Source organism: Phoenix dactylifera, unplaced genomic scaffold (genome assembly GCF_009389715.1).
Source record: "Phoenix dactylifera cultivar Barhee BC4 unplaced genomic scaffold, palm_55x_up_171113_PBpolish2nd_filt_p 000051F, whole genome shotgun sequence".
NCBI classification, from domain to species: Eukaryota; Viridiplantae; Streptophyta; class Magnoliopsida; order Arecales; family Arecaceae; genus Phoenix; species Phoenix dactylifera.
The window spans coordinates 2,140,579-2,414,236 of record NW_024067670.1 but is presented as its reverse complement, the minus strand read 5'-3'; the positions used below and the strand labels follow the sequence as shown (position 1 = coordinate 2,414,236).

At 39.7% G+C, this 273,658-nt stretch overlaps 3 protein-coding genes, 1 non-coding gene and 1 pseudogene across 8 annotated transcripts; 3 read left to right on the top strand and 2 right to left on the bottom strand.

Moving 5' to 3' along the window:
- Positions 1-45,061: 45,061 nt before the first annotated feature.
- LOC120104634 lies at positions 45,062-45,660 on the bottom strand (annotated as a pseudogene).
- An 8,345-nt stretch (positions 45,661-54,005) lies between these two features.
- LOC103696273 (glucose-1-phosphate adenylyltransferase large subunit 3, chloroplastic/amyloplastic) lies at positions 54,006-175,353 on the bottom strand. 3 transcript variants are annotated; one of them, XR_005507013.1, is made up of 15 exons: positions 175,032-175,353; positions 173,386-173,499; positions 146,526-146,699; positions 145,027-145,119; positions 117,939-118,022; positions 117,808-117,863; positions 97,996-98,089; positions 97,658-97,770; positions 79,271-79,343; positions 75,089-75,169; positions 72,496-72,582; positions 56,346-56,450; positions 56,127-56,247; positions 55,991-56,051; positions 54,006-54,337 (listed from the first exon to the last, which is right to left on the bottom strand). XR_005507013.1 is itself a non-coding variant. In XM_039116106.1 (15 exons), exons 1-15 carry the CDS (start codon positions 175,239-175,241, stop codon positions 54,236-54,238), a joined length of 1,554 nt encoding a protein of 517 aa, XP_038972034.1. In that variant the 5' UTR covers positions 175,242-175,353; the 3' UTR covers positions 54,006-54,235. The 3 variants fall into 3 exon arrangements, 2 of the variants coding, with proteins under 2 accessions (XP_038972034.1, XP_038972035.1); XM_039116106.1 differs by having other exon boundaries at positions 56,127-56,233; XM_039116107.1 differs by lacking the exon at positions 173,386-173,499 and having other exon boundaries at positions 56,127-56,233; positions 175,032-175,340.
- A 20,049-nt stretch (positions 175,354-195,402) lies between these two features.
- Positions 195,403-195,508, top strand: LOC120104637. Its single transcript, XR_005507016.1, has one exon. It is a non-coding gene; the product is annotated as a small nucleolar RNA R71 (small nucleolar RNA).
- Positions 195,509-207,952: 12,444 nt separating this feature from the next.
- On the top strand, positions 207,953-208,982 carry LOC103698309 (30S ribosomal protein 3, chloroplastic). Of its 2 annotated transcripts, none has more exons than XM_008780304.4 (2): positions 207,953-208,380; positions 208,476-208,982. In XM_008780304.4, exons 1-2 carry the CDS (start codon positions 208,081-208,083, stop codon positions 208,752-208,754), a joined length of 579 nt encoding a protein of 192 aa, XP_008778526.1. In that variant the 5' UTR covers positions 207,953-208,080; the 3' UTR covers positions 208,755-208,982. The 2 variants fall into 2 exon arrangements, with proteins under 2 accessions (XP_008778526.1, XP_008778525.1); XM_008780303.4 differs by having other exon boundaries at positions 207,957-208,380; positions 208,473-208,982.
- A 3,932-nt stretch (positions 208,983-212,914) lies between these two features.
- On the top strand, positions 212,915-235,854 carry LOC103724139 (ATP-dependent Clp protease adapter protein CLPS1, chloroplastic-like). Of its 2 annotated transcripts, none has more exons than XM_039116104.1 (3): positions 212,915-213,148; positions 219,414-219,564; positions 235,357-235,854. In XM_039116104.1, exons 1-3 carry the CDS (start codon positions 213,085-213,087, stop codon positions 235,616-235,618), a joined length of 477 nt encoding a protein of 158 aa, XP_038972032.1. In that variant the 5' UTR covers positions 212,915-213,084; the 3' UTR covers positions 235,619-235,854. The 2 variants fall into 2 exon arrangements, with proteins under 2 accessions (XP_038972032.1, XP_038972033.1); XM_039116105.1 differs by lacking the exon at positions 212,915-213,148 and adding an exon at positions 214,556-214,828.
- The last annotated feature ends 37,804 nt before the right edge of the window (positions 235,855-273,658 follow it).

The window sequence follows — 273,658 nt, the reverse complement described above, 5'->3', positions numbered from 1 at the left end:
CGAGATCTGAAGGACGAGCTGCTTCGGGAGATCCGAGGCTCGGTGCCTGCTCCCTCTTCTGCCCCACTTCCTCTGCCCTGGTCCCATCCTTGACAGCCGTGACAGACATGACGGCTGTGGTGCGGCAGGAGATCTACAACATCAGGACCTTGGTGCAGGCCCAGTTCCACAGCATGAGTGAGGTCACGAGCTCCACTCGACAGATGCGAGAGGAGATAGGTCGTGACATGCACACCACCACCGAGGGGGCTGAGCGCTTGTCGAATGTACTCATCGACAAGTTGGACGCACTACAGACATCCGTGACTGGGCTTCAGGCGTCGGTGACAGAGCTCTCCACTACACATAGCAGAGCCACCACGTCTATTATCACGCAGCTCGGACATGTGACAGATGCAGTCACCCTCCTCATGGAGCAGAGCCGATTGAGAGGAGGAGCACCATCCTCGAGAGGAGGTGCCACATCCTCGAGAGGAGGAGCTACATCCTCCAGAGGAGGAGATGCATCCTCGAGAGGGGGGAGCCTCATCCTCGAGGAGGCCATAGATGTTTTGTGTTTTGTCTTGTTTTACTTTACTTATTGTATGCTCAAATGTACTCACATTCATATCAATACAATGAGTAGACATCTTATCTTCAATTATGTGCCATTGATTGGTTGTGCCATTGATTGTGTGTGATTACCTCCTTTTTGATATGATGACAAAAAGGGGGAGAAATATGTAATAAAATATGTAAAGGGGAGAAATATTGAAAAATATGTAAAAGAAATCAATGAAAATAAATAAAACGATAAACTCTTAAAAACACACAAAATTTGTTCTAAGTGGATTTGTACTCGAGGCTCATTATCTCTCTTTTGGGGCTCTAATGGAGTAATCTCCCAGAATCTATTCAAGGGATAATCGGAGATTAGCTGAATCCTACTCAAGAACAAATTGACAGATTTTCCCTCTAAAAAGATAAAATTCAGCTCAAAAACTTCAAAGCATTAAAAGGAAATTCAGAAAATCAAAACATAAGTTGAATGCATATGTTGAGGGGGAGAATCTGAATTTTAATCAAGATAAATCATTAATGACATATAAGCCCAAACAATTGATTGCATAATATGAAGGCTTATATAATTCCAAATGAAAGGGGAGCTTTAACTCCAAAATTTAATGTTTCACTCCTTTCAAACTTGGATAAATTAAATTTTCAGACATTTGAATTCATTTATGGATTTCATTTCATTATTTATTGAGCAATTCATTTTACATATACTCAAAGTTTTGTCATCATCAAAAAGGGGGAGATTGTGGAGTGATTGATTAAAACCCCGTTTGATTTTGATGAGCTCAAAGCATTTGAGTATATCTTGTGATTACTAATGAATTCAATTGAGTGTTTCAGTGAAAATCCTGTCCAAGTGTCTCTAGACTTGGTTCATAGTATTTTGGATAAGTTAAGAAGTCTGCATGAACCAATGTCTGAGACTCGAGTCGACTCCCGAGTATCACGAGTCGACTCCAAGCGTATCAAGTTCACTGGCACGAGCTCGAGTCGACTCCAGATTAGTACGAGTCGACTCCGACTGAGAACAGAAAGAAGAACAGAAAGCTTCATCTCAGAACCTGTCAACGAGTCAACTCCTGAAGTGCGCGAGTCGACTCCAATGTTCACCGAGTCGACTCCAGGAAGTAAGAGTCGACTCCAAGCAGTCACAGGCAGAAAAGTCAGAGAGCAGTTTTCGAGTCTGAGATTCGAGTCGACTCCAGTGGAACGCGAGTCGACTCCGATGATTGGCAGGTCGACTCCAAAGAAGGTGAGAGTCGACTCTCAGCGGTACACAAAGAAAAAGTCAGAGAGCGTTTTATGGACTCTGAGATTCGAGTCGACTCCCGCAGTACGCGAGTCGACTCCGAGACTGAGCGACCATCAACAGACAGAAGACTATGTTACTGGCCTCTGAGATTCGAGTCGACTCACAGACAGCTCGAGTCGACTCCAAGACAAGCTTCACATCAAAAGGCAGAAGACCAACTTTCGGAAACTGAGAGCCGAGTCGACTCCAAGGAAGTTCGAGTCGACTCCAAGACTGGATGAGCCGAAAGACAGAGAATCGAGAGTTCGGGCTCTGAGATTCGAGTCGACTCCCAGGACAGTCGAGTCGACTCGAGTGGACAAAATTCAAATTTGGATCCACGGACTTCAGTGGATGAGCCATCTCCAAAATTGCCAGGTCAGCTCCAGAAGTTGGCGAGTCGACTCCAGGTCAAGACGAGTCGACTCCTAGTCGTGACGGCAACTTTAATTCAAAATTGGAACAGTTGCCGAGTCGACTCGGGAAAAGCATGAGTCGACTCCCGCTACAGCCGAGTCGACTCCTGATCGCGCGAGTCGACTCCAACCCACCAACGGTCATATTGTCAGGCTGCGCAGAGTGTGCAGAACGGCCAGAAAAAGCAGAGTAACGGCTAGTTTCCGTGGGGATTGGGTTAAATAGCCACAGAGGACTGTAGCAAGGCAGAGAACAGATATTCCACTCCAAGCATTCAAGTTTTCAAGCTCTCCAAGTGCTCTAAAACGAAAAAGGGGAGATCTGCATTTACTGCTCCAACAACTTCTTCCCAACAATCAAAGCTTCCTCCTCCTGCATTCAAGTCGACCACTCTTTCAAGAGGAGAATGGAGTTCCAGAAGCCATACCTCTTCACCAGCTTAAAAGCATTTGAGGGCTTCTAACTCCTTTACGATTATATTGTTTTAAATCTGCTTTTTGAGAAGCTATTTTCTGTTTTCTTCTATCTCTTGTATTTACTTGATTCAATCGGGGGATTGAATCAAGGGGTTTAAGGTTGGTTGGTGAGCCAAGTTAAAACCAACGTGTGTAAGGGTTTGATTGTGAGCCCGGGAAAACAATCGGGGTTGGTTCTAGTCGGTGAGCCTGGGAAAACCGACCGAGTTCGTTGTGAGCTCGTAAAACAACAAGTTTGGTTGTGAGCTTGCAAAACAACCGGCTGTAATCCAAGGGGGTTATAGTGAAATTCCCAAGTGAGACTTGGGGAGTGGACGTAGGAGCAAGGGTTAGCTCCGAACCACTATAAAACTTTGTGTTTGTAGTGCATTGTCTCTCATCTTCTTCCCTGCATACTACTCACAGCACTTAGTTTTAATTAAATAACTTGTTATAGTTTTTAATAAACCATCCACAAAGTTTTAATTAGCCAAGTTATTTTAAAACCCCAATTCACCCCCCCCTCTTGGGTTGTCTATCTGGGCAACAAGTGGAAACATTTTCCTTTGTCATTAGCCCTTTTCTTTTGAACTTCCTTCTTTGGCTTCTTGTCTTTCTTCTGCTTCTTAGCAGGCTTCTTTTTCTTCCAAGTAGACTTTCTCTTGGAACCAGAAGTCAACTCAGCAGCAAGGACATTGCCCCTTGAACTTTTCAAGGCTCCCTCAGCAGTTACCAACATGTTTATCAGTTCAGTCTTAGTGCATTCAATTTATTCATGTGGTAGTTTACTATAAACTGACCAAATGAATCAGGAAGTGACTGTAGGATCAAATCCACTCGTAATTCCTTGTGCATGTTCATTCCGAGCTTCTCAAGCTCCTCTAGGTCCTTGATCATAGTCAGACCGTGATCATGGACAGACTGCCCTTCGCGCATCTTTGTCTTGAAGAGCCTCTTGGACACTTCAAAATGAGCTGTGCGACTCTGCTCACCATACAACTCTTGCAGGTGTGCCAGTATGTCCCTAGCAGTCTTCATATTTTCATGCTGGCATTGGAGTTCATTTGACATGGATGCCATCATATAGCATTTTACTCTAATGTCATCATCCAACCACTTTTTATGCATCTCACGCTGAACATCAGTAGGACGTGTTGGTAGTGTGGGGATATCTGAATCGAGTATGTAGCCTATTTTCTCACAGTCCAAAATAATTTTGAGGTTTCTAAGCTAGTCCTTGTAATTGGTTCCGGTCAGTCGGTTGGTCTCAAGAATACGGGTCAAAGGGTTTGAAGCTGACATTGTATCTGCAGAGAGTAAAGATTCTAGTTAGACTTTTGTACTTGATCCTAATCTGTTCTAAGGTTTTTTTAGAACAAATGTAACTCCCACTATTTTCTCGAATCCCTCACACTCCCCTGGTAGGAAAACGGAAATCCCACACGACTAGGGTTTCTAGTAGGTACTGTGGTCTCACCAATTTACATGCCACCTCACCTAACAGTTATTGGTGACACATAGATTGATGAATGTACAACTCTTGTACAATGCTTCTCAAGCATGTTGCAGTGCAACTTGGTCTCTAAGCCATGAAAACCTCACCTAACAGTTATTGGTTCCATTTCTTAGTTAAGTCAGACCCACCGTATAACCGTAGGAATAAAGTCGTCATTGGGTCCTCACCTAACAGTTATTGGTGCCCAACCCCACCTTTACCCTACAACATCTCATGTCTATAGAGAGGTCCAGCCCTCCGATGCAACTTGACCACTGTGTCCAGCCGAGACAAATCAACATCAGAAAGACCTTAGCAGCTCTACTACAGTGGAAGACCTATTGACTTAATATTGGTTAATCAGGTCTTAGTGTTTGCAACTTGAGCCCTTCATAAGAGGTAATCGAACAATTGGCCAGGTAAGCAGGTGGGAGGCTCCCCTTACTCAGAGAGTAAGGTCCTAATTAAGTAACCACCTTTCATGCTTTCCTAGACACCAATTAGATCAATTAATCTAATATGACTTGCTAAAGTCGGTTCACTCTCGACTTGATTGAGGAGGTTTTGATTTAGGTCTCAATTGGGTTTGCTACATCGCATGTAAACCTATCTACCCGACTCTCATTCACATCACATGCAAACGGCACATTGCAGGCAGTTATAATCGCAGCAATAATTAAAGCTAAACTTTAAATAGGTGATGATTATGGATTCTAGTTAGGTCGTATTACAAGCACATGCACGTCAATCGATCAACTGGTCTTCAACTCTTGAATTGGTTCCAAGCCTCCTTGATTCGATCCTTGACCAACTCTTGATCCAATCGCCATCAACCGCTTAGAGCCCTGCTCATCTCATGCATCATCTTCGACTTGATCATTGACATACATCACATCACAGAAATACAACCAGATATAAAATAAAAATAAAAATAAATTACATCTCCCTTTTAGGAGGCACGCAGGCCTCTCAAAATATCAAATAAGATGCATGCAAGTATCTGAAAAATTACATGACATCGCAGATCACATCGCAGGTCATTACATTTGATACCAAAAGGGTTTGAATCCTATGATCATCACCATATGCAACAATAATTTTCAGATCTGAAAACTAACTGATTATATCATGACATAGGTTGCTGATTATGCTAATCATGATTCTAAACTTTGTAATCTCATTAACAATGCAATTAGAATCATCATCTTATCACATAAAAATCAGCATGCAAAAATCAGCACCCCTGAAAAATCTGCATGCAGAAATTTTCAGCATGCATGATCATTCAATTTTCAGATCTAATAAGCCTTTAGATAATTAATTCTTACCTTAATCTACGAAACCTGGCTCTGATACCACTGTTGGGAACCCGCCCATGCCGCTGATATTTCAAAAAAATTCAGATGGCAGCGGAATCGGCATGTGCGGGATCGACGTTCATCGCATGAACGTTGTTTCATGAACCGTTCGTAGTTAGGCAAGAATTAAAAACTTTTAAAACCTTTAGGAAGATCAGATCTTCACCTTGTGCTGGTAGATGATCACCGCAAACTGATGATCGTGGTTTTGGATGAAGGTTCGCTTGAAGCCGTTCAAACGTCCGGCCTCTACGGGTATCCACACGAAGCAGAGGACCGATCAAAGCTTTCTTGTCTTTCCGGGGTGCTAGCTCCCTTGCAAAGACTTCTTTTGATGGCTGATCTCCTCTCTTTCAATCAACCCTTGATTGTGCTTGAGAGGAGGAAGAGGAAGAAGCAACCAAGGAAGAAGAACACAGCCCCTGCAGCCTTCTTTCTTTTCCCTGCGTTGGAAGGAGGAAGAGAGGAAGAGGATGCCGCCAACACCTTGGAGAGTTCTTCCTTGCTTGCGGCTGAACCAAGAGGGGAGAAGGGGAGGGAGGCCACGGCTTGGAAGGAGAGGAAGAGTTCACCTAGGGCGCCGGCCCTAGTCCCCTTTTTATAAGCATGAAGGGCTCCTACAAGTTAGGAGCCCTTGACTACTTTCCAAGAGGGGGCGCCGGCCCCCTCTCTTCATGCCGCACCAACCAAGTGAAGAGGGGCTGATGCCCCTCTTACTTGGTTAACCTAATCCTCTTCCAAAGAGGATTAGGTGCCCTTTTCATGGTTTAGTCCTAATCTAATTAGGATTAACCAAATCATGAATCAATCGGGTTCTATGCTATGCTAGTCCTAATCTAATTAGAACTTGAATGAACCATGACTCAATTGAACTCTTCAATCCTAATCCAATTAGGAGTCATGTTGATTCATTAGATTAATAATTAATTAGGACTTCAGGAATCCTAATCCAAATTAGGACATATTTAATTTTAGTCCTAATCCAATTAGGACTCTATTTGAATCCGAAGTCCTAATCCAATTAGGATTTCTAGGAATCCTATTCTAAGTAGGAATCCAAAGATGAATTCAAAATCCTAATCTAATTAGGATTGTAGGAATCCTACTCCAAGTAGGAACCCCAGTCTTACTCCAAATAGGATTCCCAGTCCTAATCCAAATTAGAACTCTAGGAATCCTACTTCAAGTAGGATTTGTGATTTAAGTCCAATTAATCAATTCCCATTCCTTCTTCAACTTCTTATCAATCGAATTGATTACTCGTGATTCATAATCACTTTTCAACCATCGGATCGGTCAATACTTCTAGTGTGTGTGACCCCATAGGTTCTACTCTGACTGGTAGTGAGATATATTGCGATCTCTATCACAATATCATTGAAAACTCCTTTCAATGGGTTGGAACGATTCCAACTCAACTCATTAGGGTTTATCGATCATCGAGATAATCCCTGTGAGTCCCACTATCCACCAGTGACACCTAGCAGCATGTAGTGGCTAAGTAGAATAGAATGATGAACCTCTAGGTGCAGTTATCATGTGATACAGTCCTACTATCGTGGATCCCTACAGGACGGAGGTCATGGACAACTCGTCAAACCCCATCGTCTGTCATATGTGAAGATTTATTCGACTTAAGTTCGAGAGTGGAAAACTCTTTCTCCACTGTGCATACTGCCCCGGCCGAGGTCTTACGAACTCAGTCTTATAAATCACATAGGATCTCTCCTTATCTATCAAGGTCGATAGATTCCTTATAGGTGCATACCCTACTCCTACAGTGAACTTACTGCAGCCAATCTACACTGCATGGACCCATATGGCTAGAGACCATGTATGTGTGCAGTCAAACTACAATAACCTCACTGTGAGTAGCCGAAGCACTGCAGGTCAAAGGACCAGTCACACTACTGCAACATCAAGCAAGTCACTGACGAGTGGATAGACATCCAAGTGACTTCTTGTCTTGGTCACGCTCAGTACCCTTGTTCTCTAACAAGCACCTGCACTATCACTTCAGTGTCCCTACACTGTGGACTCAAGTCTCGTCCATCCAGAAGGAAAGTGATCTGTGCACTGATCGGATCGATCACCGTCCTCGTGATGATCCATTGATCAGGAGCATTTAGAAATTAATCACCAATGATACATGGCTCAAATTCTCAACTCTTGAGAATATGCATCATCATCTTATTAATTTCTTGGACGATTCATAGACACATAAATAATATGAATGAAAAGATGCCTTTTATTTATTCAATAATAAATAGTCAAGTACAAAATTATGTCCCTAGAATTAACAATGTGTCAGCCAGATTGGCTTCTAGGGCATACATCTAACAATCTCCCACTTGTACTAAAGCCAATCAGTCATATATCTAAGCCCCATCTTCTCAAGGTGGGCTTCAGTCTTTTGCTGACTTAGCTGCTTAGTGAACGGGTCTGCCACGTTATCCGCGGAGTCTACTCTTTGCACCTCTACATATTTCTTCTCAACATAGTCGCGTATGAGATGGAAGCGCCGCTCTATATGCTTGGACTTCTGATGAGACCTTGGCTCCTTAGCAAGGGCTATGGCGCCATTATTATCGCAGTAGAGTGTTATGGCATCTGATGTCATCACGTCCAACTCTGCAATGAATTTCTTGAACCAGAAGCCTTCCTTAGCAGCTTCAGAGGCGGCGATGTATTCAGCTTCCATAGTAGAATCAGCAATGATCGGTTGTTTAGAACTCTTCCAATTCACCGTACCACCATTGCACAAGAACACATATCCAGATGTTGACTTCCTATCATCGACATCAGTCATGAAGTCTGAATCTGTGTATCCTTCTACCTTTAACTCTGATGATCCTCCAAAAACCAAGAATAAATCTTTAGTTCTTCTCAAGTACTTAAGAATATTCTTCACAGCTGTCCAGTGTTCTTCACCTGGATTCGACTGATATCTGCTTGTGACACTCACAGCAAGAGCTATATCAGGTCGTGTACATAGCATGGCATACATGAGGCTCCCTATTGCCGATGCATAGGGTATCTTGCTCATGCGTTGAATCTCTTCAGATGTGTTGGGGCACATGTTTTTGGAGAGATGAATTCCATGCCTAAGGGGTAAAAGACCCCTTTTGGAGTTTTCCATGCTGAACCTTTTCAGCACCTCCTCTATGTACATCTTCTGTGAAAGGCCAAGTATCCTTTTAGATCTATCTCTATAGACCTTTATTTCCAAAATATAGGATGCTTCCCCAAGGTCTTTCATGGAGAATTCTTTTGACAACCAGACCTTGACCGAGGTTAGCATGGGAATATCATTCCCTATCAGTAGGATGTCGTCCACGTACAGTACGAGAAATACGACAGCGCTCCCACTAACCTTTTTGTAAACACACGGTTCCTCTTCGTTTTTGATGAAATCAAACGTTTTGATTGTGTTATCGAAACGAGTGTTCCAACTCCGAGATGCTTGCTTTAGTCCATAGATGGACCTTTGTAGCTTGCAGACCTTGTGATCTCCATCACTGGAAGTGAAACCCAAAGGCTGTTCCATATAGATATCTTCATCAAGATATCCATTCAGGAAAGCAGTTTTCACATCCATCTGCCAGATTTCATAATCATGAAATGCTGCAATGGCAAGCAATGTTCGGATGGATTTTAGCATGGCTACAGGTGAAAAAGGTCTCCTGATAGTCAATGCCTTCGCGCTGACTATACCCTTTCGCCACAAGCCTTGCCTTATAGGTCTCTACCTCTCCATCCGAACCTATCTTCCTTTTGTAGATCCATTTGCATCCAATAGGTACAATACCTTCTGGTGGATCTACTAAGGTCCAAACTTGGTTGGAATGCATGGAGTCTAACTCTGACTTCATGGCTTCCAGCCATTTCTCGGAATCGATATCAGATATCGCCTCGTTGTAGGTTTTGGGATCCTGTATGTGATCCCTATCTCCCACTAGGAACATTTCCTCGGTAGCCTCTTCTAGTATACCTAAGTATCTATCGGGAGGATGGGAGACCCTACTAGATCTACGAGGTGGTCGAGGGACATCGTGTACTGGCTCTGTATGAATGGGTTCAATAGGATCCATGACTCGTTGCTTTTCAGAGACTTTCTCTTCAAGCTCAATTTTCCTCCCACTGCCTCTATCAAGGATAAACTGATTTTCCAAGAAGATGGCATGACGGCTCACAAACACATTGTGATCCTCTGAGACGTAAAAATTATATCCTAATGACTCTTTAGGATATCCTATAAAACGAGCACTTATGGTCCTAGCCTCTAACTTGTCTGCCTGTAGTCTCTTGACGTGGGCCGGACATCCCCAAATCTTGAGATGACCAAGACTTGGTTTCTTACCATGCCATATCTCATACGGTGTGGTAGGAACTGATTTAGAGGGAACTCTATTCAATAAATAAATCGCTGTGAGTAAGGCATCTCCCCAAAGGAACATAGGTAAATTAGTGAAGCTCATCATGGACCTGACCATATCCAATAGGGTTCGATTCCTCCTCTCTGACACTCCGTTGAGTTGAGGTGTACTCGGAGGTGTCCACTGTGAGACTATGCCGTTTTCTTTGAGATAGTCCCGAAATTCCCCACTAAGGTATTCTCCTCCTCGATCTGATCGAAGAGCCTTAAGAGGTTTTCCAGTTTGTTTTTCTACTTCATTCTTGAACTCTTTGAACTTTTCAAAAGATTCAGACTTGTGTCTCATAAGATACACATACCCATACCGTGAATAATCATCGGTAAAGGTAATGAAGTACGAATAACGTCCCCTGGCTAGCACATCGAATGGGCCACATACATCTGTATGTACTAGGGTAAGTATTTCAGTGGTCCTCTCCCCTTGTCCTACAAAGGGCAATCTAGCCATTTTTTCTTGAAGACAGGACTCGCAAACTGGATATGACTCGAAAGTCAATGAGCCTAAAAGCCCATCTTTATCCATTTTGTTCATCCTATCCTCTCCAATATGGCCAAGTCTGAGGTGCCACAAATATTTTTGGTTTATCTCATCTCTGGATCTTTTGGATCCTTTGGCACTCACTTCTTGCTCGGTAACATTCACAGATACATCCATATGTAAATGATAGAGACTGTCAATCATAAAACCACGTGCAACTATTTTATTTCTGAAATAAATAGAACAGCAGTCTTTGTCAAAAGTAAAAACATGACCTTCCTGTGCTAGACATGAAACAGAAATCAAATTTCTACTAGCAGCAGATACATAATAGCAGTCTCTAAGTAATAAACTAAAACCAGACGGTAGTCGCAGATGGTAGGTGCCCACAGCCACAGCAGCAACTTTTGTCCGGTTGCCAACCCGAAGGGTTACCGCACCTTCCGCCAGCCTTCTACTTTTCTTTAGACCCTGCATGGTAGTGCATAGATGAGCACTAGAACCAGAATCTATAACCCAACTAGAAGTAGAAGAAACCGTTAGATTAGTTTCAATTATGATCAAGTCTATACCTTCTGAAGGTGTGTCACCTTTCTTGTTCTTCAGGCTCTCGAGGTATGAAGGACAGTTTCTCTTCCAGTGGCCGTCGACATTGCAGTGGAAACATTTTCCTTTGTCATTAGCCCTTTTCTTTTGAACTTCCTTCTTTGGCTTCTTGTCTTTCTTCTGCTTCTTAGCAGGCTTCTTTTTCTTCCAAGTAGACTTTCTCTTGGAACCAGAAGTCAACTCAGCAGCAAGGACATTGCCCCTTGAACTTTTCAAGGCTCCCTCAGCAGTTACCAACATGTTTATCAGTTCAGTCTTAGTGCATTCAGTTTTATTCATGTGGTAGTTTACTATAAACTGACCAAATGAATCAGGAAGTGACTGTAGGATCAAATCCACTTGTAATTCCTTATGCATGTTCATTCCGAGCTTCTCAAGCTCCTCTAGGTCCTTGATCATAGTCAGACCGTGATCATGGACAGACTGCCCTTCGCGCATCTTTGTCTTGAAGAGCCTCTTGGATACTTCAAAACGAGCTGTGCGACTCTGCTCACCATACAACTCTTGCAGGTGTGCCAGTATGTCCCTAGCAGTCTTCATATTTTCATGCTGGCATTGGAGTTCATTTGACATGGATGCCATCATATAACATTTTACTCTAATGTCATCATCCAACCACTTTTTATGCATCTCACGCTGAACATCAGTAGGACGTGTTGGTAGTGTGGGGATATCTGAATCGAGTATGTAGCCTATTTTCTCACAGTCCAAAATAATTTTGAGGTTTCTAAGCTAGTCCTTGTAATTGGTTCCGGTCAGTCGGTTGGTCTCAAGAATACGGGTCAAAGGGTTTGAAGCTGACATTGTATCTGCAGAGAGTAAAGATTCTAGTTAGACTTTTGTACTTGATCCTAATCTGTTCTAAGGTTTTTTTAGAACAAATGTAACTCCCACTATTTTCTCGAATCCCTCACACTCCCCTGGTAGGAAAACGGAAATCCCACACGACTAGGGTTTCTAGTAGGTACTGCGGTCTCACCAATTTACATGCCACCTCACCTAATAGTTATTGGTGACACATAGATTGATGAATGTACAACTCTTGTACAATGCTTCTCAAGCATGTTGCAGTGCAACTTGGTCTCTAAGCCATGAAAACCTCACCTAACAGTTATTGGTTTCATTTCTTAGTTAAATCAGACCCACCGTATAACCGTAGGAATAAAGTCGTCATTGGGTCCTCACCTAACAGTTATTGGTGCCCAACCCCACCTTTACCCTACAACATCTCATGTCTATAGAGAGGTCCAGCCCTCCGATGCAACTTGACCACTGTGTCCAGCCGAGACAAATCAACATCAGAAAGACCTTAGCAGCTCTACTACAGTGGAAGACCTATTGACTTAATATTGGTTAATCAGGTCTTAGTGTTTGCAACTTGAGCCCTTCATAAGAGGTAATCGAACAATTGGCCAGGTAAGCAGGTGGGAGGCTCCCCTTACTCAGAGAGTAAGGTCCTAATTAAGTAACCACCTTTCATGCTTTCCTAGACACCAATTAGATCAATTAATCTAATATGACTTGCTAAAGTCGGTTCACTCTCGACTTGATTGAGGAGGTTTTGATTTAGGTCTCAATTGGGTTTGCTACATCGCATGTAAACCTATCTACCCGACTCTCATTCACATCACATGCAAACGGCACATTGCAGGCAGTTATAATCGCAGCAATAATTAAAGCTAAACTTTAAATAGGTGATGATTATGGATTCTAGTTAGGTCGTATTACAAGCACATGCACGTCAATCGATCAACTGGTCTTCAACTCTTGAATTGGTTCCAAGCCTCCTTGATTCGATCCTTGACCAACTCTTGATCCAATCGCCATCAACCGCTTAGAGCCCTGCTCATCTCATGCATCATCTTCGACTTGATCATTGACGTACATCACATCACAGAAATACAACCAGATATAAAATAAAAATAAAAATAAATTACATCTCTCTTTTAGGAGGCACGCAGGCCTCTCAAAACATCAAATAAGATGCATGCAAGCATCTGAAAAATTACATGACATCGCAGATCACATCGCAGGTCATTACATTTGATACCAAAAGGGTTTGAATCCTATGATCATCACCATATGCAACAATAATTTTCAGATCTGAAAACTAATTGATTATATCATGACATAGGTTGCTGATTATGCTAATCATGATTCTAAACTTTGTAATCTCATTAACAACGCAATTAGAATCATCATCTTATCACATAAAAATCAGCATGCAAAAATCAGCACCCCTGAAAAATCTGCATGCAGAAATTTTCAGCATGCATGATCATTCAATTTTCAGATCTAATAAGCCTTTAGATAATTAATTCTTACCTTAATCTATGAAACCTGGCTCTGATACCACTATTGGGAACCTGCCCATGCCGCTGATATTTCAAAAAAATTCAGATGGCAGCGGAATCGGCATGTGCGGGATCGACGTTCATCGCATGAACGTTGTTTCATGAACCATTCGTAGTTAGGCAAGAATTAAAAAATTTTAAAACCTTTAGGAAGATCAGATCTTCACCTTGTGCGGGTAGATGATCACCGCAAACTGATGATCGTGGTTTTGGATGAAGGTTCGCTTGAAGCCGTTCAAACGTCCGGCCTCTACGGGTATCCACACGAAGCAGAGGACTGATCAAAGCTTTCTTGTCTTCCCGGGGTGCTAGCTCCCTTGCAAAGACTTCTTTTGATGGCTGATCTCCTCTCTTTCAATCAACCCTTGATTGTGCTTGAGAGGAGGAAGAGGAAGAAGCAACCAAGAAAGAAGAACACAGCCCCTGCAGCCTTCTTTCTTTTCCCTGCGTTGGAAGGAAGAAGAGAGGAAGAGGATGCCGCCAACACCTTGGAGAGTTCTTCCTTGCTTGCGGCTGAACCAAGAGGGGAGAAGGGGAGGGAGGCCACGGCTTGGAAGGAGAGGAAGAGTTCACCTAGGGCGCCGGCCCTAGTCCCCTTTTTATAAGCATGAAGGGCTCCTACAAGTTAGGAGCCCTTGACTACTTTCCCAGAGGGGGCGCCGGCCCCCTCTCTTCATGCCGCACCAACCAAGTGAAGAGGGGCTGATGCCCCTCTTACTTGGTTAACCTAATCCTCTTCCAAAGAGGATTAGGTGCCCTTTTCATGGTTTAGTCCTAATCTAATTAGGATTAACCAAATCATGAATCAATCGGGTTCTATGCTATGCTAGTCCTAATCTAATTAGAACTTGAATGAACCATGACTCAATTGAACTCTTCAATCCTAATCCAATTAGGAGTCATGTTGATTCATTAGATTAATAATTAATTAGGACTTAAGGAATCCTAATCCAAATTAGGACATATTTAATTTTAGTCCTAATCCAATTAGGACTCTATTTGAATCCGAAGTCCTAATCCAATTAGGATTTCTAGGAATCCTATTCTAAGTAGGAATCCAAAGATGAATTCAAAATCCTAATCTAATTAGGATTGTAGGAATCCTACTCCAAGTAGGAACCCCAGTCCTACTCCAAATAGGATTCCCAGTCCTAATCCAAATTAGAACTCTAGGAATCCTACTTCAAGTAGGATTTGTGATTTAAGTCCAATTAATCAATTCCCATTCCTTCTTCAACTTCTTATCAATCAAATTGATTACTCGTGATTCATAATCACTTTTCAACCATCGGATCGGTCAATACTTCTAGTGTGTGTGACCCCATAGGTTCTACTCTGACTGATAGTGAGATATATTGCGATCTCTATCACAATATCATTGAAAACTCCTTTCAATGGGTTGGAACGATTCCAACTCAACTCATTAGGGTTTATCGATCATCGAGATAATCCCTGTGAGTCCCACTATCCACCAGTGACACCTAGCAGCATGTAGTGGCTACGCAGTAGAATAGAATGATGAACCTCTAGGTGCAGTTATCATGTGATACAGTCCTACTATCGTGGATCCCTACAGGACGGAGGTCATGGACAACTCGTCAAACCCCATCGTCTGTCATATGTGAAGATTTATTCGACTTAAGTTCGAGAGTGGAAAACTCTTTCTCCACTGTGCATACTGCCCCGGCCGAGGTCTTACGAACTCAGTCTTATAAATCACATAGGATCTCTCCTTATCTATCAAGGTCGATAGATTCCTTATAGGTGCATACCCTACTCCTACAGTGAACTTACTGCAGCCAATCTACACTGCATGGACCCATATGGCTAGAGACCATGTATGTGTGCAGTCAAACTACAATAACCTCACTGTGAGTAGCCGAAGCACCGCAGGTCAAAGGACCAGTTACACTACTGCAACATCAAGCAAGTCACTGACGAGTGGATAGACATCCAAGTGACTTCTTGTCTTGGTCACGCTCAGTACCCTTGTTCTCTAACAAGCACCTGCACTATCACTTCAGTGTCCCTACACTGTGGACTCAAGTCTCGTCCATCCAGAAGGAAAGTGATCTGTGCACTGATCGGATCGATCACCGTCCTCGTGATGATCCATTGATCAGGAGCATTTAGAAATTAATCACCAATGATACATGGCTCAAATTCTCAACTCTTGAGAATATGCATCATCATCTTATTAATTTCTTGGACGATTCATAGACACATAAATAATATGAATAAAAAGATGCCTTTTATTTATTCAATAATAAATAGTCAAGTACAAAATTATGTCCCTAGAATTAACAATGTGTCAGCCAGATTGGCTTCTAGGGCATACATCTAACATGAACTTAATCTTAAACTAAAAGCAATTAGGAGTGATCATGGTACCGAGTTTGAAAATCAGCATTTTGAAAAATTTTGTGAAGAAAACGGTATCAATCACAATTTTTGCCAAAATTGATTTTTGAAAAGGACAAAATCTGTGGACCATGCTCATTAGGAAAACAAACTAAATCATCCTTCAAATCAAAGAATATAGTATCAACAACTAGGCCTTTTGAACTCATACACATGGATCTATTTGGACCCACTAGAACTGCGAGTCTAGGAGGAAAGAAGTATGGACTAGTCATTATAAATGATTTTTCAAGATATACATGGGTTTCATTTTTGGCACATAAGAATGAAGCATTTTCAGAATTCTTGAAACTTTATAATAATATCATAAATGAAAAGAAGCTCACCTTAGTAGCAATTCGAAGTGATCATGGTACTGAATTTGAAAATCAACACTTTGAAGAATTTTGTAATAAAAATGGTATCTCATATCAATTTTCAGCACCTAGAACGCCTCAACAAAATGGGGTTGTTGAAAGAAAAAATAGGACGTTGGCAGAAATGGCACGCACGATGTTGTGCGAGTCAAATCTTCCAAAGTACTTTTGGGCTGAAGCTATAAGCACTGCTTGCCATATTCTAAATCGGGTTTTAATACGACCAATAACCAAGAAAACTCCTTATGAACTTTGGAAGAATAAGAAACCAACTGCTAAATATCTTAGAGTATTTGGATGTAGATGTTTCATTTTAAACAATGGCAAGGAGGATCCAAGTAAATTTGATGCCAAGTCAGATGAAGGTATCTTCTTAGGATACTCCACATCTAGCAGGGCATACAGAGTATTCAATAAAAGAACTCTTGTAGTCGAAGAGTCAGTTAATATCATATTTGATGAGTCTGATAGTGAGTCTGCTAGGAAAGAAAATATTTTTGATGATGATACAGAAATTATTAACTTTGAAAAGTTGAATATTGATGACGTGCCAATTCAAGATAAGGGAGATGATTGCGTGCCACCTCAATCTCAAAACTTGCCAAATGAATGGAGGTATGCATATGGACACCCTAAAGACTTAATCATTGGTGATCCATCTCAAGGGGTAAGAACTCGATCCTCTCTTAGAAATTTAAATGATTATCTTGCTTTTGTTTCACAATTAGAACCTAAGACTTATGAAGAAGCTGAAAAAGATACTAATTGGATAAATGCCATGCAAGAAGAATTAAATCAATTCAAAAGAAGTAATGTATGGACATTAACTGAAAGACCAAAGCATAACTCTGTAATTGGAACAAAATGGATCTTTAGAAATAAATTAGATGAAAATGGGTTAGTTATAAGAAATAAAGCTAGACTTGTAGCTAAGGGATACAATCAAGAAGAAGGGATAGATTTTGATGAAACATTTGCTCCTATAGCTAGATTAGAGGCTATTAGATTACTTCTAGCTTTTGCATGTTTCATGGATTTCAAATTGTATCAAATGGATGTAAAAAGTGCATTCTTAAACGGTTTTATAGAGGAAGAAGTATATGTAGAGCAACCTCCTGGTTTTGAGAATCATGAATTGCCAAATCATGTGTTTAGATTACATAAGGCATTATATGGGTTGAAGCAAGCACCTAGGGCTTGGTATGATCGATTAAGCAAATTTCTACTAAATAATGACTTTAGTAGAGGAAATGTAGATAAAACACTGTTTCTCAAAAGAAAGGACGAAAATCTATTAGTGGTACAAATATATGTAGATGACATAATCTTTGGTGCCACAAATGATACTCTTTGCAAAGAATTTGCTGATTTAATGCATGGAGAATTCGAAATGAGTTTGATGGGAGAACTAAGTTTCTTTCTAGGATTACAAATCAAACAAACTAAAGAAGGTATCTTCATTCATCAAACTAAGTATACAAAGGATATACTAAAGAAGTTTGGGAATGAAAATCATAAGGGAGTAGGCACTCCAATGAATCCTACTAGTAAGCTAGACAAAGACGAGAAAGGAAAGAGTATTGATATTAAGCTTTATAGAGGACTAATTGGATCCTTGCTCTACCTTACTGCTAGTAGACCAGACATCGTGTTTAGTGTAGAAATATGTGCTAGATACCAATCAGATCCTAAGGAGTCACATTTAAGTGCTGTTAAAAGAATCCTTAGATATTTAAGAGGAACTACGAACATAGGATTATGGTACTCAAGAGACTCCTGTCTAGATTTGCTTGCATACTCAGATGCTGATTTTGCTGGATGCAAATTAGATAGGAAGAGCACTAGTGGAACATGTCAATTCTTAGGAAACAACTTAGTATCATGGTTTAGCAAAAAGCAGAATTCAGTGGCACTGTCAACAGCTGAAGCTGAATATATAGCTGCTGGCAGTTGTTGTGCTCAAGTACTATGGCTTAAGCAACAACTAGAGGACTATGGAGTTAAGCTAGATAACATTCCTATTAAGTGTGATAATACTAGTGCCATCAACCTCACTAAAAATCCGCTTCAGCATTCTAAAGCCAAACACATAGAATAAGATATCATTTTATTAAGGATCATGTGCAAAATGGAAACATATGTATTGAGCATATATGCACTGAAAAACAATTAGCTGACGTATTCACAAAACCCTTGAGTGAAGATAGATTCTGCACGCTAAGGAGGGAATTAGGCATATGTGATCCTTTTTATTGAAGAGATATAAAAGGGAGCAAGCAGTCTCATGATACATTCCTCCCATTTCTAAAAACCCATGAAACATGAGTCAAACTTGTCATCTATAGATTCCTTACTCATGTATCATTGTCCCAGAAAGAATTTGTAAGGATTGGAAGCAAGGAAAATTTTTAGAAGCGAAAAGGAAGAGAAAGGAAAAATTTCTGAACTTGGGTCGACCCAACCCAGAATAGGGTCGACCCAACGTTGAGTCGACCCAAGAAAATTCTTGAGTCGACCCAACGTCGGGACCCCACTGTTAAAAGGGGGACCCGTGAGCTATCTAGGGCACTGTTTACCCTTTGTCCTCTTTCGAAAACCCTATTCTCCACTCTCCAATCTCCTCCAATCATCTCCAAACAGTAGATTACTTCAAAATCTTGGAGAAATGGGACCCAAAAGAGCCGTAGCCAAGCGATCCGGGAGAGTCTCACGGATCCAACGTGCGGAAAGAGAAGCTACGGAGCCATCTACAGTGTCTCCACAAGGTGAGACACGTGTAGAGCCACCTCCTCCTCCCTCCCCTTCAGTATAACCTGCAAAGTTTGCGGGGAGACCGGTTACAACGGGGAGAAGGATCCATTCCGAGTTCTTGGATCAAGAAGGGTTTCGTTTGGGGGAATGGATCCGAAGGCAAGGATGGGAGTATCTCTGCTCCCTAGATGTGGTGATATACCCAGGACTAGTCCGGGAGTTCTATGCCTTCCTCAAAACTGGGATGGGAGGGCTCATATCGGAAGTTCGAGGAGTTAGGGTTCGAGTTTCCGAAGAGAGTTTGAGTGAGTTGCTTCATCTCCCCTGCGAAGGAGCAACTCCAGAAAAGCCAGAAAACAAGTTGAGAGCCCTGCAGTTAATTCTTGAGAATGAAGACTTCGACTTCTCAGAGCAGGTTATAGCGAGCTCTCTTTCTGCAGAGATGAGGTTGTTGCACAACATCATTGATAGGATTCTATTTCCGAAGAGCGGAAGATTTGATCTCATTACAGAGCGAGATCTAGTAGTGATGGAGCATATTATTCAGGGTATTCCCCTGAATCTCCCGGCCATGATACTGAGGCAGATGAGAAAGGTGATCTGCAACTCCAGAGTATCTCTGCCTTATGGTATGATACTTACCTTGATCTTCCGACAGCACGACATATCTGTCGAGGGGGAGATCTCCAGGCATCTGCTTCATACTGATACATACACTGCACGATCACTTATTCGCATGGGCTATGAGAAAGTGAACGGGCAGTGGGTTCGTACTGGAGCAGGGATTCAGGGTGATGCACCAGATATTGGAGACCCTATCCCTGAGGATGAGGAGCATATGGATCATCCTACTGCACCTTCAGAGGCTGGACCATCGTCATCTGTTCCTGCGGGAGACACAGATGCGTTCTGGAGAGGATGACTGAGCTTATGTCAGCTCAGGCGAGGACTATCACTGATGGGCTGACGAGCCGACTAGATATCATGTCTGCTGAGATCAGTGATCTGAGAGAGCAGATAGGAGCTCTACGGAGAGAGAGAGAGACTCATGGACCATCTGTGCCACAGGCTGCTGAGTCAGAGATTTCGGCACAGAGTCATCCAGCTCACCGTGCTCCACGCCAGACTCAGTCTCATCAGGCTCGACCTCCCCTCGCCACTTATACTAGGAGGATGAGGACTAGATCACAGCCATTATGTTGCCCAGTAGATACAACCCAAGAGGGGGGGGTGAATTGGGTCTTTTAAAAACTTTTAGGCTACTTCTAACACTTTTCAATTAATTATGCTAAGTTGTATAGATGCACAGTGGAATTTAAACTTGGCAACAGTTTGATTTATTGAATGAGACTTGATTAAGTAAATTGAATATGCTTGCAACTGAAGGATGCGCGGATAAGAGTTAAGCAAGCAATTTATCTAAGTAAGTAAGTGAGCAAGTTAGACAATGACAAAAAGCATCACAAACACAACAAACATATAGTGGTTCAGTGCACCCCAGCACCTACATCCACTCCCCAAGACCTCTTGGGAATTTCACTATAATCCTCCAGATTACAGTCCGGTAGTTTTGCGAGTGCACTACCCAACTCGTTGTTTTACACCGGGCTAACAACGAACCCTACAATCCGGTAGTTTTTCGAGTGAACTACCCAACTCGTTGTTTTACCCCGGGCTAACAACAAACCCTAAAACCCCCAATTTCACTTAGGCTTGGGACGACTTTCCCTTGTTCCAAGTCCCTTGACTGGAACAAGCACCACAATGAAAGAGTTTACAAAAGAAAGAAAAAGCTCTAAAAAGCAAATATTGCAATTATGAACAATAGAACCCGGAAGAATCCTTTTGCCGTTGGAAGCGTGGGAGATGTTGATTCTTCCGATGTGGAGCGCGTAGGGTTGAGTGTGAGCTTTGAATCCCGAGCGCACGAGAGTGGTTGAGCTTGAAATCACTTGGGAAGCTTGAAAACACTTAATTTCTTCACTTGAATGCACTCACTCCCTTGAACTTTTCTTTCTTACTTCTCTCTTGAATGATCTAGCTTTGGGTTGGTGAAGAGTTGTTGAGAAGCACTTAAGAGGTCCCTTTTATAGCCCAAAAAGCAAATATAGCCATTAGAGATAAAGTAGAGAAGATTTGAAATTCAAACCAAACCTGAAAAGCTGTCAGTCGCGTCCCAGGCGCTCCGGGGACGTCTCCGCTTCAACGGGAGACGTCTCGGCTACAAGATTTTACTTTTTCCGTTGTCTGGGGTCGACTCGGCACTTTCCGGGGACGTCTCGGCTTGTTCGCACTTTTTGAATGGGGACGACTCCGCTGATCTGGGGACGACTCCGCTTCTTTATCTCCGAAAAACATGTCCTCTGGAATTCCCTGAGAGAGTCGACTCCGCTCCTTCAGGGGACGTCTCGGCTTGTCTGCACTTTATGCATGGGGACGACTCCGCTGTCTCAGGGTCGACTCCGCTTCCTTATCACCGAAAAAACCATTCTCTGGAAAACCCTGAGAGAGCCGTCTCGGCTGTCTTGGGGACGACTCAGGAAGTCTCCTTTTTACCTGCGGGGACGACTCGGCGTACAGTGGGGACGTCTCGCGCATATCACTTGAAAACTGCCTTTCTGCCGCCACTGAGAGAGTCGACTCCGCTACTGAGAGAGTCGACTCCGCTAACGCGGGGACGACTCGGCAGGTGCCGGGGACGTCTCCAAGTGTGCCGGTTCTTCCTGTTTGTGCCAGAGACGTCTCTGAAACTATCAGGAGACGTCTCGGCTGTCCCTGAACTTTTTCTTTAGCTCAAAATATTCTTCAATAAATTCATAAAAAATTATGGGAACTTGCCTAGACATTTCTTGACAATATTCTAAATAAAACACATGAATTCCTCAATTAAATTGTTAAGATATAATGGAATTACGCTATAGTGTTTTGTATTCATCAAAATCCATTAGAGGGTCAACAATCTCCCCCTTTTTGATGATGACAAAATTTGGAGTATGTGCAATATAAAATATATTGTGTTCTAGGACTAATGCATAGCTAAGTTGCATGAAGTAGAAAACATAAATATTTAAAACATACTTCATGATAATGCTTTAGATTTAATCAGCTTAACACAATCAACATATTTAAATTTTAAGCTGATTTGTATTCAATTCTAAGTAATAAAGCATTATGAGTATATAGCATATACTTAGATATTTCTCCCCCTTTTTGACAACATCAAAAAGATAGTGAAACATTAAGCACAAAGATCAGAGCAGAACACATCGAGTGTGAATTCAAGAAGTTTTCTAATTTGATACCACAGATAGTTTTCTAATCAAGTATAGGTGGAATCTTCCTTAGGTTAATTCAAGAAGTACCACAAATGATATTCAAGGAAAAACATGGGTGGAAATCTAACCTCTCTTCACTAAGTATGAAAGCTTGTTCATTTAAGACCTTTTGCCCAATCTATTAAGTATTTTATCAACATGAGAGCAATTTAATTAATTTTCATCATGTGTAAAAGAGTATGATGGTTAAGTCCAAAGTAAAAGATCAAAACTTACATACTTGAAAAACATATCATCATGTTGGATCATTAATTCTTAATGACTTCAAAGTTCTTTTATGATAATAAGAGCATTGGAGTACAAATACCAAAATATGAAATCATGCAATTTTTGATACATCTTTGAGCTCTTTTAAAGACTTTCTTTTATTCCTTTAGAAAATAAGCACAATTTGATACATAAAATAATGAATTGGCAAAAAATTGAAGGTCTAAAGAGTAAGCCAATTAGGACTCATTAGTGAAATTCAAAATAGATTTTCTATGAGATACTCAAGAAAATTCAACACATTATTCTCCCCCTTTTTCATTAAGTTAGAGGCTCTTAAGATCAACTATTTGAATTGTAATTTGGTTCAAGATTGATGCATAGGATATACTAACCAAATAACACGCCTCAAGGTGTATCATAAAGATTTTCAGATTTAAATTTCAGATGATACATATTGGAGAGTATTAGGATCACTTTTCATTTAGTATTCTTTCCCTCTCCTTTAGTTATAGATTTATGCAATTAAGTTCCATAAGACCTCTCCTTCTGAAATTTTCTTTCTCCCCTTCAATTGATCATTCCATTTAAGAGTTTAGAATCCTAAGATAATGTTCAATAAAATTGTCAATCTCAAAAATATATTTTCTATAAGTTTCAGCTTATTTTCATAAGGCTCAAAATTTGAGATAAGACAACCTTTATAGAACTCATCTCAAGGTAATTAAAGCATGTCTTGAAATATAAGGAGGTTCATCAAAATCAATCCATAGAATTCAAGGTATGCATCAAATTAAAGTATCTTTAGGATAAGTACTGAATATCTAAAGCTCCCCCTCAAAAGATGCATTCTTCTTTAATCATTCTTTCTTTTTATGATATCAAGAATGTAGAGTGATCTAGAATTATTCAAAATTTATAGCAATCACTTTTTTTACTCTTTCAAGAACAAGTTATGCTTCCTCTTAATCTTTGAGAAAATGTACTGAAATATTAATCAGAAAATGATTCATTTGAAGCTCAGTTCCTTTCAAAAGTATTTACATTTTCTTTCTTTTAAGAATCATTTGAGTGAGTTGAAATATTTCTAGCTTTAAGATCATTCACTCTATATATATATACTGATGGAAGACTTTAAGAATGTAGGAGAGAAAAATATATAGATGATTATTGAAGTATATATATTTTTAGAACTCAATTTCTTAATCATAGTTTTTCAGCAATGTATACATGAAGCACAATAAATCTTTTTTAATATCAAAATAAAATCATATATTTAGAAATTTTTGTTTGCAATCAAGATCATCGAAAGACACATTATTTGAACCAATATTAGTATACTTTGAAGATAAGAAATGATATGTTTCGGATGCGTATCGGAGCAATCACCAAAGGCATCAAAATTAATTCTGTTTTTCTTAAAGTAAGACTTTATTTTAAAAATCACATTTAATTTAAGCTTTTATACAAAATCAGATTCTGAATTACATAGGATTTTCAATAAAGGATTTCAAAATCATACTTTGAGATATGTATCTTCCACATTATAGCTCATCTTAAATGATTACGATTGAAAATACATATTTCAAACATATAAGAGCATATTCAGAATCTTTGTATTAAATGTTGAGTTTTGGTACGAATTTGAACATTATATACCAAATTTGGGCAAGTTGAAGGATAGAACAAAATCAATTCATTTTCCCTAAATAGAGATATCCTTCTCTTCTTCTTTATTCAACTTTCAGATTTTAGAGATGATTGCTAACAACAAATCTGAAATCTCTTTTCAATAAAACTAAGCAAAAAAATGTTATGTAGTATTTCAAACATTCAATCAAGTTGTCCAAGTATGGGGTACTACAAAAGATATTGAGAACCCATAATTTAAAATATCATGCCACATGCAAAATATAGTGTGTGTTAAGTCATACATTAAAATATTAAGAAAAGCATGTCAAGGATCAAAATCAATTCTTTTCAAATAAACTTCCCCTATTTAAATATAATTTTACACTGATTTCATCCTTAAAATGTGTTTTCAAGTGATTAAAAAATTTGACTTGATTCTTCTTGTATACTTTCATTTACTTTGTCTTTCATTTTTACTTTCTTATGCTCTATACTCTATTTGCTCCCTATCCGGTGGAGTTGGAAGGGGCACGAGGTACTACCACTAGCCTCCCTCTTGTGCCGTCCCTAATATACCCTACACCGAATAGTTGGGTCAAATAGTGCCGGGTACTACCACTAGCCTCCCCATTGGCACCATCCCTATGATGAGCAATATAGAAAGGTTAAAATATTTACTTCAAATTCTCTCTATTTAAGTGTAATTCATTATGGATTTTATCCTTCCAAAAGAATACTCACACAAGTCTCACAAATGTGCCGAATATATTATGCATGTTTTGTTTTTCCTTAAGATTGGAGTATTTGCCTTTACTTAGATTTTACTTCTCTTGAATAATGTCCAATTTCTTTTCTTTATCTCTCTCTCTTTTTGTTATTCTCAAGTAATTTACATGAAAGAGCAGAATAAAGAAATAATCTTATGTATCATATAGATGTATATCATGCAAACAATATTTTCATTATGCTCAAGGATTCATAGCATCTCACAAGTTATTTTAAATCAAAATTTTAAGCATAAACTTGTGTAATTCATGGTTATGATATAGGCAAAGATATATTTTAGTTTGGGCAAACCATGAACCAATTTCTAAAAGCATAAGTCAATCAATACATATATAGACATGATATCAAGAAATTAATAATTAAAGACTTTAATCATGCCATAGTAAGATTTAAGTTAATGACTTTGCTCAGCTAATTTATGAGAGAGGTATCTAAAATTAGCGAATCATTCTGCATTCTTCAAGTCAAATACCTACTAGATTTCTTATGTATAAACTTTTGGCTGAAGAAAGTCCTCTCTCTTGTTTGCATGCGAATGTTTGTCGTATCTTACATGGAGATATCCTTCAAGTTGAAATCTCTCATTTTCTTGCTCAAGGATCCTGCATTATTAGCAAAATTCTTTTCTTTCTAGAAGGAAAGTCATTAGTTCCTTCAAGATACAAAACATTCTTCCAACATATTTTTTAACGAGATGACTCAATAGTTGAATATTGACAATAGTTGAATATTGAGTCACTTTACTCAAGAGATTGCCTAAATATAAGCAAGCACATATCACTTGAACTAAAGAGATAGTTTCATTAACCAAGATGGTTCAAGGACAAGCATGTGAGGCAATAGGAAGATTTATCAAGGTCAAATCAATTTCTTATTTTCAAAAATGCTTTAGGTTAGATTTTATTTGCTTAAGATAATTATCACTAAGACACGCTAGCTAAGTTTTGATCAACTTATCTTAAAATTCTATCATGCTTCAATACAGCCTTTTAAAAACAATAGATCTACCTTGCTCATCCTTCTCTAAATCTACAAGATGAGGTCATAGAATACCTTCTTCATGCCAATCTTCTATAAGAGTTTTCTTGTGGACTAACTTTGGTCAATGAAGATCCTCTTTCTTGTTTCTCTTAATTTGGAGTTTGAGAGAAAATGTTAATTCATTCATCATACATATTTCAAACTCACCTTGCATGAGCTTAGTAAAATCTTCATATAAATCCTCGTTTGTAGAACCAAAGATGATGTCATCAATGTATACTTTGAGCAAATAAGATATCACAAATTCTTATTTTTGATGCATAGATTTATCACTATTACTTTCTATCAAAAAGGTTACTCAAGCTTTTATATCATGCTTTTGATGCTTGTTCCAAATCATATATTGCTTTATCATATTTGTAATGAGTGTTTTCAAATATGGTGGTTATTTAACATATATCTTCTTTAATAAAATAAACACCTAGGAGTGCATTCTACACATTCATTTGATAGAATATAAAGTTCATAAAGCAAGCAAATGATAATGGTGATCTTTACTTCTAACCATGCAAGAATTTCATCAAGATCTATTTCATCTTTTCTTAATTTAGTCTTTTAGTAATCATCAATTTTACTTCATTAAGTGTATTTCTGAAAAACTCAATTTGGTTCTAATTATTAACAAGTTTTTAGATTGTTATATGTAAAAGATTAACCATATACATATATAATTTAATTTTAGTATCTTGATAATAAATCATTAGTCTCATAAAGAATAAAATGAGTTCATATTTCTACAACTAGAATCTTTTCATGAATGTTCTATATGCATTGCTTGATGAATGATATCCAACGATAGAAATATCTTTATCAGATTTGGTATTGTTTTCAAGAAACCATATCAAGCATAACATATACTACGGAAAAATATGAAAGATATGCAACAAATCATTTTCTATTTTTCAGAAAATCAAATGGAGTTTTCATCAAAAATAGATCTAATAGAAACCATATATATGACAAGCAATGATGATAGTTTTTTTTTTAAAAAAAAAAAAAAATCATTCAAGTAGATGACGATCATACATCATTGCCTTTTTCATTTCTTCAAGGGTTCTATTAATCCTATTTTACTTATGGTGTTCTTGGTGCAGAAACAATTGTATTCAATATTATTTTCTGTGCACAACTTAATAAAAAAAATTGGTTTTCAAGACTATGCCATGATACTTCTTTTACTTTCATAGTTTGCAAACCTTTTTCATTTGATCCCTTTCACAAGATTTAGCAAATACAGAAAATACTTTAATTTTACTTGCCAAGAACAAATCCAATGTAAGCTTGTAAAAACTTAGTGATGGAAACAACATCTTTAGATTTAGAAATTGATTCTTTTTTGTTTCCTTAGTTAACATGCATAGCAAACTTTGACCTTGCAGAAGATAATCTAAGTAAACCAATGACAAGATCTTTTGAGATTAGGTCCATACTAGCATAAGTTAATTTTATATGCCAAAAGAATTCTTTGATCATAGTATTTATAATGCATATATTCAAAGATATACCAAGTACATATTTTCATATCTATGATCAATGAACAATAATGCCATGGATAAAAACTCTCAGTCAAGCATATAGAGAATTCATAGAGTTATTCTTAGGAGAATTGATTTACCAAATTATCCATCTATAAGTAAAGCATAATCTAGAAAGATGGAGTGATTTGGATATATTTTCTTTTCATATCAGAAATATCACTTATATCACAAGAAAAGAATGATTAATACTTGCAAGTTATGTTTTAATCAACTAATAAAACAATTTCAGTATGAGAGAATGCAAGAATTACTAATTTCATTATTTCTTCCATTTTAGTCACTTTTCTTAAGTATATTTTAAGTTTCACTCTTTAATATATGTCTAGAGCACCCAATGTCCAATTTAACATCTTTTGTTGGAGCCTTGAGTGCTAGACATACCTGCAGAAAATATTTAGATTTTCAACTTAGGAACCCAAGCTCTTTTGGGTCCTTGCAGGTTAGCTATTATTGTTCCTTTTGGAACCCATATTTTCTTAATAGCTATTTTGTCCATAGGCTTGCAGATTTTAGGACTACAAGAAGTGTATTTCTGCATCTTCTTATTAAATTTAACAAACATGGATTTAACATGAGTGGTAGATAACCCTTCAGTTTTCTGTTTTTGCCTTTTAGGTTTATCAAATTTGCAATGTACAGATTTAGGAACAGAAGAGATTTTGCATAATCTTTGTTCCTGTTTATCAGCATTATAAGAATCTATTTTAAAGTGATTAGAAACTGTTTTAACAAACATATTATTGAAAGATTTTTGGGTGTACCAAGGTTGACATCCCAATCCAATATTATCAAATTCAGCTCTTTGATTATTTATCATTAGATTCAACTTTTCAGAGCTCAAAGTAAATCTTTCAACAACAGGTTTTAATTTGTCAACTTCTTTAGTTAATCTTTTGTGATCTTCTGAAAGCAATTCATTATTTTTCTTAAGTTTATCATGGCTTTCAGTGAGAAGTTGGTTTTTCTGATTTAGTTCTTTATTTTCCTTAATTAAGATTTCAGTTTCATTTACTAGGATTTTCTTTTCATTCTTCAGGTTCTTGTTTTTACAAATGAGTTTCTTATGTTCTTTCATTAAATCAAGAAATGCATCATGTAACTCATCAAGTGTAAAATCATTTTCAAGTTTATCATATACTTCATATTCAGAAGAGGAGACACTTTGCATTTCAATACATACCTCGTCCTTGTGTGCCACAAGGCATAGGTTTTCAATATCACCTTGTCTCTCTTTTTCTTTAGAGCTAATTTCAGATTCACTAAAAATGTTAGTGCTTTCATATTTAGCCTCTAGCATATTCCACATGTCTTTAGCAGTTATGCAAGAAGATATGCAATTAAACTCATTCCTATCTAATGCACAATATAATAGGTTCATGGCTTTTGAGTTTTGTTGCACCATTTTCTCATTATGACTAGTGTTTGTGTGTGTTCCATTGACTATAATTCTCCATAAATTATAATCAAGTGATTATATGAAAATGCGCATGCGTGCTTTCCAATGTGTATAGTTTATGCCATTAAATAGTGGAGGTCTATCAATTAATTGTTCCTCTTCTAGAAAACTATCTATTTGAGTTGTCATGATCTTTGGCTCTTTGACGGTTAGGTCAAAAACACAAGGCAAGAAATTATAGAGCACCTGCTCTGATACCACTTGTTGCCCAGTAGATACAACCCAAGAGGGGGGGGTGAATTGGGTCTTTTAAAAACTTTTAGGCTACTTCTAACACTTTTCAATTAATTATGCTAAGTTGTATAGATGCACAGTGGAATTTAAACTTGGCAACAGTTTGATTTATTGAATGAGACTTGATTAAGTAAATTGAATATGCTTGCAACTGAAGGATGCGCGGATAAGAGTTAAGCAAGCAATTTATCTAAGTAAGTGAGCAAGTTAGACAATGACAAAAAGCATCACAAACACAACAAATATATAGTGGTTCAGTGCACCCCAGCACCTACATCCACTCCCCAAGACCTCTTGGGAATTTCACTATAATCCTCCAGATTACAGTTCGGTAGTTTTGCGAGTGCACTACCCAACTCGTTGTTTTACACCGGGCTAACAACGAACCCTACAATCCGGTAGTTTTTCGAGTGAACTACCCAACTCGTTGTTTTACCCCGGGCTAACAACAAACCCTAAAACCCCCAATTTCACTAAGGCTTGGGACGCCTTTCCCTTGTTCCAAGTCCCTTGACTGGAACAAGCACCACAATGAAAGAGTTTACAAAAGAAAGGAAAAGCTCTAAAAAGCAAATATTGCAATTATGAACAATAGAACCCGGAAGAATCCTTTTGCCGTTGGAAGCGTGGGAGATGTTGATTCTTCCGATGTGGAGCGCGTAGGGTTGAGTGTGAGCTTTGAATCCCGAGCGCACGAGAGTGGTTGAGCTTGAAATCACTTGGAAAGCTTGAAAACACTTAATTTCTTCACTTGAATGCACTCACTCCCTTGAACTTTTCTTTCTTACTTCTCTCTTGAATGATCTAGCTTTGGGTTGGTGAAGAGTTGTTGAGAAGCACTTAAGAGGTCCCTTTTATAGCCCAAAAAGCAAATATAGCCGTTAGAGATAAAGTAGAGAAGATTTGAAATTCAAACCAAACCTGAAAAGCTGTCAGTCACGTCCCAGGCGCTCCGGGGACGTCTCCGCTTCAACGGGAGACGTCTCGGCTACAAGATTTTACTTTTTCCGTTGTCTGGGGTCGACTCGGCACTTTTCGGGGACGTCTCGGCTTGTTCGCACTTTTTGAATGGGGACGACTCCGCTGATCTGGGGACGACTCCGCTTCTTTATCTCCGAAAAACATGTCCTCTGGAATTCCCTGAGAGAGTCGACTCCGCTCCTTCAGGGGACGTCTCGGCTTGTCTGCACTTTATGCATGGGGACGACTCTGCTGTCTCAGGGTCGACTCCGCTTCCTTATCACCGAAAAAACCATTCTCTGGAAAACCCTGAGAGAGTCGTCTCGGCTGTCTTGGGGACGACTCGGAAAGTCTCCTTTTTACCTGCGGGGACGACTCGGCGTACAGTGGGGACGTCTCGCGCATATCACTTGAAAACTGCCTTTCTGCCGCCACTGAGAGAGTCGACTCCGCTACTGAGAGAGTCGACTCCGCTAACGCGGGGACGACTCGGCAAGTGCCGGGGACGTCTCCAAGTGTGCCGGTTCTTCCTGTTTGTGCCAGAGACGTCTCTGAAACTATCAGGAGACATCTCGGCTGTCCCTGAACTTTTTCTTTAGCTCAAAATATTCTTCAATAAATTCATAAAAAATTATGGGAACTTGCCTAGACATTTCTTGACAATATTCTAAATAAAACACATGAATTCCTCAATTAAATTGTTAAGATATAATGGAATTACGCTATAGTGTTTTGTATTCATCAAAATCCATTAGAGGGTCAACACATTAGATACTCCCTAGGCTGATATTAGTATTTCTGTTTAGAGCCTAGGATAGGTATCTAGTTCTCATATGTATTTTGTGTTGATCATGTATTTTGAACCTTGATTGAGGAACATTGTATTTGCTTTTGTTTTTGGCATTATTATACTAAAATGTTCCTATTTTAATCAATGAAGTTTAAATGTTTGTTATTTATTGTATCTTTTCCCATGCACCTTTTTGATGATAACAAAAAGGGGGAGAAGTAAAGAAAGAGAAATAAGTTGTGTAAGAAAAGAGAAATAAGTTGTAAAACAAATTGAAAATTATAATGGGAAAGCATATACATTTAAGGGGGAGCAATTTGTAACAATGAAAATGATCAAATCTAAAATTTCTATTGAATTTCAGAATTTGGCACATACCTTTCACACCTCGATACATAATCTGAAACTCATGCATTATCTCAAATTTTTGAAGTTTCATCTTTAATGAAATATAAAAGAAAGGGGGAGCAATTCAAAAAGTCAAATTGGAAAATATTTGGATGAAATAGGGGGAGACTTCACTCTCATATTTGAAAAGCTGAAATTCAGCAACTTGAGCCCTTTTAAAACTGATTTTAAGATAAGTATCAATAGGCTCATACTCTATATTTTGTAATCATCAAAAAGGGAGAGATTGAGGATGATAGTGTTATTTTGATGATTAACAAGCAATAATCAAGAGTATGTTACAAGTTAATTCGATACTTCATTTATAAGTCTGTTACTCTCAGTATATTTGTATAAATGCATTTCATTGTTTATTTGGATGAATCTAACCTTGTTGACCCCCTAATGGATTTTGATGAATACAAAACACTAGAGTATAATTCTCTTTATATTAACAATTTATTTGAGCATTTCAGGTGTTTAACTAAGAATATTGTTAAGAATTGTCAAGGCATGTTCCCATATTTTTTGAGGATTTATTGAAGATTTTTTGAGATGAAGAAAACGGATCAGGGGCAGCCGAGACGTCTCCGGTTTGTTCCAGAGACGTCTCTGGCACGTAGAGGAGAAACTGGCACGTCTGGAGACGTCCCCGGCACCTGCCGAGGCGTCTCGCAGGGTCGGAGTCGACTCCCGGCTTTCCGGAGTCGACTCTCTCAGAGACGGCAAAAAGGCCGATTTCAAGGGATGCGCGCGAGTCGTCTCCGAAGGACGCGGAGTCGACTCTCTCAGGGATTCCAGAGGACTTGTTTTTTCGTTGAGAAAACGTCGGAGTCGTCCCCGACGTCGCGGAGTCGTCCCCACGCATAAAGCACAAGCATCCCGAGACGTCCCCAGAAAGCGCCGAGCCGACTCTCTCAGAAAAATAGAAAAACAAGAAATCGAGCTGTTCTTCTTCGGAGTCGTCCCCAGAAAGCGTCCAGTCGACTCCAACATCGTCAAAAGATTTTTTATACAGCCGAGACGTCTCTCGTTCAAGCGGAGACGTCTCCGGAACGCCTGGGACGCGACTGACACACTTTTGCAGGTTTGTTTGAAATTCAAATGGCTATGTTTTTGTGTCTAACGGATCTATTGCTTGTAGGAGTATAAAAAGGAGCTTTTAAGTGCCTTTAAACAACTTCTCACCAACCAAACATAAGATCATTCAAGAGAGGAGAAAGAGAGTTTTTCAAGGGAGTTGGTGCTTTCAAGAGGAGAAATCAAGAGCATTCAAGTCTTCTTCATCTGATTTCGTGCTCAACTACTCACTCCCACTCGGCAATCAAAGCTCGCATTCAAGCCAACGTGATCCACATCGGAAGAACCACCATCATCCACGCTTTCAACGGCAAAGAGGGTTCTTCCGATTTTGTTGTTCTTCATTGTTTTATTTGCTTTCACAGAAGCTTTTAAATCCTTGTAAAACACTTGAATATTGTGCTTGTTCCAGTCAAGGGACTTGGAACAAGGGATAGGCGTCCCAAGCCTAGGTTAAATTGGGGGATTGTAGGGTTCGTTGTTAGCCCGGGGTAAAACAACGAGTTGGGTAGTTCACTCGAAAAACTACCGGACTGTAATCGCTGATTATAGTGGAAAATTCCCAAAGGTGTTTGGGGAGTGGATGTAGGAGCAGTGGAAGCTCCAAACCACTATAAACCTTTGCGTTTGCGATTGACTGTGCTTACAACTTAATTTTACTTTTGCACATACACTTGTGTGTTTTGTTTAATTAGACAAAAAGTTTTAAAACACCCAATTCATCCCCCTCTTGGGTGACCATCTCTGGGCAACAAACCTTGAGTTGCAGCAAAGTGTGGATTGAGTCGACCCCAAGGATGATTGGGTCGACCCCGGCACATCAAGAAAGCATCTGGCACACTTCTGCAAAAATGGCACGGATGAACAGTAGTTGGGTCGACCCAAGGAAAGCATGAGTCGACCCAAACCTCAAGCCTCTCAAAGACTCAAGAAAACAGTTCTCTGGAAACACTGAGAGGGTCGACCCAAGAGGAAGTTGAGTCGACCCAAGCTTGAGTCGACCCAAACACTGAGAGGGTCGACCCAAAGGCAATGACAGAATACATGACAGAAAAGGTTCTCTAGAAACTCTGAGAGGGTCGACCCAAGTGGAAGTTGAGTCGACCCAACTGAACCTTGAGTCGACCCAAAGAAATGTTGAGTCGACCCAAGTGAAGGAAGGCTGAATTGCAAGTTTCTGTGGTTCTGAGAGGGTCGACCCAAGGAAAGGTTGAGTCGACCCAAGTAAAAGTTGGGTCGACCCAAGGACAGGTTGAGCCGACCCAAACACGGGCAGAAGCATAACGGCTAGTTCTGCAGAAGTACTTTTTGTCCTTCCAACAGTGAGTAACGGCTAGTTTTTGAATTCTAACTATTGGGGCTTGTCCAATGGATGAAGGAAACTATTTAAAGTGGCACTATTCATCAGAGAGAACATCCTTTTGCAAAATATCAAAGAGTACACAAGAAAGACAAAGTGCCCTAATCTTCTTCATCCAAGTGCTTCATTCAAGAGTCAAAAGAAAGTGGTTGAGCAGATTCAAAGAGTCATTAAGAGCTCCATCCACCCTTGAAGAGTGAAGCATCCTTGACAAAGAAGAGAGAAGTCACATCAAGCGATAACTATTCTCTAAACTCTTCTTTGTAGATTATATTGTTATATTTGCTCATCTAGGAGCTTAAATCTTCTTACTTTGGTTATTAAACTCCTTGTAAAGGTTAGTTGGTTAGCCCGCAAAACCAACGGTATAGGTTGATTGGTGAACCCGTAAAACCAATTGTAAAGGTTCGTTGGTGAGCCCGGAAAACCAACATAGGTTCGTTGGTGAGCCCGTAAAACCAACATAGATTTTTGGTGAACCCGGAAAACCAAAGTGTAAAGGTTTTTAGATTGTGAGCCCGAAAAAGAATCCAACTGTAATCCGCAGGATTATAGTGAATTTCCAAGGGGTTGCTTGGGGAGTGGACGTAGGTGCTTAGGAGCACCGAACCACTATACTTCTTGTTGTTTGTATTGTGATTTGTTTTAATTCCACTAACTCATCAATTAACATAAGTAAGATAGTTAAAAGTAAGAGAAACCAATTCACCCCCCCCCCCCCTCTTGGCTTGTCACCTTGGGCAACAGCCAAAAACTTGCTAAGTCTTTAATCTCGCTCTTTTTTAAAAAGAGAAATTAAATGCAGAATACCCCAAGTATAGGGTGTAGCAAAGTAATATTCTCGGTGAGTCCGAGATCGAATCCACAGGGATTTGACAGTGAACAAAAACTAAAGGCTAAATAATATTCGGATTGACAAAAATATAACTAAGGCATTAGGATTTAGCCTAGCACTTCATCATGCTTTTCTTAAAATCATGAATGGGATTTTAATATTTTTGATTTGATTTATGGTGCAGTAAATTTATAAAAATTATTTCAAACTTATATATATTTTTTTATTTCTTATTTTCCCCGGGTATAACAGATGCTTAGAAATCCCTGTAGTTTAAAATAGAATTACTGTAATGCTGCCCATAAAACTAAATCTATTTTATTAACGATTAATTGGTATTTTCACCGCTCCACTTTTCGGTTAGGTCTTTACTCAGATCTAACTGAGATAATAGGTGATTTTAAGAAAAGCATGATGAAGTGCTACGCTGAATCCTAATGCCTTAGTTAAAAGAGATTTAGCTATCCATATGAGATGCAAACATTTTTATAAAAGGGATTAGCATAGAATAAATAAAATAAAGCATAAATCCCTTATTTTTTCTTCTCTTAAGAAAACAGAGTGCTCTGTTTTCTTTCTTTTCTTTTTTCTTTTCTCTTCCGATGGTTCCCTGGCTTCCTCTCTTCTTCCGGATCGCCTCTCTTCCTCCTGCCTCCATCGGATGAATGATTGGAAGAGGAGATGTGGATGTTTGGCTTCAGTCCCTCCTCCCCTTTGCTCCGTCCTCCTCCCGATGCCACAAAGATTTGGGATGCTTCGTTCCGAAGCAGGGGAGAATGGGAAGCCAAACGGCTGTTCGGGAATTTGGAAGAGAAGAGCTGCTAACACTTGGATGGATCCTCTTTTGCTCGTTCGGCTGCCATCTTATAGCATGTTGAAGAGGCTGGATGAAACGCGGCTGAGACGCGGGGTGGAGGGAGTTGTGAATACGGGAAGACTCCTCGCGGATGGATCCTACTGGTAACAGCTGGAAGAAGATAAAATGATCGGATGCCACGATCGCTTGGAGATGTGATGTGTCGAAGGGACTTTGGGAGATCGCAGGGGAGATCGCAGAAGCTGGAACGCTGCTGGGATGAACCGAACGGATGGGGAATGTGGAATGCGGAGGTGATTTGAGCTGATGGCTTGAACGCGGACGGTTTGGGACTCTTCGGCTGCTGGGACGATTTGGTTGCATGCTGCCACGGACGGTTGGAAGATGCTGGGAAGAAAAACTTGGAGATGACGAACGCTGGGAGGCTCCTCACGCGTGCTCTGTTCGTTGGGAGCCACGGGTAGATGAGATGAAGGAAACGTGGATGGCTGTTGGGGTGTTGCTTCACGGATGAAAGAAAGAGCCGTTGGAATGTTGCATCTGGAAGGTGGATGCATGGAACGAGCGAACGAGATCGCGTCTGAACTTTCCATGCAGGCGTGAAATACGTGGGGGCGACGTGAATGAGCTGGAATCTCCATGACGAGGGTACTTGTGCTGGCTAAAATAGCTGGACGCAGTAATATGGATTGCATGCGGATGACGGGCAACGTGAAGCTCAGATGAGACGCTAAGGATTTGTTGAGCTCGGGCTGCCAGGCATTGGGCTCAAACCCAGCGTTATTGGATCTCTTGAATTACTTGCACTCAAACACAAATAAAACATTAATTAATCAATTTTATTAATAAAGATTAGCTATAATACTAATTAAGATGGTATGAAGATTTCACTTTTGTGCTCTTATCAATGAATTAAATAATTAATAAAAGATTATTTGGCATTATTCATCGCATATATTCTATACATCTTTTTGAACTCTTATGATGTGATAAAGTCCTTAGGACTCTTTTAAGAGATAAAGGAGGATTTGTCTATGAGTCCTTAAACTAGTTCGCGACCAAACGACATGCTATTGCTAGGACAATAGCTTAATCACTAATAGGTCATTGTGTGCCATATTGTTGGTTGTCCTCTTAACCAAAGAGTGTAGAGACACTGATATGCCACACAGGTGAAGTGTAGGAGTACATTTCACTGAACATGACCAGTTCCGGAATGCTCTGCTATCAAAAAATTATTCCGAGTGGATATGGATATATGTGTCCCTCCGACCCGAGATCACCACGGTGACCAGCAAGCAACTCACTGTACTTTGGTACCGGACTATCTGAGTTTCTAATTCAGTGACGGAAGGTTACTGGGTGCAGTCAAGTACTTGCGAAGTCGGTGTGTGAGTCAAGATGGAATTGACCCCTCCTGGTGACAGAGATAATGCCCTTGTGTTCAATTTAGCAAAATCTTGGTCAGGGTAATCCTTGTGAAGAGTTACAGGATTTGTAAAGTTGAAACACATTATGGATGAACTAATTAAAGAGTTGACAGTGAACTCTGAAGTTGTCCTGAGCATTTGGAGTCATAAGGATGAATTATACGGTAGCCATAGTCCAAGGATTCTTGAATGTTGTTGTGCAATCATTCGGCCTATCCGGATGTCGGGTACCATTGCAAAATGGTCATTTCGATTAGTACAAGAAGTTGTTCTTGTGCTACCGGCTTAGGTTCGAACCTATGCGGTCACACGCATAGAAATTTCTAGGTTGATCAAATGGTTGATTGATGATTAAGAATCATTCAGGGGTAATTTGGTCAATTCGATTGACAAATTATCCTAAGCAAAAGTTGCATTAAAATAATTATTGAATTATTGAAGGATTAATTAGCAATTAGATTGCTAATGAACTCAATTTGATTGAGTAATTGGGCTTAGGCTGAGCAAAATTGAATAGGTTTCAATTTGGGCTACATCAGGGTTTGACCTAATTGGATTGGGTTCAACCGAAGTAGATTGAGCTTGACCCAATTGATGGAACCTGACCCAATTGGATTAGGCTTGATCCAAATCAATTAGAAGACCTTATTTGATGAGGATTATGAGTCCAAATAATCAGAATTGGATAAGGACAAGAATCCCTAAATTTTAGGAACACATCCTTATCTTTTTTGGAGAAGAATGACACCTTGATTTCCCATGCCTATCCTCTTTATTTTTGGCCAAAAATTGGTGTGAGAAGAGAGGAGGCGTGGGGCTATATTTTCTATAAAAATGGCACCTCAAATATTCCTAAAAAGATTTAGATGAATTTCCTAATTTGTAGGGATTGCATGGCGCGTGAAATAGGGTGGTCTGTGGCTGAATATTGGATGCATGAATTTCTATCTTTTAGGGATCCAAAAATATACAAAATTTGGATATATTTATCTCCTCTTAGCTGCCAAATCACCAAAATTTTTTAGAGATTTTATCAGCCAAATTAATTGGCTAAATTAGGTGTGAGGCGTGGGGGAGTCTTTTAGCTATAAAAGACCCCCACGCCTAGGGTTCAAAATATACAATATTTAGATGCTTCAAAAAATTTTGAAAAAATTTTCTAAGGGCCTCCATCCCTTCTTCTCCTTCTTCCTCACGTCCATCCTCCATCTCCTTGAAGAACAATCAAAGGTTGAGTGTTTAGAAGGAGAAAGCTTCGGCCATTGCAGCGTTCTTACGCGAGTTAGCACTCCCACAGAAGACGATCTACCTAGGGCTTCGCGTGGACAATATATAGAGGCCAGACGCGTGTGCAGCTGCAAAGTGTGATCAAGGAGTCATCCAAGATCTCCAAGGAATCAGGTATAAGATTTGATCACATTAAAGCTAAGATTAGGTCTTAAACATGGTTGCTGAAATTTTAGGATTGCTGAAATTTCAGAATTGTATGTTAGACATACAATCATTGTTTCATACTTTACATAAATATTTAAATCATAGTTCTTATTTTTGTTGTAGAGATATGATCTCTAGCATGCATAAAAATTAAATAGTTTAATTTTTAAATGCTTCCGCTGTAATTTTTTGAAAAATAAATGCATGCAGCCCGCAAGGGATCCTTTCAATGGTATCAGAGCCAGGTTCATTGAATGTTTAAACTGTTTATGCTTAAAACAATTGTATTAATCTGAGTAGTTTAGTTAATCTAATTGGATTAATCACCCGGCCGTCCGGTCATAGGAGAAAGAAAGGTTCGTTACCCTTTTTTTCCATTCGATGGGATCTCCTATGGTGTGTAGGGGTGCCACTGTGATAGATCCTTGAAGATGAACAACGAAAGGTAGATTAAAATATATTTTAATCTTTGTAATTAAATTTGAGATTTATAAATGTGTTTAGATTAGATCTAAAGAGTATTTATGAATGATTTAGTTACTGATTTTACATGATTAATCAGATCTGAAAATCAGTTGCATGTGATGCATGAGATCTAGGTAAATTCATGTTGATGTATATATGATATAAAGAACATGAATAAATCTGAAATCATAAACTTGTTTAGATTAGATCTAAATAAAATTTATGATTCATTTATTTTCTGATTTTGTATGACAAATCAAATCTGAAAACAAATGCATATGATGTATGTTGTTTAAGTTAATTCATATTAGTTTGTATATGTGATATATGAACATAAATCATCTAAGATTTAAACATGAATTAAATCTGAATTAAACATGATTAATTGCAAATCTCAGATCTGAAAATAAGTTTAAAGAACTGAAACTTTGTAATTAATATGTAATTAAAAGAATATGCAATGATCTGAAATTTTCATAAGCTTACACTTAATTAAGAATTAAGTAATATGAAAACCTAGATCTAGAATTGTGAACTCAATTCAGTGACATTGCATAATTCTTGGAGCATTTGGGTTAACTCAAATCAAGTTCTTAAGATTGGGTTAGATCTGGGATTAGAATCAAACATGGTCTAATTAGAGTTAATTGATCAAATCTAATTAAGTAGTAACTAGATTAGGTCAAGGAAACTCTAGATCAAATACAATAGTTGTAGTTGATCAAATTCCATATCTTTGATTAGACCAAGATGGAACTTGATTGAGGCTCAGAGGTTGAGCTCGAGTCATTTGAGTAATCCAATTAAAATTGATTAACCAATCGGTGTCTAAGGTAAGTTTGACAGTTTTGACCGGTGATTTTTAATTGGGAGTTACTTATACTGATTCGTCTTTGTCGAGTTATGACATATCCCTTCCACCGATCTCACTTACCTGGCCGACTTGGTCAATCATTTTTGATTAGATTACTTAATGATTCGAGTTGACCCATGCCTTTAAGAAAAATCAGTCTGACTAATTTAGGTGCCTCCTTAACCGGATTGAATCTAGTTCTTATTAATCTGACTTGATGAAGTCAGTGGGAGGATCTAGATTAACTGGTTCTTCTCTTCTCTTCTCAATTGAATCAAATTCTCTAAAATTATTAGGTCCCTAAAATGAAATAGTTATAGAGATAACTAGCTCAAAGCCTTCCATTAAGTTGAATGATAATGGATCCAATGGTACGATAATCATTGGAGGCGCCACATGCTTGGTGCTTATCGACCATTGGAATTATCATCCATAATATGATGATTCAATTGTGCTCTCTGATAGATAATCAGGTAAGCCGAGCCACACTCGGGCCTGGTCATTTGTTAGTGGGTTACATTAAATTCTGTCATGTTAATGGTTGGACCTAAGCAGGACTTTCAGTGGAGGCGCCACATGCCTGCTGAAGAGGTGCCTGGGGCAAAATTAACACTAGAAATTGTTTGGATGAAATAATTGGCTAAGAACCTACCTATTGATGCACATGGGTTAGCCGAGCCACACTCGGTTCCATATGTGATCAAATGGATTCTGCTGAGTTACGCCTCGTTCGATGTGATGTTCGCAGCGGAATTCGAACGAAACGCCGTTCATCATATGAACGCGCCTCAGATCGTAGAATTCAAAATTTTTTCTAGATCCAAATCCAGAAGATCTTTGAACTCATTAGGGAGGAGAGATTAGGATCTGAGGAGGGTTGATTAAGATTTATAAAATTGAAAAAAAAATCAGAAGTTTTAGATTTGAAGATCTCATCTTCAAAAATTCTGCAGGTGTAGAACACCGCAGCCTGATGATCTATTCTAGGTTCCTATTTGAGCCGCACAATTGTCCGGCCTCTATAGGTATCCACACGAGGATCTAATCATCTGAGAATAGGTATTCTTACCGGAGTGCTAGCTCCTTGCAAAGACCTCTCATGACTATCATAAGTTGGAATAAGAATATGCAAATTACCTCCTTGAAGAAGTACCCTTTCTTCTTCAACCTTGCTTGCGATGGAGGAAGAGGAAGGAGGAACCTTGCACGTGGATCTTCCTTGCCTTACTACCGTGGAAGTAGAGGAGGATGAAGATCCCTTGCTGCCGTGGAGAAGGAGGAAGAAGAAGGGCTATGTGGCGTGAGGAAGAACTCCTTCTTCCTTGCTGCCGTGTGGTCTTTCTTTCTTTCTTTTCTTCTCAAACTTCCAACGCCTTGAAAGGGGAAGAAGGGAACTCCTTTGCTGTCGTGGAGGAAGAGGATGAAGGCTCCTCTTGCTGCCGTGGGAAGGAGGAAGAAAGGAAGAGGAGGCATGGAGAGGAAGAGGAGAAAATTGATCCATAACCGTCTCCCTTGCTACCCTTTTATAGATTGGATTTAGAGCTTCTCCTAATCTTATTAGGAGTATGGAACTATAACCCACCCTTGGATTAATGCCAAGTGTCCAGTTCTTGTGCTCATAGATGCATGACATGTGTCCACTTAATCAATTGATTAATTCTTAATCACATTAGGACTTTTAATCTCATTAGGAGAATTAATTGATTTAGAAGCATGCATCCAATGACGCCCTGTGGACTTTAAAGTCCGCATAGTGTGAACACGACTTAAGTCATATTCATCCTACGACGACATGTGGAATTTAAAATCCGCATAAACCCTGGTTTAATCCAATTGATCCAATCATGAACCCAAATCAATTTGGGTCAAACCCAATTTGATTTGGCTTATTAAATCAGTGCAATTGCAATCCAATTGCAATCAATTCCACTTAATTCTTCTTCCATTAACTCACTAACACTTAGTGGGTTAATTCAATCACCAATCATATTGATGATTGATTTCTATTGTGATTCCAAATCACAATTATGATAGTCTGACTAACTAAATCCTCTATGTGTGTGACCCCATAGGTTCTATTCTGACTGGTAGTGAGACATATTGAGATCTCCATCTCAATATCACTGAAACTCCTTCCAGTGGACTGAAACAATTTCAGTTCTACTCTTAGGGTAAACTGATCACCAAGTGAATGCCTTTGAGTCTCACAATCCACTAGTGACACCTAGCAGTATGTGGTGGCAACCCAGCAGAATGGAATGTCTAAACCTCTAGGTGCAGTTAGTGTATGATACAGTCCCTTTATTATGGATCCCGATGTGACGGAGGTTATGGATATCTCGTCAAATCTCATCGTCCGTCATATGTTAAATTTATTCGACTTCCAGTTCGAGATATGAAAATCTCTTTTTCCAAAATACCTGGCTAGGAATTTTTCGAACTAAGTCTCATAAATCATATAGGATCACTCCTAATCTATCAAGATCGATAGATCCCATCTAGATGCAACCCTATTCCAAAATGAATCTACTGTAGCCAATCCGCACTACAAGAACCCGAATGGCTAGGGCCCAAGTTCACATGCTCGTCAAACTACAGCAACCTCACAGTGAATAGCTGATGTATCGCAGGTCAAAGGACTAGTCATACAACTGCAGCATAAGTAGTCACTAACAAGTGGATAGACATCCATGTGATTACTATCTTTGGTCACGCTCAGTACCTTGTTCTCTAACAAGTACTTGCATAATCACTCCAGTGTCTCTACACCGTGGACTCGAGACTCGTCTATCTGACTAAGTGATCTATGCACTAATCTCAGCAGATCGATCACCGTCCCTCATGATGGATCCATCGATCAGGAGCATTTAGAAATTAATCCCTAATGACACATGCCTCAAATTCTTAACTCCTTGAGAATATGTGTCATCATCTATTAATTTCTTGGACGATTCATGGACACATACAAACATGAATGAAAAATAAATTACCCAATCTTATTTATTGATAAGAGTCAAATTACAAATTTGTGCCCCAGATTACAAATACGCGTCAGCCACATTGGCTTCTAGGGCATACTTCTAACAGATTCTAGTGCCTACTAAAAGGTTAAAAGTAATTCTTCGAATTGAATGTAGAGGTTATTGTATAAAATAGTGGGAGAACCTTTAGACTAAGGTCTAAGTCTTTGGGTCTAATTAATTCATATACTAATTAGGTTCATGATTTTCCTTTATGCAGAAATGGCCACAAATTTGTCGCTCCAATCGCTATTGGATAGTGATAAGCTGACAGGATCCAACTTTAATAGCTGGCTTAGAAAGCTGAAAACTTAGTATAGTCAGACCAAAAAGATTAAGGCTGACCAGAGTTAGGTAGAATGCTTCTATTGTAAGAAGCAGGGGCATTGGAAGAGAAATTGTCCTCAGTACCGTGCCTCACTTGACCCGAACAGGCCAAGCAAGAGAAAAGGGCAATCAGTTGCTGATCGAGGTATTTATATGATAATATCTTGTAATTTCTCTATATATGATAATTCGACCTGGGTATTAGATACTGAAAGTCCGTTTAATATATGAAATTCGTTGCAAGAACTTCAGGTAAATGAGAGATTTGGAAATAATGAGAGATTTCTGAATGTTGGAGATGGAAGATCTGTTCCAATTCTAGCTTTAGAAAATCTCAAACTTGTTTTTAATTCTCATGTAGTTGTCTTGAGTGATTATCACTATTGTCCTAAGTTCTTATTGAATGTAATTTTCGTAGGCCTTTTGGCCATGAACGGTTATGAAATTTCAATAAAGAAATATTCTTGTGATATCATTATGAATGGTGTTACTGTAATGAATGGACGATTGAGCAATGACATCTACTTATTATCACAACCTGTTAATGTAATGTACACGTCAAGTAAGCACCCTAGAATAGATAGTGTCTCCGATGTTTATTTTTGGCACTATAGGCTAGGTCACATTAACAAGAAAAGGATAAACAAGTTAGCTCAAGAGGGTATCCTCAAAGTTGATGATTGTGAATCATTGACTACCTGCGCATCCTGTCTTTTTGGAAAGATGACCAAGTCACCTTTTACTGGAAAAGGTGAATGAGCCAATGATATATTGATCCTTGTACATTCTGATGTATGTGGGCCAATGAGCATAAAAGCCAGAGGTGGATATTCCTATTTCATTACGTTTACAGACGACCTATCTAGGTATGGGTACGTCTATCTTATGAAACATAAGTCTGAATCGTTTAAAATATTCAAACTATTTCGTAATGAAGTAGAGAAACAAACTGAAAAGAATGTTAAAACTCTTCGGTCAGATCGAGGAGGTGAATACCTCACCAGTGAGTTCATGATATATCTAGGAGAGAATGGGGTTCTCTCTCAGTGGACTCTTCCTGAAACATCACAGTACACTAGTGTGTCAGAAAGGAGGAATCGAACTTTGTTAGATATGGTTTGATCCATGATGGGCAATGCTAGTCTGCCGATATCCTTTTGGGGATATGCACTCGAAACGGCTTGCTATGTTCTTAATAAGGTTCCGAGTAAATCTGTGACTAAAACACCACATAAGATGTGGACAGGGCGTAAACTGGTGCTCACTCACCTCAGGATTTGGGGGTGTCCAGCCTACGTCAAATGTTTAAAAGCAGACAAACTCGAATCTAGGTCTGACAGATGTTTCTTTGTCGGCTATCCAAAAGAAACTAAGGATTATTATTTCTACCTTGTTAAAGAACAATTAGTACTCTGGTTGTGTACCACAAAGATCTAGTTGACTTCTTTAAGGGCCCCCTCTTTCAGATTCTTAAGGGAGACAAGAGAGGAAAGCATCAGCATATCGATCCCCAATTGAATTAGTTGACAGCCTTGCTTTCTAAGTATTGCAAATAAGCCTTGGAGTAAAAGAGGCTCTTCTTGGATAGAGAGGATGGTGAAAGGGAAAGATTGAATGAGAAGTAGAGTCAGTGTAGGAAGAGAAGATCATCATATAAGAAGAGAGAGTAAGAAAGATGACTAAAGGGGGTGAAAGAAGTTTCATCATTTTTCAGAGTGAGATGTGCTCTATCATGAGTTGAAATCTTGTAGTCTCACTTTGAGCCATGAAGTGAGAGGCAACTGCAACTGCAAGCTGGGTATTGATAAAGCTGAAAATATTTGATCCTATGGTGGATGATAGAGCATCATGGGTGGGCTTATCCATTAAAGCTCACCTCCTATTCTGATCTAAGGCCTTGTCGGGATTCGAGATGAGTGACTATGCTCTAGCCCAAGCTAACAAGACAACGAGATACCTTGCACTAAGGCTTGGTATGCGTTCTAGCCCTTAATGCGACTATCGTGCTATACTGCACTAGCAGGACAAGATGCTACTGCAAAGAAAATTGCACTTTGCTCGCCTCAACAAAGATTCCAACAACAGCTTCCCCTTATTTCGTATCATGGTCTATGTGTCATCCTCCTCATTATCATCCTCCTAGAATCCAATGCATTTCGTCAAATTATATCATGTCTTTTCACCTTTGTAGTCCTATGCATAGTAAATACTATAGCCCTAATCATAGCTACTAATAAAATCCTATACATAGCAAAAACTAGATCGAACTCCAACTTCATACCATTCCAGCATGAACCAAATATATTAGAAAGGTCATATTTCTGTGGGTTGGTAGTAATAAAATGGTTTCATTATCTAAAATCAAGAATATTTTCCACCAAAGGATCAATCCAATAATACCACTCAGTGGTAAATAGCGTAATACTTCTTTATGAATCTCTGCTATTTGAATATTGAACATGGTAGTTATGAATAGGAAAAAAATGGCTATAGCTTCTATATGAACTCTTGGGGAGATCATAATGGAGAAGTCGAGACCTAACAAAATAAGCAAACCAGAAGTGTTGCAAAAGAATGGTATGAGAAATGAAATAGAATGTATCATATTTTTAGCACATACAACCATCAAACAAGACACCAAAGCAAGACTCAATGAAATAGAAAGTATCATGATACGTTTTCCTTCCTTGAAAAGGAACTTGAATGCATCTTCTTGCTCCAGCATTCAAGTCGATCTATTATGACTAGTGTGGTTGTTCGTATTTCATTTTCTTCTTCCAAGCTAAGCTCTTCTTATAAAAAAAAGCACTCACCGAATTACTTACAGAATCTTGCCTTTCTCTTGACATTGAGAATTTTTGATGTATCCGGATCGATCATTGGTTCAGCTTGCTTCTCCCCCACCTAGCAAACTCCAACATCAAAGCCATAGCGTGCTAGCACGCTTAAGGGCGAACAAGCTACATATTAAGAATTGGTGAGTTGACTAAACTTTATATTCTTTTGATGTCAATGGCTAAGGATCTATAGCCATTAGCCATCACAATTTGACTAAACTTTTGATACCATTTCTTAGGACCTTGTTTCAATCAATATAAGGACTTGAGAAGTTTACAAACTTTATTTTCTTATCCGAGAACTACAAATCATTTGTGATATTCGATATATACTTCTTCGTCTAATTCACTATTTAACAATGCAATTTTCACATCCATTTGGTGAATGACCAAGTTATAAATTGATGCAAGTATAATTAGTGCTCTAATAGTCATGATGTTGGCTATTGGCACATATGTATCAAAATAACCAATTCTTTAGTTTTATACAAAGTCTTTGGCCACCAATCTGATTTTGAACTTATCAATGACTCCATTCACTTTTATTTTCTTCTTGAAAACTTATTTACAACTTATGTGAGCGAGCCTATTAAGCTACGATTGAGCCTAAGTCTTTCCAAAAAGAGTAACTTTATTGATAAGTTTCTAAAATAATACCTTTCTCATCGATAACTTACAACAAGCAAAACTGAAACTGATGCCCACACCAAACAAGATAACTTAGTTGGCTTAGGGTTTGTAATTACACATGATGGGAGATATACTAATTTCCATGCATTGTTATCCATAATAGAGTCCATTTAGCTTCTTTCCAAAAGGTAGCATCATGAGATTTGATTTCCTCTTCATAAATTGTAAGGGTCTACTTTTGTAAAAGAATATAGTATATGCTTACCGATAGATTCTCTTGTCCCTTAGAACATAAAGAAATCCGGTATGAAGGTTTTTGCCTTTCTAATTATTTTTCCTTCTATGCTCAAAGTTTCTTCTTTGTCATTCTCTAGTTGCTACTTTTCTAGAATATGAATTTGTTCTAGAACATGTTCTTTAAGTTTAGAAATTAAATTAAATCTATTTTTATCATATATGGTATCTCTTTACTCTATTATAGTATTAACTACAAGATTCTATTAATATGAATATATATGCTTTACCGTTCTGCGCATATCCTAAAAATATGCATTCAATTTCTCTCTCATCAAACTTTTTCTTTTTTAGGTTTAGGAACCTTAAATATCTTTACATTCCCTAGACACTTAAATAATTTAGGTTAGGCTTTCTTTTCTTCTAGAAATTATAAGGTGATAGGTTACTCCTTTTATTAGGAACTCTGTTTAATATATGATAAGTACTTACCAAAGTTTCATCCTAAAGACCTTATCTTAGACTAAAATTGGAAAGCATTACATTAACTATTTATGTGAGCACCTTGCTCTTCCACCCTGTCATACAATTCTATTGTGGTATGTATGGTGTAGATGTTTCATGTACAATTTCAGAGGACTCAATATAATTGCTGTCATAGTATTCACTTTCAGTATTAGATCTTAAATATTCAATAGTTGTCTCACTACAAAATTTTAATTCAAATTTATAAGTTTAAATTTTTCTAGTACTTTATCTTTAAAATACAATAAATAAATATAGCAATACCCAGAATAATCATCTATAAATATACAACTATGTACAAGTTCAAGCAATTTTGTGCATCTTTCAACTTTAGAAAAAAGATTTGTTGTAAACTTTGTAAGCATGCATGTTTTACATTTAACAATATCTTTTTTAAATTATGGAATTAAGTCTAATTTAACCATATTATGCATTCTTTTGAAATTTTTATGTTTAAACGATTATGACATAGATAAGAAAATTCAACAATATAAGTAGGAATAACTTTATTCTTATTAATGATATTAAGCTTGAACATGCGCTTATATGTGTAGCTTTTCTTACAAATATTCCACCATTGGATAGAATAAACTTATTTGCCCCAAACACTACTTGAATCCAAACCTATTATGAAGATGACCAGACACAAAGTTTTTTTAACTTGTGGTACATAATACACATCATTAGGAGTCAGAATTTTTCCAGCAATGAATTTGAGTTCCACAGTTTCTTTCTCTTTGACTTATGTAGTAGACAAGTTCCTTATGTATAGATCTTGAATAGCCTCTTGTTCTTGCACATATGTTTGGTTGTGCTAGAATCAACCCACCAGGTCTCATCATGTTCAAGAATATTAATTTCTAATGTCATTGCCACAAATTTTTCCTTTGCTGCTAGTGCACCATTCTTTTTGAGAAGACAACATTCTGCTTTATGGTGTCCATATTTCCATCATGGAAACATGCACCTTTCTTCTTCCTTTTGTTCTTGTCAGTATTGGTAGATTTCTTGGCTCTCTTTTTTATGGATTTTGTTTTCACCACATCCTAACACCTATGGATCACTATATGTAGGCGGTGCTCATCACATTCGAAGACTCCGCCAGACTTGGAAAGACTATTTGAAGAGATAAGGTCATCAATTAGGATGATGAGGATCCACTGCAACGACTTCTTTGCCATCCTCACTTCTATAGTAGTATCAATTGATGAGTGGTCAATACAAGCATTAGCCGATCAAAACAATAGTCTAGCTTTGTTACTAACCAGAGACTAGAAGGTAGAAAGATAACCAAGGCCCTTAAAAGAGGATTAGGCTAGTACATAGAAGGATTCTATAGTACAAAAAAAAGATAAATAATATCTCGTGGATAGCAATTGAGGAGTTGGGTAATGGTGCTTTTGGAGATTTAGATGGAGTTAGGATAAACGAAGGCTCAGACTTATTGGATTGAGAATTGTTAGCCACATCATTAGTCGCAAGGGCCAATGGGTGCTCGGGTACTTGTAGCTCTTGAAGACGGTCAAAATGTGGAGATTGCGAAGGAGTCAATTCGGCCAACGGAGCCTAATCTTTCGAATTTTGGCTTGTGGCAAGTCCACGACATCGAGTGATTCTTCTTTCGAGTCCTCACTGATGTTTAATACTACAGACTTAAAAGAGGTAGCCTTGCTTATCTTTATGGGGCATCTCACTCTACCATTGCATTGAAGAGAAGCAAGCTAGGCTAGTGAACCACTGACATTATCGTCTTTAAGGCGGGACTTCAACCTTTTAGACTAGCAGAACAGGAGGAATATCAAAGGAGTTGCAAGAAAAAGATTAGTCATAAATGATTGCAAGCATGCAGTCAGAAAAAAAGAATATTGATACCTTTGCCCTTCATAGGGATTGGAGTCTTACTTGCGGATGCTGAAGGCTTACCATTAGTTGGCTATGAACTGAAAAGAGTATCAAGTGTTGAATCAAGAGGAGCGTCGACGTCAATATGATCCAAGATGGAGGTGGCACTCTCATACTAAATGTTTGTTATATGAGCATCCCACCAACTTATAAACTCTTAGGTCATCACACCAAAGGTTAAAAGGAACAAAATGGTAATCGAAGTACCACTGGTCATAGAAAAAGTTTGCTGCAACAATTTGATGCAACTCAAAAATAAGTACCTGAGAAAAAAGAGAAGCATTTAGCGAGTGGAGGGGCAGACAAGGAATGTCTTGGACAAGGCAAAACTAGTGGGCAAAAAACTTTTGGAGAATAGTGCTTGACCAAGCATTTATTGTTGATTAATCTATCTCTAATAGATCCAATATGAAGATCTCTGTGGACTAGGAAATCTCTCTAGAGAAGTCTTAATCTTTTGGAATACTAGCGAAGTAGGCTTAGGAGAGTGAAGAAAAGGGAATTTAAGGTTTACACCTCGATGAGAGGGGCTCTCATAAACAAGCTTGAAGTATTCTAAGGGCCCTCTAAGTGAATATATTATTGATCGATGGGGACAATGTTGGTTACATTGAGCGCAAGAAGGTAGATTTTTGGATAGTAGACATGCAGTCAGATCTAGAGTATCCATAGAGAACCTCCACATCCCCAACACCTATAGGTAATTTTTTCAATGCTCTATTAGAAGTAGGCCCGAACAAAAGGAGATAGGGTTATTGACGGTCTTCAGCAAGGGCCACAACCAACCTAAGTAATGCCTCGACCATTTGGATCAGCTGAGAACAGAGTAGGTACTTATAGAAGAAGGCAATATATTCCTGATGTGAGATCAATGTAGTGAGAGGATAATAAGTTTGCATATAGAAATTGTAATATCCAGATCTACTTAGACGTAGGCCAAAATCATTATTCGGAATGTCGATAGGAGTGTTGGCATTAGAAAGTTCATTACTTGATCTAAGGTTGTAAAGAACAACCAGGTCTAAAAGGATCAAATTAGTCATGACATGGTTAAGGTGAAAAGTATTAGTTGAGGGAGATCAAAAACATAAAGCGCTGGAAAAGAAAGGTCGGTTAGCCACAGGAGGAGAATTGAAAAAGGGATATCCGAAGGTCTATTTTTCTTCTAAACAAACAACTTTTCTTGGGAGATGCTATTGGACCACCAATTCTAAAGGTTCCATCAGAGAGGCTATGGCCAATGGAGATTAAGGTTCTTCCAAATTGATGTTTCGAACCCTGGTCACTCATAATGAAAGGTTTTTTAGGGTGGCAAGAAAATATGGAAGAGAAAGGTCTAGGTAGTTGAGATTTGAAGATGGGACCTAACAAGCAAAAGCCAGAGGGCTTTTGTAATAATACTTGAGGATTTATTGGTGGCATAACCTTAGAGCACTCTAGTTTCTCCTTCTCCTATTTCTCATGGGTGAGGGCATGGATTGAAGTAGGTCTTGGCTCATCTTAAACAGGTAAGCCCATCACCTCATTATGACATGTGGAGGATCCTTGGGAGAAGAGAACATGTATCAGCAGGAGTTATGATCGAGTATCCTTGGATGCGTGGGAACGTTAAAAGAGCAGTGTCGTACTCATTTATGTAGTTGTGCAATACATCCCATCATCCTTCTATTCAACAGCTGATGGGATGTAAGAGGCATTATATACACCATATCCTGATAACTGTGGATCATTGTATGCATGGCAGCTCTAAATTACAACTAGACAAGAACCTCCAACCTTGAGCTAAGATCTAGATCTACTTTGGTTGCCCAAATTGCTGGTAAAAGGGATGCTTGATAGAGTGAAGTAAACAAGTGAGGCATAAGGTGAGCTAACCGAACCAGTCTAAAGAAGCATAGAAGGTCCTACTATAGGATGATTAGAGGGAAACGGTTAAAGTATTTTTCCAGGATAGGCTGAATGAAGGTTAGAAACAAATTAAGGCTAACATGCATAATTATCAGTCTGGCAAGCGATACAAAGTCTGGCAGTTTTGAGGAATATGAGTAGTGGGTGGACTGCCAATAATCAGACGTGAATCATTGCTAGGAGTGGGTAATTATGCCTCGATTGTCTTCTAGTATAAATAAGAAAATTATATTTTAAAAAAGGACGTCGGACATATCAATCAATCCAATTTCATCTTAATTATCTTTACTTTACCATTACTTTATCCTGCACTTAGATTACTAGTAAGACTCTACTATAGGAGTAGTTAAATCTAAAGTTCTTAAAGGTAAATCTAAATTACTTTATCCTGCACTTAGATTCTACTGTAGCCCTACCTACACTATATGTAAATCTAAATTCTGTAAGACAGTGTGATAGTAATGAAAGTTCTTAAAGGTCGAGGCATCTAGACCTATGCTATTCTCATTATCATCCTTTTGTTCATTCTTTTTCTAGTTGCTTGAATGTCAATGGCATGCCTATGCATCTAACTACGAGACTTGCCACCATTCTCCACCGGCAACAAGGTCTTTGGCACACCCAACTCCTGATGGTCTAAAGAGCAAGGAGGGCTGATATAGGTTTGCTTGACTAAACTTTCTCCACCACTTGGACTTTAGAAAGATAAGCATTCTACTCCTTGTTTTCATCATGTTTATGATACTCCTTAAAAGAGAGATGGTTAGCCAAGTTCTTAAGAGATGTATTTTTTTTTATATATTTCAGAATTCTTTCAAAGTTCCATAATAGAGGATGTTTATCAATAATAGAAGACACAACTATAGATTCATCCCTGTATATACTATGCAATTTATAACTATCAAGAATGCACTTTATTTCAGGTAGTTGTTTCAAAATACATCTATCATCAACCATCTTATAATTATTAAATCTACTAACAAGAAACATTTACTAGTTGCATCCTTTGACATGTATCTTCCCTCTAGTTTCTCCCACGGACTCTTTTGCAGCAGCAACATTCTACTATTTACTAATGAGTGCATCAAACATTCCATTGAATATGTGTCCTCTCCATATGTAGTCATCATTATCCTATTTTTGTCTAGTGCAAGTGTTTGTCGTAGTTTTATTCTTATTCTCTTCGAGCTTGGTGTGTTCAAAACATATACAAGCTTGAGAGTTGCAAGGAGAAAGTACTTCCTTTCTTCCATCTTAAAAAGTTTCCTCCATCAAAATGTTCTAGTTTGACAAAGTCCATAGCCATGTAAGTGTTGCAAATACCATTTTTACAGAACAAAAGGCCTTAAGAAAATTGAATCACATGGGAGAAAAATCAGAAATTCCTCTAGGACATTATTTGTCCCCACCAATTTGCTATGCAAGGAAAATTTGCGGTAAGCCTCTAGGATGGAACCGTAGGATAGAATAAAGTCCAGTGTTTGATTATGTCTTGCACTGAAAAATCAAACCATTGAGCATTTACATCTCAGAAATGTCTTTCTGAATACACACATCCCATCCCAGAAATACATTAGACACATCATAACAGTTTTATTAACTAATATTTAGTTTTATTAACAGATATTTCAAATTTTAAAAATTTAAAGTAATTTTAACTAAATAAATCTGATTATTGCATTTATCACAAATTGAATTGGTGTCCTTGGTGAGAAATGCCAACCGTTTAGCCACTGCAATGGTTTTCAATTTTTTATGTTTCTGTTTTATTTTAGGAATATACAACGTACACTTTAACCAAACACTTTTGAAGATGGGACCCATTAAGATGATTCCAGGCCAGGTCGTTTTTACCTTCTTAAGTAGATGTATGGATTCAGGTGGGCTACAGACCTAACAGGTTGAGGCTATTAGCAAGCAAAATAAAAAAAAGACAAGAGTCATGCAGGCCACGACTAAGAATAGACTTAATTACATAAAGTAAATCTCCTCTTTATTTCCATTACTTAATTCCATTTATTCAAGATGTAACATATAAATAAGAAAGTATCCCTTTTTCGATAGTTCAAATTTGTTAACAATAAAAAAGATAATTTTTCAAATTTAGTATAGATTGTAGAATTTTGGATTAAGTTAGCACTAAAAACAAATTATACATAAATCACATATCAGTATATCCATATCCCTATCTATCCTTCTTTGGCTAATATGGTTATAAATACAGATATTAATTGAATACTAAAATTTATATCCACATTCATTTTAAACAAATATTTGTTCAAATAAGATATTGATAATATAAATATAAAAGCACATATAAATCAGGTAGTTAAAATTTATGGGCCACAAATACAAAGATGGCACTCTATTGAAGATAAATTGAATTAAAACCTTGTTAATTGTCGCTTAGTTTCATTTGAAGTTCATGAGAGCTATATGAGATTAAATAGGTTGGCAAACAAATGCAAATATTTGAACGTGAATTGGGTAATTGTGTACCTATACTCAACCTCTTTTCTTTGATGGACACAAATATCGATGCAAAAATCAGTCGGGTGCTAAGGTTTCGATCCATATCTCAATAAATTCCGATATGTCATATGGAAATAGATTCGAACATTATTATCTAATACATTTTCACCCCCTACATTTTTAACTTTTAAAATTCTAAGATTTTTCTCAAATCTTAAGATCTATAAATTTAATTATTGCTAAAAGCCAAAAATACGGAACGAAAAGTTTAATGCATTATTCTCCAAGGCATATAATTCATTGTGGTGCTATTCAACTCTTAGCATATTGATGGAAGGGTTCATATTCCAATCTTTTACACATATGATTAAAGTATATAATGTGTAATATTTCCACGTATTGCGCCAACTTGAACAATGAATAATTCTCATAATAATGAATAGAGCTCCTTGTTGGAACCCCAAATTGAATGCTAGCATAGGCTAAGTTCACTAACCAGCTGCCCTGGACTTGAAATTCTAAAGATTAGTCCAATAAATTTGATATAAAATGTTATTTAGATATAGAATATTGTAAAGTATGAAGCATGGTCATTTGGATAGTGGAAGTCATTAAAATAATGGATATGGAGAATATTCACATGAAGTAGCAGTATATTCATTGATGATCTACATGCTGATATTGGATTGCTATATGCAATTTCTCATGGTGGTTTCCACATTTCCATGCTAATCTTCTTCGTTGACCAAAAAGAGAAAAAATTGAGAATTATATGACAAATCCATCACTGATTGTTGAGTTCTTTAGTATGACGCTGATGCCAGATCGGATATAGAAGCCTTCAAAAGATCTATCTGCTTCCTGCACCCTCTACAACCACCAATTGAAGAATTGAATAGATGAATTACGAATATTGATCCAAAAAATACAATTGATATATGAAAATAGCAATCCTAAACAAGCACATATATACATAAAATCCATCTAGAACCTGAAATCCCACTAGTATTTGAACAAAAACAGTACTATTAGAAAATGCTCGTTAATATGATGAATCATTTGAATTGAAAAACAATTATTTTTGTCATGCTTTAAAAAAAAAAAACAGACGCTTTTGGGTCATGAGCTACCACATTTGAAATTATCAAAACTTAACATCAGATGCTCTACAAGTTCCTTAATTATGCATCTAGTGGATCCAATGCTATGAAAGCATGAAAATACCTTGTAAGCAATAAAAATTGAAATCTACATCTTTTGATCATGATAATCACATTGTAAAACATTTAGATAATTACATTTTTCTATGAAAATTGTCCTTTTATAACCATATTGATGCATCAAGATACCATAGTATCTAGATCACGATTAAAAATGTGGATTCCAGAATGATCCATCAAGCTTTCTTAATATGATCCTAGGCTAACAAATATATAAAGAAACAATAGAGACTCATGGTAAGTCAGAACATGTGGGTGTCAAATGTATGCATTGTTGAACAGTTACAACTTTATCCGTCAATCATCTTGCTGGAAAATCGAGATTTTGTGTCGAGATCTTAGAACAACATTGTAACCAAGGGTCTGTTTGTGGAAGAGGCGCGCGGGGGGGGGGGGGGGGGGGGGGAGAGAGAGGGAGAGAGAGAGAGAGAGAGACTTAAAAATACGATATTCAAAATTAATGGCAGTTATGATATAAATTATGACACAGAAATTTTTTTTTAATTTTCTGAAAAAAGAAAAAAAAACATATTTAATTTTTTCTTGCATAAGAACCTTCACCCTCATTATTAAAAGTCTTATTATGCTACTACATTGATACAAATAAAACACCTCAAGGCATCTAGCATTCTAACAAAAACCCGGGGGTCTGTACAAGTCACTGCTTGGATATCTAAATGGGGTTTCCTAATTGTAAGATTAAGCAAAGTAAATAACTGTGCTTGGAGAAAACCACCTTTTCATGGCCTTATTGTCAAAAATGAACTGCACCATTGACATTTTTAAGCTTTCTTAGTGTGGATGTATTCTAATTGTTCCATACTTTAAATTTGTTCAGGTAAATGTACACTATATACCTATATGTAGGACGCCACTTGATATTCGTATAGGGGGTGGTTGTGCATATTATTTTTTCTAAAGTGGACTGAAGAGGCTTTACCACTAGCTGAAAGAGATACCCAGATTGTAGAAGTTACTTCTAGCAAGAAATAGCTGCTACAACTTGTAGGAATGATGCTTTGTGCAATTATTTGCACTCCTATGATGAAAGTTTATATATATATATATATATAAGATACAATTCTCCAAATTTGGCCTATTGCAACAGAACTAGGTCAGGTCATGCAAATACTAAAGAAATCTTGGAAAGGAGGCACCACAACCTAGTCTTATCTATTTGATGAGTTTCTTTGTACAAGATATAAATTTTGGTAGCTATGTTTATACGAATTAAACAATTTTTGTAATGCATAAATTTACAGATTTTTTTCATAAAAAGGAAAACAGTTAAAGGAAACCTTACATCTGAGTTTGAAATTATCACATTCTTTCCAATTCTTGCATTCTTGTCAATGATACATTCCCTGCAAGATACGTATATTAATATAACATATAACGAACTAGAAAACATTAATAGCCTAAGGAACAAAAGAAAATACCTTATTTTTGTGTTTTCTCCAATTCCAATAGGAACCCTTCCTTCAGCTAGCAATGATGCTATTTCAGCATCTGTTTCATAGTAGTCAGCACCAAGCATAACTGTGTCCTGCATATGTAGTTCTAACACAACAGTAATATCTACGACAAGTTTAAATGTAATGCTTACAAGTAGAGACACTGATTTCCAATGAGCTGTGATTAGGATTAAAAAAACTAACCTTTAAATGCACATTGCAGTTTATTCGAGATCGAATACCAACAACACTGTGCTCTATCAAGCAGCTGTCCAAGAAACTTCCATGGGAAACAATTGAATCGACAATCTAAAAGGCATGTCAAGATAAAGTAAAAGTGACATGTTCAATATAATCAAACCTTAAAAGTTAAAAAATAATGGGAAGTAAAACTCAGTACTATATGATACAACATGTATGGGGCATATAAGAAGAATATGACGTGAAGTATGGTGGGATAGATGGAATCTTTACCATGTAACTACCAATATGTTGGAGATCCCATTAGAGGCAAAAAAGGTGATGTTTCACATGTAAGTTAATTTGTCATCACTGTTTTTGTGACTTATGAGGGTTGCAGAAATAGTCTTCCAATGTTCCAACGTTCCAATGTCATGACTTCTTAGGATTCTACTCCTTATTTATAAGCATAACATATATAGATCATAAGCATAACTTTGTCGAAGCTTTTAGTATCAGGATTAAAGTATTTAACAATATGGAAAACAAAAATCAAAGCCTTTCTCATCAAATTGGATAATAGTGTTGCATGCATGGTCTGCCGTACCAGTCCGTACAGGCCGGTACGTACCGGTCCGGCCTGGGACCAGTACCGGATCAGCGTGGAATCCGGTACCGGTAGTTTATTGTTAAAGAACCGGTACGGGACCGGTTCGGACCGGTCCGCCACCGGTGCGGACCGGTTCGGACCGGTCCGCCACCGGTGCGGACCGGTTCGGACCGGTCCGCCACCGGTGCGGACCGGTTCGGACCGGTACGCCACCGGTACGGACCGGTACGGGACCGGTTTCGTACCGGTCCGGGCCGCCACCGGTACGCCGACCGGTACCGATACGGCGGACCTTGGTTGCATGCATTATGTAAATCAATATATTAATGAACTGGAAAATGATCTCACCTCCAGAGATGAACTTAAGAAGTATAAAGAGATGTTAAGTCTACTGCCCAAAATTGAGATTTAAGTGAGATCATACGTTTGAACATGCTCAAGGCCTCACCAAAAAGGCTAGCTAGAAATTATTTAGGTTTCTTGGTCCTATATAAGTACCCAGGATCTATCCATTGTATAGCTGATGTGGGACTAAACACAAATCCACATGGTCCTCACATAACCTAAATAAAACTCGGATAGATGAGGACGGCTTGATAAATCAAAGTTATGTATATGTAATGAGGAGCTAAATAAAACCTTATTAAACTTACTAGAAAAAACAAACAAAAAAAAAAATCTTGGATAGTACGTGCAAACATCTAAAGTAAACAATTAAATCTACACAGATATAATTATAATAATGTATCAGTTCTTAGGCAAAATTGATAGGAAGAATACTCATATCAAAATTAAAGGGTAAAGCCTCAAGCCCATTTATAGGTCCAAAGCAGAATGATTTCAAAAATAATAAGAAAAAATAGTAGTTTTCAGAAATCCAACCGTTCACTTAAATCATCTATTAAAAATTATCAACAAGACACATAGGCAACCAGAAACACTTGACTGAAACTCAGCCGCATCCTAATGTGCACATTAAATGAATAAATGATGACAAAAAGAAAAACCATGTTTCCAATCAGTGAAATCACCATTGTGGATCCATTATCAGATCTTCAGCAGAGACAGTTGATTCACAAGATTTTCACTTGATGTCAATCAGACAAAGAAAACAACCATTAAGATTGACAATTAGAAAAATCCTTACAGGATGGTTGGTGCATGAACAATGATTAAAGTTTGAAACAGCACCCCATGGAGGGCCAAGATCAGCATAACAGTCTAGGGGTTGGTTAAATATTTTAATTTTATCCTTGCTTGTAATTTTCAAAATGATCCAGTTCTTTGATTAAATACCAATTGAGATTTGAATATTCATGGAAGTGGTTGGTTAACTTAGCTTATTAGCTTATTTAATGATTTTTAAATTTGAAGAGAATCAAGGTCTATTGAACCAGTACCGGAACCTATACCAGTCGAGGGACAGGTAACCGGTACCATACCGACACACGATATGTTTGGGTGTGCCGATTCCATACGGGCACACCCATTTTTTTTGGAGTTTTTCAAATTGATTTAATTATTAATCAATCTTTTAGAACTTTTTTAATGATTTTAAGTCTAATTTGATAATTTTTTTGATATTTTTTAATATTTTTTGATGTTTCTATGATCCCAGTTTAACCTAAAGGATCCATCTTATTATTTTAAAATGATACAAAACATAAAATGATTAGTGAGATGGTGCATGCTACAAGTAACATGAAATATTCTCAAATCAAATAGTGAGGTAAAAAATATAAAATAATATAATAAATTACATATATTTAAAGTACAACAGACATACGGATATCTAAAAGCTCGTCAAGTAGCGATGCTTTTCGAAGATATCCGGATCATTAGCATAGTTAAGACGCACATTTCCACCCTTCTAACCAAGCGGCCTTATAGTTTTATATGTTTATCCCATAAGAAACGTGTTCCGCATTATAAGCACTATCGGATCTCTCGCTGAAGCTCTAGCTCTGAGAGGTGTCCTCTGGCTAATAAACTGGCTGATAAAACAACTGTGAAGGGCCCAATTGAATAAGTCGACAATAAAATCTGACTTGTAAGCTGTTTCGGGCTGTGTAGGATAATAGCCACTAAAAGATGCCTCAGATCCACCATATCCATATCCGTATGGGTCATAGGTTGTCTGTGGCTGCGGATAATAAGATCTAGTATATGACTCAAAATCTGATACGTCTATAGATTCTACTCCATGCACAAGATCATCTGCAGTTGCATCGTATCCTCTTGAATAACCTCGAGGAGCCCGTCTTCCATATACATTCGAATCCTCGCGGGCTCTACCAGATCGTGAACGGTGGTCCCTATCCTGTATAAGCACTATGGATTAGATTTGTGTACTTTAGCTCCACTTTCTTCAGAATGCACTTCAACCTCAACTTCAGATTGTAGTGAACATATACAAGGTCATTGAGATCATAAAGGTAGATCCGAGTATGCCCAGGAGTACATGGACATTATTGAGTGGCGGTGGGACTACCAGATTGAGTACATGCCTCAGTCCCACCGCCACTCAATAATGTCCATGTACTCCTGGGCATACGTCGGATCTACCTTTATGATCTGAATCTTTGTCGTCTCCATCATGTGATACAAAAGCCATCTGAGGGTAACTTTCACTGTCCACGACTCGAAGTACTTCATACAATGGTCTGATAGCCTTCACTATTGTAGTGGCCTGCTACTAGAATGTGTGCCTCGTCACTAAGTCCTCGACAATGCTCCCTTCAGTGTTGGCCCTCACATATCTACTTTCTTACCACTCAAGACTGACAAACATCTAACGTAGGGTTGCTTTCTTCTCAAGAAAGCTATCAAATGCAACATAGTTGATAGTAAACCGTATGACCCTGGTCTCAAGATCTCTTCCCTTGCAGATCTCCTCATCAGTGAAAGGACCCATATAAGGTTATAAATATATCTAGTGATGGTTTGGGTTGTCTCCATCATCTGTTGCATCCTATGAATCTTTGCAATATCCATCAACATGAAATCAATGCAATATGCAACACATGAGGTTCAGAAAATATATGGTCATTGCTGCATCAAAATCTCTTTGGCGGCCCATTATTAGTGATGACCTGTACGACATTCTTCTTTGCTACCTAACCAATCACCTCCTCCATCAATTTGAGGATGTACGTGGCATCGCGTGTTGGAAATTGTATCCTAAAATGTCAATCGTCAGCATGTTGATGATTGAATTTTGTAAATGAATTGACAAATTAATAAAGTGTTATTTGGCATTATTCATCATTTCATTGTACATCTTCAAATGAACTCTTATATGATGAAGTTCTTAGGACTTGTTTTATGATAAAGAAGGATTTATCTTCAAGTCCTTAAAACTGTTCGCGGTCAAATGATATGCTGTTACTAGGACGACAGCATTATCGAGATTAGGTCGTTGTGTGACATATACGTTGGTTGTCCTCTTAACCAAGGAGTGTGGAGACACTGATATATCACACAGGTGAAGTGTAGGAGTACATTTCACTAAATGTGACCAATTTCGGAACGCTCTACTGTCAAAAGATGTTCCGAGTGGATATGGGTATAAGTTTGGCCCTCTGACCTGAGACCGCAACCTGTGACTAACAAGCAACTCACTGTACTTTGGTACTGAACTACCTGAATTTCTAATTCAGTGACGGAAGGTCACTGGGTACAGTCAAGTACTTGCGTAGTCAGTTGTGAGTCAAGATGGAATTGACCCCTCCTGGAAACAGGAGATAATGCCTTGTGTTCAATTTAGCAAAACTTTGGCCAGGGTAATCCTTGTGAGGAGCCACAAGATTTCTGAAGTTGAATCACATCATGGATGCACTTATTACAGAGTTGACAGAACTCTGAAGTCATCCTGGCTTTTAGGAGTCATAGGGATAAATTATACAGTAACCATAGTCCAAGGATTCTTGAATGTTGCTTTGCAATCATTCGGCCTATCCGGACGTCGGGTACCATTGCTAGATGGTCATTTCGATTAGTACAAGAAGTTGTTCTTGTGCTACCGGCTTAGGTTCAAACCTATGGAGTCACATGCATAGAAGTTTCTAGGTTGATCAAATGGCTGATTGATGATTAAGAATCATTCAGGGGTAATTTGGTCAATTCGATTGACAAATTATCCTAAGCAAAAGTTGCATTAAAATAATTATTGAATTATTGGAGGGTTAATTAGTAATTGGATTACTAATAAATTCAATTTGATTGAATTATTGGACTTTAATTAAGCCAAATTGAATTAGATTCAATTTGGGCTAAATTAGGGTTTGACCTAATTCGATCGGGTTCGACCCGAGCCGATTGGGCATAACCTAATTGATCGGACTTGACCCAATTGGATTGGGATTGACTCAAGTCAATTAAGAGTCCTTATTTGATGAGGATTAAGAGTCCAAATAATCAGAATTTATTATGGAGAAGAATTTCTAAAATTTAGGACCCTAGCTTTCTTTATTGGAGAAGAAAGACACCTCATCCTTATCCGTAAAAGCAGTGGTGCCTATCCTCTTTATTTTTGGCCAACTTTTGGCGTGAGGAAAGAGGAGGCGTGGGACTATTTTCCAGAAAAATATGGCGCCTCAAATCTTCCTAAAAAGATAGGAATCAAATTCCTAATTTGTAGGGACTGCATGACGCATCAGGGTGGCATGCAGCTGAAGTTTGGGGCGCAATAACCCCCTGATTTTTAGGGATTCTTGGCACAAGATTAAAAGAGAATTTGTTCATCTCTTAGCTGCCGATTCATCAGAATTTTTTGGAAATTTTATCAGCCAAATTCGTTGGCCAAAAGAGGTGTGAGGCGTGGGGGGTCTTTTGACTATAAAAGGACCCCCACACTTAGGGTTTGCAGAGATGGTCTTGAGAAAGGGTTCTAAATTCTGAAAAAATTCTGAGAGCCAGCCACCTTCTCTCCTCCTTCTCCTTCATCTCCATCCTTCATCCTCTCGAAGAAGAATCAAAAGTTGAGTGCTTCGAGGGAGAAAAGTTCAGCCACTGCAGCACCTCTGCCCGAGCTAGCACTCCTGCAGTTGTGGATCTTCCTAGAGCTTCGCGTGGACTATCCGTAGAGGCCGGACACGTGTGCGGCTATACAAGGTGATCAAGGAATCATCAAAGTTCTCAAAGTAAAAAGGTATAAGATCTGATCTCATTAAAAATTAAAATTAGAAATCAACTAGGTTGCTGAAATTCTGCATGACTACATGTTAGACATAGAATCATGCCTACTTGTTTAGGATAAATGTTTAAAGTTCTGGATCTATTTTTGTTGTAGAGATATGATCTCTAGCATGCATAGGAATTAAATAGTTTAATTCATGCTTCCGCTGTAAAATTTTTAAAAATATATGCATGCGACCACCAAGGTTTCCAACATCGCGCACCTAATCAAAAGCATCAACCGACTTATAAAAAAAATCTTCATATCATAATATATTAAGAAGTTGATAATGCTCCGCCTGGTAGGACCGATTCAACCATCTCACACCACTGTCAATCCATATGTGAGCCACTTGCTCTTGTATGAGGCAATCCATTTTTCTAGCTCTTTGTTATTATTGCCAAGAAGCTCATTGTAGATATCATTCGAACTTGAAAGATCAACATCGGGACTAACAACCTATATGGCGAAAATGGCAGACCTATAGTACGTATTGTTTGCCACATTCGCTGGGATGTGGCTGAAGTAGAACCAGAATCCAATAGCTCACCATATATCTTTCTTCCTATTCTTCTTCAGCATTGTGTCAACCCTCTGCTCCTTCGAATCTCTGCTAGAAAAGGCATATAGATCTAAATCATGGATTGCTGCTCCTAATGGAATCTCTCTAGATAACTTTTTTTTGCTACCAAAAGCCTTCAGCATAGATGCAATACGGCCACCATCTCTGTTGACGGCCTCCATCAGGATCTTTCTAAACTTTGGATCTGCCCTACTGCTCGCAAAATCGGAGCCTGATTCATAATATGAGGGCCCAAAGCAAGCCCTATGCTTGACCACCTCATTCTGTTGCCACTAATCATTCAGGCTCGCCTGCATGGCAGCCTAGATCTATGCCTCCTCGTCATCGGGAGCGGATGCCTCCTCTAACTCCCTAAAGTGATAGGATACTCGCCTTAATTCAAAAATAAATTTTTAATTTTTAAAATTATATATAATCCAAAAATTAAAACTTTTTATGTCATTGTGTAGATCATCCATAGATCTACATATAATAAAATCAAGTCGAAATCAAAAATTTTGGCATGATCTCTCCTTATTATGTAAATTTTAAGCTATTTTTTCAAGCCAAAAAAATAGAGAGAATAAGATAGGGGAGAGGAAGTGGTGCGGAGACCAGTGCTAGATTGCCCATCACTTGAGTCTACAGTCGCCGTAGAAGGATGGTTCAGCCAGTTTCATTGTGGTTGGAGTGATTTTATTTTATTTAGGCTTATTAGGATATTTTGTTATTTGATAGCCTTGGGGCTTAATTTGGTATTTCGTTATTTGAGGATCTTTTGGGAGATTAGTTTCTTTTTAGTGGGTCTTTGCATTTTGTGGGTCTTATAAATATGTGAACTATATATCGTATGGAGTATGCGATTAATAAAATTGTGATTCCTTTCTTTTAGCTCTGGCATGAATCCCTGAGCAGAGCTAGGTGCGAAGCCTAGTTTCTTCTTCCTCCTTCCTCTCTCCTTCTCAATTTCTTCTTCTTCCCTGTTGTCCGGCATCAGCATTGGTATCAGAGCAGGCTACAGGAAAGAAACCCCTGTCTTCCCATGCCCTCCCTGTTCCGTGGGTTCCTTCTTCATAAAAGTTCCACTCCAAGCCCTAAACCAAGCGATGCTCCCTCACGGCCACAGTATTTGCCTTGGATCCTATCGTTTCCAACCTCGCCGAATCATCGTTTCCCGCGCGGATCGAGATCCCTCACGGCCAGATCAACCGAACCCTCGCTCCCGTCTTCGCCCGTGACCAGTCACGACCACCGCACACCAGATCTAGGAGAAAAAGAATCTCCCCGCTATTGAGGAGCTCCACCGGTCCCTCTCCGAGCACGTTGTCACACCGTCGTCGCGCGCCAAATTCGAAGAAGAAGCCCCGCGCATCCTCACTATAGGGTCTCTGCTATCGAGCCACCGCCACCCGCGACTCCTCGCTCGGCCGTTACCACGTTCCTCGGAAGCAGGTAACCACCTGCAACTCCTTCCCCTCAAAAGCCTCCACGAAGGAGTCGGACTAGGAACGAGATACCGGAGTGGTCGTGCCCGTTAACCCGAGTCCATTCTACCTAGAAAAAAAATCCGTATCGGGTACGTAATAGGTTCCGAAGTGGGTCGTGCCCGGTAACCCGAACCCTATCGGATCTATGTTTAAAAAAAAGAAGAAAAAAAAGAAAGAGCTGTTCACCTTCTTCCCCATTTTCCGGATCCCCTTCCTCCGCGACCACCCTGCAGCGCCGCCTCCGCCCTCGCCGTTTCCACCTCCGCCCTCGCTGCCTCCACCACCGTGACCCCCTGCAACACTGGTGCCTCAACCCCCTTCTTCCCCATTTCCTTCTCTCTTTCTTCCCCGGATCTCTTGACCCGTCATGGGTATCCCGATGCTTCATCGCCGCCGTCCAGCTCCGCCGCCAAGCTCCCTCTTCCCTTCCGCTTCTTTTTCCGCCGCTCCCTTCTTCCCCCGCCGCAATCCGAATCGAGAGCTCTTCATGCCTCTCGGCACCTGACCCTTTCCTCTGTGAAATCAAGGGTTCGGCTTCGAACCTACCGCAACCCACTACCTCACCTCCCAACCCCCCATCTCTAACCTTCAGCCCATCAGGCCCACACCGCCACCATACACCCCACTGTCTCACACTACCATCTTCCGCTCCCGCCCCTCCTATTCTGCAGCCCATCAAGCCCATACCGTATACTTACATCTTCCCCTCCTGCCTTTTCTTCTAACCTACGGGCCCATCAGGCCCGCACCACACAAACCGTAGGCCCATCAGGCCTGATCACCCCCCTCCCCTTTTCTATCCCGCAGACCCATCAGGCCTCATCACCACCCCCCCCTAATCCGCAGCTCCTTCAGGCCTGCCACTGCACACCCCCCCAACCTCTCTTCTAATCCAACGGGCTGCTGCCACTAGGCCCACCAAGCTACTTTGATCAGGCCCCACGAGTTGCTGAGATCAAGCCCACCGAGTTGATGTGATCAGACCTGATTTGAGCCATTTGACGAGCCTGCTTGCTGTGACCGCGCTTCTACTTGTCGTCCCAGCCCAGGTCAAATCCCTCTATCTCTAGAAAATCTATTTGTTTATCTAAAATTCAACATCAATGAACTCTTGTATGCTCTGTTGATTATCTTACTATGAATTCAACACATACACCCCAACATCCCGAGAAACCCTTGTAATGGCCCATTTTTGCCATTAATTGTAGGGCTGCCTAATCTTTGGGAGTTCTTCGTGAAAGAATAGATGCCCTACAAGCCAATCGCAGTATGTATTGCGAAGGACTTTTCTTTGATTTTTCAAATCATGTATGTGACATTTAATTATGAATAAAGGGATTGTGTTTCATCATATGCTGTTTCTTATATTTGTGATGAACCCCTTAGATTAGGGCAATGGTTTTATGACTATGATGAGATCATACTAGTGAGACCTAAAATCCTAAAACCCTAATCTTAAGTATTCCCAGTCGTTGGTACATTGAGTCGGAGATCAATGCTACCGAAAGACTGGCACATCTTATGTATGCTCGATGCAGAGGGTGATTGATCTTGTGTGGAGACACTAATACAAAGATATAGGTGCTCATTAGAGGAATGAGTTCACTGAATTGACCTGCAAAGAGAAATCTTATGAAGTCTTACTTACATGTCAAAAGATGATTCTCTTAGTAGGAGTTATGCAACTGATCCTATAATCTGAGATCACCATAGTATCTTGTGCACATAAATCCATGTTTTGGTTTACACTCATTCATGACAATAAATTCTATACGAGGTCTTCTAGATATGGTGGATTGTGTACGAAGATTATGAGTAGGTCAACAAGGAATCAATCACTTCTAGTAAGAGAAGATCGCATCCCATTTATTCTAATCATATGATAATTCAGGGAGTCATTGATCAAAGCAGAATGAAAATTAGAAAGAATTTCTAACGTTTCATGATTCGAATTATCATTAGAAGATTAAGAGAAATATGAATATGAAATTGAGTTTGACATACATTCATACTCATATACATATTCGGGATGCAGTTTGATTGAAGGATTGAATTGCACGGTAACTTGCCACTGAAGGGTATATTTGGTATTTCCTCAAAATTTCATATTTTTTGGGTAGACATGACACGTTGCTAGACGTCAATCTTGTTTTATAGGTTTGATCGAATTAAAGAGTTTAATTCGATCACCAATTAGAAAGGATTCTAATTGTTAAGTTTGAGTTCGCGTAGTTTGGACCTAAATCGATTAGAAGAGTTCTAATCAAGTTGGGTCAACTCGTACTCACACCTATTGCTGGCTAAGTATGGAACCTAATGGGTCACACACAAGAAAACTGATCAAGGGTCTAATTGGATTAGATCATGTTTGCAAGATAAATATCCTAGCAGGTGTTGCAAACCTTAGCTCCTGATTCGAATTGGATTCGAATCTAATTCGAATTAGATTCAAATCTGATTCTTAATTGATCTAATTTGATTAGATCATATCCTAATATGGGTTAGCCAAGAGTTGGCACCTAATTGGCTTGGTTTGAGTTTAATTGGATTAGATTTGATAAAATATTTATTTTTGACTGTTGGATCTTCTTCAAGCCGTTGGATGAAGACTTAATGGATCAAATGGATGGCGCCATGGATTGGAGCCATTGGATTTTCATCATAGGATGATGGAAGATCATGATGGCGTGATGGATACCATTGGGAGGCGTGATGATGAAAAATACGTGAAGGAAAAAGAGAGGGGGGCGTGAAGATTGAATGGATAAGGATGAATCATTTATTTGATCTTATCCATTTTCTCTCTCCTCTCTTCATCACGCCTAAGGTGATTATGGCGCCTTCTTTTATGGCCTTTGGATCATCATCGAGCCTTAATCAATGGATGAGAATGACTCCTACTTTTCATGCGTGAGAAGAAAAGAAAATAGGGAGGAGTACGGCACATGAATGAATTAGCGTTAGAGGTATTCTTTTATTCCTACATTTATATTTATATATTATTTGATTGTTACCATTAAGGTCATCTAGGCTTATAAGGGTTTCATGTTAAGGGACTTTATTAAGAAATTTTTAAAATTCCTAGCTTCCGCTGCCCATTATGACATGTTAGAACCCTTCAGTGGTATCAGAGCAACCCTTAATTGGTTCAATCAAATGATTATGCATGATGTATGATTGTTAATTTACTATGAGATAGTAATGTCATATGTTTAGAAGAATGCTGAATTATATGATATGATATATAATAAAGTGTCATGATATGAATTTTTCATATGAAGATATGTTGAAGCATGTTAATTGATTCAATCAATTGGTAATAATTTGTACATGCTATTAGATAGCTATGATGTATGATAATTGCTTTTCATTTATATATGCTATGAGATAGATATATAGTTTATTGTAGCAATTACATAGATGAGTTAAATATGTTATAATTATATAATGTGCTTGAGCCTAGTAAACCCTCAATAAAAATTATATTAAGTCATAGTGTTGAAAAACTTTGAGCTAACTCATTCTAGAACAATTAATCTAATTGGTGTCTAGGAAAGCACTAAAGGTGGTTACTTAATTAGGACCTTACTCTCTGAATAAAGGAAGCCTCCCACCTGCTTACCTGGCCAATTGTTTGATTGCCTATTATGGATAAGCTTAATGTTGATAAAACACTACTGACATCCTTCCTTCATACTTCGACATTATTATGTCAAGATCCATGCTAGTTTGTTGTGCAACCACAAGGCTTGCAATGGGGACTGATGTTATACTGTCTTGGTGCATAGAGATGATTATGGCATATTTTAATATGTTGCTTTGTTGTGCAACTACAAGAGCAATATTATTCGAATATGACTATATGGAAATGAAGGGTTTGACTTAACTAAAACATTATAGTTTGTTGTGCAACCACAAGGCTATAAGTATTTTTTAGAGGACAAGATAAAGTTGAGAATTGCATGAGATGAAATTGAAAAGAGTTTCCTACCTTTGAACTCATAAGAGTTTGTTGTACAACCACAAGGCTTTTATGATGAATTAGGATCTCAACCCTACTAAGAAAAAATTAGGTTTTCTCGTTTATCATAGGAGAGGGCTATGATATTTGATAAAAATAGTAGGAGCAACAATTAGATAAATTCCTTGCTTATTGCATACATGTCACCATGATTGGTCTGCTTATGTTAGTTTTGTTCTTGCTTATGTAGAATTATTAAATGGCTTCTTCACTTTCACTAAGAGGCATCCTAGATGCCAACAAATTGACCGGTCCAAACTATATGGACTGGTTGAGAAATCTAAAAATAGTTCTCACTCAGGAGAAAATTTTCTATATACTTGAAACCCCTGATCTTGGAGATATAGGAGATAATGCTACTGAAGAGGAGGTTGCCACACATAAGATGTGGAAGAATGACAGTTTGACTGTCAAATGTATCATGCTTGCCTCTATGAGTAATGAATTACAAAGGCAACATGAAAGCATGGACACTCTATCTATACTTCTAAATTTAAAAAAGTTGTATGGAGAGCAAAACAGGAGTGCTAGATATGAGATATCCAAACAGTTGTTCCGTGCTAAAATGAATGAACTCCAGTGCAAAACCATGTTCTTATGGTTATAGACTTGATCACCAGATTAAGTCAATTAGGTTTTGCTATGGACAGTAAGCTTAGTCAGGATTTGATCCTGCAATCACTACCTGAATCATTCTCTCAATTTGTTGTGAATTTTCACATGAACAAGCTGAACATCTCCCTGCCTGAGCTGTTAGAGTCGACCCCAGTCAGTTTGGAGTTGACCCTGATACTTTTGGCACACCTTGGAACAAGTGGCACACCCTTGGAACACTTGGCACAGAGTTGGAGTCGACCCTAGAAATAATGGAGTCGATCGTGGCATGGTTTGGTACATTATGGCACAAAATGGCACAGAGCTTGAGTCGACCCCAGGTTGAGTCGACCCCAAGAGAAGATGAGCCGACCCCAGCCAAAAGAGCCAGAAAAACAACTCTCTGGAATTCCTGAGAAGGTCGATCCCAGATAACCTTGAGTCGACCCCACTGTAGCTTGGATCGACCCTAGGAAAGCATGAGTCGACCCTAGCTTGAAGAGTCAAAAAATCAAGTCTCTGAAATTTCTGAGAGGGTCGACCCCAGAAAAGCTTGAGTCGACCCCACTGTAGCTCGAGTCGACCCCAAGAAAAGTTGAGTCGACCCCAGCCCAGAATGACAGAAAGATAAGTCTCTGGAAATCCTGAAAGGGCTGACCCCAGCCAAGTTTGAGTCGACTCCACTGTAGCTGGACCCGCCCCCAGGAAAACATGAGCCGACCCCAGTCTGTGGAACAATACCTTGGGTCGACCCCAGCACGACTGACAGCATAATGGCTAGTTCTACAAAAGTACATTTTGAGTCTCCAACGGCTAGAAATGGCTAGTTTCTCTATTCCAACAGCTAGGGAGTGACTATTAGAGGTTGAGAAAGTATTTAAGAAGCATTATTCATCAGGGGAAAGAATCTTTTGCAAAAATCAAGAGTGCATTCAAGAAAAAAGAAAGTCCAAGTGTCTTCATCAATTGTGCTTCATTCAAATTCTGAAAGAAGATGGTTGAGCAGTCTTCAAGTGTATTCAAGAGCTCTACCAACCCCTTGAGGAGTGAAGCAACATTGACAAAGAAGAGAAGAGCAATCTACAAAGCGATAAATACTTTCTTAACTCTTCTTTAAGTGCATTATTGTATTACTTGCTCATTTAGAAGCTTTAAACTCTCTCTCTTTCATTTCTTGTAAGGTTTGTTAGTGAGCCCGCAAAACCAACGGTGTAGGTTGTTGGTGAACCCGTAAAACCAACGGTTAGGTTATTGGTGATCCCATAAAACCAATTGTAGGGTTTTTGGATTGTGAGCCCGGTAAAACAATCCAACTATAATCCACGGAATTATAGTGAATTCCCAAGGGGACGCTTGGGGAGTGGACGTAGGTGCTTTGGAGAGCACCGAACCACTATACTTCTTGTATTTGCATTGTGTTCTCTTTTTAATTCCACTGCACATATATAATTAACACAAGCTAAATTATTCATACATCTATCACCTTAAGTAAGATCCTAAAAATTTAGAAAACCCAATTCACCCTCCTTCTTGGGTTGTTATCTTGGGCAACAAGTTTTCTCCTCGAACCGTTAAGAAATTGCAGTCTCGTAGTGCTGATTCAGAGTGTTGCACAGGGTTGGCACTAATGCCTATGTCATTGACCTCCCCTCTGATTATGGTGTTAGCCCAACTTTTAATGTTGAAGATTTAGTTGTTTACAAGGGCCCACCAACAATCCCCGATGACCCTTATGCTGAACACTCTCCTGAGCCAGATGATTTTTCTATTATTGATCCCATACCAGCTTCGATTCCTTTACCCCTCCGCCGAGCACAAAAAAAGCACATTGATGCTATTTTAGATGACCAGACAGTTTTTTTACCAGTGATGGAGGCATCCAACGCTTCTTGGTTCATTGGCGAGGACGACCAGAGTCCGACTCCACTTGGATCACATGCGAGGAGCTTCAGCAGATTGACCCGGACCTCTTGGAGTACTACTAGAGCCACACCAAGCCGCGCTCGTCGAGGTCGACTTCTTTCCACCCGGAGAAAACTGGTGCGAACACCAGTTCCAGATTGCCCGTCACTCGGGTCTATAGTTGCCGCAGAATGATGGTTCAGCCAGTTTCATTGTGGTTGAAGTGATTTTATTTTATTTGGGCTTATTAGGGTATTTTGTTATTTGATAGCCTTTGAGCTTACTTTGGTATTTCGTTATTTTGAGGATCTTTTGTGAGATTAGTTTCTTTTTATGAGGCCTTTGCATTTTTTGGGTCTTATAAATATGCGAACCATATATCGTATGGAGTATGCTATGAATAAAATTGTGATTTCTTTCTTTTAGCTTTGGCATGAAATCTTGAGCAGAGCTAGGTGCGAAGCCTAGTTCCTTCTTCCTCCTTCCTCTCTCCTCTATTTCTTCCTCTTCTTTCCTGATGTCCAACATCAGGAAGCACACCTTATTTAGGCTTGGATTTTTCTTCAATCGTGCTGCATCGGTATGATTTTCACTATAAGGGGAAGAGAGAAAGCTCTTTAGTTTAGAAACACAGTAAGGATGTTAGGAAGGCCTTTCCAACATCCTTTTATCACGAAACAAAGAAAGGGGGAGGGGGCCCAGTTTCGAACCAATTCGACTCGGTGCTAACCGGACGGTTCGCGCTAAGTTCAAATGGAACCGGGGGGAGGGGCCCAGTTTCGAACCGATTCGACTCGGTGCTAACCGGACGGTTCGCGCCGAGTTCAAATGGAACTGGCCGGTTCCAACAGTTCCCGTCGGTTCTAGGCCAATTTCAGCCAGTTTGGTCTGGTTCGAGCCTTTTCTGACCAGTTTCGGTCGGTTTGGAACCGGTTCCGACCGATTCTGAGTTGGAATTGAATCCAATAGGCAAACCAACCTGGCTTTCTACCAGGTCGGTTCGGTCCGGTTCGGCCTGCCTTGAAGAGAATGTTGAGGACTGTAGTATTCTGGAAAGAGGCCTATATATGTCAGGTTTACTTCATGTTATTGCTACAGATGATACACCTATTTCTGCCACCTGGGCTAAGATCATTCTATGAAATGTACAATATTCACTCTTCTCCTTCTATCTTTTTCATCGGTAAGGTGACAGTTACTCTTTTTGATTCTAGAACCATTTCTACTGCACCTATTGATCTGATAGCCAAAATTTATGGCCACCACCTGCCCTTCCAAGGAAGCAGTCGAACAAAATAAATAGAATCTTAGTATTGTTTGAGAATTGTCTCAAAGATAGATTGAGTAGTCGTGCCTCCAACCACCAAGATGGACCTTGGGCTTACACTAGGAAACATGAAAAGAGAGCTGCCTTAATAATGGAGCCTGACTGCTAATATTGAGTTCTAAATATAACATCTCATGGAACATTGACATATATTAGCATTTGAAAGGCATAATTATATCCCACAAAAAAAGGGCATAATTGTATGAAAATGAACAATTGTTGTTTTTAACTATGCATATGAGTGATTCTTTTCCAAAAATATATCCTTTATAATGACAGTGAAAGATAAGAACTAGAAACAAGCCTGTAAAAATAAAAGGGAGAGAAAAGGGCAGTAATTTTCTGGAAATCCTACAATACAGGAAACAGATCTCTTTCTTCCATATTAGGTACTATGATATTTCCTACCTCATAAAATATTCTGGAAAACAAAGAAATCAACAATTACAGAGAGGTAAAATAAAACTTCTATCCAATAGTTAACTGAATACCCACCTTGCTATTGTCAACCGTTGTTGGTGGCAAGTTTCTGCGTGATGTATACATTGGCTTTGTTGCATCATAAAAGCTGAAGTTTGGTGGCTGCATAATTCACTATATGAGAACAGTTTTTCTGTGTATAATTCAAGTAGTGTAATTATGATATAGAAATGCGTAAGCATTTGTGTATATCTGAGTTGAGGCTAGAATAGAAAAGGTTATACATAAGCAAGCATATTGTGCAAAAATACATGAATTTTTTCCATGGTCCATATTCAGGACATAAAGCAGCCTTCTTGGTGGAAAAGTCACAACACGAAAATTTAGGTGATCCTTTCTTCTGTTTTCATCTGTCTATGATGGGCTTGCTTGTTAAAGTTTTTATCACATCGTCCTGATTCTTTCAGATAATCTTACTGAACTGGGATTTAAAAGTCTTCCAAATTTCAGAATTGATAGGCTTGGATGATTATGACCCTAAAATATTATTCTGCTTTTTAATAAGTAAAAATGTGAAGTACATTGAAACATAACTCTACCTTAGTGGATGGAGATTCGAGTCATTATTTCTTAGAGAATATTGACTGATATTAAACTTAGGTAAAATTATATTCTTTTGGAGAGCATAAAAAGCATGATATGTGTAACAGATTCACAGTCCATAGGAACTTGACCATTGAACCAGCAATATTAAATGACAAACATACTCTTTTTCCAAATTATAAATTGGCATGTCTACTACATAGAAATGTAGGAGGGTGAGTCTTGGTGTAACGATAAGGTTGCCCCATTGTATCTTCGAGGTCACAGGTTCGAAACACCAAAATAACCTCCGCACAAGATTAAGGCTGTGTACAGATCCTCCCTAGACCCCATAATAGCAGGAGCCTCGTGCACTGGGCTGCCCATGCATACTATATGGACATGCAATTGAGTTTTATACAAGGACAATATCAATTTTAGATATACACTTAATACAAAGCAATTCACTTGTTCTAATATCAAAAGATTCAAAACCTTCCTATGTATAAATTTTAGGTCCAGAAATATTTGTGATTCAAATAGAGATTTATGATAAAGTAGTAAAGTACAATAGTAATACTTCTGACATTAAAGAAACCAGATAAACCTAGATTTGCTAAAATCAGAAACATTGGACATTGAGATGTAAGTGGTTTAGACTTACAATTGATAGGAACTTTAAAAGTATATGACGGAAAAGAAAAAGAAAAGCAAAAATTTGAGAAGTATATCTCAAGTACATGTTCATTATCAATAGGGTTGTTAGTTGATATGAGCAGCTTGAATTTGGCTCAAGCTTGGCTTGAATATAAGCCCAATGAGACTTGGTCAAAGTTAATTGACCCAGGCTTAAAATTGCTTTCTGAAATCAAAATAACATTTGAGGCAAGGGATAGATAACCTAGCTCGATCAGGCTTTAAGTGGGTGATTAATGCGCACACGCATGCACAAAAAACTAGCTATTGGAATCAAGGTATGCTGAACCAGTACCGATAGGAGTACCAGTCGCCTACCAGACCGGTTCGGCAGCATGCGGCATAACATGCCGCATGCAGGCAGCGCGCGCGAGCGCGCTGCGGCGAACCAGTGCAAACCGACTGGTTCGCACCAGTTCCTAGCCATACCTCCGTCCGGTACGTATCTAGTACCGGCCAGTTCTGGCCTGGTACTGCTTGGTTCCGGCCCCTACCATTTTTTAAGGCCGAACCAAACCGGTCAGAGACCGGACCAGTTCGGTACGGGCTAAACCGGCTAGTACAAGCCAGTTCAGCATACCTTTATTGGAATAAGATCCAACTGCTTAAGTTTAGGGAGCTAAGGGTTAGAAAGCTGAAACCTGTCAACTCTGCTCTCTATCTAGAAGACTGCTCCTTCCTCCCCCACCTATCTTTCTCTTTTTTCTTCTTGAAATTGTTGTTCATGATTAAGGTTTTGATTAGTTGATTATTTAAATTGTTAAAATCAGGTTAAAGTTTAACTCAAGTTTGAAATCAGCTATTATTCAAGCTTGAACTGAGCTTTGATCAAGCTCGAACCTCTTATTGAAAAGGAAAGAGAGAGGGAGAGAGCAGAAAGAGAGGGAGATTGTGCAGAGCTTGAATCAGGCTTGACCTGAGCTTGAGCTTGATACAAGCTCAATTGGTTTTGGCTAGATTTAAGGATATAAACCAATCAAAATAGGCAGATGTTTGTTTGGTCCAAAATTGGGCTAGATTAGGTTTGATCAAATAATAAATGACCTAAGCCTAACCTCAAACTTCCGGCTCAAAATTAATCTGAAGCCAAACATCATCCAGACTAGGCTTGACAAGTCTTGTTTTTATCACACCCCTAAGAAAATCAGACCACCAGTATCTTTCAGACTATGTAAAACTACCAAGAATTTCACAGTAATTATACTGTGAAAACTGAAGTGAGGAAAACTTATCTAAAAAGTTAAAACTGCACTCAATTTTTTCATCAATCTAAGTCATTACAGCAAGTTAACCATCAACAAATACAAGAAACAATTAGGCAGGTCACTGCAGTTAAAGAAACATTCGAAAAACATACAACTTGAATGATTTCCATGTACAAAGGACTTACATGTGCAGCAAGGGCAAGGTTCGCTTCAAAGAAGGATTTAATAGTCCCAATATCCTCCCAGTAATCGTTGAAAAGATAAGCCTGCAGAACAGGAAACAGTTTCAAGTTTTCAACTTTCCATTGGACAACTCAATTGGCTTTATAACAAAATGTTGTCATATTATATTTCTATATGCCAAAGGTTGTGATTCTGGTGTAGTGCAAAAACGTACTTTCCTCTGCAACATTTAGTAATAACTTTCTGGTGTAAATAAATCATGCAACCTATTTGGTCACACAGTTTCCATAAAGCTGGGATTTACTTGACTACTTTGAAGTGAAAAAGGTTCAAAATTCGTGAAGAACAAAATATTAGTAGCTCTTGATGAGAACTGTGTACAGACTTATTTGTCATTCAGCTTGCTTACCTCAATCCAAGTGGTAAACTGACCAAGATGCTTCTGTTTGTCGTTTAGTCTTAAGCAAGAAATATGAACATTGGTTTACTTACCTTAGAAAAAACATAGGTTTTAAAGTTAGCTGTCTCTCTCTCTCTCTCATTTCCTCCATCCCCTCCCATCTCTTCTCCTTCATCATTCTAGAGAGTAGAGAGCACTAGGTGTAACCCCTGAAGGACTATCAAAAAACATTATAACAAGGTAAAAAAATACAAGAGCTGATGCATGCTAAAGGGATCTAAAACTCAATTTTTACAATCATTTGATTGTAAAGGTTCAAATTCCAAAGGATGAAGAGGGCTTTGCTATAAAGACATTTAGGAATATTTGCAGCAGGTATATGATTATTGGGACTAATATGCAACCGAATTGAGAGACTGATACAGTGAGGTCTGCTACAGATATCCATTCTTAGTACAATCCTATAAATATTCATTCTAACAGTAAGGTCTGCTACAAATGCACTCTTGTGTATGCAAAAGAAGCCTACACGTGCTGTAGGTGCAACATGCGGCATGTTAATCTTGTAAACATCCTGAATTCCCAACCATGGTATGCGGTTCCAGCACCTGGTTTGGGATCTTTTGGGCCCCTTACTACTCCAGTAGAGGAGGAGGTAAAGAAGGCCTCTCGTGCCTTCTCTTTCTTGCCCTCTTCAAAAAAAAAAAATTCTCAGCAAAACAGGAGGGCGAAGATAAATTTCCTTCCAAATTTGAGGGTAGGTCCCACCAAAAGCAGGTACAATTCCCTCCATTCTTTCCTTTGCTCTTAATCACGCCTAAAATAGGCAAAAGTTAGGAAAATGAGGGGGCATCATGCTAAAATTTTGTATTTTGTCATGGTTTAGCTAATATGCTATAGATGTGTGGATGATCCATGGATTCAAGTAGAAAACTTGATTTTACATTGAGGTTGTACTTTTTTCTATATTTTTGGATTAAAAATAACAAATAAAATAATGTAAAAAATCGGTAGCATGTTTGAGGGGCATGCATGCTATTTGCTATCTTATCATTATACCAATTTCTTTAAATTTGAGCATTGTTATGGCTACTCGAACCTAAGCCCAATTTAAAATAAATTTCAAAATAAGTGGAGATTAATGCAAACCCATAAGCTGAAAAAATATAGGGTTTTTTTCAAACATATACTCCTAAATATTGAAATTTGAATGTATACCCTTATAAAATACTTATTTTGCGTGTATACCCTTCATTTTTCTTTTTTCTTTCATATATACTCATCCCATCTAACGTCGTTAAGAAATTAGCAGTTTAAAATTAAAAGTGACTGAAATACCCTAAATGGGTAGATATGCAAAAAGAAATATTTATAAAGGTATACATGCAAATAACACTTTGTGAGGGTATTCCTGCAATTTCACATATTTAGGAGGGTTTACATGCAAAAAAATTTAATTTTATTTTTAGTTCAACTTGTTTTAATACTTGGATTTGTCTGGTGCCTGCTCTTCAATATTCTTTCGTAAAAATATTGCTTAAGAAAAAGATTGATTTGACAATTAGATAACAAAAAGAGTTATGGAAGTTCTTTCACTAATCATAGAATTATTGTACTTTATTTTTTTTATTTATAACAACTATATCTTATTTCATCGAAACATAGCTTATAATATTGATTGTTATAGACGCATATATGAAGGCATGTATTAAAATATAGAAAAAAATCAGAATCTCTTAAAGGCACACAATAGATTGCAATGATCTAGCTTCCTTACTACTACTATGCTCATGGGTGGAAAAACATCAATCATCTCCAAGCAAAATCATTGAAGGACTTTAAACCCTAAACTTATTAACAACCTCTGCGGCCATGTAGTAGGCCACCCCTTATGTTGTGTACCTTAAGCTACTTTTCTTTGGATCTTCAATTTTCTAGAAGAATAAAAGATCTAGTATATAGGACCCATCTTGTCACAGTAATTTTAAATCAGCAACTAGCTTGCACATAAGAAATTTTCCAATTCTAAAAGATAAATATTGCAAATCTCATACACTAAAAGATAAATATTGTAAATCTCTCACAACACTTATCTTTAAATAATTCATAAAGCTAAAAGCAGGACCCAACCATCTTCATGTGAAAAAGGATACAATGAAGGGTTGTCTATAGTGGAGAAGGGAGTCGAGGAAATGATTTTGATTTCAGACAGAAAAGTAAAAAAGAGGGTCAAGAGAGATCGAAAAATTTCTTTAAAAAGGTAGAGATATTAGTTTCTAGTGAAACTTGGTAACCTATACCCGCTTCAAGAATAAAAAGATATTTTTATAATTTTAGTTATTTTTTAATTTAAATAAAATATGATTTTGGCTAATCATGTTAGCTGAATCGCTATATTAAAGGTATTCATACAAAAATAGTATTTTGTGAGGGCATGCACGTAAATATCAATTTGGAGGACATTCATGCAAATTTCAATATTTAGAAAGATATTTTGGCAAAAATCCAAGAATTTTTTTGCGTGTATACCCTCCTAAATATATGAAATTGTATGAATACCCTTTAAAATCGCTATTTGCATGTATACCCCTATAAACATTTCTTTTTGCATGTTGCCCATTGATAGTATTTTCGTTATTTCAATTTAAACCGCTAACTTCCTAACGACATTAGATGACATGGATACATATACAAAAAAAAAAAGGATATACAAACAAAATAAGTATTTGATTAGGGTATACATGCAAATATTAATTTTGGGAGGATATTCTTACAAATTCTAATATTTAAGAGTGTATGTATGCAAAAATATATGTAGTACCACCAATAAGATTTTATGTTTTTTTGAATGAAAATTAACTTTTTCCATATTGTATAACTAAATATTAATTTATTATTTAAAGATTAACTATAATAATTAAAAAATATGAAAAATTAATGTTATATATAGATAATGCAGTCATCAAGGTTCGCTCAACCGATATATGAAGGCGTATCAGCCAACTACCAGTTCGGCATGGTATGGATTCGTACCGTGCCATTTCAAGGCACACTGGAATAAGGAGAGCTGGGGAGGGAGGGGGAGGGAGGAGATAGAGGAAAATAGAGAGTCAGAGAGGGAGGGACAAGAAGAGAGAAAAAGGGAGAGAGAGGGAGAGGGAGAGGGAGAGGGACAAAATGAGAGGCTGAGAGAGGGAGGGCACGAAAGCCCTCATCGTCGTCAAGAGGAGGGAACCCTAGGCCATAGAGTTAGGGATGATAGAGAGAGAGAGAGGGAGGGGGAAAGAAGGTTACTAGTAATGCTAGGAGAGGAGGAGAGGGCATGTGTCGAGCAAAAGCATGCTTTGAGCAGTCGTGAGCGTAGGTTGGGGGGGGGGGATTGCTACAATCGCGAGTGGCATAGGGGAGGGGGTCTCAAAATATCATCAGCCGAAGGGGGCAGGGGAGGCTTTTTAGTGAGTCAAACAAGGGAAAGGGGAGTTTAATCAAATCAAGCCGGGTGGGTGGGTTTTTAATCAGTTACAAGGTTAACATGGCACTTGTTGCACCGGCAACGTGTGTAACCATCTTTTGCCTACGCGAAGGTGTTGGTCTAACATGCCTCTTCTAATTGCCATCAACTAGACCCAATCATATATTTAGTGATTAATGTGCAAATTCAATAACTAAGGGATTAGTATAAAAATTCAGAAGATTTTAGGGAAATTCAATCATATGAATATGACCAAACAATTCAATGTTTTGTATAGAATCTAAACCAACTTATAAAATCTTTAATACAAACCTTGATGAAGAACTCTTTCGCAGAGGCAGGAATTATTTCAGATCCAAAGTCATTTGCAGTTGGAAACCGCCATCTGACCTAACAATGATGCACAATATTTAAGGCTTCTATGTAGCAATACTTTATTGCTTTTATTCTGACGATACATGAATGACTCAACAATATAAGCATTAACCAGGATTAGATAAAAATATGCAAAATGCATACTGTTTCAAAAAAATATCATGCGAACACATTTTCATGCATACCTATGTATCTCTGTGCAATTAATTATTTATGCAAAATTCCAAGTAACCATAAATCATGCGTTTTCCAGCTCATTTACCTATGGATCAACTGGTCCAACCATCCAAGTATAGATAGCTTTAACAGCAATGGCTTGATACAATGTTCTGATAGTATCTACAATAGAAAAGGACCCAAACAATTTGAATTTCAATTTATATATGTTTTAATATGTCCCGTTATATTTAATAATGGTTCAGAATTGGATTTAAAATTTGCATTATTATCCATTTTAACATAATAGCATTCTTGATCTCCAAAGTACATGGTTCTTAGTTTTCAGGTGTGATGAAGGACAACTTAAAGGAAGACTTCAAATCCTTTTCTAAGATGTGATGACAAGCAATTCATGAAAATCTGAAACTAAACTTAACCATGAAAAATTCTATGTAGAGCTAAAATTAATGCTACAAGTAAATATGACAAGTAACAAATGATTCGATGATCTAATATAATGCAAATAAAGCTTAATAAGATGGATGAAACATGCAAATCCAAGATCAAATGTAATTATTGCAGCAATTTAAACTAATAGTCAATGGCTAGAAACCCTAAGAAAAATCAAGGCTCGGAATGTTACCTAAGCAATGGCGTCTGTTAGAAACTCAAAGGCGCCAGGAGGTGGCAAAGCAACATTCATGCCAATCAACCATGCAGAAAGCAAGTTTTTCCACAATCAGTGTTGTTTAGAAACATGGCAAAATCTCTTTTGTGGTGAACTAAAAGATAGGAGACAAGCGGGATGTTGCTGCTGCAGCAAAGAAACAGCAGTAGCCCTAAAACTTAGGGTTTGAATGTGTTTAGAATTGAAGATGGGGGCCAGTCTTAACTGTGGCTGGATAAGGGATCAAAGGTTGACAAACATGCTTCTAAAGGATTAAGAACAACGCAACCAGACCTGGAGTACGGGCTGCCCAGGTTTATCTAGGGCCAGGCAAAGTTGTGTGAGGGCTAGGATTTCTGATGAGAGCACAAAAGTGCAATCTTCATACCATCTTAATTAGTATTATAGCTAATCATTATTGATAAAATTGATTAATTAATGTTTTATTTGTGTTTGAGTGCAAGTAATCCAAGAGACCCAATAACATTGGGTTTGAGCCCAATGCCCAGCTGCCATGCATGCATCCAACTTCAGCCGTCCGAGTCAATCCAACAACCATCTTCAAACCGTCCCAGCCAAGAATTCCCAGCGTCTGTCCGTGGCTTCCGTCTCCCCTGTTTCGAGAACAAAGTCCGAGAGCCTTCCCAAATAAACTCTCCAACCGTCGCACCCCATGCATCCCAGCAGCCGAAGAGTCCCAAGCGATTCGTGGCATCCAGACTTCATTCATCCCGCGTCTCAAGCAACCGAATCATCCGCGGCTTCAACGCTCCAGCAATCTTGTTTCGGCCGCATCCTTTTCTGCAATGGAAACCAACACGTCTTCGCTTCCTTCCACGCATTTCAGCCGCATCCCTGATCCAACTCCGAAGCCAACGCCCCTACATCCGCATCTCCTCCATCCAGTTGGAACCGCGATCTTCCAGCGTCCTTCCGTCTTCCCAGCCACACCTTCAACACGCTGAAGGTGTCTATAAAAGGGATCCGGTGGAGGAAGGAGGAGGACACGAAGAAGGAGCCATTCGGGAAGAGAAAACAATTTCCAGAGCTCTGTTTCTGAATAAGAAGGGAGAAAAGAGTTTATGTTTTATTTTATTGCTAATCCCTTTTTACAAAAATGCTTCCATCTCATATGAGTAGCTAAACCTCTTTTAGCTAAGGCTAGGGAAAAGCCTAGCATTTTCTTTATGTATTTTCTTTAATCATCAATGGGATTTTAATGTTATTGATTTGATTTATGGTACAGTAGATTTATAGAAATTATTTCAAACTTATATATTTTTTTGATTTGTTATTTCCCCCGGGTATAACAGATGCTTAGAAATCCCTGTAGTTTAAAATAGAATTACTGCATGCTGCCCATAAAACTAAATCTTTTTTTTTAATGATTAATTGGTATTTTCACCGCTCCACTTTCCGGTTAGGTCTTCACTCAGATCTAACTGAGATAATAGGTGATTAAAAGAAAAGCATGATGAAGTGCTAGGCTGAATCCTGATGCCTTAGTTATATTTTTATCAATCCGAATATTATTTAGCCTTTAGTTTTTGTTCGCTGTCAAATCCCTGTGGATTCGATCTCGGACTCACCGAGAATATTACTTCGCTACACCCTATACTTGGGGTATTCTACATTTAATTTCTGTTTTAAAAGAGCAAAATTAAAGACGTAGCAAGTTTTTGGCGTCGTTGCCGGGGATTTGCAACATGCGAACGAGAACAAGACTGCAAATTTAATTTTTAATTTCTGGTTCTTCAAGTTTTCTTTATTTTTAACACGGCTGAAATTTCAAATCTTTTCAGATTCAAGGACGACACAAAGCGGGACTAGTAACGAGGAAGATCGAGATCAAATTTTTGGATTCCCGGAGTGAACGAACTCCGGCTGTGAGTATTTAAATTATTTTTCCTGTTTTGTTCATACTAGTCCTATTTTAATAATTCCTAGATTAGAATTTTACTCTTGCTATAAAAAAAAATTCGAATTCAAATTTCAAATTTCAGTTTTCAAAAATTCAAATTTCAAATTTTATTATTTTTTTAAAAAAAATATTAATTAAAATAATAATAAAAAAATAAATTTAGCTAATTTGTTTGATCAACTATTCAAATGCAATTTAATATCATGACATAAAACGTTAAAAATTTTCTTGATTGTTGCATATAGTATAAAGCATTTACATAAAATAATCTAAGGGCTGAACCCATTAAAATAATAATAAAATAATTTTCGGTGTTTCATCACTCGTCCTTAGCCCAAAAAATCATCCCAGTGCATAAATATCCTAAGCCTAACTAAAATCAACTAGACGTTGGCCCCTAAGGATACTCGAGCTCAATAAGATGAAGACCACCGAAAGTTGCACCAATTTCGCTCTGTGGCCCGGTCAATGTCTAGGCAAGCATTGTCCCTCTAAGTGATTGAAGGGAGACAGTTTTTGTTCGAGGAAAGTGGGTCTTAAGTGGGACCTTTGCTACACGCATCGTGACTCCTCCATTTACCTAGGAGCTTACCTGGTCAACTAAGGTTACTAGACCGGATTGGAGGCTTAGGTGTCCTCTTCAAACCAGTTAGGAGCTGTCTAGAATTTTTAGGAAAACATTAGAAATTGTTGGGTGATGCATGTTTAATTTTAATTAAATTTTTGTTAGGGTGTTTGTTTAGATCTCTTTAGGTGGTACTTGTACCAACCTAAAAAAAAAAAAAAAATTCAGTATATGCTATTGTGGGAGAGAGATAAAACGAATAGATTATTTAGAGTTGAATCAAAAGATAAAAATTTAATTGTTCAAAATTCAAATAATCAAATGGAAGATAATGATAGTAATCAGGGAGATAATGAATTTCAAGATGACTTACCTATTAGAACGCTTCGTGATTATCTACAACCCACTAGGACCAGTACCCCATCCTGTATGGTTATTCCTACTGTTGCGGGAGCTTTTGACATGAAACCAGGAATAATCTAATTACTCCCAAAGTTTCATGGACTTGACTCTGAAAGTCCCTATTTGCACCTGAAAGAATTTGATGAAGTGTGTTCAACACTTCATTTCAACAATGTCACTGAAGAGGTAGTTAAGCTTAAGTTATTTCCTTTTTCTTTAAAGGAAAAAGCTAAGTCATGGTTACACTCCTTAAGGCCTAGGACCATAGCTACCTGGCAAGAAATGACAAGAGAATTTTTAAAGAAATTCTTCCCAACACATAAAACAAACACACTTAGAAGAAATATCATGAACTTTGCACAAAAAGATGGAGAAACATTTTTTCAGTGTTGGGAAAGATTTAAAGACCTTCTGCTTGCTTGCCCACATCATCGATATGAAATTTGGAGGGTCATTAGTTTCTTTTATGATGGTTTGTCCTCCAATATGAGACAATTTGTAGAAATGATGTGTAACGGTGAATTCATGAGTAAGGAACCAAATGAAGCCTAGGATTATTTTGATCTTTTAGCAGAAAATGCACAAGCTTAGGATACAATAGATAAAAATGAAAAATCTAAAATAGCACCTAATGCAAAAGGAGGAATGTATCTTATTAAAGATGATAATGACGTCAATGTAAAAATTGCTAATCTGACTAGGAAGGTTGAAGCCATGAAATTAAGCAAAGCCAATATAGGAAAAGCACAAACTATTGTTGAAAGTATATGTGGAATTTGCGAGAGTAATGCACATGTGACCAAGGATTGTCCTACAATCCCTGCTTTTCAAGAAGTGTTGCATGATCAAGCAAATTTCATTAATACTTATAAAAGACCATTTTCAGAAACATATAATCCTAATTGGCGAAACCATCCTAACTTTAGTTGGAGACATGGATCCACTGCCAATGAATCTCAAGGAAATTCTGTTTCTACTCCTTATGTGCCACCACATAAGAAATCCCTTGAAGATACTTTGCAAACCTTCATGCAAGGGCAGACTCAGATAAATCAGAATACAATGCAATCACTCCAAGAACTTAAAAATTCTGTAGGTAGAATTGAGGCTCAACTCAATGTTAGGAAAAAAGGGACATTTCCAGCCCAACCTCAATCTAACCCAAAGGGTCAACATGAGGTCCATGAAGCAAGTTCATCCCAACCTAAATTTGAACAAGTTAAGTCTGTCACGAACCTTCGTAGCGGAAAAATAATTAACAAAGAAATTCCGACGAAGGATGACAAACCTGAAAAATCTATTGAAAAAAAGGATGAAGATGATAATGAACAAGATGATCCAATACCCCATCACAAGATAGTTGCTCCATTCCCTCAGCGCTTGCTTGCAGCTAAAAAGGGAATACCTGACCAAGAAATTCTGGATATCTTTAAACAAGTAAAGATTAACATTCCTTTATTAGATGCCATTAAGCAGATCCCATCTTATGCCAAATTTTTAAAAGATCTTTGTACCATAAAGCGAAAGCTTTACGTACAAAAGAAAGCTTTTCTAACTGAACAGGTGAGTGCTATTCTCAAACACAACACCCCACCTAAGTATAAAGATCCTGGTTGTCCTACCATATCTTGTATTATAGGAAACTTCAGGATACAACGAGCCCTTCTTGATTTAGGTGCAAGTGTTAACTTACTACCCTATACGTTTATGAACAGTTAGGACTTGGTGAACTAAAACCCACCAAGGTTACTCTTGCGGATGATAGTGTTATTTCGATGATTAACACAACCATTGAGGGAATATCAAATTAATAATACAATCTAACGTGGTACATGACTAATGAATACGACACCCTCGATACATTCATGATATATTAAGAGAATGAGATCAAGACGTCTTCCAATGATTAACAACGAGATAAAATTTGTAGTAGAAAAGGGATAGAGAACTCTTAATTCTAATTCAGCAAAGTTTCAAGTGAAATATACTCTCAAGGGCAAAACAGTGATTTTCATTGTTAAGAGTATGTAGCTCTATCGTGGATGTGAGACCCCGGAACTGGGCCCGGTCTATTTGACCGGCCCAGTCCCAGGTTTCGGCCTCACGTGCGTGGCACGTGAGGCACCGGGATGGAAGGATCCATCCCGAAGGAGGAAGCCCTGTTTTTAGGGCTTCTTCTCCTTCTCTTTGAGGCCACCCGAGTCCTCTCTTCTTCCTCGTGCAGCCGCCCAAGAGGGAGAGAGGGAGGGAGCCATTGAAGCCGGTCTTCTTTGATCCGGGTGGTTCCATTGCCGCCGGAGAGGAAAGAGCCGCCGAAGAGGGAGGAAGCCGCCGGATCTTCGCCGAGGCAGAGGTAAGGTTCCTAATTTCATTTCTCTATTAAACCATTTGAAAAAAAAAAGAAAGAAAGAAAGAAAGAAAGAAGAAGAGAGGGAAGATGAGACTTACCCGTGTGCGGCCGCGAGCACCGCCGATGCTGCGGGTCCCCGCCGCAGGCTCTTCCTCTCTTGAGCTCTCTTTCTCCTCCATGGGAAGAAGGAGAGAGCCAGCGGACGTCTCCCGAGCTCGCCGACCTCCCTTCGTGGGAGAAGAAAGAAGAAGAGAGAAAGGGGGGGAAGGAGAAGAAGTCGGGAGAAGAGGAGGAGAAAGAAAAAGAAAGAAGAAAGAAAGGGGGGAAGGAGGAAAAGAAGTCAGAGGAAGCTTCGGGAGAAGAAGGAGAAAAGAAAAAGAAAATGGAAGGGAAGGAAAGAAAAGAAAAGAAAAAGAAAATAAAAGAAAAGAAAAGCAAGAAAAAGAAAAGAAAAAAAATAAATAAATAAAGGGAGAGGGTGGTTTACGGGTATGAACCCGAAACCGAACCCGAACCCGAACCCGGGGCGCTAGACACTTCTGCAGGGTCGGCCCTGGGAGAATGTTAAAATTTAAGTTTTATAAATATATATTGTGATGAAATTTAAAAGAAAAATATGATTTTTGGATATTAGGTTCTGCGAGAAATTTGTGAGATTAATTGGATTTACTGTGGATCGCGTTCAATGTAAGTAACGAACTGCCTTCTCTAGACTCTTCATTTATATAATATTATTTTTGCATTGAATAAATTGTTAATGAATTTATATTTGATTTATGAATTTTACGAGATGATGATTTGAATGAAAAATGGATATGTGAACTGGAATAATATTTTTCGGATTATTGCTATATTTACTGTTCTTGCATCGTATATGCATATTTAGATCGGATTATGATACATGTATTATGTTACAAAAGAATTTTGATGTACATCAGATTTAGAACTCTCAGCCTGGCTATGTTCTGGATCCTGCCAAGAGGGGGTTATGCATTGGCAATTCTGGCCCCACCACGAGGTATAAGTGTGGTATTCTGGCCCACTCCGCAGGGTATAAGTGCGGTATTCTGGCCCACTCTGCAGGGTATAAGTGCGGTTCTGTTTCTGGCCTAGCCACAGGGTATAAGTGTGGTCGTAGCTAAAGGCTGATGAGATGAATGTGATTTGTTTCGAATCAGATTTATGATTATGTATATGGATATTTGAAAGATATGGATTTTAATGAATTTGTGCTTGAAAAGGAATTGATTATGTTATTATGTTGAGTCATCGTAATTTGTATTTATATTTTATGTTATTATATGAATTGACTAGTTAAGGTGTTTATTACTTACTGGGTTGTCTAGCTCATTATACAATTTCTTGTTGTTTTACAGATTCCGAGAACTAACCTATCGGGGATTTAAAATGGGAGAGCGACTAGAAGAATGGAAGCACAAGTTATCCTAGATTAGGCTTTGTTTAAATTGATGTTTTATCTTTATTGTTCCGCTGCGTATTTAGACTTGTGAGACCTTATGACTTGAGTTAGTCAATGGAATAAGATTGCATTTATTTCAGTTGAATTAATTTAGAATTACATAATTGAGGTGTTTTGGTTTAGATGCCTTGCATGCTCGTGGGGAGAGTTTCCTACGGGTGTGCGGCGGTTGGCGCGACCCCCGGCTCGCGATCTCGGGCCGGGGGCGTGACAGTGGCATACACTCAAAATTGCTTGAAATATGTTTCATTGATTATATGAATTAGTCTAACCTTAAGATGCAGGAAAGTGTGGATTGAGTCGACCCCAAGCTAAGTGGAGTCGACCCTGGCACACCATGGAACCATCTGGCACACCCCTGCAAAAATGACACAGATGAACAGTAAGTGGAGCCGACCCCATGTATCTTTGAGCCGACCCCAGGTGAGGAGCCGACCCCAAAGAACCTTAAGCCGACCCCAGTTTGAAGCCTCAAGAAAACAACTCTTTGGAATTCACTGAGAGGGCCGACCCCAAGATTCCTTGAGCCGACCCCAATGGAGCCGACCCCAACTAAACATTAGTCGACCCCAAGGTTGTGTTCAAAACCATGTCTCTGGAATCCCTGAGAGGGTCGACCCCAATGGAACTTGAGTCGACCCCACTGTAGCATGGGTCGACCCCAAGAAAGCTTGAGTCGACCCTAGTGAAAACAGCCGAAAATACAAGGTTCTGTGATTCCTGAGAAGGTCGACCCCACTGTAGCAGGGGTCGACCCCAGAGAAAGTTGGGTCGACCCCACAGAAAGTTGAGTCGACCCCAAGTCTGATGAACAGTAAGTTGAGTCGACCCCAGAAAAGTTTGGATCGACCCCAGCACAGGCAAGGGAATAACGGCTCGTTCTGCAGAAGTGCTTTTTGACCTCCCAACGGCTAGTAACGGATAGTTTTTCAAATCTAACCAATGAGAAGTGACCAATAGAGATGGGCAAGTATTTAAAGTGACACTATTCATCAGAGGAGGTATCTTTTGCCAAAAAATCAAAGTTCATTCAAAAAAAAGCAAGCCCTAGCATCATTCATCAAGGTTCTCCATTTAAGTCTCAAAAAGGAGGTGGTTGAGCAATCTGAGTGTGTATTCAACAGCTCCACCAAACCATTGTGAAGTGAAGGAACCTTGGCAAAGAAAAGAAGAGCATCCTCAAAGCGATAACTATTTTCTCATCTCTTCTATTAGTGTAAAATTGTTATATTTGCTCTTTTAGGAGTTTCAAACTCTTTCTTCTTTATTACTTTGTAAGGTTTGTTGGTGAGCCCGTAAAACCAACGGTGAAAGTTTGTTGGTGAGCCCGCAAAACCTGTTAGATGTATGCCCTAGAAGCCAATCTGGCTGGCACATTGTTAATTCTAGGGACATAATTTTGTACTTGACTATTTATTATTGAATAAATAAAAGGCATCTTTTCATTTATATTATTTATGTGTCTATGAATCATCCAAGAAATTAATAAGATGATGATGCATATTCTCAAGAGTTGAGAATTTGAGCCATGTATCATTGGTGATTAATTTCTAAATGCTCCTGATCAATGGATCATCATGAGGACGGTAATCGATCTGATCAGTGCACAGATCACTTTCCTTCTGGATGGACGAGACTTGAGTCCACAGTGTAGGGACACTGAAGTGATAGTGCAGGTGCTTGTTAGAGAACAAGGGTACTGAGCGTGACCAATACAAGAAGTCACTTGGATGTCTATCCACTCGTCAGTGACTTGCTTGATGTTGCAGTAGTGTGACTGGTCCTTTGACCTGCGGTGCTTCGGCTACTCACAGTGAGGTTATTGTAGTTTGACTGCACACATACATGGTCTCTAGCCATATGGGTCCATGCAGTGTAGATTGGCTGCAGTAAGTTCACTGTAGGAGTAGGGTATGCAGCTATAAGGAATCTATCAACTTTGATAGATAAGGAGAGATCCTATGTGATTTATAAGACTGGGTTCGTAAGACCTTGGCCGGGGCAGTATGCACAGTGGAGAAAGAGTTTTCCACTCTCGAACTTAAGTCGAATAAATCTTCACATATGACAGACGATGAGGTTTGACGAGTTGTCCATGACCTCCGTCCTGTAGGGATCCACGATAGTAGGACTGTATCACATGTTAACTGCACCTAGAGGTTCATCTTTCTATTCTACTGGGTAGCCACTACATGCTGCTAGGTGTCACTGGTGGATGGTGGGACTCACAGGGATTATCTCGATGATCGATAAACCCTAATGAGTAGAGTTGGAATCGTTCCAATCCATTGAAAGGAGTTTTCAATGATATCATGATAGAGATCATGATATATCTCACTACCAGTCAGAGTAGAACCTATGGGGTCACACACACTAGAAGTATTGACCGATCCGATGGTTGAATCGTGATTAGGAATCACAAGTAATCAATTCGATTGATATTCAGTTGAAGAAGGAACAAAGGGAATTAATTAATTGGACTTGAAACAAGAGTCCTACTTCGAGTAGGATTCCTAGAGTCCTAATTGGATTAGGACTAGGAATCCCAGTTGGATTAGGACTGGGATTCCTACTTGGAATAGGATTCCTACAATCCTAATTAGATTAGGATTTTTGAATTAAAATTGGATTCCTACTTGGAATAGGATTCCTAGAAGACCTAATTGGATTAGGACTTCGGATTCAAATAGAGTCCTAATTGGATTAGGACTAAAATTAAATATGTCCTAATTTGGATTAGGGTTTCTTAAGTCACAATTAATTATTAATCTAATAAATCAATAAGACTCCTAATTGGATTAGGATTGAAGAGTTCAATTGAGTCAAAATTGATTTAAGTTCTAATTGGATTAGGACTTACCTAGATTGGATCCAAATTGGTTCACCCTTGGGCTAAGCCTAATTGGATTAGGGCTTGACCACATTAGGGCATCCCAATCCTTACTTAATAAGGATTAGGGCAACCATGAAGGAGGGGCACACGCCCCTCCTCCTTTTCTTGGCTTGTGGCGGCAACACAAGAGGGGCTTGAGCCCCTCTTGGAAGGTGATCAAGGGCTCCTAATTTGTAGGAGCCCTTCATACCTTTAAAAGGGGAGCAAGGGGGCCGGCGCCCTATTCATGTGAACCCTCTTCTCCTTGCTGCCGTACGCCTCCTTCTCCTCTCCTCTTGGATCAGCCGCAAGCAAGAAGAGAGGAAGCCCCTTGGCGTTCTCCTTGTTCCTCCTCGGTTTGGGATTCAACACAAGGGAAAAGAAAGGCTGTAGTCTGGCTTTTGTTTCCTCTTCATCATCCCTTCTTCTTCTTCCTCCTCTCAAGCACAATCAAGGGTTGATTGAAAGAGAGGAGATCAGCCATCAAAACATATCTCTGCAAGGGAGCTAGCACCCCGGGGAGATTAGAGCGATTGGATCGGTCCTCTGCTTCGTGTGGATACCCGTAGAGGCCGGGCACTTGAACGGCTTCAAGCGAACCTTCATCCTAAACCACGAACTTCAGTTTGCGGTGATCATCAACCCGCACAAGGTGAAGATCTGATCTTCTAATTAGATTAAAAAATTTTAATCCTTACCCATCTACGAACGGTTATGAAACAACGTTCATGAGATGAACGTCGATCCCGCACATGCCGATTCCGCTGCCATCTGAATTTTTTTGAAATATCAGCGGCATGGGCGGATTCCCAACAAAACCAACATAGATTTTTGGTGATCCCGGAAAACCAAAGTGTAAAGGTTTTTGGATTGTGAGCCCGGAAAACAATCCAACTGTAATCCGCGGAATTATAGTGAATTCCCAAAGGGACGCTTAGGGAGTGGATGTAGGTGCTTAGGAGAGCACCGAACCACTATACTTCTTGTGTGTTTGTATTGTGTATTGTTCTAACTTCACTACACGCACTCAATTAATATTAACTAAACCACTTACTCATCAATTGACTTAATTAAAGGATTAAAAATTTAGAAAAACCAATTCACCCCCCCTCTTGGCTTGTCACCTTGGGCAACAACTCTCCAACTTGCCGATCGATCTATAAAGATACCAAGAGGAGTAGTCGAGGATGTACTTGTCCAAATTGATAAATTCTATTTTCCAGTCGACTTCATAGTATTAGATACCCAGCCTGTCATGAATTGTACCACTCCAATACCTGTCATCTTAGGCCATCCATTTCTAGCTACTTCCAATGCTTTGATCAACTGTCGAAATGGAATAATGAAAATGTCATTCAGGAATATGACTATAGATTTTAATATATTTAACATTTGCAAACAACCCGATAATGACGACGAAAATGATGAAATTCATGGAGTTAATCTGATCGACTCCATTGTAGAAGATGCTCTTGTCCCATCTCTTTCTTGTGATCCTTTAGAAACATGCCTAACTCATTTCGGAAATACAGATATAAACCAAAACTTTAGAGAAATTAGTGCTATATTAGATTCAGCTCCTTTGTTGGATACAGATAGGTGGAAATCTCGTTTCGAAGAGTTGCCCCCACGCAACAATAGTCCTCTACCATCTAGTGTTCAAGCACCTAAACTTGAGCTAAAACCTTTGCCATCTAAGCTCAAGTACGCATACCTTGGTCAAGAAGAGACTTTTCCTGTGATCATATCATCCCAACTCGAACAAAGTCAAGAATTAAAATTGTTAGAAATTCTCAAGGAACATAAGGGAGCAATAGGGTGGACAATTGCTGATATCAAGGAAATTAGTCCCTCAATTTGCACTCATAGAATCCACCTAGAAGCTGATGCCAAACCTTCTTGTCAACCTCAACGTCGATTGAACCCAAACATGAAGGATGTGGTTAGGGCAGAAGTTCTGAAACTTCTGGATGCGGGTATGATCTACCCAATTTCAGATAGTAAATGGATAAGTCCAACCCAAGTGGTCCCAAAAAAATCTGGTGTTACTGTAGTCAAAAATGCCAACAATGAATTAGTTCCAACTAGGGTCCCCACTAGTTGGCGTGTATGCATTGACTATAGGAAACTTAATTTTGTCACTAGGAAGGATCACTTTCCTCTACCTTTTATTGATCAAATCTTAGAAAGGTTGGCAGGCCATAAATTTTATTGCTTCCTAGATGGCTATTCAGGTTACAACCAAATTGCAATTGATTTTGAAGATCAGGAAAAGACCACTTTTACATGTCCTTTTGGCACTTTTGCTTACAAGAGAATGCCATTTGGATTATGTAATGCTCCTGCAACCTTCCAAAGATGCATGCTCAGTATTTTCTCTGACATGGTTGAGCGCTTTTTGGAAGTCTATGGATGATTTTTCGGTTTTCGGCTCCTCTTTTGAAAACTGTGTGGACCATTTAAGACTAGTCTTAATTCGGTGTGAGGAGAAGAATCTAATCTTAAACTGGGAAAAGTGTCATTTCATGGTAACTAGGGGAATTGTTCTCGAGCATGTCATTTCATCTGAAGGGATTGAAGTAGACAAGGCTAAAATTGACTTAATTGCTAACTTACCCAACCTAAAAACTATCAAAGATATACGCTCATTTTTGGGTCATGCAGGATTTTATAGGAGATTCATTAAAGATTTTAGCTCAATATCTAAACCCTTATGTAATCTTCTTCAAAAGGAAACCACCCGACTTAATTTGCGTGGTCTGAAGAATGTCAAAAAGCTTTTGATAAACTTAAAAGCTTGCTGACCTCTACTCCCATCATGCAACCACCCGACTGGTCGTTTCCTTTTGAAATCATGTGTGATGCTAGTGAATATGCAGTTGGGGTAGTTTTAGGGCAAAGAAAGGAAAGGAAGCTCTATGTTATCTACTATGCAAGTAAGACTTTAAATAGTGCACAAATGAATTACACCACTACGGAAAAGGAACTACTCGTCGTAGTATTTGCACTAGACAAATTTAGGTCTTACTTGATTGGATCCAAAATCATTATCTACACTGACCATGCTGCCCTTAAGTACCTTCTTTCAAAAAAGGATGCTAAGGCGCGCTTGCTTAGGTGGATCCTTCTACTCCAAGAATTTTTTCTAGAAATAAGAGATAAAAAGAGGGTAGAGAACGTAGTAGCTGATCACTTGTCCCGTCTCCCTCTTCCAGATTCCATAGACAATTCACCCATAAGAGACACTTTCCCTGATGAGCAACTCTTTGAGATCACGTCGTCACCCTGGTTTGCAGACATTGCAAATTTTCTTGTCACGGATGAACTTCCGATTCATTGGAATAAACAGGACAAAAGAAAGTTTCTGATCGAAATAAAAAATTTCTTCTAGGATGATCCTTATCTTTTCAAATACTGCCCAGACCAAATTATTAGGTGATGTGTACCTAATGACGAATTTATTAGTGTCATTTCCTTTTGTCATTCTGAAGCTTGCGGTGGTCATTTCTCTACTAAAAAAACAACTGCAAAAATTTTACAGTGCGGTTTTCATTGGCCCACCTTGTTCAAAGATTCCCATAACTTTTGCAAAGCTTGCGAGCGTTGTCAAAAGTTAGGTGGGATAACTCGTAGGAATATGATGCCCCTCAACCCAATTTTAATTATCGAAATATTTGATTGTTGGGGAATAGATTTTATGGGTCCATTTCCTCCTTCATTCGGAAATTTGTACATCTTAGTAGCTGTAGATTATGTCTCCAAATAGATAGAGGCAATTCCTTCCAAGAATAATGACCATAAAACTGTTTTAAAATTTTTAAAAGAAAACATTCTCTCCATATTTGGAACGCCTCGAGCCATCATCAGTGATGGGGGTTCACACTTCTGTAATAAGTCTTTTGAGGCTTTAATGCGAAAATATGGGATCACCCATAAAGTCGCCACCCCTTATCATCCACAAACAAGTGGACAAGTTAAAGTATCCAATCGATCAATTAAGAATATTCTGGAAAAAACGGTTAACCCAAATCGCAAAGACTGGTCTTTGCATTTAACTGATGCACTTTCGGCTTATCGTACTGCTTTTAAAAGCCCAATTGGTATGTCTCCGTACCGTCTTATTTTTGGCAAACCGTGTCACTTGCCTATGGAATTGGAGCATAGGGCCTACAGGGCTATTAAAAGATTTAATTCTGATATGGATAAGGCTAGTTCACTACACAAACTTCAACTTAATGAACTAGAGGAAATCAGGAATGAAGCATATGAGAATGCTCGATTTATAAGAACAAAATGAAAGTCTTTCATGATAGAAATATTATAAGGAAAACATTTGAGCCTTCCCAGAAAGTTCTATTGTATAATTCAAGACTTCATTTATTTCCAGGAAAATTGAGATCTAGGTGGACCGGCCTGTTTATAGTTAAAACTGTTTATCCTTATGGAACCGTTGAGATAGAGAATCCAAACAACGGTAATATTTTTAAAGTAAATGGCCAACGTTTGAAGTTATTTTTGGACAACTTTACCCCAGAGGTTGAATCGACCAATCTGGGAGATCTTATTTATCAGGATTGATCTCTATATCTGCTAGAGATCCTCTGTTTGCATCATAATTTATCTCTCTTTCATTTTCTGTTGATATGACAATTGGTGAGCAACAACAGTGTGCAGTCATTCTATCAGGTAAATTCTAACCTTCATCCTTATTATCCTTCATACAATCATTAATGCCATATTTCATGCATTCATGTTGCAACATTGGGGACAATGTTGAATTTAAGTTGGAGGGAGAGATTACTGATGTATTTTTTTTCTATATATCATGCCAATTTTCATATCTTTAAAAAATATATATATATATATAATAATAATAATAACAAAAATATATTTTGTTGCATTTAATTACCACTTTAATTTTTTCTAAGCAAATAAACATGTGCAGCTATTAAGGCAAGGAGCACGTTATGACTTATTAGAGACCTATTATTAGATCCCCACACAAGTATTCAATGACAATAGGAAAGCCTCAGGAGTTCACTTGTGTTACCTATATGTTTGTTAACCTTATTCGCAAAAGAAGTACGAGTGTTCTTGTCCTAAAGTTCATGATTTGGTTTTCATATAAAGATATAGTTTGAAATTCCCGGCTAGATCACCTGGGTGCCTTATGTTCTGACCTTGGTTGACCTATAGTCACAATACAGTCACGTTATATATATGTATATATTAAAAAAAAAGAGAAATAATACAGTTTGCCTTCACTGAGTAACCGGGCCTCTTGCCTACAAAGCAGCGAGTGTTCGCGTAAAAAGGTGAAAATGACTTAAAAAAGTGACTAGTCTAGCCTCGTGGCGTAGTCTGGTTCGAGTAAATTAAGTCCGAGGGGTGTTTCACCTAATGCCTTGAGCCAACTGGATCAAGAGTCATTGACCCAAAGCTCGTTACATGGACCTTACTAGAGCCTAATGGAGTTGGACCGTTGTAGTCACTGTGAAAAAAAAAAAATCTTATTATTATTAAAATAAACATGAGTGGGTTAGTTAAACTAAAACCAAGTGACATACGGATGACTGGTTTGACTCCATTGTTTTAGAACTCTGTGTACCTAAAATGTCTAGTTAGGATTGATAGCTTCATTTTTATGTGCGAACCATTCTAGACAAATAACATGTGATATTCGGAAAATTTAGTGGATCGGGTTCTAACAAATGGTAGTTAACACTTGTAAATTTGAGTAGTGCACCTAGAACTCAAGCGGTACCCAATTGTGGTGGAGGTATAGGTAATCTGAGACGTCACATTTACATTTGCCTTAAGGGTTGCTATGTTTTAGAGTATCTTTTAACTTAAAAACGATGTTTGTGGGTAACATCACTGCAAACCCTCACGAGACAACACTCGTCCACTAGGGTAACCTAGGAGTTTAACGGCTTGTTGCACGTGCTAAGTGCAATCGTAATGCTCTACGAAAGTGAGTATTTATTTTAATTCATGCATATTAATATATATTAATAAAAATAAACAATACTTTTGCACCCTCATTTTATCATTTTCACACTAAATTGCTAGAAACTAGCAATAAGCTAGTTGGGGGGTGTGATGAGAGCACAAAAGTGCAATCTTCATACCATCTTAATTAGTATTATAGCTAATCATTATTATGTGTTTGAGTGCAAGTAATCCAAGAGACCCAATAACATTGGGTTTGAGCCCAATGCCCAGCTGCCATGCATGCATCCAACTTCAGCCGTCTGAGTCAATCCAACAGCCATCTTCAAACCGTCCCAGCCAAGAATTCCCAGCATCCGTCCGTGGCTTCCGTCTCCCCTGTTTCGAAAACAGAGTCCGAGAGCCTTCCCAACTAAACTCTCCAACCGTCGCACCCCAAGCATCCCAGCAGCCGAAGAGTCCCAAGCGATTCGTGGCATCCAGACTTCATTCATCCCGCGTCTCAAGCAACCGAATCATCCGCGGCTTCAACGCTCCAGCAATCTTGTATCGGCCGCATCCTTTTCTGCAACGGAAACCAACACGTCTTCGCTTCCTTCCACGCGTTTCAGCCGCGTCCCCGATCCAACTCCGAAGCCAACGCCCCTACATCTGCATCTCCTCCATCCAGTTGGAACCGCGATCTTCTAGCGTCCTTCCGTCTTCCCAGCCACACCTTCAACACGCTGAAGGTGTCTATAAAAGGGATCCGGTGGAGGAAGGAGGAGGACACGAAGAAGGAGCCATTCGGGAAGAGAAAACAATTTCCAAAGCTCTGTTTCTGAATAAGAAGGGAGAAAAGAGTTTATGTTTTATTTTATTGCTAATCCCTTTTTACAAAAATGCTTCCATCTCATATGAGTAGCTAAACCTCTTTTAGCTAAGGCTAGGGAAAAGCCTAGCATTTTCTTTATGTATTTTCTTTAATCATCAATGGAATTTTAATATTATTGATTTGATTTATGGTGCAGTAGATTTATAGAAATTATTTCAAACTTATATATTTTTTTGATTTGTTATTTCCTCCGGGTATAACAGATGCTTAGAAATCCCTGTAGTTTAAAATAGAATTACTGCATGCTGCCCATAAAACTAAATCTATTTTTTTTAATGATTAATTGGTATTTTCACCGCTCCACTTTCCGATTAGGTCTTCACTCAGATCTAACTGAGATAATAGGTGATTAAAAGAAAAGCATGATGAAGTGCTAGGCTGAATCCTGATGCCTTATTTATATTTTTATCAATCCAAATATTATTTAGTCTTTAGTTTTTGTTCCCTGTCAAATCCCTGTGGATTCGATATCGGACTCACCGAGAATATTACTTCGCTACACCCTATACTTGGGGTATTCTACATTTAATTTCTGTTTTAAAAGAGCAAAATTAAAGACGTAGCAATTTCTGCAACAAAAAGAGGGAAACGAAAGCACTTTAACAGAATAGAAACAAGGAATGTGGAAAAGAAGATGCATGATGGTGGAGAGAGTGGAAAAATCAGACCAGTATATGCTATTTATGTAAGAAGCCCTGGAAAATCCCTTTCCTGACTCTGCTACCAGACATCAAAATTCTAATTCTTACACCACTACATTTGTTTTAGGCTCACCTCCTATTCTCTCCTTGCCTTGTAGCCCTACTGTGTTAGCTTCTTTTATTAGTTTCCTAAAAATCCACTTAGGTACTCAACTGCATAACACTCCAATGGTACATTCATGTAAGAGAATCATGATAGCTTACATTGTTTTAAATATAGTAAGTGTAGAATATTTGCTGGTAAAGTAATTTTTATCCCTCAATGTCTCAACATGAAGATTCAGATATCCAAGCATATGATTGAATTAGGATCTCAACGAAGAAGCTTAAGAAAGTTCCCCTCTCTCTAGAAAAGTACTTATTGCAAACTATACATCATACCTTAGAAGATTTAGAAGTATCTCCTTCTTGAATATATATACTCCCATAGAAGCAATATATGGTTTCTTTTCTGCCTCAATTCGTGACAACCCCAATACAGTAGTGTCCACTTCCTGTAATAAAATAGATGAAACTTAGTTGTGATCAATCTTAACACATCTCGCTGCAACTTAACTCCATCACTAGCCTAGCTACATGATGGAATCAAGAGAAAGAACTATGGTATCCAGCCACCAATGCTGTTGGTTGAGGCATATTATCAAAGGCTGACACTCTTGTGGAGGAGTGGAGAGGAAAGCATAACAAAGAAAATAAATCAACAAATTAATGAAGTTTACCATTGCTTTCAAATCTTCTCCTTTTGGCTTTTCACTGAACGAGATGACCCTTCCTTTGTTGTCTATTTTCACCATACCAAAATCTGATGCACGGCTGACATTGGAAAGAAAAACATTCAATCTGAAGTCTGATTCATCTTGTGCAAGACCAAATAAAAGATGTAGACAACAGCGTGGTGCATATGTCTACACAGATATGGTTATAATACACATTAAGTAAATAAAGGACTTTGCACCTGCTGCAAAACTTATGTTGGATGATTGAAAAATACAAGTGTAAACTTGGATGTGATCTTCAAGGCCTAAAATGCCTGTGTACAGAAATATATATTTTTATGAATCTATGCATAAGGTTACATTACACACTGACATTAATATCTTTAACCAAGCCTCAACAATTATAACATCAATGCTAGGCCATTCAAATTAAAAATCCAAAAAGTTGATTTTGATCTAGACCCCCAAAAATGCCCAGGAACCAAAAATCATATGTTTTGAAGATCTCTAACCTACACATCAAGTGGGTTCAAAAACAAACAATATTGATTGTGCTAATGTGCTAAAATACAGATAGGGAACCAAAAACTGAAAATCTACTTCATTGATCATGATACACACATTAAAACATGGATAGATCTGAAATCAATAGGTTTAGATGATCAGATCATAGCAGAATTTAGTATCATGATATTAAAATGTCCATACGTGCGCCAACCTGATGCTTAGATTACCGACCACCAGAAAATATGATCTCTGATTTCTAGGCAGTTCTTGTGCAAAGATCATGTCCAATAGTTTGCATAATCTATTCAGACTGTCCATCATCAGTTTTCAACTATTAAATCTTTTACTAAAAATTTAATATTTAGTGTGTGGCAAAGATCAAGGTCCTTGTATCAACGCCTGTCCTGTTTTGGTCCCAGGTATATGGTATCAGGAAGGACCAAAATGACCACTAACAGTAGGAAAGAAGAGAAAAAAATGCCATGGGATTTCAGGCTGTCCTAAGTGTCAAGATGCAACCATAAGCCCCCAAATTCCGGTGAACGATGGATTTGAACCTAGGTATTTGGTTCCAACACCAAGAGACTTTTACCAATAAGATAATAGGGCACCTTTGGTTAAGCAAGACAATATGCAAATGTTGTTGCTTAAAGAAGTAAGTAACACCTAATTATTGCTATTGCTGGGTTTCTGAATAAATTTAAGTAGATTATTGGTATTGCTCAAAGAGCACCAGACACTCGTTTATGCAAGGTCTGCCATACCGCCCGGTACAGTACGGTATAGCACTTACCGTACCGTACCAAGAGAAAACTAGTATGAAACATATCTTTAAGTCGGTACAAGCTCCGTACCGCACATACTGAGGCATACCGAGGTGCATACCAATCCATACCGAAGCATACCAGGATAAATATTGAGAAAAATGATTAAAGAGGTATTTTGGCATAGAGGTTTACTGTACCGTACTATACGAAACTAATAAGGTACCAATACGATACCTGGTACCGAGATTGCAGACCTTGCATTTATGCTTCAATATGCCTAGCAATTAATTACATTAATTGGTATGGGATTCACTGATGAACAAATGTCAAAATAATATGTTGGTAACAATTTAGTGATTATTTTATTGAATATCATAACCAAAAAGCCTTGTCCTAACAACATGGAGTCGGCTTCATAACACTCCTAAGTCCTAAATCCTAACTAATTAATTGAACAAAAATAAAATCAAAGAACTAGAGACTTTGATACATTATAGGAACCACCAACAATTAAAACTTATGATGAATAATGGGGCAATGATACATCTTTGTACTACATGCACATCTATGTTCTATGAATTAGGCAATGTAACATATATGCTGCATTGCTTTCATACCTAACCCCTTAAGGGAGGCGAATATGCACCAAAATTTTTTTCTAATGCAGCAAAACCAAAAAGGTATGAAAGCAAGGATTTGAATACTGCTGATTCAGTAAGGCATCATTTCTGACAGAAAAGCAGTTTTAGTATTTGCAGGTTATCTCTCTTGAATCGGTCCATACCAACTGTACCGAACCATACCAATCTATGGAAATTGTATACCAATAGTCTATAACGACCCTACGTATTGTTTTTTACTCTTGTTGATATTTAAACCCTTGGACAACAGTGTTGACAAGTTAAAATATCAAATATCAATGATTTTGCTGAATATTAATTGACTCATGAAATACCAAAGGTCAATAACAAAGAACTCAAGTCGTTATTTGGAATTCAAACATAAATATCAATATAGTAATGCATTGATAGACCAAGATTGGCAATTTGTAATGCAAACCTGCAAAGTTCAATTTTTAAATGTTCGGTTTCAAACTAAGCATTCTTTCCATTTACATTCAAGGATTCCACCATGCAATTAGCAATTATAGTTCACAATTTTATCCAAATATGAATAGAAAATATTAACTCATCACAAATACTAAAGGAGCTTTTAATAAAGCTAGTAAAATATCTTAGTAATTCTAGTATGATGAGACGGTCAGAATTATGATGTTTAAAGGATCTAAAATTGTATGATAGAGTTGATATGCAATTAATTATTCAGAAAAAAGTAAAGACAGATGATTATATTCATCCATTCAGGCATTTGTTGGAGTCATGAGAATGTATTTCTGCTATTATGCCAGTGTTACTAAATTTTTCGAGTTCACTAACAAAAGTATAGGTAGCTAGCCTATGAGATGTCATGGATCACAATCTTTAGGTATGTGTCACATTTACTAAAACTAACAGCCAAATGTTGCCCATGCACTAAACTACAGGAAAACTGAAGAATTGAGGAATTCCTTGCCTATACACTAGGTCATCTCAAAATGGACAGTACAGATGTAGCTGCTTCCCTAAAATGTCGGCTACTTAAACTGAAAATCCAAATCATTGATCCTGAATGAGGCACTATAAAGTAGACAGAAACGAAACCTCAACTTTGGATGTTGATAACCTATAAAACAAATAAAAGCATCATAATATTTTAATTGTCCAGTTTAGGACGACTTGATGCATAGCAAAGGGGTCTCAAAATAAATGGTTTAACAGTTCAGATCCAGATTTTTTCGAATCCCCATCTTCAATATTCATCTGAGCATATTTGACACCAAAGTCGAATGGTTGAGGGCTGAGGCCAAACCTGAAAGACATCACATTAGTCTCTACTCCCACCCCCCTTACTAACTCGAAAAAGTGATGCATAAAATAGAAAACATAGCATTAGTGCATAAGCCTAAGAACATATATATTGCCCAGCAGTTCATGCATGACCTCCAGAGACCACCGAGCCAGAGGAGTCTCATGGGGATCAAGCTAGATATGGAGAGGGCCTACGACAGGATGCGATGGGATTTTGTGCTGAGATTGCTAGTGAGTTTTGGTTTTCAGAGGATTGGATTCGCTGGGTGATGGGATATATCAGGCACCCTTCCTTCGCTATTTTGATGAATAGAACGCCCACACATTTCTTTGAATCCACTGTTGGACAGCGGCAGGGTTGTCCACTATCGCCACCAAGGTCTGCTGAACCGACCTGTACCGGTCGGTTCAGCCCGTACCGGACCGGTGCCGACTGGCACCGGTCCGGTACAGGGGTATAAAACGGTTCCGACCCAAACTGGGTCGGAATCGATTGGTTCTGTACCTGGACCGGTGCGAACCGGCCCGGTTCGCGCCGGTACAAGCCGATACCGGTGCGAACCGGCCCGGTACAGGCCGGTACCGGTGCGAACCGGCCCGGTTCGCACCGGTCTAAGCCACACTTTCCCCGCGCGGGGGTGCGCGGGGAAGAGCGCCCGCGCGCGGGGCAGCGCGCCCCACGCGCGGGGAAGAGCGCCCATGCGGCTGGAGCCCGCGTGGGCCTCTTAATGCCACAGAGTGGCATTTAAAGCCATTCTGTGGCATTTGTTTTTTTTTTTTTTTGAAAAACGCGCGCGGACGCGCGAGCGGAGAACGCGCGCCCGCGCGCGATTCCCCGCGTAGGAATCGCGCCCGCGCGCGATTCCCTGCGGGGCACCGTGCCCACGCGGGCTGGCAGCCCGCGTGGGGGCATTAAATGCCACAGAGTGGCATTAAATGCCACTCTGTGGCATTTGAAGCGTCCGCGCGCGTCCCAGACGCGCGCGGACGCGTTTTGTTGTTTTTTTTTTTAATTTCCGCGCACACGTCCACGCGCGCGGCTCCGGTTCGGTACCGGTTCCAATCCGGTACCGAACCGGAACCGTACCGGTGCCGGTGCTCACCGGTACGCCGGTACAATCGGTTCTGCAGACCCTGATCGCCACTGTTTTCATATTATGCTTGGATGCTTTGTCCAGAGCCCTTCGGCATGCAGCGGAAACTCAAATCTTGAAGGCGTACAGACCGGTGTCGGGGTCTATTCAGATATCTCACCTTCTGTTCGGTGATGGCTGCATGCTACTGGTGCGGGCCACAAGGCAGGCAGCCAGGACAGCAGGTAAATGTGGCCAAGTCTGCAATTACTTTCATCCCAAAGACTAAGGTGCAGGTAAAGGAGTCCATCAGAGAGATCTTGGGTGTGGGTGAACAGGAGAACCCTCTGCAGTATCTAGGAGTTCCCATCACTGGGCACCGACTATATGGCAGGGACTGTGCGGACGTTGAGATGAGCATCAAGCGCAGGCTTAAGGAGTGGCAGATGGGGGCACTCTCTATGATGGGCAGAATTATCCTGGTGCGGTCGGTTCTCAACTCGATCCCAGTCTACCTACTGTCGAACACAATTGTGTCGGTCGCGCTGCTGAGGTCCCTGGATCAGCTGCTCAGGAACTTTATCTAGGGCAGACGAGAGGGCAGAGGAGGCATCCACTTGTTGGCATGGGAGGTGGTATGTCAGTTGACTAGGCAGGGCGGATTGGGGGTTCATTCATTGATGGCGAGGCGAGGTGTTGGCGATGAAACATGCAGCCAGGTACATTTTGGAGTCTGATAGCTTGTGGAGTGCCTTTCTAAGAGCCAAATATGGAGCCCACAGGAGGAGAATGAACTTCCAGGCCGAGCGATAGAGTTCACATGGAGGGAAATATGCCTAATGCTCCCCGGGTACTTGTAGAGATCAAATGGGCGGTTGGTGATGGGCGGTCCATAGATGTACTAGGGGACAACTGGGTGATAGAGCAGCCGCTCGGCTGTATGCTGACTTTGATGGACTCTACTAGATTGGAGAGGAGTCGAGTTCGGGATTCGATGGTTACAAGGGAGAGCAGATGGAATGAGGCACTGATCAGGAAAACCTTTGAGGAGCAGCTAAAGGAGAGTATCCTGGCGATTCCACTACCTCTAGGGGCAGCGCCAGACAGGTCGGTGTGGGCGGCCACTAGGAGGCCCAAGGTGTGTGCCCGAGACATTCAGGGGATGTTAGGAGTTGGCATGGATCGACATTTGAGGGCAGATGGATCTGGAGATCGTGGATCCATCCTTGGGTGGCCTTATTCCTATGGAAGGTAGCCTGGGGATGCCTTCCGACGAGAAGCATGCTGGCCAGGAGGGGCATCAGGATCTCTCCTTGCTGTGCCAGGTGTCCCAACATTGAGGAGACTATCAGCCACATCCTACTAGAGTGCCCGAGGGCAGTACAGATATGGAGGGCCTTTTTTTTCTTACCTCGAGTTGGTTGTTCCGTCGACGACCTCCTCCGTCAGATGAGGGAGGCCATGCGAAACCCGAGGAGGATTGAGTGGGGGATTATTGGCGCCTACTTGGCGTACCATAGATTGTTGAACAGGAACGCCTAGGTATTTGAGGATGTACAGGTGCCCTTGGGGAGTGTGGTGGAGAGAGCCCTTCTTCAGGCAGCCGAGATCATCAGGGTTATCACGACAACATCATCTAGGATGGCCAGAGACATCTCGGACCCCCCTTCTGCTGCTACAGCATTCAAGATTATTCTTGTCTCGTGGGAGCCCCCACCCCCTGGCCATCTGAAGGTGAATTTCGACGAAAGTGTGTACGGTGGCGTGGACGGTGTAGGTGTGGGGTTTGTGATAAGGAGTAATAATTCGAGGCTGATTGCGACTTGGGGGCAACACGTAGCCGGACTGACGGCCATTGGAGCGGAGCTTAGGGTAGCATAGGAGGGCATTACCTATGCGAGACGGGTGTTAGGGGTCGAGCGCATCCTGTTTAAGGGAGACTCAACCACAGTGATCAACTAGATTTGTCTGGGAAAGCCGAGGAGGGGAGACTGTTAGATTTATGCCCTAGAAGCCAATCTGGCTGACACGTAATTAATTCTGAAACATAGTATTATACTTGACTTTATTATTATTAAATAATAATGGACATCTTTTTCATTCATATTGTGTATATGTCTATGAATCATCTAAGAAATTAATAAGATGACGACATATTCTCAAAAGTTGAGAATTTGAACCATGTGTCATTGGTGATTAATTCCTAAATGCTTCTGATCGATGGATCATCACAAGGACGGTGATTGATCCGATGAGATTAGTGCACAGATTACTATCCTTTTGGATGGACGAGTCTCGAGTCCACAGTGTAGGGACACTGGAGTGATAGTGCAAATGCTTGTTAGAGAACAACGGTACCGAGCGTGACTAAAGCAAGAAGTCACTTGGATAGCTATCCACTCGTCAGTGACTTACTTGATGCGGCAGTAGTATGACTGGTCCTTTGACCTGTGGTGCTTCGGCTACTCACAGTGAGGTTGCTGTAGTTTAACTGCACATTTACATGGTCTCTAGCCATATGGATCCTTGTGATGCAGATTGGCTGCAGTAGGTTCACTGTAGAAGTAGGATGTGCACCTATATGGAATCTATCGACTTTGGTAGATAAGGAGTTGTCCTATGTGATTTATGAGACTGAGTTCGTAAGACCTCGGCCGGAGTAGTATGTACAGTGGAAAAGGAGTTTTTCACTCTCGAACTTAAATCGAATAAATCTTGACATATGACAGGCGATGGAGTTTGACGAGTTACCCATGACCTCCGTCTTGTAGGGATCCACGATAGAAGGACTGTATCATATGATAACTGCACCTAGAGGTTCATCTATTCAATTCTGCTGGGTTGCCACTACATGCTGCTAGGTGTCACTGGTGGATAGTGAGACTCACAGGGATTATCTTGATGGTCAATGATCCCTGGTGAGATGAGTTAGAATTGTTCTAACCCATTGAAAGGAGTTTTCAATAATATTGTGATAAAGATTACAATATATCTCACTACCAGACAGAATAGAAACTATAAGGTCACACACATTAGAGGTTTTGACCAATACGATAGTTGGATTGTGATCTGGATCATAATAGATCTTGATTATCAATTTGATTGATAGTTGGTTTAACCCATTAAGAGTTAGTGAGTTGAAGAAGGAATAATTGCAATTGGATTGCAATTTGATTGAATCAATTGGACTTAATTAAATTGAGCTTGATCTTATTACATAAGGTTTAAGAGTCCTACTTGGAGTACGACTCCTAGAGTCCTAATTAGATTAGGACTGCGAATTATTAGAGTCTTACTTGGAGTAGGACTCCTAAAGTCCTAATTGGATTAGAACTAAAAATTATATGAGTCCTACTTGGAGTAGGACTCCAATAGTCCTAATTAATTTGATCTAACGGATAAGGATTAAGAGTCCTCATTGGATAAGGACTCTTTGTAGCCACCTAATCCTCTTTAGAAGAGGATTAATGCACCCAAATTAAATCAGCCGCACGCCCCTACTTAAATTGGTTTGGGGCGTGCGTGAGCCCAAAAGAAAGGAGGGGCGTGCGCCCCTCCTAATCTGATTAAGGGGGCTGATGGCGTGGGGCTCTTCCTAGTTTTTAGGAAGAGCCACGCCTAGGGCAAAGGGAATAAAAAGGAGGCTGGAGGCCTCTCTCTTTGTTCTTGGTTTTTGGTGTTGGCGGCCTCCTTCTCTCCCTCTTCCTCCTTCCACCGCAAGCAAGGAAAAAGAAAAGAAGTGGGGCGTGGCCTCTTCTTCCCTCTTTCTCCTTCATCTTCCTCTTAAGAGCAATCAAAGAGCTGGTTGTTCAAGAGAGAGTTTCAGCCATCAAAAGTAATCTCTGCAAGGGAGCTAGCACCCTAGGGAGAATCAACCGCTTGGATTGGTCCTCTTCCTTGTGTCGATACCTGTAGAGGCCGGATACGTGTGCAGCTTCAAGCGAGCTTTTCCATATAACCACGATCATCAAATTACAGTAAACATCTACCCGCACAAGGTGAAGATCAGCTCTTTTCCTTTAAAGTTTTAATCTTAATCTATCCATGAACGGTTTTAAGATATATTCATGCGATGAACGGACCGTGCATGCGTATTCCGCTGCGGTTTTAATTTTCTGCGGCATGCACGGTTTACCAACAGTGGTATCAGAGCCATGTTTGCGTAGATTAAGATTAAGATTAATGATTAAAAGTATGATAGATCTGAAAATTTAAAGATTATGCTTGCTAAATTTTTCTGAATGCAGATTTTTCAGTTTGTTGATTTTTCTGCTTGCTGATTTTTCTGCTTGCTGATTTTTCTGCATGTTGATTTTTCTGCATATAGATTAATGATTCTATTGCTGCGTTAATGAGATTACAAGTAAATAGAATCATGTCTTGCAGAATCATGTCTTGCAAGATCAGCGAATCATATGATGACATAATCAGTTAAATATTCAAATCTGTAATTTTATTCATGCATGAGATGCATGTGGTGATGATCATGGATGGACCCCTTATGTGTTGAAATGTTCTGCAATGTTCTGTGATGTTATGTGATGACATGTAATTCAGAAATTCAGATGCCTGCAAGCATCTTATATTGATGTATTCAGAAACCTGCGAGTCTCATCAAAAAGGGAATGTAACTATTGTTTTAATTAGCATAGTTTTCTGGGTTGTAATCTATGATGTGTTTGCACGTCAATGGTTGATCGATGCATGCCTCCACAAGCACGAATTGCGCGGATCAAGATCAAGAGTTAATTGGAGATAGATCAAGGAGTTGATCATGATTGGATCAAAGGTGCTCCAGATCGAATCAAGAGTTGAAGACGATCTAACCAATTGACATGCATGTGCTTGTACTATGACCCTCATCCTGGATCCATGATCATCACCAGTTACTTTTACGTTTATGTTTAGCGGATAGATTATTATTTGCATGAGATGTAAATAATTAAAATGATGATAGAGACCTAAATAAAATCTCCTCGGATATATATTAAGTCCAGCGGTCTTCCACCGTAGTAGAGCTGCTAACGTCTTTCCGATGTTGACTTGTCTCGGCTGGTCACAGTGGTCAGTTGCATCGGAGGGTGGGACCACTCTATTAGCATGAGATGTTGCGGGGTAAAGATAGGGTTGGGCCCAATTAGTGTTAGGTGAGGGACCCAATGACGGCTTTGCTTCTGCGGTTATACGGTGAATCTGACTTAACTAAGGAATGGAACCAACAACTATTAGGTGAGGCCTTCATGACTTAGAGACTGGATAGTGCTGCAACTTGCTTGAGAAGCATTGTACAAGAGTTGTACACTCATCATTTTATGTCGCCAATAACTGTGAGATGAGGTCGCATGTAAATCGATGGGACCGCAGTACCCACTTGAAACTCTAGTCGCGAAGGGTTTTCGTTTCTCTACCTAAGGAGTATGAGAGATTCGAGGAAATAGTGAGAGGCAGGGTCTGCAGAACCGATTGTACCGGCGTACCGGTGAGCACCGGCACCGGTACGGTTCCGGTTCGGTACCGAATTGGAACCGGTACCGAACCGGAGCCGCGCGCGCGGACGCGCGCGCGGAAATTAAAAAAAAAAACAACAAAACGCGTCTGCGCGCGTCTGGGACGCGCGTGGACGCTTCAAATGCCACAGAGTGGCATTTAATGCCACTCTGTGGCATTTAATGCCCCCACGCGGGCTGCCAGCCCGCGTGGGCACGGTGCCCCGCGCGAGGAACCGCGCTCGGGCGCGATTCCCTGCTGGGAATCGCGCGCGGGCGCGTTTCCTACGCGGGGAAACGCGCGCGGGCGCGTTTCCTACGCGGGAAAACGCGCGCGGGCGCGCGCTCCGCTCGCGCGCGTTTCCCAATTAAAAAAAAACGCATCAAAGAGTGGCATTTAATGCCCCCACGCGGGCTGCCAGCCCGCGTGGGCACAGTGCCCCGCAGGGAATCGCGCGCGGGCGCGATTCCTACGCGGGGAATCGCGTGCGGGCGCGCGTTCTCCGCTCGCGCGTCCGCGCGCGTTTTTCAAAAAAAAAAAAAACAAATGCCACAGTGGCTTTAAATGCCACTCTGTGGCATTAAGAGGCCCACGCGGGCTCCAGCCGCGTGGGCGCTCTTCCCCGCGCACCCCTGCGCGGGGAAAGTGTGGCTTAGACCGGTGCGAACCGGGCCGGTTCGCACCGGTACCAGCCTGTACCGGGCCGGTTCGCACCGGTACCGGCTTGTACCGGCGCGAACCGGGCCGGTTCGCACCGGTCCAGGTACAGAACCAATCGATTCCGACCCAGTTTGGGTCGGAACCGTTTTATACCCCTGTACCGGACCGGTGCCAGTGGGCACCGGTCCGGTACGGGCTGAACCGACCGGTACAGGTCGGTTCAGCAGACCTTGGTGAGAGGTGTATTTGTTTTAAAAGACCCTAAAACAAATTAAGTCCAAGTACAAAATCTAACTATAATCTTTACTCTCTACAGATCACAATGTCAGCTTCTAACCCTTTGACCCGAATTCTCGAGACCAACTGTCTGACTAGAACCAATTATAAAGATTGGCTAAGAAACTTGAAAATTGTTTTGAGTTGCGAAAAAATAGATCATGTACTCGACAATGATATCTCCTCATTACCAGCCTGTCCGACTACTAATCAACGTGCTACACATAATAAGTGGACGGATGATGACATCAGGGTCAGGTGCTACATTATGGCATCTATGTCCAATGATCTCCAATGCCAGCATGAGAATATGAAAATTGCCAGGGGCATATTGACTCACCTGCAAAAGTTGTATGGTGAGCAAAGTCGCACAACACGTTTTGAAGTATCTAAAAGGCTCTTCAAAACAAAGATGCGCGAAGGGCAGTCTGTCCATGATCACTATTTGACTATGATCAAGGATCTATAGGAGCTTGAGAAGCTCGGCATGACCATGCATAAGGAGCTGCAAGTGGATTTGATCCTGCAATCCCTTTCAGATTCATTTGGGCAGTTTATTGTAAACTACCATATGAAAAAAATTGATTGCACCAAGACCGAATTGTTAAATATGTTCGTAACTGCTAAAGGGGCCTTGAAAGGTTCAAGGGGCATTGTTCTCGCTGCAAAGTTGGCTTCTACTTCTAAGAGAAAGTCTACTTGGAAGACGAAGAAGTCCGTGAAGCAGAAGAACGAGAAAAAGCCAAAGAAGAAAGTTCAAAAGAAAAAGGCTGATGACAAAGAAAAATATTTCCACTGCAACGACGACGGCCATTGGAAGAGAAACTATCCTTTATATCTGAAGAGTCTGAAGAACGAAAAAGGAGACACACCTTTGGAAGGTATGTTAGCCCTGCTCGTTATTTAAACTAATCTAACGGTTTCTTCTACTTCCAGTTGGGTTATTGATTCTGCTTCTAATGCTCACTTATGCACTACGCAGGGTCTAAAGGAGAGTAGAAGGTTGATGGTAGGTGCAGTAATCCTTCGGATTAGCAACGGGGCAAGAGTTGCTGCTGTGGCTGTGGGCACCTATCCTTTGTGACTACCGTCTAGATTTAGTTTGATACTTAGAGACTGTTATTATGTACTTGTTGCTAGCAAGAATTTGATTTTTGTTTCATGTTTAGCACAGGATGATCATGTTTTTACTTTCAATAAAGACTATTGTTCCATTTATTTTAGAAATAAATTGGTTGCACGAGGTTTTATGATTGACAGTCTTTATCACTTACATATGGATGTATCTATGAATGTATTTGAGCAAGTAGTGAGTGCCATAGGATCCAAAAGAACCAGAGATGAGATAAACCAGACGTATTTGTGGCACCTCAGACTTCGCCATATTGCAGAAGACAAAATAAACAAATTGAAGAAAGATGGGCTTCTCGGTCATATCCAGTTTGTGAATCCTGCCTTCAAGAAAAAATGGCCAGATTATCATTTGTAAGACATGGGGAGAGTACCACTGAGATACTTTTTTTGGTACACACTGATGTGCGTGGCCCATTCGATGTGCAAGCCAGGGGTCGTTATTCATACTTCATTACCTTTACCAATGATTTTTCACGATATGGGTATGTGTATCTTATGAGACAAATCTGAAGCTTTTGAAAAGTTCAAAGAGTTTAGAAATGAAGTAGAAAAACAAACTGGAAAACCTCTTAAAGCTCTTCGATCAGATCGAAGAGGAAAATACCATAATGAAAAATTTCGTGACTATCTCAAGGAGAATGGCATAGTCTCACAATGGACCCCTCCAACATCTCAACTCAACGGGGTGTCGGAGAGGAAGAATCGGACTCTATTGGATATGGTCCGGTCCATAATGAGCTTCACTGATTTATCCTTGTTTCTTTGGGGAGATGCCTTAGTTTCTGCGATTTACTTATTGAATAGAGTTCCCTCTAAATCCGTTCCTACCACATCGTATGAGATATGGCATGGTAAGAAGCCGAGTCTTGGTCATCTCAAGATTTGGAGATGTCTGGCCCACGTCAAGAGACTACAGGCGGACAAGTTAGAAGCTAGGACCATGAGTGCTCGTTTTATAGGATATCCTAAAGAGTCATTAGGATACAAATTTTACGTCCCAGAGAATCACAATATTTTTGTGAGTCGACAAGCTATCTTCTTGAAAAAATAATTTATCCATGATAGAGGCAGTGGGAGAAAAATTGAGCTTGAAGAGAAAGTCTCTGAAAAACAACGAATCATGAAACCTATAGAACCAGTTCATACTGAGCCAGTATATGTAATACCTCCTCCACCTCGTAGATCCAGTAGGATCTCCCATCCTTCTGAAAGATACTTAGGTATGCTTACAGAGGATACTGAGAAAATGTTCTTCGTGGGAGATAGCGAACATATACAGGATCCCAATACCTACAATGAGGCGATGTTGGACATTGATTCCGAGAAATGGCTAGGAAGCTATGAAGTCAGAAATAGACTTCATGCATTCCAACCAAGTTTGGACCTTAGTGGATCCACTAGAAGGTATAGTACCAATTGTTTATAAATAGATCTACAAAAGAAAGATAGGTTCGGATGGAAAGGTAGAGACCTATAAGGCACGGCTAGTGGCGAAAGGTTATAGTCAGCGCGAAGACATTGACTATCAAAAAACCTTTTCATCTGTGGCCATGCTGAAGTCCATCCAAACATTGTTTGCTATTGCAGCATATCATAATTATGAAATCTGGCAGATGGATGTGAAAACTGCTTTCCTAAATGGATATCTTGAGAAAGATATCTATATGGAGCAGCCTTTAGGTTTCACTTCTAGTGATGGAGATCATAAGGTCTGCAAACAGCAAAAGTCCATCTATAGACTCAAGCAAGCATCTCAGAGTTGGAACACTTGTTTCAATGATGCGATCAAATCGTTTCATTTCATCAAGAACGAAGAGAAACCATGTGTTTATAAGAAAGTCAGTAGGAGTGCTGTCATATTTCTCGTATTGTACGTGGATGACATCCTCCTAACTGGGAATGATATTCCCATGCTAACTTCGGTCACTAATGAATTCTCTATGAAAGACCTTGGGGAAGCATCCTATATTTTGGAGATTAAGGTCTATAGAGATAGATCTAAGAGGATGCTAGGCCTATCACAGAAAATGTACATTGAGGAGGTGCTGAAAAGGTTCAGCATGGAAAACTCTAAAAGGAAACTTCTACCCCTTAGGCATAGGATACATCTCTCCAAGAAGATGTGCCCCATCACATCTGAAGAGATTCATCGAATGAGCAAGATCCCTTATGCTTTGGCTATAGGGAGCCTCATGTATGCCATGCTATGTACACGACCTGATATAGCCCTTGCTATGAGTGTCACGAGCAGATATCAATCGAGTCCAGGCAAGGAGCACTAGATAGCTGTGAAAGACATTCTTAAATACTTAAGAAGAACTAAGGATATGTTTTTGGTCTTTGGTGGAGGATCAGAGTTAAAGGTAGAAGGATACATAGATTCAAACTTTATGACTGATATTGATGATAGAAAATCTACATCGGATATATGTTCTTGTGCAATGGTGGTTCGTAAATTGGAAGAGTTCCAAACAACCGATCATTGCTGATTCTACTATTGAAGCCAAGTATATCGCCGCATCTGAAGCTGCAAAGGAAGCCTTCTGGTTCAAGAAGTTTATTGTAGAGTTAAATGTAATGTCGTCAGATGCCATAACACTCTACTGCAATAATAATGGTGCCATAACTCTTCCTAAGGAGCCTAGGTCTTATCAAAAGTCCAAACACAGAGCGGCGGTTTCACCTCATATGCAACAACCTCGAAAAAAATATGTCGAGGTGCAGAGAGGACTCCACGGACAATGTGGCGGACCCATTCACTAAGCAGCTTAGCCAGTAGAAGACTAAAGCCCACCTTGAGAAGATGGGGCTTAGATATATGGTTGATTGGCTTTAGTGCAAGTGGAAGATTGTTAGATGTATGCCCTAAAAGCTAATCTGGCTGACACATAATTAATTCTGGAACATAGTATTGTACTTGACTTTATTATTATTTAATAATAATAAACATCTTTTTCATTCATATTGTGTATGTGTCTATGAATCGTCCAAGAAATTAATAAGATGGTGATATATTCTCAAAAATTAAGAATTTGAGCCATATGTCATTAGTGATTAATTCCTAAATGCTCCTGATCGATGGATCATCACGAGGACGGTGATTGATCCGATGAGATTAGTGCACAGATCACTATCCTTTTGGATGGACGAGTCTCGAGTCCACAGTGTAGGAACACTGGAGTGATAGTGTAGGTGTTTGTTAGAGAACAAAGGTACCGAGCATGATCAAAGCAAAAAGTCACTTGGATGTCTATCCACTCGTCAGTGACTTACTTGATTCGGCAGTAGTATGACTGGTCCTTTAACCTACGGTGCTTCGGCTACTCACAGTGAGGTTGCTGTAGTTTGACTCCACATATACATGGTCTCTAGCCCTATAGATCCTTGTGGTGCAGATTGGCTGCAGTAGGTTCACTGTAGGAGTAGGGTGTGCACCTACATCGAATCTATCAACCTTATAGATAGGAGTGGTCCTATGTGATTTATTAGTCCTTGGATAAGGATTAAGAGTCCTCATTGGATAAGGACTCTTTGTGACCACCTAATCCTCTTTAGAAGAGGATTAATGCACCCAAATTAAATCACCCGCACCCCCTACTTAAATTGGTTTTGGGCATGCGTGAGCCCAAAAGAAATGAGGGGCGTGCGCCCCTCCAAATCTAATTAAGGGGGCTGATGGCATGGGGCTCTTCCTAGTTTTTAGGAAGAGCCACGCCTAGGGCAAAGGGAACAAAAAGGGAGGCCGGCGGCCTCCCTCTTTGTTCTTGGTTTTTGGTATTGAAGGCCTCCTTCTCTCCCTCTTCCTCCTTCCACCGCAAGCAAGGAAAAAGAAAAGAAGTGGGGCGTGGCCTCTTCTTCCCTCTTTCTCCTTCATCTTCCTCTTGAGAGCAATCAAAGAGTTGGTTGTTAAAAAGAGAGTTTCAGCTATCAAAAGTAATCTTTGCAAGGGAGCAAGCACCCCGGAGAGATTCAAATGCTTAGATTAGTCCTCTTCCTCGTGTGGATACCTGTAGAGGTCGGACACGTGCGCGGCTTCAAGCGAGCCTTTCAATATAACCACGATCATCAAATTGCAGTAAACATCTACCCGCACAAGCTGAAGATCAGATCTTTTCCTCTAAAGTTTCAATCTTAATCTATCCACGAACGGTTTTAAAATACGTTCATGCGATGAACGGACCGTGCATGCGTCTTCCGCTGCGGTTTTAATTTTCTGCGGCATGCACGGTTTTCCAACAGGGACAACCCTCTATTGCGCGACATCTGGAGATGGCGGGCGAGTGCAGGGCCTTTCACGCAGTACATGCATACCGTGAGAAGAACAGGGCTGCGAACTGGGTTGCCTCCTTTGCTGCGCAGCATTCCGACGAGGTCCTCGAGACACACCAGGGGCTATCCTCTCCATTGCTTTGTCATTTCTTGTCTCTGAATTCTGTTGGCTGTACTCAAGCTAGAGTAGTGTAAACAGCTGTTGTAAACAAAAAAAAAAGAACATATATATGTGTGCACATGGTATTGCCACTACCAAAATGAACATACTTATCCTAGAAGATATACCACAGGACTATGTAAACCAAGTTCCACCGAAGCCAATACCGGGATCCGAACCGGTACCGTACCAACACACAATATGCTTGGGCGTGTCGATTCCTGATTTTTCAAGTTTGATTAATTGGTAATCATTTTTTCCAACTTTTTCAATTATTTTAAGTATAATTTGTATTTTTTGACATTTTTTGATATTTCTATGATTTCGGTTTAACCTAAATGATGCATCATATTATTTTAAAGTGATACAAAATATACAATAATTAGTAAAATATTGCATACTACAAGCAACATGAAATATCCTAAAATCAACTAGTAAAGTGAGAAATATAAAATAATATAATCAATTATATTTACCTAAAGTACAACAGACATATCGATATCTAAAATCTCGTCGAGTGGCGATGCCTCTCGTAGATATCCAGATCACTAATGTAACAACCTAGGACCTCACCCAAAATAGCTAGCCAGAAAGTATTATTTGGGTGCCTTAATTCTGTATAAGTATCTAAGATCAACCCAGCGAATAACCGATCTATGACTAAACACACACTCGCACGGGTCCTCGCATACTCTTTCCGTTCAAGCCCTAACGTTCTCACCAGGCTAAGAGTTTAAATCTATTCAAATCTAATCACAAACACCATGATTGGCCTATGGTCAGCCCTAATGGATCCATGCTGCAGTGTCTCTTAGTCCACATAGGTTATGGGCCGGGTCCGCTCTGATACCATTTGTAACAACCCAAGACCTCACCCAAAAAGGTTAGCCGGAAGGTATTATTTAGGTTCTTTGATCCTGTATAAGTACTCAAGATCTACCTAACAAATAACCGATACGAGACTAAACACGTCTGCACGGATCCTTACATACTCTCCCCTGTTCAAGCCCTGACGTTCGTGTCAAGCTAAAGATTCAAATCCATTCAAATCTAATCACAAACACCACGATCAGCCCATGGTCAGCCCCAATAGATCCGTGTTACAGTATCCTCTAGTCCACATAGGTTATGGACCAGGTCTGCACTGATATCAGTCTTAACTCAGAAACTCACCTAAAAAGACTTGCCGGAAGATATTATTTGGGTTCCTTGTTCTTGTATAAGTACCCATGAGCTACCCAACGAATAACCAATGTGGGACTAAACACATACCCGCACGGATCCTCACATACTCCCCCGTTTAAGCCCTGACGTCCTCATCAGGCTAAAAGTTCAAATCCATTCAAATCTAATCACAAACACCACGATCAGCTCGTGGTCAGCCCCAATGAATCCGTGCTGTAGTATCCTCTAGTCCACATAGGTTATGGATCGGATCTGCTCTGATACCATTTGTAACAACACAAGACCTCACCTAAAATGGCCAGCCAGAAGGTACTATTTGGATTTCTTGATCCTATATAAGTATGCAAGATCTACCCAGCAAATAACCAATGTGGGACTAAATACACACGCACGAGTCCTCACATATTTCCGCCATTTAAGCCCTGACGTCCTCGTCCGACTAAGGGTTCAAATCCATTCAAATCTAATCATAAACACCACGATCGGCCTGTGGTCAGTCCCAATGGATCCGTACTACAGTGTCTCCTAGTCCACGTAGGTTATGGGCCGGATTTGATCTGATACCATTTGGAACAACCCAGGACCTCACCCAAAATGGCTAGCCAAAAAGTATTATTTGGGTTCTTTGATCCTGTATAAGTACCCAAGATCTACCCAGCGAATAGCCGATAGGACTAAACACATGCTCGCACGGATCCTCGCATACTCTTCCCGTTCAAGCCCAAACGTCCTCGTCAGGCTAAGGGTTCAAATTCATTCAAATCTAATCACAAACACCACGATCGGCCTGTGGTCAGCTCCAATGGATCCATGCTGCAGTCTCCTAGTCCACATAGGTTATGGGCCGGATCCGCTCTGATACCATTTGTAATAACCCAAGACCTCACCCAAAGATGCTAGCCGGAAGGTATTATTTAGATTCTTTGATCCTGTATAAGTACCCAAGATCTACCTAGCAAATAACCGATATGGGACTAAACACACGCCTGCACGGATCCTCACATACTCTCCCCTGTTCAAGCCCTGACGTCCTCGTCAAGCTAAAGATTCAAATCCATTCAAATCTAATCACAAACACCACGATCAGCCCGTGGTCAGCCCCAATGGATTCCTGTTACAGTGTCCTCTAGTCCATATAGGTTATGGGCCAAGTTTGCTTTGATACCATTCTTAACTTAGGAACTCACCTAAAAAGGCTTGCCGGAAGGTATTATTTGGGTTCCTTGATCCTGTATAAGTATCCAAGAACTACCCAATAAATAACCGATGTGGGACCAAGCACACGCCCGCACGAATCCTCACATACTCCCTCCGTTTAAGCCCTGATGTCCTCGTCGGGCTAAGGGTTCAAATACTGTATAACATGATTATGAGGACATCCAGTATAAATCAAGATATGCTGACCAGCACCGGTAGGCATACCGGTCGCCTACCGGACTGGTTCGGACCGATGCCGAACTGGTCTACATAGCACGCTGGCGTGCCGCCCTGCATGCGAGCGCGCTGCCCACAGCAAACGGTTCGCACCGATTCCTAGCAATACTAGGGAACTTTGTAGTTTGAAGGAAGAGAGACATTGAAGTATTCTTGGGTGTTGTAGTTATTTTCAAAAAGGGTGGAAAAATTTGTGTTAATGAAAGTATGAATGTCATACATGTTTTAGCAGAAATAGGTATACTTGGTCAGGAAGTTGCTCACATTTCCATAGGTCCTAATACTGAGTTTTGCTCAAAACCTCTTTGTAAAGACCTAGGATGCATCATCATAATGCAGTAATCAAGAATCTCCAGTATCTAAAAGGTGGAAAAGTGAAAATGTTACACAATTAGCTAGAGAAGTATATATTATGTGAACAGAATGGTCATGAAAGAGTAGAAGAATATGAAATTGTTGATAGATATATTCATTAGAAGAGGGGGGGGGGAGGAGTGGAGGGGAGTGGGAGAGGACTGTAAACTGGAAAGTGAAAAATAATGTATAGCTGCAAGATCAACTTCTAAGCAGACCAATGGGCAATGGCTCAGTATGTAAGCTTTAAAATCTGATATATATGATTAGTTGAGCCTTTTCGCTTCTCAAGGAAAGGTTGTTCATTGAGGATTGTCTTGTTTGAAAAGAAATTAAACTATCATTAATGATTCTAAATTTTTATCAAAATGCAGAACATAAAAATGAATTTTTATACAAAGTTTGGTCCTGTGTTTCTGTTTGCAGATAACAACAGCCATGTTAAAAATGAATCCTTGCAAAGTTTATATGTATCATTGCAAGGAAGAAAAATTATCCCCAAAAAAGATAATATTGGTACAGCACTTGGCAGAATGACATCAGTGAATCTATTAGTCGTTGTTAAAGAAAGAAAATAAACCCATAATTATGCTATCAATTACCTATCATCCATTGGAAGACATGAAATAGTAATATCAGCACCACTTTGTCGGTGACTCTGGAGGTAAACTGGAGTTCAGTAATCTGATAGTGATGAAAACTTGATGGAAAATGTTGATTATTCAGTGCCTACCTGAACAAAGTCCATATAGTCCATACGGTAAAGATGGTCCCCAGAGAGGATCAATACATCCTCTATCTCCTTACCTTTGGCATCCTACAGATTCAAAAGAAACCACAATGCCAATATTAGGATATATGTTGTTCCAGACCTCAAAGTTTTGCTATCTAGATTTTTAGAATATCAAAATGGTTTGCATCATAGAACTGGGCCATTATTTTAACTAGAAATCTGTATCTATGTAATGCAGAAACATACATTCGTACATACAAGTGTACGCATGTATATTTATGTAGGGATTAATGTGTCTATGGTTGTGAGTTATGGGTGCATAATGTATAAATTTGTATATCTATTAATATCAATACATGTCTGCATGTATATGCATGTATCTGTGCAAAAAATGAATTTGTGTTTTAAAATATATTTGAGGATAATAACACAAACAAACACAAAACACAAATCAACATCAATAAACAAGAAGTAATTTCTGTACGAAGTACAGACAGTCATGGAAATATAAACACATAATATCCAACACAAGTCATGAACAATGATAATGGAACTCGACAGACAACATACTTGCAATCAAACAACACAACACACAAGCACTGCACACAATCACAAAGGCATGCCCTTTTTGTGCCTTGACGCCTCAATAAGTAGCAAGAAGGCATGCTTTTTGTGTGCTTAGATGAAGTCGCATGAGTTCAAGGTAGGCAACATGCTGAGGTTGTGTTGGAACATCCTGCATGTCACACCTCATCTCTACAATATAGTATTTATGACTACTTGTATAATTGAGTGAAACCCACCCTACCTTATAGTCATGAGCATGTGTAATGACCAGATATGCATAGGAAAATATAAATATACATGCGTGTGTACAAAATATGAAAAATGACCAACTTATTGAGGTGCTAAGTGTTATCAAGCATTATTTCAGATGACGTGCTTTGGTAATTAAGACTTCTCTACATGGACGTTTTTGATTTAGTAACATTCAAGTATAAAAGAATTTATGAAACTTAAATTTTTGTGAAATGCCTTAGCATTTGAACGTTGAAATTTTGGCACAGAGCCAAAAATCAGTATTTGGAACTAAAGTTTGAAAATCAAATTTTTTATTCTTGAAGAATTGAAATATTTAAGTATTTTTATTGAATTCAAATAGGGGTAACTTCCTATTTACATGTAATGTCTTAAGTACATTTGCTAAAGGACATTGCAGGCAATTAATTCATGTTCCTTTTAGCAAGTTTTCCGAATCAGTCTATCTTCATTACTATATCTTGAGTCACTAGCAATACCCACTTGACCATAGAGGTAAGTAACTTTGGCTTTGGGGGCTTCTTTACTTTGGCTGATTTGGCTTTGGGGGCTTCTTAAAGGGGAGAAAGGGAAGTGTGCTTTGGCTTGAAGAAGAAGAAGAAGAAGAAGAAGGGAGCTTGGGCTAGGTCTTGTTGATTTCTTTGGCATTAGACGTAAGTAACCTTCTCCATGCCTTTGGGTTAAGACCTTGCTTGATGAGTATTGTTCTGAAAGCTGAATATGTGGTCAGTTTTAAACCCCTACATGGTTTTGACGTTCTGAATTGCATGCTTTAGAATCTAAGTTTCTAAGAATTGCCTCATATTATTACTAAGACTAGTGGTCACTTTTGAGCTCAAGTACCAATTTGAATCCTAAACCCGATAATCCTTCTAAAAATTTATAATTTTCATCACAAGGATCTCCTTCATGTACCTCAACCTAAAATTTCATGACTTTTTAAAATGTTTATATTTGATATGAAGTTACATGTGGTAAATATTACAGTCATTTTCAAAGTTTGGTTCAAAATTTCGATGACGTCTTTTGCATCAATTTTCAAGATGTTTTGAGACTCATTGCTAGTTGCAAAGCCCTTGCCAATTTTTATACACAGATCTGGACTTCTGCCAGTTTCGATATCATTTATGGTTTCTACTTGAAAATCATGAAGTCACTTGAGTTTTCAAAATGATGTTTTGAACTTGGTTGTCCCTCGACTTGAAATCATATTTTTGTTTGCAAGGATCGTTGTGCCGGTACTGGGGCCATACCAGTTGGCCGGCGGCACAGTTCGATACGCCCCCGTGTCGTTCCGTGTCGGGCTCGTACCAACATAGCAGAGAGAGTGGGGGAGAGGGAGAACAAAAAATGGAAAAGAGAGAAGAGGGGAGATGGGGAGCAAGAGAGGGAGATGAAGGAAAGGAGAGAGGGAGAAGGCCGGCGGAGGCCGGCAAAGTGTAGCCCGACACGGCAGAGATAGCGGGGGAGAAAAAGAATAGAAAAAACGAAAAGAGAAAGGGGGGAAGGAGGGAGATGGAGGGTGACTGACGACCGGTGGAGGGCCGCGGAGGGCCATAGAGGGGTGTGGAGTGGCAAAGGGAAGTTAACGACAACTTAAAATTTTCAAAATAAAAAAAGACCCTGTTCGGGACCTCTATTTCGAGCGAAACAAGTGTCCGAATGGCGTCGCCCCTCCGTGCCCCTCCACGCCACTCCGATGACCTTCGTCGGTCATCCACCACCCTCCATCTCTCCCTCCCTCTCTCTCTTCCTTCCCCTCTCTCTCTCTCTCTTTCTCTCCTTCCTTCTCCCTCTCCTCCTTCGTCGGTTTCTCATTTTGAATACCGGAACTATCCCGATCCACCATCAATATGGCTCGGCACACCCTGAACCGGGCAGTTAAGGACGATTCCACATTCCTTGCTTATTTGGATCTTGTAAGCATTAGTTTTGAAATAGTGTATGTTATGATTGGAACGTCATTACATCTATCTATTTCTATTGGAGCTTCCAAATAAATAATCCATCTAGAATGTAGGAATAATTTGAAATATAAAAGAAAAATCATAACGAAAGAACATGAATGAACCCTTAACCAGGTGGCATATTAGTGGCCTCACTTGAATTTTGACGAGGAACCTTAAGTTGATGATCATATGGATTATCAATGTGGATCTATGTGGACCCATGCCAGATGGTATATGAGTGGCCTCAGCCGACATCAATGAGGAACTTCTAGCTAGGTGATATTGTGGACCCTCAGCCAAGCGGTATGAGCGGACCCCGAGGATACGAGTGGTCTCATTTGCACTAGAAGCGAGGATAATAACTGGCCTCATTTTAATTATTGGTGAAGATATGAGTGGCCTCTCTTGCATTCGCAATAAGGTTATGAGTTGACCTCGAGGGTATAAGAGAAACTTTTAAGAGAATGTGAAACTATATGAAATATTAGAATTTGATGTAAAATATGTTTTGGGTTGTTTATTGTTTCTTCTTTATTAGTGGATTTTAATTTCTGGAATATTTATCATCAAAATGATTCAATGAGGCTTCGCCTAAGCTTTTGAAGAATATATAACTTCGGACGCATTGTGAACTATATGAACTCTTCTTAACAATGATGTTTTGTGGCTCTTTTACCATATTTGTTTTTTCTTATTGAAACATTAGTGAACTAACACTTGGATTTTTGGTGATAATTTGATTTATGTTAACATTTAAGAGTCATATGTTTTTCAATAACTTAAATTATTGACAATGGTAGAAGTTTACTTGCTAATTTATAGCTTACCTTACCTCATATACCAGTTTTTCAGAGTGATTAGTGAAAGCCTTGTTGATCTATTTGAGGTGGTGGACTTGATATTTCGAAGTTAATATTTAGATCTAGTGATTTCCAAAGCAATACCAAAAACATTGTTTTTCACGTTGTGTTGACATCATTGAAGATCTAGTATCGTGTTATAACGGATATATTCAAGTTAAAAACTTGATTTCATCTAAGTGTTTTGAGTTATGTTATATTTTTAGTTATATATTGTTGGATGCCATGGTTTCTTTTGAGGATTTTAGATTTTAATGAAACTTTGATAACTTATGATGGATCAACTTCGAATTTCGGATTGTGATAGCATGCATATGATTGAGTTAAGCAATGTTAGATTGGTAATTGTGTGGAGTTATTTTAGGACTAACTGATACTTAGAACTATAAGGAAATCATTGATGAAATCCTAAGGAAAGGACTGTATTAACTACTAAGATTACATGTTGAATACTGAACAGTTGGACACCTTGTGCTTTCATAGGCTGCCACCTCATGCCTCTTAAGTGAATCACCTCCTCATACTTACTGCCACCACATGCTTAGTACACATCCGGCTGACTATTAAATAGCCATCTCATGCTTGTGCCATCTCATGTTGAAGCTGCCATCTCATACTTGAAAGCCAACTTGTGTTTAAGTATGTATTAACACCTCACGCTTGATCTAACACCTCACGCTTGTTCAAGGTAAGCTGAACTGACTGGAACCAGCCGATTCAGCCCGTATCGGACCAGTACCGACAGACACCGGTCTGATACAGCCCTTGAAATCGGTTCCGACCCCATCTAGGTCGGAACCGATCGATTCCAAATTCGTACCGGTGCGAACCGGGTATGTACCGGTGCGAACCAGGCCGGTTCCCATCAGTACAGGTTAAAAATGAATTTTGCGACACCCTGTGGCCTTTTTCACCACAGCGTGCAGCCTTCTCCGCGGCCGACAGCGCATGGCCACTGTGCCACGTGCTATCTTCCCCTCGGCCACATTACGTGGCGCTGTGGCCAAAAGTGGCACAGGGCCATGCGTTTTTCCGACAATGCATGGTTGTCCATTCACTTCGAGTTTGGCCTTTCCCCGTTCAACTATAAAAGCCAAACGAGGACATTTCAGAGGCGAGGCAAGGGAAGGGAAGCAAAAGAGCCAAAAAATTGAGGAAGGAAAGGGAAGGGTAGGGATTAGCCCAAAAAATATTGAGAAAAGAAAGGCTAGGGATTAGCCAAAAAAAAACGGAGGAAGGGAAGGAAAAGAAAGGCATCCAGCAGAGGAAGGGAAGGCGGATCGAGCAGGGATCCTACAAAGGCCATGTGAAAAATATTGAGGAGGTGAGAGAGCGTCGTTTCCCTTCCAAAAAAATCCAGCAAAGGCTAATTAAGGTGTGGTTTCTTTCCCCTATATTTTTTTTAATATTTTTTTTAATGTGCTTAAAAAAATATCAAAAATTACCAAAAAATAGGAAATGATGCCCAATATTTTCATTTCGTCAGCAGGAGGAGGTAGCGAGGCATCGGGCTTGATTTGGGCCTCGTTTATGAGTCAAGCATCGGTTCTGGTGGAAGCAGACAAGATCCAGAGTTCAAAAGGATAACCTCAATCAGCAGAGGATGTGGCCGGATTGCATCAATCCTGGGTGGTTTTGGTAGCCGAAAAAGATCTTCCGGAGGGATTCCGCCATGAGCGTCAATTCATGATGCAGATCTGCAGGCCTTTTCCAGCAGAGATTCGAAGCAGCAGAGGATAGACATAATGTGGAAAAAGAAGAAGAAGAATATATGGCGAGCTATTGGATCCTGGTTCCACTTCAGCCACATTCTAGCGAATGTGGCAGACAGTGCATACAAGTCTGCCATTTCCGCCATACAGGCTGTCGGTCTCGATATCAATCCTCCAAATCCGAAGGACATCTACGATAAGCTACTTGACAACAATAAGGAGTTAGAGAAATGAATTGTCTCCTGCAAGTGGCCCACATATGGGCTCACTTTGATGTGTGATGATTGTACCGTTCCGACAAAGCGAAGCATCAACTTTCTGACATACTATGATGCGAAGACCTTCTTTCACAAGTCAGTTGATGCTTCGGATAAGGTGCACGACGCCTGATACATCCTCAGACTTATGAAAGAGGTGATTGATCAGGTAGGAGAGGAGAATATCGTGCGGGTCGTCACTGATAATAATCCGCAATATAAGTTGGCAGGAGAGATCTTGATGGAGCGGCGACCACATATTTTTTGGACCCCATATGCTGCACATTATATCGACCTCATGCTGATGGACATTGAAAAGATCCGTAATGTCACGCCTCCGACCCGAGATCGTGAGCCGGAGGTCGCGGCAACCGCCGCACACCCGTAAAAAACTCTTTGCACGAGCATGCAAAGCATCTTAATAAAATATCTCAAATACGTAACTAAAATAACTCAACTAATAATATGCAATCTTATTTCACTAACTAACTCAAGCTATAAAGTCTCACAGTTCTACATACGCAGCAGAACAATAAACTACTAACATGCAAACTTAGTTCTTTAACTAACACAACCTTGCAATGTCTCACAATCATAACAATTGTTTAAGGTAACGATTCAACTTAAATAAATCCTAGTCTAAGATAGCTTGCACCACAATCCTTCTAGTCGCTCTTCCATATTGAAAACCCCGATAGGCTAGTTCTCAGAATCTATAAAACAACAAAAAATTGTATAATGAGCTAAACAGCCCAGTAAATAATGAACACTCTAACTAGATAAATCAGACAATAATATGCAGAAAATAAGTGCATATGAAGTATTAAAATAAAAATCAACATTTTTTTAAGTTCTTAGAATTCTATTCATGGAATCAAATTCTTTCAAATATTCAATTCATCTTGTCGATCTTGGGCTATGACCACATGTTTCCTGTAGCATGGTAATAACACCGACTAATCTTCTTGCGGTAAGTCCTTCGGGATGGATCATGTGCCAAGTATCTGCCCCCATTGGTAGGGTCCTCAACATAGCCAGGTCGAAGTTCAATTAATTCTGTGTTTCATATTTCAGTTTTGAAATCATGCAGTGTCAAAACCCAATTATTGTTCACAGCTTAATTTCTTTCAGTTTATCAGATTTAACTCAACAGCCAGAAACTATGACCACATGTTCCTTGTAGCAGGGAAATAGCACCGACTAATCATCTTACGGTACCAACGTATTAGCCCCTATTGGCAGGACCTCAACATAGCCCGACTGCGAGTCCAAATCTATTTTGAGTTATTATCTTTTCTCACATTATGTTTAGTGTTCCAGACCGAAATATACGATATCGAATCAATCAAACACAATCCATATCAAAAGTAATACGTTCAATCAGAACCATACAATATTCTAAAAATATACATATAACACCATGCATCAATTTCATAATCAAGGATAATTCAATTCGTAAAACATGTATAGTTTGCCGATAAATCTAGAAAAGAGGTTACATTACTTACCTTGCGAACGCGATCCACAACAAATCCAATTAATCCGGCAAATCCTTCGTAGAACCTAATATCCAAAAATCATGTTCTTTTAAAATTCAACATAATATAGGGAACTTAAATTCTAACACCCTCCCAGGGCCGATCACGTAGAAATGCCCGACACTCCAGGATCAGGACCCTTCCCCAGGGTCAACCAAAATCACTGCGAAGGGTTCTCTACTAGAGAGAAAAGGTTCAAGTGGAGAGAGAAATAAGAGAGAGAGGATGGAGAGAGGAGAGGGGGGGAAGAGATAAACCCCTCTCTTCTTCTCCAAAATAGGGGATCTGTGAAACCACCCTTCTTCCCTCTTGGTCGGTCCCAGGGGCGGCCGCGGTGGCTAGCCTCGACGGCGGCAACAGACGGCGAGGCAAACTCAACCGCCCCAGTGGTTGGCAACGGCGAACAGGATCGGTGGCAAAGCACTCGGCTAAAATAGAGCTCCTTATTTTCGGACCAAGTTTCGGCGATTGGCCAGCTCAAAACCACTAACAACGGCTAAGCACTAAGAGAGGAGGAGAGGAAGGATAGGAACTCATATCTCAGCCCCGACAAAGATCCAGCAGCTCTGTTTCTCTCCGGCGGCAATGGAAGAAGAGGACCACCCGTACCGAAGAAGACCTGGCTTTAACGGCTCTCTCTCTCGAGCGGCATCACAAGGAAGAACCCCCAAACTAGAAGGGAACTTGGGGTTTCGCGGCTCTACATCGGATGGCCTCAAAGGAGAAGAAGCCCTAAAACCAGATGATCTCGGCTTCTTCGAGATGAATTCTTCCTCATCGCGTGCCCTCATGCGATGCACGTGAGGCCCAAAGCTTATGACTGAGCCGATCAAGTGGATTGGGCCCAGTCTCAAGGTCTTGCACGTAGGGTGCAGCATACGGTGGAGATAGCCCAGCACATCACTAGGTATATTTATAACCATACCTGAGTTCTTTCGCTGATGAGGAAGTTTGCAGGGGGAGAGATTCTGAGACCAAAAGTCATACGGTTTGCTACGAACTACATTGCACTTGATAGCCTTATCGAGAAGAAAAGAGATAGATTGTTGTATTAATCAAGCAGATCATAATATAGAAATCCAGAATTTGCTGATAGAAAATTAAGCAATATCAGCAATCAAAAATAAACAAAATAAAGAAATAGAAGAGGAAGATGAGAAACAAATAAAGATAGGGAAGAAGAAATGGGAGGAGAGAGAGAGAAGACGATAGAGGTAGAAGCAGCAAGAAATAGAGAGAAGAGGAAGGCCGGAAGATCACTTCTTCATAATTTCCAGCATGCATGCTCTTCCTAGTGACCCTCTTGGACTCTTTATGGACAAACCAATCTCCTAGAAAGTTCTTAACACCATCAAGGACTATGGTATGCAGTACCGCCTCGAACCACCCAGTTTGGGGCATACCAAACCGAACCACCCAAAAATCAGGTCGATTGCCTCCAAAAAATAGTTTATGCACCGAACCAGAGCGAACTGCTCCAAACCAGAACGAACCAAGCAGTTCAGAGCAGAACTGACATGAACCTACTGATTTGCACTTGATAGCCTCCTTGATAGGAAAGCAGACCTGCGTCAAATGTTTATCAATGTCGAGTGGCACGAGAGCAGATTTGTGAGGGTCCGCACTAAAGGGAGCAATGTGGAAAACTTGTTGACAAGGTAGACGTTCTGGCAACGGGCCAAGAAAATAGTAAAGGCTATCAAGCTATTATACGAAGTGCTTCGGACCGTGTACGACAAGAGGTACCTCCAGACGGGCTTTCTATATTATATGGTAGAAAAACCAAAGAATCAAAACAGAGAGGTAGATCCGAAGCATGCACAGGAGTACATCAACATCATTGAGCAGTGGTGGGACTACCAGATGGGTAAAGACTTGCATCTAGCAGGTAAGCAAGAATATTGAAAATTTGATTACATATGTATTTGCATAATTTTACTCCAACAATTACGAACTCTATCTACAGCTTACTATCTAAACCCGAGGATCCAATACACCATACTTGAGATCGATATGGACAAGGAACTTCTAGCTCCCTGCATGATGTGATCTACAGGATTGAGCCTAATCCAGAAGTCACAGCTCTATGTCTACAAGAGTTAACATAACTGGCATGCATAAGTTAACTCCTGGCTTGAATTATTAACATATTATTGAGAATCATAATGTTATTTTGATGTTTACAAAGCCATTAAGGTCATTTGGAAGTGCTAAAGCCATTAACTCAAACGTTTAAGTATATAAGCACTCAAGAAAGAAAGAAACGATACATATTCGATACATTCACAATACGCCATGTATACAAGGTCAAAACAACTCTCAAGAGTTAATTTCGAGATAAAATTAGTATTAGAGCAAGAGAGAAAACTTAGAAATTTATTATGAAAAAGTTTCAAGTTAAGATTACCTTAAAGGGAAATTCTGTAATTTTCACTGTCAAAGGTATAAAACCCTGTTGTGCCAAGCATCCCAATTTACTTGGAATACATTTTATGAACCCTATATGTAAGGCTAACCTTAAGATGCAGAGAATCATGTCTAGAGTCGACCCCAAAGAGGTTTGGAGCCGACTCTGATACATATGACACGCATTGGCATGGAATGGCACAAAGTGGCACATTTGGCACGGAGCTTGAAGCCAACTCAAGATACTTGGCATAGGGCTAGAGTCAACTCCAGGAAAGTTAGAGTCGACCCTGAAACATTTGGAGCAATTTGGCACACGAATGGCACACATTGAATCATTGGCACAAAGTTAGGATTGACCCCAGAAATGCTTGAGCCGACCCCAGCTTCAGAAATCAAGAATACAGCCTTCTGGAATTCACTAAGAGGGTCGACCCCAAGAAAGTTGGAGCCGACCCCAGAAAAACTTGAGCCGACCCTAGGTTGAGCCGACCCCAGAAAGACTTGAGCCGACCCTAGGTTGAGCCGACCCCAGAAAAGGTTAAGTCGACCCCAGCTTGAAGCGTCAAGAAAACAAGTCTCTGGACATCCTGAGAGGGCCGACCCCACTGTAGCTCGAGTTGACCCCATTGTAGCTCGAGCTGACCCCAAGAAAAGTTGAGTTGACCCCAGCTTGAAATGTCGAGAAAACAAGTCTCTGGATTTTCTGAGAGGGCCGACCCCACTGTAGCAGGAGCCGACCCCAGTAATCCTTGAGCCCCCAGCCTATGGAACAGTAACTTGGGTCGACCCCATATTTGCTCGGATCGACCCCAGCACGACTGACAGCATAACGGCTAATTCTGCAGAAGTATTTTTTAAGCTCTCAACGGCTATAAACGGCTAGTTTCTTCAATCCAACGGCTAGAAAGGACTATTTGGAGGTTAGAGAGGTATCTAAGAGGCACTATTCATTAGGGGGAAGAATCTTTTGCAATCAAGAAGTGCATTGAAGTGGAAACCTAAGCCTAGAAGTGCTTCATCCAATTGCTTCATTCCAAAAGCTAAAAGAGGGTGGTTGAGCAGATTTAAAGAGACACCAAGAGCTCTACCAACTCTTGAAGAGTGAAGCAACATTAGCAAAGAAGAGAAAAGCTTCAAAAGCGATAACTATTCTCTATCTCTTCTTTGATATTCATAATTGTTTTATATGCTCATCTACGAGCTCTGTTCTTTGTTCTATTACTCTTATTGTCAGGTTTGTTGGTGAGCCCATAAAACCAATGATGTAGGTTGTTGGTGAGCCCGCAAAATCAACGGTTAGGATAATTGGTGATCCCGGAATACCAATTGTAAAGATTTTGGATTGTGAGCCCGGAAAACAATCCAACTGTAATCCGAGGGGTTATAGTGAATTCTCAAGGGGTCGCTTGGGGAGTGGACGTAGGTGCCTCGGGGTGCACCGAACCACTATATATCCTTGTGTTTGTGTGTGATTGATTTTGTGACTCTTGTGTTGCCCAAGATAACAACCCAAGAGGAGGGGGTGAATTGGGTTTTTCAAATTTTTAGGACCTTAATTTAGATGATAGATGTATAAGTAGTTTAGCTTGTGTTAATTATATAGGTGCAGTGGAATCAAAAAGAACACAATGCAAACACACAAGTATAGTGATTCGGTGCTCTCCAAAGCACCTATGTCCACTCTCCAAGTGTTTTCTTGGGAATTCACTATAATCCCGCGGATTACAGTTGGATTGTTTTACCGGGCTCACAATCCAAAAACCCTACAATTGGTTTTACGGGATCATCAATAACCTAACCGTTGGTTTTACGGGCTCACTAACAACCTACACCGTTGATTTTACGGGCTCACCAACAAACCTTACAAGAAATAAGTAGAGAGGAAGTTTGAAGCTCTCCTAAATGAGCAAGTAATACAGTAATGCACTTAAAGAAGAGGTAAGAAAATATTTATCGCTTTGTAGACTGCTCTTCTCTTCTTTGCCAATGTTGCTTCACTTCTCAAGGGGTTGGTAGAGCTCTTGAATGCACTTGAAGACTGCTCAACCACCTTCTTTCAGAATTTGAATGAAGCAAATTGATGAACACTTGGACTTTCTTTTCTCTTGAATGCACTCTTGATTTTTGCAAAAGATGCTTCCCCCTGATGAATAGTGCCTCTCAAATACTTCTCCAACCTCAAATAGTCACTTCCTAGCTGTTGGAATGGAGAAACTAGCCGTTTCTAGCCGTTGGAGACTCAAATTGTACTTCTGCAAAACTAGCCGTTATGCTGTCAGTCGTGCTGGGGTCGACCCAAGTTACTGTTCCACAGACTAGGGTTGGCTCATATTTTTCTGGGGTCAGTTCCAGCTACAGTGGGGTCGACTCAAGCTTGGTTGGGGTCGGCCCTCAGAAATTTCAGAAGCTTGTTTTTCTTTTATTTTGGGCAGGGGTCGACTCAACTTTTCTTGGGCTCGACTCGAGCTTATCTGAGGTCGGCCCTCTCAGAAATTCCAGAGACTTGTTTTTCTGACTCTTTAGGCTGAGGTCGACTCATACTTTCTTGGAGTCGACTCAAACTACAGTGGGGTCGACTCAAGATTATCTGGGGTCGGCCCTTTCAGAAATTCCAGAGACTTGTATTTCTGACTCTTTTGGCTGGGGTCGACTCATGCTTTCTTGGGGTCGACTCAACCTAGGGTCGACTCATGGTTTCTTGGGGTCGACCGAAGCTCTGTGCCATTTTGTGCCAGAATGTGCCAAATTGTGCTAGGGTCGACTCCATTTCTTCTAGGGTCGACTCCAACTATGTGCCAAGTATTTCAAGGTGTGCCACATTGTGCCAAGTCGTGCCAAATGTATCAGAATCGACTCCAAACTAACTGGGGTCGACTCTAACCATGTTTTTCTGCACATGAAGGTTAGTTTAGCACATTAAAGCAATAAAAAGATATTCCAATTAATTTAGGATAAATGGCACATTCAAGTTTCATTTCTTTAACTAACAAAAATACGGAAAAACCCTTTATAAAGAAAACTTCACTCTTGGTTTGGTCTAACTGAAAATTAGATTTTCTCTGAAGTTGTTCTAATAGAATTATCCTTGGAAGAATTCTAAAGAAAACTTCACTCTTGGTTTGGTCAAACTGAAAATTATAGGATGTATCGAGAATGTATCACTTCTCTCTTTCTTGAGTGTCTATTTACTTGATTAAGTTTGTTAATAGCATTGGCACTTCCATATGGCCTTCATAGTTTTGTAAACATCAAAATAACATTATGATTCTCAATCTCCCCCTTTTTGATGATTACAAAACATTACTTATTGTCGATTTGCCATTCAAAAGAAAGATTTGATTTAATATCATAAGATGCTTTTGGTTCAAGATTTTCAAAATAGTCAAATTTTGGAGTATGTATCAAGGAACCAAGAGCTCCCCCTATCGTAATCAAATTGATGCCAAATCTGTTTTAGCTTTACTCCCCCTTTCTCTTAGGTTTCATTGAGTCAAAATTTTCAAGGATTTGTGCCAAATTAAAAGTTTCAAGTTATGTATCGAGGCAATGAAACTTTCTATAGTTGTGTGCCAAAAGCTTATGTATCATGCCTTCTAGAATATCTAGACTTATGCATTGTGAGTTTCCATGTTCCATAAGTTATGTATTATGAATTCTTATGTATCAATATTTCAAAATTTAGATATTTATTTGATGAAAATTCAGATTTGCATGTTGTCAATGTTCTCCCCCTTAAATATTGATTTCTCTTCTTATATTTGTCTCCTTATAAACTCTTCATATTTTTCTTTCTTATAGAATCTTATAGAGTATCTTGCATATATTTCACTCTTATATGTTTCTACCTTTTCTTATATCTTTCTCCCCCTTTTTGTCATCATCAAAAAGAATATGTAATACAAAGGTGAATAGTATTCCAATGACAAAGATCACAAGCCAAAATAAGACATTGTATTTCATAAAAGCCAAAATTACAATGTTCTAGTAATCCAAAATGCCATAAAGGATAACATCGTTTACAATCAACAAAAGGCAAAATACATAGAGAACTAGAATGACTCTAGGCACTAGTCTAAATGAGCTCCTGTAGTGCTATCAGTAGGCCTAGAGGCATCCAATGGTTGTGATCTGACTCTAGATCTCCTAGTGTAGGTGGCGAGAGGAGGTCTGGTCTGATACGACTAGAATGGTCTGTGAGCCCTATGAACTGGCTGGCTCTATGCCGAGACCTCTGACTCAGCTACTCGAGCTCCAGGGGGACCATGATTCTCTCTAAAGTAGTCATCCGGTCCGTGAGGCTCGTCACCTGAGCGGATACTCCCCTAACCTCAGCCGTAATACTATCCAACTGACTCATCATCCTATCGGAGAGACCCATCACCTGAGCTGCTACTATCTCAGTCATCCTACTTCAGTACTCCGTGTATCCAATAGGTGCAGAAGATGACGGTCCTACCTCTGCATGTGATGAAGGATGGTCAGCAGGCATCTCAGGCTCTGGAATGGAGTCTTCGGGCTCTGGTACATCAAGCTCTGGTGCCTGTGGCCCTGCAACTCCGTGCACCCAGTGACCATTCAGCTTCTCGTAGCCCATGCGCATAAGTGATCGTGCAGTGTAGGTGTCGGTATGCAATAAATCTCTGAAGATCTCTCCAACTAAACAAATGTCATACTGTCTAAAAATCAGTGTGAGTACCATACCATAGGGTAAAGAAGCCCTCGCCCTAGTCATGGCCTCACGCATCTGTCTGATCATCATAGCCGAGAGATTCAAGGGAATGCCCTGAAGAACATGCTCCATAATCGCCATATCTCTCTCAGACACATGGTCGAATCTCCCACTCTTCGGAAACAGTATTCGACCTATAAAGTTATGAAGCAATCTCATCTCAACAGAGAAGGAACTAGCTACCAGATCATCAGAGTAGTCTATCTCATCTCTCTCCATGATCATCTGTAGAGCTCTAATCCTGTCCTCCGGTCTATCTGGTATAGCACCTTCACATGGGAGATGGAGCAGATGTCTTAGGCTCTCCTCTAATTGTTGCTTAAACTATAATACTTGAGCACAGCAACTTCTAGCTGCAATGTATTCGGCCTCAGCCATTGACAGTGCAACTGAATTCTGCTTTTTGCTAAACCATTGAGACTAGATTAGCACCTAAGAATTGACATGTTCCACTAGTGCTCTTTCTATCTAGTTCGCATCCAGCAAAGTCAGCATCTGAGTATGCAATAAGTTCAAAACAGAAATCTCTAGAGTACCATAATCCTATGCTAGATGGTAGCCTGCCGGGGCCAAGGAAGGAAGAAAGAGGTCGGCTAAGGAAGAAAGAGGCCAGCCGGGGCCTGCCGGCGGAGGCTGGGGAGCCTCGAGCGGAGGAGGCGGAGGCCGGAGAGCCACGGAGGCAGGCTCCACCTCCGATCCCCTGTTTCATTCGAAACAGGGGCCCTTTTTATTTTTGCAAATTTTAAGTTTGGTTTGCCGACTTTCACTTAATATTGGAAAAAATAAAAGGAGCCCCCTCTAAGCCCCTATTTCGAATGAAATAGGGGACCGGAGGTGGAGCCCCACCTTTGTGAATCTCCGGCCTCCTCCGCGCGGCGGCTCCCTAGCGCTCCGCTGGCTCTTCGCCGGACTTCCTCGTCCTCTCGTTCTCTCTCTCTTTTCCTCTCTCTCGTTCTCCCTCTCCTTTGCCTTTACTGTGTCGATTCAAGGCCAGCACGGCACAGGACAGGACCGCATCGACCCGTGCAGCCGGGCAAACAGTCTGGGGCCCGGTACTGGCACAATAGATGTTGTTTGGATGGCTTGTGGGCCAATAGCCAAATTCAAAGCTTGATGAGCCAGAATCACCTCTATGACCAGCTAGTTTCATAGCCGGTGAGGCTAGGGTGGATATAGGGCAATGGGCAGATCGCAACATTCTACACATCAACCATAGCCACAAGGGTCAATGGGGAGCCGATCATCACATGACTTCTTGTATGAAACATCCTCTTAGAAATATTATCGAGAGTTGCTTAAATGAGGCCACCACGCTAACCTATCAACTCAATCAGGAGGGCGATATCTATCCTCCCAGCATAGCCAAGTAGAAAGGGGCACGAAGTGAAAAAGGGCAGCTGTTGAGCATAGCCTGAAAAAAAAAAAGAAAGGCAGTTGCAACCCTGATAGAGAGCATGGAGGAGTCAGTTCACTCAAATTCAAAGACCAAGAAGAGCAGCAATACAGTTTTGCTTATCATGGATCTGGTGGTCAGAAAGGAAATAGAGGATATAAGACTGCTGTTTATGAGACATGGCCGTCGCGTGGTCTTCGATTCACCGGTGTACAACCTAGTAGAGCCTATGAGCAGTGCCGGCTCGAGCCTTAGGCGATCGAGGCGGTCGCCTAAGGCCCCCGGCCCAGGGAAGGCCCCTACCCAGCCTTTTTTTTTTTATTCCACCATGGCGCTATGGCAGACCGCAGATGAGACGGGGAGTGGGTGATAGAGACGCAACCAATGATAGAGACGCAACCAGCCCATCTAAAGATCCTTTGCATGGAATTGAAGGTCCTATGACTAGGGCCAAGACTAAGAGGATGAAACAAGCTTTGGAAAGCCTGATCATAAAAATCAAAGGAAAAGAAGACCAACGTGAGATAGAGGCTGCAGCTAATTGGGTCACTTTCATACAATTGGGTGAAGATGCTTTGAGTCCAACCTGAAGACAACACTTTGGAAAGTCCAAATCACATGACAAGAAGCATTCATGGGAAGGCCAACTTTCCTATTATATTTGGATTTTCGTGCATACTTTTGGGGTGATATTTCAGATGATGTTTTGTATTCCCCAAGTCACATTCAGACTTTCTTGTAGTTCCCAAAGTCACTATAATTACTTTGGGATCTTTTTCCTAAGTTCTGGTTACTTTTCTAGGAGTAGGTGTAACATGCATCTTTTCCAAGCCTTGGTAAATGCAGCCTTGGAAAATGCATGACAAGTAGTGCTATGTAATTTCCTAGGAGTTGCTTCTCTTTGAAGCCATTTCAGCCTTAAAATAGCACCTGATTGTACTTGAGAGGGGGAAAACGCATGAATGAAATTTGAGGGTTTCTCTTATGTGAGAGCTTCACCTTTGTTCTTGGATTAGAACTTGATAGTGTTGGTTCTACCGGCAGGTCGCGGTTAGGGTCACGCTTCTTTTGATAACTTTGGTTCTACCGGCAGGTCGCGGTTAGGGTCAAGTTCCTCATTCTCTACCTGTTTCCAGGACGGTCCGAAGTGTGCTCTTATCATTTGGTATCAGAGCCCGGTTCCTGAAATCAGGTGTTATCTATCCTTTGTGTGTTTATCTTGTTTAATTCAAAAAAAAAAAAAGGTGTTCCGCTGTTGTTTATCTCTATATCCTTGGTGACATCTTCCTTTAATCGGTTTGTGTCATCGTCCTTGTTTCTTTCTGTTCTGCTATTTCAAAAAAAAAAAAAAAAAGAGAGAAGGAAGAAAGAAGAAGAAGAAAAAAGAAAAAAAAAAAGAAAAAAATTCGGGGCAGATTTTGCTTCTAATTTCCTTGTGGGTTCTTTAACGCTTCCATTGAATTGTTCTCAATTCAAACCTTCCTTGAACCCTTTGTTGGTTCCAATTAAATTGTTCCTTGCGAGTTCTTGTTCCCTAAGGTTATCATCGACTCCTTACTGTTTCCTGTTGTGTAGAAACATCCAAAAGGTTCTTATTTAAGAGCTCATAAGGTGAAGCTAAGTGGTAAAAGGCAAGAGGGTGAGATCATCATCAAGAAAAAGCTATAAAAGAGTGTCCACCAGAGAGAGGAGTGTGTGAGGACCTATTCTGTTTATACTAATCTTTTGATTGCAGCATACAAAGATGAGTAGTGAAGGTAGTAAACAACCAGATGTTGATATGAAGTTATGGATGAAAGCCATTGCTGATCAACTTACTAAGCTTGGTGCACGAATGAATGATTTGGAATCACCAAGCAGACTCAAACCTTTGAGGGGGCGGATGTTTGAAGAAGAAGAAGAAGAGGAGTATTCGGATGGAAGAAGTAATGGAAGGAGGCAAAGAGATGAATCAAGAAAAGACAGTCATTTGGGAAGTATTAAGATGACAATCCCTGCATTCCAAGGTAAAAATGATCCTGAATTATATTTAGAGTGGGAGAGAAAGGTTGAACATGTGTTTGAATGTCATAATTATTCCGAGGAGAAGAGGGTTAAACTAGCCATTGTTGAGTTCCATGATTATGCTAGTATTTGGTGGGATCAAATGGTGACTAGTAGACGTAGAAATGGGGAGAGGCCTATTGGTACATGGGATGAGATGAAGGCTGTCATGAGAAAAAGGTTTGTACCCAGCCACTACTATAGAGATTTGCACAGGAAATTGCAAAGTCTAACTCAAGGCTCCATGAGTGTGGAAGATTACTATAAGGAGATGGAAATAGCCATGATTAGAGCCAATGTTGAAGAAGACCGAGAGGCAACTATGGCTAGATTCATTGGAGGTTTAAAGAAGGAGATAGCTGATGTGGTAGAATTGCAACATTATATAGAGATGGAGGATTTGCTGCACAAAGCTATTCTAGTGGAAAGGCAATTGAAAGCTAAGAGTACTTCCAAATTTACTACTAGTTCCTCATGGAAATTGAATTGGCAAAATAACAAATCTGTGTCAAAGCCAAAAGAAGATGCAAAGGCCAAAAATTCGATTGCTGCACCTAAAGGTAAAATGGAAACTAATTCATCCTCTAGATCTCATGATATCAAATGTTTCAGGTGTCAAGGAGTTGGACATATTGCTTCTCAATGTCCAAACAAAAGAGCCATGATACTGCTGGATAATGGAGACATAGAGAGTGTGAGCTCAAGTGATGATGACATGCCACCATTGGAGGATTGTAGTGATGTTGAAGTTGCTGAACCTGTTGTTGGAGATGTGCTTGTTACTAGGCGTGCTCTCAACATGCAACCTAAGGCGGGTGGTAATGAGGAGCAACGTGAGCATATATTTCATACAAGATGCCATATAAACGACAAGGTATGCAGCTTAATAATTGATAGTGGGAGTTGCACTAATGTTGCTAGCACCTTGTTGGTTGAAAAATTGAGTTTGCCCACATTAAAGCACCCTAATCCATATAGACTTCAGTGGCTGAATGATTGTGGAGACATAAGGGTGACCAAGCAAGTGATGATTTCATTTTCCATCGGTAAATACAAGGATGAAGTTCTTTGTGATGTGGCACCTATGCATGCTGGACATCTACTTCTTGGGCGTCCGTGGCAATTTGATAGAAGGGTTATTCATGATGGGTACAAAAATAGATACACTCTTGTTATGAACAATCACACTATTGTTTTAACACCTCTCCAACCAACCGAGGCCTATGCTGATCAAATCAGAATTACAAGAGAGTGTAAGTTGAGAGAGGAGCAATTGAGCATTCAAGAAAAAGAGAGGAAAGATAAGAAAAATGAGAGTGAGCAGACGAAAGAAAAGAATAAATCAGAATCCAAAGAAGAGAAAAAAAAGAGAGTGAGTGCATTTGCAAGCAAAAGAGAGGTTGAGAGTGCCTTGTTAGCAAAAGAGCAGCTACTTGTGCTCATACAAAAGGATGTTTATTTCACTAACGAACTCAATTCTTCTTTGCCTAGTATGGTTGCTTCTTTGTTACAGGAATTTGGTGATATTTTTCCAGAAGAAATTCCCCATGGATTACCTCCTACAAGAGGTATTGAGCATCAGATTGACTTAATTCCAGGTTCTTCAATCCCAAATAGACCAGCCTACAGAACAAGTCCAGAGGAAGCAAAAGAAATTCAAAGGCAAGTAGATGAGTTGCTGCAAAAAGGATTTGTGAGGGAGAGTCTTAGCCTGTGTTCTGCTCCTGTGATCTTGGTTCCGAAGAAAGATGGGACGTGGCGCATGTGTACGGACTGCCGAGCCATAAATAAAATCACTGTAAAGTATCGATATCCTATCCCTAGATTGGATGATATGCTTGATGAATTGCATGGTTCGTGTGTGTTTTCTAAAATAGATTTGAAGAGTGGATACTATCAAATTCGCATGAAAGAAGGTGATGAATGGAAAACAGCTTTTAAAACAAAATATGGTTTATATGAGTGGATGGTGATGCCATTTGGCTTATCTAATGCACCCAGCACCTTCATGAGGTTAATGAACCATGTTTTGCGTTCTTTCATTGGGAAATTTGTTGTAGTGTATTTTGATGATATTTTGATTTATAGCAAAACCTTAGATGAACATGTTAATCATTTGCATGTTGTTCTTAATGTTTTGAGAGAAAACAAATTATATGCTAATCTTAAAAAGTGTTCATTCTGCCATGAATCTGTTGTGTTTTTGGGTTTTGTTGTAAGCTCGAAAGGAATAAGTGTGGATGAGGAGAAGGTAAGGGCAATTAGAGAATGGCCTACACCTAAGAATGCAAATGAGGTAAGAAGTTTTCATGGTTTAGCAAGTTTTTATAGAAGGTTTGTAAAGAACTTTAGTTCTATTGCTGCACCTTTGAATGAACTTGTTAAAAAGAATGTTGTGTTTAAGTGGAATGAAGTGCATGAGGAAGCTTTTAATTCATTAAAAGAAAAATTGACCAATGCACCTTTGCTTTGTTTGCCTAATTTTGATAAAGCTTTTGAAATTGAATGTGATGCATCTGGTGTTGGCATAGGGGCCGTACTAATGCAGGACTCTAAACCAATTGCTTACTTTAGTGAAAAGCTTAATGGGGCATCATTGAATTATTCCACGTATGACAAAGAGTTGTACGCTTTGGTGAGAGCTTTGCAAACTTGGCAACACTACTTGTGGTCAAGGGAATTCATAATTCATTCTGACCATCAAAGCTTGAAGTTTCTAAGATCTCAAGGTAAGCTTCAAAAAAGACATGCCAAGTGGTTGGAATTCATTGAGATGTTTCCTTATGTAATCAAGTACAAGAATGGTAAGGAAAACAAAGTGGCTGACGCATTGTCCAGAAGGTATGCATTGCTTACTTCTTTGCAAACTAAATTACTTGGTTTTGAGTTTATAAAGGACTTATATGCTAATGATTCTGACTTTGGCCAAGTATGGGATTCTTGTTCTAAACATGCTTTTGGGGACTATTATAGGCATGATGGTTTTTTGTTTAAGAAAAATAAGTTGTGTGTGCCTGTTTGTTCATTGCGTGAAATGCTAGTTAGAGAAAGTCATGGTGGTGGATTGATGGGACATTTTGGGATAAAAAGGACCTTAGAAATATTGCATGAGCATTTTTATTGGTCTAACATGAAGCATGATGTGCAATCGGTCTGTGATAAGTGCATAGCATGTAAACAAGCTAAATCTAAAGTCATGCCCCATGGCTTCTATACACCTTTGCCTGTGTCTAATCAACCCTGGACTGATATTTCAATGGATTTCGTGTTAGGATTACCTCGATCTCAAGGTGGCAAAGATAGTATATTTGTCGTTGTTGATAGGTTTAGTAAAATGGCGCATTTCATTGCATGCTCTAAAACCAATGATGCAACACATATTGCTGATCTGTTCTTTAAAGAGATAATGCGCTTGCATGGATTGCCTAGAACAATAGTAAGTGATAGGGATGTAAAGTTCCTAAGTCATTTTTGGAAAACTTTGTGGAATAAACTAGGAACAAAACTCTTATTTTCTACTGTTGCACATCCTCAAACGGATGGACAAACTGAAGTAGTAAATAGAACACTTACTACCTTGTTGCGTGCTATCATTCAAAAGAATTTGAAAAATTGGGAGAAATGCTTGCCACATGTTGAGTTTGCTTATAATAGAACTGTTCATTCTACTACTTCTTATTCTCCTTTTGAAGTTGTGTATGGCTTTAATCCTTCGACTCCTTTAGACATCTTACCTTTGCCTACTAATGAGTGTACCAATTTGGATGGTAAGAAAAAGGCGGATACTATTAGGGAACTGCATGCAAAAGTTCGAGCCAACATTGAGAGGAAGAATGAGCAATATGCAAAGCAAGCAAATAAGGGGCGTATTAAAGTTATTTTTGAACCAGGAGATTGGGTTTGGGTTCATATGAGGAAGGAGAGGTTTTCCACTCAAAGAAAATCTAAGCTGCAAACAAGAGGAGATGGACCCTTCCAAGTTCTAGAGAAGATCAATGACAATGCCTACAAGTTGGACTTGCCAAGTGAATATGGTAATGTAAGTGCTACCTTTAATGTGGCTGATCTATCTTTGTTTGATGTAGGTGATGAATCTGATTCGAGGACGAATCCTTTTGAAGAGGGAGGGAATGATAGAGACGCAACCAATGATAGAGACGCAACCAGCCCATCTAAAGATCCTTTGCATGGAATTGAAGGTCCTATGACTAGGGCCAAGACTAAGAGGATGAAACAAGCTTTGGAAAGCCTGATCATAAAAATCAAAGGAAAAGAAGACCAACGTGAGATAGAGGCTGCAGCTAATTGGGTCACTTTCATACAATTGGGTGAAGATGCTTTGAGTCCAACCTGAAGACAACACTTTGGAAAGTCCAAATCACATGACAAGAAGCATTCATGGGAAGGCCAACTTTCCTATTATATTTGGATTTTCGTGCATACTTTTGGGGTGATATTTCAGATGATGTTTTGTATTCCCCAAGTCACATTCAGACTTTCTTGTAGTTCCCAAAGTCACTATAATTACTTTGGGATCTTTTTCCTAAGTTCTGGTTACTTTTCTAGGAGTAGGTGTAACATGCATCTTTTCCAAGCCTTGGTAAATGCAGCCTTGGAAAATGCATGACAAGTAGTGCTATGTAATTTCCTAGGAGTTGCTTCTCTTTGAAGCCATTTCAGCCTTAAAATAGCACCTGATTGTACTTGAGAGGGGGAGAACGCATGAATGAAATTTGAGGGTTTCTCTTATGTGAGAGCTTCACCTTTGTTCTTGGATTAGAACTTGATAGTGTTGGTTCTACCGGCAGGTCGCGGTTAGGATCACGCTTCTTTTGATAACTTTGGTTCTACCGGCAGGTCGCGGTTAGGGTCAAGTTCCTCATTCTCTACCTGTTTCCAGGACGGTCCGAAGTGTGCTCTTATCAGTGGGTTTGGGCGGCGACGTGAAAGGCTGAGACTGAGCTGGGACTGGCAACGGGCGACGGCAGTCGGCAGACGGGGACTGGCGACGGGCGACGAGCGATGGCGTGGTCGAGCGGTCGAGTCGTCGACAAGCAACGGGCAACGCAACGGCTATTTCCTCCCCGGCTCCCCCCTTCTCTCCCCCCTTCTCTGCCTTTTTAATGCTGGAACCTTCTCCGGTTCTTCATTCTTGGCACTCGGCAGTCGGCAGTCGGCAGTCGGCAGTCGGCAGAATCGGCTTCTAAAGTTGCAGAGCGGCGAGCGCAAAACCCTCTCCAGATCTCCTCGCCGACGTCGCCGTCCTCGGCTCCGAGCTCCGGCCTCCGACTCCGAGCTCCGATCCACCGTGCGTCCGTGCAGAGTCCCGTCCTCTCCTCGCCGACTCCGAGTCGCCGTCCTCGGCTCCTCCGACCTCCGACTCCGCGGCGACCGAGGCGGCGAGGCCTCCCGAGTCCCGACTCCCGAGTCCCGACTTCCGACTCCGAGCTCCGTGGCTCCGGTCTCGTCAGCTCCGTCGCTCCGCAACTCCGACCTCCTCGGCTCCGCTCTAAAGTCCACTCCACTGGATTTTCAATTTTGACAGGGAAGGTGAGACCGTGAGACCCTAATTTGTGCTTATTAAATGTTAAATAGTTGAGCTCTTCGCCTCTTCCTATGCTTGCTAATCCTACTGAATCCTTCCTTCTTTATTGAAATTTATACCCATCGCTCTAAGTCTCTGATCCGGGTTTTGTTTGGGTTGTCCACAGTCCACACATTAATCTTTTAGCCATCAAATGCCCCTCTTTCTGCTGCGAGAGTCTTAAAAATCTAATTTTTTTAATGCTTTCTTTCTCTGTCTTCTCTCAAATATATTAGATTTGGAGGAATGAGATACCAGGGGGCAGGGGCCGCTGAAGGAGAGAATAGTTTCATTTGAGGTCAGTAAGAGCATTTAGTTCTCATACCTTGTTTTTGACATTCAGGGTTATCTTTTTGTTCTTCTTTTTGGCGTTCATATGATAAAGATTGAATCTTTTTTCCTGTATCTGGTTTTTTCTGGAGAGTTTTGGGGTTCTTCACGCTTTTGATCATGCTTTGGATTGAGTTGAGGCTGGCTTTTTTTTAAAAGTCATTCTCTCCCCAGAAGTCCAAACTCTCAGACATCCTTTCAAAGTTTAGAATGGTTGTCATCTAAGAGAGCTAGGGCCGGGCAAATTTGTCTCGCACAGGTCTCTACATCTCAGAGAAATAATTGACCAATGCCCTCACCTCCCTATCGTGTTGAAGGCCACCCAGCTGGCTAAACTTTTTCTACATCATGATGACTTCGAGCCTCTTCACTATGAAGTCTATCATCAGGTGGACAAAGGAGTCATAGTTGCTGGATGTAGCCACACCATATTGGGCACTTCCAAGTTCCAACAAGCAATTTTTGCTTGCAATTTTTGTTGCTTACTCCTGATGAGTTTCTTCAAAGATTTGACTTTTTTGATCAAAGATTGAGGTCTTTGGGTTACATTGCACTTATTAAAAAATTTTCATAATTAAAAAAAAAAGGCCCCTCTTACTGAGTTCGCCTTAGGCCCCCAAACGCATTGGGTCGCCCCTGCCTGTGAGCATACGATTGCATATAGGAGACAGGTTCCTCAAGATCATTCAGGATACACGATGCAACTACAAATGACCTTGCATGTAGAGTAGGATCTATAGACATATCAAGTTCTGAGTAGTATGCTGGATTTTATTACCTGCAGCCACAAACAAACCCATACGAATATGGATATGATGTATCTAAGACATCGACTTTCAATGGCTACTATTCTACGCAATCCAGAGCACCTTATGAGATGGATTTTGCTATCGACATATTCAGATGGGCCCTTCTACAGGCATATTATCAATTAGAGAATACCTTTTAGAACCAAAACTTCAGTAAGAGATCCCAGATTAGTTATAACTTAAAGCGCATTTCTTATGGAATGAGCGTACAGGACTCCAATGCCGCTTGGTTAAAGGGATGAGTTGATGTGCCCCCTGATTATACTAATGATTTAGATATCTACAACAGATAACGCCACTCGACGAGATTCTAGATATCGGTATGTATGTTGTACTTTAAATACATATAATTGATTAGATCATTTTATGTTTTGTATCTGACTAATTAATTTTAAGATATTTCATATTTCTCCTAGCATGCAAAGCTAGGATCGCTGGCTTCCTTCTTTACATTTTGAATTTGGCCAGATGCTAATGCAAAGCCTACGGAAGGAAAATCCAATGAAACAGATTTGCCTGGTTTTTGCCTTTCCAAGGTAGCATTGTTTTAGAGCAATGCCATAGTGATGCAAAAAAATCCCTCCAAAACACCAAAAAGTATAATTTAAAATGTACCAGGAGATAGAAACATCAAAAAATATTAAATTACACTAAAATCATTCAAAAACCAAAAAAGATTGATTACTATTCATTAAAGCTTAAAAAAATGGCATGTCGGATCATGTCGTTCGGACCCGGCATGCCATACCATACCATGTGTTGGTACCAAGAACTGTTGTGTCGGTACTAGGCCCCGGACCGATTGTCCGACGGCATGGGTCGGTACGGCCCCATGTCGGGCTTGTACCGACATAGTAGAAGAGTCAAGAGAGGGAGAATAGGAGAGAAGAAAAAAGAGAGAGAAGGGGGAGGCCGGCCGAGAGCCAGCAAAGGGCCAAGAAGCCGCCACATCGAGGAGGCGGAGGGGCTCTGCCTCCGGTCCCTATTTCGTTTGAAATGAGGGCCTGGAGGACTCTTTTATTTTTGAAATTTATAAGTGAAAGTCAGCAAACCCATTGAGGCCCCCTCCAAGCCCCTATTTCGAATAAAACAGGAGAACAGAGGTGTAGCCCCTCCTTCGCCTCCTCCGTGTGGTTGCTCTCCGGCCTCCGTCCTCTCCACGGCACGGCTCCTCGGCCTCTACAGGCCAGTCTCCACCTTCCTCTCTCTACCTTCTTCTCCCTCTCCCTCCCTCCTCCGCTCTCTTTTCCTCTTTTTCCTTCTCCTCCCCTTCCGTCGCTCGTTCTCGTTTTCTTTGCCGGAACCATCCTGGTCTACCGCCGGTACAACTCTGGACGCCCCAAACCGGACGGTTCGGGATGGTTCCGCCGACCATGGTTGGTACAGTACCGAACCAGTACCATACCAAACCTATTGCTACCGATACGGATTTTAGTACCGATTTGGCGAACCTTGTCAAGGACTGTTCACTAATCTCACTTTTTGGCTCTTAGTAGGATTCTTAAAATTTCGTGGTTAGTGGTTACCATGTACTTTCATACTAATGATGTGAACAGCATCATCAAGTAATGAATTAAATAAAATACATAAACCAGACTCTTAAATAATTTCTAAACCAAATAAAGTAGAAAAAAAGCTGGACTACTGGACTTATATTAACCACTTTATGGAATCAAAGGATGCTCCAGCATCAATAGATCTCTAGTCCACGAAAATTATTTCTGATGGAGATCGATCAAAAATTGATAGTCTAGCTAGTGTTCCTCTTTATTAGAAAAATTTCCGAGGCATGTGTAATGAATGAAAAAACACCTACAGTTGAAAATACAACTTGAGCAAAGATGGTAGAGGAATGAAAAAGAAAAAGGTCAGGAAAGACTAGAAAACATAATATCTTATCAACCTCTGCTTGTCCAAAAGATTAAAAGACTGATGCAAAGTAAATTCCAGAGGTGCAGCTCATGCTAACTGTCACCATGGGTTCTTAGATGATTTAAGATTCCACAATAAGCAAATCTAAGGAATTTCATGTTGACTATTATGAATTGAGAGGATGGTATTGCAGGGCATAATTTGTTAAGAACCCTTAAAATCATTAAAGATGAAATCTTGAATATTAACATTAGAAAGGCATGAAGATATCAGAATCCTAAAATATGTGCAAAACCCATTTATGAGCTACAATATTCATGAGGATTCGTAAAGCTGAAAAAAGGCAAGACAGTTTAGTAGTTAATGCAATCAGTACTAGTTAAACTGCAGAAGAATTCACATATTGGATTTGCTCTATCTTGGCACTACTAGCATCTTCATGGAAAAGTTGTAATGAATTGCTAATGTTAATTATCTGCATCTATTGATACTCTCCAATATAGATTTTCTCTTTCTTTCTAGTTCTCATGCAAAGGAGTTGCATGTGGCTGTATTTCTATTTTCAATGAATAACTACTTTTCAACCCACTTGACATATAATTATATGTAGTACAGACATTCTTCGATTTTCTACAACAAGGGAGGATGTCAAGAAGATCACATACAATGAAACAACATTATAGAAAAATAATGTCACACTGTAAGTCAAAACAAAACAGAATGAGTTACCAACAAAGACAATGATATTGCTGGAAACCAACTATACGAAACAAGATTGAGATACCTCAAAAAGCCAATGAAATTGCCGAACAGCATCTGCAGTACCCTGAAACCACCTCTTTCCTGCCTCACCAGGAGTCTGAGTGGCTGCTAAGACCTGAAATGAAATAAATTAGAACGGCATTAGCCTTTTTCCAAAAAACAGCATACTTCTTTGAGTTTTTGAAAACTAGGGTACATGTTCAGATAATCATGTGTTTGCTTCTGCAATTACATATGATACAAAGCCTTGTAACTACTCATACGTAGCATTTAATCTAATCACCACTAAACTCATTACACGAGTATGTGGATACAAAATAACTATTTATACTCCATATGTTATAGCTGTAAACTATCAAGATCATTAACAACTGGTTTCCACCCTAGCAGGACTCATAAACTAAGAGTTACCCTAGTATGTAATGAAAGCAAAGGTATCATGAGTTTTCATGACAACCATAAGTTGCTTAGGTAAATCCATGGAATTCATAGACAATATTATTATAGCCATATATACAAATGCAGGCCATCACCCTTACATTTTTGTGTACTTTATGATTATAAACAGTGTTGTTTCATGAAAAGGCATTAAATACTATAGCTATAAACAATCCAGAAACCAGATCATTGGTGATCTTCTCCCACCCAACTTCTAGTTGCTTTTATATCAGGACTGCCCAGTAAATATCAAAATAGGTCATAAATTTTCTTGAAAAATACTATAAGCTGCTTATTATTCTAGGCATAGATAAGTCATGGTATTTATATATACAAGCGTTAAAGATTAAACAAAGAAGCAGTTGATTTCATATGGATAGTTGGTTTCAATAGTGTTATGTTGGAGAATCAAAAGAGAAAGGCAAGTTGGAGATAAGGAAATGATGCTACACAACCTCCATGATAATGTAACACTCCAGATGATGCTAAGTTGTTATTGATAAATTGCTCCACAACTTATATCATGATAAGACCACACCATGCATGAGTGCAATGGCTGCTCATAGGATCACCAAAGTTCATCTTCACAGCCTTGGGTATTGGGGGGTCTCCAAGACAGGAAGATGTTAAAAAAGACGTTCCAGTTGGCTAGGACAACCAAAATGACTGACAGACTGAGGATGAGACAACTAGCTTCCAATGAACTCCTACATGAGCATGAAAGCCCCTCTAAGAATGAACATAGAAAGACAGGCCTGTTTGAAAAATCTATTCACTCCTGCCTCTCCAAAATAACCAAGCAGCAAAAGAAAGCAACATGTTGCACTTTTCCTCCAGAAAAAACTTAAGATCTAAAGGTATGCAAGACATAAGATATAGACATATTTCCAATTTCACGGATCACTTACATAAGAATGGATATAACTATATGACAATGAGAAAAATCATCCCCCGTGCAATAAAAAGATGAAGAATGCAAGTAACAATTTGTTAGAAATGATTTGTTCCAACATCACCAACATCAATCATACACAAGTTCTACCAACTAAGATGAATGAATATAAGCAACATTTATGTATTTACCTCAACAAAGCCATCTCCAAAGTTTACACCATTGCTGAAGTTGTAAGCTCGTGAAAGATGTCTATTAAGCGATGCAGAGTTGAACTGAGTGAGGATATACACTTTATTGATTCCACTGTTTATGCAGTTGCTCATTGGCACATCAATTAACCTATATGCACCTCCTATAGGCACCTACAAAAGCATGAAGATCAACTAAAATGCTATGCTTAGTAGATGGGGAGTTTTAGCAATAGCATTATTTATAAGCTTAGGTTTCAATAGATCATAAGGGAGACTCCATGGCTAGCAAGTAAAAGTCCACAAACATGCTATTCATTGTTTACTGATACCAATATGCATTACTAAACAAGTGCATCAACCTCTAAGAAAGTGGAAAATAAATAAATGATGTACAAACCAAAATGTTTGGGTGTAATTGAGTGATGTGTACTATAAAGACAGGTTCTAGGCATCATCGAAAATTGACTGAATACTTAAAACACAAGAAGATAAGCAATTGACAAAAAATGATCATGAATATGCTTCTCAATTTTCTTTGATCATCAATAAAAAATGAACAATAAATAAATTGGTCCTTCAATCATACCAATTTGAGAATCAAAGAAACTCAAGTAATGAATAGTTATTTGAGAACCCTTCAAAAGATGGACTACAACACTTCACACAAAAATCCATATTATAATTGTATCACTTGTTTGATTACAAAAATCATGAAAAAAACTAATTAAAAAAGTGGCCCAATTTACGAAGCTCCAGCCATTGCAAGGTCTAGGGAGGGTGAGATGTGCGCAGCCTTACCCCCATGTTCAAGCAGACTATTTCTATGTTTTGAACTTATGACTGCTAGGTTACAATAGAGCAACCTTACCATTGCACCAACGCTCACCCTCAAAACAAAGTTGTTAAAAATAACTAAAATAAATAAGATAGGAACAAAGATAAATGCCCTCTTGGTGCATAAATGTAGGGTCTAGGACCATTCCTATTGGGCAGAAGGAAATTAAAGAAGAGCTTGTGAAATATTACCCTTACACATATCACCATCATGCATTTGTCAAAAGACAATTGTATCCATAACTATGAAAGTGCAATGTGGCATGTTTAATGAGTTATTCATCGAAATATGACAATAGCTCATAGCTATATAAGTAATTTTGAGGTGCTCTTCTAACTTAGGGTATCTTCTTGTGTAATTTAAGTCGTATCAGAGTAAGCCAGGTACTCTTTAGTTTCTATTATGATTCTAGAGTAGATTCCTCTAACCATATCTACGTTGTTATCGAGTCCTATTTCTAGCAGGATTAGTTCCAAAGTTTTATTCTGGATATAAGAAGGGCCAGGGAATATTTTAAGTCATTACAATTTAGTTCTGAGCAAGGTTTGGAATAATGTTGTTCAAGGAGCTTGCATAGGTGCCTAGGTGCATATTTTGGCTTGGTTACCTAGGCCATGAAAACTTAAAACCTTAGACTTCTTTCACCTTTTTGCTTCTCTATTCGAACAACCAAGGTACGCCATCTCGATACCGGAGCCCGTACCAGTGCCACCTTGTCACTCTGTTAGTATGCCCGGTACAGGAACCAATTCAATGTACCAAGGGTTGGTATGCCCTCCATACCGAGCATCAGTACCAAACTGGTACGGTACACGGTATACCCCGTACCGTCCGGCTCGGTATTGTATGGCGTACCATGACAACAACCAATGCCAAGAATTGAGGCAATGATTGACCCGAGCCGCTATAGGAGAGAGATTAGTAACCACTAGCGATTCCAAGAGCAATAGTGAGCAATAGAGGCAATGGCAATAGCCATCAATTTTGTCAGGTCGGTTTTTTTCTATTTTTCGTCTTTTATTTTTCTTCATTCCTTTTTCCTCATCCTTCTTCCTCTTACTTTGCATCCACTTGTCCTCCTAGTCCTTATGTTTTCCATGCCGATGATAGAGTCCCTACTCTCCATTCCCCCTCTCCTTTTTCTTGGCTTTTTCCTCTATTTTCCTTAGTCTATCAAATGCCTTTTCTTGCTGCATTACTGCTAGGTAGGTTGTTTGCTCTTTCTTTGTTTGCTTGATTGAGTGTCCTTTTACTTATATAGTGCTACCAGTAGACTAGGAACTAAGCTAGGCAAGCTTGGGTTTCCATGTATCCTAGGCCCAGGAACTTTTTTCTAAGTTAGGCCTAACCCCGACCCAAGCCTGAAGCCGAGCATGACCGAAGCGTAGATGGGCCCAAATCAAACCAAGCTCGAGCAGGCCAATCCAATCTTAAAGCCAATGGCCTGCAAGGCAAACGAGTGCCCAAAGATGGCTCTCTCCACCATGAACCACTCCATAGCCCTTGGTGGTTGAGTGGTTGCCGCCATTGAGATAGAGAATCGATCAACCAAGCTCCCAACCCCAGCCCCTCCCTCCATTAGTGGGATCCATGGTTGCCAAGGCTCTCGGCCATAAGAGGCCTCCTTCTTTAGGTTAGAATCGTATGTTCTCATGGGCCTCAAATCTGAAGACTCGCCCCTAATGCTGAATCTATTGGAGGGACCTCAAGAAACATGGGTTGACCAACAAACTGGGCACATTGGACCTTACAAGAGAGTGAAGAGATGTACTGCAAAAACCAAGAAATTGAGGGGAATGGAGGAATAGGGGGTTTGGGGGGGCGGGGGAAGAGAGATTGTTACTCTATTTTGATTAGGGTATATAATTGAATGAGTTCATGGCCTTCTTAGGTAGGGTATATAATTGTGCTACACCTTGGAGACTACTATATTAGCATTTATTATGGGCCACAAATATAAGAATTGGACTATTCTCTGCATATACTCATGAAAATAGGATACTAGCACATTTCTGGCTCAAACCAATCTTATATTTGTATTATTCAATGTATTCATTTATTTATTGCAGTTTAATCCAAAGGTCCTAGTTCAAAACTATGCTAGCTAACAAACATTTAGGTTATAGCGGCCGATCCTGATAAGGTTAGAGTTATTAGAGAGTGGCTTGAACCTCATCTATTTTTGAGGATCGTAGTTTCCATGGTTTTGCTTCTTTCTGTAGGTGCTTTGTTAGGGGTTTTAACACTATTGTGGCTCCTATCATTGATTGTCTTACGAAAGGACAGTTTCGTTGGACCCCTACGGCTAGTTGAGCTTTTGTGGAAATTAAGCAAAAGATGACTAAGGCGCCTATTATGAGGCATCCTGATTTGGAAAGGTTTTTGAGGTCGCTTGTGGTACTTCTAGGATAGGTATATGTGCAATTTTGTGCTAGAAGGGATATCCCATAGCTTTCTTTAGTAAGACTTTTTGAGGCAAAGCAGAAGTATTTCACATATGACAAAGAGTTTAATATTGTGGTCTAGTCCCTCAATCATTGGAGATATTATTCGTTACCCACAGAATTTGTACTCTATTCTAACCACTTAGCATAGTGGTACCTAAACTCATAAAAGAAATTAAGCTCTAAGCATGCTAAGTGTGTAGAGTATTTGAATCACTACTCCTTTGTTCTCAAACATCATTCAGGTGTTGAGAATAAAGTAGCTTATGCTCTTAGTAGGATAGTGCTGAGGTTATAGGATTTGATAGGTTGAAGGATGATATGCTATCTGCCCTGATCTTGGTTTGATTTAATAGGAGGTTAAGAGTGGTCCCCTTAGCTAGTAAGTTGACTTCGTTATCCATTAGGGTTACCTGTTTGGAGCTAACAGGTTATGCATCTCACGTACTTCACTTAGGGAGTTCTAGTTTGGGATATGCATGCTGAAGGTCCATATGATCATTTATAAAGAGATAAGACCATTGCCTTAGTTGAGGATAGGTTTTATTGGCCTTCATTGAAGAGGGACGAAGCTGGGATAGTTTCCTAATGTCGCACTTATCAGCTAGCTAAAGCCAAGAAATAAAACATCAGACTTTATACCCCTCTACTAGTGCTACTTGAACATCAACTTTGTCCTAGGATAATCTAGAACAGCCCGAGGTTATGATTCCATCTTTGTTATGGTTGATACGCTACCCAAAACGGCATATTTCATTCCATGTGGTAGGACATATGATGCCTCACATGCAGCCAAATTGTTCTTTAGGGATGTGGTCAAGCTGCATGTGTTACCTAGTTCCATAGTGGCTGATAGGGATTGTCAGGTTTGTTAGTTACTTTTGGAAGATACTTTAAAAATTGTGGGGTACTAAATTGATATTTTCCTCTGCAGACCACCCCCAAACTGATTATCAAACGAAAACACTTAATCATAGTTGGGGTGATTTGCTTAGATATGTTGGAGACAAACTGGATAATTGGGACTTGATGCTACCTGCTGCTGAATTCATTTATAATAATTCTGTTCAAAGGTCTACAGGTAAGAGCTTATTTGAGAGTGTTCATGGATATCAATCCCATAACCCTATCAATGTTGTTCTTTTGCAACCCGATACCCATGTTTCTCAATCTGCAGAAAATAATAGAGAGGATCTAGAAGCAGTAGCTTGCACCAATAGCTATGTTATGGTAGCTAGGGGTGCCTTGGGGGGGGGGGGGGGGGGGGTGCTGCAATCGGGGGGGGGGGGGGGGGGGGGGTGCTGCAATCGGAGCTCTACCAAATAAAACAGCCAAGGATGACACTGACATGGATAATAATAGAGAAAAAAGTGGGGAGGCAAAGAGGGTGATGAAGGCAAACCTCATATGAACCCTCTCATGCCGTCAGAATGAGGAGAAAGCTTCTTCCCAGACCTTCCACCGACAAGACTGGGCTATAGAGGAAATTCACAGCTAGTCAGGGCTAGATTGAATCCTAAATCGGAGGCCAGGAAGGTGGGAGAAGCCAGCAGCAAGCCCAGAGAGTATGTCAATGGTGCTGGATGCCACTACTCCACCAGACCTTTGCCTTCAACAAAATTGGGCTCAGAAAAAACAAAAAGGTGGCTCGCTGCTAGGCTGGTGACAAGGCCTGAGAACTAGGGCGTGGGTGTCTCCAGCCACTAGTAAGAGCAGCTCATAACCAGAAAGGGATGCTCTGATGGAACCTAAAGAGGTGGAGAGGAGAGAGAATGCTGCAGTAAAAAGTGAGGGATGGTAATAAAGAAGCAATAAAAAATATCCAATCCAGGGCTAGGTCTGCTGAACCGACCGGAACCGGTCGGTTCAGCCTGTACGGAACCGGTGCCGACGGGCACCGGTACGGTACAGCATATAAAAACGGTTCCGATCCAAACTGGGTCGGAATCAATTGGTTCCGTGCTTGGACCGGTGCGAACCGGGCCGGTTCGCGCCGGTACAAGCCGGTACCGGTGCGAACCGGGCCGGTACAAGCCGGTACCGATGCGAACCGGGCCGGTACGCGCCGGTACAAGCCGGTACCGGTGCGAACCGGCCGGTTCAAGCCGGTACCGGTGCCAACCGGCCGGTTCGCACCGGTCCAAGCCGGTCTTTCCCCGCTGCCCGCGTGGGCCTCTTAATGCCACAGAGTGGCATTAAAAGCCACTCTGTGGCATTTAACGCGTCCGCGCGGACGCGCAGTTTCCCCGTGCAGGAAGCGCGCCCGAGCGCGGTTCCCCGCGCGGGGCACCGTACCCACGCGGGCTACCAGCCCACGTGGGGGCATTAAATGCCACAGAGTGGCATTTGACGCGTCCACGGACGCATTTTTTTTTTTGGGAAACGCGCGCGGACACACGAGCGGAGAACGCGCGCCCGCGCGCGATTCTACACGCAGGAACCACGCCCGCGCGCATTTCCCCAGCAAGGAATCGCGCCCGAGCGCGGTTCCCCGCGTGGGGCACCGTGCCCACGCGGGTTGCCAGCCCGCGTGGGGGCATGAAATGCTAAATGCCACTCTGTGGCATTTGACGCGTCCGCGCGCGGACGCATTTTTTTTTTCTTTTTTTTGAAGTCCGCGCGCTCGCCGCCGCACGCGCGGCTCCGGTTCGGTACCGGTCCCAAGCCGGTACCGTACCAGTGCCGGTGCTCACTGGTACGCCGGTACAGTCGGTCCGGCGAACCCTGATCCAGGGTAAATTTGGAATAGAAAAATAGCGGCTGGAGAGGCTAAAAGGTTGGTTAAGTTATTTTACTATCCCGCAAAAAAATATTAACCTAGTTATCTAACTTTTTGGCTCATTGGCCGAATAAGATTATTCAAACCTTTTTTGTTTGGCTAGTTAGCTAGATAACCTTGTATTATCCACCCTCTAACCAGCATCCCCCCAAAGTGGGGAGATATCCTACCAAAGCCTCAAAAATAGGGAGGAGGGAATAGACTTATAACATAGGAGGGATAAGCGGGCAATCAAAAACAAAATTACATTCCATCATTTTGGTGGAATAAACTTATACCATGGAAAAGAGAAAAGTTGTTCCCTTCAAATTACTTTTTCGTATCTATCCCCTATCTAAAAATAGTAAAAGTGGAAGGGCAATTTCATCCTTGTGGTAACATTCAAATCATTGTGAAATCTCATGCACATTTTATGCACTTTATTACCTACACTTATCTATCTCACCAAATGCCAAAAATCTCAAATAAGTCCTATCCGTCCACTAGTACCCAGTTAAGTTTCCCTTGTCCCTACAAAATTTAGTCTGCAACGAAATACAGCTATACAATCTAATGCTATTATTTCATCCTCCATATAGCACCTGAAAATTAAGCTTGCCTAACAAAAATTCAAGAAATTGCACCATCTTTTAAAAGGAAAACATAGCCAATTGTAGATTTAGTATCGAGGGAATATCTAAACCAAATGATGTCACAATCTCCCCATAATGCTAAGAGGAGAGGAGAGAGAACATAGTAGTTTAAATATTATAATTATCAAATTCTAAAAAAATAAAAGATTACAAGGTTCTAAAGACTCTTGAAATATGACCATTTCACTGTCCTCTCTACTTCAAAATCTACACCCCATAATCCCATTCAATTTGTACCTAACTAAGGCTGCAAATGGGTCGGGTTGACCTGTAACCCGTCCAGGCCTGACCCGTTTTGGAGGACCCATGGGGCCGAGTCGGGCCTTAAAATTGGACCTGTTCCATTTTTTGGATCGGGTCTGGGTTTAATGAATTCAGATCCGACCCAACCCAAATTTATAAAATTATTTGTGCCTACGGGGTGCAAACAAGTTCTATTAAGGCACGACCCAAGCTCTGTATCCCTATGAAAATTGAAATTAAGCTCAGGCCTCAGAGAGTTAGAGGCCAAAGGCCCAAAGCCGAGTGGGCGTTTACAAAATAAATAGCGAGGTTGCAAGGCCCATGACTCGCAACTCGCGAGGATTTCCAATACCATGAAGGCAACCCAGGCGAGGGGGAGGGACAGCCGGATGGGCGAAGAAGGTGTGGGAGAGAGAGGGAGGGTAGGGGAGAGAGAGCTTGTAGATGGGAACCGGCCGGCCTAGGAGGACAATAGGGCGATGGAGGTGGGGAGGCCGGTCTCCCTGGCTCTGGCCCTCGTGGCAGGGAGGGCGGCTTTGATGAGGTGGAAAGAGCAATGAGGTTAACGTCCACCACGAAGTGAACCTCCTCCAGCAACTGGGCCTCCAACTCTGGAGGCACGAACATGCCTTGGTTGCAGATAAGAACATCGACGAGGCCGGCCTCCTTAGGCAAGAACCTCGCCATCTACAGTGTTTGCGCACAGCCAGCCGCGCGCCAGCCTGCTAAAGTGCGGCGAGGTTCAGCCGAGGTTCGGCCAGCCAAACCTCGCCTGCTAAAGTGCCCGCGCACGCCCGCCCGCACGCCCGCGCCTGCACCGGCCTGCCGCGCGCCCAGTCCCAGTTCCACCCGAACTGGGAAACGTCCAGCCGGGATGCGCGACCCGATCAACCGCGCCCGCACCGGCCTGCCGCGTCCCTTGCACCCAATCCGCGCGACCCATGCAGATCCAGCCCTCCAACCTCTTCCATCCAACGGCCAAAAATCAAGCCAATGACCAGCCGTGGGAGGGCCCTTCTTGGGTGATTTTCAGCCACTAATCTTATGCCAATCGACGGTGGAAAAGCCTTGGATCCATTGAAAGACAATTTGCCATGTTTACCTAAAGGGTGTTACTTAGTTTTGTCTAGGGCTTAGCCTATAAATAGGGATGTAGAGGGCCATTGAGAGGCATCCAGAGTTATTCCAGAGTTATGTTATTTTGTCGGCCGTAAGGCTTGGGCGGCACTTGTGCCGATTTCCGTCCTTAGATCTTGTGTTCTAGGACTTGGGCTAGTGGTGGATTCATCAATCTCCACTAGATTGGGCTAGGAAGAGATCTCTTCAATCTCTTGCTAGATTTCTTTTGCTTTCTTTGTTCTTGTTCTTCGTTCTTCAATTTAGTGGAATATAAATCAAGTTTGCTTTCCTTGTTGATCTTTCTTGAGTTATTCCACCGGCGTTGCCTACAATCGGTCCATTATCATCGTTTTTGAAGGCGCACGTAAGGAGCGCAAGGAAAGGGGCTTGGTGAGAGGCTTTGAACCATGAGCCCCCATCAAATTGGTACTTTCATTGAGAGAATCCTTCAAGGAGGTAACGCTTGAATACCAATCTTCCAGATCTGAATTTGCCTTGCATATTCTTTTAGATCTAAAGTTAAAAATCAGATCATAGTTATTGGTGAAATTCATAAAAATTCTGCATCCTATATTGGGCTTGAATTTGTATTCGATTGGGGGATTTTTAGTTTCTATTTTTATTATTGTAAAACCCCTGTCGGAGGTTGATTGAGTGGTGTACAAATCAGGTGGGTTGGTTCATCCTTTGGGTGACAACGCAGGAGGCTTGGGGACTGATTTGGAGAAGTTTCTATGTTGCAGAAAAATTCTGCAGCAAGGTCTGTGTTTGGGTTGTTAAGATCAGGGTTTTCTGAAGCTTTGATTTTGATTTTTCGTGGAGAGTTTCAGAAGTTATTAGTTGCTGTAATAGGCATCTTTGGGTGGTGATTTGGTTCTGTTTTGAGGGAAATATTTGCTGCTGAGGTCGGTGGACTGCCGCAGAAATTTTCTGCAGTCCAGAAATTTTTTGTGCAGCAAGATTTTGGGGCTTGATTGAGTTCTGATATTTGGGAGTTAGAGGGGCTGTTGTCTCAGGGTTTTAGAGTCCTAAAACAGAGGGTTAAAAGGAGATGGAGTCCCCCCAAAATAGCAACCAAGATAAGAGGTTAGAAGCCCTTGAAGTTAGTTTGGCCAACCTTAACCGGGCATTGGAAACTTTGTCCAATATTTTAGCTGCAAATATAGCTGAAATAAAGAGGGAGAACAATGCCAACATTGAGAGGTTGGAAAGGAGGATGCTAGAGAGGGAACATAAGAGGGTGCAAGAAGAAGTGCCTAGGTCGCATGCCGCACGGCAGGGCCGGGCAAGGTATGAGAGCGATGCCATTAGTGTTCAGGGTACACATCATGTAGATCATGGCATTAGGCATCATGGCCGAATGGAAGGAAGGATAGAAGCCGAAGGCTTAGTGTTTGAGAGGTGGCTTGACGATGAGTGGGTTAGTAATGGCCATAACAATCATGATGAGGCCGATAGTGAACCCGAAAAACGTCCCTTCCATGCTCAAAGGCCTCCCGGTTGGAGAGAACCCATGGCAAGGAGAGGAAGAAACATGCGGGGTAATGACTTTGGAGATGATGACTATAGGGGTCCACGGCCTAGAGAAGAAGGGCTTAGGAAACCCAAAATTGACTTCCCAAAGTTTGGTGGAGGAGACCCGTATGAGTGGCTTGACAAGGCGGATCAGTACTTTGACGTTTATGATATCCCACGGGCTGATCGGGTGACCCTAGCTAGTTTCCACTTAGAAGGTAAGGCTAGCCGACGGTAGAGGTGGATCCGGGCCTTGTATGAGAAAGAAAGAAAAAGATTGGGTTGGACTGCCTTTATAGATGAATTTATGAAGCAATGGGGACCTTCCTCCGTTGTCAATCACCATGGTCAACTTGCAAAACTCAAACAAGAGGGCAAAGTCCAGACCTACATCAATGAGTTCCGGCGATTGCAAACTATGGTCAGCGGATGGTCCGACGAAGCCTTGCTTGGTACCTTCATCGACGGCCTCAAACCGTGGTTAGCCAAGGAGATCAAACTCAAACAACCAACGCGGCTACAAGAAGCGATGCGCATGGCAGAGATTCTAGACCAAAGCTACAACCCGAAACGACGTACAACCAAGGATGGTGCAATCAGCAAGTTCACCAAACCACAACCATCCAAGGTAAATTTCAGATCCAAAGAGATGACTTCAACAAGTTCCAAAAATCAGCAAAAGGAGGTAAAGAAGTTGTCACGTGATGAGCTGCAAGATTACATAAAAAAGGAACTATATTTTAAGTGTGGTGAAAAGTGGAACCGGAAGCATCATTGCAAGACCGGCCAAGTCTACGTTCTTGATGCAAGCAGCGACGAAGAGCCCACTGCATCTGAAAATTCAGATAGCAGCAGCGAGGAGGAAGATCACCCCAAAGAGCCCAAACCATGTGCAGAAAATCAGCATGCGGAATTGTCACTCAATGCACTTTGCGGCGCATCAAAACCATCTACAATAAGGCTCATGGCTTGGATCGGCAAGCATGAGGTCTCCTTGTTAGTGGACAGTGGCTCTTCTCACAATTTCATCAACTCAGTGATCGTACGAAAGGTTGGACTCAAAAGTACATCGGTTTCACCGTTTGAAGTCAAAATTGCTAGTGGTGAAAAATTACTATGTGCTGAAATGGTTAATAATGTAAAGATGAATGTACAAGGGGTGAGAGTTAAAGCCGACCTACATGTACTTCAATTAGTCGGCTTAGACATTGTATTGGGAAATGCATGGTTTCATAGTCTAGGTCGGGTGGTGACCGATTTCGACGCGAGTGGCCAAAAATTCAGACCATGCTCGATTGGCCATGGCCGAAGGATATCACGGCCCTAAGAGAATTTTTGGGGCTAACCGGCTACTACCGATGATTCGTAAAAGATTATAGGCTGATTGCAAAGCCGCTGACCACCATGCTGAAAAAAGGAGGTTTCATGTGGACCATTCAAGCGCGCAAGGCATTTGAAGACCTCAAGGAAGCTATGACACAAACACCGGTACTTGCCTTGCCTGATTTTTCCAAACCGTTCGAGGTCTACACCGACGCGAGTGGCGAAAGTATAGGTGCTGTTTTGGTGCAGGAACGACGACCTTTGGCCTTCATTTCCAAAGCATTAGGGCCAAGGAAGAAAGCTTGGAGCACCTACACAAGAGAATTGATGGCGGTTGTACATGCGGTGAAGATTTGGAGGCCATACCTTCTCGGCCGATGCTTCACCATCATCACGGACTAGCAAGCGCTTCGCCATCTACTTCAATAAAAGATAGTGACTCCCGAACAGCAAAAATTTCTTGTAAAGTTGCTGGGTTTCGAGTACGACATCATCTATCAACCCGGCAAAGAAAACAAAGTGGCTGACGCATTGTCGCAAAGGGAGAACGACCAGATTTTGTGGGTGGCTGAAGACATGAACGAGCTGCAGAATTTTGCAGCAATCAGCGGCGTTGATTGGAGGATTTGGGACCAAGTTCGCGAGGCAACGAAGCTTGACGCCCGAGCACAAGAAATCCAAGAAAAACTAGATGCAGCGGCTATGGGTGTTGCAGAATTTAAGGTACGCGAAGGTCTGATTTTTTACAAGAGAAATGTCTATGTCCCCAACGTCCCCGACTTGAGGAGGAACATCTTAGACCACATCCACAACAGCAAGGAAGGGCCATTCAGGTTGGCTTCGCACCTACCTTCATGTGAAGCACTTCTTCTATTGGGAAGGGTTGAAGCGCAACGTCAAATCCTTGGTAGCTGAGTGCGAGATATGTCAGAAGACCAAATATGATCCACGGGCACCAACCGGACTGCTGCAACCTCTTCCCTTCCTGAACATGATATGGGAGGATCTGACCATGGACTTCATCGAGGGTCTACCGACAAGCAAGGGCTATGAGGTGATCCTAGTGGTGGTTGATCGGCTGAGTAAGTATGCGCTCTTCATACCTCTTAAACATCCTTACACAGCCAAGTCAGTTGCACATGCATTCGTGGAGACCATTGTTCGACTCCATGGAGTAACAAGGAGCATCGTCACCGACCGAGATCGAGTCTTCATGAGTACCATTTATCCATTAAATTGAGTCCTTTTGAACTTGTGTATGGGAGACCCCCTCCACTATTGACTACATATGAGAGGGGCACGGCCCGAAGTGAGGAAGTTGAACAAGAATTGTTGGCAAGGGACGAAGTCCTAGCAAATGTAAAAAGGGAGCTTTGGAAGGCACAAGAAAGGATGAAAAGATACTACGACCAAGGCCGCCGAGACGTTGTCTTCACCCCTGGCCAGTTTGTCTACCTAAAGCTGAAGCCCTACCAACAAAAATCATTGAAAAATAAGTTCAACCACAAGTTATCTCAAAAATTTTATGGGCCATTCAGAATCATAGAACGCATCGGAGAGGTCGCCTACTGACTGGAGTTACCGGCCGCATCTCAGCTTCATCCAGTCTTCCATGTATCTTGGCTCAAAGAGAAGGTTGGTGACCCAGCGTTAATAGCACCAGACTAACCCACATTTGATGAGGAGGGCTGGCTACTTCTTCAACCAGTTGAAGCCCTCAAGTACCGCATATGGCGACGAGGCCGAGAACGACGCAAAATTTGGCAAGTCTTGATTCAGTGGGGCGGCTTGCCCAAGGAAGATGCTACATGGGAGGACTATGACGAGGTCACTCAGAGGTACCCCAACTTCATCCTTGAGGGCAAGGATGTTCTTCAAAAGAGGGGAAATGTTGAGGACCCCCGCAAGCCACGCCGCAAGAAGAGCCACAACCATGCACCAACCGAAGGCCAAAGTAGCCATGCCAACCAAGGAGGGCCATCGGGCCACAAGGAGGCCAACGGAGGGTCAAGCCAAGGCCAACTACTTTGCTTGGAAAGCCTTGAACAAGCCTCTTCATTCGGCCGAGCACGCCCAACCTCGGCCGAGCCAAACATGCGCCCATGCGTGCCCAAGCCTCAGCCAAGCATGCCCAACCTTGGCCGAGCCCACTGCGTGCGTAGCCCCGCCAAAACCATGCCGCAGCCAAGTCCTGCCGCGGCCAACCTCACCTGCTACAGTGCGGCAAGGTTCTTGGGCAAGAACCTCGCCAGCTACAGTGTCCGCGCACAGCCAACCCGCCAGCCAGCCGCGTGCCAGCCTGCTACAGTGTGGCGAGGTTCGGCCGGCCGAACCTTGCCTACTACAGTGCCCGCGCGCACAAGCCCGCACGCGCCCACCCGCAGGCCCAGCAGGCCGACCGCCCGCGCGCCCGCCCGTGCGCCCATGCAGATCCAACCCTCCAACCTCTTCCATCCAACGGCCAAAAAATCAAGCCAATGTCCAGCCGTGGGAGGGCCCTTCTTGGGTGATTTTCAGCCACTAATCTCATGCCAATCGATAGTGGAAAAGCCTTGGATCTATGGAAAGACAATTTGCCATGTTTACCTAAGGGGTGTTAGTTTTGTCTAGGGCTTAGCCTATAAATAGAGATGTAGAGGGCCATTGAGAGGCATCCAGAGTTATTCCAGAGTTATGTTATTTTGTCGGCCGTAAGGCTTGGGCGGCGTTTGTGCCGATTTCGGTCCTTAGATCTTGTGTTCTAGGACTTGGGCTAGTGGTAGATTCATCAATCTCCACTAGATTGGGCTAGGAAGAGATCTCTTAAATCTCTTGCTAGATTTCTTTTGCTTTCTTTGTTCTTGTTCTTCGTTCTTCAATTTAGTGGAATATAAATCAAGTTTGCTTTCATTGTTGATCTTTTTCTTGAGTTATTCCACCGGCGTTGTCTACAATCAGTCCATCATTATCGTTTTTGAAGGCGTGTAAGGAGCGCAAGGAAAGGGGCTTGGTGAGGGGCTTTGGACCGTGAGCCCCCATCAGGGCGCCCTTGGCGGCGGCACGGCGAGCGAGGGTGAGGCCCAATGCCACTAGACTCGCTAGTGATGAGGATGTGGCGGCCCTTGTGATGGGGATCCCGACGCGTCGTGGGCGGACGATGGCGGCCAGGAAGAGGAGGGTGGCGAAGGGGACGAGGAGGAAGAGTAGGAAAAGGGAAGCCATGGATGGGTTGATCGAAACAAGAAGAGATTTCCAAACAAACAAACATACAATGGTGTTTTGGCTGCTGAGACTCGTGCACTCCGCTAGCAATTAAATTACTACTTTAATTGCCGGTCCCTATGCTTCCCCTTCACACGAAAGTGTTTAACTACTTTAGTTACCGCTCCCTTTCCTACCTCTCCTCACACGAGAATTTCAACATTTCCCTTCCTCTTGCAAGTGGACCCTCTTTTGCCCCTCATACCCACACTTCGGAAACCCTACCTCGTCTCTCCTACCCCGCCATCCCCCAAAACCACCTGTATCCTAAAACTGCAATTGGCTCTTCCAAAGCCCATTGACAATGATGACAAACGTTTTGGATATGGCCCTCAATGAACTCATCAAGAAAAACAATAAGTCGGCCACCGGCAGCGGTAGCAACCAAAGGCGAGGAAGAGGGCCGAACAGCCCTGTCCGTCGATTCTCCAACCGGCCCAGGAAGCACCCCGTACCAAGCTCTACTTCTCCAACTTGGATGATGGTGTCTCCAACGAGGACATCAAAGAACTCTTTTTCGAGGTTGGTGATCTCAAACGTTGCTCGATCCATTATGATAGGAGCGGAAGATGAAAGAAAAATGGCTGGAGTTTACGGAGGACAGGGACAATAAAAGTGCTAGCCTTTGATTTTGGAATTAATAGTTGTTATTGTTACAAATAATATGGAATTTTTCGTCAAGACCCGAACCCAACCCAAACCTGAATTTTTCGAGTTGGGTCTGGGTTATACATGGACCCAACTAGACTCAACCCGAATGACCCGTTGGATCAAAAATTGTAGCCGTGGACCCGAACCGACTGGCCCGATCTTCTATTAGGTTAGGTCTGGGTCCAAAATTAGGACCCGAACAAAAAACTGAGTTGGGTCGGGGTCACCCATGACCCGGTCGGACCTGACCCATTTGCACCCTAACTTTCTCTCTCTTTCCTTCCCTGCATAAGCACATTATTTATTAAGATATATAATGAGGGAAAACCACAAAGAAATTTAAGACCGCTGACCCGTACTCTCATCTAGTTACAAAAATATAAAATTAAGATCCCATCAACAAACTAGGATAACCCAACTAAGAAATTTAAAGATCTATTACCCCCCTTTTGCCTATGTTTTTTTAAGAATAAGAAAGATGGCATCCTCTCGTAACTCACTATAAATAGACCAATTTCTCATCTCTCTCACACACACACACATGTGCGCACACGCACAACCTCAAATCAAAACTTGATCTACTTCATGCTGCTTCAGGACTCTAGATTATTAGGTTAAGTATGCACAAGGCTAGATCATAATCACGAGTTGTAAAATCACAAAATTATCCCATCAGATTTCCATGTTTGGTCTTAGAGCATCATCAACTATCAATATGTCACAAATTGAGTTATAAGTTTGATTTCTAATCCAAATTTTATACCTCAGCCATTGCATGTCCATTTGAATCATGCTAGATTGAAGCATTTAAAACATAGAATACGTATATATTAACGAAGGAAAGATTTAGAAAAGAACATGAAAAACAATAAACACATAGAAATAGATGACAACCAATATGCTTTGTTGCTACCACAAAAGAATTTTATATTAAGCACGTGCAATTTCTTCTTCTTCTTCGACTAAATCAGATTTTAATTCCTCGATTGGATCAACATGTATTCTCTTTGTATGAGTAATGGGTTAAAGCAAGGTCCGCCGAACCAGTACCGGGACCCATACCGGTCGACGCCCGGTACAGATCGGTACCGGTTCGGTATCGTACCGACTCGGTACGGGTTGGGCATGCCGGTTCCGTACCTGCACACCCAAATTTTTTTTAAGTTTTCAAGAATATTTAATTGGTAATCACTCTTTTTGAACTTTTTCAATGATTTTAGTCTAATTTGATGTTTTTTGATGTTTTCTTAATATTTTTAGATTTTTTTTGATGTTTCTATGATTCCGATTTAACCTAAATGATGCATCTTTTTGTTTTAAAATGATACAAATCATAAAATAATTAGTGAGATGTTGCATTCTACAATGAAAAATATAAAATATCCTCAAATCAAATAGCGACGTAAAAATTAAAAAAATAATACAATTAATTACATACATTTAAAGTACAACATACATGCCGATATCTAAAATCGGATCGAATGGTAATGTCTCTTGTAGATATCCGGATCATCAGCAGAGTTAGGAGGCATATCAACCCACCCCGCTAACCAAGCGGCATTGTAATCTTGTACGCTCATCCCATAAGGAACATGTGTCGGGTTATAAGCACTCTCGGATCTCTCGCTAAAACTCTACCTCTTAGAGGTATCCTCTGGCTGATAATACAGCTGTAGAGGAGCCTATCCGAATATGCTAGCAGCAAAATTCGACCTGTAAGATGCTCCAAACTACGTAGAATAGTAGCCATTAGAAGATACCTCAGACACATTATGTTCGTATCCGCATAAGTCATAGGCTGCCAGTGGCTGTGGAAAATAGGATCCAATATACGACTCAAAATTTGATACGCTTATGGATCCTACTCCACGTGCGAGGTCATCTGCAACTGCATTGTGTCCTCCTGAATAACCTCAAGAAGCCCATCTCTTACATGCAATTATATCCTCGCAGGCTCTACCAGATTCTGCACCATGATCCCTATCCTATGTAACACGCGTAAACTAGGACTCACCGGTGAATCGAAGACTACCCTATGATTGTATCTAATAAACAATGATCTCATGTCCTCCACTCTCATTCTGGCCAACAGATCCATGACTACCAGAATTGCTACTTCTGATCTCTGAATCTAAGTAAACTGACTCCTCGACACTCTCTATTGGGGTTGCATGTGCCTTTTATTTTCTTTTTTTAGTGTGTTGGGCAGCTGCCTTCTTATCTTTCGTGCCCCTCTTTGCCTGGCTATCCTAGGAGGATGTGTTGGGATTTGTATCCTAAATGTCAATCGTCAGCATATTAATAATTGAATTTTGTAAATGAATTGACAAATTAATAAAGTGTTATTTGGCATTATTCATCATTTCATCTTCAAATGAACTCTTATATGATGAAGTCCTTAGGACTTATGTTATGATAAAGGAGGATTTATCTTTGAGTCCTTAAACTTGTTCGCCACCAAATGATATGTTGTTACTAGGACGACAGCATTATCGAGATTAGGTCGTTGTGTGATATATACGTTGGTTGTCCTCTTAACCAAGGAGTGTGGAGACACTGGTATGCCACACAGGTGAAGTGTAGGAGTACATTTCACTGAACGTGACCAATTCCGGAATGCTCTACTGTCGAGAGATGTTCCGAGTGGATATGGGTATAAGTTTGGCCCTCTGACCTGAGACCGCAACCTGTGACTAGCAAGCAACTCACTGTACTTTGGTACCGGACTACCTGAATTTCTAATTCAGTGACGGAAGGTCACTGGGTGCAATCAAGTACTTGCGTAGTCAGTTGTGAGTCAAGATGGAATTGACCCCTCCTGAAAACAGGAGATAATGTCTTGTGATTAATTTAGCAAAACCTTGGCCAGGGTAATCCCAGTGAGGAGTCACGGGATATCTAAAGTTAATCACATAATGGATGTACTAATTATAGGGTTGACAGTGAGCTCTAAGTCATCCTGACATTAGGAGTCAAAGGGATTGAATTATACAGTAACCATAGTTCAGGGTTCCAGAATATTTGCTTCGCATATATTCGGCCTATCCGGATGTCGGGTACCATTGCTAGATGGTCACATCGATTAGTGCAGAAAATTGTTCCTATACTACCGGCTTAGGTTCGAACCTATGAGGTCACACGCATAGAAGATTCCTGATTGATCAAGAAAGCTGATGAATGATTAAGAATCATTCAGGGATAATTTGGTCAATTTGATTGGCAAATTATCTTATAAAATAATTAAAGTAATTATTGAAGGATTAATTAGTAATTAAATTACTAATAAACTCAATTTGATTGAGTAATTATGCTAAGGATGAGCCAAATTGAATTGGATTCAAGTTTAGGCTCAATCAGGGTTTTGACCTGATTGGATTAAGTCAGAACCAAAAAGGACTTAAGCTGATCAAATTAATTTTAAATTAATTTGTTCTTAATTGGGGATTGACCTAATTGGATTAGGTCCAACACAAAGTAATTAATTCAATTTGATTGAGTTTGGATGAGCCAAAAATTGAATTGGATTCAATTTGAGCTCAATCAGGGTCTGACCTGATTAGATTGGGTTCAACCAAATTGCTTTATTTTAATCCGGGTTTGACCAAATTTGATTAGGTGCAACCCAAGAGGATTAGGCTCAGATGATGTGGCAATTAGTGGTGACATGGAATTGAATTTCATGAATTTTAAATAAACCAAAATTATTGCATGGCGCATGGACCCATTGCTTGACACATGGCGACATTGTTTGTTGTTTGAATTTGAATTCAAACATTAAGCAATATATTAAATGATTTCATACATCAAATAACTTTCCTAGCTGGCGTGTGAACCTCTGAATCATTTAAATTCGAATTTCAAATGAAATATATGCGACAAGAGGTAGAAAAATTCTGCTGCATGGATTTCAAATTCCTCCCCTCTTGCACATGTGTTTAAAATTTGAATTTAAATCAGATTTGGTTGAGATCTGATTTGGGTTGTTCCTATTCCTTTGCATGCGCCAACTAAAGAAGGTTTTCTGAAAATAAATTTCGAATTTTGAATGAAAATTCGGAGGCCATTAAAAGGGGTCAAACATGGGCACCGAAAACACATCCATTGCAGCCTTCTTCCTCACCCGCCTCCTCCTCCTCTTCTTCTCCATTTTAGATAGGGTTTTCAGGGTGAATATCTAGAAGATTCAAGATCAGATCTGAGTCCTCTACTTTCCTTACAAACCTCATCTCTATCTGCTTCAAGACGATTGATCAAGAGTTGATTGAATCCCGGCGGGCAGATTTCAGCTTTCAAGTGTTCTGCAGCTGCTAGCACTGTTGCGGAAGAAGATCCTTCAGGACTTCGCGTGTACTTCTCGTAGAGGCCATTCGTGTGCGTGGCTGCGAAGTCAAGAATCAGATTCACAACTTTCATCCATCATAAAAGGTATTAATCTAGCATTAATCATTTATTATGGTGTCAAGGTCTAGGTCCGATTTTCCGAGGTTTTACCCTCTTTTGGGGCTCCTCACGGAGATATCTCCAGAATCCATTCGATGGATATTCGGAGATTAATTGGAATAGAGTTCTTAAGTTTCAGATCTGATAGTTAATCATGCATAAAAGTTTTAGCATAATTGTTTAAACGATTCCGGCATAATCCTATGTGTTCTTAATGTGCTGATTTCTAGATTTGATCTTGTAAGCATGCATGAATTAAATTGTTTGATTCATTTTTTCCGCTGTATTTTTGAAACTTTAAAAGAACTACGTGTGGCTTAATTCCCCTTGTGAAGGGGTACGTAGGCAACCCGATCAGGTTCAGCCATGGTTTTCAAAAAAAAAAAAATTCAGCATTCTAAACACCGAAGAACCTAGGAATAACTTTCAGGATGTATGTCGCCCTCCTGACCGAGTCGACCGAATAACATAGTCGCCTCATCTAAGCAACTTTCGATAATATCTCTAAGAGGATGTCTCTAACAAGAAGTCATATGGTGACCGGATCTCCTTAGGCTGTGGCTGATCAGCTGAAAGGATGCGTGAAATATTGCTCCCAGCCCATTGCCCTGATCGACCCTAGCCTCGCTGGCTACGAACTAGCCGATCGTAGAGGCGATCCTCGCTAATTAAGCTCCGGCTCCTGCTACTGGTCCATAAAGCCATCCGACCATAGGATCATCCTCATCATCTACGAAAGCACTATAGATCGGATCTATGTACTTGAGCTCCACTTCCTTCTGAATGCACTTCAGCCTCAACCTCAGATTGTAGTGAACATATACAAGATCGTTTGCGCTTCAGTGTCAAACGGTTCCTCTGCCTGCTATAGATAAAGGCAAAAGTGGACCATTTGTGCTCACAACCACTCGAAGAGACTATCTAAAAGAGGATCCGGATAACTAACCGCTTAAGATTTTTCGCAGATATCCCAAAATGAATCCACCATTCAGTTGCAAAAATATTGAAAAAAATTGCATATAAGATATACAATATTAGTAACCATCTAACGCCAGATAAATATCCTCCTGATGTGTAACATACCTGAATTCATACTTTTCTTACTTACGATAGCTGTCGAGACTCCAAAGTTGTCGCTACCCTCTCTAAATATTTTGTTCTGTGAAAAAAATCATATTGTACTATGTTAATAATAGAAGATATCAGTTAAACTTATACATGTCACTTAACTTACCTCTTTGAGATATAAGGTTGCGACTTCTAGATCTGGCTCCATCTTGTAAATCACGTTATGCAGAGCAGCCAGAAGTCCGTTATCCATATCGATTTCAGGTACGATGTACTAGAACCGAGGGTTCAAGTAGTATACTGCACATAGAGTTTGTTATTATTTTAGTAAAATTGTACAAGTACAAGGGCAATCTAATTTTCAATATTCTTGTATACCTGCTAGATGCAAGTTTTCTACCCATTTGGTAGTCTCACCACTGAGGTACCTCTCGCTGTCCACGATCCGAAGCACTTCATACAATGGTCTGATAACCTTAATTATTGCAATGGCCCGCTGCCAAAATATCTGCCTAAATACCAAATCCTTGACGCTGCTCCCTTCAATGCCGGCACTTGCATATCTACTTTTCTGCCACTCGGGACTGACAAACATCTGACGTAGGATTGCTTTCTTCTCAAGAAGGCTATCAAGCGCAACACAGTTGGTAGCAAACCATGTGACTCTTGATCTCAAGATCTCTTTCTGTGCATACCTCCTCAACAGTGAAAGGACCCACGTATGGTTATAAATATACCTGGTGATGGTTTGGGTTTCTCCATTATCTGCTGCATCCTACGAATCTTCGCAATATCTATTAACATGAAATCGATATAATGTGCAACACATAGGATCCAGAAAATATATGGTCGTTGCTTCCATCAAGATCTCTCCGGCGGCATTATATTGGAGCCTATTATCAGTGATGACCTGTACGATATTCTTCTCTTCTACCTAATCAATCGTTACTTTCATCAGTTTGAGGATATACACGGCGTCATGCACCTGATCAGAAGCATCAACCGACTTATGTAATAAATTATTCGTATAACAATATATCAGAAAGTTGATAATGCTGTTAGATATATGCCCTAGAAGCCAATATGGCTGACACATTATTAATTCTGGGACATAGTTTTGTACTTGACTTTATTATTATTGAATAATAAAAGGCATCTTTTTCATTCATATTGTTTATGTGTCTATGAATTGTTCAAGAAATTAATAAGATGATGCATATTCTCAAGAGTTGAGAATTTGAGCCATGTATCATTGGTGATTAATTTCTAAATGCTCCTGATCGATGGATCATCACGAGGATGGTGATCGATCCGATGAGATCAGTGCACCCATCACTTTCTTTATGGATGGACGAGACTCGAGTCCACAGTGTGGGAACACTGAAGTGATAGTGTAGGTGCTTGTTAGAGAACAAGGGTACTGAGCGTAACCAAAACAAGAAGTCACTTGGATGTCTATCCACTCGTCAGTGACTTGCTTGATGTGCCAGTAGTATGACTGATCCTTTGACCTGCGGTGCTTCGGCTACTCACAGTGAGGTTATTGTAGTTTGACTGCACATATACATGGTCTCTACACATATGGGTCCATGTAGTGTAGATTGGCTACAGTATGTTCATTGTAGGAGTAGGGTATGCACCTATATGGAATCCATTGACCTTGGTAGATAAGGAGAGATCCTATGTGATTTATAAGACTGAGTTCGTAAGACCTCGGCCGGGGCAGTAAAAACAGTGGAGAAAGAGTTTTCCACTCTCGAACTTAAGTCAAATGAATCTTGATATATGACAGACGATGGGGTTTGACGAGTTGTCCATGACCTCCATCCTGTAGGGATCCACGATAGAAGGACTGTATCATACGATTGTATCATACGATAACTGCACCTAGAGTTTCATCATTCCATTCTGCTGGATAGCCACTACATGCTGCTAGGTGTCACTGGTGGATGGTGAGACTCACAGGGAATATCTTGATGATCGATAAACCCTGATGAGTTGAGTTGGAACTGTTCCAACCCATTTAAAGGAGTTTTCAATGATATTGTGATAGAGATCGCAGTATATCTCACTACCAGACAGAATAGAACCTATGGGGTCACACACATTAGAAGTATTGACCGATCCGATGGATGAATTGTGATTGTGAAAAATCAATTCGATTGGTAAATCAGTTGAAGAAGAAACAATAGAATTTAATTAATTGGACTTAAACACGAATCCTACTTGGAGTAGGATTCCTAGAGTCCTAATTGGATTAGAACTGGGAGTCCTACTTAGAGTAGGATTCCTACAATCCTAATTGAATTAGGATTTTGAATTCAACTTGGAGTCCTACTTAAAGTAGGATCCTAGAAGTCCTAATTAGATTAGGACTTCGGATTCAAACTAGAGACCTAATTGGATTAGGACTAAAATTGACAAGTCCTAATTGGATTAGAATTTCTTAAGTCCTAATTAATTATTAATCTAATGAATTAAGATGACTCCTAATTGGATTAGGATTGAAGAGTTCAATTAAGTCATGATTCATTAGTTCTAATTGGATTAGGACTTGCATAGATTAAAACCCAAATTGGTTCACACTTGGATCAAAGCCTAATTAGATTAGGACTTGACTATGTGAGGGCATGACTAGGTTAATCAAGAGAGAGGGGCGTACGCCCCTCCTCTTGTTTTTCCTTGGTGCAGCAAACAAGAGGGGCCGGCGCCCCTCTTGGAAAAACATCAAGGAGCTCCTAATTTGTAGGAGCTCCACATGCTTTATAAGGGGATATGGGGCGGCAACCCTAGGGCAATTCAAGCCCTCTCCCTCTCCAAGCCGTGGCCCCCTACCTCCTCTTGGTTTCAGCCGCAAGCAAGGAAGAGAGAGAAAAGATGTTGGCGGCCCTCCTCCCTCCTCCCTTCCTTCTTCCAACACAGGGAAAGGAGAAAGGCTGCAAGTAGCCTTTGGTTCTTCTCCTAGATCCCTCCTTCATCCTTCTTCCTAAGGTAATCAAGGGTTGATTTAAAGGAAGGATTTCAGCCATCAAGAGTTGTTTCTGCAAGGGAGCTAGCACCCCGGGGAGACAAGGAAGCTTTGATCGGGTCCTCTACTTCGTGTGGATACCCGTAGAGGCCGGACGCGTGTGGCGGCTTCAAGCGAACCTTCATCCAAAACCACGAACATCAGTTTGCGGTGATCATCTACCCGCACAAGGTGAAGATCTGATCTTCCTAATGGTTTAAAAAGTTTTTAATCCTAATCTATCTACGAACGGTTTTTGAATACGTTCATGAGAATGAACGTCGATCCCGCGCATGCTCCTTCCGCTGCAATCTGAAATTTTTTTTTTCTGCGGCATGGGCGGGCTCCCAACAAATGCTCCTCCTGATAGAACCATTTCAACCATCACACATCACCGTCAGTCTATATGTGAGCCACTTGCTCTTATAGAAGGCAATCCATTTATCTAGCTCCTCCTTATTACCATCAGAAGCTCACCATAGATTTTTTTCGGCCTGAAGGATCTAGACTAGGACCGGCAACCTGTATGGCAAAAATGATAGACCTATACTACATATTATCTGCCACATTCGCTGGGATGTGGCTGAAGTGGAACCAAGATCCAATAGCTAGCCACATATTCTTCTTCTTATTCTTCTTCAGCATGGAGTCAACCTTCGGCTGCTTTGATCTCTATTGGGAAAGGCATGTGGATCTAAATCATTAATTGCTGCTCCTGATAGAATCGCTTTGGATGACTTTTTTTTTGCTACCAAAAGCCTCCAACATAGAGACAATCCGACCACAGCCTCTGTTGACGGCCTCCTTGACTGTGGAGGTCCTCTTGAACTCTGGATCTGCCCTGCTGCTAGCAGAACCGGAGCCCAACTCGTATAACTAGGGGGCAAAGCGAGCCCTATGCCTGGGCACCTCATCCTGCTCCCATTGATCATCCAAGCACGCCTACAATGACAACATGTATCTGATCATCTAGAGCAGACGCCTCCTCTGACTTTCTAGAGTGAAAAAAAGATAGCTCTGTCACTCGGCGGTCCACCTCGACCTTCTTCTTCGCAACCCTCTTCTTCGCTGCTCTAAAATCAGCAAAGTGCTTCTTCATCTGTTGTCGAACCTTCCGTCGGCATTTTCGACACAGATACATCGAGGTAACCACCAGCTAAGTGCTGTTTCAACCTAGTTACCCCTCCTTCTTTGAACTCTATGTTGCACCAGTTGTACTTCCAATAGTGCCGATCCGAGAGCATTTGTCTATGATTCCAGCAAATATCACTCTCTGGCTCTTTTTTTCTTAATGGCTAACATCTGTCTATCAAATATTTAAAAATAGAAAAATTTCTTATGACGAAGATAATTTTTTTTACCCCAAAAAATACATCTAATTTATCTAAAAAATAATACTAATTGTTATATTTTTATTTATTTATATATTTTTAATAATTTTTCATATTTAAAAATATATTTAAATTTTATAAATTCGAAAAAATATGATTTCTAGCTCAAAAATTATTTTAAATTATTTAATATGTACAAGTAATTTTTCATAATTTTGAGAATTATTTATATATTTTTAATTTTTTTGAATTTAAAAATAATTTTTTAATATTAATATTTTAAAAAATTAATTTCAGCTTAGATCTGTGTAGAACATAACAATGGATGGTATATATATTTTTTAGGTCCTTGGGCATGCATCAAAGATTACTTATTTCTCATTTTTTAAAATTTAGGCCTAGACCACTGTGTGCATTACCGCATCTAAACTTAAATGAATGGATACCAAACTTTTATAGAAAGTAGATTGTATGCCCCAAAATACCTTTCCGATTTTACATTTTTTTAATTTTTATTTATTTTTTAAAAAATTATTTTTTAATTCGAAAATATATTTCTAATTTTTAGAAATTATATATAATTCGAAATTAAAATTTTTTATGTCATCGTGTAGATCGTCTATAGATCTATAGAATATACTGTAGATCGTCTACAGTATATTCTAGCATGATCTTTCCCTTGTTTTGTAATTTTTGAGCTATTTTTCCATGCCCCTCCAAGAAAATGAGGGGATGTAAGATAGAGAAGAGAAAGCACACCTTATTAGGCTTGGATCTTTCTTTTGAACTGCTGAATCAGCGAATTTTTTGAGTGGTTGGGAAGGAAAAGTGGTAGAAATCTCTTCACCACTTTCAATTGCAGTTGGGAAGGCCCTCTCGGGCCTTCCCAACTATAATTAAAGCATAAGACAAGTCACTATTGGGGGCCCCAGTTTCGAAACCAGGTTGACTCGATGCGAACCAGCTGGTTCGCACCGAGTTTGAGCTAAACCAGCCAGTTCCGACCAATTCAGACCCCTTTCTAGCTGGTTCCGGTCAGTTCGGTACCTGTTCCGTTCGGTTTAGGGTTGAAACCGAAAATAATAAGCGAACTAACCCAGTTTCGCACCAGGCTAGCTCGGCACTGCCCAAACCGGGCAGTTCGGCCCTGTTCGGCAGACCATGGGTGAAATTCATCTTTTCTAAAGCAACTTGATTTGAAAATAAGGTTACAAACTATTCACATTTCTTCCATGTTTTCTCAGGATCATCCATGGCATGCTAATTTTTTTTTCTTATGAAAACTATACGAGAGTTTGAGGGCATAGATCTTAGTTTCCTTTGCAGAGATTGACCAGCTTTATTTATCTCATTGAATGATGGTTTTAGGCTGAGGGGAGAGGGGGGGCTAGGGACAAGGGGGCCGTGGGATGTGGGTTTCGAAGTACAGAAAAAGGAAAGCTTAGTTTCCAAGATCCTTGAGCTATCCCTTCTGAATACCCAGTTATCCATTTTCGAGAAATTTTTTATATCTCTAGATTCAAAATTTGTTGATAAGATTTTATTTTTTTTTCTTTTTATAAAAACCAAATAAGAGAGTGGGGTCACAGTTCTTAGATTTCTTTGATGGATTTCACTGGTTTCATTTATCTTCAAATTGGGTCAGTTTAGGCAGGGGAAGAGGAGGGAGAGAGTGAAGTAGTTATGGGCAGGATAAAAGGGAATTGAAATGTCAGTTCCACAATAGAGAGGATAAGGAAATGGTTAGCTTTAAATAGCCTTGAAGTATCTCCTTCAAGAACCCTGTAATTGCTTTTTTCTTAAGAATTTGATATCTACTAATTTAAACTATCATTTTCTCACTTCTCTCCCTTTAATAGTACAAAACTATTAGAAACTAAAATGGAGAGTTCTCTCAGTCAAATCAAAGACAAAGAAATCAACATTAAAAATTGATGATGATGATGGTATCTTATGAATTATGTTAGGCATAACCTGAGTGGTACCTTATTCCTGTGGGTCCTTATAACTGCCAAAGTTTTTTAAAATGCAAAGTTGAAGACAAAAAGAAAATTTTAGAAAAGGAGGCATGGAGAATTTGCATGACAGAGTGTTTCATGGTTTATAGCCAAAATCCTGAAGCCACTATTTGAATTTTGAACTCTCTGTTTCTACAAAGCACATAAAACGAGCGGTATTGGTTGGAAGAAGAGGACAAAAGTAGGTGCATAAAACGGTTGTTAGCACTTACTGCCGGTTTGGCCCTTTGTTTGGTGAGAGGAAAAAGACGGGTTCCAGCTCCTCCACCAAGAATAACTGCCACAACCGTCCGGGGGTTTCGCCACTCTAGATCCAAATCCTTGAACTGCATACATACCAAGAATTATCTTACGCAAATAAATTTTGGCATCCATATTATATGCCACTTACATTTAGTTGAGAACTTTATTGTAACATGTAAGGCAAGATATCCCATGCTTAGGGAAAAGAAAAAGAGGGAGGCTCCTGAGCAGCCAAAACTGTGGCTCTCACATAGAACCTAGAATTTTATTCAAGCCAACGATGCAGTTGGCTTGAGCCAATACAACCATTGGCTTATTATACTGATAATAATATGCTACCGAAATGGGTATGTCTAAAACAGTGCATTGTATTGAGTGTCTCCTGTAACACGTTCTGTTTATTTTCAAGAAGAAATCTGCAAAAACAAATGTATAGAAGTTTATGTTTAGTATTAACAGTAATCTCAAGGAATATTACTTTAGTGACATGCCTGTGGAGTGGGGACACCATTTATTTAAGAATGCACTGCTAAGCCAAAATAACCAAAATATATATGTATATATATTTCACATTTTTACATTCAAAAGAAACATACATAAATAAAAACACATTTAAAATGCAGTTTTGTTGTTGATCCACGAAGCAAAGCATTTTGCATCGCACCAATAGTTTGTATGATAGCTTAGGTTTCACACTTTTCTTGGACCTTCATTAATGTTACCTGCTGATGTTCTAGTAGGTAGCATGATACAAGAATAGAGGACCAATTACATGTGAAGGTGATTGACATGATGGTATGGCACCATCTATCCAACCAAATCTGGTTGAAGTTGTCAATCTTACTTCACATCAAGTGACAAGCTGCATCAAGACTTGAAGAAATTGCTGTCCTCAAACTATCGTGAAAATTTTCTCCTACTCATGCTATAACAGACAATTTTCAAATAATAAGCAGCTCAAAATTAGCCATTTCACAATTAAGCTAAAGTCATCCAGTTCAACTTCTGGGAACAATGTTTAGTAGAGTGGTTTGAGCAAGAAAATTGCCATTAGATTTCTGTTTTCTTTCCAATGCCATCATCGCAGCCAACATCTCATTCTCAGATAAGGCATTCCAGTCTGATTGGGCAAATGATGGCCCCCATTTCTGATATAGCAGTAAATTAACGGTCTTAGCGGATCCATTATACAGGGATATCGGCATTATTGAGATGTTGATCCAGATTAACCCAACTAGGAGCAACAACATGAAGAAAAGGACTAAACAACATGAGGAGTCTTGTAAAGCAATAGAATCTAACAAACTTGAGTACCAGTTAGCCAGAATATTAACCCGGTCACCCTGCATGCCCGCTGCCAACGATTTAACAAGTAGCAGACATTGCAAGGCCGAAAGCGTGGTATATTCTTGTCCGCCAGCAAAATCTTTGCCCGCTTTTGGAATTTCCACAAGGAAGCCAGACTTGATAAAGAGGGCCACCTGGGTGCGTGGGCCTCCCTATCGCCAAAAAGTCTAATTTTCTATTGGCAAGAGGGCCCTATACTCCGTAACTCCAAGATAAAAATAACAAACGAAACAGTAAAATAAAAGAAGAATAAGGAGCCAAGATGTACCTTGACCTCGGAGGCGAGGTCGGCGGTTGCAATGGACATTCGGACGGAGTGCTTCCGGCCACCGCTTGGGCGGTTGTGGTGGCGGTGGCGACACCAGTCCATCCTCTTTCCCATCATCTCTCCTTCTCGGAACGCCCCGATCCCGGCCGCACCGAGGCGGTGGTGGGCCGTGGCCGACGGGGAGATCCGGCTTCCCATCGACACTACCATTTTGTCACCCTTTCAAGACGGAGGAGGAGGAGAAGGGGGGGTTGGAAATGGATGCTGTTTTCTGCCTCTACTCTGGTGAAAGAGACCGAGGAGTTTGGATCAATTTCAAATGCCCGTCTTTCCGTCTGGCCACGCTATCCATCGAGCTTGATTTCGTCCACTGGTTTCTAAGCCGGTGGGTCCTCGCGCCACACGGATATTCCGGCTCAAGTAAATTAGGCCCAGTTCCTTATTAGCTGGGCCGGGTGTTACATTTTCCATTATAGTAAGAAAGCAAAGGAGATTCAAGACCATAAATAATCTTTATATTATAGGTCGATGGAAGTGCAACTACTTCTAGTAGTGCAATCCAGAGTGGATTGGATGTGCACTCAAGATAGTAAGCAAATTATAGAAAAGAATTGATATGTTAGAGCATGAGAAGCGACTGGTTTAGATTGAGAAGGAAAGTGTAGAAATAGAGAAACTTCTACTTGAAAATCATCTTACTGAGATAAAAAGGCAATCTTAAGAGAAGAAAAGTTGGGAGAGAAAGAATAATGTAATAGATTTGTGGCCTTATCTTGGATAGTGACAATTATTCTGATTTTGCTAGCATATACGCCTAATGCACCTCATTCTTTATAACCTTACGTACCATGACAATGTATTAGCTTCTTGCAAAACCTTTTAATGACAACGGACTTGTTCCTTATGTTCAGATTTTAACCATTTTCAATTATAACTGGATTGGGCTTCAATTATACTAAAATAGAAATCTCTTGCCTTATTTTTATTCACTTCTACTTTCATGAATAAACGTTGAGTCGTGTTCAATTGTTCAAGACATGGAACTAAAATTCAGTTCCATACATGGAAATAACATGGACAAATTCTGTTATACACTAAAGCCTAAACAAACTCACTTCTGATTTCATTAAAGCTAAAAGCAAATTCTATCATGCACTGATTTCTGTTCCATACATTGAAGCAATATGAACTGAACAAACTAACATCAATGGTTCCATATGCCTGGTCAATGAACCTGTAAAACCCTGGAACTGGGCCCGGTCCAAGTGACCGGCCCAGTCCCAAAACCTCAGCCTCATGTGCAACGCACGTGAGGCGACGGGATGGATTTGTTTCCATCCCGAAGAAGAAGGAAGCCCTGTTTTTAGGGCTTCCTCTCCTCCTTGCGGCCACCGAGAAGAGCCGTCGAAAGAGAGAGTGGGGGAGAAAGGGGGCAGTTGGGGTTCTTCTTCTTCCTCTTCTTCTTCTCCTTCTTCTTCATTTCCGTCGGTACGAAGGGGGGGTCTTCTTCTTCTTTTCCGTCGGAGAGGGGGAGGCGCCGGTCTTCGTCGGGGCTGAGGTAAGAATTTCTCACCTTCTTCTCCTTTTCTTCTGATGCTTGGCCACGATGTGTGGTGGGTTGGGGCCGGCCGATCGCCGGATTTGGGTCCAAAACGGCTGCCCTAGCCGTCGGCGTGTTCGCCGCCGCCCGTCGCCGGGGGTGGCCGGGCTTGCTCCGCCACCTCCTGCTGCTGCCAAGGCCAGCCACCGCGGCCGCCTTGGGTCCGACCGAGAGGGAAGAAGAAGGGGGGGCGGGGGCTCACGGGTCCCCTGTCTCGCCGAAGGTGAAGAAGGGAATCGGGAGAGAAAAGAAGAAAGAAGAAAAAGAAAAGAAGGAAAAAGAAAAGAGAAAAGAAAAGAAAAGAAAAGAAAGAAAGAAAAAAAATATATATATATATATAAAAGAAGGGTGGTTTACGGGTATGAACCCGGATCCGAACCCGAACCCGGGGTGCTAGACACTTCGGCAGGGTCGGCCCTGGAAGAATGTTAAAATTTAGGTTTTATATATATATTGTGATGAATTTTAAAGAAAATATGGTTTTTGAATATTAGGTTCTGCGAGGAATTTGCGGAATTAATTGGATTTGTTGTGGATCGCGTTCGCAAGGTAAGTGATGTAACCTCTTTTCTAGATTTATCGGCAAACTATATACATGTTTCACGAATCGAATTATTCATGATTTCGAATTTGATGCATGGATTATATGTGTATTTTAGAATATTATATGATTATGATTGAACGTATTTGCTTCTGATTTGAATTGTGTTTAATTGCTCTGACATTGTATCTTTTGGCTTGGAACACTAAACATAATGTAAGAAAAAATTATGACTTGAAATAGATTCAGACTTGCAGTCGGGCTATGTTGAGGACCCTGCCAATGGGGGCTAATACATTGGTACCGCAAGAAGAATAGTCGGTGATATGACCCTACCACAGGGAACATGTGGTCATAGTTCCTGGCTGTTGAGTTGAATCTGATAAATTGAAAGAAATTAAGATTGAACGACATTTGGTTTTGACATTGTATGTTTTTTTTATATATAACTGAAATATGAAATAGAGAACAAGCTGAACTATCGACCTGGCTATGTTGAGGACCCCGCCAATGAGGGCAGATACGTTGGCAATTGACTGTCCTGAAGGACTCACCGCAAGAAGATTAGTCGGTGTTGATGACCCTGCCACAGGGAACATGTGGTCATAGTCCAAGATCGACATGATAAATTGAATATGTGAAAGAATCTTGAAACCGCGAAAAGAATCTTTTGAATTTAAGAAATATTTGACTTATACTTTGGAACTGCATATTTATTTATTTTCCACATATTAGTGCTTGATTTATCTAGCTAGAGTGTTCATTACTTACTGGGCTGTCTAGCTCATTATACCATCTCTTGTTGTTTTACAGATTTTGAGAACTAGTCTAGTGGGGATTCAAATTGGGAGAGCGACTAGAAGGATTGTGGCACAAGTTATCTTAGATTAGGGTTATTTAAGTTGATTTGTTATTATGGACATTTATTATGATTGGTGGACTTTTATTATTTTAAGAACTAGGTTTCTGCATGTTGGTAAATGATTATTCCGCTGCATATTTAGACTTGTGAGACATTATGACTTGAGTTAGTCAATGGAATAAGATTTCAATTTATTCTGTTAAATTATTTTGGAATTTCATAATTGAGGTGTTTGGTTTAGATGCCTTGCATGCTCGGGGGGAGAGTTTCCTACGGGTGTGCGGCGGTTGGCGCGACCCCCGGCCCGCGATCTCGGGACGGGGGCGTGACAGAACCAATATGCACCAAACACACATATACTCACTTTATATACCTAAACAATATGCATTGAACCAATATGCCTAAACACTAAACTAATATGCCCTGAACACACATTTAGTTCAACATATATGGAAAGTGAAGCTGTCTTCATTCACTTTAACTAACATTCAATTCACATTTATAGTCAGTTCATGTTTACAGTCAATTCAACTAACATCGAAGCTAGATTGTCGTAGGCCGTTCTTCATTGCGGACATTGCAATAGTCTGATCTAGGTCGTGGACCTCTAGGGTCGTTGCATTGAAGCGGCTAACATATCAAAATCTCAAATTCTCCAACTGATCAGTCCCACTACGATAATGATGTATCATGACCAGATATGCTACTTGATTTTTGTTTAAGGAAAAGGAGTGGAACTAGGACCTTACTTTGCTTTTAAATATAAAATAAGTCACCATGGTTGTCCAAATCAATTTGGTGTCTCAAGTGTAAGAAAACAAATTTCAAAACACATCGTTTGTTCATAAAGTTTATCCCCCACAATAGCCCCTTTCATGTTATCATTCACCCAAGCCTACCAAGAAGTTGTTGCCTAGCGATACAACCTGAGAGGGGGGTGGGGGTTGAACTGGGTTTTTAAAGTTTTACATTTATGTGCAATTGAAAAACCAACTTACAAAGTATTTGTAAGGTGAATTACAATATGTATGTGCAGATGTAAACTTAAGGAGTTGAATAAAAGATAAGAAAAAATGCACAATATAACAAATACAAAGGTTTTATAATAGTTCGACGCCAAACTCAGCATCTAAGTCACTCCCCAAGACACCTTTTTTGAAAACTTTACTATAATCTATTCCAAGATTACAACATGGTTGTTTTACCCGGGCTCACCATAGTTGATTTTCTACAAAAATCAATCAAAAACCATCCAAATCAAAGCCTTTCCTAGGCTTGATTATAACTTACAATCCAATTCAAGGTTTTGATGGACCTTTTCCCCAAGTTTCTAACTCTTTGAAACTTGTTACAACACAGGACAGTCAATGTAATAACAACAGATAAAGCTCCTTAATGAGCAAATAAAAAATAATTAATGCACATGTGGGAAGCAATACAGGCTCTTCTTGGATGCTTTGATGTTTGACTTCAATTCTCTAATCAATTCTCTCAAGAGTGGGTGGATGTGATCTTGAATGCTCTCTTGAAACAAACTAATCGCACTTATCTCTTTTTTTTTCTTATTTTTTGTTATGTCCCAAATTGATTTTAAGGTATTTGTATCTCTAAAAGTGGTTGAAACACCTTTACTAGCCATTGGAGGGGCAAAAATAGTAGTAGGGAGTGAGAAAATCTATTTTAGGCTTGCAAAAAAACTAGCTATTTGAAGTGTCAAATGCGAAGGGATCGACTCGACTTCTTCAGGGATCGATTCATGATCTTTAGGGGTTGATATTAGTTGTATGTCCTAGAAGCCAATCTAGCTAACACATTGTTAATTATAGGACATAATTTTGTACTTGACTATTTATTATTGAATAAATAAAAGGCATCTTTTTCATTCATATTATTTATGTGTCTATGAATCGTCCAAGAATTAATAAGATGATGATGCAGAGTTAAGAATTTGAGCCATGCATCATTGGTGATTCATTTCTGAATGCTCCTGATCAATGGATCATCACGAGGATGGTGATCGAACCGATGAGATCAGTGCACATATTGCTTTCCTTGTGGATGGACGAGATTCGAGTCCACGGTGTGGGGACACTGAAGTATTAGTGCAGGTGCTTGTTAAAGAACAAGGGTACTGAGCGTGACCAAGACAAGAAGTCACTTGGATGTCTATCCACTCGTCAGTGACTTGCTTGATGTTGCAGTAGTGTGACTGGTCCTTTGACCTGCGGTGCTTCGGCTACTCACAGTGAGGTTATTGTAGTTTGACTGCACATATATATGGTCTTTAGACATATGGGTCCATGCAGTGTAGATTGGCTACAATAGGTTCATTGTAGGAGTAGGGTATGCACCTATATGGAATCTATCGACCTTGGTAGATAAGGAGAGATCCTATGTGATTTATAAGACTAAGTTCATAAGACCTCGGCCGGGGCAGTAAAAACAGTGGAGAAAGAGTTTTCCACTCTCGAACTTAAGTCAAATGAATCTTGACATATGACAGACGATGGGGTTTGACGAGTTGTCCATGACCTCCGTCCTGTAGGGATCCACGATAGAAGGACTGTATCATACGATAACTGCACCTAGTGGTTCATCATTCTATTCTGCTGGGTAGCCACTATGTGCTGTTATGTGTCACTAGTGGATGGTGAGACTCACAGAGAATATCTTGATGATCGATAAATCCTGATGAGTTGAGTTTTAACTGTTCCAACCCATTGAAAGGAGTTTTCAATGATATTGTGATAGAGATTGCAATATATCTCACTACCAGACAGAGTAGAACCTATGGGGTCACACATACTAGAGGTATTGACCGATCCAATGGTTGAATAGTGATTATGAATCACGAGTAATCAATTCGATTGATAATCAGTTGAAGAAGGAACAATGAAAATTGATTAATTGGACTTAAAACACGAATCCTATTTGGAGTAGGATTCCTGGAGTTCTAATTGGATTAGGACTGGAAATCCTACTTGGACTAGGACTGGGAGTCCTACTTGGAGTAGGATTGCTACAATCCTAATTAGATTAGGATTTTGAATTCAATATGGATTCCTACTTAGAATAGGATTCCTAGAAGTCCTAATTAGATTAGGACTTCGAATTCAAAGTCGAGTCCTAATTGGATTAGGACTAAAATTAAATAAATCCTAATTGGATTAGAATTTCTTAAGTCCTAATTAATTATTAATCTAATGAATTATGATGACTCCTAATTTGATTAGGATTGAAGGATTCAATTGAGTCATGGTTCAATCAAATCCTAATTGGATTAGGATTTGAAGGGAAAGCAAATAGGTGCACCTAATCCTCTTTGGAAGAGGACTAGACCACCTTACATTAGACCCCACGCCCTACTTGATTGGATCAAGTAGGGCATGCGTGATGAGGAGAACCCCCTCCCTTGGCCGAAATCAAAGAGAAGAGAAGAGGGGCGTGCGCCCCTCTTCTTGGCTCCAAAAGGAAAAACATAAAGCTCCTAAAATGTAGGATCTCCATGTGTCTTTATAAGGAGGTAAAGGAACAACCCCTAGGGCAATTCTTTTCCTCCTCTTTTCAGCCGTGAGCCACCTTTTCTCTTGGTTTTTTCAGCCGCCATCAGCAAAGGGAAAAGAAGAGGAGGCGTGCACCTCCTCTTGGTCTTCCTCCTTGGTGCCAATGCAGGGAAAGCAAAAGGCAGCAACTAGCCTTTTGGTTCTTCTCCCTAGAGCCTCCTTCTTCTGCATCCTTCTTCTTCCTCCTCCCTCTGGGATTCAAGAGTTGGTTGAAAGGGAGGAAATCAGCCATCCAAAGTTGTCTCTGCAAGGGAGCTAGCACCCCGAGGAGACAAGGAAGCTTTGATCGGATCTCTACTTCGTGTGGACACCGTAGAGGCCGGACGCGTGTGCGGCTTCAAGTGAACCTTCATCCTAAACCACGAATTTCAGTTTGCGGTGATCATCTACCCGCACAAGGTGAAGATCTAATCTTCCTAATGGTTTCAAAGGTTTTTAATTCTAATCTATCTATGAATGGTTTTTGAACAACGTTCATGAGATGAACATCGATCCCGCGCATGCCACTTCCGCTGCATCTGAAATTTTTTTTAATTTTCTGCGGCATGGGCGGATTCCCAATAGTGGTATCAAAGCCTAGACTTCGTAGTTTAAGATTAGGATTAATTATTAAAAGGCATATAAGATCTAAATTTAAAAAGTTATGCATGCTGAAAATTTTATGCATGCAGATTTTCAGGGGTTGCAGATTTTTGCATGCTGATTTTTATGAGATAAGTTGATGATTCTATTGCATTGTTAATGAGATTACAAAGGTTTAGAATCATGTCTAGCATGATCAGCAACCCATGTCATAACGTAATAAATTAGATTTCAGATCTGAAAATTATAATTACCGCATGTGGTGATGATCATAGGATTCAAACCCTTTTGGTATCAAATGTAAAGACCTGCGATATGATCTGTAATGTCATGTAATTTTTCAGATGCTTGCATGCATCTTATTTGATGTTTTGAGAGGCCTGCGTGCCTCCTAGAAGGAATATAATTTATTATTATATATCTGGTTGTATTTCTGTGATGTAATGTACGTCAACGATCAAGTCAAAAACAGTACGTGAGATGAACGGCGATCTGAGCGGTTGATGGCGATTGGATCAAGAGTTGATCAGGGATCGAATCAAGGAGGCTCGGGACCAATTCAAGAGTTGAAGACCAGCTGATTGATTGACGTGCATGTGCTTGTAATATGACCTAATTAGAATCCATGATCATCACCTATTTAAATTCTGCTTTTATTTATTGCTGCAATTATAACTGCCTACGATGTGCTATTTGCATGTGATGCGAATGTGAGTAGGGTAGATAGGTTTACATATGATGCAAACTAGTAGAGCAATCCCAATGAGACCTAAACTAAAACCTCCTCAATCAAGTCGAGAGTGAACCAACATGAGCGAGTCAAATTAGATTAATTGACCTAATTGGTGTCTAGGAAAGCATGAAAGGTGGTTACTTAATTAAAACCTTACTCTCTGAGTAAGGAGAGCCTCCCACCTGCTTACCTGGCGAATTGTTCGATTACCTCTTATGAAGAGCTCAAGTTGCAAACACTAAGACATGATTAACCAATATTAAGTCCATAGGTCTTCCACCGTAGTAGAGCTGCTAAGGTCTTTCTGGTGTTGACTTGTCTCGGCTGGACACAGTGGGCAAGTTGCATCAGGGGGCTGGACCTCTCTATAGACATGAGATGTTGTAGGGATAAAGGTGGGGTTGGGGACCAATAACTGTTAGGTGAGGACCCAATGACGACTTTATTTCTACGGTTATACGGTGGGTCTGACTTGACTAAGGAATGGGACCAATAACTGTTAGGTGAGGTCTTCATGACTTAGAGACCAAGTAGCACTGCAACATGCTTGAGAAGCATTGTACATGAGTTGTATACTCATCCATTTATATGTCACCAATAACTGTTAGGTGAGGTGGCATATAAATCGATGGGACCGCAGTACCCACTAGAAATTCTAGTCGTGTAGAATTTCCATTTTTCTACTAGGAGAGTGTGAGAAATTCGAGAAAATAGTAGGAGGTACATTTGTTCTAAAATACCCTAGAACAAATTAGGATCAAGTATAAAAATCTAACTAGAATATTTACTCTCTGCAGATCACAATGTCAGCCTCAAACCCTTTGACCCGTTTTCTTGAGACCAACAGACTGACCGGTACCAATTACAGAGACTGGCTTAGAATTCTCAAAATTGTTCTGAGTTGCGAGAAAATAGGCTATGTGCTCGACAATGATATCCCCACATTACCAGCACGTCCGACCGCTGATCATCGTGCGACGCATGAAAAGTGGACAGACGATGACATTAGGATCAAGTGCTACATCATGGCATCCATGTCTAATGAACTCCAATGCTAGCATGAGAATATAAAGACTGCTAAAAACATACTGGCACACCTGCAAGAGTTGTATGGTGAGCAGAGTCGCACAGCTCGTTTTGAAGTGTCCAAGAGGCTCTTCAAAGCAAAGATGCGCGAGGGGCAGTCTGTTCATGATCATGGTCTGACTATGATCAAGGACTTAGAGGAGCTTGAGAAGCTCGGTATGAACATGCACAAGAAATTGCAAGTAGATCTGATCCTGCAATCCCTTCCTGATTTATTTGGACAGTTTATAGTAAACTACCACATGAATAAGATTGAATGCACTAAGACTGAACTGTTAAACATGTTGGTAACTGCTGAGGGAGCCTTGAAAGGTTCAAAGGGCAATGTCCTTGCTACTGAGTTGACTTCTGGTTCCAAGAGAAAGTCTACTTGGAAGAAAAAGAAGCCTGCTAAGAAGCAGAAGAAAGACAAGAAGCCAAAGAAGGAAGTTTAAAAGAAAAAGGCTAATGACAAAGGAAAATGTTTCCACTGTAATGTCGATGGCCACTGGAAGAGGAACTGTCCTTCATACCTCGAGAGCCTGAAGAACAAGAAGGCAGACACACATTCAGAAGGTATGATAGACTTGCTCATGATTGAAACTAACCTTACGATTTCCTCTACTTCGAGTTGGGTTATAGATTCTGGTTCTAGTGCTCACTTGTGCACTACTATGCAGGGTCTAAAGGAAAGTAGAAGGCTGGCGGAAGGTGCAGTAATCCTTCGGGTTAGCAACGGAGCAAAAGTTGCTGCTGTAGCTGTGGGCACCTATCCTCTGCGACTACCGTTTGGTTTTAGTTTATTACTTAGAGACTGTTATTATGTACCTGCTACTAGTAAAAATTTGATTTATGTTTCATGTCTAGCACAGGAAGGTCATGTTTTTACATTTGACAAAAACTGTTGTTCTATTTATTTCAGAAATAAAATAGTCGCACGTGGTTTTATGATTGACAGTCTCTATCATTTGCATATGGATGTATCTGTAAATATGTCCGAACAAGAAGTGAGTGCCAAAGGATCCAAGAGATCCAGGGATGAGATAAACCAGAAGTATTTGTGGCACCTTAGGCTTGGCCATATTGGAGAGGACAGAATGAACAAAATGGATAAAGATGGGCTTCTCGGCTCATTGACTTCCGAGTCATATCCAGTTTGCGAGTCCTGTCTTCAAGAAAAAGTGGCTAGATTGCCCTTTGTAAGACATGGGGAGAGGACCACTGAAATACTTACCCTGATACATACAGATGTGTGTGGCCCATTCGATGTGCTAGCCAGGGATCGTTATTCGTACTTCATTACCTTTACCGATGATTATTCACAGTATGGGTATGTGTATCTTATGAGACACAAATCTGAATCTTTTGAAAAGTTCAAAGAGTTCAGAAATGAAGTAGAAAAACAAACTGGAAAACCCCTTAAGGCTCTTCGATCAGATCGAGGAGGAGAATACCTTAGTGGGAAATTCCGGGACTATCTCAAGGAGAATGGCATAGTCTCACAATGGACTCCTCCGGGAACCCCTCAACTCAACGGGGTGTCAGAGAGGAGAAATCAGACTCTATTGGATATGGTCCGATTCATGATGAGCTTCACTGATTTATCAATGTTTCTTTGGGGAGATGTCTTACTTACCGCAATTTATCTACTGAATAGAGTTTCCTCTAAATCCGTTCCTACCACACCGTATGAGATATGGCATGGTAAGAAACCAAGTCTTGGTCATCTCAAGATTTGGAGATATCTAGCCCACGTCAAACGACTACAGGCGGACAAGCTAGAGGCTAGGACCATAAGTGCTCGTTTTATAGGATATCCTAAAGAGTCATTAGGATATAATTTTTACGTCTCAGAGGATCACAATGTGTTTATGAGCCGACATGCCATCTTCTTGGAAAAACAGTTTATCCTTGATAGAGGCAGTGGAAGGAAAATTGAGCTTGAAGAGAAAGTCTCTGAAAAGCAACGAGTCATGGATCCTATAGAACCCATTCATATAGAGCCAGTACACGTTGTTTCTCCACCTCGCAGATCTAGTAGGGTCTCCCATCCTCCTGATAGATACTTAGGTATGCTTGAAGAGGATACTAAGGAAATGTTCCTCATGGGAGATAGGGAACACATACAGGATCCCAAAATCTACGACGAGGCGATATCAGATATCGATTCTGAGAAATGGCTGGAAGTTATGAAGTCAGAGTTAGACTCCATGCATTCCAACCAAGTCTGGACTTTAGTGGATCCACCAGAAGGTATTGTACCTATTGGATGCAAATGGATCTACAAAAGAAAGATAGGTTCGGATGGAAAGGTAGAGACTTATAAGGCAAGGCTAGTAGCGAAAAGGTATAGTCAACGCGAAGGTATTGACTATCAGGAGATCTTTTCACCTGTAGCCATGCTGAAATCCATCCGAACATTGCTTGCCATTGCAGCATTTCATGATTATAAAATTTGGCAGATGGATGTGAAAACTGCTTTCCTAAATGGATATCTTGATGAAGATATCTATATGGAGCAGCCTTTGGGTTACTTCCAGTGATGGAGATCACAAGGTCTACAAGCTGCAAAGGTCCATTTATGGACTAAAGTAAGCATCTCGGAGTTGGAACACTCGTTTCAATGATGCAATCAAAACGTTTGATTTCATCAAGAACGAAGAGGAACCGTATGTTTACAAGAAGGTTAGTGGGAGTGTTGTCGTGTTTCTCGTACTGTACGTGGACGACATCCTCCTGATAGGGAATGATATTCCCATGCTAACCTCGATCAAGGTCTGGTTGTCAAAAGAATTCTCCATGAAAGACGTTGGGGAAGCATCCTATATTTTGGGGATAAAGGTCTATAGAGATAGATCTAAAAGGATGCTTGACCTATTGATCGATTCTTTCAATTTCAAAAGTAAACTACGCAATAGCACGTATCCTGTAGGATAGTGATTACGGGTGTCGGTCCACAGGGATTGGAGACAAATTATTTTTCTTTAAAAATAAATCAAAAAGAAGGATTTGCTAACTTGATTTAACTAAATTAAACTATGAGTGTGAATTGGAATTGATCAGAGTAAATAGATCTAGGGTTTGGAATCCACCACATAGCATTGCATCAAGGACTGTGTTCTTAATTTTTGTCTTTTGGAGAGGCATGCAATTTGGCTACAAGCCTTTTAAAATAAAATCATAAAGAGTGTTAGGAAGATCCATCTTCGGTATAGCATGAAGTGTCTACCTAAGTATGCTAATCTAGGGTGCAGCACACCTCATCTTCCTAGGCATGGATCATCTTAGACTACTTTAGCAAAGATGAATAATAAATAGCATGCTCAAGGTTTAAACATCATAAAAGAAATATTTTATTGAAGATAAGAATTTAAACAAGCTCCAAAATAATAATAAAGAGTAAGAACTACAATGCCCTGATACATTGCTAGGGCTTCATCCAGCCCTAGATTGGACGTTTAGCCGAGCATGGCTTCCGGACGACCTCCCGTCTTCAAATGAAAGCCTTCACCTCCCATTATTCCCAAAATATCACAAAATATTCTCTTTCCTCCCCTCTCTCTTCTTTTTTTATTTTTTTCTCTCGGCTTTCTTCTTCTTCTTCTTCTTCACCGAAACAGAGCCTCCCCTGTTTTTCCTCAACCGAGCTCTCCCCCCTTTCTTCCCTTCCTCCCCTCTTCTTATAGATCGCCCGAGCTTGCGTGGATGGCTGGATTATGGGCGGAAGGAGAGGGCGGACGTGGTAGAGGGGGAGGGCAGCCGCTGAGTACGCCTCGAATCCGGACGGCTTGGATCACTGGAGGAGCCGGGGTATGTTGTCGCGGGATGTCCGGACGCGGAGGCTGCATTGGCGGGATCGCTGGAGCTCCGGGATCGATCGCGGAATGAAGGAGGCGCGGGCTGAGAGGAGGCATTTTCGGACTGTATTGCGGGAGGTGGATCCGGACTTGGACAGCTGAGGACGCTCCTTGAATCGGCTAGGCGGATCGCGGGATGGTGCGATGGATGACAATGAAGGCTACCGCGGGCTAAGGCGGAGGAGGCTGCTGTGAGCGTTGATCACGGACACGGTGGAGAGGGGCTGGCCGTGGAATGAGCTAGGGTGACTTGGAGGGCGCCGTGGAAGATGTTGGGACGTGGATCACGGGACGGTGGCGCTGATCCAGAAACTGCCAGGAAAGAGAGGATTTGGGAGATGATCTGTGAGCCCGGGATGGCGGCTGTGCGGAGGCGGGGATGCAGGCGGATGAAAAGGCGGAGGATCTGGTCGCCGGCTGCACCGCGTGGAGGATTGGAGCGTCGGCTGGAACGGGCAGGGGGCGCTCTGTGAGGCGGGATCACGGGAAGGATGGATAACGGGAGGAAGGAGATAAACAGTGAAAGAGTTTTATATTTTTTTATTATTCTTATTACATTATTTCTCACTGTTCATGTGAACAGTGTTTTTACGGGACACTGTTCATATGAACAGTGAATAAGTGATTCTCCCCGAAATTATTTTTATTTATTTTATTATATTCATTATTTTCCTTTTTTTTTGTTTTAAATTTATAAATTTTATATGAAGGTAGGTAAGGAATTGGTTGGGAATTGACTTTGGGTTTGAGGTGGGTCATGATGGTTGACTTGTCCTTGAGCCCATTGTCATTTAAATTTAATTCTTGCTAAGCTGCTTTAGATCGAACTCGACTAGACAAGACTAAAAAGAGGACCGTGACCTAATAAAAAGGGTTAATCAAACCTCTGCCCCATACAAAATAAATTATAACTTTCGATCGAATCAGGACCAAAACCCATTTAATTATAACCTTAGCTTGACTACAATTCTATCAAGTTACCAAACCGGGTCAACACAATCTCCTCCTTATATGTTTTCCTGTAATTTTTATAAAAGATTGCAAACAAGAGAGAGACAAGTTCAGAGTCTGATTTAAGAAAAGAATTATTTGCTTTTTACCATATTTTAAATTTATTTCAATGATCATTCAATTTCATGGTAAAATACGTATTTATCAGTTTAAGAACATTGATAAGTGCTATGGAAAGATAACTAAATTATAGATTATCAAGCACTTATCACACCCCCAAACCTATGTTTTGCTAGTCCTCGAGCAAAATAAAACTAGAAAAGAAGAATTCTAACTCACTTTCGCAGGCATTGCGGTTACATTTACCATATGTAACAAGGCTTTAAACCCCTAGGTTATCCTAGTGGATGAGTTATAGTCTCGTGAGGGTTTTCAGTGAAGATACCCACAAACTTAAATAAATCATTTATTATTATTGTTATTATATATATATATATATATATATTTTAGATCGATTGATCTATGAAGTGAAAATCAAATTCCAAATCCATACTAGTAAAGAATTTCAAAAACTCTCTTTTTTATTATTATTATTAAAATCTAATTTAAGATACATAAATGATAAGAGTTTCAAAGCACACACGGTTTTATTTCCTAAGTCAGCCCAAATCCTAGGTCAAAATGCAATTCAAGTTGAAGTCATTAAGTTTCCGTTAGGGAGTTGTAAGACTTATTTATATTGGAGTGCTCGGTGAAATCTGGACCGTACACAAGCTAAGGGTTCGGATCAACAAAATATTGCAAAGACTAGTAGTTTCCAAGGATTGGTCGAAAGGACATGTTCACTGATTCAAAATCATTTTATCTGCAGGATTTCGAGAGTTGTGGATATTTACTTTAGTACCTCACGGGCTTTATCTGTAATATTCCAGTTTACTCGAATTTTTACAACGACGGCTTTCACACTATTGTCTTTTTCAAGGTCAATACAGAGTTTTATATATATATATATATATATATTGTGCACTTTTACTCTTGTGGTGATTTCTCCGTGTAACGAGCAATCAGTCGACAACTCTCACACCAGTTGGTATAAGGTGTCGGGCATCAAGACTCCCCTACGGACTTATGCTCAGAGTCCTCATCACAAGCCCACCTGACCTTTGACAATAGGTAGCCCTTTTCGATGTTCCTGACTAAATCCTTTTTATTGATTTTTTTTTTTTTTTTTGAATTAGATAAGTATGATTCATCAGGGTCCAAGGTTGCTACTATACTATCAACATATTGTCGAGCCTAGACCTTAGAAGGGTCGGCCAATGTGTAGTGAAATTCCAAAGTATTAATTAGCTTACAACTCCCTAAGAGAGACTTAATAAAAAGAACTTAAATTTATATTACTCCCGACTAGTCATTGGGCTTTTTAGATTTTATATACCTTGTGTATTTATCATTCTCGCATTCATGTATAGAAATTAGGTAATATATATATATATATTTATTTTTTTAAAAAAATTGTAAAAATGAACACAATTTTTTTTAAAAAGATATTTTTATATTTTTATTTTTTTATTTCTTTTGATAAACCTGACATTATGAAGTGAAAACGAATACAAGAGATGCAAACAAAACAAAAAATAAAAAAAAAATACTTAAAAATACCCCCAAACCTAAACCTAACATTGTCCTCAATGTTAAAGAAATCTAAGAGAATTGGGTTGCCTCCCAACAAGCGCTAAGTTTTATTGTCTTCAGCCAGACACGGTGCATCCTTAATTATTTTGATAAACAGGGTTCGTCAAATTAAGGGATTCGATCAATTGCCCATCGGTAACACAGTCCACATAAGGTTTTAACCTTTGACCATTGACTTTTAAAATATGTCCACCATTGAGGTGTTGGATCTCTACTGCACCATAAGGAAAAACCTTTTTCACTACGAATGGTCCATCCCACCTAGAGCGAAGTTTACCCGGAAAGAGTCGCAACTTTGAATTGAACAGCCAAACCTTTTGACCAGGTTCGAAGGACTTACGGTTAATATTTTTATCATGAAAAGCCTTAGTCCTTGCTTTATAAATTTTAGCATTTTCATAAGCCTCATTGCGCAATTCTTCAAGTTCACTTAGTTGGAGTTTTCGGTGAGGACCAGCTACTGTCATATCTATGTTAAACTTTTTGATAGCCCAGAAAGCTCTATGTTCAAGTTCTACCGGTAAGTGACAAGCTTTTCCAAAAACTAATCGGTAGGGAGACATGCCAATAGGAGTTTTGTAGGCAGTACGATAGGCCCAGAGTGCATCATTTATCCTTTGAGACCAATCTTTCCTATCGGGACGTACCGTTTTCTCTAAGATGTGTTTTAACTCCCTATTGGACACCTCGACTTGTCCACTCGTTTGGGGATGATATGGGGTAGCAACTTTGTGGGTGATGTTATATTTGCGAGCCAAAGCCTCGAAAGACCGGTTGCAAAAATGAGATCCCCCATCACTGATGATGGCTCGGGGTGTGCCAAAACGACAAAAGATGTTTTCATGTAAAAATTTAATCACAACCTTGTGGTCATTAGTTTTAGTGGCGACAGCTTCTACCCATTTTGAAACATAATCAACCCCTACAAGAATATATTCGAAACCAAAGGATGGTGGGAAAGGGCCCATAAAGTCAATACCCTAGACATCAAATATTTCTACAATTAAAATAGGATTGAGAGGCATCATATCTCTACGGGAGATGGTACCCATCCGTTGGCACTGTTCACAAGTTTGGCAAAAGTTATGGGCATCTTTGAAAAGAGTGGACCAATAAAATCCACTCTGTAAAACTTTTGCTGCAGTTTTTCTACCCCCAAAATGTCCCCCACAAGCTTGTGAATGGCAGAATGAAAGAATACTTTGAAATTCGCATTCGGGGACACATCGACGGATTACTTGATCGGGACAATACTTGAATAGATCGGGATCATCCCAATAATAGAACTTTACTTGTGAAAAGAATCGGTTCTTGTCTTGAGTTGACCAATCATCAGGAATTCGTCCTATGGCAAGGTAATTTACTATGTTTGCAAACCATGGCATTTTCATTCCTTGTACCCCAAATAATTGTTCATCCGGAAAAGCATCATGTAAGGGTGAGGTATTCTTAGAGGGTTCAAGAAGAATCCTAGATAAGTGGTCTGCTACGACATTTGCAGTTCCTTTCTTGTCACGAATTTCTAGATCAAATTCTTGTAGTAAAAGAATCCATCGAATCAGACGGGGTTTGGTGTCCTTCTTTGCAAGAAGGTGTCGAAGGGCAGCATGATCAGTGAATACGGTAACCTTGGATCCTAAAAGGTAAGATCGAAACTTGTCTAGTGCGAATACTACAGCTAGCAATTCTTTCTCAGTGGTGGTGTAGTTCAATTGTGCATCTGAGAGTGCTTTACTAGCGTAATAGATGACATGAGGTACCTTATCTAGCCGTTGCCCTAAAACTGCCCCAATGGCATAGTCGGATGCGTCACACATTAATTCAAATGAAAGGGTCCAATTAGGGGGCCGTATGATAGGTGCAGTGGTCAATTTCGAGCGAAGATTTTCAAATGCCTCCTCGCATACTTTATCAAAGACAAAGGGAGTGTCCTTGGCAAGAAGATTGCACAAGGGTTTGGAAATCTTGCTGAAATCCTGAATGAAGCGACGGTAGAAACCAGCATGGCCAAGGAATGATCGGATTTGTTTCACAGTTTTGGGTGGAGGGAGATTGGAAATAAGATCGACTTTGGCTTTATCTACTTCAATGCCCCTCTTGGACATGACGTGTCCTAAAACTATGCCTTCTTGAACCATGAAATGGCTCTTTTCCCAACTTAATACTAAGTTGGTCTCCTTACATCTTTTCAAAACTAAGGTCAAATTGTCCAGACAATCGTCAAAGGATAGGCCAAAAACTGAGAAATCATCAATGAACACTTCTAGAAAGTTTTCCACCATATCTGAAAAAATGGCCATCATGCATCGTTGAAAGGTTGCGGGTGCATTGCATAGTCCAAAAGGCATCCTCCTATATGCAAATGTCCCAAATGGGCAAGTAAAGGTGGTTTTCTCTTGATCGTCCGGGTAAACAGGTACTTGATTATATCCAGAATAACCATCTAAGAAACAGTAGAAACCTTGACTAGCCAACCGTTCCAAAATTTGATCTATGAAAGGTAGAGGGAAATGGTCTTTCCTAGTCATTGAATTAAGTTTTCTGTAGTCAATGCATACGCGCCAACCCGTGGTTGTGCGTGTTTGTATCAATTCTCCTTCCGTATTTTCAACCACAGTGATACCTGATTTCTTGGGTACCACTTGTGTCGGACTCACCCACTTACTATCAGAAATTGGATAAATGATTCCGGCATCTAATAACTTCACCACTTCTTTCTTGACTACCTCCTTCATATTAGGATTGAGTCTTCTTTGCATTTCTCGGGTGGGCTTTGCATCATCTTCGAGATGAATTCGATGCATGCAAACAGAGGGGAAAACCCCTTTCAAATCGGCTACAGACCATCCTATGGCATGTTTATTCTCTTCTAGCACCCTTAAAAGTTTACCCTCCTGTTCAGTAGATAAGTTGGCTGCGATGATTACAGGGAGGCTATCTTCTGGACCTAGAAAGGCATACTTAAGATTTGTCGGAAGTGGCTTCAACTCAAGTTTAGGTGGAGAGTCAATGGAAGGACAAAGTGGTGTGCTAGCAATGGGGGGGAGAGGTTCAGGTTGGATCTTCCAAGGAAGGGAACTCATAGGGGATTGATTGTCGAGTAAGATGTTAACTTCTTCTATGGCCTTGTCTATATCAAAGTTGTCAATGTCAAAATGGGCCAAACATGCCTCTAAGTGGTCATCTGCTAAGATATAGGGAAGGGCTTCCTCTACAAGATCATCCATTTTGTCAATTAGGTAACACTCGTCTTCCCTCACATGTTGGTCAGCGGCATGAAACACATTCAACTTAATTTTCATGTTCCCAAATGATATATCCATTGCCCCGGTTCTACAGTTGATACATGCATTGGCTGTCGCTAAAAAGGGACGACCAAGAATCACAGGAATTTGTTTTTTTAGGTTGGGCACATGTTCAATGTCAAGGACGATAAAATCTACTGGAAAATAGAATTTGTCTACCTTGACAAGAACATCTTCAATCATCCCCCTTGGCATCTTCACCGATCGATCAGCCAATTGTAAAGATACCGAGGTAGGTTCAATTCACCCAACCTAAATTTTTCATAGACTGAATAGGGTAGAAAATTCACACTTGCCCCTAGATCTAAAAGTGCTCGATCAATGGAGTTATCTCCTATGACACAGGAAATAGTGGGAGCGCCAGGATCTTTGAATTTTGGAGGGGTGTTGTGTTGAAGAATGGAACTTACCTGTTCAGTAAGTAGGACCTTTTTAGGCACATGTGTCCTAGATTTCCGCTTTTGGGTGCAAAGGTCTTTGAGAAATTTGGCATAGGAGGGAACTTGTTTGATGGCATCAAGGAGTGGGAGGTTGATTTTAACTTGTTTGAAGACCTCCATCATCTCTTCTAATGACGTTCCCTTCTTGCCAAAGGGAGAGGGTGCATTAAGTGCTTCAGGGAATGGAGCCTTTGGAATGTGGGTTGTGGCAGATGGTGGACTAGCTGAAGAAGGTTTTGGGTTTTCATGTGATACATTCTTCTCTTCTTCTTTTCCTTCCTTATTGTTACCCTCCCCAACCTTATTATCTATTATACGTCCACTCCTTAGGGTAGTCAAAGCATTGGCTTGCTCATGATTTAGTTGAGTTTTTTGAGCCACGTATTGTCCCCTAGGATTACTCATTGGTTGACTTGGAAGCTTACCTTCCTCTCGCTTGTTTAATGCATTAGCTAGTTGACCCATTTGGGATTCTAGCTTAGCAATTGATTGCGTGTGAGAGTGCAATAGTTGTGTGTGTGCCTCCAAACCTTGAAGGGCAGTCAACACCTTCTCCTCAAAGGCTGTATTTCTTTGGGTTGGAGGAGGAGGATGCTGAAATTGAGTTGAGGGACGGTAGAGATGAAAATTCTGAGGGTTTTGAAATTTTTGGGAGAAGGGTTGGGAGGTATTAGAAGCTTGCTGCCTTCAAGAAAAATTTGGATGATTCCGCCATCCCGGATTATATGTATTGGAAAATGGATCATTACCCGGTCTGGACTGTGTTTGGGCAGCATTGATGTGTTCTTGCACGAGTTCGGGATATTGGGGTGCTGAGGGGCACTCATGAATAGGATGCGATGGGCTAGAACAGATAGCACACACTTGTGCTTGGGAAGAGCTAACGACATGTCCTTCTATCATTAGTTGGTCAATCTTATGGGACAATGCATCTACCTTGCTAGACAGATCCATAAAATGACTTATTTCACAAATGGCCCCTTTTCTTTGAAAATTCGGGGGTGCTTGACGAGAACATGAAGCATGGTGGAGGGAGTTTTCATTAAGATTTTCGAATAGTTGCCATGCTTCATGCTCATTTCGAAGCATGAAAGTCCCCCCGCATGCAGCATCGATCATCTGACGGTTTCGTTCCGTCAAACCGTCATAGAAATATTGCACTAGCTGCCACTTAGGTATTTGATGATGAGGGCATTTACGGATTAGGTCCCGAAATCTCTCCCAAGTTTCATGAAATTCTTCTCCCTCGGTTTGGGAGAAGCTTGTAATGGCACGTCTAAACTGGTTCGTTCTTCCTATAGGAAAGTATTTTTTAAGGAATTCTTGTTGCATTTGATCCCAAGAACGAATTGAGTTAGCTTCTAAAGAATTCAGCCATTGTTTGGCTCTATCTTTAAGGGAGAAGGGGAATAACCTAAGTTTCAGGGCATCATCAGTGAAGTTCTGAATCTTGACAGTGGTGCAAATCTCAAGAAATTCATCTAAATGTTTGTATGGGTCTTCGTTGGTGAGCCCATAAAAAGATGGGAGCATTTGGATCACACTAGACTTTATTTCATATTGTACAGCTGCTACCTCAGGTAATCGAATGCAGGATGGGGAAGTGTAAATAGTGGGAGTAAAGTACTCCCTCAGGAGTTTGGATTGTTCTTCAGCCATCTTAAGAGGTGGGGATGATCCTAATGTTTTGATCTTAGCTCGAATGTTCCTAAGGGTTCGTTCTATTTCAGGGTCAAAAGGTAATAGGTTTCGTACTCTAGAACGACTACCGTGCATACACTAGTACTCGATCAATCAAGCATGCAATAAAAGAGAAAAGCATATCAATCCTAGTCTTTGTCCTAAAATCACTAGACATCTCCTAACTGGTTTGAAGAGGGCACCTAAGCCTCCAATCCGGTCTAATGAACCGAGTTGACCAGGTAAGCTCCCAGGTAAGTGGAGGGGTCACGATGCGTTCGCAAAGGTCCCACTTAAAACCCACTTGCCTCGAACAGATGAACTGTCTTCCTTATAGGGACAAAGCTTGCCTAGACATCAACTAAGCCACAGAGCGAAATTGGTGCAACTTTCGGTGATCTTCGTCCTATTGAGCTCGAATGTCCCTAGGGGCCAATGTCTAATTGATTTTAATTAAAGTGACACTATGTGAGATTGAGTTCACCTAAGTTGGGCAAGAGTCCGGTGATGAAATCCGGCTCTTATCTTGTTGGGGTGATTGCCCTTACTAAGTGCAGATTAGTTGGTGTATGTGTATCAGGCATACATTCACACTTCTGCTAAAGTTAAAAGCAAACAATCACCACAAAATTTTAAGCTAATAATTAATTTAAATAAGAAAGGTTTAGAGGTTACCAAAGGAAATTTTCCCAGCAATTTAAATTTTTTTTTAGCAAACCCCCAAAGCATTCCTTTTTGATAGCCCAGATCTCCTCTTCGATTCCTGATCAAATAAGACCAAAAGAAAAATTAAAAAAAATTAGTAGAAGAGAAAAAGGAGATAAGAAAAGTAACAATAATAGAGAATAATTATATATATATATATATATATATATATTTTGAAAGTTTTTTTTTTTAATTAATTAATTTTTTTTTAATGATAGGAAAAATAACTATGCAAGCAATCCCCGGCAACGGCGCCAAAAATTGATCGGTTCTTTCAGTTTCAAAAGTAAACCACGCAATAGCACGTATCCTGTAGGATAGTGATTACAGATGTCGGTCCACAGGGATTGGAGACAAATTATTTTTCTTTAAAAATAAATCAAAAAGAAGGATTTGCTAACTTGATTTAACTAAATTAAACTATGAGTGTGAATTGGAATTGATCAGAGTAAATAGATCTAGGGTTTGGAATCCACCACATAGCATTGCATCAAGGACTGTGTTCTTAATTTTTGTCTTTTGGAGAGGCATGCAATTTGGCTACAAGCCTTTTAAAATAAAATCATAAAGAGTGTTAGGAAGATCCATCTTCGGTATAGCATGAAGTGTCTACCTAAGTATGCTAATCTAGGGTGCAGCACACCTCATTTTCCTAGGCATGGATCATCTTAGACTACTTTAGCAAACATGAATAATAAATAGCATGCTCAAGGTTTAAACATCATAAAAGAAATATTTTATTGAAGATAAGAATTTAAACAAGCTTCAAAATAATAATAAAAAGTAAGAACTACAATGCCCTCATACATTGCTAGGGCTTCATCCAGCCCTAGATTGGACGTTTAGCCGAGCATGGCTTCCGGACGACCTCCCGTCTTCAAATGAAAGCCTTCACCTCCCATTATTCCCAAAATATCACAAAATATTCTCTTTCCTCCCCTCTCTCTTCTTTTTTTATTTCTTTCTCTCGGCTTTCTTCTTCTTCTTCTTCACCGAAACAGAGCCTCCCCTGTTTTTCCTCAACCGAGCTCTCCCCCCTTTCTTCCCTTCCTCCCCTCTTCTTATAGATCGCCCGAGCTTGCGTGGATGGCTGGATTATGGGCGGAAGGAGAGGGCGGACGCGGTAGAGGGGGAGGGCAGCCGCTGAGTACGCCTCGAATCCGGACGGCTTGGATCACTGGAGGAGCCGGGGTATGTTGTCGCGGGATGTCCGGACGCGGAGGCTGCATTGGCGGGATCGCTGGAGCTCCGGGATCGATCGCGGAATGAAGGAGGCGCGGGCTGAGAGGAGGCATTTTCGGACTGTATTGCGGGAGGTGGATCCGGACTTGGACAGCTGAGGACACTCCTTGAATCGGCTAGGCGGATCGCGGGATGGTGCGATGGATGACAATGAAGGCTACCGCGGGCTGAGGCGGAGGAGGCTGCTGTGAGCGTTGATCACGGACACGGTGGAGAGGGGCTGGCCATGGAATGAGCTAGGGTGACTTGGAGGGCGCAGTGGAAGATGTTGGGACGTGGATCACGGGACGGTGGCGCTGATCCAGAAAGTGCCAGGAAAGAGAGGATTTGGGAGATGATCTGTGAGCCCGGGATGGCGGCTGTGCGGAGGCGGGGATGCAGGCGGATGAAAAGGCGGAGGATCTGGTCGCCGGCTGCACCGCGTGGAGGATTGGAGCGTCGGCTGGAACGGGCAGGGGGGCGCTCTGTGAGGCGGGATCACGGGAAGGATGGATAACGGGAGGAAGGAGATAAACAGTGAAAGAGTTTTATATTTTTTTTTATTATTATTATTACATTATTTCTCACTGTTCATGTGAACAGTGTTTTTACGGGACACTGTTCATATGAACAGTGAATAAGTGATTCTCCCCGGAATTATTTTTATTTATTTTATTATATTCATTATTTTCCTTTTTTTGTTTTAAAATTATAAATTTTATATGAAGGTAGGTAAGGAATTGGTTGGGAATTGACTTTGGGTTTGAGATGGGTCATGATGGTTGACTTGTCCTTGAGCCCATTGTCATTTAAATTTAATTCTTACTAAGCTGCTTCAGATCAAACTCGACTAGACAAGACTAAAAACAGGACCGTGACCTAATAAAAAGGGTTAATCAAACCTCTGCCCCATACAAAATAAATTATAACTTTCGATCGAATCAGGACCAAAACCCATTTAATTATAACCTTAGCTTGACTACAATTCTATCAAGTTACCAAACCGGGTCAACACAATCTCCTCCTTATATGTTTTCCTGTAATTTTCATGAAAGATTGCAAACAAGAGAGAGACAAGTTCAGAGTCTGATTTAAGAAAAGAATTATTTGCTTTTTACCATATTTTAAATTTATTTCAATGATCATTCAATTTCATGGTAAAATACGTATTTATCAGTTTAAGAACATTGATAAGTGCTATGGAAAGATAACTAAATTATAGAAGACTGAAGCAGCTGAGTCAGCAAAAGACTGAAGCCCACCTTGAGAAGATTGGACTTAGATATATGACTGATTGGCTTTAGTGCAAGTGGAAGATTATTAGATGTATGCCCTAGAAGCCAATCTGACTGACACATTATTAATTCTAGAACATAATTTTGTACTTGACTATTTATTATTGAATAAATAAAAGGCATCTTCTTCATTCATATTGTTTATGTGTCTATGAATCGTCCAAGAATTAATATGATGATGCAGAGTTAAGAATTTGAGCCATGCATCATTGGTGATTAATCTCTGAATGCTTTTGATCAATGGATCATCATGAGGACGGTGATCGATCCGATGAGATCAGTGCACATATTGCTTTCCTTGTGGATGGACGAGACTCGAGTCCACGGTGTGGGGACACTGAAGTATTAGTGCAGGTGCTTGTTAAAGAACAAGGGTACTGAGCGTGACCAAGACAAGAAGTCACTTGGATGTCTATCCACTCGTCAGTGACTTGCTTGATGTTGCAGTAGTGTGACTGGTCCTTTGACCTGCGGTGCTTCGGCTACTCACAGTGAGGTTATTGTAGTTTGACTGCACATATATATGGTCTCTAGACATATGGGTTCATGCAGTGTAGATTGGCTACAGTAGGTTCATTGTAGGAGTAGGGTATGCACCTATATGGAATCTATCGACCTTGGTAGATAAGGAGAGATCCTATGTGATTTATAAGACTGAGTTCGTAAGACCTCGGCCAGGCAGTAAAAACAGTGAAGAAAGAGTTTTTCACTCTCGAACTTAAGTCAAATGAATCTTGACATATGACAGACGATGGGGTTTGACGAGTTGTCCATGACCTCCGTCCTGTAGGGATCCACGATAGAAGGACTGTATCATACGATAACTGCACCTAGTGGTTCATCATTCTATTCTGCTGGGTAGCCACTACGTGCTGTTATGTGTCACTAGTGGATGGTGAGACTCATAGAGAATATCTTGATGATCGATAAACCCTGATGAGTTGAGTTTTAACTGTTCCAACCCATTGAAAGGAGTTTTCAATGATATTGTGATAGAGATCGCAATATATCTCACTACCAGACAGAATAGAACCTATGGGGTCACACATACTAGAGGTATTGACCGATCCAATGGTTGAATAGTGATTATGAATCACGAGTAATCAATTCGATTGATAATCAGTTGAAGAAGGAACAATGGAAATTGATTAATTGGACTTAAAACACGAATCCTATTTAGAGTAGGATTCCTGGAGTCCTAATTGGATTAGGACTGGGAATCCTACTTGGACTAGGACTGGGAGTCCTACTTGGAGTAGGACTGCTACAATCCTAATTAGATTAGGATTTTGAATTCAATATGGATTCCTACTTAGAATAGGATTCCTAGAAGTCCTAATTAGATTAGGACTTCGGATTCAAAGTCGAGTCCTAATTGGATTAGGACTAAAATTAAATAAATCCTAATTGGATTAGAATTTCTTAAGTCCTAATTAATTATTAATCTAATGAATTATGATGACTCCTAATTTGATTAGGATTGAAGGATTCAATTGAGTCATGGTTCAATCAAATCCTAATTGGATTAGGATTTGAAGGGAAAGCAAATAGATGCACCTAATCCTCTTTGGAAGAGGACTAGACCACCTTACATTAGACCCCACGCCCTACTTGATTGGATCAAGTAGGGCATGCATGATGAGGAGAACCCCCTCCCTTGCCCGAAATCAAAGAGAAGAGAAGAGGGGCGTGCGCCCCTCTTCTTGGCTCCAAAAGGAAAAACATAAAGCTCCTAAAATGTAGGAGCTCCATGTGTCTTTATAAGGAGGTAAAGGAACAACCCCTAGGGCAATTCTTTTCCTCCTCTTTTCAGCCGTGAGCCACCTTTTCTCTTGGTTTTTTTAGCCGCCATCAACAAAGGGAAAAGAAGAGGAGGCGTGCACCTCCTCTTGGTCTTCCTCCTTGGTGCCAACGCAGGGAAAGCAAAAGGAAGCAACTAGCCTTTTGGTTCTTCTCCCTAGAGCCTCCTTCTTCTACATCCTTCTTCTTCCTCCTCCCTCTGGGATTCAAGAGTTGGTTGAAAGGGAGGAAATCAGCCATCCAAAGTTGTCTCTGCAAGGAAGCTAGCACCTCGGAGAGACAAGGAAGCTTTGATCGGATCTCTACTTCGTGTGGATACCGTAGAGGCCGGACGCGTGTGCGGCTTCAAGTGAACCTTCATCCTAAACCACGAATTTCAGTTTGCGGTGATCATCTACCCGCACAAGGTGAAGATCTAATCTTCCTAATGGTTTAAAAGGTTTTTAATTCTAATCTATCTATGAACGGTTTTTGAACAACGTTCATGAGATGAACGTCGATCCAGCGCATGCCACTTCCGCTGCATCTGAATTTTTTTTTAATTTTCTGCGGCATGGGCGGATTCCCAACAGTTGACTCTTCTTCTCGGGTCGACTCGAGAAAGCACTAATTTTCACTATATTCTATCTTTTAATTGAGACCATTCCAGAATCAACTTGACTGATCCTAGGGTCAACTCGTGTCCAGTGTTCGATTCTTGAGCTGCTTGGGTTGACTCATATAAATGTTGTTTCTCGCTGCATTCTATCTTTCGCCTGAAGTTGTTATGGGGTCAATTTGGTTGAACCTGGGGTCAACTCATGAAAGTGTGCCATTCTTCTCCACTATGCCGAGGTTCTCTTATGTAACTTTGAGGTCGACTAGCAAGATCCTTCAAAATCAAGGTCTTCTCTCTAAGCCTATGGGCATTCAGGGATCGGTTTCTCATGAGTTGGGTGGACTCCTCTACTTCAAAACTACAAAAATACTTATCAGATCCTTTCCAAGTTGAGAATTTAATTTGATTACTTCTTCATATAATTAGATCATTTTGAGATTATTTTTGCCTCATGTATGCATCCTTAAGGACTCCAAAGTAAACTTATACTCAAAGGTTTTGTATCATCAAAATCAAGCTTTTTGGGTCAACAATTTCTCCCTTTTTAATGTTGACAAAATCTTTGAGTACCAAGAATAAATAATGTGTGCTAGGGTAAACATAACCAATGTATTCACTATTTAAAAAATTATTTACCAACTTGATATCCAATTAAGTCCATTTTCTTGATACCACCGATATATTTTCAATATTACCAACTTATTTTTATTGTCCAATTGATTTGAAGGTTCATTTAAGTCCATTATCCATGATTATGTTCATATCTCTTTGTTCAATTTCTTATTCCTTTTGTCATTTTATTATTTCTCAATTCCTTATTTCTCTTTTCAACTATTATTTGAAGGTTCATTTAAGCCCGTTAATCCACAATTATGTTCATATCTCTTTGTTCAATTTCTTATTCAATTTCTCAAATTCTTATTTCTCTTCTCAACTCTTTTTTTTTCATTTCTTATTTCTCTTCCTAGTTCTTGTTTCTTCCACTTTTTGTCACTATCAAAAAGAAGCATACACTTGAATTGAAGAACAAAGCGATATAAGTAAAGTAAGTAGCTTCATTAATATTATAATAAGTAACATGTATAAAAAAGAAGTACATCATCCAAAAATGGAATACATGTAAAAGATTAGTATATCATAGTAACAAAAACAAACATCTAAGGCATCTAGAGTGAAGTATCTAGATACTATAAGGTAAATTCCTAGATGAGTAATGAGAAGACAATGAACTATGATAAGGATGATGGATGGTAGAGCGTCTAGATTTGGGGACGTTTCGGCCTTTTTGCGAGTCGGCTCGTCTCAAGTTGGAGACGTCTTGAGTCTGTCTGGAGTCGACTCGAGATTGGGCTCTTTAGAAATGAGTTTCTGATCATCCTGCGAGAGACGACTCGTGTATGTCGGGAGTCGGCTTGCGCTGTGTCTCATTCAAATCGGATTTCTTCTTTCATCTGCGGGAGATGGCTTGCAACAGTCTGGAGTCGACTTGCGCTCTGTCTTGTTGAAAATGAGTTTCTGTCTTTCTGCGGGAGACGGCTCGCAATAGTCTATCTTCTATCTTTTCTCTGAGGAAGACGACTCGCGTATGTCGAGAGTTGGATCGCGTTCTGCTCGGAGAAAAGTGTTGTTTTGTTCTTCACTGCGGAAGACGGCTCGCACTTAGCTGGAGACGTCTCGCGCACTAGCACATTTGAGATAGTCTTCTATCTTACTGCGGAAGTCGACTCGCCTCGGTCATGAGTCAACTCGAGAATGTGCCAGTCCATTTTCTAAGTGCCAGAGACGTCTCGTCCACAGTGGGAGACGTCTCGTGGACTGTCCAATTGCAACTAAGGTTCATTCTAAGTGTATAACTCATCTTAAGTCCTTTGAACCTTTTTCTAATGAATTCCTCTTAAGTTTTTATGTATTTTCTTCTGAAACACTCACTTAAATTCATTAGTACAATTACAAATATACTCATGTGTTTTGGGCTCATCAAAATCAAATAGAGGATCAAACACAATTGATCAACAGACTTCCTAAGACTCTTTAACCTATTAATATATTAGCAAATCTAGTGAATGTTTCAGTTATGGATTCATTAGGTTGCATTTTAAATAGTTCATGTTTATTTATAAGCATATTTATTTTAGATCTTTTTACTTAATTTGTGCCTTCATGTGTTATTTCTAACCAATCCTAATTTTTTTTGCAAAAATAAAGTATAAATTCTACTAACTCATTAGCATCCAATGAATAATATAACATATTCATGGCTTTAGCATTAAGCTGGGCCATCTTCTTATCAAAATCATCCCATTCTCTTTTGGACTTTGGAGAGGACACATCATCAACTATTTTGGTAGAGGTGTGAAGTCCATTGATTATGACATCCCATATATCATAATCAAGTGGTTTCCAATAAGTGTAATGGGAGCCATTGAAAAGCAGGGGACAGTTATGTCCCTCAGTAAGGAAAGAACTAATTTGGGTTGTTTTCCTTTTGACGGTTAGGTCAATAGGGGGCTAGAGTACCAAGCTCTAATATCACTTATTGCCAAGTAATGCAACCCAAGAAAGAGATAGTAAATTGGGTTTTTAAAATTTTACAATTATGTGCAATTGAAACATCAACTTGCAAAGTATCTGTGAGGTAAATTATAATATGTGTATGCAGATGTCAACTTAAGAAATTAAATGCAAGATAAGAAAAATGCACATCACAATAAACATAAAATTTTTATAGTGATTCGGTGCCAATACAGGACGTACGTCCACTTCCGAGATACCCTTATTGGAAATTATGTTATAATTTATTTCAAGATTATAGCGTGATTATTTTAGCTAAGCTCACAATCAAATCCTGTTGATTTTTTATAAAAAAATATCCAAATCAAGGCATTTCTTAGGCTTTATTACAACTTACCATTCAATTTAAGATTTGGATAGACCTTTTTGCCAAGTTTCAAACCCTTTGAAACGTGTTATAATATAAAAAGTGAAGATATAGTCAATGTAATAACAAAAGACAAAGCTTCTTAATGAGCAAATAAAGAACCGTTGATGTGCGTGTGGGAAGCAGTGGAGGCTCTTCTTAGAGGCTTCGATGCTTGACTTCAATGCTCTCAAAAGTGGGTAGATGTGATCTTGAATATTCCCTTGAAACTAACTTAATATCACTTATCTTTTGTTTTCTTTTATTTTTTATTATATCCCAAATTAATTTTAAGGCATTTATATACCTCCGAAGGTGGTTGGAACATCTTTACTAGCCAATGGAAGAGCGAAAATAATTGTTGGGAGTGAGAAAATCTATTTTGGGCTTGTAGAAAAACTAGCCGTTTGAAGTGTTAGATGCAGAGAGGTCGACTCAAGTTCTGCAGGAATCGACTCATGATCTTTAGGGGTCGACTCTTCTTCTTCTCGGTCAACTCAAGAAAGCACTAATTTTCAGGAGATTTTGGTCTTGACTTCATACCCACCAAATGGAGTTTTTTAGTATACTAAGGATGACCCATATCGAGAAAGGGCCCATCCTAGTAACACAACGATTAAATTTGATTTAAACTTCATTAGAATAGTCTCTGATTCAGACTGGATTTCGAATATTGTCCCGATTCAACATATAAACCGATTTCTTGGTCTTCTGGTTGAATAAGAGAGACTTTTGCTTAACAATAGTTGTCTTTGCTGGAGAAACGAAACAAATACCTGCTAGAATTGGACGACTACTCACGTTATGGTATGATTGGCCAGGAAGAGCGCTAAGAGAACGGGTTATAATAATAAAAAAAAATGCCAGCCGTGGTAACTAAACAAATCTGTGTCGTTAGGGCTTAAAAGGGGCACCAGAGCTTGTTATAACTCGCGTATGCAGCTATCTATAGTGTGTTCTCGTGTTGCGATGCCCAAAATAAAAAGCAAATATGTTCTAATAAAGACGTTTCTCAGTAATATCATCATGACTCTCGAAGTCATGTGCGGTAGCAATACCAAACCAAATACGACGAGTAGTGGGGTCCTGAGCTAAGCCGAGACACTTCAAAATTTATAACTATTTATATTTATTTATAACTTTTTTTATTTATTTATATTTATTTTATATATTTATATAAAATTTTTGGGATGCAGATTCGAACCACGTGGTTTATTGGTTGATCGATCTACCATTGATCCCACGGGGAAAAAAAGAGCAGGCGCACCCCGCTTTTGCAAAATTTCAATTGGAAATCTTCTAGAGTGAAGAAAGTTCTTTACCACTGGAGACCGGCTTTCGTGAAAGCACCTTTGGGCGATGGTTTCTCGATCCTCTCTGTCACTTGAAGGAAGATAGCCACTTTCATTATATAATTCTTTTCATTTTCCGTTTTTTTTTAGGTGGCGACTCTATTTCTATTTTAGGGTCCCTGACGAGTAGTTGCTGATCTACCTCATGGATGGATAGATAAATATTTGGATTTCTACGATTATTCTTTAACTGGAGTTGTTGTTTGATATGTTAGTATGTATACGTACGTATTAGATATATAGGATCGTCCTTTCTATAATTTCGATAGAGGAATTTCAGCTACCAACACAATGTAGTCAACTCCATTCATTAGAATAGCTTCCATTTGAGTTTTTGCACCTATTCTTTTTTTATTCTAGTTTTATAAACCTTTCATATTGATAAAAAATCTAGAGAACAATTTGAAATGAAAATCAAGAAACAATTTTTGGTCATAAAAACAGAAACGCATGAATTGCGCAAGAAGTTCTTAGGACTTGCTTCTAGTTTTCAACTGGCCTCGGATCCGACCGGTCTTTTTTTTTTTCTAAAACATTATTTTTGACTAGTGTGCTTCCATAGAAAGTGTTTTTTTTATGATTACACGCATGAGATGAAGGCTAGAACTATATATGATGTTCCTTTTTTGTATACCATACTGTTCCGTCTGTTGAGATTGCTCCTACTCGCATCCGATTGATCACTAACACCATTTTTTTTATGTTTTTATTTTCGAACCATATTTCATCCAATACATTGATTCATGTCTCCTATCCTTGCCTTAAGGACTGGGCGGACCCACTTGTTCGTCCTTCTCACAAGCCACCTATTCTTTTTGAATAAGAAAACAGGTCTTGCTTACCAAGTGTAAGGAGGACTTCCTTTTCTTCCCTTCCCACTACCCTTCTTTAGGCTGAAAGGTCTTATAATGCACTCACAATTGTTGGATCAAGGGCTAGATCAGCTCACACGCCACCAACAACTCAATTAGAAACAAGATTTCATCACTCAACACACTAACCAAATTAAGAAACCGATTCAGAAAGATCAACACATGAAAGCCGGATAACGAGCACCGGCACATTGGTCTAGACCCCCATCCGAAGGGAAATCTCAACTAGAGAGGGTGAGGTAATGAATCGTAAGGGGTATCCCTGCTTCAGTCAACCTGATAGATTTTATGCAATGTCTGCCCAGGGAGCTCGCAAAAAGTTCCTTCTGTCTTTCGTCTGCGGTCATTCTAGTGTTAATTTGGCAAATCTTGGGGTCAACTTATGTTTTGCCGGAATGGAATCTTGAGTTGCTTGGCTCAACTCATAAAAATGTTGTTTTTCATTACGATCTATCTTTCGCCTGAGACTATTGTAGGGTTGGCTTGGCTGAACCTAGGGTTAACTCATGAAAACATGTCAATCTTTTTCACTATGTTAGGGTCGACTGGTGTAACTTTGGGGTCGACTTTGAAACTCTTCAAAATCAAGATCTTCTGTCTAAGCCTATGGGTATTTAGGGATCGGCTCCTCATAAATAGGGATCGACTCCTCTATTTCAAAATTTGAAAAATACTTGTCAAATTCTTTCCAACTTGAGCATTTTAAATTGATTTTTTCTCTATATGATTAAATCATTTTGAGACTATTTTTGCCTCTTGTAGCATTCTTAAGTACTCCAAAAAAATACAATTAGTATACTTATACTTAAATATTTTATAACATTAAAATCAAATTTTTTGGGTTAACAAAAATCTTCCAACCTAATAATCTAGTTGAAATTGAGCCTTTCAATTAGCACACTTTCTATTACCAAGATGAGTTAAGGATGGTTTCTTCGGAGATATCGGATAGGATGAGGCAAGGATGTTTAGATCTTGGTTTCAAATGATTTGCACCATTACAAAATCAATCATGGCTACATCGTAGCGTGAAACAAAGCATTTATAGAGTTATATTCTGGGGCAACATCTCCTTTTTGTTGTAGATCAGTTTCTTTGGTGAATATTTCAATTAATTTTTATACTTCCAAACCATTGGTTTATCTTCGCTTTCTTATGAATTTTATATTCTTGGGCGTGCAGGCAGCTAACCGGTCCGAACCTCTAACGCGTTCCGGTTCAGCTTCCCGGTTCATTGCTGCGCTCCTTATCCAAAGGCACCGGCGCACTCGAGATAAAAGATAGTGCAGGCGGTCGCTTCCCTTGCTCAGCCGCTCTCTCCCCACCTTCTGTTTGGTTGCATCACCCCAAGGAGAAGTACTTCGTTCTCTATCCTCCAATCCAACAGTCCAAAAGGCAGAGCGAAGCAAATCAAAATGCTCTCTGTTTCAATTCAAGGCAGCAACCTGAGCCCTCTTAACCCTCAATCCACCTTTCCCCCTACCTCGCACCAAATCCTCTCCCCAACAACCAAACCGTTCTTCTTCTTCTCCAAACCCAACCCCATTCCTCTCATCCTCGCATCTTCTTGTCCCCACATAACCTCCACCCTTTTCAAGAGACTCACCCCCCTCCGCCAATCCGCGTCAGCCGCTGCCGCGGAAGCCCTCGAGACGTCCTCCGATGCCGACCAACCGGAGCCTGTGAAGGAGGAGGTCCAAGTAGAACAAAAAGAGGTGAAAAAAACGTCTTGCTTTAACTCTTTTGCTTCTTTATTTCTTTCTTGAGCGGGGTTATAAAAAATTAGAGAAACGGGTGTGTGGATTAGAAGCTAGGGGTGGTCGTGAAGGCGATGGAAAAGCCGAAGCTGGTGCTCAAGTTCATATGGATGGAGAAGAACATCGGGCTGGCGCTGGACCAGGTGATACCGGGCCACGGGAGCGTCCCGCTGAGTCCCTACTACTTCTGGCCTAGGAAGGACGCGTGGGAGGAGCTCAAGTCCAAGCTGGAGGAGAAGCCCTGGATCTCCCAGAAGCGCATGATCATCCTTCTCAACCAGGCCACCGATATCATCAACCTCTGGCAGCAGAGCGGCGGCAACCTGCAGTAGAACCCCCTCTCCGCTTCTCGAACCTGTTTTCCTTTGGTTTCTTTAATCTATCTGTTAAGTGTGTTGAATGTTTGTATCTCAATTCTTCGCTTAGATCATCTGTTCTTGTATAATTATTTTAGAGTTGTACTTCTCTTGCTGAGTTATATGAAACATTTTCATTCTGTTTTATATGAACACAATTTCCTTGGTAGAAATGGATTATTTTGCTAGCGAAGACCAACCGATTTATCTACTGATTTTGTTGATGATATGGAATGTGACTTGTTTTATTGACCGGAGGAGTGCAGTGTCTGTAATGCAGTTTTTTTTTTTTTCATTGCTTTCCAAAGGAGAACACATCAAATTTTGTATATAAAATAAACAAATAAATATAGAGAATATGACTTTGGAATGGTGTCGTAGCTTGATGAAAAGTATTTCTGCTTGATGTTGCATATGCCTGTTTCATCTTCCTGCATGCAGAAAAAGTTCCTTACTTTCAGAACTTTTGCTGAAGTTAATATGTGCTTGAAGTTCTCGTATAAGTTTAGTTAATTTGGTAATTTTTACATGTATAATTGGCCTGCTTTAGTGAATCTATTTCTGCAATTCATTCTTGATAAGGGATATCACAAGATCCATCCATGTTATCTTAGGTTCAACTCTTTCTTTCACCGTTGTCACAAGTCTGAATAGCACTCCTTAAGTAGACTTTCTTAAATCATTGTTGCAATGTTTAAATAACATCTTTGTCGATTTTCCACCATTTTATTCATAAATTGCAGCATTCTTCCTAGTTCCACTGAATACCAACCTCAATATTTTGATCTTTGCTTTCTTTGATAATTTTTGCTTGGACCCTCTTTCTTCACAATATTCCAGTCCATACAACATTCTGGATTTGGACACTCTTTCCTTCATTGTTGTCTTATAAGATCCTTATTCAAGTCTCAAAGGTTTACAACAATCATATGGCATTGGGCAAGTAACTTCCAATTTTCCTAAACTTCTGTTTTTCCTGTTAGACATGTCTCTGAAGTATCAAAAAGGATCACCAATGAGTATCTCTTCACCATAGAAGTCTCTTTTTTAATTTTCCCATAGTAAGTTTACATTTTTTTTTTTTCTCTGACTGTTTCCAGCTCTGAACTCCAAAATATCCCTTGAAATTCCAATGTGCAATTTAGAAATGTTGATTTCATTCATGATATAGGTGAAGATTATGGGGTTGGAACCACTACAACCAAGAATTCACCTTGTATCAATGGCTTGTGACATTTTTCTTTTTCTTTTTTTTAAGCTAATGCCATTCCTTCTATGATGCGAACATATATAACTATGCTTCTTTTTCATTTGCATCAAAAAGATTGCTTTTCAAGATAGTCTATCATATGCTTTTGCAGGTCAATAGTAACTGTTTAGTTTATTCTCCTCTCTGAATTCTTTCTTTCCCTTTTCTCTAGCATCTATGGTTTATCTATTAAATCCCATTGGTTCCCACATAATAATTGCCATTTTATTCTTTGTTCATCATCACCTACCATAACTTTAATGTATGTCCGTGATTTTTTTCGCAAATTTGCACATGGCCTATATTCTCATAATGTCACTCTGGAACTTTTTTTAGTATTTGATATTCTCTTTTTTATAATCACTTTAGAGATTCTCGTCTGCCAAATAGTTTGCCCCACAAACTAGTATGCTAGTTGGTATTATTAAAGGCAATGCCTTAGCCATCTGCATGGTACTTGTTGCTTTCTTTATATGCAATTGTGTTCAAGGACAATGTGCATTTCCTATCTATATGTAGAATTGTCTGAATATTTGTCTTGTATAACATTTATCTAATACTTGACGCGAATAACTTATTCTTTGTTTATCACTTTTATACAAGCAGCTTGTAACCAATTTTTATGCTGATATGAAGCGAACAACATTTGGGGCTGGTGAACAAAATTTATTCCACAACTAAATGCAGCCTTAGGATTTGGCAAGTTAGAGCTTTGAGAAATTGACTTGTAGAACCAATACTTGCTTATTTTAATTTTGGTACTGAGATATGACAAATTTCTGTTTTGTTGCCTTGTTTGACAGTGAACAAATTTTGGGTTTATTGTGTTAGAAAGTTTGTGGGAATGTTGTTCATGGTCCATGAATACTTTTACATGTATTTTGAATTACTAAAGGAGACCTTAGACAACTCTAATAATTATACCCTGCCTGTATGATTCAGGAATGTTGTTGGGACTGAATTACAGGTTGAAACCTTCCATGTTCATGGGACTTAGCTCTACATGCATACAGATGTTGCCATGTCTCTAGCTTGTGCGTTGAAGTTGGGGGTGTGAGAAGGATCCTCTTGATCCTTGGTATGAGAAATGAGAACATAATAGAATCTGACTCTTATTCAAATAATCAATATGATAATAATAAATATTTTACTACACTATGGAAAGCTAATAGAATCTAACTCTTATATCCAACTCTTATTCAAATAAAAGTACATATTGATTGGATCAATCTCAGAGATTGACAATTCATTTTATGTAAGCAAAATTTGAAGATTTTTCCTGCTCATACTCCCTAAGCTGTGGAATGAATAATGCATATAAATTAGAAAATGCTTCATTTGGTCCCTCTAAGTGTATTTGTGGAGTTAGAAACTAGTCAGCATTCTGGCCAAGCAAAAGATTGTTCAGCTGGCCTCCAGATGCGACATTTAAAAGTTGACTGCAAGCAATTGATAAAAGTGGAATAATCAACAAGCGAGAAACTCAGGGCCTTCAATGCCCTTTAGCTGCAAGCATACGGGAAGAAGCATGACAGGTAAATTAAGAAGCCTGCAATGCTCTTCTTATGGAACTTGGATATCTCTTGGGCACATGATGGCGAGAAAAGGTGTTAGCAACAGACGATTAGTTTGGCTCTTTGATTGATTTTGATTACAGAGGATATCATGTCACTTCCTTCTCTAGTCTCCGAACAGCCACACAGGCTTCGTTTGGTACTTCAACCTTGCCAGCTGCTTTCAGCCTTTTCTTTCCTTCAGCCTGACATCATGCAAATGGTGAGAATTGGTTCATAAAATTCTCAAGTTCCTATTTGGTGCTTGATTGGTGTTCATGATCGGTCAATGAAATGTCATTTTCTAAGCATAGAATTATTATCCGTTACTTTACGTGATAATGGATGCTTGGCCTCTTTCACATCAGCATTCAGAGGAATACGAGTAACAGTAACACATCAGAAGTTGCACTTGACTTAAATTTATGAATCATGCTATCATATGCATTTTGTATAGACCCACATTTCTAACCCAAACTCTCATTGGATGCCGAATTTAATTTGAGCAACAACTATAAAATTTTAGACCTTCGATTTTTTTTTTTTTTATATATATAAAGATTATGATTCTAATGTCTCACTCCCTTTCTCTTTTCATTTGATGTGTAGATATGAAAGAAAATGTGATATCGGGATACAAGAACCAAATAATGTGTATATGCAATGCATGTGCAAAGTTTAAGGAGACCGTAGCCTGAAAAATGAGAAAGAAATATATAACCCATTTTTGTTCGGTAAGACCACATTGAGAATCAAATTATGAAATATCATTGCTTTTAAACTCAAAATCCTAAAGTGTAGGAAATCAAAAAATAAAAGTAAAGAAAACACAAAAACTAAAAAGCACATGCATTCACTTGAATTGAAAATATTGTCCTGCAAAATAATTGAAAGACAGAGAAAAATTAATTAAAAAGTTATATGGGGGGAAATAAAAGAATATTTTGAGAGGAATAATTAACAAAGTTATATGACAAGACTGAAAACATGTAAAAGGCATGCATAATTGAAGGCCAAGATGGACGATTTGAAACTACTTTCTTGCTCTATAAATTGCTTAAAAAAACCCTGTGTCAACCAGTACAATAGTTGGTTCAAGTAAATTCTTAGCTAATGAATCCATCAATTAATGAATTCTTAACCAATAGGTGTAATAGTTGATTACTGATGAATTGGTTAGCTTGAGACATAACTCATAACGACCTAAAGTTTCGGCCCGGCCCGAGTTGGTTCCTCCGTCGTAACCCAACCCGATGGGCTCCATGTTGGCTCGAGGCTTCTAGCCCGATAGGACCTCCGCGGCTCATCAATCGGTCCCAGCCTCGGGGAAACCAGCCGATATTTCTCTCCTCGAACGGGCGGCGTAACCTCAATAATAATTTCTACCTCTTAATTTTTGTGGGCAGACGTTCTCCATTTTCCTTTCGCTGCTGCTTCCGCGGAGGGAGCGAGCGAGCGGCGAGAAAGGTGAGAGGAAGGGCGTTGGGTGGGCTCAGCAATTTTAATGGAGACGGCTATCTGCAGTAGAATCGCTCTCTCGCCGAGTCACGTACTGAGCCCCAAATCAGGTTACCATCCGCTTTTTCCCGACCTTTTCTTTTTCCCATCTAAAGTTCTCTCTTCTCGTCACTTGTCGGGTTCCTTACGCTGTTTCTTGTGAGAATACAATTGATTCGTTCTACCCCATTTCTAATATAATCGATGGTTAGCATACTACATTTCCACTATAATCTCCGCATCTACTATGTTACCGCTAACCATATTTTATGATCGCTTGTGGTGAGAGTGGAAGTAGCCCGCAATAGGAAAGATGAATGGTGAAGAAGGGTTGATTAAGAGGACCCAAGTAGTTGGGGTAGTGTTTGCAGTTTGCACATTTTAAATACTCCCTCTTTGTAATTAATCATGGCTTAGATTGATTTGCCTGGTCCTTTTTCATGCTTCTTGTAAGATAATTCAGAATTTGCTGATCAATTGATATGAAGGAAGTAAAAAGGGAGTGATGGGAAATACTAAATGGATTTGATCAAGAATGATTATGATACAATATGATAAAAGAATTAATCATGATAAGTGGAGGAGGAATTCATCGTCTCCACTGCTCCAATCATGACCGATTCTATCACTCGAATTCTACATAAAAGGAGGAGTACATTGATTTCTTTGCTTGTAAGTGAGACTCAAGCCAGTTTCTTGATGATAGAAAGACATCATCAACTTCACAAGTTACTTGATCTCTTACTTTATGCCCTTTTTTATTAATTTTTTATTATGACGTTTAAAACTAAAGTTGAACTTCTTGGAACTACTGAAATTAAAATTCAATAGGCCTAGCAAAAACCAGAATAAAAACTAAATTCTTTTACTGACTATTCATGGGAAAATAGGTAGATGTGGCGTATAAACAAAAAAGAAATTGAATTGGTCTATCAAGATGCTAAGTGTTGTTACCATCCTTTCAGGTGACATGCTTTGGAGACTAATGTATATGAATTTTGTTATCAAAGCATTGGATTTTGGCATAATAAAATTTATGAGACCTTATGATTTGAGATATGCCTTATCTTTTAGTGGTGCTATTTTGTTCCAATGTCAAAAATCTAGAATTTGAATGAATTAGGAAATCAACTTTTTATTCTTGATTTTTTAAGTATTCTTGTTGAAGCCAAATGAGGGATTCCTTCTTGTTTTTTTTTTTTTTTTTTTGCTTAAAACAGGTGCTTCATACAGTGCGTCTGTGAATACACCCAATAAGATCAAAATACAGTAACTCACGGAGTGCCAATGGCAACTCCCCCTCCCCCGACCAAAGGGCATACCCCGAATGGTGGGCCGCGTAGGCAGCTACCCAATCGGCTGCCTCGTTGGCCTCTCTGAATACATGCTTGGCCTGGATGGCCATCCCATCTCTCATCATCACCACTATATCGCGGATGGATTCCTTCTTGTTTTTTGGTATTGACATTTAAACAAACAATATTACATGCAAACAATCCTTTATGCCTATTTTCCTATCTACTTTTGCAAGTCACATGCCTTGGACCCAACCTAGCTGACCTTAACTGACTTATGAGGGGGAACTGACTTGCTCTAGCAACCAACCTAGTGGGCCTCACTTATTTTGGATCGCCTTGCCTTGCCTATAATGGGGACAAGGGAAGAAAAGGGAAAAGGTGCATGGGCCTGAAGAAAAGGAGAAATGAAGAAGAGTAAAGGAAGCATGGTTTGGTTTTCATTGGCGTCAAATGGTAAGTAGCTTTTCTATGCATCTCGAATTTATGTCTTTTGTTTTTGAGTCTTGGAATCAGACTCAAGCCCATATATTTGATTCTTTCATAAGGATTCTTTTCATATTTTGAATTTAAGTTTGCTTCACTTTTTGAGTTCTATATTTCTTTTCAAGTTTGCATGTTGTTTCCAATCTCTTTGCATGCTCTTTCCCATCTCTAGTCAATTTTAATATTTAGGGTTCCTTCATGACATTCCTTTATGCCTCTTCAGTTCGAGGTGATTATGATTTCAAACCTAGAAATACTTTGAAATCCTAAACTCTGCTTCTTTTTGAATTCTCTCTAGAAATATTGTTTTGCATCTGAATTTTGAGATAATTCAATTCTTCAAATCTTTTTTGAATCAAGTAATATTTTGATACTCCAAAATCACTTTTTAAAATTAGGGTTTCCTTGAATTTTGGACTCTACAATTGATATTTTGAGGAGTTTGACTTCCAATGTGGTCCCATGCTGCCTTGAAATATGTTCTAGTCTCTTTAGGAAATTATGAAATTGCACAAAACTTTCTAATTGATATTTTTGAACTTATGTTCAACTTGAGATATTCTTCTCGCTATAACTTATTTTAGGTACATGTATTTTTGTTGGAATTTCTAATAAGTGTTCCATCTGATATTTGTGAGTATAGTTTCAAATATAATATAAATGTCTTTATTAAAGAATATAAGTGGACCCCTAGACAGGTTGCATATGAGTGTCCTCGCTCTATTTATTTATGAGAAACCTGTGGTTGTTTGATAATTGTGGCCTTGTCTTGATTAATAATGGGGATATATGTGAACATGTAGTTAGGTGGTATGTGATTGGTCTCACTTAATATTAATGAGGAACCTCTAGGTAGGTGGTATATGTGAAACCCTGTGTAGGTGGTATGAGTGAACCTCAAGGATAATTAATGGCCTCATTTGTGTTAGTAACGAGGATAAGGAGTATCCTTGAGGGATTAGGTGAATTTTATAAGAAAATGTGAAACTATGTGAAAAATTCCGAGTTTAATGTTAAATGTACTTCAACCATGTAATATTATTTTCTTCCTTATTAGAGAATTGTGATTTTTCAAATTTTCATTATTAAAGTGTTTAGGTAAACTTTCTCCTAAACTTTTGGAAATTTATTCGTCTTATGATTCAAGATCTATCATCTTACCTCTTCTTTATAATCATGTGTTTTGATGCTTTCATATTAAATATTTATCTGATTGGAACTTTTGGTTGTATTTTAGTGAACACACTTGGACTCTTGGTGATGGTTTTTTTTTATATCCTATGATTTAGGCAGTGTTTATTATAGAAACTTAAATTCTTGACCATGGTAGAAGTTTACTTGTTGAGCTTTTTGGCTCACCTTTTCTTTTGTATAATTGATTTGTTAGAGCCTCAATAGACCTACTCTGATAAGGTGGATTTAGATATTTGAAGCTGCCTTTTGGACTTATTGATTGTTGAAGTGGTCTATGCAATATTTCAGTTTATGTTTAGTTTCTTGAAGTTCAAAAGCTATAGTGTGTTTAGTTATACATGTTTGAATCATATGTCTTGTTTTGAAAATTTTAAAATTTCAAGGACATTTTGAATTAACTATGATGGATACTTCTTGAAATTCATGAAAGTTCCAATCTCAGGGCCTGACAACCTCGGTTCCAATTTCATGGGTACCAACTTTGACCTATAAGTTACCAAAATGAATTTATGAACAAAATATAGGCTTGAATTCGGCATAAGTAGCAAACTCATAATTTTCTAGTACTTTTGTTTCTATTGCATGGCTGATCACAAGAAATGCCTATTAGTCATACTTCTTTGTCTTGACTTTATTCTAATGATTCTTGATGCGTGAGAAGTCATAACTGCTCAATTGATGGTCTTGGTCTAATATTCAAGTTTCTAATGGTCTGATTTTGGTGAAGGTTTCTTTTTATTACTGCCTTTTTGCTATGGACTACACCTCCATTTTCGCCATCGACTTTTACATTTGGACCATGACTTGAACTCATCAATTTGCATTTAAGGAATAAACTTTAAAAATATCCCATCTAAAGGTTGTAGTAACGACCTAAAGTCAACCTAAACAAATATAGAAATATAAAATGATAGCAAGGCTTGAAAATCTTGTTTTCGCTGGGTTTGGCATATTGACTTTTATATTCAAAAAGTTTTGAGTTTTGAGCAAACAATCAGGAAAAATATTATGAGCAGTAAAAATATGAAAAAAGGTAAAGAAAGCATGCAAGGTTCGCCGTCTCGATACCAGACCCCATACCGGTGCCACACTAGCACAGTGTCGACACGATATGGTACGGTATGAATTTTTTTTGACTTACTGAGTGTCGGTACGCCATCCGTACCAGATAGCGATATTGGTACCAAACCGATATAGTACGGTACACCCTGCACCATCCGGTTTGAACCGGTACAACGTACCATGAAAGCATGTATTAGATAATTTTGGAGTATTTTATTTTGTTTGTTAGCTTTGAATGCACAGAATTGGTGTTTTTAGCTAATTACTTGAAATATTAAACTACCAAAGGTTGGAAATAAATATTAAAAATGGGGAATGAGGAACAAGACTTTGAGCTTTCAATTCTAGATGGTATAATTGCAATTGTGGCTTGTGAGGGAGAAACCTTCTAGTGTTGGACATATGTACTCTTGCTTAAGTGAATATTAAGGAGATGGAATAGCTTGAATTCGATTTTTCCAACCATAGTTTGAATTCTACCTAGCTATTCTTCAAACCCAACAAAAGCCACATATCTCCCTCAATTCACTTGAATAGTATTGGACAAAGTGCCTCCTAATGATGGTTTTTTGCTCCTATTCTAGAAGTCCACAATTTCCAAGAGAATTCTCATTGGAAAAGGTTTTGATAGTTTATGTCATATTACATGCACCCTCTCTGATCCCAATTTGTAAATATGTCTTTCCTAGAATAAACATTATCTAATGATGTTATGCTTAGTTTAATTCTCCATATGGCAACATTTTTTGAGTTTAAGATAATGAAAGATCTGGTCTGCTTATTTTCAGTTGATTGAAGAGGCTAGCTTTAGTAGCTTCTAAATAACACATAAACATGATTTTTGTGGCACATATCCCTAGCTACATAGCCTGGAAAATTATGCATGTCTACAGAAATTTTGACTTACTGATACATCCAAATGGCTTCTTTGACTATAAATTGATTTTTTTAAAGCTGAAATGATTATCCGATTAGCAACTTTTATGGAATTTTCTATTATTGATGTTTTTAAAGCTGAAATAATGCCTTTCCTATAAGTCAGTTTTAATTAAGATAATTTTTGGCAAGAAATGCAAATTTTGATGACCAAGGGCGGTAAATCTAGTTAGGATTTTCAGTTGAAGGCAAAAAATGAATGAAGTCCCATGAGTTTTATCTTGTTCTTCTTGCTTGTTTTGATTTTTCCATATTATTGTCAATTTGCCTTCGTTAATTCTCATCTCAACATTTGGATAGTTAAAGTTGGCATCGATTCTTATCTCAACCTTGGGCATTTATGCATAGGTATGTATGTGTATATATGTATGTATATATGTGTATGTAAATATCTATGTGATATAATTAGTGCAAGAATGTTATTTATTATGTTATGAAACGTATCTTCAAGCATTTGCATATATGCCTTCAAACTTCTATGCATTTAAAGCTTATTGTGTTGACCGTGATGCCGAAACTGTAGGTCTTTAAACACGAGGGGAATGGGTTGGGATAGAGAGAAGAAAGTAGGAGAATGGAGGTAACAAGTGAAACCTACCGCTAGGTTCTGATAGGCATAAACTCAAACATATCAATTCTTTATTGCTTTCCTTCTCAATGACATGGTTTGACATAGACATTGTGTTTCTCTTCATATGCCTTATATTGATACATTAGAGCTTTTCGAAAGATAAAATAACTGCTTTTATACACTCTAAGAGACACATGAACCATAATTAATAAACCTAGAAATTGTGAGTCACTTTCCACATTCATGAACACATATTTAAAGCTAAAACAGTAGCTATTAACTATCCAATAAATATATTTGATTGGATTTTGACTTACACCAAAATGGATTACTTCAAAATGGGTTGATTGAGATGGGGTTCCATTCCTTTTGTGTCAGAGAATGTCTCTAGTAACCTTGTTGTTTTGGCACCAATGCCAGATTATCATTCATAATAGAAACAAGCTAGTTTTTGTATTCTGCCAACATAATTACAATTCTTACCTGATAAATTCTCCAAGTGTCTCATTAATCAAGGAAATGTTTTCCAAATGCTAAAAAAATTAAGATGTTTATCACTGCACAATCAGGTGGATTTGAAGAAAAGATGGAACTAATGCTCATAGAAGAGAATGAGATACGAGCTTCTCATAAATAATCTCTGGTTGATTTGAGATTTATGACAGTAACCACCTTCTTGAAAATTCTCACAGAAGAGAACGAGATACAAGCTTGTTTAATCCCACAAATCAAGTCTTATTCATGGATTACTAGTACTTGCTAGTTGTGTCATATTGTTCTCATGTCATACAGGGGATAGGCTCTCTCTCTATAAAGGGCATTGTGCAAACCATGGCATTCCTACGGCAATATTAGCAACAGGACCAGGCAAAGGAGGTGGTTTGCTGGAAAGGCCAACCATAGAAAAAACTACTCCTGGTCGTGAATCTGAATTTGATTTGAGGTATGTGCACTGAAAGTGAGCTTGGTTCTTTTGCATTTGTTGGCACCTGTTAGCTAAAATGATTCCTTATTACGCAAGATTTATATGCATTTCAGTTGTACGCGCTACATGATGCTTTGAGCTTTATAGGTTATCATGAAAGCATCTTGCACCACAGGACTCTTAATAAGCATCTTGCACGCTGAGAACTGAAATTAATATTATCACTATCAAAATCCAGAAACTAAGTTAACCAATTGCTTCTTTCAAGATAGATGCATGTATGCTCATAACTATTGAATAGTTTTTTGGGGGTAAAATTGGAGATTTATGTGATTTAATAACAGCCAAAACCAACAAGTAGGACAATGTTGCAATAACAATAACAAATGGAACAGAGCAAGTGCCAGATTTACCCCATGGACAAGCATTGTTATGAAGAACTGCAAAACAAGGTTACACACAAGGAATACATATACAAGTTTAGATCCCACCAAATTCCTCGAGAAGGTTAGTGTCACTGAAACAATCTGGCTCAAGGAAGTGACTAATCCACATGTACAACTCAGAAATATTTTCCAATGTAACATGTTTTTTTTGTTTTTTTTTTTTGCGACATGATAAGGAACAATCATTATTATGGCCAATCCACAGTGAAGCACTTTACGTTTGACCTCCAGCTTGGCTAGATTTGAGCTCTGTGCCAAAGGGCAACACAAGAAAAAGACACTAATTAGTTATGGTTCTGATATTACTAATTGCCGTGCTCATATTTCCAGCAATGAAAGTAAATATACAACTATGTTATTAATTAGCAAACATATACAATGTCCATCTATTTCTTTTATTAGTTGTGAGAAATCTTTTGGTTCAGGATTTATGTAGGCAAGCTTAATACAAGCATGTTTGTTGTATATATGCATATTACTGTAAAGTTCTCCTTTCTAACACTCGACAGAATTATAAGATATGCCTCCAGGGCAGCCTTATAAAGGGATGTCTTGTGATATGAGTACAAGGTTGTAGAAGCATTTGAAATATCATGCTTATAAATGAAGTTATGCAACTAACACAATAATAGTTTTAGGAGCAATAATCAACCATCATGTCTAAATAAAGTTTGCTGATAAAAAGGACATAAATTGGAAATATGTTTTAAAGTTTATGCATCCAGTCATATGAGAAAATAGGTATCTCTTGCGTATGATATACAATTTAAAATAGGCTTTATAATAAATTAAAAAGAGTGAACCGAAATAATGATAGCTTTGAAGAGATGAAAAAATGTGAAGCACTATTGCTGGATGTGCCAACTGAGGTTAAGAAAATCATGGGAGACATTTGGTTAACTTGGCTTGCTAGATTACTTAGTGGGATTCTAAAACCAATGAAAAACCAAGATGATTAGAGAAATATTTTATTAAATAACTGTTTTAATATCATGTAAATAAAATTATTAACCACTTAAAGAAGTTATGAAAGTAATAAAATGAATATTAAGAAAAAGGAAACCTTCTTAGAGTACACAAATTTGTTTTCATGGCAGGAAAGTGGACAGCAAAAGCTTTCTTCTTACTTAAACAATTTATCAAAATACAGAGAAAAGGAGTTTACACTTGTTTTCTACTAACTTGGAGGAAACTTATAGTAAAGTAACAAGGGAAGTAATTTGGTGGGTTATAAGAAGAAAATATGTGAGTAATTCGTATCTTTAAATTATCGGAGACTTGTATGTTGCAGTGTAATAGGCATTAGCGGTAGCTATGGCATGACTATGTTCCACACTAAGCCCCTTTCATGGGAGATGTTTGATTGATGGTGTATGCTATCCGCGCATAATACTTTGTTGATTAATGAGGAAGGGACACAAATAAATGCTAAATAGGATTTCTAAAGGAAGGACTTCAATGGATAAAAGAAAGTATATGGAATGCAATTTTACTTCAAAGGAATTGAAGATGAGACTTGATCAAGCAAGATTGATGGACAAGAAATGCCATAGAATGACTGGTGCCAGTCATCCATAAATACCCCATACAAAAGAATGGAGAGAGAGAGAGAGATGAAGACATGTCATAGAATTGGAGTTGAATGAAATGAAGAGGTGATTCTACTGTGTTATGCAGCCAAGGTTCACTTGTCCTGATGAGTGCATCTCTACATAGAGTCAAGACCAACAATTAGAGAAGGTTGTAAAGGAAATAAGGTAATGGTTGAAAAATATGAGGAAAAGGTGGAGGAAGGGCAAGGCTAGTAAGTGGCAGCGTCCATTGACTCGGGTTAGTCTAATCGGGATAATCCAACCGTCCAAATCATGAAATGAGTGTTAGACTGGAAAAAAAATAATGCGACAGGGGCTATTAATGGTGGGGTCCAATGATAGTCGACGAAGGCTGGGATGGAGGCTGACATGCTAGGCGATCGCTAGCTCAATTCATGACATTTTTCTTGGAGTTAGCCGAAAGACACAAGGGAAAGTCCCTCTGCTAGGGTCCATCGAACACAAGAGAGAAAGTGAGAGAGAAAAAGAAGAGAGAAAGAGAAAGGGGGCGATAGAGAGGACATGAGAAATAGGGTTCTCATTGGCTTCTCTTATGAAGAAAGAAGAAGGGGAAGAAGGAGAACTGGCGGAGTCTAGTGGTGGTGCTGGCTGGAGGACTGGCAGCAGGCAGTGGCGGTGGCAGGAAACAACAATGGGTGGTCGACGAAAGTAAAAAAAAAGAAAGGAATAAATAAATAGGGGATCAACTTCTTGAAATAAGCCTCCGCATTGAATTGAGCTTCAGCCTGCTCACCCACAGTTACAGCTTTCACGCTGGCTGTAGGTCGTCAAGGAGAGACGACCGGGGAGCGAAGCAACAATGAGTGGCTTCAAAAGGAGGGAAAGAGGGCCAACGAACACGGAACAAGGAACGACATTTTCAATTGATTTCCAGCAAGGATCTAGTCGGCAACGATAGCTAGGGTAGAGAGAGTGAGGGAGAGAAGAGGATAAGGTGCCATTACCTTGTCTATAGCAAGGTCTGGTTGTGTCCATGGTGAGCAAAGAGACGGTGGCTGACGATGGAAAAACTCAAGAAAGAGGTTGAAGAATAGAAAGAGAGAGGACTTGGGATGTTAGATGCATGAGAAATGGAGGGGATATATTGACAGAGGCTAAAATTTCCTAGTCCACATTAAAGTCCAAGGAGGAGCCGTTGCGTATTTTGCAAGCAGGCTTGGGCCTCACTTTGGCTCTTGACTGGAGCCAAAGGGCTGGTCCTCATGTGGTCTAGGTTTGTTGGTCAATGGATCAAGCTAGGCCTCACATTCATGATAGGCTGTTTGTTAGTTTCGAACATCCCCTATCTATTATCAAATGACTAAAGTGCTGTTACTTGGGTTGGTGACCATAACGTTGCAAGGAAATAGACATTTTAATTTGATACATGCATGTCATGGTATCTAATTTTCGGGAGTAAAGAATGAGATACAATGAAATATAGGAATAAAGTTCTTTGCAATTGATTATTTATTACTATGAATTACAAAAATGTTAAAATTTAATAATTAGTATGATATCTCATCATATGTATAATGTACTTCTGCTTTTAGATGTTACTATTAGTTACAAACTAGTCACCTCATACCACCACTGCAATGTCTTTTCAGTTTTCATGTATTAAAAATTGGTGGCAAATATGCGGGAAAATGAGTAACAATAATTTATACGTGATTCTTCATGGACAATAAAATATGGTCATGAGTTAAATCATGAAATATACAGTAGTTCATTTGCTATTTCTATTTATAACGAGAGGGCATTAGTGTGAGGATCCGTGCGGGCATGTGCTTAGTCCCACATCGGTTACTCGCTGAGGAGATCTTGGGTATTTATACAGGACTAAGGAATCCAAAAAATATCTTTCGGTTAGCCTTTTTAGGTGAGGTCATGAGTTGTGATGCATGATATTAGAGCGAACTCGATCCATAGTCTATGTGGACTAGGGAACATTGCAGTACGAGCTCATAGAGATTGACCACGGGCCGATCGTGGTGCTTGTAATTAGATATGAATGGATATGAACCCTTAGCCTGACGAAGACGTCAGGACTTGAACTGAGGGAGTATGTGAGGATTCGTACGTATTTGCTGAGGAGATCTTGGATACTTATACAGGACTAAGGAACTCAAAAAATATCTTTCGGCTAGCCTTTTTAGAAAAGATAATTAAGGTTGCTAGGAGCGGGGAGGAATAAATGAATGAAGGATGAAAAAATAAAGCTTGAAGCATAGTTGCAAGCTAGCAATAAGTGTAGTTGTGAATTCATATGTGGATTTAGATGCTCTGTATTCGCTTCTTTTTTAGCAAATGATATTGGACATTTTTTTTATTATGCCATATGAAGTGTTGCCCAAGGTGACAACCCAAGAGGGGGGTGAATTGGATTTTCTAAATTTTATGGCCTCAAATTAATTCTTAAGTGAGTATATAGTTTGGCCTATGTGAATTATATAGGTGCGGTGGAAGCAAGAGAGATTAAGCTCTAGTTAAGCACAATTAAATCACTTTTAGAAATTAAGCTAGAGCAACTACACAATATAATGAAGAGAGTAAGCGAGAGGCACAAAATGAACACAATACAAACACAAGCATGTATAGTGGTTCGGTGCACCCCAAGGCACCTACGTCCACTCCCCAAGCGTCCTCTTGGGAATTCACTATAACCCCTCAGATTACAGTTGGATTGTTTTACCGGGCTCACAATCCAAAAATCCTACAATTTGGTTTTCCGGGAACATCAATAACCTACGTTGGTTTTACGGGCTCACCAACAACCTACGTTGGTTTTACGGGCTCACAAAAAATCTACACCGTTGGTTTTACGGGCTCACCAACAAACCTACAATGAATAAGAAATCAAAAGTATAAAGCTCCTAAATGAGCAAATATAACAAATATGCACTAACGAGAAGAAAAGAAAAATGTTATCTCTTTGAAGGCGCTTTTCTTTTCTTCGTTGAGATTGCTTCACTCTTCAATGGATTGGTTGAGCTCTTGAAAGTACTTAAATTCTGCTCAACACACTTCTTTTGGGTTTGAACTTGAAGCAATAAATTGAACTCTCTTGGATTTTCCTTTTCTCTTGAATGCACACTTAGATCTTCACCAAGATTACTTTCTTTGATGAATAGTGGCTCTTAAATACTTTTCCAACCTCCAAAGATCACTTTCCTACCGTTGGAATGGAGAAAGTAGCCGTTTATAGCCGTTGGGGACTTAAAAAGTACATCTGCAGAACTAGTCGTTAGGCTGTCACCCGTGCTGGGGTCGACCCAAGCTTTTCTGGGGTCGGCTCAAGTCACTGTTCATTAATCTGGGGTCGGCTCAAACTTTTCTGCGGTCGGCCCCTGCTACAGTGGGGTCAGCCCTCTCAGAAAATCCAGAAGCTTGTTTTTCTGACTCTTCACGCTGGGTCGAATCATGCTTTTTTGGGGTCGACCCAAGCTACAGTGGGGTCGACTCAAGCTACAGTGGGGTCGGCCCTCTCAGGGATTCCAGAGACATATTTTTTGAGTTCTTAACCTGGGGTCGGCTCATGGTCTCTTGGGGTCGGCTCCACTGGGGTCGGCTCAAGGTTTCCTGGGGTCGGCTCCACCTGGGGTCGGCTCAAGAAAACTTGGGGTCGGCCCTCTCAGTAAATTCCAGAAGGCTGTATTTTCAGATGGCTGAAGCTGGGGTCGGCCCGAGCTTTTCTGGGGTCGACCCGAGCTGGGGTCGGTCCGAGCTTTTCTGGGGTCGACCCGAGCTGGGGTCGGCCCAAGCTTTTCTGGGGTCGACCCGAGATCTGTGCCATTTGTGCCAGAATGTGCCAAAGTGTGCCGAATTGTGCCAGGGTCGACTCCATCTCTTCTGGGGTCGACTCTAACTCTGTTTTTCTGCATCTTTAGGTTAGATTTGCACATTAAACATATAAAAGAAGTAACAACATTGCAAATCATTTTTTTCTCCTTAGGATGCTTGGCACATTAAAGTTTAAGCTCATTAAGCATGTAAATGACAGAGTTAAGCTTCAATCAAAAGAACTTGACTCTAAGGTATATTAAACTCTAAATTAGCTCTTTCCTCAAGTTCTTCCAATATAATTTGTTTTAGATGTGTTCTTGAAAGTTCTTTTAAATATATCAAGCAAAGCGTATCAAGGATGTATCAAATTTTTCTTTCTTACTTACTTATGTATTAGATCAATTGAATTGAAAGCATTAGTATTTCCATTTGACCTCAATGGCTTTGTAAACATCAAAATCACACTAGGATCCTCATGAAGTTTCATTATGGGCTTCGTGTTATTGTGGGCAATACCTTATGGTAGCACGATCATGTCATGCTCCGAATTTGGGGCGTGATATTTTGTGGTATCAGAGCGAACTCGACCCATAGCCTATATGAACTAGAGAACACTGCAGCACGAGTTCATGGAGGCTGACAATGGGCCGATCGTAATGCTTGTGATTAGATTTGAATGGATTTGAACCCTTAGCCGATGAGGACGTCAGGGCTTAAACTGGGAGAGTATGTGAGGACCTATGTGGGCATGTATTTAGTCCCACATTGGTTATTCGCTGAGGAGATCTTGGGTACTTATACATTACTAAGAAACCTAAAAAATACCTTTCGGCTAGCCTTTTTAGGTGAGGTCCTGAGTTGTGACAATTAGTGTCAAGGTTAATTATAGAAAACACTCATATTATAAATGATGCATTTTGATTTAAATGCTTCAGGGAAACTAAAACGTTAATGTTGTATGGCTCGTCAATGCTGTTCTTATGAATATACATCTTCCTTATTGAAATATAAATATTAGCTTAAGGGCAAAAATTGTATTGTTTTTAATGCCTCTAAAACCTTAAGCAAGCACCAAAAACAATCAAAGCCCATTTCAAACAATGATGGGATTCTGAGAGCCTTTTCAAATCATCATAGAATTAATCCAACTCTTCACCGGTCTTTGATATCTGGAATTCAAGAGCTTGATATTCATCTAAAGTGTTTCACATGTCTGACTTGAAAATAGATGTAAATACAGAGCTTCTGAAATGGTCATGGGTGTTTATGTTACAGTAGCTACTGCTTGTATAATGTAACTTCCTAGTAAGTTGGTAAAGGATATTAGTTATGACTTAGCTATATGAATTATGCAATATTATAGTTAGAAAACCCACGAACACAATTCATATTACTTAATGAGAATTTTATTAGAACTCAACTAGAAGAACCAGTAGATTGTCAGTATTCCCCCACAAGTTGGAGGATAAATATCATCAAGGTTTTAAGTAGTGGTGGGACTGCTCGGTGTTCCGCAATCCCAAGCATCAAGATGGGGCACTATGCCGAGTGTTGGGAAGAGATGAGTCAGGAAATAGACTAGGACAGGATGAAACATTCACCTTCTCAAGTGTTGGGACACGGCATCTAGTTCTCTAGAAAAACCTGTCCTGTGGTAATTAAAATTTTGAATATCATGTTCTGTCTTAGGAATAGGACTCAATTAGTCGTCTCATTGCAAAAGCTTTGTCAAATGAATCATCTAATTTGTTTTTGGACATAATTGTGGAGCAATCACTTGTTCTTCATTTTGCGTTGGAATAAGGCGGCGGTTTACCTCAATATTTTTAGTCCATTTATGAAGACCATATTCTTTTCTTTGTCTTGCTGCTTGATTATCAAAATACAATTCAGACAACTAACAACTCCATCATGGCTATAAAAGGATTAAACTATATGATTTCGTGTATTTAGACATCGCTTAATATTCAGTCTGAACAAAATTGGTAATTGCAATTACTTGTAATGAATTTATGATCCATAAGAAAACCAGCCTAGTTTGCTAAAGAAGTAAACTTTTTAATGATCATTTTGCTAGTATAAATGCCTTGGCATTGAGTTCTTCAAATGTGATCCAAGACATCAAGGTGAGGTTTCTCGAGAATTTCATAGATTAGTTAACAATACTGAGTGTGAATTGATATCAGAATGAGTTATGTAAGATTAAATCAGCTTAGTTACCAGTACCTATATGTCGTTGGATAATTTAATGATGCTTGATTGGCTGATAGGGTGAGCAACTGCAAGTTTCAAATCAGTATTCATTGGAATATTCAAAGGTCTCGCTTTCAGGCATTCTAGCCTCAAAAAAGATGCGCATAAAATATTTCTTAGACCTAAGTTTGTCCACCTGGATAGTTTGATTTCATGGAACTTTCTTTCGTTTGACAAGGTCCTTTATTTGAAAATGATTGGTGACAAACTTGTTCAATGTCTGTGGTCTCTTGGCATCTATTCCACCTATATATGATGCCAAATTATATCAAGTATTTATTTACCAATATTTACTGGTCTTTACATATGATACATACCATATAGCAAATATGTGCACAAAATAGAAGGTTTATGTTGCTATCCTCTGCATGCATGTTACTGCTGACATGGACTGCCACCTGTAATTCAGCATGTGACTAGTATAGCATGCTCAAGAAGATAAAAAATGGTATTTGATCAAGCTAAGCTGTGACTAGTGACTACAACTTGCAATACCTAAGTCCACTAAGCCGTAGGATCTATACTTCCGATAGTCGAGTGATCTACATGACACCCCTTGGTCCGTTCAATGTGAACTACATTGAAACTTGATGAATTAGGCTCTTAGTGATTGTCTGAAGACATGAGTCTACCTTTTTTACTTTTCAATCCACAAACTGTTGATCTCGTTCCGTCAGAGTTTGAATCTGCTGTAACTCCATGTAAAATTCATGTACATTCTCATGGAGGAAAGCATCTTAACTTCCAAGTTCCATTTGTTGGAGAATCACCCATTTTCCTTCTAACTTCTTAGTTTGTTCATTAATATGTTCAGTTCCCTGCTTATGTGCTAGTTTAGTATTTCAAAATTTTTATTTGGTATTGTTTGTGGTTCATATTGTTTCCTTTGGTAGTAAGTTGATTACAGCAGTACAATTATGCCCTTGCAAATTTGAGCTGATGATGCACATTTTCAAATTTAGCATTTTGAGCTCTTCAAATTTGATTTCAAGTTCTCCAGTAAAAATACTTAAAATCCTCAATTTCAGTATTTCAAAGTTCACATGTTAAGCTACCTCTTGTTGGACATGCTCAACCAGATAAAGGATGAAGAGTCAAGTATAACCTCAGATGACTATAGTGGAAATTCAGTTAAGGTGAAATCTCAAGGGATTTCTGATCACTAGTTTAATACTTATGTTGTCAAAAGAGTATAGTGTAGGAGTCATCTCCTTGAAGGGACTATAGCCAATTATTGGTTATAAATCACTAATGGTCGTATTATTAGGCGTGGACCAGAAGCATTTGAATTTGTGTTTTGCGTTCGATTTCTTCAAGTTGTGACTTTTTTTTTATACTCAAGGTATAAAAGTTTTAAATATTCCAATTCGATATATCTAGATCTGCTCAAGTGGTATGCCTAAGCATATATTTTTTTTAGTTGAAAGCTGTGTAGCTCCAATCTCTGTCTAAGCATATGTGGGTTTTCGATAAATTAGATGCCCACTTTTGGGTGCTCGCAGAATTATTTCCACAATTGTATATTCTATATGTGGGCATCCAGGAAGGGTGGATGCCACAGCCTTGGGAAGTTTTGGAGTGCCACCTGCTATTTTTCAAGGGAAAAGTAGGTAAACCTAGAGAATGGAAGGGGGTAATGCCAATCCCCATATCGAAGATTGGGACAAGGCCAAATGTACTGCTGGGGAAGGGATTGGCACCCATAGAGCAACCTGATAAGGGATTCTTGACATTACTTACTCTCTGGCTGGGAATATGCCATTGTGAATGCCTATTGAACAAGCATTCAGAAGCTGCACCTACACATGAAGGCTTGTTATTTATAGCCATGCTCCTTCCCAAGAGGGAAGCTAGTGGAGTATGCCATGCACCTGGGGTCCTATGAGGCTACTGACTGATGCTCTTTTTTTCTTGCTGAATTTTTTTTTGCTGAAAATTCAGGGCTCTTTAGGGCCCTTTAGGAAGATAAATCAGGGATTTTCAACCCTAACCACTCCTCTAAAGCCTTAAACAAATGATAAGCAACATGAAGATAACATGAAATCATATAAAGCTGAGCTAATGTATGTCTACAGAAGGGTCAGCTGGTCTGGGGTGGAGGAAGATGGGTGATAGGCCAGTCTGGTAGTCTCCTTTATACTTTATAATTTCTTATCCTAATTTCCCTTCCATTTAGGGGGGTATTCATAGTGGTGGGTGGGTAAAATTTATAAGTATTTGTCCTTATCGAGTCTTTCTTTTGATGGGATGGTGGGAAAGTGAACTGAGAAGGTGAAGTTCGATTGTCTAAGAGCAAATGCTGTGAATTGGTAACTTGAATGGTTAGGAATTAAAATGAAGCGAAAAGAAAAACACTTGCATCTAAGGGCTGATAAGGAATTGAACATGTTTTTATGCCCTAGAGGGAATCACTTGTGGTGTGACAAAAATGAGCGGAGTTTGTGGATCAAGTGGGATATTGCATGTGAAGCTTCTACAAGGACTTGTTTTGTGGCAATATTTTGAGTAGTTCCCTATGAGGTGATAATTCAAGGACATAGGATGTTGGATCAAGACAAGATTTTTGGGGTGGGTTCCCAAGTGAAAAAGGTCTCTACAATGCAAATTTAGGTGTACTTTCAACCATGGTCAAATAGAAGTCACAAGTCAATAATAGTCAAACTGCTATCAATGATTCAATAAGGCTCATATTTACGTGGCAGGAGCTTGCTAAAGCCTACTCAAGTCCTAGAGGGTGCATGTGGTATTGGGAATAGGGTTTTGAGGTGGCTAATTGGCGTAGGTGCAGGGTTGACTAGGTTTGACTAACGGGAAAAGCATGAAAGTAGATGGTGGTTTTAGGCTTGGATGAGGTAACTGGCAATTCCTGCATTGAAATGGTGTGCTTTCTAGATAGAGAAGAGTAATCAATAGAGCAAAAACATTCTTCAAGGGGCGCCCGAGGTTGTCTTCACTGTAAAATGGATGCTTATCTTTGAGATGGGAAACCAGAGTCTATCTTCATACTGAGCACTTTGGAAAGCTAATAATTTTGTGCTTAGGCATCCATTTTGCGTTTGTGAGCAATTGTCAAAAACTTCTTTAGAACTTATAGATATATGAAATCAGTTATAATTATTAGTTCACGGCCATCCAAGGTAAAGTCATGATGAGGTGCATAGTAGCTTGAGGCTTGCTGCAGTCCAATTCTTGGATTATACTCTCACAGCAGTATCTATCTGAGATTGCCCAACAATAAGTTATTTGAGATGGTTCCCAGGCATGGAGAAGTAATGCCATGTTATAATCTTCAAGGGTAGCAATAATAACGAAACATGTCTTTCTATTAGTCTTCATGGTTATGTGATTCTCTAGATCATCCTTATGTGTTTTTTTCATTGGACTAGTGTTTATTTTTCTTCTAACTTTAACCAAGTAATCCAAACCCAGCATTTCATCAGATGAATTCTGGAGACATGTAAGATTGCTAAATATAGGGGATCTTGGCCATGGTATCCTTGCTTCTCACGAGACTTGAACAATTTAAAGATTAGTTTATCTTACACCTTTTTCTCCATTTGTTTTTGACTTTGTGAATGTTGTTTCTCATATGGTTTTTTCCTTTTTAGTATTTCTATTCCAACTAATCTCGGCAAATCTTAATTTCTGATTTGGTGATTCTTCATGCATGAAGATTGGATTGAGAATGCAAACCTCAAGGAAGTATGGGGTTATGTGATATTGTGATAGGGTGCGTGTGGACTCAAAGAAGAGGCTGTTTGATATGGGTTACTACCCCTTGATCACTTATAGTACCCCAAACATCCGACTATATTTTCCAACTGAAATGGAAAATGACCACCGAAATTGAATTGGCTAAGTTTTGAATGGAACAAAAGCAATGTCTTAGTAAAACTGTAGGTGGTAGACAAGAGGCCAGTGGATTGCTAGCATCTAGGCACTAGGCGGGTGACTAGGTAGCTGCCTAGATGTCAAGGTGGCCCAAAAAAAAATCAAAAATTGATAATCAATAAGAGGAGAAGCCTAAAAGGATTATCATGATCTGATAAATGAAATTATCAAATAAGATATAACAAGTCAATGAAAACTATCAAATTGGAAACATGCAATACTAATTTGTGAATCAATCTCATTATGCATATTTAAACATGATGCAGAATGTTAAGATGGGTGCCTAGATGGACTATCTAGATTGCCAAGGTGGCCCTCTTAAAAAGTGCCTGTAGGGGGCTTTTTAGTTTACATCCCTTCAAAAAAAAGTTGAATAACAAAAGTGATAAGTTGTTGAACAATAGGTATGTGGATCACAATTTTAGTCTTTGAAATGGTATATGAAAGGTAATTATAAAATTACTGTAAAATGCAGATTTCTGCTGAACATTTTTTTTTCCATATCATTTATGTGTAATTTTTTTTTAAATTATGCATGCGAGGAAAGATTAAAGAAGGCAAAGTCAGCAAAAATAATTGATACCTTGTGGCTGTTTAAACCAAGGTTTCAAATGCCAGTACTGGACCTTGTACCCATTTTTTGTCGGAACAATATGGTACCAGGTACAGGCACAACAAGGGACTGCATCCCTTACCGACACACTGTGTACTGTTCATACATCCTGTTCCTTCGGGAAAAAAACTGTATTTTGTTTCATTTAAATCAAAGATAATCTTTTGATTGATTACACAGGCTTTTTAAATAATCTTCAAAGTATTTATGCATAATTTATTTAAGTTAGTGGAGCATGAAAAACTCAAGACAAAGAAAACTTAAACAAAAATGGCTGTTTAAATGTTTTGGCGGCAGCTTAGACAATTGAGTGTTACCTCAACGTTAAAGTGGTTCCTTTTAAACATTAAGTGCTTTGTGAGTCTGCCTAGCTGTTTAAGTGGCTTTTTGAATGAATGTATAAGCAGCCTTTTTTTATTGTTTGATATGTACTTACCCTTTTAGGAGTCAGTGTTGTGTTAAATGTTTGATATATTTTATCAAATATCAATTCAATATTTCTTTCATAACATCTATAATGTAAATTAACAATTAAGTTGTGCTCTTATATAGTGTAATCTTGTTGCTTTTCAATATACCACATAACCTGGAATGTATTGCATAAATTTTTGTTTCTTTTTTTTCTTCTATTTCTAAATTATTATCATCTTCTTCTACATATGCATTTCTACACCTTCCTCTAATCAGTTTCTCCTAATACTTCTGGAGTTCATAATAATTCTCTCTCTCTCTCTCTCTCTCTCTCTATATATATATATATATATATATATATATATATATAGACAGCCATGGTTTAATGGTTTTGTTATCTGCAGCGATTACTTTATAAAAAGAAACTGTCTTAGAGTTACATATATGTTTTCTAACAACTTAAACGTTCGGCAGTCTATATAAAAGAATAAAATCATTTAAACACTGAAGGAGGGAGGGCATTTAGCAACTGTTTAACTTTTAACAACTACAAATCAAAGAAAATAAAAATTATCGATATGCAAAATGTTAACAAAAAAGGGATAGCCTCCACCAGCAAAAATCATATGAACTGTTTGATTTTGATGAACCCAAAAATTTCCTTAGGACAAATATAAGAATTATTAAAAGATGAAATTTAAAGGACAAGATTCATTTTCCTAGGAAGAGATCAAGTTCCTAGTGTCCAATTGGTTGAAACATGATTACATAGATGAGGAAGTTTTGTGCTGATATGGAGTGAAAGCACCAATCATGGTGTAAAATATTGTCTATTTACCATGTCTGATCAATTCAGTGTTGATCATCTCTGTCAAGGAACAGCTAGATTATTTCACTAAAAAGGAAGATGGTTACTTGACTAGTTGCAGGAATCTCAAATGGACAAAAAAGGGTCAAATGCCACCAAAGTGGATGTACTTGTTACTCCACAGTCCAAGTGGAGTTTGCAAGCCCTATACATTTTCATGGAACTATGCAATTGTCAGTCTTTGTGTGAAAAGCTCATGTTTCATGAAGAAAATAAGTATGAAAAAATAACTAGCTCACAATTTAGCATCTCTCATACTTTAAGTGCTATGGAGCAAGCTTATTAAGGGTGGTATATGGGGGGTTGTTGGGTTTATGTCTGAACATGTCTACTCTAGCTAGTTATGATGTAACTAGCCAAATTATTTGAGGGCTGCTTGAACCATTATATTGTTAGTGCGGTCATAGGACTCTAATGGATTTCCATTACATGCCTAATGCACGTATGCATTTGGGGGAATGGTTGATTTTGTGAATAATGTGCTGATCCCTCTGACTGGTCAGTCCTATTTTAATTCATTGATTTACATTTGATTAATCTGCTGAAGATTTAAGTTTGTTGAGTTTGAAGCTTATCTTATGCAAGTTTTCATCCCATAGACAACCAAATCAAAAGGATTCATTGTGTGCTACATCGATATTGGATACATTAGGTTCATTTGGAGAGACTGATTGAAACTTCCTGAAAGAAGCCATAACTTTTAAGAGGAGCTTCCCATTGAGCAAAAGCACTATAAAGATACAAGTTGCCAAGCTGACAACCCTGAACACTGCATGGCCTTGTAACTGAGAGTTTGGGGTTTAGCCAATACATTTCTTGTTCTGCTGATAGTTGAATGACATCTATGGAAGGCATTGCAGAAGAAATCAGCCAACAAGGGCGAAAAACATCGAGGCATTGCTGGAACTTCAACAAGCATAATAGAGCATTTTTTTTCTAATATTCCAAAAGTATTTCTCTAATTATTAAGGCTTCCTAGCCTTAACAAGCTGAAGGCAACCTCTAACGAAGCAGGTCGGGTACTTGTGGTTTCTCGATCCATGTGGTTGACATCAATATGTGCCATGTGCAGTGTGTTTAAATTAGGTGGGAAATTGATCAAGCGATCATTGTTGCTCTGATCAGTGTGGTGATACTAGCACGTGCATACAAAACGACGTCTGCGGCTTTCAAAAATCCTGCAACATTTTCCGTTTCCTGGTATCTTTGATTTGGAACAGTGTGAATTTGATTGCTGATTGAAGTCTAAAGCTAATCTAGAAAATGACACCTTGCAGCCATAGTTGCAAGTTCGAAATTCAGGAATAGTCTTGCTAAAGGCTTAGATCCAGAATTATGATAGAATGTGGAGAATTTGCCAGAAGTTAAGACAGAACTCAATAACTTAAGGGTGGGAAGATAAGTTTTACAAGAATAACGAATTTAAGATAAATTTTATATATTGATACATTTATTGGTAAAGTCAAGTATTGAAGTAAAAAGAATGAAAAACAATAATAGCAAAGAGAACATCATCACTAGCATTATATGGCATCCTTAATTTGTAAATCATGTGTTTCTTGGTTTAGCAATGAGTAACTTGTGAATTAGTTGCAAATTTCATAAATAATCGGAATAATTCTTGACTAACTGATTACCTGTAGGTAATTTAAAGAATTATCAGGCCAAGGAAAAAATTGTGAATAATTTGAGATTTTTCCAATATTTTGGAGAATGATGTCATTGTGCATGCAGCTTTATGTGCAGTTCATTTGGTTCATGTGAATGGTTTTGCTCTTTGATAACAAGTTGTCTTTTTGGGGGCAAAGATGTCGATTTATGATTTTGTGTGATAATTAAACCCTGCTCAGGAAGTTAAAATAATTCAAAGAGCTCCATTTTCCGTCATCTTCATGATTCACATGATTTGGACAACTGGCTGCTGAGTTTTTCTTCTTTTCTGGTTTGCAGGAAATCTAGGAAAACTGCACCTCCATATCGTGTTATATTGCACAATGATAACTACAACAAACGCGAGTATGTTGTCCAAGTTCTGATGAAGGTTATCCCTGGAATGACTCTTGATAATGCAGTCAATATCATGCAAGAGGCCCATTATAATGGCCTAGCTGTTGTGATCATTTGTTCTCAAGCAGATGCTGAGGAACACTGCATGCAGCTGAGAGGCAACGGTCTCCTAAGCTCAATTGAGCCTGCAAGTGGTGGGTGCTGAAATTAGGTGGTAAGTCATGTATGGATGAATCCTGTACTAGGTTTGTCAGCTTATATGTACATACACCATATGGATAATAATGGTGTTCTTGAAACCAATTGTACCATAAGAGATGTAGCACGCCAATGTAGATTGTATATAGGATTAAGTTGTCCTTACTTTTGGGTTGATATTCCACCTACTCTCATATGGTTGCCATATGAACATAATAATAACTTTATGGCACCTCTAATGTTTCTTGCACTTGTCATTAAGACTCGGAAAAGGAGATGAGGAGAAAGAAGCGAGAGAGGAGGTAATGGGAAACAAGCGAGTGCAAAGAACTTGAGAGTGATGAAAGGAGATCCTTCAAAATCCGAGTTCCAAACTACTAGTGTTTGCTATTTGCTGTGTGGTTTATTGAAGATATATTGGAAATGTGATACCAGTGTCTGTGACCCAGGTCTATATAAGGGTTTGCATGTAAGGTGGTGTCCTTTTTTTCGGCTATATTTTTTACAAGATGGTCATTGGAGCTGCGAATTGGGTGGCATCATATGTGACAAATTATTAAATTATTTTGGAGTTCTAGCTGTTTAGAATTTTTAAGATTTATTATTTTTTAATTTTTTTAAATATATTTATATTAGATATGAATGATAAGGGGAAAAAAAAAATCACGTCTTTGTTGCTTCCCACGAACACCTAGGTATCCTCGCTCCTCACTGCTTCTCCTTTTACGTGTGCCCGAGCATCTTCCTCTCTCTCGTTCCCAACTCTACCCACGCCTGACTCCCCTCCCCTCCTGTCACCCTCGGCCCCCCCCCCCCTCCTCACTCTCTCGTCTCTCTCTCTCCTCCCACTCTTTTTTTTGTCTCCTTCTGTCCTTGCTATTGTGGTCCTTGAGTGCTCCCCCTTCTCCTTCGCTGCTACCTCATCTAGGCCTAGGATTATATTAGATCGGATCTAATTAGATGACCAAACTATTGAAGCAATAAACAAGGGAAGACTCCAATTCTTTCTTCAAGTCAATTTTTTGATTTTAGGACTAAATATTGAAGGGTTCAGGGTAAAAATTAATACTCAAAGCTTTAGAGATAGCAGATAGCATCAGATGAGGGAAGAGTAAGGGTTTTTTGTGTTATTGTGTAAGTATTTTAATCTTATATTTTTGCTGGAAACTGTTAACTCACGTTTCATTAAACATGCAAAATTTGAGAATTTTTAGATGATGTTTTCTTAGTAAATTAAATCGTTAAAGTGACTTGACGTGCATGGAAAGGCAGAATGTGGTGCTAATTTTTAATTTGATTAGAACCTTAATATTTAGGTGTCGTTTTTGGTGATATTGTAGTAATAATATTTTTCTTTGAATCTGAAAAATATTAAGCATTATTTCAAAAGGAAAGTACGGGAATTGCTAGATTATTACAATTATCCATAGAATAGTGCTTCAAGGTTCTGACAATAGAATATAATTCCATATCATAGGCAATGTTTTTTCTTAGCGTCTATAGTTTTTTGGGTAAATAGGTACACGGATGCCCTTCTTGGCTGAGCACTCTATCTATGCCCATATGTGAGGCATAGCATGTGATTTCAAAGTTCTGTTGAAATCAGGCAGTTAGGAGCTAGGACTTCTATCATCTTCTTCTTTATCATCTCAAAAGCCTTGTTTTCTGCCATTGACCAATTGAGCAGACCTCAGTTCATGCATTCAGTAATAGATTCCATGATGATATTAAAATTGCAAATGAAGCACCGGAAACAGTAACAAGTCCGTTGAAGCTCTTTAGTTCATGGATGTTGGTTGGCATGGACCAATCCACAATCACCTTTATGTTCTCAAGGTCGGCTTCAGCTCCACCTAACAGGACCAAGAACCTTAAGAAGAAGAACCTTGGACTACATGAAGGTGCACTTCTTCATATTAATGTAGAGCTTTTCCTGCCGAATTACATGTACCACTTGCCTGTATGTGCTCAGATGTTCTTCAGGTTTGCTATACATAAAGACATCATCAAAATATACTGCAATAAATCTACTAGTGAAGGATTTCAGAACTTGGCTCATTACCCTCATGAAAGTGCTAGGAGCATTGGTTAGGCCGTATGACATAATAAGCCACTCATAAAACCCATCCTTGGTTTTGAAGGCGGTCTTCCACTCATCTTTAAAGCAAATTTGGGTATGATGATAATTGCTTCTAAGATTGATTTTAGAGAAGAATGTAGATTTTGATAGCATATCTAACATATCATCAATTCTCGAGATGGGGAATTAATGCATCATGGTGAATTTTTTGATGCCTATGCTACTGATGCATACACAATGAACCATCGTTCTTTGGTCCAAGAAGAGAAGGATTCCACAAGGACTTCGATTTTTCACTTATGAACCCCTTGTAGCCAGAAAACCACCTACTAATTGAGTTATTTCTACTCCATTGGGCTTATCTAGAATTGTGCAAGATTTGGCAGGCTAGATCTTGGAACAAGGTCGATGACGTGCTAGATATCCCACATAAGAGGTAATCCATCAAGTGGTTCTTTAGGAGTAAGGTTGTTAAAGTACTTCAAGATGCCTCGAATAGCTTCTTTATTCTTTTCTGATTGGGAGTCATCTTTTATGATTGGTGTACATATAGCCTCTGCCTTCTTTCCTTCTCGAATTATTTGAAAGTAAGAACTTGTGGAACTTTTAGAATTGCCCAAGCTTTTTTGAAACAGATAGGTCTTCTTTCTTATGCAATACGATGACTTTCTTGGCTACTATTTATACCACATCCAAATTGATGATCATGTTTCAAAGATCGATCAGCACTAGATCTCGGAAGGCCATCCAAAATAGGCCGACTAATAGTAGATATTTAAAAAGGACATCTTATGCAGGCTGAATAAGAGATTTTGGAAGGATGTCAACCTTCGTCAGTACCAAGGTACAGACCAAGAATTGGTCAGCAGGGTGAAGTATTTTGCCAATAGGTTAAAGTTGTACTTAGCCAACAAGCCAAATTTTACTTAGTAAGTAAATTGTGGTTGTATTTGATAAGTAGACTGAAGTAGGCGAATAATAGGATTGTTGGCCAAGTACTACTAGAAGGATGCCATCCTCCAACTAAATATCAAAGAAATAGGTCGATGCACCAAGGATGCAGGTCGTACACTAAGAGTATGGGTCGATAGATCAAATAGGTTTAGACCGAAACACCAAGGATGTAGGCTGATATACCAAGGATACATACTGATATATTAAAGGTACATGCTGACTAACCAAGGTGTAGACCAAGAGGCCTTGAACTTTTGGCCTAAGGCGAGGCCTTTGATGGAGCAAAACCTAAGATGTGGCTAGTCAGTGGTTATCACTAGCCAGTAAGTGGAGGAATGGTAGCACTACCAAGAATATAGGGGTAGTGGAAGAAAGGTGATTATCATGTATAACAATAGTAGTGCACGTCATGCAAACCAATAAGTATCAAAACCAAATAATTATACCTATTTTAACACTATGCAGAGCGTGGAAGGAGTGGTAGCATTGCCTAGAATATATAAGTAGTAGAAGGAAGATAATTACTATGCATTGCAATAGTAGTCCATATGGCATAAAATAGTAAGAACAAGTATCAAAGTTTAGTGGTAACCCATATCACAACAATTAATGGGAGCCACTTATAAGTTTCAGAATGTAATACTGAAAAAAAAACCCTTGGCCGATCAAATACCCATTATCGTTATTTGTTTTTTATCTTTATCATGGTATGTCTTTATCATAGCTTAGCTTAGATCTGTAGCCTCGATTACCTCCTTTTGCGCAAAAGTGGCACCTTGGTATTGAAATTTCTTGAAACTTAAGGTGGTAGGATCCACTATCATCCTTATCTCTTTTGGTTTCAAATATCGGTGGCATGCTTGCACAATCGCATAACCTAGAAAGAGACTTGTTATCCACCTTCCATCCTCTCATGGTTGGAGATTATGCATAGGAGAGACTAGTTCTTTTTTAGCACACCTGGTGGGATGGACGGGTAGCTACTAAGATACTGCAGTGAAGGAGAAATGGTATTTAGTTGTCAAGATTGGTAGGCAATCCACTTCACCATACTACTATAGAACTCTAGACTTCCCGGTCAGAGTCAAGTGGACAAGGTCCTTAAGCTCAACTAAAAATTGAAGTTTTTGGCGAGTAGATTACCTCTACTCCTCCTTAGGACCTTGGCTTTGAAAGCCATGCTCCTCAAACAGGGATGATCTATCTGTCAGCCAGTCCCTAACAGGAGATGGTCTCATAGTTCAAGTTCTACTTGGACAATCAATAGCGAGACTAAATGTTGTTATCAGCCAATTGGCCACTATTTTGAGGCATATTTGGCCTCAATGGCAAAGCAGGAGATATAAGGTCAATATTAAGTGCCACAACATGCTCCAATATATCATGTGGTGAACTCGATCAACAATGCTACCCACATGGAAGACAAATCGGCCCATCAACCTCTTCAGTATGGAAGCATCAAGATTTTTATGAAGCATGACTTTTAAAGTTTATACCCTATAAGAAGGGCAAAGTCAAATATTACCTTGTAGAGTCCTCAGGATAAACTTTGGTCAACCTCAAGCTGATATCCAAGCCCAAGATAGGCTTTGACCATGCTAATCTACAAATGTTTGTTAGAAGAAATATTGGTGGAATCATACGACACAGGTCTCTACTACTAGAGTTGGCTGCGCCCTAGTGGTAGTAGATGTGCAATCAGTGCATAATGCAGCTTGCTCCTATTCCAAGGGCTGACATCAACTATCCTAATGGGTGCCACCACCTCTACTTAATCAGCAGCCATGCATGCTAAATCCATATACCGGGCTTAACTTATTAACCAACCAATGGCCTATGTTCCTCTAAATCTATGAGTTTTGAGGTCTAGCTATATTAAGTACCTCCACTCAAATTAGCCATATCTGCCATACCCATGGGCTGTAGGACAATCATGTGATGGGTCTTACCTCCACCATATTTGCTATGGTTTTTACTTGCTGTGCAAGTTTGAGTCTTGCCCCCACTGGACCCTTCATGGTCTATCTATGTTGCTCAAGCTTACCTTTCCTAAGAGGTGAACCAATCAACCTCCTTCCTAAGTTAAGAAAGTAATTGATGGGTCTACAAGATCTCAGTCAACTTTTCTTTCAAATCAAGTAAGTTAGATGATTGCCAAGTCCAAAATTAGACCGATGGATGTGGTACAAGGTACATACCATCATCCTCCTAACCATTAATTGATGATATATGCGGACATTGTTTACACCATATGTAAACTGATAACAATGATCCATGGTCTCCAAAGACTCCATATAAATCGATCATTGTATGTCTTCAAAAAAGACATCTTGTGTAGGCCGAGTAAGAGGTTTTGGAAAAATTTTAACCTTTGATAAGTATCAAGTGTTGGAAACCCGCCCATGCCGTAGAAAAATCAGATCAGAAGGCGCAGCGGAAGGGGCATGTGCGGGATCGGCGTGCATCACATGAACGTATTTCAAAACGATGTTCGTAGATAGATTAGGATTAAAAAATTTTAAAACCATTAGGAAGATCAGATTTTCACCTTGTGCGGGTAGATGATCACCGCAAACTGATGATCGTGGTTTTGGATGAAGGTTCGCTTGAAGCCGCACATGCGTCCGGCCTCTACGGGTATCCACACGAAGCAGAGGACCGATCAAAGCTTCCTTGTCTCCCCGGGATGCTAGCTCTCTTGTAGAGACAACTTTTGATGGCTGATCTCCTTCCTTTGAATCAACCTTTGATTGTGCTTGGGAGGAGGAAGAAGAAGGAGGATCTAGGAAGAAGAAACAAAGGCTACACACAGCCTTTTTACTTTCCCTTCGCTGGAACCAAAAAGGAGGAGGGAAGAGGGCTGCCAAGGGTTCTTCTTTTCTTCTCCTTGCTTGCGGCTGAAACCAAGAGGAGGAAGAGGGTGGCGTACGGCTGAAAGGAGGAGGGCTTGAATCCCCTAGGTGTTGCCCCCTCTTCTCCTTATAAAGGTATGTGGAGCTCCTAACTTTTAGGAGCTCCTAATTGATTTCCTAAGAGGGGCGCCGAGCCCTCTTTGCATGCCGCACCAAGGAAAACAAGGGAGGAGGGGCGTACGCCCCTCCCTCTTGATTAACCTAGTCCTCCTTAGAGGAGGACTAGGATGCCCTCATATGGTTAAGTCCTAATCTAATTAGGCTTAAACCAAGGGTGAACCAATTTGGGTTTAATCTATGCAAGTCCTAATCCAATTAGAACTCAACTGAATCATGACTCAATTGAACTCTTCAATCCTAATCCAATTAGGAGTCATCTTAATTTATTAGATCAATAATTAATTTGGACTTAAGAAATTCTAATCCAATTAGAATTTGTTCAATTTTTGTCCTAATTCAATTAGGACTCTAATTTGAATCCATAGTCCTAATCAAATTAGGACTCTAGGAATCCTACTCTAAGTAGGACTCTGATTCGAATTCGAAATCCTAATTCAATTAGGACTCTAGAAATCCTACTCTAAGTAGGACTCACAGTCCTAATCTAATTAGGACTCTAGAAATCCTACTCCAAGTAGGATTCATGTTTAAGTCCAATTAATCAAATCCCATTATTCCTTCTTCAACTCATTATCAATCAAATTGATTATTCGTGATTCATAATTACAATTCAACCATCGGATCGGTCAATATCTCTAATGTGTGTGACCTCGTAGGTTCTATTCTGTCTGGTAGTGAGATATATTGCGATCTCTATCACAATATCATTGAAAACTCTTTTCAATTGGTTGGAACAATTTCAACTCAACTCATCAGAGATCATTGACCATCGAGATAGTCCCTGTGAGTCTCACCATCCACCAGTGACACCTAGCAGCATGTAGTGGCTTTTCAGCAGAATGGAATGATAAACCTCTAGGTGCAGTTATCGTATGATACAATCCTTCTATCGTGGATTCCTACAGGACGGAGGTCATGGACAACTCGTTAGACCCCATCGTCTATCATATGTCAAGATTTATTCAACTTAAGTTCGAGAGTAGAAAACTCTTTCTCCACTGTGCATACTACCTCGGCCGAGGTCTTACGAACTTAGTCTTATAAATCACATAGGATCACTCCTTATCTATCAAGATCGATAGATTCCATGTAGGTACATACCCTACTCCTACAGTGAACCTACTGCAGCCAATCTACACTACAAGGTCCCATATGTCTAGAGGCCATGTATACGTGCAATCAAACTACAATAACCTCACTGTGAGTAGCCGAAGCACCGCAGGTCAAAGGACCAGTCACACTACTACAACATCAAGCAAGTCACTGACGAGTGGATAGATATCCAAGTAACTTCTTGTATTGGTCACGCTCAGTACCCTTGTTCTCTAACAAGCACCTGCACTATCACTTCAGTGTTCCCACACTATGGACTCGAGTCTCGTCCATCCATAAGGAAAGTGATGTGTGCACTGATCTCATCGGATCGATCACCGTCCTCGTGATGATCCATCGATCAGGAGCATTTAGAAATTAATCACCAATGATACATGGCTCAAATTCTTAACTCTTAAGAATATGCATCATCATCTTATTAATTTCTTGGATGATTCATAGACACATAAACAATATGAATGAAAAAGATGCCTATTTATTATTCAATAATAATAAAGTCAAGTATAAAATTATGTTCCAGAATTAATAATGTGTCAGCCAGATTGATTTTTAGGGCATACATCTAACATCAAGGTATAGATTGAGGATCAGTCAAGTTAAGTTGAAGTTATACTTGGCCAGTACACCGAAGTTGTACTTAGCCCACAAGTCAAGTTAGGTTGTACGCGGTCAGAAGGTTGAAGTTGTACTTGGTTAGTAGGCCAAAATAGTTGGGTAGCAGGTTAAAATACATGTCTAATAGGCCAAGTACTACTAGAAGGATGCTAACTTTTAATTGAATATTAAAAAAGTAGGCTAATGCACTAAGGATGCAGACCAATACACTAAAGAGGGTGTACGCCGAAACTCTAAGGTCTTCAGAGAGGGTTCGACCTGTTGAAGAAAATAGAAAGCACTTTCTCCACGTTGGATGAGTAAACACCTTGTTAATTAAGGGTCAAGGCCAATACACCAAGGATGCAAGAAATACAATAAGCGTACAGACTAAGTAACTAGGATGTAGGTCGAAGGGGTAAGAGTTATTGGTTTAAGATGAGGCTTTTAATGGAGCAAAATCTAAGATGTGGCTAGCCAATAGTTACTACTACCTAATATATCGAGAAATGGTAGCATTACCTCTAATATAGCAGTGGAAGGAAAGTGATTGTCATGCATAATAATCACATGGGCCAACCACCATAACCGAGTAATGGCATCTATTTTACCATTCTTTAAAATATTGAAAGAGTCGTAGCACTACCTAGAATATAAAAGTAGTAGAAGAAAGATAATTATCTTGTATGGCAATAGTGGTCCATGCAACACAAAATAAAAAAAAGCAAGTGTCAAAATGAGTGGTAGCACTTGTTCTAGCAATTAAGAGGAGCCATTTATAAATGTCAAATTATAATGCTAGAAAAAGCACCCTTGGCTAATCAAACACCAGTTATCTCTATTTGTCTTTTATCTTTATCATACTTTGTCTTTCTTTATCTTAGCTTATCTTTTGTTCATAGTTTGTAGTTTAAATTTGTATCCGCATCTGCCTCCTCCTCCACAAAGGTCATACCTCAATAATGAAAGTCCTTAAAGCTCAAAGCAGCAAGACCCACTACCATCCTTATCACTTTTCGGTCTCAGACATCAATGGCATGCCCATAATCACATGACCTAGCTAGAGGCTTGTTATCTACCTTCCATCATGTATTGGTAGAAGACCACATGCGGGAGGGAAACACCAGACAATCAAAAGGTGTAGAATTTTGCATTCCCCTCATGTGCATTATGGTCATAGAGCTAAGGTTTGCCCAAACAATATGTAGTTTACAATCATTAGGGGAATGTCACTCTTTGTACCCTTTTCAACAATAGATGGTGATATGCCACTTTGATACGTGGGGGTGGTGTAATTTCCCACCTAGTCTACTTGGAGGGCTATGGATGCTTCTCAGTTTGGCACTATTGTTGATAAAAGTGAAAAATTTTGTTTTGCACCGGTCCTTATCTTCAGTATTTGGGGTCACGAGCAGTCGGTAAAGCATATAGAAAAGTTTATCATACTCTCGTTCATCTTGGTATGGGCTATTGCCTTCATTCAAGACTTTTGTATTAGGTTCTTCGGAGGGTCTTTTACAGTTGGGAGTTTTATCGTAGGCTTCCACTCATAGTAATTGAGGCTTTTGGGAGGATACTGGCTGGTGAAGTGGCCCTTCTTGTATTTGACGCATTAGATCTATTCCATGTCGATCATAGTCTTCTTCTCCTAGCTCTCTCTGGATCTTGGCAAGCATTGCTAGTTTGAAGAAACCCTAGATTGAGTGGTTGGCCTCCTAGATCGGAAGCAAACGATCTTTTTCAACTGGACGGCTTGCTATAGGGTTCATGTAGATCACTGATTTTGATGGAATGCCAATTCATCTTTGATTTCAAGTTGTAGTTGTTGGGAATTGTCCTAAAAGTCAATCGTCAGCATATTGATGATTGAATTTTGTAAATAAATTGACAAATTAATAATGTGTTATTTGGCATTATTCATCATTTTATTGAACATCTTCAAATGAACTCTTTATATGATGAAGTCCTTAGGACTTATTTTATGTTAAAGGAGGATTTATCTTCGAGTCCTTACACCTGTTCGCGACCAAATGATATGCTGTTACCTAGGACGACAACATAATCGATATTAGGTCGTTGTGTGACATATACGTTGGTTGTCCTCTTAACCAAGGAGTGTGGAGACACTGATATATCACATAGGTGAAGTGTAAGGGTGCATTTCACTGAACGTGATCAATTCCGGAATGCTCTACTGTTGAGAGATGTTCTGAGTGGATATGGGTATAAGTATCCCTCAGACCTGAGATCACCACAATGATTAGCAAGCAACTCACTGTACTTTGGTACCGGACTAGCAGAATTTATAATTCTAGGACGGAAGGTTACTTGGTGCAGTCAAGTATTTGCAAAATCATTGCATGAGTCAAGATTATATTGATCCCTCTTGAAAACAGGAGATAATGTTTTGTGTTCAATTTAGCAAAATCTTGGCCAGGGTAATCCTTGTGAGGAGTCACAAGATTTCTAAAGTTGATCACATAGAGGATGTACTTATTACAGAGTTGACAGTGAACTCTGAAGTCGTCCTGAGCATTTGGAGTCATAGGGATGAATTATACGGTAACCATAGTCCAAAGATTCTTAAATGTTGCTTTGCAATCATTCGGCCTATCCGGACATCGGGTACCATTGCTAGATGGTCATTTCGATTAGTACAAGAAGTTGTTCTTGTGCCACCGGCTTAGGTTCGAACCTATGGGGTCACACGCATAGAAGTTTCTAGGTTGATCAAATGGCTGATTGATGATTAAGAATCATTCAGGGATAATTTGGTCAATTCGATTGACAAATTATCTTAAGCAAAAGTTACATTAAAATAATTATTGAATTATTGGAGGATTAATTAGCAATTAGATTGCTAATGAACTCAATTTGATTGAGTAATTTGGCTTAGATTGAGCCAAATTGAATATGATTAAATTTGGGCTGCATCAGGGTTTGACCTAATTGGATTGGGTTCAACCCAAGTAGATTGAGCTTGACCCAATTGATGGAACTTGATCCAATTGGATTGGGCTTGATCCAAATCAATTAGAAGACCTTATTTGATGAGGATTATGAGTCCAAATAATCAGAATTGGATAAGGAGAAGAATTGTTCGTCCGATTCCTATCTAACTAAAAATATGCTAAACAGATCGTTGTTAGAACCGACAAACAAAGTTTAATTTAATTTTACTCTTACCTTTCCTACTCGAAGAATAGCGGTTGTAAGAGGTCGATCTACAGGAAGGCGATTGGAGTTGCATAATGTTGCCCAGTAGATACAACCCAAGAGGGGGGGGGAGTGAATTGGGTCTTTTAAAACTTTTATACTACTTCTAAAACTTTTCAATTAATTATGCTAAGTTGTATAGATGCACAGTGGAATTTAAACTTAGCAACAGTTTGATTTATTGAATGAGACTTGATTAAGTAAATTGAATATGCTTGCAACTAAAGGATGCGCGGATAAGAGTTAAGCAAGCAATTTATCTAAGTAAGTAAGTGAGCAAGTTAGACAATGACAAAAAGCATCACAAACACAACAAACATATAGTGGTTCGGTGCACCCCAGCACCTACATCCACTCCCCAAGACCTCTTGGAAATTTCACTATAATCCTCCAGATTACAGCCGGTTGTTTTACAAGCTCACAACCCAACTTGTTGTTTTGCGAGATCACAACGAACTCGGTCGGTTTTCACAGGCTCACCGACTAGAACCAACCGATTGTTTTTCCGGGTTCACAATCAAACCCAGTTGGTTTTTCCAAAGGCTCACCAACCACAACCTTACAACGATTGTTTTCCAGGTTCACAATCAACCCAGTTGGTTTTCCCAAAGGCTCACCAACCACAACCTTACAATGTTGGTTTTCCCTTTGGCTCACCAACAAACCTTAACCCCTTGATTTAATCCCTTGATTGAATCAAGTTACAAGATATTAGAACACGAATTTAAAACAAATCAAAGCTTCTTAAACAAGCAAATATAACAATATAAACAAACAGGTAAAGAGAAGCCCTCAAACAAGTTGTGTAGATGAGGAAACTCGGCTTCTTCTTTACTTGTCCCTCTTCTGATTTCGCACGAGGTAGAGGATCACTGAGGCAGCACACAGTTGGAGAGGAAGCTTTGGGATTCACTCGGATGCTCTTCTTCTCTCTATTTTGCTTTGAATGGCCCTTTTGTGCTTTTTGTGAGATTCTTCTTTGAGATCTCTTTCCTAAGTGTTCTCTCGCACTTTGATCCCTTCTCCCCTAGCTCTCCTCTTGATTTTATAGCTTTAGATGGCGTGGAACCAAAAATCTAGCCGTTAGAGACAAAAATAGAGCCGTTGGACATAGTCTGTACCTCCTGACAATATTTTCGTTGGGATCGGAGTCGACTCGCGCGATCTGGAGTCGACTCGCCTGTTGCAGGAGTCGACTCGTGCTTGACTGGAGACGACTCGGCCACTGTTCCAAATTTGAATTAATGTGCATGCCTTGTCCTCGGGTCGGCTCGGACCAGACTGGAGTCGACTCGCCAATAGCTGGAGACGACTCGGGCACTTGGGGGTCGGCTCATTCTCAGAAATCCAGAGGACATACTTTCTGATTTTCTTCCTCGAGTCGACTCGGATTCTCTTCGAGTCGACTCGGCTCTCAGAGCTCGAAAACTGATCCTCTGTCTTTGGAGTTGAACTGCCTCGGAGTCGACTCGGACTTTGCGGGAGTCGACTCGGCTCTCAGTGTCCGAAATTGTCTCTCTGACTTTTTGCCTTGCTTTTCTCTGGGAGTCGACTCTTGCACAATTAGGAGTCGACTCGCCTGACTTCGGAGTCGACTCGTGGTCCTCTGGAGTCGGCTCGATTGCAGGGTCTAAAATTCTTTGTTCTGTCTTTCCTCTATTACCCTTTTGAGTCGACTCGGAAATGTTGGGAGTCGACTCGGCATGTATCAGAGTCGACTCAAATTTTCGAGGAGTCGACTCGAGAACTATTCTTTTGAATTTTTCTTTAGAATTTGCTCCTCCAACTTGAATACTTTAAACTTGAAACTTGGGCCAATAAATTGTAGCTTTCTTCCAACTTTTCTTGAGAGCTTTGGAGGCCTTCTTGTATTCATCCAACTTGCTATGTTCCTTGCAAAATAAATATCTTTCTCCTTGCAACACAAACATTAGTATTTATACTTCAATGTTTTGTGATCATCAAAATCAATCTTTAAATCAATCTTTGGGTCATCAGTCTCCCCCTTTTTGATGATGACAAAACTTGGAGTATATGCAATATAAAATATATTGTGTTCTAGAAGTAATGCATAGCTAAGTTGTTTGAAGTAGAAAAAAAAAATATATCTTTAAAATATACTTCATGATAATGCTTTTTAGATTTAATCTTAACATAATCAACACATAAAGCAATATGAGCATATACTCAGATATTTCTCCCCCTTTTTGACAACATCAAAAAGGTTGTAAAATAATGAATCATTAAGCACAAGGTTAATGGTACTCAAATATTTCTTTTCCTTATAGTACTCTGATTTTCAGTTAATGCATGTTAAATTATTGCAAGTATGAATCATATAACTCAAGGCAATAATGTCAGAATAAGATTAATTAGCATAGATCAGAGCCAATTAAGATGATTTCAGAGCAAATTATGATGAGAGCACATCGAATGTGATTTCAAAGATAGTTTTCAAATCAAGTACAGGTGGAATCTTTCTTAAGTTAATTCAAGAAGTACCACAAATGATATTCAAAGAAAGTACGAATGGAAATCTAACCTCTTTTCAATAATAAGTATGAAAGCTTGTTAATTTAAGATCTTTTGCCCAATATATTAAGTATTTTAGCAACTTGAGAGCAATTTAACTAATTTTCAGAGTATAAGAGCAATATATTAAGTATGATTGCAAAGTTCTTTTATGGTGTAAAAATATTGTGGCATACATGCCAAAACATGAATTCATGCAATTTATGATATATCTTAGAGCATACATAAAATTCAAAGCTTTGAAGGTTCTTTTAAGGACTTTATTCCAAAAAAAAATTTTGGTACATATAATAATGAATTGGCACAAGATTGAAGTTCTGAAGAATAAGTCAATAAGAACACATTAATGAATTCCAAAAAGAGGTTTTCTAAGAGATACTCAAGAGAATTAAACACATTATTCTCCCCCTTTTTCAGTAAGTTAGAGGCTCTTAAGATCAACTGTTTGAATTGCAATTTGGTTCATGATATATGCATAAGATATATTAACCAAATAACAAGCCTCAAGGTGTATCATAAAGATTTTCAGATTTTAAATTTCAGATGATACATATTGGAGAGTATTAGGATCACTTTTCATTTAGTATTCTTTCTCTCTCCTTTAGTTATAGATTTATGCGATTAAGTTCCATAAGATCTCTCCTTCTGAAATTTTCTTTCTCCCCCGCAATTGATCATTCTATTTGAGAGTTTAGAATTTGAAGATAATGTTCAATAAAATTGTCAATCTCGAAAATATATTTTCTATAAGTTTCAGCTTATATTCATAAGACTCAATGTTTGAGATAAGACAACCTTTATAGAACTCATCTCAAGGTATAAACTTATTATATAATTAAAGCAAGTCTTGCAATATAAGGAGGTTCATCAAAATCAATCCATAAAAACATTCAAGAAATGCATCAAGTGATGGTAGCTTTTGAATAAGATGTAAAATCTTGATATGTCTAAGCTCCCCCTTAAAAGATGCATTCTTCTTTAATCATTCTTTTCTTTTTGTTGAATTTCAGATTTTAATGATAAGCGTAAATAAAAACAGAAATTCTATGATATCAAGAATGTAGAGTGATCTAGATCTATTCAAAATTTATAGCAATCACTCTTTTTAATCCTTCAAGAACAAGTTATGCTTTCTCTTAATCTTTGAAAAAATATATAGAGATATTAATCAGAAAATGATTCATTTGAAGCTCAATTTCTTTTAAAAGCAATTACATTTTCTTTCTTTTAAGAGTCATTTGAGTGAGTTAAAATATTTCTAGCTTTAGGAGCATTCACTTTCTTTTAAAAATAGCTTTTTTCTTTTAGTGATGGAAGCAACATGCAGAAAGGGATATAGAAGATCATTCAATGTGAATGTTTATAGAATTTAATTTCTTACTCATAGATTCATAGCAATGTATACATGAGACATAATAAATCTTTTTAATATCAAAATAAAATCATATATTTAAAAATATTTGTTTGCAATCAAGATCATTGAACGACACATCATTTAGACCAATATTAGTACATTTTAACGATAAGAAAAGATATGTTTCGGATGCGTATCGAGACAATCAACCAAGGCGTCAAAATTAATTCTGTTTTTCTTATGTTAAAGTTTTCATTCAGAAATCATATTGAGTTATTTTCCTAAATGACACGATCATTGAAGCATATAACTAAGGTTACAAAGATGTACCGATATAAGCAATTTTAAGTTAAGTTTACGCTTTTATACAAAATCAGATTCTGAATTTTCATAAGAATTTCCAAGAAGGCTCTCAAAATTATAATTTGAGATATGTATTTTCTACATTGTAGTCCATTTTAAGTTACTAAGATTGAAAACACATATTTCAATAACATTAGATCACTTTCAGAATCTTTGTATTTAATATTGAGTTTCGATACAAAATGGAGGATATTTTAACAAGTATTGGGATATCATGTATCAAAGTTAGGCAAGTAGAAAGATAGATCAAGATCAATTCATTTTGCCTAAATAGAGATATCTTTCTCTTCTCCTTTTTACAAATTTATTCAACTTTCAGATTTTAAAGATGATTGTGAACGACAAATCTGAAATTTCTTTTTAATAATACCCAAAAAAAAATTTTATGCAGTATTTCAAACATTCAATCAAATTATCCAAGCATGGAGCATTACAAAATATTGAGAATCCATAATTCAAAACATCATGCCACATGCAAAATATATTATGTGTTAAGTCATGCATTAAAATATTAAGAACAAGCATGTCAAGGATCAAAATCAATTCTTTTCAAATAAACTCTCCCTATTTAAATATAATCTTCCAATAATTTCATCCTTAAGATGTGTTACCAACTTGACTTGATTCTTCTTATATACTTTCATTTACTTTGTCATTCATTTCCTCATTTTTTTTTTGAATTTCTTTTCTTAACCAATTAACGAACATTTTGATATTGTTTTTCGTTTTTACTTTCTTATGCTCTATACTCTATTTGCTCCCTATCCGGTGGAGTTGGAAGGGGCACGAGGTACTACCACTAGCCTCCCTCTTGTGCCGTCCCTAATATACCCTACACCGAATAGTTGGGTCAAATAGTGCCGGGTACTACCACTAGTGTTGACCCCCTAATGGATTTTGATGAATACAAAACACTAGAGTAAAATTCCATTATATCTTAACTATTTAATTGAGGAATTCATGTGTTTTATTAAGAATATTGTTAAGAAATGTCTAGGCAAGTTTCCATAATTTTTATGAATTTATTGAAGAATATTTTGAGCTAAAGAAAAAGTTCAGGGACAGCCGAGACGTCTCCTGATAGTTTCAGAGACGTCTCTGGCACAAACAGGAAGAACTGGCACACTTGGAGACGTCCCCGGCACCTACCGAGTCGTCCCCGCGTTAGCGGAGTCGACTCTCTCAGTAGCGGAGTCGACTCTCTCAGTGGCGGCAGAAAGGCAGTTTTCAAGTGATATGCGCGAGACGTCCCCACTGTACGCCGAGTCGTCTGATGAGAGCACAAAAGTGCGATCTACATGCTGCTTAAATTAGTATTACTGCTAACATATAACGATAAAATCACTAAGTTAATACTATATTTTTGTTTGGCACATGTTAGTATAAATTAAAGTCTAAATGCGCATTTGGTAGGGATTAGAGGGATGCATCATGGCCCCAAACCGCGCGGGCCCAATCTTGCTATGATCTGATCGAGTACATGTGTACCCAAACATCCGAGCCCGCATGCAATCTCCTAGTGATCATCGCATTCCCTCCTTTCCGGATTAGCACACACACTCTTTCGGAATAGAGATTCCCACTCTCACTTCATCACAAAGAAAAAGACCTTTTTAACCTCCACTCCTATGAAGATAGCTGAAAATACTATTTATTCCTCAAGTTACTGTTCATGCTGAAATCACTGTTCATATGAACAGTGTTCCGAGATGAAACAACAGTGTTCCGTGAAAACACTGTTCATATGAATAGTGTTACGTGAAAACACTGTTCATATGAATAGTGTTACGTGAAAACACTATTTATATGAACAGTGTTACGGGAATTTTTTTTTTTTTAATAGGGTGTTCACTGTTCTTCTTCCTCCCAGCAGCTTCTTCAGCCCGTAACTCCATTGCAGACCAGCTGCCATTCCGGATTTCAAGCAAATGAAGATCCCTAGCGATCATGCGTCAAGTTCTTCTTCCTCCCGTCGATCCAGCAGCCAGCCAGCCCCTCTTCCAAGCCTCCCAAATTAGCAAGTCGCTTCTCATCCCGCCTCTGCACCCACGGATCCACGTCCTCCCGGAATCCCTCCTCCGCAATCCGCCCAGCGATCCCGTGATCCACGCCTCCTCCCAGCAAAGAGCCCGGACGACTCCCTTCTCCGTGATCCCGTGCTGTGATCAGGCCGCCATCTTCAAGCATCCCACGGCACCCTCCACAGATCCCGCGTCCGTGAAGGAAGATCCCAGCGCCTCCTTCCTTCCGCATCAGCCCACCTTCCGCTTCCATGCAATCCCGGGCGATTCACCTCCCAGCGATCCCGCATCCGTGGCCCAAAGAAGCAGGTTCACGCCCTCCTTCCGCATCAGCCCGTCCGAATTCCTCCGCATCCAAGCGTCCGTGCCAGCTCTTCCGTGATCGGCACCTCCCAGCGCCCGGATCCGCGTCCCCACCTTCCGCTTCAGCTCCCAGCAGCCGTCCACGAAGCTTCCGCCCGGATCTCATCCGTGATCGACTCCTCCCCGCGTCCTCACCGCGTCTGCCATCACCTTCCGATTCCAGTCCGTCCGCGGCTATAAAAGGAGAAGGAGGAAGAGGAGGGGGTGTGCTCGGTTGGGGCTGGTCCAAGGAAAAAGAAGAGAAATGCTCTGTTTTCTCTTTTGAAAACAGAGCATATTCTGTTTGTTTTTTTTCTTTAGTTTTCCTTTTTTGTTTTATTAAGAGTTTTTATTTGAGAGCAAGTGTTTTGGGATTTTTAGTTTTATTCATGCTAAAGTTGTATTTCTGTTTTTAATCTACGTTCTTCAAATTATGCAATCTTTTAATTTTTCTTTGATGCAATATATTTAATTTTCCTTCATGCAATCGATGTTCTAGTCTTCAATATCCCTAGCACTGTTTTCATCCATTTTATGCCAGAATTTTCTTTTTCATTAAATATATAAATGATCCTCGAATTTAAGTACCTGTCTTTCAATTAATTTCAATTAGAAAACATTCTCCGGTAGACCAGGGAATCCATCAACATCTTCAAAATAATGTTTTTCTTTAATCATTCAAAAATTGATTTCAAATCCGAGTGAATGTTCTAATTTTTATGCAACTCCAATCGCCTCCCTATGGATCGACCTCTTACAACCACTATTCTTTGGGTAGAACAGGTAAGAGTAGAATTAAATTTAACTTTTGTCCGTCGGTTCTAACAACGATCTGTCTAGCATATTTTTAGGTAGACAGGAATCGGGACGAACAGAATTTTGGCGCCGTTGCCGGGGAGGCAAATCGAGAAGCAAGAACGATCACGAAGATCAAATTGGATTTTGGATGCCCGGAGTGAACGCACTCCGGTAGTAAGTTTTTATTTTTGTTATTTTGATTATTTTCAGTTAATAATTTCGTAGTTATTAAAATCTGAAATTTGAAATTCGAAAAAAAAATTTCAAAAAAAAAAAATAAATATAAAAAATATTTCAAAATTCAAAAATTCAAAAATTTAAATTCAAAATTTGAATTTTGAAATTCGAAATTTGAAATTTAAATTTAAATTTTTTAAAAAATATAAAAAATATTCAAAAAAAAATTTAAAAAAAAATTTCAAAAAAAAAAAAAATATTATTTTTGCTAGTAGTTAATAAGGTGCAATCCCCCGAGGTGATCATACCTCTATTGGGGCTTCTCACGGAGTAATCTCCAGAGCTTATTCAACGGGCATTCGGAGATTGAGTGACGCATAAGGATTAGTTTTAGTTTACATTCAAGTTATTGCTAAAAAAAAATAAAAAAAAATTAAAAAAAATAAAAATAATAAAAATAAAAAAAAAGTAAAAGTAAAAAAAAATATATATTGCTTGCTCATTTAATCAATACAACCTAATGACATTGCATAAACTTTAAAAAAATTATTGATTATTTGTTGCATCAAGCATTTGCATAAAATAATTTAAGGGCAAAACCCACTAAAAAGATAAGGTCGGGAAGTCATTACCTGTCCTTAGCCCAAAAATCACCACCTTGCATACTTATCCTAAGCTAAATTAAATTAAAATCAAATTAGACGTTGGCCTTAGGGTTTTCGAGCTCAATTAGGCTCTTGGAAAGAAGCGGCTGAAAGCCACTCCAGTGAGGATTTAGTAATTGGTGATGTCTAGGAAAGTTTTACAACAGTGAGAACTGTTACGGGTATTGTGGTATTGGTATATCCCTTCTGGCACCACCACACACCCCGGGACTTTCCTGGTCACTGATTACTGGATCGCTTAACTGGTAAGCTCAAGCTTAATCTGAAAGGGAGATTAGGAGCTGTCTAATCTAGGAGAGAATTTCAGGAACTTTTTAACCTGATAAATCTCTGTGCAACTAGATTAAAAGCTACTAAACCTTCTTTAACCTCAAGATTAAAGAGCCAATCTATTGTGTGGTGTTGATTGTGGTCATCTTGGTCTAGCCCTTCTTCTTATCTTTTAGGATTTCGTTTAAAAATTGAGTCTAATTAAGTTGTGGAAAATGTATGCATGGTAGAAGGTCATTAAGGGATAAGTTAACCCCATTTGATCCTGAGATTGACAGAACTTTTCATCACAACTTGCGAAGTGTAAACCAACTGTCAATCTCTACAATGGGTGAACATATTAGAACCTTGAATGAATTATTCGCACCCGCATCCGCTAGTCCCCCTACTTGCATAGTTTTACCAATTAATAATGCAGCCCAATTCGAGATTCGGGCTGCAACAATAAATATGTTACCCAAGTTTCATGGGTTCGAGAGTGAACAACCCTACATTCATCTAAACAAATTTTTGACAATCTGTCAAACGTTTAGAAATCAAAACTTAGATGAAGAGGGTATTAAATTAAGATTGTTTCCAATGACTTTAGAGGATCGTGCTGCTGCATGGCTGTATTCCCTTGCTTCAAATTCTATCACATCATGGGAACAACTATCTAGGAAGTTCATGGCAAAATTTTACCCCATGATTAAAACAGAAAAAATTAAGGATGCTATAAGAACTTTTAGAGGAAAATCAGAGGAGGAATTTTCCCAACTTTGGGAAAGATTTCATGATCTTTTGGTCAAATGCCCGCACCATGGGCTTGACAAGGCTGATCTAGTACATTTCTTTTATAAAGGACTACCTCCGGCACATAGAAACATGATTGAGTCCATGCACAAGGGTAGGTTCATGGACCAAACCCCGGATCAAGCCTATGAATTTCTTGTTGACTTAGCCGAGAACGCCCAAAATTGGAGTAGCTATGGTGAGGAAGTAAATAGAGATGAGTTCGGGTCTAGAAAACTAAGTAATTATGAAATGAAAGCAGACCCAGAACTCAAAAATGTCATGTCCAATCTGGTGACTGGAATGAACAACTTAAGCAAAAAGTTTGATGCTTTCACTGTTTCCACTAGCTCAAGTTCATATAAAGAGTTAAATCCCATCATGAAAGTGGATCATGAGTTACAAAGTTTATGTATCTTGTGTAACAGTTCTGAGCATCTAGTGGAGTGTTGTCCTAGTTTACCCACCATAAAGGCCGAGCAAGCAAATGCTCTAAATTCATATAGTGCCTTTAAGAAGCCCACTCCCAACTCGTTCAGCCCAGTTTACCATCCTGATAATAGGTTCCACCCAAATTTCTCATATAAGCAAAATGAACCTATTCAGCATCAAGGTGGTCCACCAGGTTTTCAGAACAACTTCCCCAGGATAGGTCCACCACAAATGAACCAACCTTTGGTTCCATCTGTACCGCCTTATAATGCCCCTATTCCACAGCAACCTTCACAATTAGAAACCATGATGGCTAATATGATGAAACAACAACAAGATTTTATCAAGCAACAACAACAGACCAATACAGCCCAAGCCCAAACTAACCAATTTCATGCGCAAGCGATTGCAAAACTTGAGGTTAGTCTGAGCCAAATAGCTAACTCTCTAGGGGATAGGAAGAGAGGTGAACTGCCAAGTCAGCCAGTACCTAACCCTAGTAGGCAACAGAATCAAGGGCTGAGAGGCCAGTTTCAGATTGATTCTAATGGAAACCAGAACCATGAAGTCCAAGCAATTACTACTTTACGGTCTGGCAAGCAAGTGGACAATAAGGTTCAACTTCCTATACAAGAAAAAGAAGAAAAGCATGAACCGAATCCCACTCAGAAAAAGGCACAAGAACAGAAAACACAAGGAATAGAGGAGAAACCAATAGAGACATACACACCCAAGGCTCCCTTTCCCAGTAGACTTCAGGACTCAAAGAAACAATCTAACTTTGATGAAATAATGGAAGTCTTTAAAACTGTTCAAATAAATATACCTTTTCTCGATGCCATAAGACAAATTCCCTCCTATACAAAATTTTTGAAAGATCTTACCACGGTTAAAAGAAAAACCAGCATTCCTAGGCAAGCTGTTATGGCTGCACAAGCCTCATCTCTCATTCAACAACAGATTGCCCCGAAATTCAAAGATCCTGGTTGCCCCACCATTGAAATAAAAATAGGAGAGACGATCATCCAGAGAGCCCTATTGGATTTAGGAGCCAGTGTGAACCTACTTTCTTACTATGTGTACCAAAAGTTAGGTTTGGGAAAATTAAAGCCCACAAATATTACCCTTTCCTTAGCAGATAGGACGGTGAAGTACCCCAAAGGGATTGTAGAGGATGTAATAGTGAAGGTAAACGAGTTTTACTATCCTGTGGACTTCGTTATCCTTGAGACCGAACCTGTAATACATCCAGACAATCACACACCTATAATTTTAGGTAGACCCTTCTTAGCCACAGCAAATGCTGTGATCAATTGTCGGAATGGGATGCTGAAGTTATCTTTTGGCAATATGAAAGTCGAACTTAATGTCTTTAATATAAGTAAACAACCACCAGACGACAAAGAAATCAATGAAGTTGACATGATTGAAAGTCTGGTTCAGGAGACTTTCTTACAAACTTATAATAAGGACCCTTTAGAAGCTTACCTTGCCCATTCTAAGGAAGTGGTCGAGTATTCACCCCCTAGTTTTGTTCCTCTTATAAGCATAGATCGTCACCAGCCAACTGTTCTTCCTTGGACTCTTCCAAAACCATTCTTAGATAATGGTTGAAAAAAAATGGGAATTTACATTTTGTCTGGCTGAAGACATAAAACTTAGCGCTCTTGGGAGGCAACCCAACATGTAAATATTCTCAAAAAAAAAAAAAATGCAGGTTTGGGGGTATTTTGCCCCAATTTATCCGCCCATATCAGGTACCTTCTCCTCTGTCCTCTTACTGTTTTAAATTTTCTTTAACATTGAGGACAATGTTAGATTTAGGTATGGGGGTGAGAATATTTTTGATTTTTCTTCAAAAAAAAAAGGGAGAGAATATTTTTTATTTTTTTATGCAATTAAAAAAAATTAAAAAAAAATATTAAAATTTCAAAAAAAAAGGGGGATTTCAAATTTTTAACTCAAACTCTAATCTTTTTGGGTGTACAAACTAGGAATTGCTCTGACAATAGCTTTGAGTTAAGAAATATGATAGCAGTTCTAGCTTAAGTTTTCATCCCACCTATCTTCTGCTAACATGATACAAGATGAGTTAGCACCTACACGTAAGCACATGAATAGTGGGGTATGTAAACTTACGACTAATATGAATACTTTTAATTTTTGGGATAATTTAGAGTTATATGTGTGATGAACACCCTAGCCTAACCAAAAAAAAAAAAGAAAAAAAAAGAAAAAAAAAAGAAAAAAAAAGAGATAAAATAAAATAAAATAATGAGTTTAATTTAAGTCTTCTCACTGAGTAACCGGGCCTCCTGCCTGGCAAGCAGCGAGTGTTCGCGTAAAAAGGTGAGGATGATTGAGATTAAACTCTGAGTGACTAATTTGGCCTTGAAGCCTAGTTAACCTGAGTTATTAAGCCTGTTAGGGTGTCTCTACACCTAGTGCCCTGAGCCATCTGGATCGGGAGTCATTGGCCTAACACTCGCTACATGGGTTAGCTAGAAAGCTTAATAAGGCTAGATATTGCACAAGTCATTCTTCTTAGCATTCAGTCTAAAAAAAAGAATAAATAAATCTGGGGTGTTCATTACCATTTAACTCTAGAAAGTCTTGAAAATTGGAGTGATCATGTTGGAAGTAAGTGAAAACCACTCATTTATATGATACTATCTTGCACCTCACTACATTCTTGACTTGTTAGCAGATAGATGGGGTGTAATGAAACTTGAGTTAGAGTCTGTTTAAATATGATAACAACAAGTCTCTATTGTCCTTGCAATTCTAGTTTCATACAGTAATACTTGTTCAAATTTTGAGTTAAAATTTGGAAATTCCTGACTGATGAAGTTTGTGGGTAACTTCACTGCAAACCCTTACGAGACAACACTCGTCCGCTAGGGTAACCTAGGGGTTTAACGGCTTGTTGCACATGCTAAGTGCAATCGTAATGCTCTACGAAAGTGAGTATTTATCTTAGGATATTTATATAATAAATAACACTTTTGCTCTCTCATTTTATCATTTTCGCACTGAATTGCTAGAGACTAGCAATAAGCTAGTTGGGGGGTGTGATGAGAGCACAAAAGTGCGATCTACATGCTGCTTAAATTAGTATTACTGCTAACATATAACGATAAAATCACTAAGTTAATACTATATTTTTGTTTGGCACATGTTAGTATAAATTAAAGTCTAAATGCGCATTTGGTAGGGATTAGAGGGATGCATCATGGCCCCAAACCGCGCGGGCCCAATCTTGCTATGATCTGATCGAGTACATGTGTACCCAAACATCCGAGCCCGCATGCAATCTCCTAGTGATCATCGCATTCCCTCCTTTCCGGATTAGCACACACACTCTTTCGGAATAGAGATTCCCACTCTCACTTCATCACAAAGAAAAAGACCTTTTTAACCTCCACTCCTATGAAGATAGCTGAAAATACTATTTATTCCTCAAGTTACTGTTCATGCTGAAATCACTGTTCATATGAACAGTGTTCCGAGATGAAACAACAGTGTTCCGTGAAAACACTGTTCATATGAATAGTGTTACGTGAAAACACTGTTCATATGAATAGTGTTACGTGAAAACACTATTTATATGAACAGTGTTACGGGAACTTTTTTTTTTTTTAATAGGGTGTTCACTGTTCTTCTTCCTCCCAGCAGCTTCTTCAGCCCGTAACTCCATTGCAGACCAGCTGCCATTCCGGATTTCAAGCAAATGAAGATCCCTAGCGATCATGCGTCAAGTTCTTCTTCCTCCCGTCGATCCAGCAGCCAGCCAGCCCCTCTTCCAAGCCTCCCAAATTAGCAAGTCGCTTCTCATCCCGCCTCTGCACCCACGGATCCACGTCCTCCCGGAATCCCTCCTCCGCAATCCGCCCAGCGATCCCGTGATCCACGCCTCCTCCCAGCAAAGAGCCCGGACGACTCCCTTCTCCGTGATCCCGTGCTGTGATCAGGCCGCCATCTTCAAGCATCCCACGGCACCCTCCACAGATCCCGCGTCCGTGAAGGAAGATCCCAGCGCCTCCTTCCTTCCGCATCAGCCCACCTTCCGCTTCCATGCAATCCCGGGCGATTCACCTCCCAGCGATCCCGCATCCGTGGCCCAAAGAAGCAGGTTCACGCCCTCCTTCCGCATCAGCCCGTCCGAATTCCTCCGCATCCAAGCGTCCGTGCCAGCTCTTCCGTGATCGGCACCTCCCAGCGCCCGGATCCGCGTCCCCACCTTCCGCTTCAGCTCCCAGCAGCCGTCCACGAAGCTTCCGCCCGGATCTCATCCGTGATCGACTCCTCCCCGCGTCCTCACCGCGTCTGCCATCACCTTCCGATTCCAGTCCGTCCGCGGCTATAAAAGGAGAAGGAGGAAGAGGAGGGGGTGTGCTCGGTTGGGGCTGGTCCAAGGAAAAAGAAGAGAAATGCTCTGTTTTCTCTTTTGAAAACAGAGCATATTCTGTTTGTTTTTTTTCTTTAGTTTTCCTTTTTTGTTTTATTAAGAGTTTTTATTTGAGAGCAAGTGTTTTGGGATTTTTAGTTTTATTCATGCTAAAGTTGTATTTCTGTTTTTAATCTACGTTCTTCAAATTATGCAATCTTTTAATTTTTCTTTGATGCAATATATTTAATTTTCCTTCATGCAATCGATGTTCTAGTCTTCAATATCCCTAGCACTGTTTTCATCCATTTTATGCCAGAATTTTCTTTTTCATTAAATATATAAATGATCCTCGAATTTAAGTACCTGTCTTTCAATTAATTTCAATTAGAAAACATTCTCCGGTAGACCAGGGAATCCATCAACATCTTCAAAATAATGTTTTTCTTTAATCATTCAAAAATTGATTTCAAATCCGAGTGAATGTTCTAATTTTTATGCAACTCCAATCGCCTCCCTATGGATCGACCTCTTACAACCACTATTCTTTGGGTAGAACAGGTAAGAGTAGAATTAAATTTAACTTTTGTCCGTCGGTTCTAACAACGATCTGTCTAGCATATTTTTAGGTAGACAGGAATCGGGACGAACATCGTCCCCACAGGTAAAAAGGAGACTTCCCGAGTCGTCCCCAAGACAGCCGAGACGGCTCTCTCAGGGTTTTCCAGAGAATGGTTTTTTCGGTGATAAGGAAGCGGAGTCGACCCCAAGACAGCGGAGTCGTCCCCACGCATAAAGTGCAGACAAGCCGAGACGTCCCCTGAAAGAGCGGAGTCGACTCTCTCAGGAAATTCCAGAGGACATGTTTTTCGGAGATAAAGAAGCGGAGTCGTCCCCAGATCAGCGGAGTCGTCCCCATTCAAAAAGTGCGAACAAGCCGAGACGTCCCCGGAAAGTGCCGAGTCGACCCCAGACAACGGAAAAAGTAAAATCTTGCAGCCGAGACGTCTCCCGTTGAAGCGGAGACGTCCCCGGAGCGCCTGGGACGCGACTGACAGCTTTTCAGGTTTGGTTTGAATTTCAAATCTTCTCTACTTTATCTCTAACGGCTATATTTGCTTTTTGGGCTATAAAAGGGACCTCTTAAGTGCTTCTCAACAACTCTTTACCAACCCAAAGCTAGATCATTCAAGAGAGAAGTAAGAAAGAAAAGCTCAAGGGAGTGAGTGCATTCAAGAAAGGAAATCAAGTGCTTTCAAGCTTCCCAAGCGATTTCAAGCTCAACTACTCTCGTGCGCTCGGGATTCAAAGCTCACATTCAACCCTACGCGCTCCACATCGGAAGAATCAATATCTCCCACACTTCCAACGGCAAAAGGATTCTTCCGGGTTACATTATTCATAATTGTTATATTTGCTTCTTAGAGCTTTTATTTTCTTTTGTAAACTCTTTTATTGTGGTGCTTGTTCCAGTCAAGGGACTTGGAACAAGGGAAAGGCGTCCCAAGCCTAAGAGAAATTGGGGGCTTTAGGGTTTGTTGTGAGCCCGGTGTAAAACAACGAGTTGGGTAGTGAACTCGCAAAACTACCGTACTGTAATCTTGGATTATAGTGGAAATTCCCAAAGGCGCTTTGGGGAGTGGATGTAGGAGCGGTGAAGGCTCCGAACCACTATAAAAACGTGTGTTTGCGATTGACCTTTCTCTTTTCCCCTTCTTTACTTTAGTGCATAGATTCGTGTGTTTTATTTTTAATTAGCCAAAAGTTTTTTAAACACCCAATTCACCCCCCTCTTGGGTGACCATCTCTGGGCAACAAGTGGTATCAGAGCAGGTGCTCTGTATATTTCTTGAAAGACCTAACCGTCTTAGCCAAAGATCTAGATGGCAACACCCTTTAACAATGTTCCTGCCGAGGGGCAAGCAACCAATAGACCTCCACTCTTCAATGGGACAAATTATACCTATTGGAAGACTAGAATGAGAATCTTCATTCAAGCACAAGACTATGCCTTGTGGAGGGTTATAGTCAAGGGACCACAAGAACCATCACATGTGGTTAATGGCATTCGAGTTCCCAAATCTGAGGAGGATTCGGATGAGAATGATGATAGGATGGCTCAACTCAATTCTAGAGCCATGAACTCACTATTTTGTTCTTTAGATGTAAATGAGTTCAATAGAGTCTCTACATGTAGTTCCGCTAAGGAAATATGGGATAGGCTTGAAGTTACCCACGAGGGTACAAATCCAGTCAAAGAGTCCAAAGTGAACATTCTAGTTCACAAATATGAATTGTTTAAGATGGAACCTAATGAAACCATCACATGCATGTTTACACGTTTTACCGAAATTATTAATGGCCTAAAAAGCTTGGGCAAATCTTACACTAACCCCGAACTTGTGAGTAAAATTCTCAGGTCACTGCCAAAAGCATGGGAAGCAAAGGTCACGGCGATTGTAGAAGCCAAAGACCTCAACACTTTGGGGCTAGAACAACTCTTGGGCTCATTGATGACGCATGAGCTCACGATGAAGCAGCATGAAGAAGAGTTGCCAAAGAAAAAGACAATCGCACTCAAGGCTACCTCAAGTGTATGTGAAGAAGAGAGCAGTGAGAGTGAAGAAGAAAGTCAAGATGAGGACTTGGGTTTGATAGTAAGGAAGTTTAAAAAATTCATGAGAAGAAAGAAATCCTTCCCAAGAAAGAAATTTGGAGGGAGAAATGATTGGGAAAAAGAAAAAGAAAAAGAAAGAGACCCAATCGTATGCTATGATTGCAAGAGACCGGGACATATTCGTTCCGAATGCCCTCAACAAAAGAAGTATTTTGGAAAGAAGAAGAAGAAGGCATTGAAGGCAACATGGGATGATAGTGACACATCATCCTCCGAGGAAGAGAAGGAAGAGACCGCCAACCTATGCTTCATGGCGTTCGAAGACGACGAGGTATGTCAAAACCCAACCATAAATTTTACTTTAGAAGAATTATATGAGGCTTTTCAAGAACTTATGGGTGATTGTAGTATGTTAGGAGCAAAGAATAAAGAATTAAAAGCCTCCAATCAAAAACTGAAGGAAAATATTGAAAACTTATTAATTGAAAAGGAGAGCATTAAAAATATTAACACTACTAACCTAGAAATCAAAAATTCAAAACTGAGCATTGAAAATGAAAAGGCAAAAATACTAATTAAGGAATTAAATCTAAAAGTAAAATCCCTACTCGATAATAATACCTCACTTGCACAAAATATTGAATCTCTTAAAAAGGATAAGGAAGAACTAGTCAAAGAAAATTTGAATCTTAAGAATGAGGTACATAAATACAAACCAATTGTTGAAAAATTTACACAAAGCTCTGAAAAATTAAATCTTATTCTTTCAAATCAAAGAGCTGTTTTTAATAAAGCCGGATTAGGATATAAAACTAACAAGCAACAAAAGTATCTAAAGAATTTCTTTGTAAAAGCAAAAGACGTAAAAACTGAAAAACCAACATGCTTTCTTTGTGGAAAGAATGGACATAAAGCCTACTCTTGTATTCAAAGAAAAATCCAAACTAACAAGAATACATTTGTAAAAGCTAAAAGCATAACTAAAGTATGGGTGCCTAAGGGAACCAACTACACTAACCACGAAGGACCCAAGAAAACTTGGGTACCTAAGAGCTTCACATGATCATTTTGCAGGTATGCCTTGCAGCCGGGAATAAAAAGAGAATGTGGTATCTTGATAGTGGTTGCTCAAAGCATATGACCGGTGACAAGAGTCTCTTCGTCACCTTGGAGTCAAAAGAAGGAGGAGTAGTCACATTTGGAGATAATGCTAAAGGCCGAATTATTGGTATTGGTAAAATCTCCATATCACCCTCCTCATTTATTGATAATGTATTGTTAGTTAATGGACTAAAACATAATTTATTAAGTATAAGTCAATTTTGTGACAAGGGCTTTAAAGTGTCATTTGAATCATCACTATGCATAATTAGTAGTCCAATTGATAATGAGATCATACTCACAGGACATAGGCGTGGAAATGTTTACATGGTAGATCTTGATGATCTCACCATGAAGGATGGCCAATGTCTTGTAGCCATGAATCCCAAAGTCAATGAGACTAGTTGGTTATGGCATCGTAGGTTAGGGCATGCTAGCATGGACTTAATCTCCAAATTAATTACAAAAGATCTAGTCAAAGGACTACCAAAAATAGACTTTGAAAAGAATAAAATTTGTGCTGCATGTCAATTAGGGAAACAAACAAGAAGTTCTTTCAAGTCTAAGAACATAGTCTCAACATCAAAACCCTTAGAACTAATTCACATGGATTTGTTTGGACCCACTAGAACTGCTAGTCTAGGGGGTAAGAAATTTGGTCTTGTCATTGTTGATGATTTTTCACGTTTTACATGGGTTTCATTTCTTGCACACAAAGATGAGTCCTTTTCCGCTTTTATCAAGTTTCATAATAGGGTTTCGAATGAACTCAATCTTAAACTAAAAGCAATTAGGAGTGATCATGGTACCGAGTTTGAAAATCAGCACTTTGAAAAGTTTTGTGACGAAAATGGTATCAATCACAATTTCTCGGCACCTAGGACACCCCAACAAAATGGGGTGGTAGAAAGGAAGAATCGCACACTAGCAGATATGGCTCGTACCATGTTGTGCGAATCGGATCTACCAAAGTATTTTTGGGCTGAAGCAATAAATACCTCATGTTATATCTTAAATCGTGCTTTAGTTAGATCCATCTTAAAGAAAACACCGTATGAGTTGATAAAAGGTAAGAAACCAAATATAAGTTATTTTCATGTTTTCGGTTGTCGATGCTTTATTTTGAACAATGGAAAGGACAATCTCAGTAAATTTAGTGCTAAATCAGATGAGGGGATCTTCTTAGGTTATTCCTCATCTAGTAGAGCATACAGGGTCTTCAACAAGAGAACTCTCGTTGTTGAAGAATCCATTCATGTTGTTTTTGATGAAACTAATGGAGACTCTTCTAGAAAAGAAGAAGATGGTGATGCAGGTATACTTGAAGACCGAATGAAGGAATTCTCTATACAAGACAAACAACATGAGGATGAGATCAAAGAAGATACAAATCAGCAAGATGAAGAAGACCAACCTCCATCAAGAAATCAAGATCTTCCTAAAGAATGGAGGTATGCACATGGTCATCCAAAGGATCTAATCCTTGGTGATCCCTCACAAGGTATAAGAACTAGATCCTCTTTAAGAAACACTAGTAATTATCTTGCTTTCGTTTCACAAATAGAGCCTAAATCACTAGAGGAAGCTGAAAAAGATGATAATTGGATGAATGCTATGCAAGAGGAATTAAACTAATTCGAAAGAAATGAAGTTTGGACTCTAATGAAAAGACCCCCTAATGTTTCAATTATAGGCACCAAGTGGGTGTATAGAAATAAACTAGATGAAGATGGAATAGTCATAAGAAACAAAGCTAGGCTAGTGGCCAAAGGATATAATCAGGAGGAAGGAATAGATTTTGATGAAACTTTTGCTCCTGTTGCTAGGTTAGAGGCTATTAGACTGCTTTTAGCATATGCATGCTTCATGGATTTTAAACTCTATCAAATGGATGTAAAAAGTGCATCTTAAATGGCTATATAATGGAGGAAGTTTATGTAGGACAACCTCCAGGTTTTGAAAATCACTTACATCCAGATTATGTGTATAAATTGCATAAAGCATTGTATGGACTTAAGCAAGCTCCTAGGGCATGGTATGAAAGATTAAGTAATTTCCTAATTGAGAACAAATTTAAGAGAGAAAATGTAGACAAAACCCTCTTTATTAAAAGAAAAGGAAATGACTTATTACTTGTACAAATTTATGTGGATGATATAATTTTTGGTGCTACTAATGATAGTCTTTGTCAAGAGTTTGCCAAGCTTATGCAGGGAGAATTTGAAATGAGCATGATGGGTGAGCTCAACTTCTTCCTTGGGCTACAAATAAAACAATCAGAGGAAGGCATCTTCATCAGTCAGTCCAAATACATCAAGGAAATGCTGGAAAAATTCAAGATGAAGGATGCAAAGGAAATCAGCACACCCATGGGCTCAAGCTGCAAGCTTGACAAAGATGAAAAAGGTAAAAGTATAGACTGCAAATTGTACAGAGGTATGATAGGCTCTCTACTTTACCTTACTGCTAGTAGACCAGATATATTATTCAGTGTTTGTATGTGTGCTAGATACCAAGCATGTCCTAAGGAATCACACTTGCAAGCTGTTAAAAGAATTTTTAGATATCTAGTAGGGACATCTAATGTAGGCTTATGGTATTCTAAACAATCTGATATAAATTTAACTGCTTATTCTGATGCTGATTTTGCCGGGTGCAAACTCGACAGAAAAAGCACAAGTGGCACTTGTCAATTTTTGGGTGCCAATTTGGTTTCTTGGTTTAGCAAGAAACAAAATTCAGTTGCCTTGTCCACAGCTGAGGCTGAGTACATTGCAGCTGGAAGCTGTTGTGCCCAAGTTCTTTGGATTAAGCAACAACTTGAAGACTTCGGTATCAAAATGGATAATATACCAATTAAGTGTGATAATACAAGTGCAATTAATTTAACAAAGAATCCTGTCCAACACTCTAAGTCAAAGCATATAGAGATTAGCCATCATTTTATTAGGGATCATGTGCTGAAAAATGATGTGATGATTGAATATGTATGTACTGAAAATCAATTAGCTGATATATTTACAAAGCCCCTTTGTAAAGATAGATTCAATTTCTTAAGGAATGCTTTGAGCTTGTATGATCCTAGCAAATGAATTGAACTTGTATTGCATTGCTTTGCTACTCAAACTAGTAATCCACCTCAAAGTAAACATAAGTGAAAACATGAATTCATCTAAGCAAAATGACGAACTGTTTGACTTTCCGGAGGATGGTTACCCTCCCTTGGACTCTTCACAGAGATATTTTCAGAGCCTATATCATAGGTATTCGAAATTTGGTCAAACATTCCTCATTTCAATATTAATAATTCAAAAATCATTATCAAATTATTATAGGATGTATCATTAAGGGGGAGGATCACAAACAAATTCACTCTAAGTTTATCAAAAGAGATCATGTTGATTAGGGTGATTAAACAAAAATTGGGAGAAGAAAGAATTCAGTTTGAAATTTTTCAGTGCCGGGAGACGTCTCTGGCAAATCGCAGAGACGTCCCCCCCAGGGGAGACGTCTCGCCTTAGTCGCGGAGACGTCTCGGGGACCGAATGAGGGCTTTTTAAATAGGTCGAAATCGCTCGAGCCGACCCGAGCTTTCTCCCTCATTCCCGACCAAAACGGAAAACCCTAGCCTCCATTTGCTCTCCACCTCAAATCCCAGCCTCCGTTTGCTCTAAATCACAAACCCTAGCATCCATGGCACCAAAGAAAGCTAGGACAACCCGTGGGAGGCGACCTAGAGTAGCAGCCGACGGTGAGGAACGGCGGGAAGAACCCTCCGCGCCTTCTCCTCCGGTTGCTCCGCCAACCACGACGATTTCCTGTGCAAATCGCACAGTCACGACTGGTAGGTACATCGATTTCTCCTTTTTAGATCATGAGGGGTTCTCTATTGGAGAGAGACTCCGAGCTCAAGGGTGGGAGCACCTTTGCACCCTAAATACCTCGACCTACCCCGGCCTAGTTAGAGAGCTTTTTAGCAATATGGCATTAGGGGACCAAGGGTACGCTGGATGTGTCCGGGGGACATTAGTGGAAGTAAATGAAGATGTCCTATCCACTGTCCTACAAATCCCTAAGGACGGTGAGGCTCCAACCTCACTTCCCCAAAGGGAATTAGCCCTAAATCTGCTTTTAGGACAAGAGGACTGCGGCCCTCTTGATGTTATCAACTCCCAAGACCTAAACGCCGAAATGAGATTACTTTTAAGTATTGTCAACCGGGTCTTGTTTCCCAAAATCGGTCGCTTCGATTTTGTTTTGGAGCGAGACTTAGCTATTATGCATCATATCCTACTAGGGATCCCTCTAAACCTTCCTAGACTCATGCTAAATTACATTGCCCTATGTCATAGGTATTCTAGGTTTAGTATACCCTATGGCATGATCTTTACCTTAATCTTTAAACACTTCAAGGTTCCCATTCCAACAAATGAACCTGCAAAGCCCTTGAGAAACACCGACTATTACAATGAGGGCACAATGAGAAGAATGGAATTTCATAAGATAGATGGGTCGTGGGTCAAGGTACCAAAGAGAAAAACCCAAATCCTAGAGCCTGAGATCCCACATCATGAGTCTGACCATCACTCTCCTCCACCTAGCCACATGGATATCCCTGATATTCCCTCCAGCTCAGCTGGACCTTCCACATCCATGCCACCACCTCCTCCAGTTAGTGGGCCCTCCTTTCTGTCAGAGGATCAGATGCGCACCTTAGCATCTGCCATTTGCCAGCAGATGAGGGAGGAGATGAGATCTGTGATCTCCACAGAGTTGGCCCCCATCAGAGCTTCACACGAAGGGCTTCTACAAGAGATGAAGGATATTAGAAGTCAAATTGAAGCTACAACACAAGAAATAATTGGTGTGGGTGCCACCCAAACCATCAGATCATTAGAGCTCAAGGACAGCTTGAAGAGCATTTCCAAGAGTCTTAAAGAGCTAACAAAGCCAGATGGCAATGTGAGCACCTTAGTTGCCCAACTCAGAGGAAGAATTGAAATGGCAACTATAGAGTTTAAGGCACTTGTGGCAGGTTTCCACAAGTCACAGGGAGATCAATTCAAGACCCTCATGGATTCTATCAATGCATTCATAGATGCAGCTTATAAGGCTTATGCACAAAGTACAACTAGTAGGCCCCATGAGCAAAGTCGCCGATGATGGATATCTTGTAGGATCTTCTTTTTGTAAATCCTAGGCTATTTTGAAACACCTTTTGTATTAGAAATCAATACTTGTAATGATTTCTTCTTTTGACTATGTACTGACTTCAAAGGTTTATGATGACATATGAATGAATACAATCTCTTTTGAACACTTTGTGTACATTGCCAATTCTGCGTATGTGTTTCTGTGATTGTGTATGTGATTGTATAATATGCCATAAAAATCTTACCACATACCTTGAGTAGTCAAATTTGATACAAAGAAACAATGCACATAAAACAGGGGGAGCACATCTTGTGATAACTATGATAAACTAAAAGATGAGTCTGAAATGAATTCCAAAACAAAGGGGGAGTGATATGAATACATTAACAGAAATGACTTGGACAGGGGGAGCACAACTTGAATATCCTTAAGTAAAATGAATGCTGAATTCCACTATAAATTGAGTCTTAAGCACCTAAGGATAATTTGTCCCCTTCATGTTGCTGACAAAAAGGGGGAGTAGATAGTATATGGAATGCAAAATTTATAATAGATATTGAATATGGAGATATTGAAAGGGGGAGTATGAAAGGGGGAGTAGACATGGATATTGAATATGGAATGCAAAATTTTTAATCATACTCCAAAGTTGAATTAGAAAAGATAAAATTGAAGAATATTGATTTTAAGATAATTGCCCTTCTGGAAAAGAAAGGGGGAGTCAAAAAGAACTTTGCTCTCAATTATATTTAGCATCAATATTTCATTTTAACTTGATTCAATTTCAGTTGATATGCTAAATTTACTTAAGAGCTATAAAGATCAATTTTATGCATAAGGGAAGAACTGAAAATTCAATATTCTGAATTAATGCACATTGTATCCAGTTCTAATCAAAACATTATACTTGTACATCTGAGCAAATACTGTGTATATGTTAAATTTCAAATTTTGCATATACTCAGTGTTTTGTCATCATCAAAAAGGGGGAGATTGTTGACCCCCTAATGGATTTTGATGAATACAAAACACTAGAGTAAAATTCCTTTATATCTTAACTATTTAATTGAGGAATTCATGTGTTTTATTAAGAATATTGTTAAGAAATGTCTAGGCAAGTTCCCATAATTTTTATGAATTTATTGAAGAATATTTTGAGCTAAAGAAAAAGTTTAGGGACAGCCGAGACGTCTCCTGATAGTTTCAGAGATGTCTCTGGCACAAACAGGAAGAACTGGCACACTTGGAGACGTCCCCGGCACCTACCGAGTCGTCCCCGTGTTAGCGGAGTCGACTCTCTCAGTAGCGGAGTCGACTCTCTCAGTGGCGGCAGAAAGGCAGTTTTCAAGTGATATGCGCGAGACGTCCCCACTGTACGCCGAGTCGTCCCCACAGGTAAAAAGGAGACTTCCCGAGTCGTCCCCAAGACAGCCGAGACGGCTCTCTCAGGGTTTTCCAGAGAATGGTTTTTTCGGTGATGAGGAAGCGGAGTCGACCCCAAGACAGCGGAGTCGTCCCCACGCATAAAGTGCAGACAAGCCGAGACGTCCCCTGAAAGAGCGGAGTCGACTCTCTCAGGGAATTCCAGAGGACATGTTTTTCGGAGATAAAGAAGCGGAGTCGTCCCCAGATCAGCGGAGTCGTCCCCATTCAAAAAGTGCGAAACAAGCCGAGACATCCCCGGAAAGTGCCGAGTCGACCCCAGACAACGGAAAAAGTAAAATCTTGTAGCCGAGACGTCTCCCGTTGAAGCGGAGACGTCCCCGGAGCGCCTGGGACGCGACTGACAGCTTTTCAGGTTTGGTTTGAATTTCAAATCTTCTCTACTTTATCTCTAACGGCTATATTTGCTTTTTGGGCTATAAAAGGGACCTCTTAAGTGCTTCTCAACAACTCTTTACCAACCCAAAGCTAGATCATTCAAGAGAGAAGTAAGAAAGAAAAGCTCAAGGGAGTGAGTGCATTCAAGAAAGGAAATCAAGTGCTTTCAAGCTTCCCAAGCGATTTCAAGCTCAACTACTCTCGTGCGCTCGGGATTCAAAGCTCACATTCAACCCTACGCGCTCCACATCGGAAGAATCAATATCTCCCACACTTCCAACGGCAAAAGGATTCTTCCGGGTTACATTATTCATAATTGTTATATTTGCTTCTTAGAGCTTTTATTTCCTTTTGTAAACTCTTTTATTGTGGTGCTTGTTCCAGTCAAGGGACTTGGAACAAGGGAAAGGCGTCCCAAGCCTAAGAGAAATTGGGGGCTTTAGGGTTTGTTGTGAGCCCGGTGTAAAACAACGAGTTGGGTAGTGAACTCGCAAAACTACCGTACTGTAATCTTGGATTATAGTGGAAATTCCCAAAGGCGCTTTGGGGAGTGGATGTAGGAGCGGTGAAGGCTCCGAACCACTATAAAAACGTGTGTTTGCGATTGACCTTTCTCTTTTCCCCTTCTTTACTTTAGTGCATAGATTCGTGTGTTTTATTTTTAATTAGCCAAAAGTTTTTTAAACACCCAATTCACCCCCCTCTTGGGTGACCATCTCTGGGCAACAACTAGCCTCCCCATTGGCACCATCCCTCTGATGAGCAATATAGAAATGTTAAAATGTTTACTTCAAACTCTCCCTGTTTAAGTGTAATTAATTACGGATTTTATCCCTTCCAAAAGAATGCTCACACAAGTCTCACAAATGTGCCGAATATATTATGCTTGTTTTGCTTTTCCTTAAGATTGGAGTATTTGCCTTTACTTAGATTTTACTTCTCTTGAATGATATCCATTTTCTTTTCTTTATCTCTCTCTCTTTTTGTTATTCTCAAGTAATTTACACGAAAGAGCAGAATAAAGAAATAATCTTATGTATCATATAGATGTATATCATGCAAACAACATTTTCATTGTGCTCAAGGATTCATAACTTCTCACAAGTTATTTTAAATCAAAATTTTAAGCATATACTTGTGTATTTCATGGTTATGATATAGGCAAAGAAATATTTTAGTTTGAGCAAACCATGAAACAATTTCTAAAAGCATAAGTCAATTAATGCATATATAGACATGATATCTAGAAATTAATATTTAAAGATTTTAATCATGCCACAATAAGATTTAAGTTATTGACTTTGCTTAGCTAATTTATGAGAGAGGTATCTAAAATTACCGATTCATTCTGCATTCTTCAAGTCAAATACCTACTAGATTTCTTATGTATGAACTTTTGGCTGAAGAAGGTCCTCTCTCTTGTTTGCATGTGAATGTTTATTGTATCTTACATGGAGATATCCTTCAAGTTGAAATCTCTCATTTTCTTGCTCAAGGATCCTGCATTATTAACAAAATTCTTTTCTTTCTTGAAGGAAAGTCATTAGTTTCTTCAAGATACAAAACATTCATATAGCATATTTCTTAACTGGGTGACTCAATCATAAGATATGACAACAATTGAATGTTGAGTCACTTTACTCAAGAGATTGCCTAAATATAAGCAAACACATATCACTTGAACTTAAGAGATAGTTTCATTAACCGAGAAGGTTCAAGGACAAGCATGTGAAGCAATAGGAAGATTTATCAAGGTCAAATCAATTTTTTTATTTTCAGAATCAATTTAGCTTAAATTCTATTTGCTTAAGATAATTATCAATAAGACATGTTAGCTAAGTTTTAATCAATTTATCTTAAACAGTTGTTTCTATCAAAATTTAGATTATGAATCATTAGAGTTAGATTGAAGTCTTGCACAAGGGCACATAATGAGCATACAATCTGGTCTACTAGCTGTATGATAAAATAATTATTCTATCATTCTTCAATACAGCTTTAAAACAATAGATCTACTTTGCTCATCCTTTTCAAATTCTACAGGATGGGGTCATAGACATACCTTCTTCATGCCAATCTTCTATAAGAGTTTTCTTGTGGACTGACTTTGGTCAATGAAGATCCCCTTTCTTGTTTGTCTTAATTTGGAGTTCGAGAAAAAAAAAATGTTAATTCATTCATTATACATATTTCAAACTCACTTTGCATGAGCTTAGTAAAATCTCCATATAAATCTTCATCAGTAGAACAAAA

Coding starts and splice junctions, on each gene's coding strand:
- LOC103696273 (XM_039116106.1), bottom strand. CDS start 175,241: ATGGTAGTGTCGATGGGAAGCCGGATCTCCCCGTCGGCCACGGCCCAC. Junction 146,700..173,385: donor AACAAAGGGCCAAACCGGCA/GTAAGTGCTAAC, acceptor ATGCTTTTGTAG/GTGCCTATAGGAGGTGCATA. Junction 118,023..145,026: donor AATTTCATTGGCTTTTTGAG/GTATCTCAATCT, acceptor TTGAATCTGTAG/GATGCCAAAGGTAAGGAGAT.
- LOC103698309 (XM_008780303.4), top strand. CDS start 208,081: ATGCTCTCTGTTTCAATTCAAGGCAGCAACCTGAGCCCTCTTAACCCT. Junction 208,381..208,472: donor TCCAAGTAGAACAAAAAGAG/GTGAAAAAAACG, acceptor TGTGTGGATTAG/AAGCTAGGGGTGGTCGTGAA.
- LOC103724139 (XM_039116104.1), top strand. CDS start 213,085: ATGGAGACGGCTATCTGCAGTAGAATCGCTCTCTCGCCGAGTCACGTA. Junction 213,149..219,413: donor CGTACTGAGCCCCAAATCAG/GTTACCATCCGC, acceptor CATGTCATACAG/GGGATAGGCTCTCTCTCTAT. Junction 219,565..235,356: donor GAATCTGAATTTGATTTGAG/GTATGTGCACTG, acceptor TCTGGTTTGCAG/GAAATCTAGGAAAACTGCAC.